At 45.8% G+C, this 254,485-nt stretch overlaps 2 protein-coding genes across 2 annotated transcripts; both read right to left on the minus strand.

Moving 5' to 3' along the window:
• Positions 1-70,608: 70,608 nt before the first annotated feature.
• Positions 70,609-140,010, minus strand: LOC144790667 (maestro heat-like repeat-containing protein family member 2A). Its single transcript, XM_078665394.1, has 17 exons — positions 138,313-140,010; positions 131,609-131,701; positions 130,009-130,087; positions 129,474-129,587; positions 128,773-128,834; positions 126,849-126,968; positions 121,498-121,605; positions 119,561-119,681; positions 117,406-117,446; positions 116,950-117,091; positions 113,988-114,040; positions 112,734-112,841; positions 102,279-102,398; positions 99,983-100,081; positions 74,454-74,537; positions 73,723-73,794; positions 70,609-71,153 (listed from the first exon to the last, which is right to left on the minus strand). The coding sequence occupies exons 1-16, from the start codon at positions 138,331-138,333 to the stop codon at positions 73,729-73,731; spliced, it is 1,431 nt and encodes a 476-aa protein (XP_078521520.1). The 5' UTR covers positions 138,334-140,010; the 3' UTR covers positions 70,609-71,153; positions 73,723-73,728.
• On the minus strand, positions 140,007-240,609 carry LOC144790668 (uncharacterized). Its single transcript, XM_078665395.1, has 7 exons — positions 240,524-240,609; positions 204,017-204,099; positions 202,288-202,348; positions 172,947-173,074; positions 160,928-161,050; positions 142,191-142,353; positions 140,007-140,964 (listed from the first exon to the last, which is right to left on the minus strand). Exons 2-7 carry the CDS (start codon positions 204,026-204,028, stop codon positions 140,789-140,791), a joined length of 663 nt encoding a protein of 220 aa, XP_078521521.1. The 5' UTR covers positions 204,029-204,099; positions 240,524-240,609; the 3' UTR covers positions 140,007-140,788.
• Between the last annotated feature and the right edge of the window lie 13,876 nt (positions 240,610-254,485).

A 254,485-nucleotide genomic window follows, 5' to 3' on the forward strand; every position in this document is an offset into this window, starting at 1 on the left:
GATCTTTCTTCATGTCCATTAATAGAATAGATATTCCTCAAGCTGTTGTCAATTCTTTTGAATGTGTTTGAATCACTTTTTTCAAGTAACTCTTTTAAACCATTCCAATTCTGCATTTTGTGTTGTCCATTGGTTTGAGACTACCCTTGATGGCACACAATTCCTCTTAAAAACAAGTACATACATTAGAATAGTAATAGTGTGCAGCTCATGCTCCCATAGTTTTATAGAATCAGTGTTTTAAGTCGATTTTGTTTGAGATTTAAACATTCTGTACTCTACTCCTCTACCACACAAGTACTAGGGAACCTCATTCTACATCAAGACAGTGAGGCTTTTATTGTGTTTCTGTCTTTTATTTACTAATCATTTAAAGCAAAAACATTTACAATTCACACATTGCAACTGCCATTTAAACCACAGACTTCAAAGAATGGAAATCCTTCACAGTATCTATTCCTTCATTTTCTCTAACCTCTCTTTTTGACTTTTCTATGGTGCTGTTTGTGGTTTAGGTCTCACACTGTATTATTAGACCTTTCAAACTGTGTGAACTACTGCTTTCCTGCAAGGTGTTAAGCACTTATTCCTGCTACCTGGCTTAAGGGGTTTCAGTTGATACAGATGTGCTACTTGTAATATTCGTAGCCCAGCAAGAGTCCTTCCTGTGCCTTCTTTGTAGCCTGTACCACTAAAGGCAAATTGCTGCCCGGAGGCCACTTTTCCAGGGGAAGCAGCTGTTGTGTATGCCCAGGAGACTCGGTTTTGTTTAAAGGCTTTATTTAGGGCAAACAAGTTGACCATAAAAGAACAATAATACAACATTATTTTTTTTTTTAACTCTTTTTATTATATAAAGAAAACAAACAATCAAGGCAAACAGAACATTACAATACAGGCGCTGTTTCTGAGCGGGAAGGAAAAGGCAGTAGCATTACAGTGCAAGTCAATCAACAAAAAATCAAGGGGGGGGCAGAGTCGGGGGAAAAGACTAAGATTTTAAAACATATGAATCAAAGCAAGTCATGGAACGTCAGGATTAGGGAGAATGTGAATCATCGGGTGCCTCAGGAAGGGGTGGTGTGCATATATCTCCTCTGTAGGTGTTCCATTGATTCCAAATTTTCCCCCATTTTTGGGGCCTCCCTCGTGCCACATACACCGTCTTCTCCCAAAACATACACCAATCCATATTTTCCTTCCACACCGAGACCGTCGGCGGGCGGGGAGCGCCCCACAACTGTGCAATGTCTCGTTTAGCAATCATGTTGGCCAGGGTCGCCCAATAATACAACATTATTAATAAAAGGCTATTAACTAATGCCCGGACCATTGTTTTGTGGTAATAAAATACAGTGCATACTTCAATACTACTACAATTCTCAATAATTAGAACAATACAGGGGATGCATACAACATACATTACATCCCTCCCTTCACCTCGCAACCCAAGCACCCCATCTGCGGAGTCCCCCAATGCTCATCCCTCAGCTCAGCCCTTCCCTCTTCAACATCTTTATGACTCCACTTGCAGGTATTGTCAGATTGCACATCAACATCCTCTCCTACGCCAACGACACTCAACTCCTCCTCTCACTCTCAACAAACCCCACCTTGACAAAAACCAACTGCCACAACTGCATGAAGATTGTCGCAACTGTCTGAAACTCAACATGGACAGAAGGAGGTTCTGATCTTCGGCAACCATACTGCCCTTTTGGAATGACTCCTGGCTACCAACGGAGCTCGGACCCATCCCTACACCGAAAGACCATGCTTGAAACCTCGGCATCGTATTGGAGAGCAAACTCTCAGTGAAACATCAGGTCAACACCATGGCCTCGGCATTCTATATGAACGGCATGCTCCACAAAATCTTCAGATGGATCCCCATCAGCATGAGGAAAACTGTGACGTAGACCCTCTCACCAGCCAGTTTGACTACAGCAACACACTCTATGCCGGCACCTCCACCCAACTCATACAAAGACTCCAGAAAATCCAGAATGCAGCAGCCAGACTGCTCCTCAACCTGCTCAAGACGGCACTTATCACCCAGCATCTGTAAGACCTTCACTGGCTTCCAATCCAGAAGAGATGCCAGTTCAAACTCCTGACCCACGCATACAAAGCCCTCCACAACCAAGGACCAGACTACATGAACCACCGCCTGATCGTCCACCAACCCCCAGAAACCCCCGCTCCACACACCTTGCGCTCACTCAGACACAGCATATCCGCCACTCTGAAGGACACTCCTTCTCCCATCTCTGCGCCAAAGCCTGGAACACCCCCCACCTCCGCACTTCTCCCTCGCTGAACCACTTCAGGAAGGAACTCAAGACTTGGGTCTTCACCTGATACCTTTAGCACAGCACCTGGATACCCCCCAGAGGGATTAGCCGTGCTATACAAATAATTGATTGATTGATAGGCAGCAGATTTGGAGGGCCCCCCGAACTTCAGTTAATGGTCCCTAGAAGGGCGATTCTTGACAGTGTGTCTTCAGTTCATCATATGCTTCTAAAATATAATAAAATACGTTAAATGAGTATGCTCCGTATTAAGCTAGAAAAGAAATGCTTTTCCTAATTTGTACTTCAACCCATATAAATGAAGCAATACTAGAAAATAAAAAAGAGTCCATCAAGGCATGTAGGAATTTTAGTGCAGCTTTGTGGTACCTGGCATTATTTGCAATGAAAAGTGGTTTCAGATAAAATCATTGCAGTCCATCATAAAACAACAAAAAAGAATAAAGTGCTAAGGGCCATATGTATCAAACTAATTAGCATTCGCAAATTGCGAATGCTAATTAGATAAATGGTATGTATCAAACATGTTTGATGCAATAATTAGATAAATGGTATGTATCAAACATGTTTGATGCAAAATAAGGAATTGCAAACTTTGCAATTCCTTATTTTGCGATTGCACTTAAGGAATCGCAAATTTTGCGATTCCTTAAATGCAATGTATCAAACAAAAAATATTCAAAAATTGCCATTAAGGATTCGCAAATTACCACCAACTTCTAGTTGGTGGTAAGTTGCGAATTCTTTTCAAAAAGCTTTTTTACAAAAAACCAAAGGTGCCATATGACGCCCATACATGCCCTTAGGGCATGTATGTGCGCCATATGCCCCAAATGTCTTTTTCAGGGGTGCAGCAGGGTGTTCTTGAGACACCCCTGCACCCTTGAAAAAATTCCTAATTTGCGATTAGCAAATTGCTAATCGCAAATTGCACTTTCATTCCTATGGGCCTCCTGGCCCATGGAAATGAATGGGTAATTTGCGATTAGCAATTTGCTAATCGCAAATTAGGAATGCTAAGGAATCGCTATTGAAAAGCGATTTTGTACATACATACCGTTTTGCGAATTCCAAATAGCGATTCCTTAAAATTCGCTATTTGGAATTCGCTAAACGGAAGTATGATACATATGGCCCTTAGTGCTCAGCTTTGAAGTGCCATCACATGGGCATGGGGGTCCCATCGCTAGGTCATTGTTTCATTACTGGAAAGGGGACTAGAAAGTGCACAATTCAATTTCCGAAGCCTGGTCAGAACAAATTGGTGCTGGGAACATAAGACCATAGGCTAATACAGTTGGAAGCCTTCTCCGGATGCAATTGACATGTATAGGGTGACCATATGTTTCCTACCCTCAACAAGTGTCCTATTTCCAGATCTGGAGCCTTAAAGGGCTTTTAACTCACTTTTATGCAGGTTCATCACACTGTATGGGGATTGAATTATGAGGGAGTCATTAAACTTCTTTAGCACATCATTAATATAGGAGAGCCAAGGGATGTTCAAAACATGGTCATGGGCATGGGGGTCATATCACTATGTCGTTGTGTCATTACTGGAAAGGGGACTAGAAAGTGCACAATTCGATTTTCGAAGCCTGGTGAGAACGCAAGCCCGTAGACTAATACAGTTGGAAGCCTTCTCCGGATGAAATTGACATGTATAGGTTGACCATAGGTTTCCTACCCTCCACCAGTGCACTATTTCCAGATCTGGAGCCTAAAAAAGGTCTTTAAAATCACTTTTATGCAGGTCCATCACACTGGATGGGGATTGAATTATGAGGGAGTCATGAAACTTCTTTACCACATCATTAATATAGAAGAGCCAAGGAATGTTCAAAACATGGTCAAGTGTATGACAATCCATGATGATAGATCTAGTAAAGGTCATTTCAGGCTTAGATCAAATTGACCGCCAAAGCAAGATCGGCTTTAGTACGAGTAAATGCTGTAGATAGCTAAGTCCCACCTCATTATGGGTAATGTATGTTGAGACATAGGTAGGGATTCTTAGCAGATGCTTGAGGAAGGCATTCTCCTCTGTCTGTAAAGAGCCACTCAGAACATATCCTCAGATGCCTCCTCCATACAAGCCATCAGCCAGTGCTTTGGCTTCATATATATTTATCATTTCTCTAGTAGGATGACTACTGAGCTTCCTTGAAGATCTAAAGACACCCATGCAGACCCCACTTATTTTTAGCCTACCACTTTGTATGTGATTGACCCATGAGCCATTGCTGGCAAGCGATATACCCAAATAATTGAATGTATTGATCCTTGTAATCAGGGAATCTGTGATATAGATGCTTCTGCTCCTCTAGGTCTTTTTACCATATGTTCTCGTACAGGGTTTGGTAATAATGATCTTCAATTTCCTCCTCTCCATAAAATCGACAAAGGTGTCCATAGTCTGTGCAGGCCGACGGTGTTCTTGACATCAAAACTGCGCCACTGGCGGAAAGTTCCACAGGGACCAACCGGCGGGCGACAATAGGCGCGTTAGCCTGCAGAGCCCTGAGACCATCATCAACCCCATTGATGTAAAGGGCAAAAAGTAAAAAGCCAGAACATAACCCTTCCTTATTCCCTTCTTGACTTTAAAGGAGTGCGTACATTCCCAGCTTGAGCCAAATCTATCAAATCAAAGGCACTACTGAGGTCAGCAAAAATAAAGATAGTGAGCCAGCTTTGACCTTTGTAGATTTCCAGAAAAGAAGGTCCAGGTTGGCACACTGTTTTAAGGTCTCCCAACCCTTTCTTAAAACCAAACTGGGCTCCTGACAGGAAAGAGTTATCGGTAGCCCACTGCTCCAATTTTTGTAGGAGAGCCCTGCTGATTAGTTTGGCAGAAGAATCCAGTAATGAAATAACGAGGAAGCACTTCGGATCTGATCTATCCCCTTTCCTAAAGATGGACACTATAATAGAGTCAGCGCAGCTAGGGGAAATCATACTCTCTGCAACTATGTCAAGAAAATGAGGGCCCCAGAGTTCTCCCACAGCCTTGAAGGCATCAACCAGAAAACCATCTGTCCCGGGCAATTTACCCATGCACTGTGGCCGAAGGCCAAAAGAACTTCCTCCAGGGATGTTTCTAGAGGACTCTTAACAACTCAGCTACCGATCGGCTCTGTGTCACTCGCTAGAGAGCCAAAAATGTCTGAATAATGCTCAACCCATGTATGGGGGGGGGGACATGCAGAGTGAGCTCTGGAACTGTTTCACCTTTCAGCAATGGGGCATTAACAGTATTCCAAAACAGAGTGGCATCATTGGCCTCGATTGCCTGGGTTAAATTTGCCCAAGTCTTTACCCTGAGAGCCTACTTACTATTGCCTGAAGCTGAGTTGTAGTTCTTCCTAAGTATTTTGGAGACAGTTTGCTCCCTTGGTGAGCTGTGCAGTGCTGTCTGCAGCACTTTAGCATCCTGAATGTATGAATGATGAAACCAATCGTGCTTTGCTATGGGCCGGGTGTCTAGGCTTTTGGGTTAAGAAAGCATTAAGTGGCCTAGTAATAGCTTCAAATGCAAAAATGAGTAACATATCTACCTTGTCACCCAGGCAATACTTAAACTCTGCTTCATTAGTAATTAACAGCTTCTGGAGCACAGCTGGAGGATCTATCCCCGTCTACTTATGGCATCCATGTTAGCAGTCTTGGAGCTAACCCTCTGCTTTTCAGTCTACAATAACAAGAGACAACTAGCGGCTTATGGTCACTTAGTGCACTTGGTATTAATCCATGACCGATAACAAGGTTCCTGGTTGAAGGGAATACTAAAATGATCAATAGTCATACTGGCTCCTCTACCAATAAACGAAGGGATCTGGTAATTTATTTAAAAAACAGGTATATCCTGAGCTAAATTCCAACACCAATCAATGTTCAAAATAAATCAAAGTCGTCACAATCTTCTCATAATCTTCATTTAATATCCTTATTCAATGGTGATCTTCAGCTCCAAACCTAGCCAACACGTGTTTCGTCTTTCGTGGTAACAACCACAGACTTCGTCAAGTCTAATTCTTGTAGGATTATAGCGTAAAGCCAATTAGTAGTTTTCAACCTCATAAAATAGGGAAAATTCCAGTTGTCTTGATTTTGCACTATGTTGACTTAGCCATAAAGGTGTGTGGCCTTTCCTAATTATGTGTTAAAAGTATGATCAGCATCAAACCGGTCAGAGCAACATATTCAGCGTATACGTGTGAGTCGGCGTTTCATTTCCTCGGTAATTTTCTCCAGTAATAATCAATCGTACTTAAAAATTAGGGATTTGAAAGAGTACCCATAGGAGTTAAGTGAAAAGTGAGGGACTCCGTCACCTGCTTACGGGTTATACCACACACCAATTTAGCAGCAAGCATACATGTCTGTATATTAAAATCCCCTGTTAATAAAACAAAACAATTTGAAGAACTGGTTTGTAAAAATATATCTAAATACGCCTCTAAAGAAGTAACAACCTCACTACATGTGGAATCAAAAATATTATTATAAAAATTAATTAAAACCAGGTGAGATCTGCCTGAAAAGGACAGTCAAACAAGCTTGTAATAGAGTGAGGCAGTAAAGGATCTCCTAATAACAGCAGGTAACACATTTGAAATTGGAATTTAAAGACCACCTTTTGGCCAACCTGATAATGATGGAGCAGCAGGCTTACAAATAGAAAAGAATCCTTCCACGTAGTAGGGGACTTCATCCCAGGTTTCCTGAAGACAAATCACATGAGAAGTGGAGGTACTATAGCCTGGGGTATCTAGCTTGTTTTTAAAACCAAATATGTTCCATGATGTATAAAAGATACTCCTTTATGTCCCACTGATGCTGGTAGTGGGGATGCTAGACTAATTTTCTTAGGAAGGTATTCATTAAGTCAAAATCTATGGACATGGTACACATAGAACTCAAGTTACATCATAAGTGTACCCCAGTAGTTCCTCAATTCAAATAAGCATATCCTCAAAAAGACACACAAGCACCGTAAATAACTTCATAAGTGACTGTTTAATCTCACATTTATTATAACAGATCACTGTCAGGAACGTTCCAAAACAGAAAGTGGGTTGCTCCAGGGGGAGTGTGGGAAATGGATTGTGCTTGTGAGAATAGAAAAGATATATAGGGAGGGAAATCAGAGAGTAGTTAAATAAATTACACATAGTAATGTCCTTAGTAATTCATTGTTTTAACTACTGTCTGGTTACCCCATTCCCCCTGATTGGCTGAATCCCCAATGATGTTATGTCATTCTATTACCTGTAACTCGCTTAGTGACATAAATCTTTTGGATGAGGAACCGCAGGTTGACAATCAGCCGCTGGAAATTGGGAAGGTGGAGCGGGGGCTGGCACCCTGCGAGAGTGATGCATGGGGTGATAGAAATACCCCAGGGCAGAAGAGCTATGTTATTAGGATTGTTACTAGGCATGGAGACCTAGACAGATTCGCACCTGCTACATGGGGGTCTTTAACATTTATAGTAACACAGTCCCCCTCGATACTTTTCCTATTAGGTCCAATCCACCCAACCCTTCTTGTCATAATTATTAGGTCCTCCCTCACTGTTGGAAAGAGACACTTAGATTGTAACCAATAGAGGACCTTAGTTGGTTAAATGACTCAGCTACACCTGGGGAAAAGGGGGTACATTAGTCATTATTGCCGCATACAGGAAACAGGCTGGGGGTAAATAATGGTAAGATTGTTAATTATCTCCCACGCGGAGCTGCTAGTCTTCCTTGTTTGCTGTGAGACACTTCTTGGAGAGATGCCAGGTGTACACACAATGTCAAGGAGAATAAACAAATTGTCAGCTCTAGTCCGACCCAACTGAGCAAGGCATGGGTCCATAGAGGGGGCATTAGTGGTAACACTGCTGGATGATGCTCAACAAAAACACTACTGGATTTGTCAACGCCTCTTCTACTTTCTCAGAACGAGCCAGAATCAATGCCTGTACACTCGTAACACGTTACCACCCCTTTCATATTTCTTCTACCTTGTTGGGCACAGTTTCCCTGGGCTTACCCATATTGTGACTGCTGGGTCACAGATAGGACTGGGTCTCGGTCACGCAGATGCAAAGATAGTAACAGGCACCAGAGAGGCATAAACCCAAATCAGTTCTCTGCAATAAGCAGTGTGCTCTTTGTTTCTCATGTGCTTTGCAGAGATGTAAGTGTCATTTATTTGGCTGCCCTTGAACTCTTTCCTTAACTTCCATTTTACTTTTCTTAGAGTTTTTAACTTGTGATATTCAGTATTTCAAATGTTCCAACTCTGATTTCTCCACAAGAGAAGAAGAGCTTGAGTCGAAAGAGTGCAACTCCCTCTGGCCCATAAAAGTAAGAATGTTATGGCATGTGTTTTCAGGTCAGTGCACTGTTTGCAGTCAAGATTGCATGCAGAGGGTATTCTGTGACATGTTATGAGACCCAGAGAGGCTCTTTGGACTAGAGTCCAGCATGACCATAACATTGTCTGCGTATAGGCTAATGCGGTGCTCCCCCCTCCATGGGGATCCCCTTAATCCGGCCATGGTCTCTGATGTGCTGGGCGAATGGCTCCATGTATAAAGAAAACAAATAGGGCGATAGGGGACAGCCCTGCCTAGTGCCTCTACCAATAAGGAACTTTTTGGAACTCACCCATTGACTCTGACAGACGCCTGTGGTGCCTTATAAGCACTAAAACCAAGGACTAAAAGCATTCCCTAAAACCAAAATGCTCCAGTGTGCAGTGAAAAAAGGCCAGTGGACCCGATCAAAGGCCTTTTCCGCATCCACTGTAAGCAGCATACTGAAGCCTCATTTACGGTGATCTTTGTCGATGGCATGTAAAAGTATTTTTGTGTTGTCTGTGCAGAGTCTGTGTGGAACAAACGCGGCCTGGACGGGGTGTATGAGGCCCTGCATGAGAAGGTTAAGGCAAGATGCCAGTATTCCTGTGAAGAGTTTAGAGTCAGAGTTAAGAAGCAATATTGGATGATAGTTCGCACAAAGTGTGGGGTCTTTCCCTGGCTTTGGGATAATGGTTATGACAGCATCCAGCGGGGACGCTGGAAGAGAGCCAGAATTATTTATGAAATTGAAAAAGTTGGTCAGGATTGGGGCAAGGTCAGGGCAGAAGGTCTTATAAAACCCGGCGGGAAACCCATTTTGGCTAGGGGACTTCAGCAGCTTCTGTCTGGCTAATGCCGAAACGACTTCCTCCACTCTGATAGGGAAGTCGAGTGATGACGCCAAGTCATCAGTGAGCTTAGTAACAGTAGAGGTAAGCAGATAGTCAGTGATATCGTTGGATGAGGTGGTCTGTGCAGTGTATAGGGAGGAATAAAAGAGTCTAAAGTGCTCAGCAATGGAATCGTCCTCTGTAAGGTCAGTACCCCTCTCTGTCCGTAACGTTCATATTATGTTAGCTAAGCATTGGGCATGCAATTTAGCAGCCAAGAGCCTACCACTTTTGTTACCACTAAGATAATACAAATGCTTGAGGTGAAGCAAGCTGAATTCTGTCCTGTCTAAGTCCAACCCCGCCAACTGTTTCCTGGCAGCTTCCAATTGGCGCCACACTCTTGGGGCCCCTGTGCGATGATTAATCCCCTCCAACTCCCTAACTTTAGATTGGAGTACTGCCCGTTTCCATTTCCGGTCCTTATTGTCAGCAGCTGCCAAGGAGATAAATTCTCCCCTGACAAAAGACATAAAAAGAACCCCCACAAACATGACCAAACAGTAAGAAAAATAGAATCTCTGGGGGATAGGCCCTGGAAAGGGGTCCCCTACCACCGATGAGGAAAGGTCCGGATGGGGTCGATCATGGCCATAGTCAGTCCGAGCGCTGCTCCGCCCTGAGGCCCAAACTGCAACCAACAGGCCTCCGAGGCCCTGGAAATGGGTCCTGTAGGATCAGTCTGTCCTTCTCACCGAGGACCTTCCGGTAATGCTCTCCAGGACTGCCTTGCATTCTTGGATGATGACCTCGGGCTAGACTTTGAAAGTTTCTTGCCCCTCCGTCTCCTCCGCTGCATCTCCCAGCACCCACCTCCCACCCCTGGCTCATTCAAGCTCCCAGCTTGAGATTCTGGCTGTGCGATCTTAAGGAGGGCATATGCTGCTTGGTGCGAAAGGTTCTGGCAAGTCTGACCTTCCCAGTCGAAAAGTAGATGGAAAGGGTAGCCCCAAAAATAGGGGATGCCAAGGCTGCGAAGATGCAATGTCACTGGGCAGAATTGTCGCCGTTTCTGGAGGGTTACACCAGAGAGGTCCTGAAACAGTGGGAGGGGGTGACCCCGAGAGCTAATGGAATCGGACCCCCGGACAGTTCGCAGGATATGTTCCTTCATGGGGAAGCTGTGGACACAGGCCAGGATGTCCGGCGGGGGCCTGTTGGAGGCACGGGGGAGTCCGACCCGGCGCACACCGTCAAGGCGTATCTCAGAGACGGGTACATCCTCCAAGATTTGTGCGTAGAGGGCCTAGACGAACTCCTCAACATTTCCTGCCTCCACTGAGATCAGCACATTCTGAATCCTCACATTGTTGCATCTGACCTGTTCTCCAGGTCTTCAGCATGTGCCTGTAAATCAATCTGTCTATCAGAGAGGCAAATTATTTCTTGGCGTAGAACTCAATTTCTTCACCCCTAGCAGTGTTGTTGGATTCCAAGGAGTCCACTCAGTCCCCAATCTCTGAGACATCCTGCGGGATGGCCTGCAAGTCCTTAGCCAGGTCGTTCTTGATCAAGGGTAGTCCTCCTTCAGCGACAGGAAAAGTGCATCCATACAGGAGCGAGTGATGGGGGATTCCCCATCCAAGCCTCCCTCCGGGGCCGAAGGTTCAGCAGAGAGCGCTCTTGGGGTGGGGGTTTAGCAAGCATGTCCTTGATCGTACGCTCCTTCTTAGCCCAGGCAGTGGTCATCTTGGAGGCAGAGGTGGGCTCCGAGGGCGCAAGGGCGACGGACAGGTAATTTGTCCAAAGGGAGCATGGAGCGTTCCAACCTGTGAGGCTCCAGAAGAAATCGCCAGCACAGAGCTCACCAGCAGGGACCCGCAAAGCATCTGTTTCCAAGGGGAGCCCCAAAGGGAGAACCCCCTGAGTCACCACAGGCAGTGGGAGGGTGCAACAGCCTGGGCCTCAGATAAGGCGGTAGGAGCCAGTGAAGCATTAGGCCACCTCAGAGTCCGGTCCCACAGCCGGGGCACTTCCAAGCTCGGCCCCATGCCATCCTGCCACACAATGCCACTGAATACTGGAGGCCACTAAGTCAGCCCTCCCCAGGCCCTCAGCACGATTCACTAACTAGCACCTTTCTCTGGCAGTAAGGGCCAAGACAAAAGAGGGGAGGGGCGGAGCAACAGTCCTGTTATAGCCCCCAGGCCACCTGGTGTAGTCACGGCAAAGTAAAGAGCCTTCATGAATGAGGGGGTCCGGCCTCAGGTCGGGCCTCCCACTGCTGATGGACTTGGGAGTGTCTTTAGGGGGAGCACAGCACCGCCCCCCTGGGGGCCCTGGAGCCAAGCTGCCAGATGTGCGGTAATGAGAGGGGGGACCGCTACCTCCAGGAGGATCCGCCATACCTTCAAAGACCGGCAAGGAAGGCCAGGCGCTGCCGCCTCTCCGACGCCTCTAGGCCCCGCAGGAGAAGGCCAGTGGCAATGCAGATGCAGGTGTTTGTTCCGACGATGACCCATCCTCCGCGGACCGCCGCGTGAGATATGGAGGGTGCAGCCAGCCCTGCTCAATCAGGTCCAGGCGAGCCGGCTCATTAGCGCTGGTGCTTCGTCCGAGCCCCCGCAACAGCCTCCAAAAACCCCTCCGGGCCGTCCAATGCGGCGGAGAACATCCAGTGTCGCAGCTGCAGCAGATGGGCCCCCCCAGGACCCCGGGGTTCAGTGATGTAGGTGCAAAAATCCAGGGCCGGAGCGGAACAGTTACAAAGCACGTATGCTCACAATGCCATCTTGGCCACGCCCCCCATTTGCCCCCTTAGAAAAAGTATACTTCCTCAAGCTAGGTAAGGTAGCACATTCCTTTAATGTAATTCTGAATGGTGAAGCAGTACGAATAAGACTACATCATCTGGACTATTAGTTCACAAGGTGTCTGGTACATGGGACAGATCTGCTTCCCTAACAGAACCGAAAACTCTACCTGGTGTGGGAATCCTTACTTCTAATACTGTCCTCAATGGTATGTAATTTTGAAAGACGACAACTGTTTTCATGGAATCAACACAAAACAGTTGGTCATCCATTTTTCCTGCTTCAATGAAGATAACACATACCCATAAGACATGATTATGGTCACTGGCTGTTAGAGCGCCATAAGTTGGTATCACCTCTAAAGCCTCTATTTGTAGTATTAATTCAGCATTAGGCATCTAAGAGTCTTGCTGGTGTTGCCAAAATAGAAATTCTTTAGGTAACTCTTGTGTCTCTGCTATGATTGTATATACTGCCATAGTAAATGCATCCATATATGCAGGTCATGCTCTGATCTGACCTTCGGTAGAGGAATCTACTGTTAATGCCATGATCCTGGAAGGTACTATTACAAGATACTGGGCTAACCCATACAAAACTCATAGGACCTGGGTAACATGTGGTATGTAAAACAGTATGGTCCTACTGGTACATGAGCAATGACAAATACAACATTTAATTTGAGCTTTAGTTGAGCACAAAACAAATTCTAACACAAAAGGCAACAACATAAATGAAATGCACTTAATGAAGAGTCAAACAATGGGATTCAATTTTTGTGTCAAGATTCATTAGTTATAATTCAGCAAAGGAATACATCAAATTTATTGTATAACGGTTGCTCCAAAAAGAAAAGATGTGTTTCAGATGGTGCTCAAGTGCGCAATGATATGGAGAAGGTGAAGAAAGAATTAATACAAAGGTAGCCTGTCTATAGGATTTAGTACGGTCTCTTATTTCTCCTTGTTCAATAATCAGTCCCGGCTTGTTAGTCTAAAAAAGTCAACGTTTAGAACAGACTGTTGCACAAGGTGACTTAGATCCTAGCATACCGTTTTTCATCAGGACAGAGAGAAGTGCGATGAAATGTAGGGCAACCTCACAATGGTGCAAGCGCTCCATGTGATGCGGGAGGTGTAGAATCAATGTACATTCTCCCCTAGCAATTTTCAAGAGTGGTAGGTGTTCGCCTTCAGTGCTAATTAAATGTTGCATTTGTCATTGCTCACGTACCAGTAGGACCCTACTGTTTTATGATCCTGGAAGGTAGCACTCCAGGCGTAGAACAATTCATGGTACCATCAGATTAAAAATAAATAGTCATATTTAACTTGGCCTTAAGGTTTCTCCCTAACAAATTGGCCAGGACAGCTGGCGATAACAGTAAACAGCCATTGATGTACCTCCCTCCTACTTCCACCTCAACTGGTTTAGTAAAGGAACCCTCAATACTTCCCCAGAGAATTCCTGAGTGTCCAATGAGCTGTTGGAAATCAGAGGGTCTCCCTCTCTAATACAGGATCTTGTTGCTCCTGTATCTATGAGTAATACATACCTTTTGTCATTGAGAGCTACTGTCACAGTGGGTTCCCCATCTGGCCTGTATGTCACTGACAATAATGGACACATATAAATACTCTGTGGTTACCTTCCTTGTGTATTTCCTCACACAGAATTAATCTGGAAAGGATTCCCTCCTCTCATAATGACACCTCATTGTTCACTGTGAGGTGGAGTCACCATTGGGAGTGTTTGGTAGTTTTGTTAAGGCGGCACCTGTTGTGCTTGAGGCATTACTGTTGGCTGCATATTTTGTGATGGCGCCTGAGGCACATATATGATTTGCAGATTTTTTGCTGTGGCTGTACTATTGTGGTTCCTGGCTGATTGTAAACTCCTGCTCTTCCATTTTGCTCATCCCATCTCTTAGTTCTGAAGTCTCTAATGAAATGTCCATACCTCTGACAATAATGACCTACTTGATCCATCCTTTGATGCTGTAGCCTACCTCTTCCTATTCCTCCTTGTCCTCCTCTAATACTTCCCTTTATCCTTACATTATCCTGTTGTTGAGGGTACTGTTGTCGAGTAGTCACTGGGACCAATCCCACAGATATTGCAGTCATCCGAGTCGTGACTGCCACTTAAGCTCCTTCTATTGCTCCTTTCTTTGCCAACTTTTGCTGCACTAATTTAGCTGCTGATTTTTATGTCACCTCTTGTTTCTCCATTTTTCTTTCATCCTATCAAGGAACTGCGTGGGATCCTCATTTTGCTACATTGATTGAGCCATGAGAGATCTAATGTCTGGCCTATCAGGATACACTTTCCTCTGCTGATTCCAAACCACTGTTCTAACCAAATCAAATGGAGACCAATCATATCTGGTGTCAGTGAGGGCAACGTTTCTCACTCCAGCTTTTCGAAAATCAATGTCTGTTTCATCTTCTATAAGCAATCTAAGAAGACACGTTATGCACCTTACTGCCAAGGTGATACCTCCAGTTTGCTGTTCAAAAGCTCAAATCCATTTCCCTGCCCCCTCTGTAAGCAGCGGTAGTCATTTCTTGGGTCCAAGGAACAGAACGAGGTGCCCCAGGTCCCCTGCTTATCAGGGCGCATCTGTAAGGGAGTGGTAGAACTCTGGGGATAGTGCTGTCTAGCATATTTCTGACATACAAAGGAACATTTCAGCATGTAGGGATAATCCCATTCTACATCTCTCTCACACAAAAAGAATGCAATCCTCAGCATTCGCCATATCATATGGATCAAACAAGCCTTTCCTTCTGTGGTCATGGATTCATCTGTGAGGCTAACCTTTCAGTCTCATCTATTAAATTATCCCCCATATGGCACACCACTGTGCCAGCTATTTTCTTCTCCTTCAGCGACTATCTCACTAGGGGTGAGATCTGTGCTGTGCAAAACTGATTGAAAATTAATTTGCGGTACTGGTCTATCATGTAGTGTCAATCCTGCAATGGCCTCACAAGATTCCATCCTGAGGTCTGGGTGGCCATGTGTTCCCTGAAACTGCAATCACTCGAGCTCTGTTGCTCAAGTTTTCCTAACTCTAGAAAGCATTTTCTGCACTCCTTCTTTAATATCAAGATGATTAGGCAATGGCCTTGCACTCTTTGTGTGATCCAAATCGATAAGGGTTGTTTCTTGAATATTAACATCATAGGTAAGGTGCCTAGCCTTTGGTGGTTGAAGCATTTCATCCATACTATCCACACGCTTATGTATATACTTTTCCATTTGTTATTCGCCCAAGTCTTCCCTGAATCTGTCCTGAAAAATTATTGTGATATCCCTCTCTCCTCACTTCCCTTGCCTCTCTTCTACTCTTACTTCGTGATATCCATTCTTAAACACTTTATGGTGAAACTATTAGTTCCCCTTCTGCCAAGTAAGTAGACTACCTTCAGTCCTATTCCTTTCTTGGGATACTGCCCATTGCAACATACCTACAGCCCTATACACTAGTCACTATATCGAACATCATCTCCATCTCTTTGCTCTGGGTGGACATCTGCTTCCTAACTGCCCTTCCTTTTGTGTCTCTTCTGTGCAACAAAAGCAATGTTGCTGATGAAACATGTAACTGGTCATCACTATCTCATGGTCTTTGCTGTTCGCTTCTATCTTCCTGGGGAGAAGCTGGATCTAAATGTAGTGTTAACTGTGTTTCTAGATGTCCTGAAAACTGGTAGTCACCGACCCTTACTTGCTGCCTAGATATACTTGCATGTTTTTGCTTTGGCATTTGTAGAGTAACATTAGAGGTAACTTTTAGAGATTGTAAAGGGGTCTCAATGTCGGGGTTCTCAAATACCACTGAGGTTTTCTGGAGCTGCACCAGTGAATAAATAGCAGGTACCTTGGGAGAGGTGTTCATAGGATCATATAGGGGTGGGGGAATAGACAGGGTACTATGGATATCAACTTTCGAGGGGTTCTTAGGCTTCTCACAAAAATCTTGCCATAAAGCTAAAGTGGCTTCTCGCTTCTGTAATTTGGCTCCTGCATATTTACTTCTGAGATGTGTACCAATATGCTCTAGTATTTTGTCGTCAAGTCTCCCTTCTTTTGGCCTGGGATTTGTATGTTTCTGGGAGGCTTTAAACCGTTCTAAATAATATTTTTGCAATTTTCTCTGATCATTTGGAAATATCTTTTCTATATGCACTAAGGGAGTCTCCATGTTTATTCGTATTTCAAATTCTTCTACAATGTAATTTTTTTTTCTATCTGGTCAAATATTACTCTTACTTTAAAACTTACACACATTTTTTAAAAACAAGAACATTCATCAACTTTGCCTTTATCAATTGTGCAATACACATGAAAATAACATTATGCAACATTACACAACATCATGCTGAGGCCACATTTTATTTATATACACACACACGCACTCCCCATCAGCATAAGAAATATGAACTCTTCAACTACTTCTAAATGTTAACCAGCATTATTGTACTCTAAACGATAAATACACCTGGCAACCACCGGTCATTTGCCTCTGCGCTCAGAGAGGATAATCTTTTCAAACCATGTATCGCTTAGTCTATCGAATGACTTCTGGACATAAGGTCCAGGGCAGTAATTTGCGTGTTCAGATCGTACCTGGAGGTGAAGTGTGGCTACATCAGCTTTGCATCTGTCCCTGTATGTCAAACATTGGAACACATATTGGCACCTTCCAATTTCAAATTTCCCATATTGACCAATTCCAACTTCATATTGGGACTAACAAGGTAACCAGTTATGTAGCGCCTTTCCTGACATTGTGCAATACATGTACACATTCTTGCATGCAATACCCTTATGTCTCTTATAACCTTATAACTCGTAAATCTACATCTGTGTTTACTATTGCCAAGGGAAACTACTGATACAATATATACAAAAACAAGGACCATTGTCTGCATTGTTCTCACCTTAAAAAGATGGCAATCTCTGGATCCTACCAGTCCCCCATGTACAGCCAGAAATTCAGAGAACACAGTGGCTGCTTTCCTTATCAAAAGGTGTGCAATAATCTATGCAGCAGGGGTAGGTGGTCTTACGGCTTTAGCAGTCAGGTGAGGGCAAGAGGGACTTCCAGGCTGGCTTGCTAACTGTTGCCGGGTAACTTTAAAACTTAACAAAATTAAAAAAGACAGACTCCTCTTTTGCAATGTAAAGACAGCTTTTTACTGTTGTGACCTGGAAATCGACCCTCCTCACACAGGCAGGCAGCCGGTCTCAATTTGCTGTTTCACAGTCAGCTTCTTATATACAAAATAAGAAAATACTTTATTACAGACCAGCAAATAATAATTGACTTAGTAGTTACAGATTGAAAGTAGAAAGCATTGAAATGCACATGGCCCAGTAACCTCACACTCAAAACTAATCCTCTACCCAGTCTTTATTGCAGTTTCCAACAATGCTTAACAAACTAACCAGTCTTCATTCTTGAATGCATGTATATTTGTGGTAAAAAATTTTTTAGTGGTATGTGTGCTTTATCATCGTGCCCCTAAGACCTTAGTATATTTTTTTTAAGTAATTTTATCTCCTGCTCTTACTGTCTAGTCAAGTTTCAATCTATTTGGAAACACAAAATAAGTGCCAATAAACCAATGTGCTAAAGCCATACAGTTCTTTAAGCTTGTTAAACACGAGTTGCCTTTTAACTGCATCGCTTTCAAGTTATTTAATATATTATGTCCTCAAGTGAACTCTTCGAATATATTCTTTTACTTCGCATGCGTTACATCGCATGCCTTTAGAACGCGGTTGTTACAACAACCGCGTTGTTATAACATCAACTATTACATCACTAGTCATTTCAACGACTTGCTGTGGGGGCGGGCTGGACTTAGGAATAGTATAATTTACTATTCCTACTCCAGTTTGTGCAACAGCAGGGAAGGTGTTGGATTCTAAATCCAACACCAGTGCGCCCCCTACAGCAAGTCGTTGAAACAACTTGCGATGTAATGGTTCACGTTGTAACAACACGGTTGTTGTAACAACCGCATTGTAAAGGAATGCGATGTAAGGCATGCGTTGTTATGGCTGTTTCCCAAACTCTTCGCCTTTCTCTTGTCTGTACGACATTTTGGCCCACTCTGTTCTCTCACTATGTATGACTGTGCAATGCTTTCTGCTGGTGTTTGTTGTTTCGCTATGTTTTCATATTTCACATTTTCCACAACAGTTGTCTCAAAGTGGTTGTAGCGGTGAACCCCGATCGAGAACATCATGACCCATTCCCACACATAGCATTTGACAAATTGCCACTTAACTCACTATGAGAGAATCATTTTGGCAGCAGAAAATGTTTCCATCAAGAGATGTAACACACTAAACCCATCTTATCTTTTGCCGAATCCAGAGGGAGATGATGAGGGCAAATTTTACCACAACTGTGCTAGCATTACCAAGTTTTTGCACAAAACCGAGACCTGACAAACTAGATGTACTTCTTCCCGAATCTGACCGCACTCTTTTTGTTGATGGGTCCTGCCTAAGAGACCGACAAGGTATCTTAAAAGCCGCTTATGGTGTATGTACTCTGAGTGGAGTCTTGGGAGCGTCCTACCTGTGCCATGTAACTTCTCCACAAGTAATAATAATAATAATAATAATAATAAGGGAATTTATAAAGCGCCTGGTTACGCACACCGGCGTTTTCCCGCGCTGTAGTGAGTGAGAATAACAGCACCTCTTGCCATACTTCAAGCGCCCAGGAAAAGTATTATTGAAGGAACAAATGTGTTTTGAGCTTTGTTCTGAATCTGCTCTCCGAGGGTTCCAGACGAAGCTCAAGCGGGAGTTTGTTCCAATTCCTCGCTGCCAGGAGCCGGAAGGATCTGCCACCCATTCTGGCCTTTTTGACTTTAGGGGTCACTAACAGGCCAGTGCCCGTAGATGTGAGAGACCTGGCGGGTCTATAGGCACTGAGAGTAGCCAAACTGATTGCCCTGACAAGAGCTTGCTGTAATTCAGAAGGTTGACGAGTCACCATTTACTCTGACAGTTACTATGGGTTCCGAGTGTGTATGACTTAGGATGTCTGTGGTCACAGCGAGGTTTCATGACCTCTTCTGGTTCTCCTGTTTTCGCACTGCATAAGTACTTTACGCATTACCCTAAGGTATGCCTGCCTACTTTGTGCCACAACTACCAGGGGGTTGAGTTCAGGTTTATTTAGGGACTTTGTGGTTTACCCTAGCCAGTTACTGTCATTATTCCTTGAAATAGGCAGCTGCCCTCCTCAAATAATAATCCACTTCTTATAATAGTCTCCTGAGGTGACGGAGCATCAGAATCGTCTCTTGTAAGGTCGTGCAAGTGTACATACATAGTATGGTAAGAGCTTGTCAGTGGCGGTTAGCAGTAATAATGCATTCTTACAAGGGAAGGGAGAGGATCAGCTCATCTGACCACTTTCAGTTCCAATTTATTAAACAAAATGTGGGGTCCATCAGATTTATTAAACCACTACCTGACATCTTGTCTGCCTTCTCAACTTCCCTCTGGGCATACCTCTGCATACCTCCCAAAGAAAAGAGAGCTCATACCACCTTCTTCTGTTTGTCGTAGGTCTGTAGAGGTCTGCCCATTGTTGGACAACTATTATGTAGATGGGTCTACAGTTGAGAGGGGTCTTACTTACAAGGATACTGGCACATTAAGAGCCCACTCAAAATGGTCTCTGTGCAACAACATATGTTTAAAACAAATTTATGGACATGTGTGGAATTCTGCATGTGCAAGCTGAGACTAAGAACCTGTGTGATCTTGTGCTGTGGTATGCTGTCAACCCATGAAACCCATGACCATGGTAAAGTATTAGAACCCAAAGCTGTTGACAAGGATACCAAATTAACCTTGTGGGTGCTCGCTCATTCTAGGCCCAGAACACCACCATTTGCTAATTTTTTGTACTTGGATTGGGAGTCCCACTCAGATTACATGGTTGGACCGGGCTTTCCTGTGAAGATGGAAAACGCCATTGGAGAATGATAACAGCAGCAATCAAAGCAAAGAGGATGAGGCTAACACATCAGAAGTGCCAAGGCACAACCTGCAGTCATGTCTGATTTTCCCTATAAGGGGAGAGGAGGTACTGGATGCCACGGTGATTCTCAGCTACACTTGGCTTTTCTCCTCTATTCATCTCACTATCTGATATGTGATGAACATCTGTTTTCCCTAGGTGAGACTGCAGCTGGGCCAATTGTTCTCCGGTCATAGAACCGGAAGTAACACTGGGAACAGGTGCAAACATGGAGAATCTAATACTTGTTTTTGGCTGTGTTTATTGCTACTGTTTGAGTTTTTGCTTCTTTTACGACTGATGTGACTTGCTCAAAGCTAGTAAAACAAGCACTGAGAGACATTCTCGAGGGATGAGTCTCAGTAATGACACCCAAGACCAAAGAGGGAGCATTTCTATTATCTTCTCACGTCCTTCAGCCAACAATTGGCACTCCAGAATTGAAATCATGTTGAACAGTGCAGATATGATGATTCAGCCTTTTGACATACTCTCTTGCTGGAACATCTTGATAGCTCATTTTAAAAATTACCTGTCGGCTAATAAAGAGAAAGATCTATCCAATAGGTCTATTCTACCACAAAAAGGCCTATTCCACTTCACCTGGTGGGGGAGAAATGCACAAATGTTCTTCACTCTTCCAAACAAACGCTGGGGCAATAATTATAATGCCACAATAGCAGCCATAAATGGGCAGTACAGCACACAGTCAAAATCTGACTGTGAGAGGTTCATTGTCAAACTAAGCAAGGTCTGGACAAAACTATAATCTCATTCTATGCTCGCCTGTGCAATCCTGCCAGCACACCCGAACTAGACCACACAGATGAAGAAATTTGAGCTGAAATAATCCAGGTCTGCTAATCGCAAAAACTAACGAGAGAATTCTACACCAGGTGAAAATGACACTTCTGGCTAGGCTCACTCTAGAGCATTCTCTTGAATTATCAGAGGTGGGTGCTGCTTACATGGTAGCCTCTCTATCCACTGCCCCATCAAAATAGAACTGGTTAATCAGTGAGCAAAGAAAGTGATGTGTTACTCAAGATGCCGATCAAGTAATCTAATATATTCTGCAGTAAATATAGCAACCCTGAATATAGGATGTGACCTGCCAGCACAAGGAAAAACTGTTTGCCAAAGCCTGCCAATCATCAAGTCGCAGCAAAGTTGAGATGGACTTTGTGTGTTTGCCTTTGCTGGTGGTTTATTGTTTTCTGGTTTGTTTATATTTTTATTGGATGGGGAGTCCTCTCTCCGGTGAGCTTTTTACTTGTGGCCCTTTTGGGAGGGTCCATCCAGTCACATCTGTCTGTGTGGTCCCTTCCATGGTCTGTCCCCCTTTCTCGGCTCCATAGCATAAGACATATAGCCCCATGGTTCTTTAGAACCTGATGGAAGTTAAGGTAGTCAGCTATAATGTCGGAGGCCTTATCAATCCTACCAAGCGGAGGGCAGTGCTCTCCTTACTCGAGCATTCGGAGGAGGATATATTTTTACTTCAAGAAACCCACCTGCTTCACAAAGATAGACACCCTATGCAATCCAGGGGGTTACCCTTGCAGTTCTGGTCTTCAGGGAAGAGTAAGAAGGGTGGGGAGGCCATCCTGTTTTTCAAATACTTTAGAGGTTCCATAGAGGGCTCAGTGGCAGATATTAAGGGGCACCTCTTTGCGATGAGGCTACAAATCAGCACCTACAACCTCACAATAGCCTCAATCTATTCCCCAAACGAACATCAGGAGAAGTTCCTGACTGAGGCCCTGGCCGAGGTTCTCCACACGCCCGACTCCTTGGTTGTGGTGGGTGGCAATTTAAATTTGGTCATGGATGCAAGGATGGACCGCTCTAACCCGAGGACTGGGGGGGCAGGATCTATGTCAGGGAGTGGTAGGGAGTGGTAGGAGGATTGTGGGATCAGGGACTTATGGCGGAGCCACTACCCCAGTGATAGAGACTGTACACATTACTCGATAGCTCATAAGTCTTACGCCTCATTGGACCACTTTCTTGAAACCCAGGCCGCATGGGTATGCACATCTTGTCTGCACCCCAAAAATTATTTTTTACTTGAAGGTTGGGGCTGCTAAATGCCAGCTACCCTTTGTCATGTGTGGAAATATGGAAATTGGTGCTCTGTGATCTGTCAGGAAAAGAGATGCTGGAGTCTGCCTTGAAGAATGCAGCTGGCTGACTGCTGAGGAAGAGTGCTAGAGGTATTCTTGCCTGAAGAAGATCATACCTATAAGGAGTGAACTGTGAGGAACTGGGAGTGGAACAACTTGGAGATGTGTGCTGCTAAACAGAGAAGTATCTGCACCTCAGGCTGTGTGGAGAGGTTTCGAGACCCCAGCATTATTGCTTTGTGTCCAGGAAAGTATCTCCTGTAGCTGAGACATGCCCAGGGATACCACAAATGTATTTTGTGGTATCCCTCCCATGAAGACATAGAGCCTGTGATTAATTGGAACTGAGAAAATCGTGATCACATTTGACAGCCTTATCTGAAAGTGCCCTAGGCAGCTTAGCACTAGGTCAGACCACTCTCCAGAATCAGTGGTGGCCTCAGTCTCTATCTCCTGGTCACTGCTACGACATATGGTGGAATGGTTGTTTGGGTGACTGGGTTGTGTTTGGGTCCGAGAAAGATTGCCCCAGTGAAAATTCAATGGAACACAACCAGAGAGCAGAGTGCAAACTCCTCATCGTTGATGGTGGTGCTGTCTGTCTTCGTCAGGAAGGGGCAGGTGCACCACATGCAGAAGGCTTGGTCTGAGGCAACATCAACTGGGCTGAGGCAGAGCAACTGTGATCTCACTTGTTGGGTTGGTAGGAAACACAACGTTCAATAAGGTCTCATGTTCTACTGGCACTCACAGCCTTGGTCTGCCTGAGGAACAACAAAGATAGAAATTTAATGTCACCCAGGGAGAATTTCATTGGGTGCTATCCACGATCCGCCTTACCACAGTTACTTGAGGACGAACAGATGGACTTAAAAGAGTACAAATAAGAATTGTACCCACCACTTATTGAATGAGGGCTAATGCCCTAACTTTCATTTTAGAACTATGTTATACCTTTCTCAGAGGAGCGGCATAGATTTGTTCTATAAGTCCCAGCACACAGCGATTATTGCTTTCACAACTTTGTATTATTTGTTTGCTCTCAATTGTATGAACTGCTTAGATTTTTATGTTAGAACTAGGACTTTTCATGTGCACCCACTGCTACTTTACCAGCCACGGCACAAGGACCAGCACACCAACCAGCCCTACCCCGAACACATCACAGACACCACCTGTACAAAACACCAACTCGCATGTGCCCTTCTCAACCCACGCTTACTATGCAAGCATTCTTTTGAATTATGGGACATCATCGCCACCCTAACACTGGGCATCCATTATCCACAACAAAACCATACAGTGTACTAGCACCACCGACAACACCACCACCCCCATGGAACATCTCAATTTCATGCTCCACATGGATGACAAGACAACTATCAGAGGTATTTGAAAGGGGTGATGAGTGTGTTGGACATTACATCTTGGTGTCCTTAGGCTCAATCCTTTTTATATGAATAGAATCAGAAGAGTCCGTTCTTTATGAAAAGTTGCTCTTTATTTATATAGCTAAAACGTAGACAGCCGACACGTGTTTCGCCCCTGTGGCGAATTGCGCCAGGGCTTTTTCAAGGCTGTAATAGATCACAATAAAAAATTGTAAGTGTGCATAATTGAGAAAAGAGCGCCTGTGACCCCAAAGACCGTGCAAAAGTACAGAAAAGAGGTGGTATAGAGTGCTGGTTCAATGGTGTAAAAGTAGGGTGTGTAGTCACCGAGTAAGGGAAGTCCCTTGTGTGAGTTTTAAAGACGGGTGTGTGCATGCAGACGAAAAGCCTCAGGCACTGAAAGTTTAGCCACCACGAATTTTGTGCAAATTAGGTATAGAGCTCTTAAGATTTGCAGTTTAGATTAAATAGTGGTTAGGTAGGGTCTAAATGATCATAAGTAAACAGATGCCACCACAGGTCTAATTATAAAGAGAATAAGGATATTTTACCAAAGTAAAAAGATTAAAGATAGAGAAAGGAAAGAAAATTTTAACATTATCTGTTTCATACCTATTTACAATGTTTTGTATTCTGTAAGCTTCATCATAATAAACACAGTATATTTCAACATTTGATCCGGTTTGTAAATCTGTTGACACAACATTTTCAATTTTTTAGATAAGAATTGTTGTATTGTAAAAAGGCCATTTTAACTATACTCGTTAAGAACATTTTTTTGCCTGTTTCTAAGTCTAGTAACAGTCTGATTCGACATTTACAATTTTCCTAAACGATTTGTTATATTAAAGAAAGCCATTTCTACTGTGGTTATTAGGAACATACTTATGTCTGTTTCTTTGTCTAGTAACAAATTAAAACGAAGGATACACTGTAGTATACCGCTATCTATTCACGTGGATATCTTGGTTTATAGGGCTTAATCGTAACTGAGTTAGGGCAGGTATTTAAGCAGTAGGTAGTTAGATAGATTTATTACATATAAAGTCTAATTTGTGACATCAGGGGGAAAAAGCAATTTAATCAGCAAACAGTAGTACGAGCCTCAGCGGTTTGAGCCCTTCGGTATGTGGACACGGGCTAGACAGGTTTACTTAGAGTATACAAACTCTTATGCAGTTTCTTAAGAGCACACCCATTGAATGTGTGTGCCAGTGGATGGTAAGTCGACAGGAGGTGATGCCGTACCGCATACTCCAGTGTGGAGAAGTCAGCTTGGCGGGCTTTTTTTCAATAATGCTTTAATAGCACGGCTCGATTGACAAAACACCATATGGGTGTGTGCGTTGGGGGGTAAATATCCGACAATTGACATTTCATGCAGCGAACTGTTATTTTAGCAACCGGGGACTGAATTTCGGAGATTGAGTCACTTACTTATTAGGGGTTGAATCCCTAGCGTATTCCTCAGAGTCTCTCGGTTCTTGCCCTGCTTCCACGAAGTGCGCGTTTGCGGCACTCTTCCCATTTTAAACCGGAAGAGCAGTCGTGACCCGGAAGTACTGATCTGAGTTGTAAATCTACACGGATTGTTTTCGTGTTTAAGCATATAATTTAGGAAAGCAATATGCGAGATCTCGAGATAGTCTACATTTTTCGAAGTCATTTGTAATAAATATACGCATTATCTTGTTGTTTTTACATCACATGACCCAAAAGTGATGTGTGGGCATAAGTGAGTAAAAAAAAGAAAAATAAGAAACGGACTATTTTTAGAAGCCGATGATGTGTGGGTCAGGGTCAAAAACGGACTTTTGTAAAAGAAGGAGCATGTGTAAGGGTAGCGCCATATATAAGTGGTATATATGTCGGTTATTGACTGAGTGGGTGATCACAATGGACAAGCAGAAATTGATTGTACGTCATTGTCTAATGTTCATTGGTCTGACCATTAATTTAGGGGTGGAGGGATAGAGTGTAATCTCCCTCGCTTTGAGTCTCATATGTGAAAAAAAGGGCAGAGCAGGTGCCCTTGTACTTAATATTTCTACTTTTATGAAAGGGATGCCTTTATCTCTAATTAAGAGCCTACAGCGTTCTGACAGAGGATGAGTGCGTGTACAGCCGTTAACAGTCTCCTGGAGTTTGCTCTTGGTTCAGTCTATCTATTGATTATCACAGTTGGGCATCATCTTATTCAGTACTCTTAATAAAAGGTTGTAACCTATGCTAGGCTTAATCAAGACAGTTCTTAACTTTGATAAGCTGATCACTGTCTCTTTGTCCCATGTGTTGTTCTCAGGTGTCGTTTATTCCAGCCAGTGGTGCCATTCATATTCTTGGTTCAGGCCCTTCACCACTGTGTCCATTTTTATAATGAGCGCACTTTCTTCCCTTCGTAGGAGGCGATCCACATCACCTCCACGTTTTGGTGTCTTAAGTCTTTTGATACCTACAAATGTAAATGTTCGGTTGTGCTCATGGTATTGCAGAAAGTGTTCTACAAGAGATTGTCTGGTGTCAGTTTTATGAATGTTCCGGTAATGTTCCTGAATGCGAATTTTAAGAGGTCTTCTTGAGCTACCAATATAGTTTTTACCACAAGGGCAGGTGATAAGGTAGATCGTATTGGTGCTTTCGCAATTGATGAAGTCTCTGATTGTGTATTTTTGTCCATTAATACTGACTTCTTTGGTCTTAGACTGGCCAAGTTGGCAAATTGAGCAATTTGTGCAGGTATAAAAGCCTGTGGTTTGTGGTGGAAATTTCAAAGGTTTCTTTTTCGCCTCAAAGAAGGATGGACAGAGTATATCACGTAGGTTCCTACATCCAGAAAAGCCTAGTTGTGGCTTGGCTGTCAGAGAGTCTTTTAGAGTTGGATTGTCTCTCAAGAGGTGCCAGTGTCTGTTTAGAATTTTTCGGATTGTATGTTCACCATTGTGGTATTCAGTATTGAAGCGAATAGTTGTTTTGTTCTTTTTGACCGAGTTATTGTAAAGTAGGGGTTGTCTGTCAGTTTTGAGGAATTTCTCTTGTTCTTTAGAGAGTTTTTGTTCATTATAGCCTCTTTGTTTTAGTCGTTGGGTTACAGCCTCTGAATGATTTTGATATTCTGTTTCTGCACTGCAGTTTAGACGGGCCCGTCTGTATTCTCCTCCTGGGATGTTATCAATTGTATGCGGTGGATGACTGCTCGAGGCATGGAGAATCGAATTTGCAGATGTAGGTTTCCTATGTATTTTTGTTTGTAGTTGCTGGTCCGAAACATATATAGTTAGGTCTAGGAAATCAACTTCTGTTCTGGAGATGTTGTATGTGATTTGGATGCCCCATTTGTTTGGTACTAGTGATTTGATGAAAGTTCTCAATTTTTGTTCGCTGCCCTGCCATATTAGGAGAATGTCATCTATGTAACGACCCCACATGATTATGTTCTCGATGATTTCTTCAGATCTTTCTTGCCACAGCCAGTGTTCTTCGACTGTACCCATCAACAGGCAGGCGTATGGCGGCGCAAATTTGGCCCCCATAGCGGTCCCTTGTAGTTGAATGTAGTATTTGCCATTGAATGAGAAGTAGTTATTGAAGAGGCAGAATTCCAATAGATCTAGAATCATTTTGTTCCGTGCAGTTAGGTGGACTGATCTTGTTTGTAAATATTTTCTTGCTGCAGCTAGGCCATCAGTATGCTTTATTGAAGTGTACAAACTGCAAATGTCGATTGTAATGAGGAGGTAGTCATCTTGCCACGATATATTTTCTAATTTTTGTAGGACATCCTTGGTGTCTTTAAGGAAGGATGGTAATGCCTTCATCAGAGGTTGTAGTTCTGCATCGATGAACGCCCCTACATTTGAGCAGATAGAGTCGATTCCAGCAATGATTGGTCGTCCTTTCGGTATTCTTCCCGGCTTGTGCACCTTGGGCAACAAGTATAATGTTGGTGTGATGGGGTCTTTTATGAAAAGTACGTTTTTTTCTTCTATGCTCAACAGGCCTTTTTCATACCAGAAGTCCAGTAAAGTTGTTAGCTTTTCCTGGATATGTTTGGTAGGGTTATGGTCCAACAGTTGGTAACATGTTTTGTCTTCCAGTTGTCTTTGGGCTTCTTGTACATAGTCAGAGGTGTTAAGGAGGACAACATTTCCTCCTTTGTCCAACTATCAGAGGTACCCTCACATTCTGACTCATGGCCCTGCCTCCAGTTTCTGCAGCACCATCGCCGACTACAATGAACCCCTCTTCTTCGGCGACCTAAATTTCCAGGACTCCAATGACAAAAACACTGCACCCCCCGAAATATGAGCAGCCTCAGATTGACCCAGATTGTCCACCACCTTACACACACTGCTGGACACACACTGGACCCAATTTTCACCTTCAGCAACCGTATCAAATACAGCCATGTCATAAAATTCACATGGACCGCTCACTCCATCATCCATTTCAGCATCTCCAGCCCCCACACCATCACCCCCAAGATGACCATCACCACCCACTGGAGGTAGAACAAAATCTCTGAGACCCGCTGTGCAAATGCCCTCAACACCTCCAAGCTTACTGCCGACACCAACCTTGCACAGTGAGTGAAAAACTTGAATGCATGGATCACAAATTCCACAGACAGAATCATCCCTCTCAAGAGCAACATCCAGAGAAAATCCTCAAAAAAGACGAGATGGTACATCCAAGAAGTCAGGACAGTGAAATGAGACAGCAAACAGTTGGAGAGAAGATGGTTCAAGGACACCTCGGACAGGGCAGCCTTCAAGCCCTCCCTCAACCTCTACCACCACCTGCTGGGGGCAACAAAGGAAACAGCTCTGGCCGCACACATGGAAACCAGCATCAACAACACCAATAAATCTTTCAACATTATTAAGGAATTCTCTTACCTGTCTGCCAGCAAAAACATCACACCATCACAGGAGCTGTGCAACAACCTCGACCACTTCTTCATTGACAAGATCGCAACCTTATACAGGAACTTCAAACCCCAACCCACACCTACGGACTTCCTTGACAGATACAACACCACCATAACTGACACAAACCAAACACTGACCATCTGGAATATCCTCTCAACCCATGACACCACCTCCACCATGAAATCCATCCACTCAGGAGCTCCTACAGACCCATGCCTGCACCAAACCTTCAACCTCATAAACCAAAGGTTTAGCCAGGAACTCACCATCTTACTCAATACCTCTATCACTTCCGCAACATTTCCCGACACCTGGAAACACGCAGATGTCAGACCACTACTCAAAAAACCCTCTGCTGACCCCAGCAAACTCAAAAACCTCTGGACAATCTCTCCCATCCCATTCCCAGTGAAGCTACTGGAAAGGATTATAAACAATCAACTCTTGGGGAGGAGCTTCGCGCGCATCCGAGAGTGAGCACAGGGCTCCCGAGACCCTCGCCGCCTCCCGCATCTATCCTGAATAATATCCTGATTCCGAAGATGGGTTATTTAAGGAGCAGCCCAGCTGATGTACTAACTGCTTTCAGGAATTGATTTGGACTTCGGGTTCCTGAGCTACGCCATCCTGCACTTTTGGGGCCTACCCCGTGAGCTACCTGGGCCTTGAGTCGCGGCTGTACCTGGGCAGTAATTCAACAACACCGGCTAAAGGGGTCCAGATCACGGCTTGAATTAACTTTCAGTTTCGTTTTTGCTGCCTAGCGTTCCTCCTCACCGAGACAGACACTGGGCGCAGCTGGCTCCTGTGGTCATTACCTGGGCCTGGGGCCAGCGAGTGCTTGGCTGTGGAATTACATTGGCTTTTATCTGCCTTTGGTGATCCCGTGGGTGAACTCTGAGGAGCCGTTTGGACCAGATCTCAAGCGCCCCTCCGGGGCACCCAGCCCGCCATGACAGGCAAGCCCGAGGGTGACATACGGAAAGTCAAGACCACCTTCCGAGGAGGTGCAACCCTAACGAATGTTATGGACCGTTACACTCATCCTAAAGGATCCCCCGGTGGCACACCGTTGGTCCGGGAAGAGGCGACTGATGACCCTACTGTGTCGGCGGATCTAACGTTATAAGACGTCATGGGCGCCATTGCTGGCATCAAGACATCTATTGGCCAGCAATACGAGGCCCTGGCCCTGAAGCTAGACACGGTGGCCATCGATGTTAATCTTATCAGAACGGATTTGGCGAAGACAAATGAGAAGGTCAAATCTCTGGATTTGAAGACCTCCAGCCTAATGAGGGACATGTCTGACTTGCAAACAGAAGTACGCAACTTGAGAACCGCCAACGATTTCTTTGCTCGTCGTCTGGAGGATTTTGAGGGACGTGCAAGGAACAATAACGTGCGTATTATTGGGGCCCCGGAGAACTCTGGATCACTGTCCACTGATCTTCGTGTTGAAGGCCTCATCCTCAATCACCTCACCCCCAAGGGACTGAGTAAATTCTTTGTGGTGGAGCGCGCACACAGAGTGCCGGGAGGACAAGCGAAGCCAGGTTTACCCCCGCGGCTGATCATCGCCAGAATTTTTAACTTCAGAGCCGGGACGCCATTTTGCAGGCTGCGCGGACGGGTGGTCCTACGCAGTTTGAAAACACCACGGTGAACTTTTATCCGGATTTTTCCCAGTCCGTCCAGAAGCAAAGAATGGGATTTCAGGGGGTGAAAAGGCGTCTCAGGGATATGGATTTGAAGTATGCGATGCTGTTCCCGGCCCGGCTGCGTGTGGAATATGAGGATCGGACACTCTTTTTTGATCGCCCGGATTGAGTGAGTGACTGGCTAGATACGTTGCCTGCCCGTCGCGATCGCAAGGAACAAACAGGTGGTGCTGAAGGGGGGCTATTGGAACAAGAATGAACAATGGCGCCCGAGTCCCAGACAATGAACACAATGGACAACTGTGGCTTGTTGACTTCTGTGATCGTCTGCCTTTAAGTGCATCCCCGGAGGCGGCGCGGAATGAGGGACCCTTTCCTCCTCTGGGTTTCTTTATGTAGATTAGTTTTTTGCTAGGGTGACAGGCACACTGCAAGTTGGGGAGGCTTTTGAGGCTATGCAGGGGTGCAGGGTGTGGGGAGTTGCGCTGGGGTATTGTTGGGGGGAGGGGGGTAAGTATGTTGGGAGTGTTTCATTTTCTTTCTTCTTCAAGGCAACGAACTGTTACGACTTTGGACTTTGGTGTGGTGCTCGTTATGAGGTGGGAGATCATCGTGGGTTCGGATGGGGGGTAGGGGGTTGAAACTACTGTGCTGGAATGTGAATGGGTTGGGAGACCGGATAAAGAGGGTGGTGGTCTTGCAGATGTTGCGACGCCTTTCCCCTGATGTTGTGCTACTACAAGAGACTCATTTGATTGGAAATGCTTGCTACGCTCTGAAAAGGCGGGGATATCGTCTCGCTGCTCATTCTGGGTTCACCTCTAGTTCTAGAGGGGTGGGTATCTTGGTTAGGACTTCTCTTCCCCTGGAAATCGATGACATAGTTCTGGACGCTAGGGGGCGATACGTTGCACTCACAGGCAGGTGGGAGGGGAAAACTATCTCACTGATATCGGTGTACGTCCCACCTGGCTTACAAACCACTACATTTGCAGACTTGGGACGAGTTGTTTTGGGTCTCCCAGATGGTGTCCTGGTACTGGGCGGTGATTTTAATTCAGTTGTCTCCGGGAGGGAGGATCGCTATCCCCCCAGAGACCTCATGAGTGCACAATCTTGGTTGGGTGACTTTTTAGAAGCGTTGGGGCTCGTGGATTGTTGGAGGTTGATGCATCCAGAACAGGCGCAGTACACTTTCTACTCAGGCGCACATGGTAGTCTTTCTAGATTGGATTATATCCTGATACCGGCTGCCCAGTCTTCGTCAATTGGGGAGATTAGACATCTAGCTCGAGGTATATCGGACCACTCCCCTCTATGGTTTCAGATAAATATGAATTTAGGCGCTGAAGGGAGGGTGGCTTTGATTAATCCATGGCATCTTCACAACCCCAAAACCCGTACTGAACTGATTAAGTCATTGGATCTGTACTTCGCAGAAAATGTGGGGTCTGTGTCCTCGCCTGTCTCGCTGTGGGAAGCATTCAAGACGGTCATCCGGGGACAAGCATTGTCGTTAATTGGGTGTGCTAAGAAAAGTAGAAATGAGGCAGTTGTCCGTCTTGAGACTGAAATTACTGAATTGGAGAGTGCCTTGGAGCTGAATGTTACCCGAGACACGCTTCACATCCTCAGTCTCAAGCAACTCGAATATAAGAATTTGGTTACCGACGCAGCTAAGATGATGAGCAGGGAACAGCAGGGACGATTGTATGATGTGGGCGATAAGGCAGGGAAATTGATTGCTTGGTTGGATAGAAAGGAGAGAGCAAGCCGTGTGATTCCTGTGATTGAGAGATCTGATGGTATGCGATTGACCGACCCGGTTGACATTGTTGAATGCTTTGCTGATTATTTCTGAGAAGTTTATTCTCCGGTATCTGATAGGCCCGAGGAGGATTCTCATCTGTTGCTAAGGGCTATCGCGTTGCCTTGTTTGTCTGAGTCCAATAGGGACTGGTTGGATGCTGCACCCTCAATTGACGAGGTAGATCTCGCAGTGCGCTCTATTACCTCCGGAAAGGCTCTGGGCCCTAATGGTCTTCCCATCGAACTGTATAAGCTGCGCCCTGACACGCTAGCCCCATATTTCCGAGATATGTTTTTAGCAGCGCTGGAAACTGGCTCCCTTCCTCGTGATCAGCGCCTTGCGACCATTGTGGTGATCCATAATGAGGGGAAGCCACGGGACCGCTGTGCATCCTACAGGCCTATCTCACTCCTAAATGCTGAGCCTAAGATTCTTGCCAAGCTACACGCAAACCGCCTGATAAAAGTAGTCAGTGAGCTGATCCATCCGGATCAGTCGGGCTTCATCTCAAATCGTAACACAGCCTTGAATTTGCGGCGCTTGCATGGTGTTCTCGGGAGGGCGACATCACTGCGTGAACCGGCCATCTTGGCGTCCCTGGATGCCACGATGGCCTTTGATACAATCGAATGGCCGTATCTTTGGGCTGCACATGCAAAGTTTGGTTTTGGCGCTGGATTTATTAGTTGGGTAAAACTCCTGTATGAGACACCACTGACACAGGTTGTGGTAAATGGCCGGGTCTCCGGGCCCTTTGTTCTTGGGAGAGGCACGCGACAGGGTTGCCCTCTGTCTCCGCTTCTCTTTGCCCTCGCCCTGGAACCTCTCGCTGCCTGGCTACGGTGGGAGCCCTCGATGAGAGGTATACACTGGACTCTGAACTTTGAGGACCGCATATCGCTATATGCGGACGATATTTTGCTGTACCTCACGTCGCCTCAAAAATCGCTAAACGTATTGTTCGACGTGCTTAACTCGTTCCGGAAAAACTCTGGCCTCGTCATTAACTGGACCAAGTCTCATATATACGTGCTCGCTGGAGGCGTCCCTCTCCTGCTGCGTGGATGTCCTATCCAGGTGTCGCAGTCTGGTTTTAAATATCTGGGAGTTTTTATATCATTGGACCCCGCGGTCCGCTACGAGTGTAATCTACTTCCCCCGCTTCAACTTTTACGATCGGACGTAGTGAGTTGGCGTTAATTACCGTTGTCTCCACTAGGGCGAGCGGCTCTTTTCAAAATGATGTCCTTACCGAGGTTTTTATATGCACTCCAGAATACATTTGATGTGGTTCCGTCGAGGTACTTCCAAGAGGTAGAATCCTTACAGAGGCAATTGATATGGGGCGGGCATTCGCGTATCGCTCTTCCAAAGTTAACGCTTCCCTGGTATGACAGCAGTATAGCACTTCTGGATATCAGGCGGTATTATTGGGCTTCCCAGCTTGCTGTAATTAACCACGGAATGTATGGCCCGGCGTTGAATCCAGCGTTTGAAATGGATAGATGGCTGTTACCGGGGGGAGACTATAATAGGGCGCTCTATTCTGGATCCTCTCGCTTACAGCTTTCAGGTCCCACGGGGATAGCTGTACGAGTGTGGCATAGTGCGACCACAGCTATGGGCTGGAGGGATCGATTGACCCGCGCGACTCCGCTTTACGCTTCTGCGAGACTGGGTTGCCTGTGGAGAACGAAAGGATTCGAGAAATGGGATATGATTGGCATCAGTAAAGTGCGTGATCTTTGGGTTAAGGGCAGGATAAAGACTTTCGCAGAACTACAGGTGGAATATAAGCTAGGTGATAGGGAATTCTTTCGCTATGCTCAAGTTCGCCACGCGTTGAATTCGGTTTTCCCCATGGTAGCGACGTTCCGGAATCCTCCCCCCTAGAAGATCGTATATTAGATGGTCATGTGCCAGATAGCTCTATTTCTTTGATCTACAAAAAGATGATCAATGATCGCTCGAGCTTGCTCGAGCACCTCAGGGCAACCTGGATTGCGGATGGTATTGAATTAGACGACGAGGACTGGCAATCTGCGATCTCCTCTCCCAAGGAGGTCGCAATCCCGGCCCGTCTCCGCCTGGTCCAGCTTAAAATCCTTCATCGGATTTATGTTACAGGCCCCCGTCTGATCCGTATGGGCTATTCGACAGATGGCTTGTGTAGGCGTGGTTGTGGTCTGCTTGGTACCTTTCTCCACATAATTTGGGAATGTCCTGAGATGGTGCTTTTCTGGAACCGTATACATGAGGTGATGAATGAAGTAACAGGTGTTGTGATGTTGCCAGAGGCCCGACGATGTTTGCTGAATGTATGGGGGCCAAATGACTATGATGTGTCGCAGCTACGATGGACGACCCTTGGTAATATGATTGCTAAGAGAGACATTGCACAGCTTTGGGGGTCCCAAAGGCCCCCCACAGTGACGGCCTGGAAAGAGAACATGGACTGGTGCATGTTTAGAGAGAAGACTGTATATGTGGCGAGAGGCAGACCCAGAAAATGGGGGAAAATTTGGAATCAATGGAACTCGTACCGGGGAGATATATGTACGCCCCCTCTCACGGAGATCTCTAGTCCCCCCCCCCAGTCTCCCTGACCCGACATTCCTGATGTAGTATTGCGTATTTTGTTCTTGATTTTCTGTTTCCTGCTTCCGGCCCCCTCATCTGTGTACAACAACTCCTGTATCATACTACTGTGTATCTCCCGTCCTCCTTGGGCACTTGCCAGATTGATGTACTACTGTTATATTGCCTTGTCTGTTTTTCTATGTTTCTTTTATTATAATAAGAAAGTTACAACAAAAAAAAACTATCAACTCTTGACACACCTGCTACTCGACTCCTCCCAATATGGCTTCCGCAGCAATCACAGCACAATCGCAAGCACTGATGACATACAAACCCTCCTCAACTATGGAGAAACAGCTGCTTTGATCCTCCTCGACCTCTCTGCAGCCTTCTACACCGTATCCCACCACACTCTGATCGAAAGGATCTAACATACCGGCATCTAAGGGGATGCGCTCAGATGGATCATCTCCTTCACAAAAAGAACCCAGAGGATCCACCTCTCACCTTTCACCTATGAACAACGTTTGCACCCCATATGTTTTAAAGGAAAAAGCACCCTCTCAGAGGCTATTTGAGATAACCAAGCAGCCATATTAAGATAACAAACATTGTGTTTTATTGAAAAACAAAAATGTGTTTTTCACAAAATTGTTTCGGTTTATTCCTTGATGTGTTTATCACAAATTTGTTTTGGTTTATTGCTTGATTTGCATTACTTCTTTGTTGGTGTAAACAGCATGATTTATTGTCATTTTGTTTTCATTAGCAGATCTATTTTTTCTAAGTTAGTTTAAGAATGATTACTTAAGTCACATGGTTCTCACACATTAGGATAGTTGCACGGCAGGTTTAAAAAGGTTGCACGTGCGGTGTTCACAATGGGGCTTTGGGGGGGTGGCTGTCCAGTAGGGAGGCTCACACCCTTGGTTTTTTTTGCCATGGGTGCAGCCCGGGCCCAATTTTGCTCACTTTGGGCTGCATTTGGGCTTCGGGCTTGGGTTTTAGGCCAGACATATTAGGGGCTGTGTTACCATTTTGTAAGCTGACACTGCAGCCAGCAGTTAGAGACAGTTTTCGATCACAGTTTCCAAACGTTGAGATCTACCGTTTAGTTTTATGGTAGTGAGGCAGAGTGAAATCAAGAGTTTCTGGTAAGGTTATATGAGCGTATGGGTCAAAAGTAGGGGCCCCAGGCAAACAGGCAGGGGTACTCTGCGGGAACGAGTAGAGGAGGTTTTAGGCAGACGGTTTGGGGGGGCAGGGGTGTGAGGGGGCACTGACAGTTACCTGAAGAGCAGTACAGGTCCAGGGGGTATTAGCAGTTGTGCCCGGCCCAATGGGAGACAGGGACAGATAGGGATACCAAACCCTGCGGCCAGACCTTGCCATTTCATTGTAGGATCAACGGGTGCGAGAGGCACACACCTCGGGTGAGCCAAATGCTGCTCCGCAGTACCAAGCCGAAGCGATTGCAGGGTCTTGGTAGGCCAGCCGGACCTCGGCCAGGGACTACGGACTCAGTGATAAGTGGAGGGTTGATATGGTCACGTTGGGGTGACAGCCCGGTTGGGCTGATGCGGCCTCTAGCTCCGCGGTGACATGGTCAGTCAGTCAAGAATCTTTATTCGATTTAGTTAAAAATCATACAAAGAGATAAAAACGTTAATATACAAATAAAAACTATTTACAATATCATACAAATCAGTGCGTACAATGAGATTCTTTTCCAGGCTATATATAAAAAGAGCGAATTAATTCATTTTAAGCAAAGTTAAAAAATGATACAACTCATTTAGGGGGGCTCATTACAATGTTGCATTTTTTTTAGTTCTTACTGCCGCCACCAAGAAGTTTGCCATGCAAAATGTAATACGGATGTTGTTCAGTGATTGAAGATAGAGCAGGGCTGGTCTCACCTGCGTGAAGCCAGCCTCCTTTAGAACAGGCAATAGATATTTTTTCCTAGGCTCTAAAAAGAAACCACAAAAACATAACAAAATGCATAGTATCTTGAACAGAAAAATTGTCACAACAACAAGGGGGGGCTAATTCTGGTTTTTCCCAAGTTTTGAAGTTACCCAGATAAAAATGTAACAAATTAAACCTAAACTTGGTCAGGAGAAACCTATGAAAAGGCTTTGTGACAAAGCCAAGGTAAGGAGCTAGTGCAATGGAGTTAACAAGCAGATAGTGTTTCCTCACTGCTGGTTTCTGTAGTTCCCTTTCCTCGCGCCCCACTCTTGCCCTACTCATGAACTGCTTCTTGATTGTATCTACTTCCTGTATCTTGATGTCTAGAGGGGATGTGAAGAGTTCCGGTCGTCCCAGATCTGAAAAGGACTTCAACAGGTAGGCCAAGCGGATCACTGACAGAATATCGACAGTCAAAATATCGACAGTCAAAATATCGAGGTAAAAATATAGAATGCCAGAATATCGACCTCCTATCTACAAACAGGTAAGTACAAAAATATCGACTCCAAAATATTGATAGGAAAAAATATAGACAGTCAAAATATCGATTTTTTTAAATATCTTAAAAGTAATTTTAAAGTACTATAATAATAAATATAACTATTTTAAACATACTTAAAATACTTAAATAAACGTAAAATTAATAAATAATTATTGTAACTTAAAAAAATAATAATTTAAAACATATATATATATATATATATATATATATATATATATATCCACCTGTAAGCTACAATAAGTAACTTAATGACGCCCACTCCAGTAGTGCTGTTTAAAAATTTTTTTAATGCAGACTTAAGCATAGCACGACGCGTTTCGCCTCCATGAGGCTTAATCATATGCTGCTTAACACTGGATGTGTTCGTTAGCTTTTAAAGTGAACGTAGCTTAAAACATCGAGGAGGGACAAGTGTCCGACAGTTCAAGTTTAAAGTGACAGCAAGGTTTTCATGATTCATATCAATGTCTCAGAGTCGGGAAGTACTTAGTGATTACCTCCGGTATAATATGTATATATAGATATACATATTATTAATAAAACATATACAATATTTTTTCCGTAAGATAGCGAGAGGTTTAAATTTACTATTCCAACTCCAGTGAGTGCAACAGTAGGGAAAGCGTTGGATAGCGTAGGGGTAAAATTACTATTCCCACTCCAGTGAGTGCAACAGTAGGGAAAGCGTTGGATAGCGTAGGGGTAAAAATTACTATTCCAACTCCAGCGAATGCAACAGTAGGGAAAGCGTTGGATAGGGTAGGGGTGAAAATTACTATTCCAACTCCAGCGAGTGCAACAGTAGGGAAAGCGTTGGATAGCATAGGGGTAAAAATTACTATTCCCACTCCAAAGAGTGCAACAGTAGGGAAAGCGTTGGATAGTGTAGGGGTAAAAATTACTATTCCCACTCCAAAGAGTGCAACAGTAGGGAAAGCGTTGGATAGCATAAGGGTAAAAATTACTATTCCCACTCCAGAGAGTGCAACAGTAGGGAAAGCGTTGGAGAGCGTAGGGGTAAACATTACTATTCCCACACCAGGGAGTGCAACAGTAGGGAAGACGTTGGATAGCGTAGGGGTAAAAATTACTATTCCAACTCCAGCGAGTGCAACAGTAGGGAAAGCGTTGGATAGCGTAGGGGTAAAATTACTATTCCCACTCCAGCGTGTGCAACAGTAGGGAAAGCGTTGGATAGCGTAGGGGTAAAAATTACTATTCCCACTCCAAAGAGTGCAACAGTAGAGAAAGCGTTGGATGGCGTAGGGGTAAAAATAACTATTCTACCCCAGCGAGTGCAACAGTAGGGAAAGCGTTGGATAGCGTAGGGGTAAAAATTACTATTCCCACTCGAGAGAGTGCAATAGTAGGGAAAGCGTTGGATAGCGTAGGGATAAAAATTACTATTCCCACTCCAGAGAATGCAATAGTAGGGAAGACGTTGGATAGCGTAGGGGTATAAATTACTATTCCCACTCCAGTAAGTGCAACAGTAGGGAAAGCGTTGGATAGCGTAGGGGTAAAAATTAGTATTCCCACTCCAGAGAGTTCAACAGCAGAGAAAGCGTTGGATAGCATAGGGGTAAATATCACTATTCCCACTCCAAAGAGTGCAACAGTAGGGAAAACATTGGATAGCGTAGGGGTAAAAATTACTACTCCCACTCCAGAGAGTGCAACAGTAGGGAAAGCGTTGGATGGCGTAGGGGTAAAAACTACTATTCCAACTCCAATGAGTGCAACAGTAGGGAAAGCGTTGGATAGCGTAGGAGTAAAAATTACTATTCCCACTCCAAAGAGTGCAACAGTAGGGAAAGCGTTGCATAGCGTAGGGCTAAAAATTACTATTTCCCACTCCAGAGAGTGCAATAGTTGGGAAAGCGTTGGATAGCGTAGGGGTAAAAATTACTATTCCCACTCCAGAGAGTGCAACAGTAGGGAAGACGGTGGATAGCGTAGGGGTTAAAATTACTATTCCAACTCCAGCGAGTGCAACAGTAGGGAAAGCGTTGGATAGCGTAGGGGTAAAAATTACTATTCCCACTCCAGCGTGTGCAACAGTAGGGAAAGCGTTGGATAGCGTAGCGGTAAAAATTACTATTCCCACTCCAGAGAGTGCAACAGTAGAGAAAGCGTTGGATGGCGTAGGGGTAAAAATAACTATTCCAACTCCAGCGAGTGCAACAGTAGGGAAAGCGTTGGATAGCGTAGGGGTAAAAATTACTATTCCCACTCCAGAGAGTGCAACAGTAGGGAAAGCGTTGGATAGCGTAGGGATAAAAATGACTATTCGCACTCCAGAGAGTGCAACAGTAGGGAAGACGTCGGATAGCGTAGGGGTAAAAATTACTATTCCCACTCCAGAGAGTGCAACAGTAAGGAAAGCGTTGGATAGCATAGGGGTACATTTTAATATCCCCTCTCTAGTGAAAATAAATTATTCTAAGTCACATAATTATAAATTAATCAATTAATACATTTTATTTACCAATTAAGAATTAATTAATTACCAATTAAAATGTAATTAATGCATTAAAAATAAATACCAATTAATTAATTATCATGTTTAAATAATTATATTAAATTACTTCCCACCCTATTCCCCTATAAACCCACAACCCGCTACTACAAATAAAATAATATTATTCACATAATTATTAATTAATCAATTAATAAATATCAATTATCAATTAACAATTAATTAATTACCAATTAAAAATTCATTGACAATTTATTCAAAATAAATACCAATCAATTAATTAATTAACATATTTAATTAATTAAAATTAAATTACTACCCACCCTATTCCCATATAAACCCACAACCCACTACAGAAAATAAAATAATATTATTAACATAATTATCAATTAAACAATTAATTAAAATTAATTATCAATTAAGAATTAATTATTTATCAATTAAAACTTAATTAACAATTATTTCAAAATAAATACCAATTAATTAATTAACATATTTAATTAATTATAATTAAATTACTTCCCACCCTATTCCCCTATAAACCCACAACCCGCTACAAAAAATAAATTACTAAAATTAAAATATTTATCAATTAATCAATTACAATTAATTACCAATTATATTTTAATTAATTAACAATTCATAATTAATTAACAATTAATTCTAAATAAATAACAAAAAATAAAATAACATATTTAATTAATTATAATTAAATTACTTCCCACCCTAATCCCCTATAAACCCACAACCCGCTACAGAATTATATTACACAAAAAGAAAAATTAATATTAACTTACCTAAAATTCGATATTTTTTTTGTCTATATTATGTCTAGTCGATATTATGTCCATTCTATATTTTTGATTCGATAATATGTCCATTTTATTCCATATTAAAATTTTCTAGTCGATATTTTGGTAGTCTATTTATGTCTAGTCGATATTATGACCATTCTATATTTTTTACTCGATATTATGTCTAGTCGATATTAAAAACTCAATATTTTGACTCTATACCAGGCCAACCATGTCACCCTTTTAAAGTGGTTCAAAGACATGACATCCAACATGATCTTATGGTTAAGGGACAGTTCTTCATTAAGCCACGTCTTCAGCCAAAAGATCAGGGGTGCCATGTTCAGTTTATCAGTGACAAAATCCAAGCCCACCTCCATATGAATTGACAACGTCGGTGTAGACTGTGGGACAGACAAAAGGGAACGTAAAAATCTGTTTTCCGCCTTCAGTATTGGTTCAAGATTTACATAGCCCCAAAGAGGCGAACCATAAGAAGCCAGGGCAACAGACTTGCTGTTATAGATCTTTAAAAGGGCTTCCATCGGTCTAGCGCCCAACCTATTTGCAAATCCCATGAGGGCAGCTGATGATCTAGTCACCGCCAGCCTCTTAGCTCTAACCTGGGTCCCCAAGGGCCCCTTTGATCAAAAAGGACCCCCAGGTAGGGAAAAGTCGGGACTCTGATGAGAACCTCCCCTTTGCATTCAAAGGTTTTGGAAATCCCCTTGTTTCTTTGACGCCCAACAACCATTGTGTGTGATTTGTTCGTATTTATTTTTAGGTCCAAGTGGTCCATAAATGTACCAAAGGCATCCAGCAGACGTTGAAGACAGACACCAGTGCGGGCTATCAGCACCGCATCGTCCGCGTACAGGAGAGCGGGGATCTTAGCTGCTCCTGCACGTGGGACGTCTCCCTCCACGTCCTCCAGGTAGGCACCCAAGCCATTGATGTAAATAGTGAAAAGCAGAGGGGCCAATATACAGCCCTGCCTGACCCCGCGCATAGAATTAAAACGGGGCGTGCACCTTCCCTCATTGGTAACCCGCACCGAGGCAAATAGCTCTTGCTGAAGAGACGCCATATACCTAACCAGTGCCTCATCTATCCCCATCCCCAAGAGAGTGGGCCACAACTTAGACCTGTTCACCAAGTCGAAGGCCGAGGAGAGATCCATAAACGCTAGGAATAAGGACCCCTCCTTGGCCACCGTATATTTCGAGATCAACAGATGTAAGTTGGAGCATTGCTCTACCGTTCCTCTCCTCTCTCTAAACCCTTATTGAATGTCGGCCAGCCCCCCGCAGCTCTCAACGCTATCCCTCAACTTGACCAGAAGGGCTCTGTCTAAGATCTTAACTGCAGAGTCCAGGAGGGATATGGGCCTATAGCACCCGGGGTCATCACGCTGGCCCTTCTTAAAAATGGGGACGATGGTAGAGGTTACCCAGGTGGTAGGTAGAGGGTTACCATTAGCGGCAGTGAAAGCATTGGCCAGAACTCCCGCCCATAGCTTGGGAGAGTGTATGTAGAAGTCGGCCGGCACCCCATTCGGGCCAGGTGCCTTGTTCTTGGTAGTGGCCAGAATAGCTTTCAGGACCTCCGCCCTCTTAAAACAAATGGGGGGTGCATCCGGGACCGCCAGGGGACATACTTGACGGTCCGTCCTGAGCCTCTCAGAAGCGGTCGCTCCCCTCGCTGCTCCCTGCTCATCCGTACCTGGTATCGTAGCGCTCTGATTGCCACGCATTGCACGCATTGCTCACACTGCTATAATTTGTTTGTGTCATAGTAGCGCTTATTGCCAGACTTGCTCGCACTGCTGAATATTATATCATCGTAGCGCTTTAGTATCAGACCGTGATTTGTTATTTACTGTACCTTCATTATTTGCTGTGCCACTCGCTTTGCCTGCTCTGAGAATTGTTGCCTTACTGTGCTGCCCATTTCATAGCGCTTAATTAAGATCGTGCCCCAATCTTGCCCTGTTTCGTTTTTGGCTTGCTGCCATTTTGTTGTTTGTTATTGCGCCTCCCTGCCCGGCTCTCCACCCCGCTCCCGCCTCCCAGCTGCTCCTCCCTCCCACAGAGAGTGTAGGCTCTACCTTTCCAGCATTAGCGCTGTGACCGTCCTGAGCCTCTCAGAAGCGGTCGCTCCCCTCGCTGCTCCCTGATCATCCGCACCTGGTATCGTAGCGCTCTGGTTGCCACGCATTGCACGCATTGCTCACACTGCTATAATTTGTTTGTGTCATAGTAGCGCTTATTGCCAGACTTGCTCGCACTGCTGAATATTATATCACCGTAGCGCTTTAGTATCAGACCGTAATTTGTTATTTACTGTACCTTCGTTATTTGCTGTGCCACTCGCTTTGCCTGCTCTGAGAATTGTTGCCTTACTGTGCTGCCCATTTCATAGCGCTTAATTAAGATCGTGCCCCAATCTCGCCCTGTTTCGTTTTTGGCTTGCTGCCATTTTGTTGTTTGTTATTGTGCCTCCCTGCCCGGCTCTCCACCCCGCTCCCGCCTCCCAGCTGCTCCTCCCTCCCACAGAGAGTGTAGGCTCTACCTTTCCAGCATTAGCGCTGTGACCGTCCTGAGCCTCTCAGAAGCGGTCGCTCCCCTCGCTGCTCCCTGCTCATCCGCACCTGGTATCGTAGCGCTCTGATTGCCACGCATTGCACGCATTGCTCACACTGCTATAATTTGTTTGTGTCATAGTAGCGCTTATTGCCAGACTTGCTCGCACTGCTGAATATTATATCACCATAGCGCTTTAGTATCAGACCGTGATTTGTTATTTACTGTACCTTCGTTATTTGCTGTGCCACTCGCTTTGCCTGCTCGTTGCCTTACTGTGCTGCTCATTTCATAGCGCTTAATTAAGATCGTGCCCCAATCTCGCCCTGTTTCGCTTTTGGCTTGCTGCCATTTTGTTGTTTGTTATTGGGCCTCCCTGCCCGGCTTCCACCCCGCTCCCGCATCCCAGCTGCTCCTCCCTCGCCCCACCCCCCTCCACTCTCCACTTATGACAGATGCTTTTGCGCGCAGCGGCCGCGCCCCATGCGCACCGAAGGCGCGCCAAAGGTAAGCCCGTCTACGCCCGTCCGTGCCTGGACCGCGCCCAGTGCCATACCCCCTGTCCCCGCAAAATCCACTCCGCCCGCATAACGTACGACGCCGCAACCCTCTCAGCCTTTAACCCCGGCCGCCCACCAAAGTGCTACCATGCCGCCCCAGGGCACACCCATGGACCCTTCACCTGCCACTCCTGCAAGTTCGACTGCATCAAGACCCACACCAAACCCACAAACTCCAAACAGAGCTCCGACACTAACCACCTAAAGTGCATCCTGCTCAACACCCGCTCGGTCCACAGACACGCCATCGAACTCTGGAACCTTCTCCACACTACATCGCCGGATGTCGCCTTCCTTACAGAAACCTGGATGAACGCCTCATCAGCGCCCGACATCGCCATAGCCATCCTGGACGGCTTCAAGATCATCCGAAAGGACCGCACCAACCAAACAGGAGGAGGCATCGCCATCATCCATAAGAACACCATCCGCATCACGACCAGTTCCGATGATTACCTCGCAACCGTCGAACACCTTCACTTCCATATCCACACCGACCCCAAGACCACACTCAGAGGCACCCTCATCTACAGACCACCAAGACCCCGCACACAATTCAGCGAAGACATCACCGACTTCATCAGCCCACACGCCCTCCCCCCCGAGGACTACATTCTACTGGGAGACCTCAACTTCCACCTGGAAAAGAAAAACGACAGCAATACTACCACCCTTCTGGACAACATGGCCAACCTCGGACTCGAACAACTTGTCAATACCCCCACCCACCTTGCCGGACACACGCTTGACCCAATCTTCACCTCCAGCAAGCACATCTCCTTCAACCACACCACAGCTCTCCACTGGACTGACCACAGCTGCGTTCACTTCAACTACAAAAAGACCACGACCCACAACCCCCCACAACCTATTTCCCGAAGAAACTGGAACAAAATTACCACCGACCCGCTCTTCACATCGCTTCACCAAAACCCTCCCACCAAATCATCGGACCCAAACCAAGCTGCCACCAACCTCACACAATGGATCACCCACAGCGCCGATGAACTAGCACCCTTGAAAAACCATCAAACCAAGCAAGGTAGCAAAAAAGCCCCCTGGTTCAACGATGACCTTAAGAAATCCAAGAAGTTCTGTCGCTCCCTCGAAAAAGCCTGGAGAAAAAACCCAACCACTGACAACCTGACCACCTTCAAGAACGCCACCCGCAAACACCACCAACTGATCCGATCCACCAAGAAATCAGCATTCAAGGATCGTCTTGACAACAACGCCCAAAACAGCAAGGAACTATTCAACATCGTCAAAGAATTTACCAACCCCACCGCCGGCACCAACGACATCACCCCCTCCCAAGACCTCTGCGACTCCCTAGCATCATTCTTCCACAACAAAATCACCGACATACATAACAGCTTTGGAAACCAATTCGAAGACCAGTCCACTCCACCCACTTCCGAACCAAAACCGCCCTCTAACATCCTTTGCGACTGGAACCCAATCACCACTGAAGACGCCATCCGCCTGATGAACTCTATCCACTCGGGATTGCCAACCGACCCATGCCCCCACCACATTTTCAACAAAGCAGACTCCATTATCGCACCCCATCTCCGCGACGTCATCAACTGCTCCTTCAACTCCGCTACCTTCCCGGAAAGCTGGAAACATGCTGAACTCAGCGCCCTTCTAAAGAAACCCACAGCAGACCCCACTGAACTCAAGAACTACCGCCCCATCTCGCTCCTCCCATTCCCTGCCAAAGTCATTGAGAAAGCCGTCAACAATCAGCTCGCCGCCTTCCTCGAATCCAACAATTCCCTCAACCCCTCACAGTCCGGCTTCCGAGCCAATCACAGCACCGAAACCGCCCTCATCGCAGCAACAGACGACATCCGAACCCTACTGGACAACGGAGAAACAGCTGCCCTCATCCTACGCGACCTCTCCGCAGCCTTCGACACAGTCTGTCATAGCACCCTCATACAACGCCTTAGCAACGTCGGAATACAAGGAAAAGCATTGGACTGGATCATCTCGTTCCTCGCCGGAAGAACCCAGAGAGTCCGCCTCCCCCTTTTAGATCAGAGGCCACCGAAGTCATCTGCGGAGTACCACAAGGATCATCACTCAGTCCAACCCTCTTCAACATATACATGAGTCCCCTCGCAGCCATCGCACGCCAACACAACCTCAACATCATGTCCTACGCAGACAACACCCAGCTGATCCTCTCCCTCACCAAAGACCCAAACACCGCCAAAACAAACTTACACGAAGGAATGAAAGAAGTAGCCGAGTGGATGAAGAACAGCCGTTTAAACTGAACTCGGACAAAACGGAAGTCCTCATCCTAGGTTCATCCCCCGCTGCCTGGGACGACTCATGGTGGCCACCGGCCCTGGGAAACGCACCCATACCTACGGACCATGCACGTAACCTAGGCTTCATCCTGGACTCCTCCCTCTCGATGACCAGACAAGTCAACGCCGTCTCATCATCATGCTTCAACATCCTACGTATGCTCAAAAAAATCTTCCGCTGGATCCCCACCGAAACAAGAAAGACGGTCACCCACGCACTGGTCACAAGCCGACTGGATTACGGAAACACCCTTTACGCCGGAACCACAGCCAAACTACAGAAAAAACTCCAACGCATCCAAAACGCCTCAGCCAGACTCATACTGGACATCCCCCGTCAAGCTCACATTTCCGGTCACCTGAAAGACCTCCACTGGCTCCCCGTCAACAAGAGAATAACATTTTGTCTCCTCACCCACGCACACAAAGCCCTCTACGACCTAGGACCCGAATGCCTCAACACACGACTGTCCTTCTATACCCCCACCCGCCAACTACGATCGTCCAATCAAGCCCTCGCCGCAATTCCGCGCATCCATAGATCCACCATGGGGGGGAGATCCTTTTCCTACTTAGCGGCCAAGACCTGGAATTCTCTCCCCACCCACCTCCGTCTTACACAGAACCACCTCTATTTCAGAAATCAACTAAAAACTTGGATATTCGATAAGTAAATTACCCCCCCCCCCTCCCCCCAAGCGCCTTGAGACCCTCTGGGTGAGTAGTGCGCTATACAAATTTACGAACTTGAACTTGAACTTTCCGTCTCATTGTCTCCATACACTGTCCTAAAATGAGCCAACCATTTGTCGTCGGGGATAACACAATCCGTGGCGACATTGGCTGAATCAGAGAAGAAAGGCTGATTGATTATGTCCCAAAAAAGCCTGCTGTCCCGCAGGACGGACGTGGAAAGAAGATTCTCCCATGCTTCATGCCTGATTTTGTCCTGTCTGGTCTTGACCGCTCGCTTGTATTCCTTCCTCAGTATAGCGATGACAGCCCTCGGCCTAGGTTTTATCTTCAAGGCTGCCATTAAGGATTTGTGAGCTTTTGAACAAGTGGCGTCAAACCAGCGCTGCATATTACAGACTCCCTTCCTAGTTTTTACCAATAAATCCCGCGAAACCTCGCGTTCCGGAATCCTCCCCCCTCGAAGATGATATATTAGATGGTCATGTGCCGGATAGCACTATTTCTTTGATCTACAAAAAGATGATCAATGATCGCTCGAGCTTGCTCGAGCACCTCAGGGCAACCTGGATTGCGGATGGTATTGAATTAGACGACGAGGACTGGCAATCTGCGATCTCCTCTCCCAAGGAGGTCCCAATCCCGGCCCGTCTCCGCCTGGTCCTGCTTAAAATCCTACATCGGATTTATGTTACAGGCCCCCGTCTGATCCGTATGGGCTATTCGACGGATGGCTTGTGTAGGCGTGGTTGTGGTCTGCCTGGTACCTTTCTCCACATAATTTGGGAATGTCCTGAGATGGTGCTTTTCTGGAACCGTATACATGAGGTGATGAATGAAGTAACAGGTGTTGTGATGTTGCCAGAGGCCCGATGATGTTTGCTGAATGTATGGGGGCCAAATGACTATGATGTGTCGCAGCTACGATGGACGACCCTTGGTAATATGATTGCTAAGAGAGACATTGCACAGCTTTGGGGGTCCCAAAGGCCCCCCACAGTGACGGCCTGGAAAGAGAACATGGACTGGTGCATGTTTAGAGAGAAGACTGTATATGTGGCGAGAGGCAGACCCAGAAAATGGGGGAAAATTTGGAATCAATGGAACTCGTACCGGGGAGATATATGTACGCCCCCTCTCACGGAGATCTCTAGTCCCCCCCAGTCTCCCTGACCCGACATTCCTGATGTAGTATTGCGTATTTTGTTCTTGATTTTGTGTTTCCTGCTTCTGGCCCCCTCAGATGTGTACAACAACTCCTGTATCATACTACTGTGTATCTCCCGTCCTCCTTGAGCACTTGCCCGATTGATGTACTACTGTTATATTGCCTTGTCTGTTTTTCTATGTTTCTTTTATTATAATAAAAAAGTTACAACAAAAAAAAACAATCAACTCTTGACACACCTGCTACTCGACTCCTCCCAATCTGGCTTCCGCATTAATCACAGCACAATCGCAAGCACTGATGACATACGAACCCTCCTCAACTATGGAGAAACAGCTGCTTTGATCCTCCTCGACCTCTCAGCAGCCTTCTACACCGTATCCCACCACACTCTGATCGAAAGGATCTAACATACCGGCATCTAAGGAGATGCGCTCAGATGGATCATCTCCTTCTTCACAAAAAGAACCCAGAGGATCCACCTCTCACCTTTCACCTATGAACAATGTTTGCACGCCATATGTTTTAAAGGAAAAAGCACCCTCTCAGAGGATATTTGAGATAACCAAGCAGTCATATTAAGATAACAAACATTGTGTTTTATTGAAAAACAAAAATGTGTTTTTCACAAAATTGTTTTGGTTTATTCCTTGATGTGTTTATCACAAATTTGTTTTGGTTTATTGCTTGATTTGCATTACTTCTTTGTTGGTGTAAACAGCATGATTTATTGTCATTTTGTTTTCATTAGCAGATCTATTTTTTCTAAGTTAGTTTAAGAATGATTACTTAAGTCACATGGTTCTCACACATTAGGATAGTTGCACGGCAGGTTTAAAAAGGTTGGATGTGCGGTGTTCACAATGGGGCTTTGGGGGGGTGGCTGTCCAGTAGGGAGGCTCACACCCTTGTTTTTTTTTGCCATGGGTGCAGCCCGGGCCCAATTTTGCTCTCTTTGGGCTGCATTTGGGCTTCGGGCTTGGGTTTTAGGCCAGACATATTAGGGGCTGTGTTACCATTTTGTAAGCTGACACTGCAGCCAGCAGTTAGGGACAGTTTTCGATCACAGTTTCCAAACGTTGAGATCTACCGTTTAGTTTTATGGTAGTGAGGCAGAGTGAAATCAAGAGTTTCTGGTAAGGTTATATGAGCGTATGGGTCAAAAGTAGGGGCCCCAGGCAAACAGAAGGGGGTACTCTGCGGGAACGAGTAGAGGAGGTTTTAGGCAGACGGTTTGGGGGGGGCAGGGGTGTGAGGGGGCACTGACAGTTACCTGAAGAGCAGTACAGGTCCAGGGGGTATTAGCAGTTGTGCCCGGCCCAATGGGAGACAGGGACAGATAGGGATACCAAACCCTGCCGCCGGACCTTGCCATTTCATTGTAGGATCAACGGGTGCGAGAGGCACACACCTCGGGTGAGCCAGATGCTGCTCCGCAGTACCAAGTGGAAGCGATTGCAGGGTCCTGGAAGGCCAGCCGGACCATGGCCAGGGACTACGGACTCAGTGATAAGTGGAGGTTTGATATGGTCACGTTGGGGTGACAGCCAGGTTGGGCCGATGCGGCCTCTAGCTCCGCGGTGACATGGTCAGTCAGTCAAGAATCTTTATTCGATTTAGTTAAAAATCATACAAAGAGATAAAAACGTTAATATACAAATAAAAACTATTTACAATATCATACAAATCAGTGCGTACAATGAGATTCTTTTCCAGGCTATATATAAAAAGAGCGAATTAATTCATTTTAAGCAAAGTTAAAAAATGATACAACTCATTTAGGGGGGCTCATTACAATGTTGCATTTTTTTTAGTTCTTACTGCCGCCACCAAGAAGTTTGCCATGCAAAATGTAATACGGATGTTGTTCAGTGATTGAAGATAGAGCAGGGCTGGTCTCACCTGCGTGAAGCCAGCCTCCTTTAGAACAGGCAATAGATATTTTTTCCTAGGCTCTAAAAAGAAACCACAAAACATAACAAAATGCATAGTATCTTGAACATAAAAATTGTCACAACAACAAGGGGGGGCTAATTCTGGTTTTTCCCAAGTTTTGAAGTTACCCAGATAAAAATGTAACAAATTAAACCTAAACTTGGTCAGGAGAAACCTATGAAAAGGCTTCGTGACAAAGCCAAGGTAAGGAGCTAGTGCAATGGAGTTAACAAGCAGATAGTGTTTCCTCACTGCTGGTTTCTGTAGTTCCCTTTCCTCACGCCCCACTCTTGCCCTACTCATGAACTGCTTCTTTATTGTATCTACATCCTGTATCTTGATGTCCAGAGGGGATGTGAAGAGTTCCGGTCGTCCCAGATCTGAAAAGGACTTCAACAGGTAGGCCAACCGGATCACTGACAGAATATCGACAGTCAAAATATCGAGGTAAAAATATAGAATGCCAGAATATCGACCTCCTATCTACAAACAAGTAAGTACAAAAATATCGACTCCAAAATATCGATAGGAAAAAATATAGACAGTCAGAATATCGATTTTTTTAAATATCTTAAAAGTAATTTTAAAGTACTATAATAATAAATATAACTATTTTAAACATACTTAAAATACTTAAATAAACGTAAAATTAATAAATAATTATTGTAACTTAAAAAATTTTTTTTAAACATATATATATATATATATATATATATATATATATATATATATATATACACATATTATTAACAAAACATATACAATATATTTTCCGTGAGGTTTAAATTTACTATTCCAACTCCAGTGAGTGCAACAGTAGGGAAAGCGTTGGATAGCGTAGGGGTAAAAATTACTATTCCCACTCCAGTAAGTGCAACAGTAGGGAAAGCGTTGGATAGCGTAGGGGTAAAAATTACTATTCCCACTCCAGAGAGTGCAACAGTAGAGAAAGCGTTGGATAGCGTAGGGGTAAATATTACTATTCCCACTCCAAAGAGTGCAACAGTAGGGAAAGCGTTGGATAGCGTAGGGGTAAAAATTACTATTCCCACTCCAGAGAGTGCAACAGTAGGGAAAGCGTTGGATGGCGTAGGGGTAAAAATTACTATTCCAACTCCAACGAGTGCAACAGTATGGAAAGCGTTGGATAGCGTAGGAGTAAAAATTACTATTCCCACTCCAAAGAGTGCAACAGTAGGGAAAGCGTTGGATAGCGTAGGGGTAAAAATTACTATTCCCACTCCAGAGAGTGCAACAGTAGGGAAAGCGTTGGATGGCGTAGGGGTAAAAATTACTATTCCAACTCCAACGAGTGCAACAGTATGGAAAGCGTTGGATAGCGTAGGAGTAAAAATTACTATTCCCACTCCAGAGAGTGCAACAGTAGGGAAAGCGTTGGATAGCGTAGGGGTAAAAATTACTATTTCCCACTCCAGAGAGTGCAATAGTAGGGAAAGCGTTGGATAGCGTAGGGGTGAAAATTACTATTCCCACTCCAGAGAGTGCAACAGTAGGGAAGACGTTGGATAGCGTAGGGGTAAAAATTACTATTCCAACTCCAGCGAGTGCAACAGTAGGGAAAGCGTTGGATAGCGTAGGGGTAAAAATTACTATTCCCACTCCAGCGTGTGCAACAGTAGGGAAAGCGTTGGATAGCGTAGGGGTAAAAATTACTATTCCCACTCCAGAGAGTGCAACAGTAGAGAAAGCGTTGGATGGCATAGAGGTTAAAATAACTAATACAACTCCAGCGAGTGCAACAGTAAGGAAAGCGTTGGATAGCATAGGGGTACATTTTAATACCCCCACTCTAGTGAAAATAAATTAATCTAAGTCACATAATTATAAATTAATCAATTAATACATTTTAATTACCAATTAAGAATTAATTAATTACCAATTAAAAATTAATTAATGCATTAAAAATAAATACCAATTAATTAATTATCATGCTTAATTAATTATATTAAATTACTTCCCACCCTATTCCCCTATAAACCCACAACCCGCTACTACAAATAAAATAATATTATTCACATAATTATTAATTAATCAATTAATAAATATTAATTATCAATTAACAATTAATTAATTACCAATTAAAAATTCATTGGCAATTTATTCAAAATAAATACCAATCAATTAATTAATTAACATATTTAATTAATTAAAATTAAATTACTACCCACCATATTCCCCTATAAACCCACAACCCACTACAGAAAATAAAATAATATTATTATTAACATAATTATCAATTAAACAATTAATTACAATTAATTTTCAATTAGGAATTAATTATTTATCAATTAAAACTTAATTAACAATTATTTCAAAATAAATACCAATTAATTAATTAACATATTTAATTAATTATAATTAAATTACTTCCCACCCTATTCCCCTATAAACCCACAACCCGCTACAAAAAATAAATTACTAAAATTAAAATATTGATCAATTAATCAATTAAAATTAATTACCAATTATATTTTAATTAATTACCAATTAATAATTAATTAACAATTAATTCTAAATAAATAACGAAAAATAAAATAACATATTTGATTAATTATAATTAAATTACTCCCCACCCTATTCCCCTATAAACCCACAACCCGCTACAGAATTATATTACACAAAAAGAAAAATTAATATTAACTTACCTAAAATTCGATATTTTTGTTGTCTATATTATGTCTAGTCGATATTATGTCCATTCTATATTTTTGATTTGATATTATGTCCATTTTATTCGATATTAAAATTTTCTAGTCGATATTTTGGTAGTCTATATTACGTCTAGTCGATATTATGTCCATTCTATATTTTTTACTCGATATTATGTCTAGTCGATATTAAAAACTCGATATTTTGACTCTATACCAGGCCAACCATGCCACCCTTTTAAAGTGCTTCAAAGACATGACATCCAACATGATCTTATGGTTAAGGGACAGTTCTTCATTAAGCCACGTCTTCAGCCAAAAGATCAGGGGGACATGTTCAGTCTATCAGTGACAAAATCCAAGCCCACCTCCATATGAATTGACAACGTCGGTGTAGACTGTGGGACAGACAAAAGGGAACGTAAAAATCTGTTTTCCGCCTTCTGTATCGGTTCAAGATTTACATAGCCCCTAAGAGGCGAACCATAAGAAGCCAGGGCAACAGACTTGCTATTATAGATCTTTAAAAGGGCTTCCATCGGTCTAGCGCCCAACCTATTTGCAAATCCCATGAGGGCAGCTGATGATCTAGTCACCGCCAGCCTCTTAGCTCTAACCTGGGTCCCCAAGAGCCCCTTTGATCAAAAAGGACCCCCAGGTAGGGAAAAGTCGGGACTCTGATGAGAACCCCACCTTTGAGGTTTTGGAAATCCCCTTGTTTCTTTGATGCCCAACAACCATTGTGTGTGATTTGTTCGTATTTATTTTTAGGTCCAAGTGGTCCATAAATGTACCAAAGGCATCCAGCAGACGTTGAAGACAGACACCAGTGTGGGCTATCAGCACCGCATCGTCCGTGTACAGGAGAGCGGGGATCTTAGCTGCTCCTGCACGCCGGACGTCTCCCTCCACGTCCTCCAGGTAGGCACCCAAGCCATTGATGTAAATAGTGAAAATCAGCGGGGCCAATATACAGCCCTGCCTGACCCCGCGCATAGAATTAAAACGGGGCGTGCACCTTCCCTCATTGGTAACCCGCACCGAGGCAAATAGCTCTTGATGAAGTGACCCCATATACCTAACCAGTGCCTCATCTATCCCCATCCCCAGGAGAGTGGTCCACAACTTAGACCTGTTCACCAAGTCGAAGGCCGAGGAGAGGTCCATAAACGCTAGAAATAAGGACCCCTCCTTGGCCACCGTATATTTCGAGATCAACAGATGTAAGTTGGAGCATTGCTCTACCGTTCCTCTCCTCTCTCTTAACCCATATTGAATGTCGGCCAGCCCCCCGCAGCTCTCAACGCTATCCCTCAACTTGACCAGAAGGGCTCTGCCTAAGATCTTAACTGCAGAGTCCAGGAGGGATATGGGCCTATAGCACCCTGGGTCATCACGCTGGCCCTTCTTAAAAATGGGGACGATGGTAGAGGTTACCCAGGTGGTAGGTAGAGGGTTATCATTAGCGGCAGTGAAAACATTGGCCAGAACTCCCGCCCATAGCTTGGGAGAGTGTATGTAGAAGTCGGCCGGCACCCCATCCGGGCCAGGTGCCTTGTTCTTGGTAGTGGCCAGAATAGCTTTCTCAACCTCCGCCCTCTTAAAACAAATGGGGGGTGCATCCGGGACCGCCAGGGGACATACTTGACGGTCCGTCTCATTGTCTCCATACACTGTCCTAAAATGAGCCAACCATTTGTCGTCGGGGATAACACAATCCGTGGTGACATTGGCTGAATCAGAGAAGAAAGGCTGATTGATTATGTCCCAAAATAGCCTGCTGTCCCGCAGGACGGCCGTGGAAAGAAGATTCTCCCATGCTTCGTGCCTGATTTTGTCCTGTCTGGTCTTGACCGCTCGCTTGTATTTCTTCCTCAATATAGCGATGACAGCCCTCGGCCTAGGTTTTATCTTCAAGGCTGCCATTAAGGATTTGTGAGCTTTTGAACAAGTGGCGTCAAACCAGCGCTGCTTATTACAGACTCCCTTCCTAGTTTTTACCAATAAATCCCGCGAAACCTGACCACAAATAGCTTGGAAGGCATCTAGGATTTCGCTGTCTGGGGCGTTTGAATTTTGACAGGTCGCCACATGGGCCTCAATTTTCGGAAAAATTTCCGCATAGAAATTTTCCGGAACCACCTTCGCCCATTTAAGCCTTCTACCCTGGTCGGTTGTGCGCAGGATATGTCCTGGTTTTATAGGCCCCGGCATAGGCCCCATAAAATCTCCCCATGCAACCTGAAGTATGACAGGGTTATGGTCACTGTAGGGAGAGGGAACTGTACTATAGGAGCTGACCCTGTTTAAAATACATGATGTCACGAATATATAAGCAATAATTGTTCCAGGGTCAGTCCCCTTAAAAGTAGCTGATCTTGGCCCCCCCTCCGTGGACAGTGGTTCAAAAAGGTTAATGTTGGCCAAAAGATCTTCCAGCTCCTCACCTAGTGTAGTATGCTCAAAGTGAGGTCCTTCAGGTACCTCTCCCCCCTCTCTATTCCTAAAATCACACAAAAGCTTGCATGGGTGAATATTAAAATCGCCCAATAGTACGCACTCAAAATTGGAATGTATGTTGCGTCTGACTGAAGTTAAAATAGAATCTAAGCTGGCGATGTTATTGACATGGTCAATGCAGGGACAGCAAGAGGAGGCAGAACGGCAGCGAAAGCTCCCGCCACATGTGGAGCACAATTTGGAGGAATTTATTCAGCGTATGCGACAGTGTGCAGAGGCACATTTGGGGGAGCAAATAGAGCAAGATGGGGGCTATGGGAAGAAATACCATTGGATTATGAAGAAGATAGCATAGAGGAGGGAGATAGTAGATGAAGAAAGGAGGGGACAAGTAATGTTGTGCCTAGTATGTTGCAGAACACAGAGCAGGAAGCGGTTGTCCCGGCCAAGCCTCATGCAACTCAACCCTCTGCAGGACTGGTTAGGCAGCGGGATCCAGTGAGGATGACAACCTTGAAGCCTGTTAAGAAAGTGGGGAAAAGGCTGGGTAGTTAGTCCAAGGTGGAAGGTGTCCACGGGAACTGATGCATGAGGGTAGGACGGGGAGATCAATCTGCGCAAAGAACAATGTGTGTAGGACACAGGGGTAGGTACAGAAGGGTGGAAGACAGAGGGGGAGACGGGGTCTAGTGGAAAGACAAGGAAGGTAGGCAGGAAAGCTCAGACAGCAGTGACAGAGATGGATGACACAGGAGATGGCAAAACAGATGGAGGAAAAAGCCAAGTGATGGGGGCCAAAGAGAGCAAAGAGGTCTGATTGCGTTTAGGAGCATACATCATGTTAGCCACAAAAGAAAATATTTGGAAGGCAGAATATGTGGATATGTTGAAGCTCCTGCATAGGGAATTGCGGCCCAAAGAGAGATCGAAAGAGGACCATAGAAAACTGGACAGCAGCTTTTCTGATTTTCGCTAGTGTATATTGCGAGAAATACCCAGACAGGTGTGTGTCCTTGTTTAAATACATGGACGTGGTTAGGAGGGCACAGTTGACATACGGGGTTATGCATGGTCGCACTACTACAAAGAGTTCCGAGCCAGACTAGTTTGGGATCCCGAGGCAAATTGGGAAGGTATTGTATCACCAGATGATGGGGGCAGTCAACTTTGTGAAGACAACGTATACGGCCAGTGGGCTACATTTAGTTTACCGCCCTTTTCAAAATCGCCCCACCAGGTGAGGGGTAGGATACACACCGAAGGAGGTGGGGGGTCCGGGGGTATGTTGGGATTACAATAAAGGAACCTGTACGCGGGTATATTATAGATTTCGTCATGAATGCTCAAAATGCGCAGGAAGGCACCCATTGGTGCAATGCTTCAGGGCAGGATATGCAGGAAGGGGACAGCAAGGGGGGCAAGGTTTCCAACAACAGAATGCTTATAGTGGACAGCAGGGACAACAGGGGGCTGAGAGGCAGGGGTGGAAGAGGGGCGCAGGGTTACATGGGCAAATGCTCATACATCCATTAAGAATGACTGCGTGGATGCCTGGCTGACATTCTACCTACGGGAGCAGGATGCATAGTTACTGAGTAAGGGTTTCAGGGAAGGTTTTAAATTGGGGTATGAGGCCCCTCGCACAGCAAGATGGGCAGAGAATCTGAAGTCAGTGGTGGCTCATACATCAGTGGTTTGGGGAAAATTGAAAAAAGAAGTTGAAGCAGGGCGCATGGAGGGCTCATTCGCTGTTAGCCCAATAACGGATTTGATTATTTCTCCGGTGGTAGTGGTGCCAAAGAAAGAACCAGGCTAGTATTGGTTGATTCAGAAATTGTCATGGCCACACGGAGGGTTAGTGAATGATTTCATATCGAGGACCTGACATTAGTTTCCTATTCATCAGGGAACAAATCGAGGGACCTAGTGGAACGCGTTGGCAGGGGTGCCTAGAAGGCAAAATGTGACATTAAGGCTGCCTTCCATCTGATGCCAGTATACCCAGAGGATTTTCAGCTGCTGGGCATCCAAGTGGATGGGAACATCTTTGTGGATAAGGAGTTCCTCATGTGCTGTTCAATATCATGTGCCTTGTTCGAGAAGTTTAGTTCCTTCTTGCAATGGGTCTTCCCTTGGAAAACGGGCAAAGAGACAGTGACACACTACCTTGATGTTATGTTATGTTATAAAATGTTTTGTAGTGCGCTCTGCTACTGCAAAGTATCCTGGCGCGATATGTGAGATTGACCAGAGAAATCAGTCAAAGGGGGAAATTAAATGCTGAGATTGAATAAATGGGTTTTGAGCCCTTTTTTAAACCCCGCCATTGTGGGTGAAGCTCTCAAAGAAAGCGGCAAAGAATTCCATGATCGAGCTGTTTGAACAGAAATGGATTGACCGCCCAATCTTGCGTATCTGACTTTGGGCATTGTCATCAAATGCAGATTAGCCGATCGGAGAGCACGGCGAGGGGTATAGAAAATGAACCTTTTATGCAGATAATGTGGCCCAAGTTGGTGCAAGGCACGATAGGCCAGGACCAGAGATTTAAATAAAATGCGATGGGCCACTGGGAGCCAATGAAGGTCTCGGAGATGGGCACGCACACTGGTTCTTCTCGGGAGATGAAACAGGAGTCGCACAGCTGCGTTCTGAATAATCTGCAACCGTTTTATGAGGTATGCGGGGAGACCACTAAACAGTGCATTGGCATAGTCAACCCTTGCCAAAATCAGGGCCCGCAGAACAGTCTCTTTCGCCTCCCTAGGGAGAAGCGGAAAGAACCCCTTGAGTGACTTGAGGGTGGCGAAACAGGTCCCTGTACGTTTTTTTAGGTGGACTTCAAACTTGAGGTCCTGTCCTTCCTGGTGGGATGGCCTGGTTTGTTGGACTGTCGGCAACAGTTGGCATATTTCCTAGAGCTCAATGGTGCACTAGGTGTGCTCCTGGCACCAGAGAAGATGCAGGGTCCAAGCCCGGTGTTGTCATTTCCTAGGTATTGAGTTGGATTCGGTGGCCATGGAAGCGAAGTTGCTGGCGGATAAGAAAATGCATGTGAGATTGTTTATTGATGACATGTTGGCCAAGACAAAAGGGATGGTGAGGATGGTACAGGTGCTGCTAGGGCATCTGAACTTTGCATGCAGGGTAGTTAGGTCAGGAAGGGCATTTTGCAAGAGATTGAGCAGGTCATTAGCGGGACTCATGTTGCAACACCGTCACATGTGACTGTCCGCAGGGACGAAGGAGGATTTACACATGTGAGGCAAGTTCTTAGAAGAATTCAATGGGATTCCCATGTCCGCACCAGAGGAGTGCGAATGGGACGTGCCGGTTTGGGATGTACTGGCAGGGCAGGTGGTGCCCAGAGGTACGCCCGCAACAATGGAAGAATGGGGGCAGGAGTATTGCTTTCTTGGAGATGTTTCCTTTAGTCATAGCGGTCACAGTGTGGATGCAGAGCCTAGCGCATAGAAAGGTCATTTTCGGGGTGGTTAACATGGCAGTGGTGCAGGTGGTCAACAAGCAGTAAGCAAGAGATGAGCAGGTCCTGAAGTTGATGAGAGTATTCATTCTAAGTTGTCTGAAGTGTGATATACAGTTGTGGCCGAAGCACATCCCGGGAGTGGACAATGACATTGCAGATGCTTTGTCTCGTTAGCAGTGGGGGAGGTTCCATGGACTGGCCACGGAGAGGGAGTTTCAGAAGACGCTGGTGCCTGCGGGGATGTGGTCCGTAGGAGACAAAGGATGCTGCAACTGGTGGTAGGGTCATTAGGAGTTTCTACGAGACGGGCATATGGCCAGGATCTGGCAGGCCTTTATAACAGGAGGGGCAAGGAGGAGGACAGGGACTTGGGCCGGAGAGGAGGATGTCATACAGTTCCTTATGTCTCTGATAGGGGTTTGGTGAAGTTCACTGTTGCTGCCAAGCTAGCGGGGATAGCACTCATGGACAAGTTGTGGTGGGGATATGCCCCTTCGGCAGGTGAATTAGGAAAGTGTATGCTGGAAGGTTGGGCCAGGCAAGCAGGGAAAGGACAGCGGGCCAGGATGCAGGTGTCAAAAGCATTATTAGGCAGGATGATAGAGGAGCTACCCAGGATATGCATTAGCTGACCGGAAGCAGAATTATTTGCTGCCTTAATGTAATGGCTGTATTTCAGAGCATTCAGAGTATCAGAGTTGTTGGGGAGGAAATGGATTGCAGGTCTTCATTGAGGGAAGTACACAGAGTGAAGCGGTCATGATCCTCCTCACGCACTCGAAGACGGACCAAAGGGGTGTGTAGAAGACAGTATTACTAGGGGCCAATGAAGAGGCTTTGATATGTCCCGTTCGATGTGGGTATGTATTACAAACATGGACATGTGTCTTTTCAGGTGCAGGAGCAGGGCCAGAGTCGGAGGTGCTAGCCATTTGCATAGTCAGGCATTCATTCGTCAAGTTGGCAGAGAGACACTAGCTTCAAAAAGGGAAAGGTGTTAACTTAGGATTGAAACCTGCCTTGTTTAAAATAAGTTGGCATGGGAAAGGGGGTTTGCGCTGGCACAAGCTCAATCCCAGTTTGAATAAATTGATGCCCGAATGTTCTAATAATTAATTTCGGGGAGAATAATTTAGTGGTTTGCAAGGGTTTGGCCCTACTAAAGCAACTGAAAAGGGACTTGAGGGAGATTAGGCAGCAGTGGTCGGGATGCTTTGTCATTTGGACGGAATTCATCCCTGGAAGACAATGGAGGGTGCCACCATTGATAAAGCCAGGAGGAAGATAAACAGGGACATGAGGGTCTTTTGTGGTGAGTCAGGTTTCGGTAGAGTGGAGCAACCAGAACTAAGATATGCTGCATTGTACTTTTTCAGGGTTGATGGCGTTCATTTGTCTCACTACAGGATGGAGATTTACCTGATATACAAATAAAGTAAGTTGTAGACAAAGCACTATACATACGAAGATACCCAAGAATAGCCTAGGTGATGGGGGGGTGGGGGGTTGGCAGGAAAGTTATAGGGACTGTTTCTGAGTGGCGTCTGGTAGCTGGTTCTGTACAGTTTTCCTGTTCACTTTATGGTTGGGAACAGGTTACTCCAGGAGCAGATAATAAGGGTAGGATAGGAGATAATTAGTTAGGTAGATATTTAGACAGGTAGAGAAGATGTTACAGGATTTAAAGGGTCCCCAGTTATTGACTGAGTTGGGGTTGTTAAATAGTTGCAAAGAAAGGAGAAGGGCGGGGAAACTTTAGGGGTGGGGGTGGAGGATATGTAGATGAAAGATTTATAGCGGGGTTTTGTCTTGTGCGGCATAGGACAAGGTTATGTTTTTTGTAAGATGCACCTGTTTTCAATAAAGTGTCCTTTTTCAAACATCTTGAGATTTGATTGTGATCCATTCTGGGCATGTGGCCCAATGGGGCTTTGGGGAGGCTCGCACCCCCAGGGTTTTTGGGCCATTGGTGCAGCCTGCGACAAATTGGTCTCTCTATGGGCTGCACTTGGGCTATGTGCTTGGGTGTTTTAGCTGGAAATTTTAGAGGCTGTGTTACCATTTTGTAAGGTGACATGGCAGTTGGCAGTTAGGGACAGTTTCCGATCCCCTCCTACCGACCCTTTAGAAGGTAAGATGGGGGGGTTATTTTGGTTATTATGGGATGGATGGCCGAATTTGTTGAGTACAGGTGCATCGGGGGAGTGAAAATGCTTTGTAATTGGTTGTCACTTGAAGCAGGTTCATGGCGTCTGGAAGCTAGTTCTGTTCAATTTTACAGTTCACTTTATAGTTGGAAACAAGTTACTCCAGGAGCAGGTAATAAGAGTAGGATAGGAGATACTTAGTTAGGTAGATCTTTTGACAGATAGAGAAGAGGTTACTGGGTTTAAAGGGAAAACCGTTATTGACTGAGTTGGGGTTGCTAAATAGTTGCAAAGACAGGAGAAGGGAGTGGAAACCTCAGGGATGGTCGAGGGGGATACGTAGATGAAGCATGTATAGAGAGGTTTAGTTTTGGGAGGCAAAGGCCAAGGTTATGTTTTTTGTTAGATGCACTTGTTTTCAATAAAGCAGCCTTTTTACACAGCTTGAGAGTTGACTGTGGTCCGTTCTGCGCTTGTGGCCCAAAGGTTATTCTTTCAATGCGTTACAGGCATGTACTATTTAACAAGCGGGCTCCACTGAAGGTTGTAAGGCTGAGTCAGAGATGACTAAAAACAACGTTCATAGAATTCTTGAGCTGGGTGTTTGGGTTAGGTTTTTTATAAATAGTGTTTGATTTTAACACAGGGTTTATTCACTTTTTGTTTCATTCACTTTTTGGTGCTTTATTCATTTTGCGGTGTAAAGGCACATATGCATATATGAACACCATGGGTAATTTTTCACTAATTTTCAATTTTAAAGTAATTGATAATAGGCACACATATTTTGATAAGTCTAACAATTTATACATGGTTCCTGATGGGTTGTTCTAAATTTCCAGTTACCCCTGACGAAGGGCCTGTAGTCCCAAATGCATTGGGTGGACTTTAAATCTGGTTACTCAAATTGAAATGTGATACACAGAGCTGTTGGACAAAGCCCAGATGGGCATTCTTGGAGCATTGAAAGATTTTAAATCACATTCTCTCTGTCTGAACTTTAAATTGAACACAGATAAAAATAGATGAAAAGGATTACTCACAAGATTACTGGATTTTTTAGTGAGACGATTGATTGTCTGTATGCAGTGCAGCTGTAAACTGGTGCATGCCGATGCCCCAGGTACTCTTTGTAATTGAATTTGTGACTCCTGAAAATCTCATTGTACCCTGTAACCGTTATAGTCAATGAATTAATCGGGGTAGGAGTAACAAGTGAAGTAGGCCTGCTGCAGTCTTAGTTCATGAATACATATGGTCTCAGCTGTCAGTAAACATGTATAACCTCCTGTAGAATGTTCTTGCTGACCACTAATTACTGTTGGTCTCTTGCTAGTTGAGAGGTGTATTCCACTAAAGCTGGTCATTGCTGACTGCTAGCATTAATAGACTCACCCACCCTGGCTCCATGATATGTGGTAACCCTCCCTGGTATTACTTTGTGAGCTCTAAATATGCTAAGAGAAGCTCTTTGCATTAGTAAGGATGATTTTGGGCAGGTGTAATAGCAAGTGATTTTTTTTCATCAGGTGTTACTGTCAGCTGCAGCTACAGCTACTCATTAATGATAGATTTAACGAGTGAAGATGTCCCTATAATGAATGAGACCTCTTCTTCTGTCAGCAGGATCTACATTCCCTGTCAAGTAGATAGTAACCACAGGATGCATTTTCTGTGGAATATTTAGTTCATCAGCCACAATTTAGTAACATTCAGGTACTGGTTCTTAGCTCAGGTTTCTTTTGTATCTGTTACACTTAAAAATCCCTAAGGGATAAGGAGACTTGATTCTATGGAAGATTTATAAGTACACTTGGGTCTTCCAAACACATTAGTATGTCACTCAAATTTGAAATTTGGAGCAACCAGTGAACTGGCCAATATAGGGTACCACTGGTTCATATCACTCCTTTCTAAAGGCACACCTGGCTAGGTTTTGCTAGTTCCCAGAGCTGTAGGAATATGTGTGCGTTACTGCAGGTAAGGGAAAGCACACAGTCATCTCATACCCGTCCCCGAGGACCATACACATTAGAAGAAAGCCCATTTGTGAGCACACCTAACGAACAAGTTACTTACCTTCGGTAACGCTTTTTCTGGTAGATACAATATCTGCCTGTGGATTCCTCACCTTGTGAATATCCCCTTGCGTCAGCAATGTTCGGAAATTTTCTTCGTACATATAAATCAAAATCAATACAATAGCATAAACCATATATACAGAAAGACTAGGTATAGCAGAGTGGACAACGGGGAGGCGGGTGGGCATGTGAGGAATCCACAGGCAGATATTGTATCTACCAGAAAAAGCGTTACCGAAGGTAAGTAACTTGTTCTTCTGATAGATACATCTGCCGTGTGGATTCCTCACCTTGTGAATAGAGTCCCACAGCAGTCCCCACTCCCGGAGGAGGGTGTCCACTCCGCTACACCAGGAAATCTTGGAGAACAGAGCGCGCGAAGTGGCCGTCCCTCCTCACCTCGGTATCCAAGCAGGAGTGCTTCGCGAAAGTGTGGAGGGAGGCCCAAGTCGCGGCTCTGCAAATGTCCTCAACAGGTCCACCCTTAGACAAAGCAGATGTTGCAGACTTTGCTCTAGTTGAATGTGCTCTAATACCCTCAGGAGGGTCCTTACCCGCAAGGGAGTAGCAGATCTTGATGCACAGGATTATCCACCTGGAAAGTGTGCGCTTGTGCACCGCTCTGCCCTTCCGACAGCCAGCAAAACCACCAAACAGCTGGTCGTCCACCCGGAAGTCTTTAGTCCTGTCCAGATAGAAAGACACCGCCCTCTTAGGGTCCAGACGGTGCAGTCTCTCTTCCTCCTTAGAAGGGTGAGGGGGAGGATAGAAGGTAGGAAGGGTAATGGACTGTCCAAGATGGAAGGGAGTAACCACCTTAGGCAGAAAAGCAGCCCTGGTCCTGAGAACCATCCTTTCAGCATGAATGGTCAGGATTGGGGGCTTGGAACTAAGAGCCTGAAGCTCACTTACCCTCCTTGCCGAGGTGATTGCAACGAGGAAGATCGTCTTAAAAGAAAGAAGCCTCAATGGACACTTGTGCAAGGGTTCGAAGGGAGAACCCATTAAGAAGGTCAGCACAAGATTCAAATCCCAATGAGGAACAACAAAAGGAGTAGGAGGGAACATATTCGTTAGACCCCTCAAGAACCTTAAAACCACCGGAGATTTAAAAAGGGAGGGCTGATCCGGCAAACAGAGAAATGCCGATAAGGCCGAAAGAGACCCCTTGACCGTGGCCACAGCAAAACCTTGCTGCGCCAGAGAAAGAGCAAATTGTAAAATGTCAGATAAACGAGCCTTCAAAGGGTCAACATCTATCTCCCTGCACCAAGAAACAAATTTAGACCACCTATAGGAATAAATGGACTTAGTGGAGTCACGCCTGGCAGAAAGAATGACATCCACCACATTGTGAGGGAGAGAAAAAGAACTCAAGTTGCCCCGTTCAATCTCCAGGCATGAAGGTGCAATGTCTGGAGGTGGGGGTGTAGAACCTGCCCCTCCATCTGAGAGAGGAGGTCTGCCCTGTGAGGGAGACGGAGCGGCGGGTGAGAGGAGAGGTGGAGAAGGTCTGTGTACCACACCCTTCTTGGCCAATCCGGGGCGATCAATATGACTTGGGCCCGGTCTTGGCGAATCTTCCTCAGAACCCGAGGAATCAAGGGTATGGGAGGAAACGCGTAAAGGAGTTGATTTCCCCAACTCAACTGAAACGCGTCCCCCAAGGCTCCTTGCAACGGATACTGGAGACTGCAGAATGACGGGCAGTGAGCATTCTCGCGAGTGGCAAACAGGTCCACCCGAGGAGTCCCCCACATCTGAAAGATGTCGTGAACCACCTCCGGGTGAAGCCTCCACTCGTGGTCGGCAGAGAACTGCCGACTGAGACTGTCCGCACGAACGTTCAGAACCCCGGCCAGATGATTTGCCATCAGACAAATCTGATGGTCCTGAACCCAGGACCAGAGACGCAGAGCCTCTCTGCAGAGACACTGTGACCCCACTCCTCCCTGCTTGTTGATGTACCACATCGCAGTTGTGTTGTCCGTCAGGACTTGAACCGACCGACCGCGAAGGGAAGGGAGGAAGGCCTTGAGCGCCAAACGTATCGCCCGCAATCCAGAAGGTTGATGTGAAGCAACCTTTCTTCTGGAGACCAAAGGCCCTTGACCTCCAGGTCCCCCAGATGAGCACCCCACCCGAGAGTGGATGCATCCGTTATCACTGTGGCCACTGATGGAGGCAGTTGAAAAGGCTTTCCTTGAGACAGATTGCCTTCCACGCCCCACCAAGACAGATCCGCTGCAGCTTCTCTGGAGATCCTCACTGACTCCCTGAGATCTCCGTTGTGTTGATACCACTGCCTGCGGAGGCACCACTGGAGTGCCCTCATGTGCCAGCGTGCATGACTGACCAACAGAATGCAAGAAGCCATCAGACCGAGCAGACGAAGGACCTTCAGGACTGGAACAACCGCTCCATTGTAGAATAAAGGAATCATCTCCTGTATGTCGTGAATCCTTTGAGGTGGAGGGAATGCACGACATACAGTAGTGTCCAGTACCGCACCTATGAACAGGTTGCGCTGGGAGGGCACCAGGTGAGACTTGGGTACATTTATCGAAAAACCCAACCTGTGCAACAACTGAGTTGTCTCCTGCAGATGATGGAGCACCTTCTCCGGCGACTCCGCTTTGATCAGCCAGTCGTCCAGATAGGGGAACACAGGTATCCCCGATCTCCTGAGATGCGCAGCCACCACTGCCATCACCTTGGTGAAAACTCGAGGCGCAGTAGTAAGTCCAAACGGAAGGACCGCAAACTGGTAGTGCTGCGATCCCACCGTAAAACGGAGATACTTTCTGTGCGACTTCAGAATGGGGATGTGAAAATACGCATCCTGCAAGTCGATCGACACCATCCAGTCTTCTTCCATCAGCGCTTGAAGAACCTGAGCAAGGGTGAGCATTTTGAACTTCTCCTGTTTGAGATAGAGGTTCAAAATCCTGAGATCCAGGATTGGCCGAAGCCTGCCATCCTTCTTGGGTATCAAGAAATACCGGGAGTAGCACCCTTGACCCCTCTCCTGCTCTGGAACCACCTCTATTGCACCCTTTCGGAACAGAGCCAGGACTTCTTCCTGCAGGAGCAGCAGGTGGTCCTCTGAACAATAACCTTGGCAAGGAGGGTAATTGGGAGGGAACTCCTGAAAAGGAAGTGCATACCCATTTTCCACGAGATTGAGAACCCAAAGATCTGATGTAACCGATTCCCAATCTCGTAGAAAATGAGTAAGCCGACCCCCTACTGGCCCCACATGATCCACAATGGTGGATCTAGGGCTGCTTTGCTGATGCGGGTGGGGGTTGGGTATTATTGGAGGAAGTGGAGGAAGAGGAGACTTGACGCCCACGTCCACGACCCTTCTGTCTACCTCTATAGGACTTATACAGAGGGTTCTGCTGTTGCTGCTGTTATTGTTGGCCTTGTCTGAAGGGACGAAAAGAGGATCTACCAAAGCCTCTAAACTTTCTAGTTGTCGACCCTCTCATCTGGAGACCCAAAGATCTTGCAGTAGCACGGCTATCTTTAAACCTTTCCAAGGCGACATCCGCCTTTTTACCAAAAAGGCCAGTCCCTTCAAAAGGTAAGTCCAGCAATGTAGATTGCACATCCGCAGAGAAATCAGAGGATTTTAACCACGCGGCCCTCCTGGTCGCAATAGAAGAGCCCATAATCCTGGCAACAGAATCAACTGTGTCCATGCCACTCTGAATAACCATGCGTGCAGCAGCCTGAGTGTCTGAGACCACCTCATTAAAGTTCTTTCTATCTTCCTCAGGAAGCTTAGGTGATAACTGCTTCACAGAATCCATCAATGCATGGACATACCTTCCTAAAAGGCAAGTAGCATTAGCGGATTTAAGAGCCATGCTCCCTGAAGAGAAAGTCTTCTTTGCAGACTGATCCAACTTTTTTGAGTCTTTGTCCGCTGGTACTTGAGGGAAAGAGCCTGCAGCCCTGTTAGAACATGCCGCCTGCACTACAAGACTTTCAGGAGAGGGGTGCGAAGAGAGAAACTCAGGGTCACCAGGAGCCACCCTGTAGCGCCTTGCAATAGATCTTGAAACCGCAGGAGCAGACAACGGTCTCTTCCAGATCTCTTTTATTGGATCTGATAAGGCATCAGTGAACGGCAATGTAGGTTCAACAATAGAAGAGGTAGAATGCAAAACTTCTGTAAGGATGTTCGGCTTGTACTCAACCGTGGGCAGTTTCAAGTTGAGAAGATCTGCAGCCTTCCTAATAACAACGTGATAGGGTGCCACGTCCCTAGAAGGAGCATCAGAAGCTGAAGGTAAACCCCACTCAGGAGAGAGCTCCAGACCACTAGCATCACGTAGGTCTTCAAAGTCATCATCATGATCAAGAAGCTCACCCTCTTCCACATCTGAATCTTCACCTCCCCTTTCTTCCAGAAGATGCTGAGCCCTTCGTCTCGACCACTCTATTCGAATCGAAGTCGACGGATCCGGTTACGACTCCGACGGAGCCGGATTCGACGTCGAGCAAGGAGCCGGGGCAGCCGGAGGACGAGACTCACGGACAGGTGTGGAACCTCGATCCAAACTACGAGGTCGATCCGGAGTCGGCGAAGCCGCATGCGGAGTCGAAGACCTCGGCGGTGCCGTACCGAGCCAAGGTGTAAGAGGTGCCGGCATAAAAGGCATAAATGGAGCTGGGGCGTACGACTGAGGAATGCCCAAATTGTATGATAATGGACCCATGGGACCAACAGGTGCTCCAGCAGGGTACATCGCCCTGGAATATACTCCAAACATCGCATTGAGAAAATGCGAGGGGTCCTGACCAGGACCAGGAAAGGGAGGGTACGAACCTACCGGATGCTCTAAAGGAGGTCGTTCCGACACAGGTTCATTCTGACCTTCTTGGTCCACAGGAGTCTCCATCGGAGCCGGAGTTAGAGGAACTACCTCTTCTTCCTCCTCATGTTCCGAAGAATGTAAAGAAACCGGATCCGGTTCCGGTTCCGGAGTCGGGGAACCTCCGATGGACTGAGCAGGAGAAGGAGAAACGAAGTCCTTATGGTGTTTGCGAGACTTCTTCTTCGAATCTGAAGATTCCTTCCCCGAATGATGCTTTGAGTTGTGCTTCCTCCTCTTGTGCTTCCTCTTCGAGGAGCTCGAAGCGTGGCCCGAAGCCGACTTGGATCCAGATCTTGATCTCTCTCTGGACCTCGACCTCGCTCTGGATCTCGACCCCGCTCTGGACCTCGACGCTGATCTCGACTTCGTTCGAGACCATTGCTTCGACTTCGAGCGTCTCGACGTCGACCTCGAAGATCTCCCAGCATCTCTTCCCTTTACCTTCGCGAGAAGTAGTTTTGCTTCACGCTCTCAAAGCGCCTTTGGGTTCATCTTAAAACAAGATCGACAGTTCTTAACGTCGTGGTCTGAACCCAGACACCACAAACAATCGCTATGTGGGTCGGTGATTGACATCATGCGGGCACAAGACCCACATTGTTTAAATCCTGTCTTCCTCGACGACATCCTCGATGAAGAAATAAGTCGCAAAGGAGAAACAGTAACGTTTAAATAATAGCCAGATACTAAGTATCGCAGAAGATCCCGAAAACCGTTAGCGTCGAAGACGCGGAAAAAAGGGAACTGACGTCATCACGCCGGCGTGGGCCTGATAACGGTGACGTCAGGCGGAGTCACGTGCGAGGTCGTACTCCTGTGACGTCGTCCACGTCGGCGTGCTACGAAGAAAATTACCGAACGTTGCTGACGCAAGGGGATATTCACAAGGTGAGGAATCCACACGGCAGATGTATCTATCAGAAAGAGTAGTTGGAGGAAACATGATGTGCCTACCCCAATTGTGTCTACTCAATTCATTATACAGGCAATAGATAATTAATATAATGGGTTTTTATTAAATCCTATCCACAAGTATTATCTAAGTATTACAACAGTCATCTCAACAAGATCAGTACTAACAATGTCACAATAAATTTGGGATAAAAGAATAAAAATACTAAATATTATATTTTGTTAGTGAATTCAAGCCTACCATTGTTGTCAGATCAGCAAAGCTATGTAAAACCACCTGCACTACTTTTTACGACCCAAGAATGGCCTCTACCTCATCAGATGGGATGTCCTTTGGACAAGTACTTCTCCCAGTTCTCTAGAAAGCCTTTCTCCCTCTCCTTAGGAGAGAAAGGGTTATATTGTACTTTCGCCTGGTTATGGCTGTTTCCTATTTGAACGGCATGAAAACCCATTGTTTGGTGAGTGAGCCTGGCAATCTGTTGTTGGGTGAAGCACTTTCTTTTCAGTTTTATATAGGGCACACTTGACCCAAAGGTATCAGAGCTCCTCACATGAACACCAGTTGCATCACAGAGGGACACAATCATTTTTTAAGGCACAGGGAGATTAAGTGGATAAAAGTAGCACTATCATATTGTTATGACAATTTTCACACAATCAAATCTCCTTAAGCCTTCAAGACTTATACCCCAAAAGTCAGTTAGTAAAGGCCTTTAGTGAGGCACTATACCATATGACATGAGTTTTCATGTATCAAGTAAAGACGAAGTAATAAGGGGCATCATGAGGAAAGAAATCCCTCCAGAGATTGCAGTATTAAGCCTGCCATAAAAAGCACCAAACCCTCATCCTGCTTATCTGATCCCATCCCTCCCACTTTTGCTAAACAACAAGCAAATTCTCTTTCACAAAGGACATTTTGAAACACACAGTGGCAGGGGTTTGTTTTCTAATTATCTCGTCTCTAACCTGTGCCAGAGACGTCATGTGACCCTGAGGTATATATCTTCCTTCTTAGAATGAGCCAGGAGTAGAAAAAATAATTTGGGGTAAAGTTCTCATGCAAGTTAGGGGCTTGTGCACAGATTCACTTTTTTTAGTTTTGTCCTTTATGTATTTCTTTAAGAAAGATGTATGTTTAAACAGTAAGATTCTTTTTGTCCGTTGAACACCCCAAATTACGATGATCATTGAGAATAGCCAAAGAAGATTCCTAAATGTGATCAACATGGAATTTATTTTTATAGTAGTTTGTGTAAATGCAGTTTCCTAGATTCTTAATGGCTGGCATAAGCGTTTTCGTAAACAAGGGACAAAGTAGTAGGCCTGGCCAGAGTTTGCGGAGTGACCAAAAAACTCTCCACGGAATTCCGCAAGCGATGGAGTGAGGTAAGTTGCACTGCTGATTTTTAGCTCAAAAGGGTGCAGATTCCTTCTGCCACTTGAGATGTTCTACTCGTGTGGCAGCTTCCTCAATGCAAGTGGCAGGTTTCTCAACATGAGCAGTAATGACCTACCGCGACCCCTCGCAATGAGAAATCTCGCCGGGAGATAGTCTAGCATTGGATTTTCCTAGCTCGTTCTTGCTAACTCAATATTGGCGAGCCATGAGAGAGGAAAGAATCTGCTGCACACCAATATGCTGAGTTTTTAGAAGCTCTGTGGTCCATGCGGAGTGCAGAGTTAGAAAAAGTCCACAAACTCCTCAAGGGTAGCAGAGTTTACCGCCCAGGCCTACAAATTAGTCTAATGAACAAAATTGTTTTTTCATATTGCTTCCCTTGCACAGATCTGAGCCAAGCGAAATAATAGACAAAGATCAGTGGGTCTCTGTGCTTCAAACTTTTGAATGTGATTGAAGAAGCATGTTCCATCCAAATCCTAAATTCTGCATAGAAAAACATTGCTGAGAGTGATTTTTCAAGAGTGACGCATTGTGAAGCAATATGCTCCACACCTACTTAGTTTTGAAACTCTGTCTTGAAGGATTATGCCAGTTATGTAGCCAAGAATATATGAGAGTCATCATTATAGACAAGAGTGATTTAATTTAAAAAAAAAAATTATTTACTGCCAAGGGCCCTTAAATTAAATTAAATTACATAAAATAATGTACAATGTTCACATTCCGAGAGTTTGCACAAGAGCATTTGCAATACAAACATGTTAAACAGTAAGATTTACATTACAAATAGTAAGCAATTTAAAATTCACCATGGCTGTACAGTGACTATTGAACAACTGCTTAATATTGCTCAAGTTATTATGAACTAACATTTCATGGATGATATTGGTGAATGATTTGATGTAGGAACACCAGACCAGGGGGAAGTAGTACTTCGTTATCATTCGAAGTGATCCTCAGCCATACTCTTGAGATGCGGTTGTCGTCATTCGCCAAATCACAAAAGTCAAATCTTCATGTTTCTCTATGGCTGGTGTAGCTTTACTGTTCAATGATTTCTAATGGTTCTATGGATGTCCTCTGGTGGGATAGTGTGGTTCAGCAATGAATGTTTATGAGAAAGGGAGATGGTTAGGGATCCTCAATACATTTTGTCAGTGGTATCAGTCGCTGTGGTCGAATCAAAGGCCAAAGAAATGGTAAGTAGGCTGAAACCTGAAAGTTGAAAAGTACAAGGTCAGATAGGTCAAGTAGGCAATTGCCCATCCTCACAGTCCAGCAAGCAATGGAGGCACCAGGAGCTCATAAAATATATTTTGCTCTGTGTTCAACTTTGGCTTGCAAGAATTTGAATAACGTTAACCAAGGTGACGGGGGAGTCAGCACTGAAGAGATTGTGACTCTTCAAACACGACAAGAGGCAAGGCAGTTTATAAAAATGTGCTGCCATACAATATTGTACTCCAGCAGGTGCCTCTTGTCTCCTCCAGTGTCACACCCTGTTGTTTTGGAATCATACAGATTATTTTAACAATGTAAAACAGGCCTGATAATGTCAGTCCTAGGGGTCGATTACGATCTCGGTCGAAGCGGAAGCTTTCCGACAGAGATGGTTGGTTTCACTATTGACACCCTAACTACAATTTCGGTTGTCGGAAATGAAACTGGCCAGCCATTCCAGCTGGCTTCCAACAGGCTCAAGGAGCCCGTCGGCCTGTCGGAGTCTGGCCGGTAATTCATATGGACGCATTTATTTTTATACCGTCCATATTATGATTAGGGTTCCCTGATTTCCGCTTTGTCTGATTTTTACAGATAAACACAGACAGAAAACACTGTCTCCCCTGTCTGTATTTATTTTTGAAAGTGGAAAAATACAGATAATTTAGCTTCTTTTGAGTGATTAATCATGCTGAGATTAATCACTTTCAGGCCAGTAGCTGTACATAATGACAGCAAGGGGAGCTACAAAACTCAATGATATGTCCTTAAAATACTGCATATCTCAACATGTATGTGTTATTACACTATTTTTTTGATGTGGGTTTATTATGTTTATATGTTTTACTGTGTAATGTGCTAAAACCTGACAGGCATTTAAGTCCACATTTATCTGTTAAATAAATGCAGAAATACACGAGTTATCACCTCATCTATTTAAACAACAAAAATTAAATATGGATAAATACCAATAAGCTGGCCAAAAAATAAAGATGGACAAATACAGACGGAAATGTTCAAATAATAAATACCATAAAACCGTGAGACCTAATTATGATGCATGGTTTCCGGGGCAGACTTTCCATGCCGGCTTTCAACATGGAAAGCAGGGCCCCTTCTGTTGCGGCCTCCGGTTGGGGTCCAATGGGGCACGTTGATCCAAGCATTGTGTGGCAGGCACCATTTCTCTATGAGACCTTGTGCTACAGCTGATTTATAGCCACAACACATGCTCCCATAGGGAAATGTAAGTATGTGACCGCACCATGTGTGGTTGTATCATAATTAGGCGGTCGGGACTGCCAACTAGAGGTCAGTCGGTCCATGTTTCCATGACAGTGTTGGGCGGACTCAAGGGGGCAGATAACGATGCTTACTCATGGGCCCCCCCTTTGCATCTGTACCACATTTGCAGAATTATTTTGCTCTTCTGTGCAATCATAAAGCATCCATAGAGGAATTACAGCCAAACTCTTGGTGGCTCTATTCTCACATGATGACTCTGAATTGGTAAAGTAGTTCTCTTCTAAAAGGTTTTACACCCAATCTTTCCCAAAATAGAGGTGTTTCTTTTATGATGATGAGTGCTTTGGACAACCCTATCCCGAAATCTCTCCTCCTCCAGCACCAATGGGATGTGATCGCTCAGTCTCGCTAGTTCCATTGTTGGTTACATATTTCCCTAAGCTCTTGAAAACCTATGTATTTCGTTCCTTTTCAACCCTCATAATTGTAATGTAATTTAAAACAGTAACCAAAGGCCTTATATTATAAGTGGCTCTGGAATTATGAGACTAAGAAGGGCCGATTTCACTCTTGAACGTCTAGTACAAGACTATCGTGGCACAGTAATACTGTGGACAAAATATCGTGGGACAAAATATTAAAGGGTAAAGGCACAAAGGGACATATACATTTGCCATTCTTTACTCCAAATAAATAAAGATATATGTATATGTATTTTGGTACACATATGTTGAATTAGGTACAGAAAATCTTTACATACTTACCTTTTAATATTTTGTCTCTTGATTTTTTTATCAATGATATTAGTGTCCCACAATATTGTTTTTCATGATATACATAGGAAGGCCAAATTATGGAACACAGTGCAAATTATGCAGCATAATGTAGTACATTCTGTGACAATACTATTTTGCTGTTTTATCAAATATTAATGCTGTTCTCTCAAAATGTTTTGCCTCTCTAGTACCAGTATAACACATGGGTGATAAATTCAGGTGAGTAGTTAACGTTTGCCACAGAGCAACACCATGTGTAATTTTTGATTCTTCTAAACTAGCAAAACATTTATATGTAAAAAAACTGTAAACTATGTAGCATAGGGTGGATTGTTTGGCAAGTATAGTAAACCCATTATTGTATGGAAGAAGTGCCTGGAGACCCTCACGGGTGACAAGCAGCTCTCTACAAATCCACCCTACATTTACATTACATTCCAGCGACCCCCATCGATAAGTGATGGTTTGTTGTGTGATCCTTTTAGTCTGATAGTACTCACACTCTCACTCACATAGACAGGAAAAAAGCATCAAAATCTTACCTCGCCCTACTTAGAAAGTATGAACTCGCACAACCTGAGAGTGCTTTTCATCATTTTGATCATGTCCTCAAGCTGGTAGATAGAGAGAATGGAAACAAGAAGGCTATTTAGACATGACAACATGTATAACAGTTGACTTATTTTTCTCAAAAAACGCAAATTGTGGGCATTGCCAGTAAATGGTTGACCCCAAGGAATAAGAGCTTTTTTCTCCATTGATTAAAGCCAAGGCTAGCCAAATTCTTTGTCTAGTTTAGAAGTGAGGATAGAAAAAGCTAAATTTGCTCCTATTGTGAAAGGGAATTTTTAGCCCATAGATCCTTGCTCGCCCACAAATTGGATCAACCCCAGTGTATTTTGTTTCGCAGAAGTGGTTAGTCTAGTACTCAGAAGGGTAATTGTTTTAAATAATTTCTTTTTCCTTCAGGAGATAAATTCCACCTCTGTACATTTACACTGTGCACTAAAACCAGCTATGAAGTTAAGAAATCAGCTCTAGCTCTCTAAGGGTACCAGTGGATGAGAGACGGATTGAGTTGCTACACCATTCACTCCTTGTTAATAACGTAAAGAATTCCTTGTGTTTCTGAGAATGGAGTATAGTTTCCATGGGAAGTTATTTGTGTGATATCATGTGGATGTACTTTGTTTGTGAAGATGGCATGGAAGAAACAGAATTTGAGAGAGATGGCACATGAACATGATGGTATTGTATTTTAAAGAAAACTCACATGTTTCTCAGGTGAAAAGTTGGGGATGTGGAAGTCATCCCTGTATTCTGGTGGTGGTACTTCTTCAAGCAGATTGTCTGGATCCTGAAAATATAATAGAAAAGATCAGCATTACCTAGACCGTTGTAAACAAATGTAGACTGTCATGAGTCTTGAAGATGAAAGTCATGAAAGGCTGCACACCTCAAGCAAATAAAAAACATATGTACAAGAAACAGCATACTATGTTCACTCCTATTTAGGCATTTCACATCCTTAGCACCTTATACTCATCACCTAAAAGCAGAACATATGTGTGAGTGAAATATTGCTTTTGTGAGTAATGGATCAAAGATGCAGTAACAGTGAATAATAGTGATTTGGCAGTGTATACGTGTGCTGCTACTATAAGTGCTCACTCTGCTCTTTACCTAAGAAATCTTGTATGGCTCTTTCTAAACAATACAGTTTCTACCTTATCTGATAAATACCATCCTGGCTCCCAAAGGGCTCGCCTACCATTGACAGATCACTCACCTCCACTACATTGTAAAGAAATCAAGAAAGAAATTACTGGGGGGCGTGGCCAAGCAGCCTAAGATGGTAGCCGCATTTTGAGCGAGCTACATGCCAGCTCCTAGAACCTTGCTGAATCCGAACCTTAGGTGACCTATTTTCAGTTGCAGGCACCAGTGCAGTGGCCCTATAATCACCCCCTTTGGCCCACCCGAACCTATCCAGGGAGCCCTGGATGAGCGAGCCAATTTCTGCGATCGACGGCCAGGGTGTGCATACGGCCTACCTGTAGATGGGCCTGCCAGAGGCAAACACCACCTGGAGCAGTGAACCCACAGTGGCAAGCCCTCTCTGCATTGACTCCTGGAGCGTGAGAGGGAGAGAAGACAGGCACGTGGCTGAGGTGTGGCACATTGCTGTTTTCACTTCCAGGTGGTGGCCCGTAACAATGTAACGGGCACCTTAGAGTGGAGGAGATGGACTGGTCACCACAAGTGGCTAGGACTGAAACTGCAGCCTGGTTGAGCCAACTATGGGGCAACCTTTTCTTGGATGCAAACATCCATGTGGTGCCGGCTACACTTGTCCCTTTTGGCCAACCTAAACCCATGTAGGGAGTCGGGGATGAGAGAAACTTATTAGGCAAACAACGACCTGCCGGGAGATGGACATGCCGCCAATCTCACTGCAGCGACTTACCTCTACCTCTGCATTGACTCTTGACTTGCAAGGGAGAGGATACAGCCACATGGGAGGGGAGTGGTAGGGACCACCTTTCATTTTAAGCACCCCCATGGGCTCGTGACAGCCCAGCTGATTTGGTGGCCCAGAGTAGAAAAGAGGGGGTGGGCAACATGAGAGAAATTCCCCACAGAATACTTCAGAACCTGCATCATGGATTGTGAGCTATCCTCCTCCTTCATTCTGGAAAGGGCGCACAGGGCACTGGCCCTAAGGCCACAGCCAGGGAGACCGCCTAGAGGCATTACCATTAGTATACTGTGGATGTACGACATTACAACGCATGCTTTTACCACGCATGCTTTTACATCGCAAGTTTTACAACGCATACCATTACAACGCATAGTGCTTTGGGGCGCTGGATAGTGAATAGTTTAATTTACTATTCCAACTCCAGTCCCCGTGGATAGTAGGGAAGCTGTTGGATAGTACATTAAACCTATTCCCTATCCTAGAGCGCCCCCCAGCGCAATGCGTTGTAATGGTTTGCGTTGTAAAAGTTGCGTTGTAAAGGCACTGCGTGGTAAAAGTTGCGTTGTAAAGGATGTTTCCCGTATACTGTACCTTATTGACAGACTATATCCTGCGGCAGGCACAACAACGTCCATTGCACCAACTCTATGGTTACGCTCTCCCCGATTACGCAGGTGAAGTGCAGCCCCTTCTTACATCTTTCTTAGAGGTTAAGTAAAAAGTCAGGGCTAAGGACATTCAATATATGCTGATGTACCCTGCCAAACTGAAAGTAATGTATCAGTGGAGAACCATTTTGTTTAAGAGTCCGGAAGAGCTCTGGGACTGAGCGGCGGAGAGGAAATAACTGCCCAAATCAACTAAGGAGCCAATGACAATTTGGGAGGCCGAAGGGGGTCAACCATCCCACTCTAGGAGGAAACTCAGCAGACTGATAGGAGGCCAACTGTGGTCACAACTGGAGGACAGACATAGGGCATCTTCCTCAGAGAGCTCTGGTGATCATGGGGAAGGGGACGCCACCAGTGGATGATGAGATGTTATTCAGTGGTATAGAGGAGGAGTTTGGTCCCTTTCCTTCCTTTCTTCCGTGTAGAGCTACAAGTTTATTCTCATTCACTGACAAAGAAGAGACACATTCCATCTGTAAAGAGGGGCTGTCTTGGGTTAAATCACTCCCTGCTACACAAGACTATGGTGATTACTTTATTTTGATAGAGTACTATGTTGTATTGTATGTTGTTCCTATTCAGGTTGCTTGTTTTTGGGGCAACAGATGCTTCCTCTTTAGAAGTGTTGATTAGAGGGTTGTTGGGGGAAAAGTTGGGTACTTTAGGGTTGAGTTAGGTCACAATACTACCTCTCATGCAAGACACATTGCACAGGCCCTATTCAAACGGGCTCTTTTTAGGCTCTATTTATATACAGCACTATTAGAAAGTAGACATTGCACTTACTGCTTTTTGTGCGTGACAGCCCGTCTCTAATGTACGTCTGGGGTGGGTGACAGCTACACTTTGTGCATTCCCGCAAGACCGCCACAACACATAAAGGATAGATGGATCTGAGTACCCATCTAAATATATCTGCATTCTGATGGCCTTGCTTGGGCGGGGTGGAAGGGAGGGTCTAACATGTCACTTGAATAGGCAGTGTCCTGTCCTCACAAAAAGGACAGATTATCCCTGATGGACAGGACTGAGTTGAAAGGAGAACCTATGCACTTCAGAGGGCTGCTTTGAAGTCACCCCCTCACATCAAAGGCACTTTTGGGTATAAGTACTGGGTCTTTGACCCCCACCCCGAAAATCAGACACTTCTAGATCTTGAACTGAATCTATCAGAAGGACTGTTGTGGTGCTCAAATGACTCATTTTTAGACTGCAAGCTTGAAAGGCCTGCTTCTATCTTGCGTTGCCCTGCTGTCTGCTGCTCTCGGACTCTGCTGAAGGAGAGCTTGACTCTGCCTTACCGCCAAGTGATCTCCAGGTGCTTGTGGTTTGCCTCCTGTTGCTTGAGACTCAGGGATATCAAAGTCCTTACCCCTGCTCCTGTGCCTGAACTTACTGGAAGTGGTCCGGTTAGAGGCTACACGCAGGTATCGAACGGGTGCCAGGCATTGCGGGCGGTGTGCCATTTTCGCCTCCACCCCCTCCTGAGACCTATGGGGAGTGGATCTTTTATTTTTCAAACTATACAGGTTCCTCTGATTATGAGGTAATTTTCCCACAACTTGTTGGTTTGTTCATTTTGCACCTTTTTTACACTGATTTTTAACTTTCACGTCCTCTGGTCAGGGTGGGCCTTAGCGTGCCCTCCCCATGGTCCTGACGAATGCCCAGTAAATCACACATCAAGGGCAGAAACATGGTGACCCCACTTTAAGTAGAAATAGCCAAACAATTAACTTGGTAGTTTCCTAAACACATTGCTTTTAATATGTCAGATTGGCCACAGAATAAAGTTTTTATGTGAGACACAATCTGGACATTTTTAAACCCTTTTCACATTTACATAATCTTCACAACTAACCAGCTCCGCAGTAATCCTGGCGTTGTAGCACACCGGGGAGGCATTCGGCTTCTCCCGGTGGGCCCGATGATGAAGCATGTCACCAACCGGGGTGGTGAGTGAGGGCTTCCTATACAAATCTAATAAGACTTGCATACTCATCTTCTCTCCTTTTGTGCTTCTATACATTTATTGATTTACACTCTTTCGTTGTTTGAAGCTTACTGGAAGTGGCCCAGCTACTTGCAACATGGAATTTGGCGCATCTCCTGTCTGTGTGTAATAGAACCAGTGATCAACACTGTTGCTGGAGTTTAATTGCCACATCACATTTGAACCAGCACTTTGCCTCTAGAGATTAATGCATCGGACAGCGCATCTCCGCCACTGCAGCTTGGTGAGATCGAGGCATCCCCTCGACTGTGTGGCAGAATCTGGTGAGGCACATCACTCAACATCTCTCGACTCAAGCACCCATCTTCCGAACTGACACATCGCCATCACTACGTGGAACAGATAGATCGTCTCACTGTTTGTGACCAGGAAAGGTACTTTGATCACTTGGTCCTGCATGGGTCCTGTAGCTGGCCTGCCCTTCCACGGGGTCAGCCTGAACGTTGACTTTGACCCGGTCCAGCACGATGTAAAGTAACTTTTTTATTTCTACTTGCTTCTAAGCGCTTCACTGCATGTATTCCTTTAACATTTAATATCTCAACTTCTATACATTGGATTTCTGTCATTTTGGTCTTGCTTTGTTTATAATAGTGTTAGTATTTCTAAACCTGTATGGAGTCTTTTTGTGGGGTATTCTTTCTGTTGCTGTGTGTTTGTGTGTTGCACAAACATTTTACACGTTGCCTCTTTATATAAGCCTCACTGCCCTGTGACAAGCTACCAGAGGGTGAACACAGGTTATCTTTTAGTGTGGATCTAGCTTACTCTGACTAGGATTACCGCTTCTGCTTGGACAGGCTGCATTCTTTTGCCAACCAGAAACCCAATTTCTAACACATGAGACCCATAGAAAAGCTGGGACAAGAATAGGACCCCGTTGACACGCACAATTAAGGGAAATATGGTGAGATAGATCTCCCCCCGATTATGATGGAGTATAGAGCCAGTCAAGTCAAGAATAACTTTATTTCAGCTCAGAGAACCATGAAAAGATTTACAAATTAATATGATTAAAATACAATACATACACAATTCATCATAAAAAGGTAACATCTCTGTACATCTCTGTACAGATTTTACTACTAAGGCTATCTGATCGCAATGGAGTCTCTTATGTAATTAGCTACTGCAATACAGATTTCAGCCGTAGCCAAAGACGGTAAGAAGTTAAAACCATCAATACGAGCAAGAGTGAGTATTTCATAGTAATGGGAGCAGAAATCTAGTTTTCTCTGAGTTATACAATGTGCAAAATAATACAAAGCCCATAGTTCTTTAAACTGAGACATTATCACATGGGCAGAGCATAACCTTGTTTGACCACCCTCCTTGGCGAGGAAATGCCGGCAACAAAGTGCACAGTGCATAAACAGAACCTGGTTAGATAAAATCAGAACTGGAACTTAGTAGAAATAAATAGATAACATTGTGCAGGGGCAGGAAGCAAACAGGGGACTCCAAAATTGTCATGTTGGTAACTAATAAGCCTATTGCCCCTGGAACAGTGTGCCTCCTTGAAAACTCATTTGACATTTAGGGGAATTCCTTCAGGGGTTTCAATAAAGTATTCCAGACAAATCTCATGGTAAATCCTCTCTAAATATTAAAACCATGGAACCTTTAAAAGATTGTCTGATTTTTGGGAATCTTTAATAACATCACATGAAAATATTAAATCCTCAGAGGTCCCTATCTTGGTCTATAGAAGAAAAGGGGCACTGCCTGTACGGTCTTCCATAAATTCTAGTTAAGTTCTGTATGGCAAAAGAGGTAGGCATTACTACGAAAAGGTTGTTCCAACACTGGTCCTAATGTTCACATACTGGTATACATCCTACTGTCAATCTGACCTTGGTGACAGACATATATCAATCAAAATGTATTTTATAATTTTTTTATTTTCAATTTGTTCATTATTTTATGTTATTCATTATTCTTTAATTTGTAAAAAACATTTCATCACAAATTCAGTTTTATAAACATTTTCAAAATGCATGGCAAATACAAAAGATAATAAATATGTACAAAGAAATAACATAGAATACTTCAAAAAAACACACCACCTGATCTCATACACACAGTCTCAGAATACTACCACATTCACACCCATACTTCATTCAAACCACACCATCAAGGGAAAAAGGGGGAACTGAGTCTTAGTTGGCAGAATCTTCACGCCAACTTGAAGGTCTCAAAAACCAGCATGAGACCCCGCACCAGGTCGACGCGCGTTTCGGCGGCTCAAGGCCACCTTCCTCAGGACCTCTTTCGTACAATCTAATCCAAGATATCAGGGGACCTACAATATGTATATAAAAGAAAAAAGATATGCTGTCACCAAATATTCTCTCATAAAATTGAGAGAAAAAAAACTAAGTCTACAAGTTAAGAAAAACATTGCTCAGATTAACATAGTAGCTCTACACATGACCACAAAATACAGACAAGTGCCTAAGGTAGAATTATAAAACATACATGAGAGATATGATGATTTATCGTAGAAGCACCTAATATTCTGCTAATCAAGTAGGCAGTGTTAATGATAGTTACACCTATCTACGGACACTACTACAGTGCATATTAAAAAGAAAAAAGTTTCCATTTCTATGTAATTCCACCAAAGGGCATGGAACACAAAATGTTATGATGGAACATAGGCCTACTTACGGTTAAAAACAATTTGCTGTTCCTAATCCATAAATCATATTCTCATGTAAGACAACCAACTTAAATAATTAGTCGTGAAGATCGTGTTTGGGACACCTAAGAAACAAAGAGAGATGCCCCACTCGAAGTATACATTTAATCACGTGAGTGCAAGCATACAACACCCGCCCTTCTGTTTAGAGCCTGTTCTTACCAAATCTAAAGGCAGCGAGGGGCCAGATCTTAGCGTTGATTAAATTCTTTATAATAATGTATGTCTGGTCTTTATAATAATGTATGTCAGGGCAATACAGCTAGAACAAAAAATACGCCAATATTTGGGATTATATAGTTTTCTGAAAACGTTTTACTATCATATATAACCTAGTAGCGTGTGATAGGAGACACACCTTTTGACCAAGCGATAACTTCCTTTCTTTATTCCAGGTTCGAGATAATGCTCCAAAATGTATTCACTTGGTGGAGACGGAAATAGCTTGCTCAGCCCGTCGGAAATCTAAAGCGTAAGAACACAAATTGTATCACAAAAGACGAAGGAACCTAAGGTCACGAACGAGATACGCACTAAACGTTTAAAAACGTGAATGAGTATGATAGGAAAGTGTGGTTCTATCTCTCCGATCTTATGCCCCACAGCAGTGCTGCTTACCATGAAATCGTCCGTCGTCCATCGTCCTACTACCTGTACGACGGACGATTTCATGGTAAGCAGCACTGCTGTGGGGCATAAGATCGGAGAGATAGAACCACACTTTCCTATCGTACTCATTCACGTTTTTAAACGTTTAGTGCGTATCTCGTTCGTGACTTTACGTTCCTTCGTCTTTTGTGATACCATTTGTGTTCTTACGCTTTAGATTTCCGACGGGCTGAGCAAGCTATTTCCGTCTCCACCAAGTGAATACGTTTTGGAGCATTATCTCGAACCTGGAATAAAGAAAGGAAGTTATCGCTTGGTCAAAAGGTGTGTCTCCTATAACACGCTACTTGGTTATATTATATGATAGTAAAACGTTTTCAGAAAACTATATAATCCTAAATATTGGCGTGTTTTTTGTTCTAGCTGTATTGCCCTGTGGAAGACCAGACATACATTATTATAAAGAATTTAATCAACGCTAAGATCTGGCCCCTCGCTGCCTTTAGATTTGGTAAGAACAGGCTCTAAACAGAAGGGCGGGTGTTGTATGCTTGCACTCACGTGATTAAATGTATACTTAGAGTGGGGCATCTCTCTTTGTTTCTTAGGTGTCTCAAACACGATCTTCACGACTATATTTAAGTTGGTTGTCTTACATGAGAATATGATTTATGGATTAGGAACAACAAATTGTTTTTAACCGTAAGTAGGCCTATGTTCCATCATAACATTTTGTGTTCCATGCCCTCTGGTTGAATTACATAGAAATGGAAACTTTTTTTCTTTTTAATATGCACTGTAGTAGTGTCCGTAGATAGGTGTAACTATCATTAACACTGCCTACTTGATTAGCAGAATATTAGGTGCTTCTACGATAAATCATCATATCTCTCATGTATGTTTTATAATTCTACCTTAGGCACTTGTCTGTATTTTGTGGTCATGTGTAGAGCTACTATGTTAATCTGAGCAATGTTTTTCTTAACTTGTAGACTTAGTTTTTTTCTCTCAATTTTATGAGAGAATATTTGGTGACAGCATATCTTTTTTCTTTTATATACATATTGTAGGTCCCCTGATATCTTGGATTAGATTGTACGAAAGAGGTCCTGAGGAAGGTGGCCTTGAGCCGCCGAAACGCGCGTCAACCTGGTGCGGGGTCTCATGCTGGTTTTTGAGACCTTCAAGTTGGCGTGAAGATTCTGCCAACTAAGACTCAGTTCCCCCTTTTTCCCTTGATGGTGTGGTTTGAATGAAGTATGGGTGTGAATGTGGTAGTATTCTGAGACTGTGTGTATGAGATCAGGGGGTGTGTTTTTTTGAAGTATTCTATGTTATTTCTTTGTACATATTTATTATCTTTTGTATTTGCCATGAATTTTGAAAATGTTTATAAAACTGAATTTGTGATGAAATGTTTTTTACAAATTAAAGAATAATGAATAACATAAAATAATGAACAAATTGAAAATAAAAAAATTATAAAATAAATTTTGATTGATATATGTCTGTCACCAAGGTCAGATTGACAGTAGGATGTATACCAGTATGTGAACATTAGGGCCAGTGTTGGAACAACCTTTTCGTAGTAATGTCTTTCTTCTCCCCTTGTTCCTTGGCCACATCTAACCTTCTGAGGGGGTCCCATCATATCTGCTATTGGCAAAAGAGGTAGGAACACTTTTTGTGAACATCAGTAATCTTTTCATGAATTTATTTTCGATTCCTACAAACTGTTGGTTTTTGGCGTAGCCCCAAACCCCAGCTCCATACCTGGCAATAGAGAGACATTTGGCTATAAAGGGTAATTAGGAAGGTTCTAGAGGGAGGTGATAGCTGATTGGCTCTTGTTTAGAGTTTGGTCCTTACAAAAGGACATGGATATGTTACTAAGGTGAGGCCTTTAGGCCTACTATTCTTTATGTATGTCTATGGGACATTACTTTTCTATGTACCGGAGACTCCCGTCTCGACGACGTGGAATGATTTAGGCATGTGAATCTATGAAAGATACCCATAATACTGGATAATAGAGAGACATTTGGCTATAAAGGGTAATTAGTTCCTTCACAGGCTTGTGTCCCAATGTATGGTTTAAATCTTTTAATCATTTTCAAACAGGAAAAAAGACAAGACCCCCAACTCCCTAGGGACAATGCAATAAAGACAAAAAGTTGTCCCCAATTTAGAAGCAAAACGGAATAGTGCATCCATCACCCTACTTGTCTGCTGTGCTCTTATGGTTAAAATAGGTTCCCATCTCAACAGTTTGCTAAAAAGATTGCCCAAGTATGAGAAGTTACTGACCTTTTCTGTGTAATGTGCTAAAACCTGACAGGCATCTAAGTATGTGTTTTTTCCCCTTTACTGCCATATCTTACTATGACTGTGGTACCGGAGTGACGACTGCGGAGTAGGGTTACTAACGCTTTTTCCACACCCATACCTTCCAACATAGCCCATAATTTATCTTGGTTGACAGTGTCAAAAGCACCAGATAGGTCCATGAAGGCCAGATGGATAGAACTCTTCAAGGACCTTCTGTGCTTATTAATGATTAAAGATAAATTAAGACAGTGTTCAGTTGTACCCCGCTCTCTCCTAAAACCATATTGAGTATTGGAGAGAATCCAATTTTCTGATGCCAAATCTTTCAAGCGTGCAAGGAGGACTCTGCCCAAAACCTTATCTGTGGCATCTATCAACTAAATGGGCCTTTGGCATGCCAGGTCACGTTTTGCACCTTTCTTTAAAGATTGAGACCGCTGTTGCTTCCTTCCATGATGAGGTTGTATATCCCTCTTCAAAATAGTGGCATTGCCACAGCTGTTGTATGTTTTGCCACACTACCTCCAGAAAATCCTTACCCATTGGTTTACGACCCTACGGTTCAACATCAATAGCAACAAGTAGGGAGGACCTGTGCCATGAATCTCTCATAAGGAGTGCATTCAATCCTATAATACTGGGCAGCTCAGCTCAGCTGCTGGCGGTTAATGACTGGATCTTTGGGGACCTGGGGGACCCAGCCACGAAACTTATGCTGACTCCCTTTACCGGGTAAGCACCAGGGTTTTGGCTGTATGGGGAGTTTCTCCTGCCCACTATTCCAGCCATTTTAGCTGTTCCAGCCATTCCATTGATTAACTGGAGGTTGCCTACTAGGAAGAAGCTGTTGTGCATGTGTACATGCCCAACGGAAACGGTAGGGCTCCAGGGCACTGAGATAAGTTTGGGATCTGTAAATAGGGAGACATCTGGCAGACATACCATATGATGTTCTACGACCAACTTGAAGCTAAAGAGGATTTACAGAGATCCCAGTTGTTTATTTACCTACTGTGCGGACATGCACTGGTTAGGCACACGGGCCACATAACAGCGCTCACAAGAGTACAGTCCATTAGAAATCTGACTCATGATGTTAGCTATTGATAGGAAAGGCAGATCTAGCTTATACAGAATTCTGGTGCTAAATGACCCAGACCGGCTAAACAAATTGCAGGAAAGATATGAGTCAGACCTGCAGCCCTTGGATGATGACAAATGGATTAAGGCAAACAATGGCAGCCGAAAATGGGTAATATTGCCTCACCTGAGATTAGACCAGGTTAAAGAATATATTAAACCCCTGAGAGGCTATGAAGGATGGGGAGGGACAGCTGCCCTGAATATTTTCGTCATGGACAGGCCATAAGCTCCTTCATGCATGTGGTATGAAAATGCCAGGTGAATCAGGTGTATTGGATCCTGCTTTACCCTAACCTACAAAGGGTATGCCGATTTCTGATAGAACACAATCCCACGTTGGCTATCATGGAAGTATTTCTGGGATGGGATGGGTAAGTGAACAAAAACTAATGATTGGGACCGGTTGTGTTTTTGCTAAACGTCACAAAGCAGGCCATTGGAGATGCAGGCCCCCCACAATCTCAAAGTAGCCAAGAGGGAATGTATAACTGCTCTTTAGCTGCGGAAGCAGTGTACAGATCCAGAGGGTAACCACAAAAGTATGATAGGATCTGGGGACAGTGGAAAGTGCAGCATAAAACACCCAGAGCTGGCCACCCATAGGAAGTTCTTGGTGGAAAGTGCACAGTTGTCCATGGCACATATCCATCTATAGTGAACCGGGTTGGTAGCAGCAGACTTAACTGCAAGGGGGGCATGGGATGGAGTGCTATGCAGTGATACAGTAGTGTGATCTTAAATGTGTTGAAAACTCAATAAAAGAATTTTCAAAAAATAAAGAAATTACTATCCAGCTACAGGAAAACTCAACAAGAATTTCCTCTTGCGCAATAACTGCTCTTGAACCAGGGTGAAATTGCAGAAATGAAACTCAACCAATCTGTTCACTTCGCTGTCAAAGCTGACCCTGCAGTTGTGCCAGCTGGACTTTTCCCCAACTTTTAATATTATTGACTGAAGTCCTACAACCTATCATGGGATTTTCAGGCTGTCAGAAATCCCTCAATACGGTGAGCTGTATGGCTACCAGGTCAGTGGAGTACATGCTTCCACTGCCCTGCCCAAATGGAGTTCATTATTTGATGGGCTGGCCCATCTATCAACACTCCAATATTTCTGAAGTTCAGATTATAGAAATATCTATGCATACATACATGCAATACTAGTGTAAAGTATTAGAGTAACTAGCTAGAGATGGGACTGCTTTTGTGACTGACATATTCTAAGACACCTTTCTTCCCCCCTTTTTGGTGCTGTTGCATTTCTCTAAACTATTCATCTAATCTGAGCCTTTCATTGTCTGGTTTTGTTAGCCACTGATCATCTTAATCACCATTGTCATACCCCCAGCCAATGAGCAGAGACCTTCACATATATTAGCTTGCATGATTTTCCAATAGGTCTCGAATTTGCACGGGTTAGAGCTATAGACGTAAATGACAATGTCTTTTACTTATGTTTTTTGGTTTGGAGTGTAGTGGGTGTATGTGGTGTCCAGTGGAATTATGTTGGTTGTATTCAAGTTGTTAGTTTTGAAATTGTGTGGGGTGGAAGTGTGTGGTGTATTTGTGTAGTGGAATTGCGGTGCATTGTGAATAGATAGGGGTGAGAGCTGCACAAAATAGATAGAAATGGATGATAGAGAAGGATAGGTAGTTTGTGCTGGAAATGGTGATTGAATTTGAGATAGAAGAGCAGAAAGAGTATGTGAGAAAGAAGGGGAGAGCAGGCCACAGATGCATAAAAGGGAGCACATGTGTATGCGGAAAACACCTGAAGAATAAGAGGAGAGTGTGGCACAGGGCAGCCGTGGAGCTACGCCGGGGGCGCTCGGCGAGGGGGCAGCAGAGAGGTAGGCTGGGCTGTGCAGGCTCAGGGGGGGCGGAGGTCCAGCTACTACTGCAGAAACAAGGTGGTGAATTTATTTCCCCTGCTCAAACTAGACGGGAACAGGAGGCAACGACTGGAGGAGACTCAGTCCCAGTAATTGGAGAAAGGAGTTGGGAGGGGGTCAATGTTTGCCTGGGGGCTCTTGTGAATCAGAGGGGCGAGAAAGACAAGATAGACAAGGAAATCTCCCAGAGAGGGGGCAGTGCCAAAAATTTTAGCTTGGTAGTAGGGAACCTGGAGAGGATACAAGGGGTCAGCAAAAGGCTACTACAAATCCCAGAATCCCCTGTTTTAGGGTCAGCGGCAGCGGCAGCAATCGACCCCTCTGCATCCATTTGGACAGCAACTGAGCCCTTAATTCCTACTCACAAGGGTTTAGCAAGGGGGAAGTAGAAGCCAAATCAGAGATCCAAGCCAAAACCCAAAGGGAAAAGAAATAAAAAACACAGTAATTCTGGTTCTCAGGGGGGCTTGAAAGCTTTGAGCTCTGCTTGTAACGCTGGGAAAGTAACTCCCTCTCTGCGCTCTTTTTTCAAAGTACTACCTCAGGTACTAGACTTGGTACCTTTTAATAATTCGGTTGAGAGTCTCGAGAATGTCGGTATAGGTACCCCTTCTGGTATTCTGCCTGTTAACAACACTGAGTCGAACATCTATAGCCCCACTGGAGCCCTGGAAATCTCTGGTACACCCACTTTAGTCACTGTAATGGCTAATCCACTGTCCCTGTCGCCATCTAAGACACTAGTGAATACTCTGGAAAATGACGGAGAGGGGCAAGCTTCGATCCTTACAGGCGACTTACGAAGCTTAACAGTTCAGGAAGAAGAACGAGACAGCTCTACTAATGTAACTAACACCGAGTTTGCGCTGGAAGCTCTGGTGGCCTCGATTGCCTCGATGAGAGTCGAGATCCGCAACGACTTTCTGGTCTCTAAAGCCAACCAGAATGATATTCGGGCATCATGTGAAGCACTAGAGCGCAAAGTAGATGGCCTGGGAGAAAGAACAGAGGCACTTGAGAGCTCAGCTGGAGTAATGAAAGCTAATTTAGATGCAGCTGAGTCTAAGATTCATACTCTACAGAGAGAAGGGGACGCAATGAAAGATAGACTGGAATCATTAGAGAATTATTCACGCAGGAACAACTTGCGCCTCTTGAAAATCCCGGAGGGAAAGGAAGGTGGAGATCTCAAAGGTTTTATAGTTAACCTCCTGAAGGAATCTCTAAACCTTGAGGAGACAGTAGAGGAGTTGGACAAAGATATACAGAGAATCCATAGAGACCCTTTCCGATTAAACTCTGGCAGAACTAAACCCAGGAAAGTTCTTATAAATTTTCTGACTTACGCCTTGAAGGAGAAAATTCTGAATGTGGCACTCAATCTTAAAACTGTAAAAGGTCCTGACTTCCCTTTCGAAGTCCGCTCTGATCTGTCCAAGACCACGCTTGACAGGCAGTGGGAGCTGGGCCAAAAGATGGATAAATTCAGAGCGGCTGGCGCAACAGTTCAAATGAGGTTCCCGGCGTTCTTACGTGTCATGTATAACAACAAGATGCATAATGTTAGATCCTCCTACGAGGCGGATGAACTCTTGGAAACTATCCGTAACCACTCTCAGGGTAAACTGTGACCAAAACCAGTAAGCCCCTTTTCTCTAATGCGTTGCACTAGTACCAGTTGAATCATAAAAGGGCAACACTTAGGCTTAGAAGGGCTTATAAGGGTTTATAAGGGCTACAGGAAGTTTTTAGGAAGGAAGGAAGGAAGAATACACAGATATGGGCACTTTTCTACCACATTAAAAATAAAAAAGTAAAAAGCAAATAAGTAAATAAATAAACAAATAAATAAACACATAAAGGGGAAAAGGGAAAGAAAAGGAAAGAAAAAAACAAAACACATGAATAAACATAATAAAAAGAGAAAAAAAATGAAGCACTAGATATAAGGCCCTGTACAGGAAAATAGACAGGTATATTCTTCTTTGGTTTTAGTAGGATGAGCACTTCGTGGTGAGGGGGGAGAAGGCGCAGTCGGCGCAAAGCCGGCCTAACATCTGGTCGGAGTAGGTATGGGAGGGTTCTCCAGGGGGGGGGGGATCTGGAAGTTGGTGGAGAGGGGGGAATACAAATTCAAAATAATCCTCAGAAGTCAGGTCCTCGAAGACTAGGCTCTTTAATAAATAAATCAACTGCCACAGGCAAGATAAACAAAGCTCAAAAAGGCAATAACTTTAACGCCGATAATAGAGAGTTAAACGCTAGGGAGGGTTGTGACAAATGACCTCAATCCAATTTTTATCTTGGAATGTCAATGGTCTGCGCGTGCGAGGGAGAAGAGAACGTATTTTACAATATCTACGAGATTCCCCAGCGCAGATCATTGTCATCCAAGAATCACATCTTCTAAAAAGTGAGGCCATCGAGATACTGAAAAAACAGAAGTGGATTGACAATTTCATCAGTACTGATCATAATGCCAATATAAGAGGAATCCTCTTAATTTGTAAAAAAGCTGCAAAGGTGCAGATCCTTAACTTCAACGAGGACAACAGTGGAAGATGGCTTTTAGTTAAGTTGTCTATTGATGGGTGGGTGTGTAATCTAGTCGGTTACTATGGTCCCAACATAGACGACCCATCCTTTTTAGAAACAGTTAGGAACAACTTAATTACTACCTCGGAACCTATAATATGGTCAGGGGACTTCAATGTTATATTGAACCCTAAACTAGATAAATCCACCTCTCATGGTAGGCATAAAAGTCATCCTCCATCAAAAGCCAGGCAGTCTCTCAAAGGGATTATGGAGCAAATAGGGCTGGCCGATCTATGGAGAGAAAGGGCGGGTTCTAAACAAGGGGTATCTTTTAGGAACCTAAAATATAAACACACCTCAAGAATCGACTTTGCCTTGTTCAGTTACAGCCTTCAAAACTCTATATCCAGCATTAAGTATCTGCCCTCCCACTTATCTGATCATTCGGCACTTGTATTTACTTTAAAACTTCCAGCTCAAGTTAAACATCCCTCTTGGTCATTCGACCGCACCATTTTATTGGAATCGGAGGAAGTGACATATTTAAAGACAGAAACAAGCTCATTCCTTGAAACAAACTTATGTTCAGCCTCTCTTGTTACAGTCTGGGAAGCTTTAAAAGCCTACCTGAGAGGTTGTATCACAAATAGAGCCTCCTATTTGAGGAAAGTCTATCTATCGAAAATTCAAACTCTCAAAATGGAATTAGAGAAAACCGAGCAGAGACTGGTGGCATCACCTGGGTCAATACAAGATCAGAATAATCTCTCTGATCTGAGAAATCAGTTGGATAATATACTACAAGAGAGAGTGACTAAGAGGTGGGAGGCTAGCAAAATTTCAAATTTTGAATTCGGGGAAACAGCGGGCAAGATTTTGGCATGGAGGGTTAAAGCAGATCAGGCCAAAAGTCATATAAGAGGGATAAAGGTTGTAGGCGAAAATGATCTTAGAACATCAAATCAAGAAATTAGCATCGCCTTTAAGGAATTCTTTGAGGAAATATACAGGGAAGATATCCCTGATAACCAACTGTTAAGAGATATATGGTTAAACCAGATTCCTTTACCATCCCTGTCACCCATACAACGTGATGGGATTGAGATGGATGTCTCTGAAATAGAAGTAAGGAGGGTCATTCTGTCACTCAAACATGGTAAAGCTGCAAGTCCGGATGGACTTCCCGGGGAATTATATCGTGTCTTGGTTGACGAAATTGTCCCTACTTTAACGGTCCTCTTCAACGACATCTTGAGGGAGGGTTTTGAGCCTCCTCGGTCATGGAGTGAGGCTACCATAGTATTGATTCCCAAATCTGGCAAAGACCCAACTTTATGTGGGTCATATCGCCCAATATCTCTATTGAACAGTGATTATAAGATCTTCACTTCCATCTTAGCGTCTAGAGTGGGCTCAGTAGTGGGGGAAATAATTCACCAGGATCAGAAGGGATTTATGAAAGGCCGCCAGCTCTCTGATCTAACGTACGACCTCGTGGGGGCAATAGACATCGCCTCAGCCTTCTCCCTCCCGCTGGCAACACTCACCTTAGACGCGGCTAAAGCCTTTGATAGGGTAAATTGGACCTCCCTCAATGACGTGTTGAAGAAATTCAACTTCGGGGAGAGATTCTGTCGTACTATCAAACTTATGTACAACTCACCATCAGCCCGGCTCCTAATAAATGGTACACTGTCTGTGGCATTGGGGATTTCGAGAGGCACTAGGCAGGGCTGCCCGCTTTCCCCCCTCCTCTTCAATTTGTACATTGAACCGTTTGCAGAAGTCTTAAGACGAAATGTACTTATTCCATCTTTTAGGTTTGGAGAGTGGGAAACGCGGGTAGCTCTTTATGCAGACGACATCATAATCTTTACTTCAGATCCAGAGCCAACATTCCCAGAGGTAATAAGGAGAGCCATAGAGTTTGGCCGTATCTCGGGCTATGAGATCAACCCAAGTAAAACCGACATCATGGCTTGGAACATTCCTGACTTACAGTTAACCGTAACCAACTCGATGAGATATCTGGGTATTCGGATAGTTCATGACATCGACAAAATCGCCCAAGTTAATCTCGCGAGAGTCTCTAATGAAAGCAAGAAACTCTTAAAATCTTGGTCTAGTCTCCCACTGACTGCCCTCGGCAGGATAAGTCTGGTGAAGATGTCCATTCTTCCTAAATTCACTTTTATTTTTAGCACTATCCCTCTCGCGTTCGATAACGCGGCCTTGGAGAAATGCCAAAGAGAGCTTAATTCTTTTGTATGGTGTTACAAATCGGCAAGAGTGGCATGGAAGAAACTGAGAAGGAGGAGGGAAAAGGGGGGATTGTCTCTGCCTGATTTGCAGTATTATGCGTGGGCATTCCAACTGTCTCACTCAAGAATGCTCTTAAAAGTCCCAACTAATACATCTATAGGTCTGATGTTTAACGCGATGTTGACCGGAGCCGGTTTACCAACTAATGGCTATATGTTCAAATACGGCGACCAGAAATACTTCCAAAAAGTTAAATTAAAAATTCTTATGTCCCAAGCGAAGACCTGGTTACATATAAGGAGGAAACTAGGTTTGCCATATTATTCTAACTTTGCACCCATTTGGGAATCTCCAGGTTTGCCACTTTGTCTGGAAGACAGGCTGGCAATTCCGCTGAGAGAAGGAGGAATAGTAACATGGGGAGACCTGCTGGCAGGCGAATCATTGAGGCCTTGGGAGGAGTTACCGGACCAACTGGGCTCAGAGTTTTCCAGGTTTAAATTTTTACAACTAAACAGTTGGTTTAAAGCAATGAACAGGTCAGGGGTAACATTTGGGAAGTGCAGCACCACTGAAGAGAAATTGGTAGGAAGACCAGGAGGGGGTAAAGAAGTCTCGCAGTGGTACTGGAGCCTGTTAGAAGAGATAGATGGAGATTTTATCCTCCCGGAACAGCTATGGGGCATAGAACTTGGAGACCAGAGTATCGAAATTTGGCAGAAATCCTGCACCCTGCTATATAAGTGTGTTAAACCAGCATGGCTCAGGCGTAACCACTTCTTTACGATCCATCAAGCCTATTTTACCCCTCTAAAACTGTCTAAATTCGTTCCAGGGAAAAAATGCAATAAATGCAATTACATCGCAGCTTCAGATACTCACATGTTTATAGATTGCCCTAATCTATTGCAGTTCTGGGACGAGGTAAAAGCGACCCTGGATTCGATTCTTAATATCTCGATTTCTCTAACACTCTCCCTGATTATTTTTGGATGGGACAACAGTATTAAGGGCCATGCAAGGACATTTCTGTTTTATGCAATATTACTTGCAAGAAGAGAGATATGCAAGGTTTGGATTGAAAAAACACCACCAACACACGCAAACTGGTTAACATCTTTGTATTCAACCTCTAAAACTGACATGTTGAGATCAGGTGGCTCACGTAACCGGGCGTTCTGGAACTATTTGGTTCAGTGGAAGCAATAACCGGGGTTTTTTTTTTCCCCCGGTCCAATGATTATGCCTTAGTAACTCCAAGAACTAGGCCCCCTCCATTTGGCTCCAAGGCTAGTTCAACTGGCGTAACACCAAGGTTGGAGTCACACCCCGTCCTCTCTTCAGGCCATCTCCTGCCGAGGGTAACCAACAGCATTTTCAGGTGCAGTGGGAGGCTCGCACTCTGAGTTAACAAGTGCCTGGCAGTTGGAGGCTTAATAAGAGGAGGATCAGGCAAATGAGGATTAAAAAAAAAAAAAAAAAAGAGGAGAGTGCGGGTTTGAGGGACAGAAATTTGAGATAGAGGAGCAGAAAGTGTATGTGAGAAAGAAGGGAAGAGGAGGCCATAGATGCATAAAGTGGGGGCACATATGTATGCAGGAAAGTAAAACACTTAAAGAATAAGAGGAGAGTGTGGGTTTGAGGGACAGAAATGTGTGAAAAGGCATGGTATGGAAACTGTGCTTGAGAACTCAAGTGAACCGTATGAGAGAGGCGGGAAGAGTACATGAGAGAGCGAGAGAGAGCAGTGAGAGAGAGTAAGAGAGAGAGAGATAGAGGTACAAGTGGAAGGGGCACCAATAATAGGGGGGAGGTGAGAGGTGGACCAGTGAAGAGCGTGAGGAGGTACAGGAAGGTAGCGGATGTGAGCAGGCAGTATGCAGAGAAGACAGGGAGCGTGAGGGAGGGATGGGAGAGATCAGCAGTATTGTAAGATGAGAGGGGGTACTGTGAGTCTGAGGGAGAGATGAGAGAGGAGACAGTGGGTGTGTAGGGAAGTGATGACAGGGTTGATGATAATGCAAGGGAGTGAGTGATGTGTTAGATTGGAATTGTTTGTTGTGGAATTGTATGGCATGGTGTGAAGCTGTGTAGAGGAAATATGTGGCATGGTGTGCTCTGGAATATGTGGATATAACTGAAGAGTGATGATGGTGGCAGCAAATGGTAAGCCCATGGGCAGGCTAAAGCCCATCCAGTAGATGCAGCATGTCTCGGTTTGAGACAGCCCATATGCTCCGTCTAGAGCTGAGGCCTAAAAAACATGGCTTTATCCAGCTGCGTGGTTTACCATCAGAGAGATACCAAATAGCGCTGCAATGCTTTCCTGTACAAGCGCATATGTGTTCTCTTCCGTGTTCTCAAAGTGAGACAGAGAGCAAGATTGAATGAGCAAGCAGACATTGTAGTTTATGAATTGGTGGTAGCAGCATTCCCGACAAACAATATGGCTGTGTGTGTTTTGACCACGGTGTGGGGACAGTTGACAGATTTGTAGATGCAGAAAATATGGGTGTCACTAAATGTTCAATATGTCATCCTGCCCTTGGAAGAATGCCCACAAAGGTAATCCTAGAAAAATCACATGTACATGCAATTACTGTATAATCAATATAATAACAGAAACACTCGACAAACTTTTCAACATGACGAACTACCAGAAGACTGCATTACCCAGAATGCCAGGGGCGAACCTTGCCTGATAGGTGAAGCGGTGTGCTCCCACCCCTGTTGTGTATTTAAAAGGACTCCCGTGAGTCTCGGAGCTGACGAGCTCGTGGATGAAGCACCTGCGCGCCAGTGAGCGGTACCTGACCTGAAGATGATTTTGGCCACCTACTCAGCAAACCCCTAAAACTAGTCTGTAATCTCTACTGACGATGGTTAATGAACCTGAAACACCGGTGTCTAGAGATCAGCACCATCTGCGCCAACATTGGCGAAACACTCGACAAACTTTTCAACATGACGAACTACCAGAAGACTGCATTACCCAGAATGCCAGGGGCGAACCTTGCCTGATAGGTGAAGCGGTGTGCTCCCACCCCTGTTGTGTAATAACAGAAACATATGTAACAGGTTTCATTGGATCAGATAATGACTTTGACAGTTACCAAAATGTTTATTGTGTAGTACCTTACAGTTTGCCACTCATTTCCATACACATACTAACCGTTTGACCTACATTTACTTTCTGAGAAAAATAGGCAATGTTCATGTTTTATTGACCAGGCAGTGCACGGAGTGGGAGGCCACTTCAGTGTGGGCCACACTTTGCAGGAAAAGGCCCTACCTGCAGAGCCAGGTGGGCGGTGGAAAGGGACAATTAAATGCTCACACTTTCAATTCCACTGCAGTGTGAGGGGTGCAAGGCCTCAGGAGTTAGAATCATAGAATAATGAACAAGACTAGCCTCAAAAGAATTGAAACAAAGATTCCAGCAATTTGCGGCAGCCCGGCTGTCAGGGCGTGTTATACAAATTTCCAACATGATACGACTAATGCTGAATTACCATAAACATAGAAGTCTACCACAGTTGGCAGCTCATCATGCTCAGAAAGAAAAAATATTAAATGTAGCATGTTACTGTTTGTAGCATGCTTCATTGAATAAACCCTGGCCTACGACGAAAGGCCTATGCAGGGCTTCAAGTGGTATGAAAAAACTGGTGGGTCCCTCAAAGGGGCTTGGCAAGAAGATTACGGATGTGGCTTAAAACATGTAAGCTAAAAATATGTGCTTCTGTATAGTGTGCCTCCCCACTAGTATTTTGGAGCTGCTGTCATTGCACCCAGATATATAATACAGCAAGTTACATGGCTGATACAACAAGCCCAGGTTGTCAGCTTTGTCAATGGTGTGTATTTCCATTGGCTATATCTGAGGGTGAACATTTCCATGCCCTTTTCAAATAATTTGTTTCCTTTTAAGTCTCTCTCTCTCAATGGGGGCTGGTTATCAAAGGGAGGATTTGAAAAGGTTAGTTTAAATAGGCCATCTTCTATTTTTCCTAAGTTTAACGCAGGATATCCAAGTAAAGCCCTTGCCTTTCTCTCAAAACTTTTTTCCTGCACAACTTATTTTTAACAACCTTGAAGTTTAACAAAATATATGCTTCAATACCTTGATTGCACACTCAAAGCATTTCTTCCTGCAGAACAGTTGCATGTAAAAATATATGGTTTACATGTAAAGCCCTTTAGTGCCCTAGGGCCAAGTTTACACTATATAAACTGCCAGAAAAAAAAGAAAGAAAAAAGCATAACGTGACCTTGGTGTGGCCTGGCTAGTCATATGTCCTTTTGTGCAACAACAGCATGCAAGCATAATCGTTGCCTTAAGAGCAGAAGTATACAAGCACATGAAGGGCAGAAACCTTCCCTAGTAGAGGACAATGACAGTTAATGTCATTTGTAGTGAACACTGTAATAATGTACTCTGCATTATATTGCTGTTCTGCAGAGTATGTTGCAATGGTAAAAGACCCATGCTTCCCTGTAGCAAGGAACTTCCCTTAAGCAGCGGGATCAGAGCAGACATTCCAGCAAAAAAGAGTAATTAGACAAAACGGAGGTTTCTGCCTGGAGGGTGCGGGCAAAAATGGAGACCCCGTTAAGGACCCGTCCCAGCACTTGCTTTTTAGAACTGCTGGTGCACCAGCAAGACCCAGCCCACTTAAAGCCCTCGGCCTATGCGATATCTATTTGTGCCTGGGTTGTTAAAAACATTATCTGCAAGACGTGCGGCAATGCTATGAAACTACAAAAATGCAGTTACATGAGCTATAATTCAAAACATACATTATTATTATTACAGTGTTCAGGCTGTTAACCGCATGCGTGCGGTGCAGATTTCCGCGCTGCGCTGCAGTTCGCAAAAACCTGCGGTTCATGACGAGCTCAGCTCGTCATGAGTGTACGAGAGGTGTACCTCATGACGAGCTGAGCTCGTCATGAGCGTCGAAGGGGTTAAACATGAACATATGCGCAGAGTCAGAAGGAGGAGAGCAGAAAGAAAGTATACGAGTAAACTGAATGTTTCTGCTGGGTGAGAACAAAACCTGCAGAGAAGACTGCAGCCCTATGCAGCGTGTACCCCATGTTTTCACATCTTGCTTGGTCCCATCTATGATCTTACTGCCAGGTCCTATAGGCAGGCTTGCTTCCAATGTGATCTGACTGAGCGTTCCTATTTGATTTTCACAGCTTAGAAGCGGTGTTTTAGCCAACAAAGCATTGGGCATTGTTAGAATTATGCTCTCACTACAGAAAAACAGCTTTTTACACGACAGGCATTGTGCTGTTGAAATTCAAATATCTTTGCGATACCCCTTAGACCAATGAAGCAGCGGCCATAAAGGGGCACCTGCTGAACACCGGAAATGCCACAAACGGAAAACAAACCTGAGCCAATAATATGTTGAGATAAAAGCACAAGATAACAATAAAAAAACAAGCATTTCCAAGATCAAAGAGAGAGTGCACCTGTAACCACCGTGCACAGTAGTTCTAACCAATGGAAAAAATATTCCCAAAATGAGTTTCTAAAATGGCCACTGTGTTAACACATAAGTAATTGGATGGTGCTTTCAGGGGGGTTCAATATAGGAAGAGGCATGATGTATTCATGCCACAGACGAATGGAGTGACGATTGAGGCAGCTAAAGGGAAGCCTATGGGCAGGCTGGTTAGAGCAGCGCACACGCTCTGTCTAGAGCAAAGACCTATGAAGTAACCACTTTTGTAAGTTAAGAGCTTTGCCAGAAAGCAGATCTTTAACCTGTCGGAAAAAGTAATTTCATCCATTTAGTGACGACTTCATGCAGCTTCTGGGCACTGCTAAACTTCAAACGAAAACCTAAATTTCAGATATCGATCCATCACACTTAATATCATTTATAAACTTATACAGCTTCAGCAGCACTAAAATCTCTGCACTGGTTACCACTACATAAAATAATTCTTTTTAAACTTCTTCTCACTGTCTTCAAATCCCTGAGAAACACTGGTCCCCTCTACCTCACTAATCGCCTCATGCGCTACAATCCCTCTCGATGTTTGAGATCCTATGGGACTAATCTCATCACGATTCCTAGATTTAAGTACAAAACCAAGGGTGGGAAAACTTTTACTGTTCTGGCAGCTAGGGCATGAAACAACTTACCAGTCAACCTTAGACTAATTGAAAAGGAGAGCCTTTTTAGAAAACTTCTCAAGACATGGGTGTACCAACAACCTGACACCTCTGTATTGGCAGCCATCTAGTTCCCAGTTTTTTTTCACCGCGTATCATCTTCCATTCATTTACTGCACGCAAGCTTAGCGCCAAGATGCTCCCTCCGGAGCGAATGTCCGCGCTTTATAAATACCCACAAATATCAAATATCAAATTTTTATTTCATGTAAAGGGTGCAACTCATAGGTTTCATGCCTTAACAAACACATTTTTTGTCATAGCTATTGGCGCATTTATTGGAGTGCAGCTTCCACTTGCCCTGGTACGCAATGTACTGTGAAATAAGTGAGGGATGTGTAATGGCTGTTGGTTATGATAAAGTTTAAACACAATTCTTTTTCTGTGCTAGATAATTGTGGGGGCGGAGGCAACATAAATTATTCACTCAAAGTTGAATTATGGTGTCAAATAACTTTTGGGCAGCACTACCTCATGCACCTGTCTGCTCAAAAGACACTTGTCCCCTGCCAGTGGTATTTAGGTTAAAATTTAGAAATTAAATATTGAGAAACAAAATACAAAAAGAAAAGTGAGAAACTGATATTTCAAATGTTAATGCTGTATAAGTATCTGAAAATGATTTTATAGGATTTTATTCTTGTTATAAGGTACACAAATCCAAAATCCTATGCCTAACCATAATGCTATCACTATCACTTGCCCATTACTATTATGTACTCTAACCGAAACCCAAACCCCCTAACACTAGGAGGATAATATACCCACCACTTTTCATAGACCTCAACCTAGTTCATTCCAGCAAAGTATGCTTAAGAATATTCTTTACCCTAACCCTGTATCATGCCCATACTTCATCTCTAGCCATAAAGTTATCCCTAAGACTAACATTAAACAAGAACTGTTCCGTAACTGGCACAATATACGCAACCTGAAGTCAATCTCTATCCTTTATGCTTACATTAACTCTACACCTAACTTTAATGTGTACCATTACCCTTACCCTAACTCTTATTCACACACACACACACACACAACCTCAAAGGCGGCAGGAAGGCCACGAAGAAAATGCCCTGCAAAACCAATGATCCAGTGAATATTGCCTTACCCGGCTGCTTAAATCAACCGTGGCCTCAGTGTCACCCAGCCCCCAAATACAATGATCCTCCCTGGCCTTGTCCTAGGCATAGGGGATGTGTGTGGTTCTCTGCCCCTACAACGCAATCACACTGCCTTACCCATGTGTCAGGGTGGGTTGTTCACGTTGGCCTCATGAAGGCCCATCCTCAGACAGGAGAGGTAGTCCTGTAACACAACACATCAGTGCTGGTGCCGGTTGCCTCCTGGCCCGGGCCAGTCACCATTTCACTAGGAGTTTAGAACACAGTAAGCTGTGTGCTATAGAATATGGACTCAGCCGCATACCTTTCCTCAATGTAACTGTATTCTGTAGATACAGAGCCCAGCCATTACCCAGGCCTGTTGTTTGATATCGAGTACCACTCCCTCCTTGAGACCAGGGCCTGGTCTTAGACCCGGTCTTGTATTGAACACCCACATTCCTAAATGTAAGTTGTCTTGGAGGGTGGCATTTCCGTTGGTGCTCTATTACTTCTGAAGTCATGAGTAAATCAAAGGAGAAAGTAAAGGTTGAATGACTTGATTTTATGGTAAATTTAAGAGATTGTTGCATTTGGTATCATAAGCCCCTTCAAAATAAATTTTCTAAACAAATTTCTAAATTTCTTCAACAAATGTTATATACACATGAGGAATGGAAGCTGCACTGGCCATTTATTTGATACAGTTTTGTTTTCGGAATTGTAGACTGCTTACGTCTTTAGACATATTTTAGCTTTTCTTTCTCGTAAACTTTTATCTCATTGTAAAATACATTTAATAAATGTGAACCGCCGCTGCTGAGGAAAGTTTGAAATATGAGACCGAAAGAGATGCAAGGTTCTTACCAGCTCAATATCAGAAAGACAACCCTTGTACGCTTCAAGTACCTGCCGGCATGCGAAAGGATGAACCTTGGCACATGTTTGGAAACCAATTACTATGCCCTGCAAATAGGGAAAGACAACTCACAGCCTCAGGGAGACAATAGACATTAACCAGACACAGACATTTAGTACAAGAGATTTCATATTAGAAAGAAAGGATAAAGCTGGGTCTTGATTTCACATTCAGTGTTTACAGCTGGTATTGGTGAATGATTGTCAACTATACAAATATATTCAGTGGCCTGAAAGCATGATTTAAGGATACCTTTATACAGCTATGCTGGAGGGTCTTTACCATGCTACTTAAAAAGCATCTTTGGACAATAAGATGAGAGTTTCGTCACTATTTGTTTTCTGTCACTTTGTTCTCTCTGGTTTTTCACATAAAGGAACTGCAAGGACAGTTCAATACACAAGCCTTCTTTACAACAAAGGAGTGCGATTTCTTTAGAAGGGGTGCTTATCCTTTCTTCCTCATGTCTACAGTTGTCTATTTTGAAGGCCTTTCTGAGAGAGTCATTTCAAAGCCTTCACATAGCTTTATGTCTTTCACCGCTTTATCTGCTACATTGATTAAACTTGATTTATCTTGTTCAAACACTGGCTTCTATCAAGAGAGATCACCTAAAGAGGCTCCTAACTATCCCTGATGAAATGCATTATTAGTCACCTAAAAAAGGAGTTCTACACTTAGGGCCTCATTAGGATCGCGGACGGACTTGCGTCCGTCCGCGACCCCAGAGGATGAGAGAACGTCCGCATGGGCTGCGGCGTTCCCTCATGTGCGATTAGGATGTGACCGCCACCCTGGCGGTCACATCCTGGATATTTAACATTGCGGAGGGTGCTGCTTCAAGCAGCACCCGCCGCAATGTTAAAAGTGCATGTTTAACATTTACATGCACAAAGCGGCAGGCACCGTGCGGTGCCTGCCGCTTTGTGCATGTAAATGCTGGGGGGTACCATAGGTACCCCCCATGTGCACCCCCCACCCGCCAACACCCTGGGGGCCCGCAACGGGCCCCCAAAATCAAAAGTACACATGCTTTTCCACGGCGGAAAAACCGCCGCGGAAAAGCATGTTTAGAAAGGCATCCTAATTCGGCTGGCGGTGTCTGATAGACACTGCCAGCCAAATGAGAGCTTTTCCGCCGCGGTTGTAATCCGACCGCGGCGGAAAAGCGGCGGACAGAAACCAAGACCCACCAGCCATCGTAATGCGGCGGTGGGTCTTTGGTGAGTCCGCAGAGGATTTTCCGCCTCCTCCGGGCCGGAGGTGGCTTCTGCCGGCCCGGAGGAGGCGGAAAATCCTCCATCATAATGAGGCCCTTAGTGTCTGCTAACCTAGGACCAGATGTAGGAGCCTAAATACCGGTCGGTAACTGCCGATTTCGGCCGTTACCGACCGGTATTTAAGAATTGGCATGTAGGGGCATTTATTTTACCGATTCTGTAAAATACCGAATCGGTAATTTTACCGATTCGGTAAATCCAAATGTAGGTGGGACTCTTCTGAGTCCCAAAGGCCTTACAGATTCGGTATTTTACCACCCAAATCAATTGGGTGGTAAAATACCGAATCCAGGTGTGCATGCACATGTGTGCATGCACACCTATGCCATGTGACAGACAGACATGCCCTTAGGGCATGTCTGTGTGCCACATGGCACACATGCCTGTATTTGGGGTGCTAGAGGGTGTCAAAGTGACACCCCCTGCACCCTTGCTGAAATCGGTATTTACCGAATCGGTAAATACCGATTCGGTAATGCCCATTGATTCCTATGGGCTTCAATGCCTATAGGAATCAATGGGCATTACCGAATCGGTATTTACAGAATCGGTAAATACCGAATCTTAACGATTCGGTATTTACCGATTCAGAAATACCTACACCCCCCCCTCTATTTTACCACTTCTTAAATACCGAATCGGTAAAATTGGCTATTTAAGAAGTGGTAAAATAGAATTACCTACATCTAGCCCCTAGTCCTCATCTACTCTGTAGAGGGGTTTCACTCTAATATAATCACACTTTTGGGTGAGAGGAAGTACTGAGTGAGAAATGTTTCACCGGTCATCAATAATTTACCATCAAGCTCTATGAATGAAGTTACAAACCTACACAATGTACATTCAGATGCTCAACAGCCCCATATGACTACCTTCTCAACTTGTTTTTGTTGTGGTCATACAGGGTGAAATACCCTAGGGAAATAAATCTATGATAATTGTAAGAAATGCACTTGATACTTACTGCATGGTAAGGCGTAGCGATGAACCTAGTAGATTCGAACATGCTTCGAAGGAAGGGTAAGATCAGTGCAGTATCATCACAGCTGGCCATGCACTTACCAAGGCACTGGAAAATAAAACCCTAATATGGGAGTGAATTAAAGACAGTCTGAGTTAAGAATAAACAGCATCTCCTGCTCACTCTATGAAAGTCTTACTTATATTGGAGTATTCATCTTTGATTCACTCTACACACATATTTGTCTCCCACTTTCAAATAGCACTTAATAAGTTGAGTGAAATGTTTGTTATCTTATGTATAGTATAGTTATAATTTCTGGACATTGTAGAGATTTGTATATGGCCCTGAATATGACTCAAAACAAGGAAGTGAGGGGTAATGTGAGCCAATGAAGGTCCAGTACCTAGGCTCTGAAAGTGCTAATGCAGAAACCAGTGGCAATTCTGCTCGTTTCAGAAAGCAAAGTAGAAAGAAAGGCAGACAAAGAAAGGGGAATCCTAAGGATTTTTTCTTGGTGCCTTCACAAATCCATGAGCATGTAATGTCTCATCATCAAGGGTGTTCTTCATAGGGCTGGCAATGCAATGCCCTATGGGCCCCACGAAGGGTCGCTTTAGCAGAGATCTTTTTATTTTTGCCATCTGATGAAAGTGCCAGTGTGAGGGTGTTTTGAATGTGTTAGGTTGAGTGAATGTGTATAGTGAAATGAAGAGAGACTAAAAAGAGGTATTCAACAGGACTTTAAAGTGATGGTTTCCTTGGCAGGTTTAAAAAAAACATAATTTGGTACGGGCGACTACAGGGAGGTAATGTATCCAAGTAGCCTAAATCGGTGAATGTGGTCAGGTCAACGTGTTTCTTGCCTGTTGGCCCAAAAAGTATCTGTACCACTTCTTCAGGACCTAAAAAAGGGAGAGCTAACCCTGCCCCACATCTAAGATGTGATATAAAGTGTAGGTAATCCTCTAAAAGAAAATACCTTTGTTCAAAAAGTTTAAAATTGATCGTCCAACTTAGAAAAAAAATGAGAAAATGAAGAAAACACTCAGTAAACAAATGTTTTGCATTTATGGGCCAATTTGTCTCCAGGATCGCTTTTCCGGGACACTGTATGTGCATGCTATTGTTATGGCTGATCAGTCGCCACAATGTGAAGGAAGTAAAAAACACACTAGTACATGCAATATAACAGAACAGGCAAGTGGACATACAGGTAACAGACAATATAAAACCAATCTGTGTTGATGTTACACAGTGTATCACAAGTTGTCCTCAGGAGTGAGTGAAGGGTCTTACCCTTTGGATCAGTGACCCATAGGTCAAAAGCAGAGTGTAGCACTCAGCTGCTAACTATGGAAAGAACAATGATAGTCAACATAAAGAAACAGCAAGTCAAGGGGACCCAAATTGCCTTGGGGTGAGAAAAAAAAGAAAAACAGAGAGTTTTCAAGAGATGCAACCATACTCATGTGGTTTCTGTGCAGAGAGCGCAGGAGACCTACCATCCTCAGTTCATCTGGATTGAGACTGAGCAGGGGAGAAGACCCGTCTTTTAAGGTGCAGGTAATTGTAGTGATTGTCCTTGGGTGGGGTGTATGCGACCGTGGGAAGGAGTGATGACGCACTGGGCCCCTTGAGATTCCAGAGCCATAATTCGCTTTTAAGTGTACCCAGAAACTGAAGGACCTCCTGGTAAACACCAGACCTCATATTCAACAGTCCCACATGCAGAACACCTTGTGGGCCTTACCACCTGTCACAGGGCACTATCCCTGTGGGTCCTAAGGGGTATGCCCACTGACTAAACATTCCTAAGAGGTTAGGTTGGGTCCCCAATTCGCCTGGAAACAGAAAAGTCACAGTAACTGCAGTACAAAAAACTGTGTTTACCTGATCACCTGCCTTTGTGGCCTTCATTACACGGGAATGACCACGAGCGCTATCGAACCAAGAATAATGGAGCACTGGAACAACATATGCTGCAGACACAGCACTACAAAAATGTGCCATCACTTTTACAACTCCAACCACTCTCCAGATGACCTCCGGCAGATGTTTTTGGAAGCTATTAATTCATGGAGCCCTTTAAACCTTTTCAGAATGGAGCAAGGGTGGATTTTATGCCTCTCCACCAACAGCAAAGGTTTGAAAGATGAAATTCTCTAGTGTGAGGTGTAATTCAGTCCCCTGTGAAATCAGATACTCTTTTACTATGGCTGGATTGACATTTTCTTCATACATGGGACCTGATATACCATATCACCATTGACACCATGTCACATATGGAATGCCCGGCTATGGAGTCCCAGACACCACACTAAGCAGTGCTTATGATAAGCATTTTGCGACTTGGCATTGGTCTTTTCTTCAGTAACACAAATGATTCTGTTGATACCAATGAGGTGGTACCCTCCAATAAGAAACCATTTAACTGTCTTAGTCTACTGTTTTAGATGAACAAGTTACTTACCTTCGGTAATGCTTTTTCTGGTGGATACAGTATCTGCCTGTGGATTCCTCACCTTGTGAATATCCCCATGCGTCAGCAACGTTCGGAAAATTCTTTGTAGCTCGCCGGCGTGGACGACGTCACAGGAACGCACGACATCGCGCGCGGCTCCGCTGACGTCACCGACTCCATAATAGGCCTACGCCGGCGTGATGACATCAGTTCCGCCCTTTTTTCCGTGCCTTCGAGGCACACGGACGGACCAACAACAATAGATATATACACAGTATACACAGTACAAACTAGTCAAGTTAACACACATAGTGTGAATATAACATAGTAAATCATGTACAAGAACACACTTCCTTTGAGGATAACATGTATACAAAAAAAAAACATTACCAGAAATTCAGGTATATAAGAGTGGACAACGGGGAGGCGGGTGGGCATGTGAGGAATCCACAGGCAGATACTGTATCCACCAGAAAAAGCGTTACCGAAGGTAAGTAACTTATTCTTCTGATGGATACATCTGCCAGTGGATTCCTCACCTTGTGAATAGATTCCCACAGCAGTCCCCACTTCCTGAGGAGGGTGTCCAGTCCTCTATACCAGAAAGTCCTGAAGGACAGAACGCGCAAAGTGGCCGTCCTTCCTCACTTCGGTATCCAAGCAGTAATGCTTTGTGAAAGTGTGGAGGGAGGCCCAAGTTGCCTCTCTACAAATGTCCTCTACAGGAACACCCCTAGACAACGCAGATGTTGATGACTTTGCTCTAGTAGAGTGAGCTCTTATACCCTCTGGAGGTTCTCTACCAGCCAGGGCGTAGCAGATCTTGATGCATAGAATAATCCATCTCGAAAGTGTGTGCTTGTGCACAGCTCTTCCTTTTCTACAGCCAGCAAATCCAACAAACAACTGGTCTTCCACTCGATAGTCCTTTGTCTTATCAAGATAAAAGCTCACCGCCCTCTTAGGGTCCAGATGGTGAAGCCGTTCCTCCTCCTTGGAACAGTGAGGGAGAGGATAGAAAGTAGGAAGGGTAATAGACTGTCCTAGATGGAAGAGAGTTACCACCTTAGGCAGAAAAGCAGCCCTGGTCCTAAGAACCATTCGTTCAGCATGGGGGCTTCGAACTAAGAGCTTGAAGCTCACTTACCCTCCTTGTCGAGGTAATAGCAACCAGGAAGACCGTCTTAAAAGACAAAAGTATCAAGGGACACTTGTGCAAAGGTTCGAAAGGAGGAAATTTATTCGTAAGGCCCTTTAGAAATCTTAAAACAACAGGAGACTTAAATAAGGACGGCTGATCCGGCAGGCAGAGAAATGCCGACAAAGCCGAAAGATACCCTTTGACTGTAGCAACAGCAAACCCTTGCTGCGCTAAAGAAAGAGAAAATTGAAGTATATCTGATAAACGAGTCCTCAAAGGATTGATGGATTTCTCCCCACACCAGGAAACAAACCGAGACCACCTATAAGAATAGATAGACTTGGTGGAGTCACGTCTGGCCGATAGAATGACATCCACCACATCATGTGGGAGAGAAAAGGAATTCAGGTTGCCCCGTTCAATCTCCAGGCATGAAGGCGTAAGGTCTGGAGGTGGGGGTGTACAACCTGCCCCTCCATCTGGGAGAGGAGATCTGCCCTGAGAGGGAGACGGAGCGGCTGGCACGAGGAGAGGTGGACAAGATCTGTGTACCACACCCTTCTTGGCCAATCTGGGGCAATCAATATAACTTGGGCCCGGTCTTGGCGAATCTTTCTCAGAACCCGAGGAATCAAGGGTATGGGAGGAAACGCGTAAAGGAGTTGTGAGCCCCAACTCAACTGAAACACGTCCCCAAAGCTCCGTGCATCGGATACTGGAGACTGCAGAATGACGGGCAGTGAGCATTCTCGTGAGTGGCGAACAGGTCCACCTGAGGAGTTCCCCACGTCCGAAAGACGTGACAAACTACCTCTGGATGAAGCCTCCACTCGTGGTCGGCTGAGAACTGCCGACTGAGACTGTCTGCACGTAGGTTCAGAACTCCGGCCAGATGATTTGCCAACAGACAAATCTGATGGTCCTGAACCCAGGACCAGAGACTCAGAGCCTCTCTGCAGAGACACTGCGACCCCACTCCTCCCTGTTTGTTGACATACCACATCACGGTGGTGTTGTCCGTCAGGACTTGAACCGACCACCCGCGAAGGGAAGGGAGAAAGGCCTTGAGTGCTAGACGTATCGCCCGCAACTCTAGAAGGTTGATGTGAAGCAACCTTTCCTCTGGAGACCAAAGACCCTTGATCTCCAGATCCCCCAGATGAGCACCCCACCCTAGAGTGGGTGCATCTGTTATCACCGCGGCAACCGATGGAGGTAGATGGAAAGGCTTTCCTTGAGACAGATTGCCTTCCACGCTCCACCAAGATACATCCGCTGCAGCTTCTCTGGAGATCCTCACAGACTCCCTGAGATCTCCGTTGTGTTGATACCACTGCCTACGGAGACACCACTGGAGTGCCCTCATGTGCCAGCGTGCATGGTTGACCAACAGAATGCAGGAAGCCATCAGACCGAGCAGGCGAAGGACCTTCAGGACTGGAACGACCGCTCCATTGTGAAATAAAGGAATCATTCCTTGTATGTCGAGAATCCTTTGAGGTGGAGGGAATGCTCGACATACAGTTGTGTCCAGTACCGCACCTATGAACAGGTTGCGCTGGGAGGGCACCAGGTGAGATTCGGGTACATTTATTGAAAAACCCAACCTGTACAACAACTGAGTTGTGACTTGCAGATGATGGAGCACTTTCTCTGGAGATTCTGCTTTGATCAACCAATCATCCAGATACAGGAATACAGGTATCCCCAACCTTCTGAGATGTGCTGCCACCACAGCCATCAACTTGGTGAAAACTCGAGGTGCAGTAGTAAGACCAAACGGAAGGACCGCAAACTGGTAATTTTGCAATCCCACTGTGAAACGGAGATACTTTCTGTGCGACTTCAGGATAGGAATATGGAAATAAGCATCCTGCAAATCGATCGACACCATTCAGTCCTCTTCCAGCAGCGCCTGAAGAACCAGAGCAAGGGTGAGCATCTTGAACTTCTCCTGTTTCAGGTAAAGGTTCAAGATCCTAAGATTCAAGATTGGACGAAGTCTGCCACCCTTCTTGGGAATCAGGAAATACCGGGAGTAGCATCCCTGACCCCTTTCCTGCTCCGGAACCACCTCTATCGCACCCTTTTGTAACAGTGACAGGACTTCCTCCTGCAGGAGAAGTAGGTGGTCCTCTGAGCAAAATCCTTGGCAAGGAGGGTAATCTGGAGGAAATTCCTGAAAGGGAAGAGCATACACATTCTCTACAAGATTGAGAACCCAAAGATCTGATGTAACCGATTCCCAATCCCGTAGAAAATGGGTAAGCCGACCCCCTACAGGACCCGCATGATCCGGAATGGCGGATCTAGGGCTGCTTTGCTGATGGTGAAGGGGGTTGGGAAGAGGAGGAGGAGGCTTGACGTCCTCGAGGACAAGCTCTTTGTTTGCCCCTGTAGGATTTATATAGTGGATTTTGCTGTTGCTGCTGCTGTTGAGTTTGACGGTAGGGGCGAAAGGACGAACGTCCAAAACCTCTATATCTCTTAGTCGCAGAGCCTCCGGACTGCAGCCCCAAAGATCTGGCAGTAGCCTTACTGTCCTTAAATCTTTCCAAAGCTGCATCAGATTTCTTGCCAAATAGTCCAGCACCATCAAATGGCAAATCCAACAAGGCTGCCTGAACGTCCGCAGAAAAGTCAGATGACTTCAGCCAGGCAGCCCTTCTAGAGGCAACAGAAGTTCCCATAATGCGAGCAACTGAATCAGCAGTGTCAAGACCACTTTGAATCACTTGACGTGCAGCCGCCTGTGTATCGGCCAACACCTCATTAAAATCCTTCCTGCTGTCCTCATGAATTTTAGGAGCCAACTGCCGTACAGAGTCCATCAGGGCATGTATATATCTCCCCAAGAGACATGTGGCATTGGTCGATTTTAGAGCCATACTTGCCGAAGAGAAAATCTTCTTCTCAGTCTGATCCTGTTTCTTGGACTCCTTATCCCCAGGCACTTGAGGGAAAGCACCAACAGTCTTCTTCGAACAGGCTGCCTGTATAACCAGACTTTCAGGCAAAGGATGCGAGGATAGAAACTCAGGATCACCAGGTCCTACCCTATACCTCCTTGCAACACCCTTAGCCACTGCAGGATCTGTAAGAGGCCTGTTCCAAACCTCCAATATAGGCTCAGTCAAAGCCTCATTAAAAGGAAGCAATGGTTCCACAACTGAAGATGGGGAATGGAGGACCTCAGTCAAAATATTAGACTTGTATTCAGCTGTAGGCAAAGTCAAATTTAAAAGATCGGCAACTTTTTTGATTACCACATGGTATGGTGCAACGTCCTTTGAAGGGGCATCAGATACAGAGGACAGCTCCCATTCAGGGGAAAGCTGTAAACCACTAGCATCCCTCAAATCATCAAAATAGTCCTCCTGAAGCTCACCTTCTTCCACCTCAGCCTCAGCCTCTCTAAATCTTTGCTCCTCTATAAGGCGCTGAGCTTCTCGCCTCGATCTCTCCTTCAAGAGTCGCGACGTCGGATCCGTGACCGACTCCGACGGAGCCGGTGCCGGCGTCAAGATCGGATCCAGAAGCCCAGGTCGCTGCTCACGAGGTCGAGTCGGAGCCGGCGACGATGGAATCGGCGTCGACGACCTCGGAGGTGCCGAGAAATGCCAAGGCGGAGCCGGCGCCGGCATAAATGGCATAAAAGGAGCTGGAGCATAGAAGTGGGGAACTACTAAATTATATACCAATGGACCCATGGGACCCAACGGTGCACCAGAGGGGTACAAAGCTCTAGAGTAGACTCCATACATTGCGTTTAAAAATGAAGTAGGGTCTTGACCTGGAGCTGGGAAGGGCGGTTAAGGACCCACAGGATGCTCTCTCGGAGGTTCCAGATTCGCCTCCTCTTCCACAGGCGGATGGACTGGAGTCATCGAGCCCTCAGGTAATGGAGCCTCTTCTTCCTCTCGAGCCGGGGACGCCGCCGGAGAGGGATCCGATACCGGAGCCAGAGAACGCACTGGTGACTCCAAGGGCGAAGCCTCACCTTCTGGAACACCAGGTGAAGGAGACACCTCATCTTTTCTATGCCTCCTCTTAGGCGACTTCGGTCTCGACTCCGAGTCCTTACCGGAGTGATGTCGAGATTCATGCCTTCGCTTCTTATGCTTCTTCTTCGTTGACCTCGAAGCATGACCAGATGACGACCTCGAAGGCGACGCCGTGCGGGACCTCGACCTCGACCTCGCCCTACTCGAACGCGATCTCGAAGTCTTCTTCTCCTTTCTACCTTTCAACTTCGCCACCAGAAGTTTCGCTTCCCTCTCTCGAAGAGCCTTCGGGTTCATCTTCTTACACGAAGAACAGCCTTTGACATCGTGGTCCGAACTCAGGCACCAGATACAATCCTCGCGCGGGTCTGTAATCGACATCATCTTGCCGCCCCCCCCACATGGCTTGAACCCGGTCTTTTTAGACGACATCTTCAGCGAGAAACAAAGAAGCAAGAAGACACCAAACAGAGAAAAACAGTAACAAAGTTACTAACAGCTACAGATGTTCCCCGAAACCGTTAGCGTCGACGACGTGGAAAAAAGGGAACTGATGTCATCACGCCGGCGTAGGCCTATTATGGAGTCGGTGACGTCAGCGGAGCCACGCGCGATGTCGTGCATTCTTGTGACGTCGTCCACGCCGGCGAGCTACAAAGAATTTTCCGAATGTTGCTGACGCAGGGGGATATTCACAAGGTGAGGAATCCACTGGCAGATGTATCCATCAGAAGCCGCCTTACTAATACCATTGACAACTTTGGTCGGCCTGCATTTGACCGCTACACACTCCAAGATGTCCACCACGGAGGGATGATACTTTTGCTACACAAGCACATGAGGGGCTTACTCCTATTGGCTCCAGCCTACCTCTTCTCTTTCCTCTTCTCCTCATTTGACATGTCCCAATAGTGCTCACCAAGCATCCTAATCCATTGGGAATAGACCATTTGGCCGCCTCGTGTTACTTATTACATGAGGTGGCCTAGATTTCCAACATGAACACAGATGCCAATATGCCTAGATTCCACCATGAGGGATCGCTAGGAGTTATGTGCACCTGATTTGCTCTCCATCACTGTATATGCAAGAGTACTTAAGTTTACTATACTTTTCTCTTACCATTACCCTTGATTAAAAAAACATTCAACTGTCTTAGTTTACTACTTAGAGGCCACCTTACAAAAACCATGGATGACTTTGGGATGCCCAGCTTTTAACCACTGCACACTCTGAGATAGGCGCCACTGAGGCATGATACCTCTGTTACATCAGCACGTGAGAAGCTCACTCCTTTTGGCTCAAGCTCGCCCCTCCCCTCCTCTCCTCATTGTCCAATAGGTCATCACACTTCAATGACAGGTCTTCTCCTCTGCTCAGGCTTGAGTCAGGCGAGCAGAGGATGGTAGGTCTCTTGTGCTCTCCGTGCAGAAACCATGTGAGTATGGTTGCTTCTCTTGAAAACTTTTTCTTTTTCTTTTAACACTAAGTCATTTGGGTCCCCTTGATTTACTGTTTCTTTTTACTGACCATCATAGCTCTTTCCACTGTCAGCAGCTGAGCACTACCCTCTGCTTTTGACCTATAGGGCATAATTAATTGATCCAAAGGGTAAGACCCGTCACTCACAATGGAGGACAACCAATCACTTATGATACGCTGAGTAACACAGATTGGTTTATTTTCCCTGTTCCATGTATGTTCACTTGCTTATTCTGTTATATTATATGTACTTGTGTGTTTTTCACTTCTTTCACGTTGTGGTGACTGGTCAGAGCCAAAAATAGCATGCGCATGTCTACCTTTAGAGACACTATGATACAGTAAGTTGGAAAATCGATTCTGGTGACACATTGAACCAAACATACAAAACATTTGTTTACTGAGTGTTTTCTTTATTTTGTCATTTATTTTCTATGTTAGATGATCAATTCTAAACATTTTGAACTGGGTATTTTCTTTTAAAGGAATACCTTATCAGCATATCATGTCTTAGGTGTGGGGTCGGACTATCCCCCATATTTTTGGTCCTGACGAATCATTGTGGAACCTTTTTAGGCCATCGAAACCTGACCACACTCACAGATTTAGTCTACTTGGGTACATCACGCCTCTGTATTAGCTCCAACCAAATTATATTTTTTTAATCCTACCAAGGGAACCATCACATTACAGTTCAGTTCGGTATCTCTTAGATAGTTTTAGTCTCCCTTTACTTCACTGTACACATTTACATCACCCCTCACATACAAAATGCCCTTACACAAGCACTTCTCATCAGACAGCAAAAATAAAAAGATCCCCCCTAAAGTGACCCTTCTTGGTGCCCGTAGGGCATTATAGCGCTGGACCTATGAGAAGCAAGCCCACTATGAAGCATTACATCCTCAGTGATGTGTGAGGGCACCAAGAAATAATCCTTAAGATTCCCCCTTCTTTGCCCGCCTTCCTTTCTTCTTTGATTTTTTATAGGAACAATACCTCCACTGCTTTTTGCATGAATATGGCCTCACATCCCCTGAATGGGGATTGGCTCTAACATGAAGACTACCTATTGGCTAAAGGAGATCCATTAGGGAAATGAGTATAGCCCTAAAATGTTGTGGCTTTTATTGATTCAAGTGGAGAGGATTACCTCAGGGAGTTCATCTCCATCTGCTTCTTAGTAGGTCAGTCCTTCCAGGGAGTGGGAGAACCATACCTGATTTTCCCAACAGGCTACGCCCAATGCTGTGTACCCATAGTATAAAAATTGCCTTTACTAATGGAATACACAGTTCTACCCTTCTCCGACTTTGTGTTAAATTGACTTCCCCAATGGTTCAATACTGACCCTTTAGAGCACTAACCTCCTCATTCACATGATGGGCAAAACTGTCAATCTGTTCGGTGAGTTCTTCCATAAAAGAGACATGCCATTCTCTGTATGGGGCTTGTTTTAGGATAGTCCCCAGGAACTGCAAGGAAAACAGTGAGAGACTTTAATGCAGTAATAGAAACGTAAATGAGGTATCCACGGCTGACGTCTGCAGTGATTTTGAGAAGATAAGGGTAAACAAACTTCAGCTAACAACCTCTTTAATGACAAAATTATATTTGGACAGAAGAACCAGAGAACACATACAGCAATGCTTAAATAGTGTGGTGTGATATCAGTGCTCAGAAGAAACAGGAGGCCCTGACAGTGATTTACACAGAAACACATGCAACAAAACCATGCTGCCCACAAATTATTGTGAAAAGAGCAACAGTGCAGCCATCCAGACAGAAAACACATTGGGACTATGCAACAATATCACATACTTAGAAGCAGAATGCAAAAACATTTTGGGTATCCAGCAAGGGGGCAGAATGTACATTTCGTGTTAGCAAGGGTGAAGACTGAACACAAGGAACATAAAATTGCATCTCAGGAGCACAATAGAAGCTCAGTGGAGTGTGATGGCCTGGCAAAACATACAGTGACAGAGTGACAATTCAAATGAAGATAGGGAGCATGGATCATGTGCCAATCCGATTGCAGAATATGAACTTACTGATAATGTGGAATGCAGTGGGAAGAGTGATAGTGTGACAATCCAGAGAAAGAAGAATGTTGTGCTAGTGTGACTATCCTGGGGGATAAAAAAGAGTCGGAGGAAACAATTACCAGTAAGGGGCTACATTTGTAGCCCTGTGCAACAACAGTCAGAATTATGAGTAATGCAATGATCACTGTAGAGCCTGTAATTTACCTGGGTAAAACATGCAGATAAACTCTGATACATGTAGGACTAGGTGTCGTAAGCATGCAATTTCCAGTTTTATGAATGTCAACTTGGGCCAATAAGGTTTTTAATGCTTCTGGTAAATATTGCATATTAGGGAAATGTTATGTACCGAGTACAGCTGCTCCCCCTCTGTGCCCAATCATAATCAACATCATAGTAACGATCATAATCCATAGAAATAATAGGTATATGGTGAGAATATTGCAACCTCATAGCAGAACAGCACTATGATGGGGTGAATTTAATATCTGCATATATTCACGGTGAATAAGTGGCTATGGAAAACAAAGAGACAAGCGTCATGTGTGACATTCATTAGCAATTCATCCTTACTGAAACAAGCGTGCATTTCCACTTTGCCAAGTCAAAGGTTCTTTCCGTGGAAGCTGAAATAGTAGTTGGTAAAAAAGAAATATATGTAAGTAAAAGTGAATAGCAGGCACCATTTCAAAGGCAATGTGCTTACATACCAAGCACTAGCAGAAGTAGATTCACACAATTCATAGTGTGCAAAATGTGTTTGTTGGCTCAGCCCGTCCAGGGAATTGAGTTCAAGGTCATTAGTTGTTCATGTGCCCTTGATGTCACTCTTAGCTCCTTATATCTGGTTGTAATTTTAGGTTTATATATTCTGGTTTCCTTTCTTATATAACAGAAAAGGTCACCACACCACTTGTTTGCAGAAAATCTGTTTATTACAGAGCTACTGCCAATAAGCATTTCAGCTGTCAGATGAAGCCTTGATCACATAGGGGATCGCCGTTGTGGTTCAGAGTAAAAAATGCATATGTGCTCTAAAATTACATACACATAGAAAAATACTCCTTTATTATATCAAAGACCAAATATTTTGTAACACTTCTTAATTTGCTATAATACCCAATGTACCCCAATATAGTCCTAGGTAGTCGCACAAGCTTTTACCTACATTTGTCCTACCTTGCTCTACATAACAGTTCTGGCCCTGACCTTTTACCTTGTTAGGTGCTGCATAAATGTTGTGTAGTTTTCTAAAAAAAACTAGCCTAATTTATTATGCATGAGGATTCTTAGTATCACTGCAGGATTACAATCTTGTGCATAATAACTCTGTATAAGGGTCACCACTATCGTCATCCTTGGCTGACATGCCCACAGTACCATGGCACATCTAGGTAGAATCCCTGGTGGTACCTTTCAGGTATATAAGTACCACATCTTCGCTGGGCAAGCTGGAGGAGAAAAAGATTCTATGCTGACATGCTGACACGAGACGCTGAAGTCCCTGCATGCAGACACTCCAGTTAGTAGTCGTCTGACATTACTTGTGGGTTGTCCACTCGAGACCAAGATGGGGCCCTTTGCTTTCTCACATCAGGTATTGGGGGTTGCTCTTTCCTAGGAGAAGTTCTGGGCTATACACCAACATACATGCTAGGTACACTTAAGTACATCTAGTTAGGGTTTGCATCGTAGGAGTACGCACTATTAACTTCATGTATTTATATGTCTGCATATATTCACTATTTTAGCACCATGGTAGAATTCTACTTTTTATTTACTCTATTGGTGCTTGTAATCGTCTATATCTGTTTCTGTCTCGTGGTTGTTGCAGCACATGTATTTTATGCTAGAATGACTCTGGTTCAATAAATACTTATTGAAAACGCCCCCACCATTTAGTCTGTGTATCTCTCTGAGATAAAGTGAGCACAAGTGACCAAGCAAAAAGTATTGTACTGTTTCCATGATCCCTGAGGGGTCAGGGTTCTCATGTTCGATAGTTGCCAGAAACTATTCTCTCCTCGGTAAGGTTGTGGGGCTTATAGTGGCACTGTGAGCTAGCTGGTCTACATACTAACATATCCTTTGGGGGTGTCTGGAATCAGTCTGGACACCAATCCCTTAGTTTATGTTGTCTAAAACGTGGAGATCCTTTATAGATTTGTAGGAACTACCCGACTAATTCACATAAGTGACATTATAATGTTCAATTAATTCTACCTAAAAAACACAATAAAACACTTCCGCATGATATCTGCTACACAGGCTGAAATATAAATCTTGTTTTTCAGAAAACAAGGGTGTCTAACCTTACAGAAATATGTATCAATCAATTTATTAACAACATAATATCACCAACTTTTCTAAATGTTCCTCCATGTGAACTTCTCACATAGTAGGATTCAATTATGCAACATTTAAAACATTACTTTTAACTGCAACATATGGTTGTACCAGAGTTCTAACATTTTCTTTCATATTAATTGCTGTGAAATACCCTGTTCATCCTTAGTCATCACACAAACAATGTTATGACCGAGTAGACTAATCTAACCTACCATGTACCCTGACTAATACCTACTTCTAATACAAATGCAAAGAGAGAGCGTTTGGTGTTTATAAATGTGTGTGAAAAATCTCTTCTGTATTGAGGCCACCAGGGGTCTTTGTTTCAAGTTTAGTCATTAGAAGAGTTGGTGCTACTGAGTTGTTACAATAAGTCACAATTGAAATAAAAGAAAAGGTGCCAAAACAGGTAGTGCTCTAAAATAATGTTGACCTTGGATATCCTGAAGAGATATTTTTTTCTATGTTTATGGAATTTTTTGGCACATATGTACTTTAAAACACTGAATCAAGATGCCGCATTCTTATGTGATCAAGGCTGCGTCTGACAGATGAAGCGCTTCATGGCAGAAGCTTTGTATTAAACTGATTTTTTCGGCACACCAATGTGTCAACTGCCTTTCTGTTATATGCGGAAGTAACCCAGAACTTGCAAGAAGATACCTGACTCCGTTTCTGTTATTGCCCCATTCGGTTTGGAGTATGGCATCGGCCAGCTACAAAGAAAGACTGTGACTATTTCTTTTTTTGCTTACTTATACAAGCCTTCAGCCAGACCTCCTCATCTGCTGGTCTAACGTGTCCTATCATTCACATTCTCTTCTGTCCTCCACAGCATACATCATGGGCCAATTCTGCCGTTGGCTAACTTCACTGTGAACAATGGCGTTCTGCTTTTTCACAAGGAGCACATCCACACACAAATTATTTTCATTTAGTTCCAGGGACAACAATAAGAATGTGACCTTTTGAGACCAAAACAGTATTTTTTATCTTGGTATTTACCTGGCATCACCTCCCACAATACAAGTTTATAAAAACCGTGAAAAAAACATGAGTGGACAAGGTCTAAAAGCTAGCAGCCAACACCAGACTTAATGGCTTTGTCATTGGTCAATGGTTGTTTGAAATGCCATTAATACTTGTTTAAATTGTGTGCTCACTGGTTCATGCTTTGGGGTCTCACCTTCTAAATATGTTATCAGCGGGGGGATCTTCATTCTGAGGAGTTTTGCTAGAAATGGGTAATTTGCAGGAATCAGGCGCTCGAGAAGAGCCAAGACTGAAGTTCCCCTTTCGACATCCCAGCGAGGATATGAAGAAATTACCTGAAAACCCACAACAAAGAATTCAGAAAGTGATTCTTTAATGAGTTCCTATTCTCTAGCCTTTAAAACTTCTGGAAATGCTACCTTGTTCTCTATGCAGTACTTAGTACCAACCACATTTTGGCTGTTTCTGAACAATGTAAGTAGCATGTCGTACTGATAACCACTTGACTGGAAATAAAACCATCAAATTCAAAAGGATAACATCTGAGTTGAATTTAAGATCTCTATTACCAGGTTGCATAGAACTGGCAGCAAACAACTTGGGAAGAGGGATCTGGTGGAATATGATGGGGGTGGAATGTGATACTCACCAGCAATCTTATGAAGAGTCTGTGTATTGGAATTTCTTTAGCTGTTTAGGTACAAAAGAACGAAGACATGTCATACTCAGTCCATAAATTACTGAGCAATACTTGCCAAAAGAAGACATATGGCTGACTCACACACTTAAGACACCCAGTAGTACCTGTAAAGAAGATGATGGGTGGCATTTCAATGAGCCTCTAGCGGTCATGAGGATGCTTTGAAATTCCTGCAAATACTGGCAAAGGCACCCCTACCACTAAGGAGCGCCCAGGGGTGTACAGTACCTTGACAGCCTATGCTGCAATTCTCTTCCTCCCTCCCTTAGCGGTTGCTGTCAAGGAATGAAAGCTGGAGGAGGAGCTACCTAAGCTGTCATGCACAGGTTCCTGCTACAGCTTTAATTGAGGGATAGAAGACTCCAGTGGGATAAGAGAGGATGCGTCAGGAGCCGTGGACGTGCTTTACATCCTGAAGGACCATGGAAAATGGGAGCCATTTTCTGACAACGAATACCCCAGAAAAAAGAGGACTCCAGAACATGTTCTTGCATATCTATTTTTTAATAAGGTTAACGACCTGGGGCAAGCAAGAACAAGCACATATTTTGCCTGTTCGATTCTGCTCAGGACTCCTAACATGAGTGACAAATAAATAGACTATGATACCATCTCCCAGGTCACTTGCACTTTATCAACACATCCACTGGAAAGTTGAACGGGGAGGGCTAATTGGAACCCTGGAATTATAGCAATTACAGGTATTCACCACCAGATGCGAATCTCCTTCGTAACCTTGGAGTCAGTCAAAATATTTATTTTCACTTACCATCATTAAGCATGCATCCCTGCTTACAAGTGAGGGCCAATAACTAGCATTTTAGGTATGGAGCTGAAGTCCAAAATGTTGAACCAGAAACATTGCAGAGACAAATATCATAACTAAAAGTAACTCCATGGAGAAATAAAATACATCCCTGTTGCGGTCGGCAAAAGTAACAACACATAAATAGGTACCATACCCAGCAGGGCATGATCAACATACTAGACAGAAGTAACATCATGGAGAGCAAGAATACTCCAAGGTATGAAGAGGAGCATTAGAGCCCTGAGTAGCCTCATGGTGTGTGGAAACCTGGGACAGTTAGTACATTGCATTTAGGGGGTGGGAGCATTAACCAGACTAAGAGCTGAAACAAACAGGAAAGTAACTTTATGTCTGGCAAACTACAAAAAGTATATAGGGATTATTTACAAGTCCCTTGTGCCACCTGTGCATCACTTTTTGAGACACACCAGCAGTGCAACCTGCTGCTCCATATTTACAAGGACAGGTAAAGCCACCCTGCGTGGCTTTTATTGCCCTTGTAAATATGGCCCCTTTACACGCAACACTTTTTGTGGAAAAGTTGTGCCATGGGTTTTGCTGTGAGATTTCCTGCGCAACACCCAAGGCTTCTGCCGCATTTCCAGATTTACAAGAAATCGTACACCTGGAAATGTGTCAGAATGCTACACCTCCCCAGGGGGAGGTATAGGGAGGTGCAACAAGAACAAATATTTTTATTTCTCCTCGTTGTTTACCTCTTTCTACGCGTACTGCATACTGCAGCACATTTAGGAAGAGGAAATTACCTATTGTGATTGTTTTTGTGCACAAAGGTATGCCTAAGTGCATAAAAACAAAGATATGCCTTACTGCACAAAAACAATCATCCCTGTGATGCAGCCACCCTTGCACCATGGTACAAGGGTGCCTTCATAGGTGCATGTCAGCTAATTATGCACCAGCACTGGGAGAGCAAAGGGATCCATTATATCATTGTAGATATGAAGCATCCAGGTGCTTCAGAATTAATGCAGCGTGGCACAGCCAAATGGCTTGAGGCACAGCAATTAGTTAATTCCTTGTGAATATGGCTCACAGCGAGCAGCAACATCAGCACAGACACATATATCTCTAAAAGGAGAGCAATACATGTTATTTGAAATATTGACACCCATATTCTATAGTAACTCAACCATAACATCCTGAGCTAATGGACTGGTTCTTCAAGCCTGATCATAACAACGTAAGAGGGGATCTGGGGAGTGGAGGAGGAAGCATTAACCACCTTGAATGGTAGATCCCACTGTGTCAATGAGTAGGATGCTTAAGACTCACCACATTCATGAAAGTTGATGCTTGCTTTCTTATCTACAACAAGTAGCATATGGCACAGTGCTGGCACAGATGAAGTATAGTCATCTTCCAGCATGTAGCTCAAAATCTCTTTCCAAAATCCCTGCAAGAAAGAGCAGCGAATGTGTTATAAGCATCATTAGCATTTAATAAGGCTGCATTCCCACAGATAAACAGTCATTGGGTTTCTGGTGGGTCTTCTGGAGATGGGGCTACATTTGAATTATCCCCTTCCTGATACCATTCCTTGCTGATGGGGTCCAAGACAGATTGCTGGTATTACACTGATGTAGCACCAACCCTGTTCAATGCTACAATCCGTGATTCTATATCCGAGCAATTATTTGCAGAGAATGAGTGCAACATTTATTCTCCAAAAACCCTGCGCATGAGCTGCTTTGTAAATTATCTTATTATCTGCTGTTATCCTCATAACAATCACAAAACAGAACTATCTTTATAAATGTGCCAGAGTGTGCAAAGCTATGGCTGGGAATGAACGACCCTGTTGATTTGAAATATTGGTGCTTGATGTATCATCGGGCAAGTAGCAAATAGGAGATGCAGATTGAGTAGCTATGTTTTGCAATGTGACTGATGTGCCATTCAATCTCGTTTCAAAGTGGCTATTTAGAATAATTTGGAAAACCTCCTGCCTCATTAAAAAAAATGAGGTAGGATTCGACAATCTTCTATGAATGCCGAAAATGCTGGGAATGAGGACTGCATGGGACAGCAGACCTCTATCCCAGCAGCAGAGGAAACAGACTTTACACCGCGTCTCAAATCACGCTGTGCCTTAACAACTTGGTCCAAACCACTAATAATAATAATAATAATGAGATTTATAAAGCACATAGCTGCGTCAGCTGCGTGTCCCAGCACTGGGGTATCAGTCCTATTATACAGAGTAAGAATATGAATTCCCCTAATCTAAGTTAGCGTGAAAAAACATGTTTTTAAATTCTTGCGATATCGTATTTCAGATTTTTCTTGCCTAAGCCAAAGTGGTAGGGAGTTCCACATCTTGCCTGCCAAGTAGTTGAAGGAACGGCCTCCAATGTGAGCACTTTTGATTCTGGTGATAGATGCAAGAGAGGCATCAACTGATCTCAGATTTCTTTTAGGAAGATAAGGTGTGATCAGAGGTGAAGATATTTAGGGCCTTTACGATTGAGAATCTTGTGACAATAGCACATGGCTTTGAAATATACCCAATGCCTTAAACGAAGCCAGAGCAGCATTGGTAGAGCTGGGGCTGATGGTGAGACGGCAGATGAAATAGCAGCCAAGATGCCATATTCTGCACCCACTGTCGTCTTCTTCATCATGTCTGTGACACTCCGAGATACAGAACAATGCAGTAATACAGTCTCAACATGATTAAAGACTGGACCACTGTCTTTCTGGCAGCTTCTGGCAGGAAGACAAGATGTTTTTAAGGTATTTAAGATCCCAACGCATTGCCCTGCAAGACTCGTAATTGCTGTACGTGCCCTAATGTGTCTTTTCAATGCATTCCTTTATCAAGCAAGCCAATACAACCACTTCCCTGAAGGAAAGCGTTGTTGGACTAATGTTGTACTTTAAGTCCAACTCTTTCCCTACAGTTGCACAGACTGGAGTTGGAATAGTAAATACTAGTCCATAGTCCAGTGCTTTCACGAAGGCAAATCATGGTAACGGCTTGGGAGGAAAAGGAATGCATTTTAAACATGCATTCATGGTTCAGATCACTATGTGCATATTTCCCACATACAAACCTGCAGCAGAGAGAGCTTTACTAAAACATGCTATTTTGTGAGTTAGAGGATAATGAAGATAACCTGGGAATTGAGGAGTCTTTGGACATTCTGCAATTTATATTTTGTACACTTCTAGTTTATTGACCCACCTTATTTCACATCCTTCTCACTTACCTCGTCAGTATTTTTATGGCGTAATGCAATTTTATTGAGGAGCTGAGAGATTTGGATGTGGATGGTCTCTTCTTCAACATCAGATTCAGGATCCATGTGACTAGTGCCCTGTGAAAATGTGGAAAAGCAAGAGAAGTAAAGTAACATATATTTTCACATCATTTTCACTGTGTTTTCTCTCCTCATGGAGGTTCAAGAGATTTGAGAGTGAAAACACCACAATTTTCAAATCAAGGTTGTAAGCACAGAGAGAACCTCTTGGCTTAATTTCAAATGTGAAATTAAAACTACTAGCCGCAAACATGTAAATAAAAATGTATAAATTAGGTTATGCACCCATGCTCTGCTCTACAGAGAATAAAAGTATATGGTCATTTGGCGGAGAAGTGTATAGCATTCATATACAGTCAAAATACCGGTGGACTCACTTATAATATGTAAGGTTCTGATGCACTGGCACTACATCTGAGACATTGCACCTCTGGCACCACAAGGTAGTCTCTCTTGCTCACTACAAAGATTGTGATGCCCCATGAGCCCTCCCCTTGCTGCTTGATGGGGAAGTATGTGCTACATTATGGTACTTCTTACACTCAATAGGACAAAACCGGGAACTGCATTTTTGGGAGGCAGTGTTGATATGAGATACTGATTTGAAGTATGTTTGTGCTACTTTGTGTAGGATTTGGTAGTTTGCCCTGTTAGGCATTTCGACGATAAAGCGGGGTATGTAACAGAAAGGAGCCCACTAGATAATGTATTATCAGTGAAAAACACAGCTTATCAGTGCATTCGCTGAATGCCCATGTGCTGTGCCCAATCACCCAAGAAATTTCCCAGTTAGCCCCGACAAAGTCTAAGGGCCAGTTGTCTCACATAGGCTGGATTGTGTGGTAGGCTTATGTACTGCATGGGAGCACTGCTGTTGAGACGTGTATGGAGCGAGTCCCATTCTCACAATGTCTGAGCATCTTATTTCTTTGCACTCATGCCAGTCAACATGTGCATCAGGTTACTAAGATGGGATCTAGGTATTCAAGCACCATTGTTACAATGCGATGCAACATAAGGACAGGCATCTGAATTGTTCCTGGCATGATGCCTCCGGTAAAAAAAAAAACTATGGACAGTGTCTGGCTCATTTATTAGTTGAGCTTAATGGGAACCCAAGAGTAAGACTAAGCATGGATTGCAGACACTCTGGATTATGGTCAGGCCCCAAAGAGATGGATACCAGACGTCATCAGTTGTGCCCAATCCCCACAGATATTACTGAGCATGGACTTGAGTTGTGCATTTTGGTACAACTACTCTGTAACATGGATGCATTGGCCAAGCTTGAGGAAGTCCTACCTGGTTCACAGTGATCAAGAAGGTCATGGCACCTCTGCTGTTATGGAGGAATTGGTGAGACCATAAGCCACTGTGGCCTACTCTCCCAGAGACACTGACAAAGCCAAGAATACTGCCGTTTTCAGACACCATGCCACCTGCCATTGCTCATGCTGCCACATATCACCTGCAGCCCCACAAGCACCGGTGAAGAGCACTGATCCAACACCCATTCCTGGCCCCTAGTCAGATGACAGGTGTTTCCTCCATCTACTAGAGATAGGATCAAAGTGTAATTGCCCAAAGGACTTGAGATGGTCCAAGAAAAGAGAAGAAACAGAAGAAGTGCCCAATACAAAATCATACATGAGAACTGTGGAAGAGGAGGGCAATGAAGGAGAAAGAGATTAACTAAAGGATATTATCAGACCGGTATAGAGTCAAAATATTGAGTTTTTATTATCAACTAGACATAATATCGAGTAAAAAATATAGAATAGACATAATATCGACTAGACAGAATATAGACTACCAAAATATCGGCTAGAAAATTTTAATATCGAATAAAATGGACATAATAACGAATCAAAAATATAGAATGGACATACTATCGAGTAGACAGAATATAGACAAAAAATATCGAATTTAAGGTAAGTTAATTATCATTTTTAATATTTGTGTAATATAATTCTGTAGCGGGTTGTGGGTTTATAGGGGAATAGGAATATAGACAACAAAAATATCGAATTTAAGGTAAGTTAATTATAATTTTTAATATAAGTGCCCAATACAAAATCATACATGAGGCCTGTGGAAGAGGAGGGCAATGAAGGAGAAAGAGAATAACTAAAGGATATTATCAGACCGGTATAGAGTCAAAATATCGAGTTTTTATTATCGACTAGACATAATATTGAGTAAAAAATATAGAACGGACATAATATCGAGTAGATAGAATATAGACAACTAAAATATCGAATTTAAGGTAAGTTAATTTTAATATTTGTGTAATATAATTCTGTAGCGGGTTGTGGGTTTATAGGGGAATAGGGTGGGAAGTAATTTAATTATAATTAATTAAATATGTTATTTTATATATTGGTATTTATTTAAAGTTAATTGTCAATTAATTATCAATTGGTAAATAATTAAAATATAATTGTAATTAAATTTAATTGATTAATTGATAAATATGTGAATTTTAGTAATTTGTTTTCTGTAGCGGATTGTGGGTTTATAGGGGAATAGGGTGGGAAGTAATTTAATTATAATTAATTAAATATGTTATTTTATATATTAGTATTTATTTAAAATTAATTGTCAATTAATTATTAATTGGTAATTAATTAAAATATAATTGTAATTCAATTTAATTGATTAATTGATAAATATGTGAATTTTAGTAATTTGTTTTCTGTAGCGGGTTGTGGGTTTGTGGGTTTATAGGGGAATAGGGTGGGAAGTAATTTAATTATAATTAATTAAATATGTTATTTTATTTATTGGTATTTATTTAAAATTAATTGTCAATTAATTATTAATTGGTAATTAAATTAAATATAAGTGGTAATTAAATTTAATTGATTCATTGATAAATATGTTAATTTTAGTAATTTATTTTCTGTAGCCGGTTGTGGGTTTATAGGGGAATAGGGTGGGAAGTAATTTAATTATAATTAATTAAATATGTTATTTTATTTATTGGTATTTATTTAGAATTAATTAGTAATTATTTATTAATTGGTAACTAATTAAAATAAAATGTGTAATTTATTGTAATTGATTAATTGATAAATATGTTACTTTTATTACATTATTTTCTGTACTGGGTTGTGTGTTTATAGGGGAATAGCTTGTGAAGTAATTTAATTGTAAGTAATTACATTTTTTAAATATTTTTATTTGTGTCTAATTTTTAATTATTTTTATATTGTAAATTAATTTATTGGTAATTGGTAAATAATTAGTATTAGTAGGTAATTTTTAATATTAGTTAATTTTTATTTGTAATTTTAATTGATTAATTAATATATTTTATAAAATGGTAAAATATTTTAATTAATTTGTGATTGGTATTAATATTTATGTTATTTATATTTATTTATGAAGTATTTACTTTCCCTACTATTGCACTCACTGGAGTGGGAATAGTAATTTTTAACCCTACGCTATCCAACGCTTTCCCTACTGTTGCACTCTCTGGAGTAGGAATAGTAATTATTATCCCTACGCTATCCAACGCTTTCCCTACTGTTGCACTCACTGGAGTGGGAATAGTAATTTTTACCCCTACGCTATCCAATGCTTTCCCTACTGTTGTGCTCTCTGGAGTGGAATAGTAATTTGTACCCGTACGCTATCCAACGCTTTCCCTACTGTTGCACTCTATGGAGTGGGAATAGTAAATTTAACCCTCTCGCTATCCTACGGAAAAAATTATTGTATATGTTTTGTTAATAATATATATATATATATATATATATATATATATATATGTATATATATATATATAGCGCTACCAATTCTGCCAATTCATAACAGAAACTCGGGCACACAGGAAGCCACCATCGATTTGTTTATTCAGCAGATGGTATACGGAACAGACGCGTTTCGGATATACTCCTTCGTCAGTGTTACAAAGTTACCAGTTAAACATCCATTTTAAATGTTCCCGCGTCACTGAACAGACAACAGCGACGACGGATTGGCAAAACAGGACCATTCCCGTGTCGGCCGCCATCTTAGCCTAGTCAATGTTGAAATACAGGTTTGTATGTGTCTCTTAAGTTATGGGGGACATGTTCATACTCAAAATATATACATGCATGTACATAAGTTATACATTTCAAAGCCAGTCAATGTAAAGTTAATGAACGAAAAATGCAAAAATGCTAAATCTCGCCGTGGATCGGCATTAGTCCACATATAAGTGGGGCGGGGTATCAATCGGGTTAATTCAAACATCTTATAGATAGGAAGATCTTTACTTGAATAGTGGTTCCCCATAGGCCCCCAAAGTGGACAACATAATATACATATATGTTTTAAAAAAAATTTTTTTTAAGTTACATTAATTATTTATTAATTTGAAGTTTATTTAAGTAGTTTAAGTATGTTTAAATTAATTATATTTATTATTATATTAGTTTTAAATTAATTTTAAGATATTTAAAAAATTCGATATTTTGACTGTCTATATTTTTGTACTTACCTGTTTGTAGATAGAAAGTCGATATTCTGGCATTCGATATTTTTACCTCGATATTTTGGCAACTCGATATTTTGACTGTCGATATTCTGTCAGTGATCCTATCAGACCACTTTCTGAAACTCGTTGTTCACAACAGTGGACGATTTTGCACAACATAAGAGCAGGATAAAAGTTATAACATTGCCAGAAGTGCCACAGTACGAATCAAACCAGCTGCAATAGTTGAACTTCGGGACAACGACTCCACTTGCATTTGACATCACTAACTCAGACCCCACAATAGTAAGGGTACACTAGGTTAAACTTTTCACAATAATTGAAAAACCATAGATTGGGTGTACTGGAAGAATGACTCTTGAAGTGAAAGCTATAAGTAAATTCACTTGAGTGGTTTGGTTCACATCATGGGCACCCTGGAATAACAAGACATGAAGAAAAGGCATGTACAGTGTTGGCACTGATGGGCAGCTGCTGAATTTCAGGTGCAAATGTAAGCAGACAAATGGATAAGGGACACCCATAAAAGTGACAGAGGGAGAAATACGCACTGGAGTGGAAGTAGGGAACATCAAGCTCAAATGAAGAACATAGAATGTCAAGGTGAGACTATGGGAACTAACGAGAGGGACATGAGGTCTAAATTCCACCACCAGGGGCAAATATGTGACACTGCCGATGTATATTATATGGCAAAGTAACTACATTGGGGCACAAGGGGGCTAAAAGGTCCACTTATTTCTTGTGTGCTGACTACTGTTGCTGTTCCCTAACACATTCACCTACCCAAATATCTACATCTGCCACTTACCTGCTCTTTGATAAGGAGGCTGGTTTTTTTAAGCACATAATCCATCACAGCTCTTCCGTTCACATCATAAACACCTTTGGCTGTTAAACTGGACATTAAACTTAAAGTGGCAAGAATAACCTGTAATTAAGAAAAAAGGTAAGCATGGTTAGTGAGAAACCCTTTTGGTGTATGAATAGGAGAAAATCACACATTCCAGTGAGAAAGTAGCAAGGCAGTGTGAGAAAACCATGCATTCTCTCCTTCCTTTTGTCCACAGAGTAGACAGATATACATTTTTATGTGTGGAAATCCAGTAACTGGATACAACCTTTTAAAGTATGTTGCAAAAAGGGCTATTATGACACTCTGAGAATGAAACTAGAGTCAATTTAATAAAACTGTTTTTACAGAGTGTCTGACTGAAGTGTGATTGAGGGAATATTCAAATATTCCAGGTGGGCTACACCTTCTATAGGTGCTTGAGATTTGATAAAAGATTTAAAAAAAACATTGCAAAATATGCCTAGGGTAGGTTACAAACAACAAAAAAGCTCTCAGGACCTGATATTGATTAGAAAAATGCAAATGAGAATTCAATAGGCTGTGGATTCCACTGCTGAGGGAATAAAAAAAAACTAGAGTCTTCTGTGGGAAGAATGATGGCCGCTGTCTAACTCCACCTGTAAGATTGAGCAGACATCCCAACATGGACAGCAGATAACAAATGGGTTGCATTACTTAGAGTTCATTGTCCCACACCTTGTTGTTTGGTTGATCCATATCACTTTCAAGAAGTTGTTTTGGCTCAAGACCGTAAATAGTCATAGTCTCCTGTATCCAGTATTGAGTTAAAATTCACATCCCTAACATGGTTCTGTACGCTGTATATTTGCACAATCTGGCCACAATGGCTTCAACTGCCAAAGAATACATCCATGCTTGATTTCTGTGATTCTAACATTCCTAGCAGAGTCCTGTCTCTTATGTTCCTGGTTTAATCTGAAAAATATCTAAGGATAACTTGGTTTATATCGTGCCCTGAGGTTAAAAATGACAAACCCAATACACCTCCCAAAGAGAATCCAATAGAGACAAAGTTATGGCAATACAGCCTTTTGTTCGTTATCAAAAGAAAACAGCTTTGTTGATTTTCCTTTGTGCCTATGTCCTGTGCTTGCTAACATGCTGAACATGGTGATTCTAATACTGAGTTACTTGCTTTCTCCATGGCACTGAAGTCAGGCACATTGTGGACATACATGGCATCAAGAAAGTCACATATATTCCAATTTCTACATAAAATACATATTTTATATCACAATCTGACTTTTCAAACGTGCACATTGAATATTATCCTGTATTATCGATCCACGTTTGGTGGGATTTCGCTGAGACATAGCCCAAATATTATTCTTGGTAGAGACATTTGAAATACCTTACACCACGGTTGTTAAAGATTTGAGGAGATATTATTATTCTGAACTTCAAAACCCCTTATTTGATCATCAACATTCTCCTCCTCAGTGAGGGGTATTACAGATCAACTCAATGTGAAATACAGACCAAATATGTAAACAGCATACACAAACTTTCTTTTAACACACATTTATTAAACAATTAGGGATCAGCAACCTCTGGGATTGGGTCTGAAAATAATGCATTGACACAGACTAGGGCAGGAAAACTGGGATATGTCCACTTGGACAGGGAGACAATGGAACACAAGACACACTGAACTGACAGAAATGGCTGGAGGTTGCATGACCCAACACCTCCACTGAAGACTTGCCTTGGAGAAAGTCGACAGATTGTGGTGTGCAAACCACAGCTCTGAGTCCATGTAAGTAGGACTACTGCACTATGCAAAAACTGCATAACTTTAATTAGATTGAGTTGCTAATTATGAAAGTACTTTAACACACGTATAATAGCTTGATGGTACCTTGCGATTGTCATCCTCAAGCACGTGTCGGACAGCATCCAGATAAAAGGCACCTTCTGAATCTATTAAATAAAGCCATACACCAAATGTTCATAACACATAGATATTGACTTGTAAGATCAAGATTAATACATAAGTAGGGAAGTTTCCACTATCAACTGTGATTACCACCCTGAGGGTCCTGTCTTTCAGTTTTGGTTTGTGAGTCTGTGACTGTGAGCCCCATGGGGCTATCAATGCCTTCCTGTTTCGCCGTGCATGTCTGTGTCATCATGTACCACTGAGCGGGTCTGTGTCGACCTGCTCCATATTTTATTTCCTTTTTTGTTCCTGTCCAGTGTCTATGTCAGGATAGGTTTTCACAGTGTCCCTGTCCCATTAATGGCTCACAAAGGGAACAATTAACCGAAAAGAAAACAGTGGCACTCCTTTATTTCTTCACCATGATTCACATAATTGAAGTTGATGTAAGCAAGACTTTATTCGTAAATTGCAGTGCTCTACCAGGAAAAGTTGGCAGTTAATGTAGCTGAAGAATATAAAATTGAAGTATTTTGCTTATAGCTGCACCATGTTGGACAAGTAAGTGAGTAAGTTGGGAATACAACTTAGGGCTCCAGATTCTATGACAAGCATTATATCCCTTTAACTATTTTCCCTGCCTAAATCACACACTGCCACCCACCCACTGACAGTCTTACCAGTTTCCGAAAGGAGCTTGCAGAGCAGCTGTAATGTTGTGGCACGGGAATCTGCACCTATCTGCATCAAGCTACTTTCAAAATATTTAAGGACCTCACTAGAGTGAGAATGGGCTGCAAGAGTAAAGTGAAAAGAAAAAATAGACATAATTGAAAAATAACACAACATAAAATTATGCAAGAAGGAACTCAACGCCGGGGAGCAGCCCATCAAGGCCATTCTTCAACGCATGTCCGGGAGGTATGTTATCAATGGTCTGCAACATTTAATGATGATCTTACAAGCACATGGTACTCACGTGACTACTATAGCTGTATATAGTAAACTGGGCACCATATTCCAGTAGCAAGCCAACCAATGTACTGGGGGAGGGGGGAGATAAATACTGAAGCAATAGTAGCTTTTAAGACGATCAAGTTACGTGCAGGGCAGTGTACAGAAATTAATGTTACAGAGGACCTGATCCCTAGTAAAGGCCAATATATACTTGCAGTATCACAAATATATACATACATACATTTATGACCAACTCACCCAGTGACAGGATAATAGCCGTGGACAACTTGAGTGGCTCTTCTGTTTCATCGGAAACCCCACTTGAGGGTGTGCAGATCTGCCAATAACAAAGCCATAATAAATAATAATGGAAGCTAGGCTATCTGAAAGCCAATCCCATACATCCAGACAGCAAATAACTTCCAGTGGGGGAATGACAGCATAGGAGTTTGTCAGGACTTGTGGGGCCATGATCCATACCACGCTACAGAAAAATTAATTGTGTGGAATACAGCATATTCAGGGTGCCCGATATTGGTGGAAGTGCAAATTCTCAGTTACCACTCTAAGATAGATGCCTTAGTTTCCTATGGTTTTTGGATAGTTTGTAGACTCAGAAGTCTGGCGAGATTGCAGTAGGTAGTGGTACTTAATGCTTTTAACAAAGCTGGCACTAGTGGCGGCTATTCAACGTAATCAAGATGAAGGCTGTTGTTACACTTCATCTTGGTTTATCTCTGGGGACGGTAAAGCTGTTCTCCTTTTGCGTCCTACGGTGTCTGGCCAGCATAGTGGGTTGCATGCTTTTCAGAGCAGGCCTTTTTGCTTCACTTTTTGCCCATTTTGCATCCCAGGTCTCTATTCAGCAGAGTGGGGAGCGCGTGTTTCTGTCGGTGGCTTCATTAGGGCCTTTTTCTGTTCTCACCGCCACTCGCTGTTTCTGCTGTACCACTTCATTTTGTTTTTCTTTACCGGCATTCAGTTCTCACACTTTGGTCCTCATCAGAGATGCTTGTCTTTTGTTTCCCATTCATTCCAGATTCCACGTGCCAGCATTGCTATTTGGAATTTCATGCGTATGGCCGTCAAGTTGTGCACCTGTTTTCAGAGGGCCTTCTTATATGTGGACTGAGGTCTTAAATGCTTCAAGTTTGGATTGTAAGGATATTCCAGAAATGTTGTGTATTTGGATTATTTGAACTAAATTGTGGGGTAGTTTCTGCACATATCGACTTTAGGAACCTTAGTGGGATAAATGCTGAATTTCCTTTGATTGGTGGCATTAATCAAATGTATATGATATAGCCTTATTATTATTAAATATATAGATTTAAGATTGGGTGTACTGTTGTTAGGAATGTCATGAAGAGTCCAGTATATGTTATATAGTAAATTCTAACTGGACAATTGAACCTACGAGATAAGCTTTGTTAGTATTATGTCTCTGTTGTAAACCATTGTTATTGGGTACAGCTTTTTTCTTTCAGGTCTCCATCCTTGGTGTTCCCCCTGGGTCCATTCCCTTTCCCTGTCACTCTCTTCCTCTGTTACCTATTATCAGAGCCAGAGCTGCCGGGAGGCAGACTTATGGGGGGTTCTTGCAGAGGAGCTCTTAACACTGACAGATTTATATCCATTGTCTTCTTTCTTTGCATCCTAGAAGCAAATTGGTTCATATAGGATTTTTATGGATTATAATTTAATATTTTATACAAGAGAGTTCCCAAATGTTGCCCTTTAAAACACTCCTACTATAAATTGGATTAAGGTAGAAACTTTATTTGTTACAATATGTTACACAGGAAATGTCTGTCGCCTCGCACTGAAATACTTTGTTTGTCCTCATGTATATACTTACCAGGTGATGCAGGACGGCAAGCACGGTTGGCACAGTTCCATTCAGCGCTCTGCAACTCTTAGTAACAGCTGCCTTGATGCATAACTCAAGGGTCTGCAAGGAGATAAGAAAATTGAGATGAGGCCAAAGGGCAGTTTGTGCAAATGATGATGGTCAGTGGTGAATTACAAACTTCAAAGTGTAAATTCTGCCTGAATGCAAGAGTGAGTTGGTGTGTGAATGAGCTCTCTTGTGTACTAATTCTAAATACATATGACCACAAGTAGAATTTGACAGATGACCGTGCTTATGTCTATTTTTTCTTTCCTGGTTGCTCTGTTTTATTGACTCACAGTGCCTTAAGATCTCTCAGATCCACATAGTGATTTCTGTAGAGGTTATCTGTTGGAGTCAGATGTTGGATTTTAGTCCATCAAGGAACCAGAAGAGAACATGTTCAGCATTTAACAGGGGCATGCCCTAACACATGTAGCCTAGACTCACTTGTCATCGTAGGCCCTGTATTCTGAGCCACTGTTGATGATGGCCCTTGCCTTGGTTGTCCTAGTTCTCTTGGTGGTTCTAGTTCTCTTGGTTGTCTGCTACTCCTTCTTCTTATGGCACTGTCTAGATCCTCTTGGCCATCTTATTCCCTTCCTTCATGGCCTTGGTCTTCCTGCTCCTGGTCTTCCTGCTGGCCTTGGTCTTAATGGTACCCATCAGTTTTGTTGATCTCTCTTTCCTTTTCAAATCATCATTCTGCCTTTGCTTTTCCTGTCCCTAGTTCTCCTGATGCGTGCCCCGTTGTGATTCCCTTGATAGTTGTGTCCTCTTGGTGGACCTGGTAATCCTAGTGCTCCTGGACTTCCTGGTTGCCCTGGTCCCTCTACTCCTCTTGGTCATTCTCCTCTTCCTGGTCTTCCACCTATAGGTTTTCCTCTTCATGCTCCTGGTTTACCAGGTCTTCCTTTTCATAGTTCTCCTAATCTTCTTATTGATTTTCATTTTCTCCTTTTTCTAGGTCTCTTCCTCCTGATCATCCTCTTATTCTTCTTTCCCTTCTGTCAACTCATATTTTCCTCAAAATCATCCTCCTGGTCTTCATGTACATATTCTTGGTCCTGGTCTTCTAGGTATTGGTCATTGGCCATAAGTAGCCCTTATCCTCCTGAGATCCTACTTCTGTTAAAAGGATTATCTTTACCATGGTGCTTATTGCTGTGTCCCTCCTAGTTGTTCTTCTGGTGGTCTTGCCCTGGTGTTCTTCAATCTTTTCATTCTTCTGGTCCCAGTCCTGCTGGTCCTCATGATCTTCATTGTCCTTATGTTCATGGTCCAGCTAATCTTGGTCATCCTCTTCCAAGGTCCTCTGGATCCTCTGGTGCTGTTTCTCCTAGCAATCCTGGTGCTGGCCCTCAGGTTTTTCATGGTGGTCATGGTGGTGGCTGCTGTTCTGGACCTCCTAGCCTCCGCTTTCTCTTCATGGTCTTCTTCCTCTTACTGGTCTCCCTCCTCCTGGTTTTTCTCCTTATTTTCCTAGTTCTCTTAGAAATCCTTTTCCTATTCTTCCTGGTCTTGATCCTCTTGGTTTTCCTAGTTCTTGGACATGGTATTGGTCCCCTGTTGGTTCAAGTTTTCCAAATCCTTCTGGTGGTCCTGGAGTTTCTAAACTTCTTGGCTGTCCTGGACCCTTACCTCCCCTTCTACTCATCCTCATGGCCATCTTCCTCCTCCTCATTCTGTGTAGGGTCTTCACAGTGGTGTAGGTTCTCCATGTTGACCTGCCCATCTTCTTCCTTCTTGTTCTGGTGGTCCTGGTCCTCCTGATGACCCACCCTTTCCACTTGCACATCCTTCTTCTCCATTCCATTCCATTCCAAAGTAGCTTTATTCAAAGTATACTCATAAAAGCACAAAACAAACAACATTTAGATACAGTTAAAAATGCCTTGGCTGGATAGTTAAAAATGTTTGATAAAACTTAGATCTCAGAGCAAATGGACGAGATAAAAGTTACACCCAGTTAAAATAATCAATCACATTCAGTGGCCAGGCTAGGGAAGTTAAAATTAATGCTCACCAAAGAATTACCCAGATTTAGGTTTCAGACTTATAGCCCACGCCCATCCTAGGTATTTGGCTACCGCTATTGTGATAAATTGTAAAGTGCTGGTACGCATAAGCCTTTCCGATTCGGCGCTCCTAAATGTGCAAAGTAGTTTGCACACTGGAGCCAGCCAAACTCGCCTAGGGAGTGCATAGGCGGGACAGGTAAAAAGCAGGTGGGCAACTGTTTCGCTATGACTCCCACAGGCAGGACAGATGTTATCACTTGTGGGAGTCAACCTGGACATAAGGGACTTTAAAGGTAAGGAGCCTGCCCTGAGTTGGAAGTAAAGCTTCCTATCTCTCGGCCTGGTGATATTATCCCAATTGGATTCTAATCTGGGTGTGAGTTTTGTTTCTAAGAAGATTCCCACCATAGAAGATAAGTCAGAGTTACTCCAAGCATTAAAAGCAGCCCACTCCCAATAATTCTTTTTCAGGAAGTTTTAAGAGGGAAAAGAAGCCTCTAATGGGTTCTCCCATAGCATTCTCATTCCCAGGCCAATCAGGCTATTCCTAACACCTCTTAACCAACCGATTTTGTGGAAGGCATCAGATTTTATTACATCCAGAAAACCTGAGGCATATGATGAGAGTTCAGGTGTCGTTCACAACCTGCGCCAATATAAAATCGGACGCAATTTGGCGACATCAATAATAGCTTTTCTACCCAAATCATATCTAAGTGGCTTAAGAGGGGTGCTTTGTGGGAGATTGGTAATGCTACGGAGGAACTTATTTTCAGAATAAGTTAAAGGAGCTGCTTTCTCAAACCCCCAAAATTCGGCGCCATAAAGCGCGGAGCTAACAGCTTTAGATTCATAAACTTGGAGGACTGGTCTAATTGGTTTTGTTAGAGACCTTTTATGCTCCAGACTGCAGCTCCCATAACTTGTCGATGTTTCAGGGCTGCTAAATCTATATGGCAGTCCCACTTAAGGTTCTTCTCTAACTGTATACCCAAATAGGTAAAAGCCCTGACCAGTTCAAGTGGTTGTTTATTCATAAAAACCCTCCCCTTAAAACTTCGATGCGGATTAAAAGCCATTAATTTCATTGTTGACACATTAACTTCCAGGCCTCGAGCAGCACAAAAATCTTAAAAAATTGATAGAGCTCGCTGGAGGCCATTGGGAGTCTTGGAAATAATTAATGTGCCATCTGCAAACATTAAAATCGGAATTTTTAAACCTGCTGGAGAAGGGGCATCTGTATTCACTGGCAACAAACGGTCCACTATTCCATTAATATACAAAGAGAATAACGTTGGTGCCATGGCACAGCCTTGCCGTACCCCTCGTTCAACCGGAAACTGGGTGATGACCCTACCCTGCCCTCCCCAACGGATTCTAGCGTGATTGCCCTCGTGTAGCCTCATTACGAAGGTTAGGATGTCGTCCGAAAGGCCTAATTCCCTCAACGTCACCCATAACCGGGAACGAGGGACAAGGTCAAAAGCTGAACGTAGATCAACAAAGGCAGCATAAAGGCTGCCCTTGCCCAATGTCACAGTCTTCCACTATCAAAGAATAAAATGAATGACTTGATCAATGGTCCTAGTGTATTTATGGAAACCCTCTTGGAAAGGGGACAATATACTATTCTCGTCAATCCAGTCTAAGATATTGTTCAGGATCAACTTCCCAACTACCTTCTGAATCGTATCCATCAAACTGATAGGTCTGTAATTTCCCGGTTGAGTTTTATCTCCTTTTTTATATACTGGAATTATCACGGCCCCTTTCCAGGAAACCGGGATCGGGCACCCTGGGCCGTTGCATTTGCCATCAACAAGATGTATCTACCCCATCGTATTTTGTCGTAGAGGAACACATCCGCAGGGACACCATCGGGTCCTGGCGCTCTACCTCCAGCAACTGCACTAAGAGCTGCTAAAACTTCTTTGTCATTAAAAGCCTCATCAGTATAAAAAATATAACTAACTTCTTCCATTTGATCATCTAAAGGGTTACGCGCACATTGGGGCCTAAAGTAATTAACCCATCCTTCATGAGAGACATGACTTAGGGGCTGATCAGGTTGACCCCCTCTGCCTCACTTAATGATATTCCAGAATAATTTGGTATTATTCTGCAAACTAGCTTCTTTTAGGTCCTGCCATCTAAGCTCATCCCATAGGCACTTGGCTTTATGGATAGCTTTTTTGTATTCATATCTTGCAGTACGGACAGTACCCATTTCCCCAACCCTGATAGCCTTGCCAAGGGCAATTCTTGCTTGCATACATTCATTGTTATACCACCAAAACGGTTTGGAGTCAGCTAGTTTCTGGCTTCTATGGCGCTTAATAAAGTGGCTACTTGTACTTCTTCTCCTCTTTGGCCTCCTGGTTCTGGTCCTTCTGGTCTACTTCATTCTACATATTCTTCTGGTTTTACTGATCCTCCTCTTTGTCTTGGGCATGCTGGGCCTTATGTCCTTGGGGTCTCAGTCATCCTGTCCGACTGTGGTTTTTGGCTGCCTGATCCTCCAGGTTTTTCCCATGGTCCTCTTGCTATTGCTTTCTCTTCATTATCTTGGAAATCCAGTTCCTTGTGTTCCTAATCCTGCTAGTGATCTTGGTCCTCCTCCTCCTCCTCCATCCAGTTGTACGGAACTTTTTGTAGAGTCTTGTTCCCTTGTCCTCCTCCTCTGTTTGACCTCCCTTTCACCCTCCTGTTTCTCCCTGTTCATCCTACAGGTCCTCTCGTTATCTGCCTGCTTCTCCAAGTGATCCACACTCCACTAATGTAATCTCATCCAAAGTCAGCAAAATACACCCTCAAGCCAAAGGGCACACTTAGATGTAGCATGGGTGGATGAACACTATTGGAAATACATTTTCCCCTTTTTTCCTGTTAGATAGTAAAATACAGACAAAATTGGGGTGCTCCTCTAAAACCTGGATCCATGTATGCGCCGCTACATCAGTTTCCCTATTAACAGTTGTGGACCAGGATTGTTCAATGTCCCTCTTGCACCCCTGCACACTGTGAACCATGGGAATACAGAGGAGCCTAAGAGGATAGTGTTTGCTTATGAGAATCAAAGGCAACGTGGAGGCAGGAGCTGCAACACAGAAGATGGGTGACGAAAAGCAGTTTTAGGAACACATTTAGCTACACAGATGCTAATGAGGAGAATGATCACCTGCAATGAAGGCTTGTAAGACTCATTGGGGGAACAACCTTAAATTATGTACATGGTCAATATGCCATACAACAAAATTCTGTCATGTTTTTATGTTTGTAGCTGGTATTCAAATTTTTATTACAAGTGGAGACTGTCAAAAGAAGGACTTGTAAGGAAATTTGAACATTCTGTCCTTTTAAATGTAAGTCGTCAGACCTAGCAGAAACTGTTCCACTTAGAGCCTCAACATTAATCTACAATTCTCAAACCTCAAAAACAATAGTTCTGTGGAAATGAAAATTGGCAGATTGGAGACGTAATGATTCCAATAGTGTGTCCACCAAGGTCTACGTAACTCTTGCTTTTTCAGCTAATACAGTTCCCACGTCTCTAACTACGGACTCTTTCCTTTGCTAATATTTGTTTTTATAGCAACTAAAAGTAGTAGTGTTCTATAATTCCAACACATTATTGATTACCAACATGATACCATTCCAGTGCTCCTCTTAAGACTTCACTGTTTTACCTGTATGTTCGGTCACCAGGAGTGCAATGCAAAGTCATGGGGCTCCTTAGTGAAGGTAATTTGTAAATGTACTTGTATTTCACAGGGTGTAAGCAGCCTCTCAGACTAGAGAAAATGCAATGGCACACTGTTTGTTATAAGAGGTCACTAGGGCTTTAGTAAGCCCAATTACTGCTTGGGACCTATGTCAGGGCTCTAGTGACTGAAGATCTGCTGTTTTGTTATGATTAACGCATCAAGATGGAACGTCAGTCTGCTCAATTTCACTTCCATAACCAACTTTTACTTACCCAGTACCACAACAACAGGTAAAGCAAATTTCAGCACTGTTGATGTTTATTTAAATTCTAGCACAGTTGCTTTGGTACACATTTCTCCTTTATTAAAACCCGATTTCATATGTAACAAATACAAATGTTCATTTTGCTTCTCTGGCTGCCTTCATGGATTGTGTACTAATCGCAATTGAGCTGGTTCAGTATTTGGAATTAATGTTGGAAAACTATATTCCCTGTAATCCCTTCATCTCCCAAAACAATACACCAGCTCACAACTGAAATAATTACCAGGCGTGAATGTGTCAAATAGTGGGGAATTACTGTCCGAATTGGTGTGGTGGTTCTATTTCTCAGGGGTACCTAAGGGGCAAACTTGGAATCATACATTTTTCCTACATCCCAAAATTTCTGATACCCACAACATTGGTACTGTCGGGAGCGGAATGCCAATATGTTGGCCCAATGTACACATGATGGAGGCCTGAACCATCTCACAACTCCACCTGTGGTGTAAGTAACTCACCAATGGAATCCTGTAGTTCTGTATTCAACCCTCATTTCTCAATAATGTAGTGTTTCATTGCAGCTAATCTCTCATTATGGGATACAGTGTTCATTATGAGTGGATCATTTGGGATTGGTTGAAGTGGCAAGCATGGACAGCAAATAAAGGTCACACTCACCGTGAGCAAACGAAATGCCATATCAGCAGGCAGCTGGGGCTGGAGCCTTTCAACTTCATTGACCAACTAAGGAAGCTCCTTATCTAGTTGCTCCTCTGGCAGAACGGAGGACAAATGTCCCAGAGTGGTGATGACCTGCCCCCAGACCTGTTAAGATAAATTACACCAGGTTTTCAGTTCCACACACTTGACATTAACTACTAAGGAAAGATGAGCCACATGTGGAAGTAGAGGGTTCCCTGGAGAGGCAGCTGCACTTGACATCTGTTCACTAGGAAGTGATTCTGTCATGCAAAGGCAGTGGTTTGTTTCACTGGCAGAATATTCCAATAGACAAAACTGATTCTCTAAAATAGAAATGTTATCTATGAATTTGTTTCGCTCTTGTATTATTTGGACGAGGGTTCCCCACCCACTGTCTCTATTTTCTCCCTCTCCCCAGCTCTTTTTAAAAAATATATTTCCCCTGCCTCCTATTCATGGACAGGTTGTGGTAGACATAGAAAATACACTACTGCAGCTGCGATTTTATTAAATTGCCCTAGAATCTAATTCTGTCATTTTCTTTTTCAAAAATACTTATTACACTTACTGTTCCCTAATACTTAAGTATTATACCATGGTTTAGCTTTGATTTTTGTTTTATATATCTGACCTGATAGGAATTTGATACTTGGTTGGGTACAATAAAGGTTTTTACACACTTTATTCAGCTACATAAATAGAGATCACAAGTCTGGGTCAAGAGAATGAATTTCATATTTTTTTGTATTTCATCAAATGAAGTATAAATGCAAAGGCAGAGGAAGGGGCAGTCAATGTGTATGCATCAATTATCTCACAAAACGTAACAGCTCTAAACCTTCATCCACTGCACTCTGTTCTTTCCCCACTTTACCAACTCACCTCCTGGAGACTGGGGATGGTTTCAAGAAGAAATACCTTACAGGTTGAGTAGGCTTCAAAGAAAAGTGTGACTAGAGGAGTGTCTACACTGGAAGCAAACTGGCCTGATAACATCTCAATGACTGCACAAAAATAAAAAAAATACAGTTAAGTTTAAAGGCTTAAGTTTTGCATTAATCTACACATGTACCACATTGTCTGGTAGTGCATAGGACATACTGAGCAAAAACAGTGCAATGTGTCTGCTGATAGGATATGATTTTTAGCAGGTATTAGACTTAATTCACATAGGTATTCTCTGACTCTCATAGATACTGTAATAGTATCCATTTCGATCATGCATCCTATTGCACTTTTGAAGCATTCTAGGCATTATATGGTAATAATTCCACATTACTGCAACTCATTGTATTGAACTAAAATCAAGGAAAGGCAGAATATGTGTCAGCAGAGTACTTTTTACATTCAATAAGCAACAAAGCAATTTAGTTTGTACAGTTTTGTTCATGAAATAAGAGTGGAGAAATCAGATTTTGCTCAAGTTATTAATGTATGACGATATTTGCCCTCTTGGAAAATAAAAAAAAGTATGTAAAAATATAAAAGATGATGCATCCGAGCATTCCTTATCACTAATTTTGTGAATCACTTTATGTGGTTAACAAAGAAGTGCTGGTTCAGATATCACCAGAGTAAAAAAGTGGTGTAATGATTTTGCACTATTCTGCTAATCAGGCAGGAAGACAGTACACTGGTTTTAATCTAACATCTAAATAAACACTGATTCATTTAATTTCCTATATTAAGCATAGCAAAACGTGTGAAATCACATTGCCCCTTTTTCTGTCCTAATATTGAAAATGTTTAGTTGGGAGCAAATCTTGCTTCCTGCATTCTCTATTTTTCAAGAGGCAAAAATGGTAAAAATATATTTACTCCATGATTTGACCAGTCTAAATCTTTACTTAACACGGTGACTAGTTTGCAATTGTGCAATCTCTAGGTTGAAACAAGATGTCTGTGCCATTGAAGTGAACAATTACCTCTGGGAAATGATGTACAATTTCTACAGGTTTTAATGCTTCACTTCCTAGGGAGGTAAGTTCACAACATAAGGCCTGATTCAGGCTGTGGCAGATGGGTATCCCATCACAAACGTGATGGGATAGCCCGTCCCTCTTATTACACATACAATAGGATACAACTTGTCCACCAAACTTTAAATCAAGCCCTTAGTTTTTTATTACTGAAAAGAATAGGGTGTTTCCCGGAGGTGCACTATACAGACTAGAGATGTGTTCCAGTCATTACATGGCAAACTTGACACAGCAGCTCAGCATGCCAGTTCAATTGGCAAATGTACTAGAAAGTAGTGGAGTTACACATTATGCGGACCAATGGTGCAGTTGAGTTCTGATTTGTGCCACAAATGAAAGTTTAATGCAGATAAGTAATCAGTTGTTGAAAACAATGGGATGAATAGGGACTGTTATTCTCTGCACCAATCAGACATAAGAAATTGCATCTCTTTGCATGAAGGGTGCTCTCAGGAAATGTTACAAAAGTGAACTTAATAAAGGTGTCCTCTCCCCACACTCTCCCAACCATCAAACCGAACCCGACCGCTCCACCAGCGCAGGTGCACACCAAGGCTAAACCAATATTTCTGGTTGATTGTAGAAGCAGTCTTCATTACAGGAAAGAACGTTCTGAGAATCAGATCTAGATATGGTTCCATTTCCGGTCCTGTAAGAGAAAATAGGATAAACAATATTAATTAAACTAAACACTAATACCAACTTAAGATGAGTGTGCTGCAAAGGTGGTGTTGGTCATGAAACATATTGTAAAAAAATCTTGATGCATGGCTTTGTATATTTTCCACCCAGCAGAACATAAAACGTAATGCAATAAGCGTTAAAGAACGTTTCACATTGTCTTTTCCCAGGATTCACTCGTACCTTTTTATGACGTGATGAAGGAGTTCGGCATTATAGCAGAGTTGCTGCATTTACAGAAATTCTAAATCCTTGTACAAATAAAGGCTTAATAGTTAAGTAGCTGGTTGGTGTAGAGCTGTTTTTAACAGTTTTTCCTCAAGAGACATAATGAAACAAAACCTGTAAGGGACATCTGGTGCTGGTACGTGGTGCTAAAATGTGAATCTACAATGTGAAATTACTAAATTTCAACAAATCTAAAACAATATGTATCATTTGAACATAATAACCAAAATAGCAGCAATACATTTGCATCTTTTAAAAGTGGCTGTCAGTGGACCTGTATTTAAGATGCAACCATTCACTTCTAAGACCTCTTGCTGGAGTTCCATATTTTGAAGCCTTCTGATGGCATAAGCACGGAGATGCTTGTTTCTTTAATTAGCACTGTACAGAAAGTAATCGTTTTAGAGCTTATTTGAATTACCATTATGGCATGGGGTTGCAACACATAGTGGTGCTGTTGTATTTCCTTCCAAATAATTGTCACTTCCTTAAAAAATTAATTGTTTTAACTATGCGGGCTGAAATGGCAAAGGCATGGGTATGGGCATGGGACTCTATTCTGAATGCCACAATCAGTTTGAAATATATGTAGAAAATAACTTAAATATACCCTGTGGCTTCTTTCCACTTTCAATTTGCATTGTATATGCAATGCTAGTGATTGATCCATTTTCAATCACCACTGTAAAATGCATAAATTCACCATACTGTTATAGGTTTTGTACAAAATGTAGAAATACTTTAAACAACCAATGGAGTAAGGGAACTGAAAGAACAATGGAGTAAGGGAACTGAAAGAACATGTTGCCGCATGCTTCAGAGCCCACTCTGTGTATTTGAGTGTTGTGATGACATGAGCCATAGACAGATAAAACTATTTGCAGACAGACCTAAAATGAATGTAGAATCCGGTAGACTGCCACAGAGCACAGTGTTTGACAACAACATAGCACTTTTTCAAATTACCGTATTGAATTGTCATTTGATGAAGGGCCCAAAACACAATCTCCTCTGGAATAGAAGGCACCGTAAACAGATTTACAATCTTAGAAGATATTGACTGTGGTATCCACTTGGTAAGATTAATTTGACACATTAAAGCCATCCTTTCAAGTTCAGGCGCATTCTCCTAAATATGCAGAAATAGGAAATATTGGTAATTTGAAACATTTGTGACGAACAAGAGGAGAAAAACAAATCCAAAACAAGTATTAAGTACCATGGATCAGGTATAGAGGGAATATTGTGAAACAGGAGATGCCTGAACAAATCAATAACGGCTTGATTATGAGTTTGGCGGATGGGATACGCCGTCACAAACGTGACGGATATCCCGTCCGCCATATTACATGTTCTTACCATAGGATATAATGGAATTGTAATACGGATGTCGGGATATCCCTCACGTTTGTTATGGAGTAAACCTGTCCTCGAAACTCCTAATCAGGCCCTAAGACTCAATTAACAATTAGATAGAAGCGGAGCAAATAACAACAATGTAATCACTCCTTGAAATAGACCAAGTAGAACCAGCAGTTGCCAAAACAGATTGAAAATAAGGCTGTAGCCTGAGATTTCTTGACCCCTAGCACCTCCCAAAGTGTGCCTCGGTGGGTGTGCTACCTTTACACTGCTTCCCTTATAGTTAGACATCTTCTGCGATCCAGTTTGCCTTTGCCAGTGCTTAGTAATTTGACAGAAACACCTGGACAAAAGTGTTCCCTCACTTGTATGAGCCCTAGCCTCCTAGCAAATGGTGTAATGCATCTTGACATAGTGTGGGGGTGAAATGGGTGCAAGTACAATGCTTGTTACAAAAGGCCCAAAAGGGGGTGGTGATGGACGGAGCATCTGAACCAATCAAACACTCACACCCAGTCAACAGATCTGGGTTTAATCCATCACCGTTCTTTAGCCCACTCTGCCACCCCAGTTCACACATGGCCATATGCAAATCAGTCTGACCCTGTGCCTCATGGGAACAGTCCAGCCCGAACTGCCAAGCCATGCCTTCCCTGGACCGGAAACAAGCTTCCGAGGACCGGTTTCTGGCATTTCAGCCGTCTTCAGCCCGGCATGCTTGAATCCAGTGGCAAAGTTAGCAAGGGACTCACGTCTGAGCATACCCTGCCAACTTATGGCGAACAAAGTGGTACAAAAGGGGATGGTGATGGACGGAGCATCTGAACCAATCAAACACTCACACCCAGTCAACAGATCTGGCTTTAATCCATCACCGTTCTTTAGCCCACTCTGCCACCCCAGTTCAGACATGGCCATATGCAAATCAGTCTGACCCTGTGCCTCATGGGAACAGTCCAGCCCGAACTGCCAAGCCAACCCTTCCCTGGACCGGAAACAAGCTTCCGAGGACCGGTTTCTGGCATTTCAGCCGTCTTCAGCCCGGCTTGCTTGAATCCAGTGGCAAAGTGAGCAAGGGACTCACGTCTGAGCATACCCTGCCAACTTATGGCGAACAAAGTGGTACAAAAGGGGGTGTATCGCTTTGTTCGCCCTAAGTATGGCAGGGTATGCTCAGACGTGAGTCCCTTGCTCACTTGGCCACTGGATTCAAGATAGCCTGGCTGATGAGGATTATGAATCCGAAACCAGTCCCAGGATGCTTGTTTCCGGTCCAGGGAAGACATGGCTTTGCAGTTCGGGCTGGACTGTTCCTATGAGGCACAGGGTCAGACTGATTTGCATATGGCCATGTCTGAACTGGGGTGGCTGAGTGAGCTAAAGAATGGTGATGGATTAAACCCAGATCAGGACCAGCATATGCCTTGGCAAAATCTGCTGCAAAACAAACACCACCTACCTCCTGTGGTTTTTGCCAATCTAGTCCATAATTTTAAATGAGTGCAGCCCCGGACTCTCATCCCCTTTCTTACTCTCTCTTCTCTCAGTTTCTCACACACATAAACAACTACACACACAAACCAGTACAGACATGCACACACATTTCTGTGTGCAAATCAGGTACTAAAATAGGCAATTCATTTTACAAAATACAAATCAAGATCTATGAGAGAGCTTTACCTTTGAATCTATTAGTTTGTTATATACAGATTGACTCTGTTTTGTGTTCTCAGCCCTTGCCTACCTGTGGAATGTAAAGAAGAATCCCATTCTCGGTGTTACAATATTGCTACCTTTGTTAAGATATTTCAGAAGTTCTTTAGGAGTGAAAATATGGAATTTGGGGCCTGATTTTGTATTTGACAGGCAAAGCAGTGTCCTCCAGGGTGTCAGAGGACATTGCGTCCGCCACCCCAATGGTATTTGAGTTGTTATGTTTCAAGCTGACCTCTTGCCCAGCGATCATCTCTGTACTTTGAAAGGAACCACTGTCACAGCGGTTTCCATCAAGGTACAAAAGGTTTGGTGGATGGCCATCCTCGGTTTGACAGCCGTTCACCAACTATTTAACTTTTTTTTTCAGAAACACATGAAGCGGCAGTTTCTGAAAAACAAAAGATTCATGACCTCCACACTCTGGGATTTTCTCCCAAGGTGTGGAGATCATTATTGTTTTTTCCTGTCCCTCACAGGCAAGTTTTTTTGCAGTGATGGGCAAAAGAAAATCATTCTAGGCTTTGGTCGACTGAGCCATCAAGAAATCCACTGATTGAAAAGTTGTAGTCTGCCCACCTGTATATAAGGCAGGTGGACAAAAGCTTGGAGGGCAGGGTACTCCGTCATATTTGCAACGGTATAACCTGTACGCCAACCTCTAAATCAGGGGCCTAATGTTTGTTATAGTCTTATTAAAGGCTCTGCAAAATATATAAAGAGGTGAAACAATCATAGACCTGCGTTGAAGTCCACCGGTTTCTCTCCTAGATATATATTGAGCATCATATTGTTACAAAGAAATATTTACTTTGATGAATGCTCATTTACTATTTAATTGATCTATGTATTTACAGCTTTCTTTTGCCGTTAGTTGTGAAATAAACCTCTCTTACTTTTACTGTCAATGTGCAAAAAAAATAGAGTGGATAACATTTGAGATTTTATGAATTTTTCCGTTTGACCAGATTAATGTTTTTCTAATGTATAAGGTGTGTTAGATGTATTCATAATTCAAAACCTCTGAACACAATATGCAAAAAATGTATTTAGTAGTTACAAAAATCACAACCAAGTATACCATTATTTTGCAATAGAATCAGAGATAAAGCAGAACAGTTTTATTGTTGCATTTTTTATGGGTATCGGTGTGGGATGTTGTGTTTATGTTTGAGATAAGCTGTATAGAGTAAAGTTTGTGAGACTTATGATTTGGCGGGTATTGAGAGTGACAGTGGTGGTGCCGGAGTTGTTGGTCAGTATGTAGGTATAAATTATAGGATGTCTGATCTGGGGGTTAGAATTTACCACGAGGCAGTTGATTTATTTGAGGGTAACATAGGGAAGGCTCTGCACTCCACCAGGAGTAACCTTGACTTCTAGGCCTCCCTGCCTTTGTCGGTTGCGGGGCGTGTGGCATTATTAAAATGATAACCCTCCCCCGTTTACTTTATTACTTTGTTACCCTGCTGATTTGGATACCTGGAAAGTGCTTTGCCCAATTCAACTCCATGGTTTCAAGCTTCCTGTGGTGAACGGGATGGAGAAGAGTGGCTCTGCCGACCATGATGCGCCCGCGTCGGGAGGGAGGCTTTGCAGTGCCGGATTTTGAGGCTTACTACAATGCGGCCCAGTTCCAATAGTTCACACAACGGCTGGCAGGGAAGCTGAGAATGGAGACAAATCAGAGAAGAAGGGACCTAGAGCTTCTTCACTTGAGTCGGATTTTGCTACAGCTCCAGATGCGGGAACGTGAGGTATCCAGGGATCTATGGGTCCTGAGGCAATGTTGGTATAGGGCTATACGACGCAATAAAGGGAGCCCGGCATATGCCCCTAAGATCCCGGTGTGGTTCTGTGAGGAGCTCCCCTATGGAGGAGATTGACAGCGGCTACATGACTGGGAGGAATCGGGGATCTCCTCCATTGGAGATCTGTATGAAGATGGTGCACTTTTACCATTTCAAGACCTCATGCAGAGGCACGAACTTCCTGCTCAGGACTTTCTCTTGCACGCGGACATAACAGCTGCTGTGCGCAAGCACTGGAAAAAAGGGTTAGAGGAACCACGGGTCTTCCTTCCCTGCCAGTATGTGGTCACCTCTGTAGGTAGGATCAAGGCGGTGACGTGCTTCTATCGGAGGTTGACACAGGGCTTGAGGACACCTCTGGAGGGACTGCGTATTAAGTGGGAAACTGACCTGGGAACGCCTATAGAGGAGAAACCTTGGGAATTGACAATGGAACGGGCCTGGAAATGTTCCAACTTATTCAATTTTATGTGTTTCATCGGGCGTATCTTACGCCTCACAAAATTAATGAGTTTTTTGGCTCCCACGCTACCTGTCCACGATGCAGACTGGAGGGTGCGGTATTCATACACATGTTCTGGGATTGTCCGCTGCTTCGGGGATTCTGGGGAGAGGTACTGGCCAAACTGACGGAGGTGATGGAGAGAGACCTGCAGAATACTCCAGGGGTGTGCCTGTTGCACTGGTTTCCCCACACTTCCCGCAACAAAACCACCAGTAAGATCCTAGACCTGGGGTTACTTCTAGCGAAAATCACTAGCCATTGGAAGGCGGCCACGGCCCCTAGCGTTGCGCGCTGGCTACGTGACTTTACTAAGTGGGTGGATTGCGAGGGGACGCTCCGCCTCCAATTAGCTCGGAGGACTGACAGCGACAAATTGTGGGACTTGGCGAGAGCCTGGGTGGCGTTGGTGGATTTGCTCAAGAATCCGACTGAGGATGATGACTGACCTCGCCGGCTATGGGTGCCATCTTTATTATATGAGACTGCAACAACAAGTAGTGAGTTGAGAGAATGGGAGGAGCGAGCATGGAAGTGGGAGTGTCCCTCCGGCGGAGATGTGTGCTACTGACATAGGACTAGGGTGAAGTATGCAGAACACATTATGAGCATTACATGCGCGGCTAGGGAAAGCGACATGTCTGAGGGGAGGTGGGTGGTAGGGTTCCGGGGGGGGTTAGAGGGCGGGGAGTTTGAGTTGAAGGGGGGGGGATTTTGTTCGTTATTATCCGTGCTGAAACATAGAGGCTGACAGTGCCTGAATAGGCTAAGAGCAACACAATTTAGCCCTGTAGAACTGTGTCTCGGGTTCACTGGGATATAACTCTTGCTATTAGAAAGGCCTCAGTCTATATGTGGAACAAATGGATGGACTAACACAGACTTGGCGGGGCGAGGCAAAATCTGGATGGGGATACAATTATTGGTCAAGTGTTGCGAGACTAAGGTAATGAAGTTGCATGTATCGGTGAATTGTTTGTGCATTGCATGAAAACCTAATAAAATATGTTTTAAAAAAAATAAAAAATTATAGGATGTCTGGTGCAGGTGTTAATGTAGGGCACCGAAGGAGGAGGAATGTAGGTACAGAAGTAAGAGAGACTTAAAGAGTAGGCAGTGGTGTGTTTCCTATTGGTGGATTAAAAGCAATGGTCTCCAACTAATCAATCACATGTTACTAGTAGCTCGCAGACTGCCATTGAGTAGCTCGCATATGATAATTGGCTGTCAACAAGCTTGAGAATATACAGGTGCCCACCTGATAACACAGCTATTTAAAATACAGCTCCTGTTCCTATGATTTACTCAAACGCTGACAGTGCTTGAGATTGCAGACTACCCTTTTCTGAAAATAATTTCTTCTTTTTCTACTTCTTTCTAGCCTCTTTTTACATGTCTTTCTGTTTTCCTTGCTTTTATGTCTCTCTTTCATTTCTCAATGTATTTTATTCTTTCTTTCTTGCTGTCCACTTTCTTTATTTTTCCCTCTTTCCCGCTTCCCCCCTATTTGTTTACACTATCTATTTCCTTCCCTCCTATGTTGTGCAATCTTTTTCAGTTCTCTTTCTTTTTTCTTATTGCCTTAATATTTTTCTTGATATTTTTCTTTCTTTTTTTCTCATTTCAACCTCTATTTTCATTTTTTCCTCCATTTTCCAGTTCTTTGTATCTTTCTTACTATTTCTTTCTTCTCTTTTTCAATCTTGTGTCTCTCAGTAATTCTTTCCTTTCTTCTTTCAGTTTTTCTTTTTCTCCAATTTCTGTTTTTCTCTTTTCTTCGTTTATTATTCTTTCTTCTACTCATACTTAATTTTCCTCCTTGTCTCCTTCTTTTCTTTTGTCCTATCTCCATCTTTCTCAATGTCTTTCTTTCTCTGATTGTTTCCATCTCTCCCTTCTTTTTTTCAGTCTTATCTGTTTTCTCTGCCTTCATCTTCCCTCCTCTGTTATTATTTTTCTGTATTTCTCCTTTTGGTGTTATTACTTATTGTTCTGTTTCTTTCTTTTTCTCCTTTCTTCATCCACAAGGATCTTTTCTTAATTCCACTTCAGACCTGATCTTCTCCCTTTTTTTTTCTTCTACTTTTTTTCTCTTATTTTTTTTTCTTTCTTTCCTTCCATTGTTTTCTCGCTGTCTTTTTCTTTCTCTCACCTTCTTCCTTTATTCTTTCTCTGTTGTGCTCTTCATTCTTTCGCCTACTTCTTTTTACCATGCCTTCTTTCTTCCTGTATTTTCATTCATTCCTTTCCTAGTTTGTTTATTCGTCTTTCATGTCTTCTTAATTGCTTTCTTCCTTCATTTCCTGTATTTGACTCTTTTCTCTGGGTATTTTGTCCTCGTTGTTTTTTTCCTTTATTTTGTTATTTCTTTTCCTATATTTCTCTTTCTTTCTTTCTTTCTTTCTTTCTTCTCTTTCTTTCTTTCTTTCTTCCTTTCTTTCTTTCTTTCTTCCTTTCTTTCTGTTTTTCTTTCCTGATTTCTTTCTTTATTTTGTCATTCTTTCTTTTTGTTTTATTTATCTTCCTCTCTTATGCTCGTCTCTCTTTCTCTCTCTTTAGGTGTTTCAAGAGCAAAGGGACAACACTGATCCTCAGGGACCCCAATTGTAAACCTTTGCGTTACAGCTCCTGTTCTATTGATACTTTATGCTCCCTGTATCTGGAATGAAGAACTTAAGGGTACTCTAGGGGAAGTGTTTAAGTTATTTGGTCTCTGTGTGCATTTATAAAATTCCTATATTAGACAGTAGCTCAGGAGAGTTTTGAGACTCCTGATTTAAAGAGTGCTAATTGAACTCTAGGCTGCATGTGATGGGAAAGAAGTATATGCTAGCTAGTTGTAACTGATGTATTTTGTGATGCAGGAGTGTAGAACAGCAAACATTGGGATGTAGGTTTCATGTACGATGTAGGTAGTGAAGGTGTGGTATGGAAGTGCAGTGTAGATGCAGGTTATAGTTTAGCTGGTGGTGTCAGATTTCCCTACAAAAGTATGAGAGTGTCATGCTTACCCTAATGTGCATTGCATAATGATGTTCAGTACACTCATTTTCTACAGGCAGACCATTTAAGGCACACTATTTCTTTCTTTCTCAGGACACACCCTAATATCAATATAATAATTCATCACTATCAACTCTAAAGTACTACTACACCAAACTAAAGGACCAGGAATGATAAAAAACATAACATTCAAACACTAGATAACACAAAATTAACTGTTGTCTTTTGAGTGCTAACAGCAGAGAAACTCCTTACTAAAACTTTTAAAAGGGAATAATTGAATATTGTACCCACAATAGTATCAGAGATGGTAGTTAAAAAGATCAGCACATTGCATTTTACTCCTTCCTAAAGAATTATTAATGGAAATACATGAGAAACCGGTGTGTACATAGCAAAACTGTTTGGAACATGCCATATTTTATAGTTAATTACTTTTTTATCTGTGCAATGGTTTTAATTAACTATGCACTTTACAAATAAAACTGACTTACTTAAACTTACTTAGTTAATAAGGCCATTGTAAAAATAATGTGTATGGATACAGTGTTACGTTAAGTGTTTGCAGTTTAATTGAAATAGAAATACTATGGCTGAATTTCAAACTCTGTGAAATCAAATATAACTTCTTGCTGCAGACACAGCTGAACTAGCACCTAATCTATCATATAGGTCTATCTGACATAATGTTATGACACAGTTGCAGCTGGTGTCAATGCAGTACTGTACATAGAGTTTTTCTGCTCTGCCTTCAATGAACGGCCCCAAGTGCAAGGTCAATATGTGGCCATACATACTGGATTTTCATACGGTACATCAGCCTGTCTGAGCGCTACTGATTTTCCTGCTAACAGCCCTTATTTTATTAAATCTGTCATCCTTTGTCAAATTCTATTGAAGGTGTTGTACCTGAATAGCATGGTCAGTATATTGACTGACATAATACTCTGTACTAAACATTGTTCATAAACATTATTGCCACATTTAGGACATGATAATTATGTTAAATGATCGACTATTTTTTAATTTTATTAAAATTCCATAGCAGCAAAATAAATATTACATAACTGAACACATACATCAAGACTTCCATCATTGCCCATTTTAAGCCCCAATCCTAACCAATGCCCTCGACATCAAGTTAACATGAGGTACAAACTATGTGATACATAATAGACTTAATTACCCCATCATATACTCCCTCACCACCCCCCAATTCATTAACCCTAATCTCCTTTTTTTATATCCTTTAACAGGATATAAACTGTATTCCATGTGGTACTCATTGAGAAACTTGGTCCGCCACATCTCAAAGGGCGGAGCCTCTTGCTGTAGCCAAAGTGAGGCAATTGCCAACTGAGCAACCACCGTGGCCATAAAAATAGGATAACTGTGTTCATATAGTAGCTGCCACTGGCGGAAATCTTCCCCAATACCAAGCAACATCATAGACTGAGAAATTTTAACACAGTCCCCGGTTATTTCTGACAAAAACCTCTCTATAGATTCTATCAGAGTGTCCAATACTGCACATGCAAAAAACACGTGCACAATGTCTGCACTATCCTTTCCACAGCGGCAACACTTCCCACCATGCTGACCCCCAACTTCATCATTTTAAGAGGGGTATGATACAAATTGAATAACATTTTATAATGTTGACTTTTAAGGCTGGCTGCAGGAAAGATCCTCCCTGTCAAATCAATGTATTTTTCCAATGAGATTTCGGGGTTCCCCAACCAAGTTCTCCATCTCATATTATATTTTTCTAGATCATCCGTTCTGCCCTCTAACAGTGTTTTATAAATTAGCTTGATGTTTCCCTGCTGTCTAATAGATTCTACATTTTTAAACTTCATAATGCAAATAGGGTGTTTTCCCAGAAAGTCCCTTACTTGTAAGTATTTAAAAAATTGAGTTGTGGGTAGATGGAATTTATCCGCCAACTCCGCAAATAAGTGCAATCTCCCATCATCATGATATAAGTCGCCAAGTCAGGTAATCCCCTTCCTTCTCAAGCCTAAGGCCACCTGGTCCCAGAAGAACGGGGGCAGCACTCCTGTGGCATTAGTGGGGGGTATACATGGAAAGTACTGGAATCTCGAAGCTTTTCCGTACAGTCTTCCATACTTTAAACACAGCATTTAATACCTTGAAGTGCGTTCTTTTAAAATAACTGCTGTCCACTCTTTTGAATAATTCAGAAAAGGGGGTGGTGATGGACAGAGTATCTGAATTAAGCAGAACACTCCTACCCAGTCAAAAGATCAGGGCTTGATCCATCACCGTTTTTTAGCTCACTGCACCATCCCAGTTCAGAACCTGGCTACATGCAAATTAGTCTGACCCTGGCCCAGTACATCATGGGAACAGGGCAGACCAAACTACCAAGCCAATTCTTTACTGGAAAGGAAACAAGCTTCCGGGGACCGGTTTCTGGCATTACAGCCGTCTTCGGCCCGGCTTGCTTGAATCCTGATGATGCAGTGAGCAAGGGACTCATGTCTGAGCATACCCTGCCACTCCTATAGTGGCCAAAACCTTTCAGAAAAGGGGGTGGTGATGGACAGAGTATCTGAATTAAGCAGAACACTCCTACCCAGTCAAAAGATCAGGGCTTGATCCATCACCGTTTTTTAGCTCACTGCACCATCCCAGTTCAGAACCTGGCTACATGCAAATTAGTCTGACCCTGGCCCAGTGCATCATGGGAACAGGGCAGACCAAACTACCAAGCCAATTCTTTACTGGAAAGGAAACAAGCTTCCGGGGACCGGTTTCTGGCATTACAGCCGTCTTCGGCCCGGCTTGCTTGAATCCTGATGATGCAGTGAGCAAGGGACTCATGTCTGAGCATACCCTGCCACTCCTATAGTGGCCAAAACGATTCAGAAAAGGGGGTGGTGATGGACAGAGTATCTGAATTAAGCAGAACACTCCTACCCAGTCAAAAGATCAGGGCTTGATCCATCACCGTTTTTTAGCTCACTGCACCATCCCAGTTCAGAACCTGGCTACATGCAAATTAGTCTGACCCTGGCCCAGTGCATCATGGGAACAGGGCAGACCAAACTACCAAGCCAATTCTTTACTGGAAAGGAAACAAGCTTCCGGGGACCGGTTTCTGGCATTACAGCCGTCTTCGGCCCGGCTTGCTTGAATCCTGATGATGCAGTGAGCAAGGGACTCATGTCTGAGCATACCCTGCCACTCCTATAATGGCCAAAACCTTTCAGAAAAGGGGGTGGTGATGGACAGAGTATCTGAATTAAGCAGAACACTCCTACCCAGTCAAAAGATCAGGGCTTGATCCATCACCGTTTTTTAGCTCACTGCACCATCCCAGTTCAGAACCTGGCTACATGCAAATTAGTCTGACCCTGGCCCAGTGCATCATGGGAACAGGGCAGACCAAACGACCAAGCCAATTCTTTACTGGAAAGGAAACAAGCTTCCGGGGACCGGTTTCTGGCATTACAGCTTCTTCGGCCCGGCTTGCTTGAATCCTGATGATGCAGTGAGCAAGGGACTCATGTCTGAGCATACCCTGCCACTCCTATAGTGGCCAAAACGATTCAGAAAAGGGGGTGGTGATGGACAGAGTATCTGAATTAAGCAGAACACTCCTACCCAGTCAAAAGATCAGGGCTTGATCCATCACCGTTTTTTAGCTCACTGCACCATCCCAGTTCAAAACCTGGCTACATGCAAATTAGTCTGACCCTGGCCCAGTGCATCATGGGAACAGGGCAGACCAAACTACCAAGCCAATTCTTTACTGGAAAGGAAACAAGCTTCCGGGGACCGGTTTCTGGCATTACAGCCGTCTTCGGCCCGGCTTGCTTGAATCCTGATGATGCAGTGAGCAAGGGACTCATGTCTGAGCATACCCTGCCACTCCTATAGTGGCCAAAACGATTCAGAAAAGGGGGTGGTGATGGACAGAGTATCTGAATTAAGCAGAACACTCCTACCCAGTCAAAAGATCAGGGCTTGATCCATCACCGTTTTTTAGCTCACTGCACCATCCCAGTTCAGAACCTGGCTACATGCAAATTAGTCTGACCCTGGCCCAGTGCATCATGGGAACAGGGTAGACCAAACTACCAAGCCAATTCTTTACTGGAAAGGAAACAAGCTTCCGGGGACCGGTTTCTGGCATTACAGCCGTCTTCGGCCCGGCTTGCTTGAATCCTGATGATGCAGTGAGCAAGGGACTCATGTCTGAGCATACCCTGCCACTCCTATAGTGGCCAAAACGATTCAGAAAAGGGGGTGGTGATGGACAGAGTATCTGAATTAAGCAGAACACTCCTACCCAGTCAAAAGATCAGGGCTTGATCCATCACCGTTTTTTAGCTCACTGCACCATCCCAGTTCAGAACCTGGCTACATGCAAATTAGTCTGACCCTGGCCCAGTGCATCATGGGAACAGGGCAGACCAAACTACCAAGCCAAATCTTTACTGGAAAGGAAACAAGCTTCCGGGGACTGGTTTCTGGCATTACAGCCGTCTTCGGCCCGGCTTGCTTGAATCCTGATGATGCAGTGAGCAAGGGACTCATGTCTGAGCATACCCTGCCACTCCTATAGTGGCCAAAACCTTTCAGAAAAGGGGGTGGTGATGGACAGAGTATCTGAATTAAGCAGAACACTCCTACCCAGTCAAAAGATCAGGGCTTGATCCATCACCGTTTTTTAGCTCACTGCACCATCCCAGTTCAGAACCTGGCTACATGCAAATTAGTCTGACCCTGGCCCAGTGCATCATGGGAACAGGGCAGACCAAACGACCAAGCCAATTCTTTACTGGAAAGGTAACAAGCTTCCGGGGACCGGTTTCTGGCATTACAGCCGTCTTCGGCCCGGCTTGCTTGAATCCTGATGATGCAGTGAGCAAGGGACTCATGTCTGAGCATACCCTGCCACTCCTGTAGTGGCCAAAACGATTCAGAAAAGGGGGTGGTGATGGACAGAGTATCTGAATTAAGCAGAACACTCCTACCCAGTCAAAAGATAAGGGCTTGATCCATCACCGTTTTTTAGCTCACTGCACCATCCCAGTTCAGAACCTGGCTACATGCAAATTAGTCTGACCCTGGCCCAGTGCATCATGGGAACAGGGCAGACCAAACTACCAAGCCAATTCTTTACTGGAAAGGAAACAAGCTTCCGGGGACCGGTTTCTGGCATTACAGCCATCTTCGGCCCGGCTTGCTTGAATCCTGATGATGCAGTGAGCAAGGGACTCATGTCTGAGCATACCCTGCCACTCCTCATCAAGCCCTGATCTTTTGACTGGGTAGGAGTGTTCTGCTTAATTCAGATACTCTGTCCATCACCACACCCTTTCATGAATCGTTTTGGCCACCATAAGTGTGGAAGGGTATACTCAGATGTGAGTCCCTTGCTCACTGCACCATCAGGATTCAAGCAAGCCGGGCCGAAGACGGCTGTAATGCCAGAAACCGCTCCCCGGAAGCGTGTTTCCTTTCCAGTAAAGAATTGGCTTGGTAGTTTGGTCTGCCCTGTTCCCATGATGCACTGGGCCAGGGTCAGACTAATTTGCATGTAGCCAGGTTCTGAACTGGGATGGTGCAGTGAGCTAAAAAACGGTGATGGATCAAGCCCTTATCTTTTGACAGGGTAGGAGTGTTCTGCTTAATTCAGATACTCTGTCCATCACCACCCCCTTTCATGAATCACTCTTTTGAATAGGCAATGCTTGACCTTTGACCCTAGAATCATCTGATAAATTGAGGGGGCTTTGGCCAGATTACTAATCTCTTCTCCAGTACGTAAAATACGTGCATTAACCAAAATACAGGAATAGTAATACAAAGCAAAGTCAGGGATAGACCATCCTCCTCTTTCTCAAGAAGGAGTCATATATCGAGCAACCCTACGAGGGTTCCAAGGGGCCCACATAAACTTAGTACAGAGAGATTGTAAATATGTAAATATTGAATTTGTTTATAGGATACCTCCAGGGGCGCCCTAAATAAATACATAACTTGCGGTAAGACATTCATTTTCAGAACGTTAGCTCTGCCACTAATGACAGATGGAGAGTCTCCTACCTTTCAAGTGAGCGTTTTACTCCCCAAATAATATCGCCCCAATTAACCTCAACGATCTCTTTAACAGAGGTATGGATCTTAATACCCAGATAGATAGCTTCCTTAACACACCTAGCATCCCCATCCATTGCTTGACTTGTACATAAAATTTGGGTTTTAGCAGTATTAAGTTTATACCCAGAAAGTGCCCCAAAAGTCTGCACCAGGGATTCTCTTGCAGGTATAGCGAGACAGGGATTACAAGTAACAATCGCTATATCATTGGCATAAACCATTACAGATTACTGTTCTTGTTGTACTTTACAAGCCAAATCTTTCTACGTTGTTCTAGCATAAGAATAAAAGGGTTAATATACAGCGCAGATAAAAGTGGTGAACAAGGACAGCCTTGTCGTGTGCCTCTAGAAATCGCGATGGTCTCTGAGTGATATCCCATTGAGCAAATTTTCACTGAGGGGAGATGATAAAGGGCGTTTAAAGCACGTATATAGCCCTGCCCGAAACCCATGTGTTGCAGTCCCCATCAGAGGAAATGCCACAAAACCCGGTCGAGCGCCTTTTCGGCATTGAGTAAAATCAGGCCAAGTTCTCGAGATTCTACCTGTGAGATATCTTGGAGAGTAATTACTCTACGCACATGGTCTACGGTCCCTCTCCCAGGTATAAAGCTGTGTTGTTTTAACAATACTATTGATGGTATAATTTTTGCCAACCGTGTGGCCAAGATTTTTGCATAGATTTTACCGTCGGCATTAAGAAGAGAGATTGGACAATAAGACCCCGGTAATTCAGATGGTTTCCACTTTTTCTTCAACACACACATATTGGCCTCGGACCAGATTCGTGGAATCTCCCCTTTTTGTGAAGTTTGATAAACTTTAAGCATATCATTTTTTATCTCCTGAAAAAAGATCTTAAATACTTCCAAGGGGGGTCTGTCTGGTCCCGCAGCTTTCCCTACTGCAAGAGAATTCATGGCCTGCTCTAATTCCCCCATCCTATTAGGTTCAACATCCGTTTGAGCCAATTGGCCCCATAAAGTGGCTGGAAGTCCCATATCTGTCAGAGAAAGGTCCCCAGTATCGTTCTCTGTGTATAATTCTGTATAAAAATCATGAAACACTATAAGAATTTCCTAGGGATCAGACACAATAACCCCAGCCGTTCTTTGTTCGTCCTCTTATATTTGCAATTTCTAGGCTAAACATCGGCCCGTTGCCTCGCCATACTCATGACACTCTTTTCTAAATGTTTGATATTTTATGGCGCTCTCCTTGCTCCATTCTAGATTAATTTTGGCCTTACATCTCGCTAGATTATTCTGAAGTGGTGTGGTGTTATATCCTGCAGCTAACCCGTTAACTAATTCCTCTTCCACAATCTTAAGCTCCTCATAAAAAACCTGCAATGCCTGTTTCACTAATTTACATTTTAAATACCCAAGGCTCTGTGTTTCCCCTCTAAATCCAGCTTTGGATGTATCCCATACAGTCCCTCAGGATGCAGAGTGTCTATTAATTTGCAAAAATTCCTTTATCCACACCTTCGTGTGTTCAATACATTTTTCATCCATCAAATGCTTCCTGTCAAATGTAAACGTTCTCGGGGCTACACACCGAGCAAGTGCCGGGATTTCAACTACCACAAGTGCATGGTCCAAGGTCACCCTTGGGTATACACAGATTTTCAGCCCAGTAAACACTGATGTAGGTACAAAACAATAATCAAGACGTACAAGCCTGTTGTGGGGCTGTGAATAAAATGTATATCCTGGGTCTTGCCTATGCAAGCTGTTCCACACATCCAATAGCCCATGATCAGTTAGTAATTGAAATAGAGCCTTAAAGACCCGGGGTTTTCTACCTTTATAGTTTCGCCCCCAATTTTGAAAAGCTTCAGAGCTCAAATTACATTAAGATTCCCACACAAGAATAACAGAATGGGCCATGTAGCAAGCTCCCCATTCAAATATTCCAATATTGGGGCTTCATCAAGGTTAGAGCCGTATATTATACAGAGGGTAAATATAACCCACCTGTCCTACATTCCACAATGGCCCAACATCAGCCCGATGTGGATACACCACATCGGGCTGAATCACCCGAAGCTCTCTGGAGACCCTCTGCCTTTTATTATAATTATTTAACCCGTACACATTCAGTGTGCATATTCGAAGACCTAAATTTGCCATAAATTCAAGGTTGCCATACCTACAGGCCTATACGCAAATCTTGTTAACCCTCTGTACTTTTCTTTGCTGCTTTGAATCTTCCTTTTCCTTTTACTTTTAACCCCCACCCTCCTCCTTACCCTCTCCACCACCCTCCCCCCCAACACCACCCCAACAAGCACACCCCACAGCCCCACTACCTCGAGGCTTTAGGACTGTTAGTCCTAGCGGTAACATGCTCTCTACACCCAAAAGTCCCTCCCACACCCGTGAAGTCCCCCAACAATTGAACCATACAAAAAAAACATTAACCTACAGATCAATAGGCAACAGACAGTACGCATACTCATTCTCTTCCCCCATGACATAACCTGTTGCAACTGCTGGGGGGTATACAACTTCATAAACAAGAGTTATGCAAATAACTAAGCATAAGAGCACAAAAAGAAGCGGCAAATTTGATAATAATTCTATAAGCCGAATGCCTCCTTATCCTTCTTTGAGGGATTGCAGAAACTCTTTAGCCAAAAATTTCAGAGGTGAAAAACCTAGTATTCCCTTTATGGAGGATTTTAAGTTTGGCTGGTGGTAGTAAGAAAGCATGGGCCCCCTTAGTTTGAAATGGTAGAATAAGCTGAGGTAATTGCCAGCGTTTCTCTACCGCCTGATGGCCGTAATCTGGCCTAACAAAAAATTCAACCCCCTTGCCAACTCTTTTCCTATGGTGGCGGGCCAGATCGGAAACTGCTTCTCGTGCCAAAAAGTTGTTAAATTAAATCAGTATGGCCCTTGGTTTAGCCACTTCTGCCGAATGACCTGGCCAGGCCCGGACAGAAAAGGGAAAACGTTGAGCCCTCTGAATCCTCTGTCTGCCAGTCCCATTCTGGAAACGCCTCAGTAAACAATTCAATAATAAATTTACGAGGGTCCTGTCCTTCAACCCCCTCAGGAATTTGAAATTGCTCCGCCGAGCTCTGTTCTCCAAATCAATAAGTTTCCATAGCATATCATCCTTCACTACACGTAAAGTTTCATTCATCGTCTTTTGTGAAGCTAGTTTATCCTCCATATACGAAATACAGGCTTCTGCCTCGGTAATTCTTGCAGTAAACTCTGAGCAAGTCTTGGCGATGCGCCGTGCTGAATTTTGTCATTTACGACAGACATTCTGTGTCCTTTGGCTTTCTAATCACGTTTCCTCCCTGTGAGTAATCACTGTTCGATATATGAGACTCAAGGATACCTCTTCTGATGGCTCTAGTGTTCTTCGCACCACAGAGGGGTCAGATATATCCGGGGTTCTAACCATTGACTTTTGCACTGGTAAAGAGGAATTGGCAAAGTAGCAAGACTTCTCTGTCAAAGCCCTTTTCTTCCGCATTGTCTGGGGGCTTCCCTCCGATGAATCCCTTCCTGTATCCTCAGGGGGTGTAGTACTATGCTCACTCAGATCATCCCAATGTTGAGCCATAGGCGTTTTCCCATTTCTCATCATCTCCTCACTGGATATATCCAAATGATCTGATAATGACAGAAACTTATCCACAAGATCCACCAACTCCGCCTCCTTCGTTAGTGAATCTAGACTGAGTGACTCTGTCCCATTAAGAGCCCCAGCCAAGCCAACCGAGCCATTTTCGCTTCTAACCACAATGTTATTATCATTACAAAGCTTCTGTGGTACAACGGGTTCAGTATCTTGGCAACCCAGTTACAGGGGTTCACCCCACTGTTGTTCACTCCTGCAGGATTGCGCCCATCCGTTTTACCAGCGCTGTTAGCCAGATCCATATTGCTGCCAGATATTAAATTGTCCACGGCAACAGCGTCATACAGAGAAATCTGCTGAGCACCTGAACTCTCCTTCATGATGACCGGGGGGACCAACAACAGCTTCAGCACCCAATGTTCCTAGGAGCTTGTCTGTTTGGGGATTCAGAATACCCTGGATCCCCGTTTTCCCACTCTTCCCACCATTGCCTTGTGAGAACATTTGCGGGATAGTGCATTTTGCGAGACTGACCATGCCCGTAGAGTTACCACGGGCACAGCTCTTGCCCTTATTTGTTTTACCATTGAGATTAGAGGCTTTCTTATGGCTCAGCGGCTCTGTGTTTTTTCCTACCGTTCTGGAGACAGTTCCAACGGCTGCCACTGTAGCAGCAGCGGTAGCACCATCAGCCAGGGCCTGGGCTTTCTCTCTAGCTCCTTTAGGCGGCATTATCGGTGTTCTGCAATATCCTGTTCTTGACTCTCCAGTAATTTTGCCTGCAACAGTTGCTGCTTCTCGGCTCGGCGTCTACGCCCGGCCCCTTGCGGCTACAATGTATTCAAATCAGATTTTGCTGAGATAATGAAAAATAGCTGTCGCAGCAAACCTGAACATGCCAATAGTACCAGGACTGAGGTTCGCACACCTCGGTAAGTGCTCAGACCCACTTTCACCCTCTCGTCCTCTCACTATCCACAGCACATCTTCCTCACGGGTGTAGGAAAATAGGAGCTACCAGCTCACATGCCTGAGCTGGCGGCCGCCATCTTGCCTCTGTCAAATGATATTCTATATGTAATATTCTGATATATATAGTTCTGTTGATTTCTACATTCCCACCCACTGTAAAACTAAGACAGTATTCTCGTTATAAGAGCTGGTCTATTTCTTGTAGCTCCCATGATATCCCCAATCCAACAAAATCCCTTCTATTTCCTTTGGGTAACTGATTAGACTTTTTCATTTCAGTAATATCTTGTTTTTTTTTGTGCCCCATTGCGTCTCCCATGCACTACTTCTGCCAGGCGCTCTACTCACATCCATTGTGGCGACAAGTTAATCATCCTGTGCAACTTTTTTCAGATACTTTGAGAGAGCCATCTGTATACCCCTGTTAACCATTCAATCGCAACCCTGCTAGTTTCCATACCGGCTGCAGACCATGATGGAACTATCTGGAATACCAAAGTTCTGACTGAATTATCAGAAGTAATTCTGCTTTGCCCTGAAGGTTCTGAGGTTTTCCAAGACTGAACGATCACCATCTGTCGGTGAGAACCTGTTGCTTACCGAGTCCGTCAAGATGCTATCCAGAGTGTCAGCAGTCACCAACATGTTGCTCATTGTCACCTCCCTTTGAGTGATGGTAATATACATAGAATGCACAATGGCTAGTTCCTGCAGGAGTGTTAACTGGAAGAAAAAGTACATTTCATACATATGATTAACAGAGTCAATCAGGAACTTATTCACAAACTGCAACATACTGCAAAATGCTTATCCCAAAACCTTTGTCTGAAGACCTCTGCCTCCACCTCTCTTATCTTTACTACAAGATCTTTGCCCTACACATACAACTATAATTTTGTTCTACCCGTGGGAGGGATGGGAGTGAGTGGCTGGAAAACATGTAATAGTTATTACTAAATGGGAGAGCTTTAGGTAAAGGTAGATTGGGAATATATATTCATTGAAAACCAAAGGTTATAGGGAGGTTACAGTTAGGTTCAGATTTTCCACACTCAAAACCATAGAAATTCAGCAGTTATAGCTAAAGTTATCTCAAGTAACTATAACTTGTGCCTAAGGTAATTATAACTCAACCCCGCCATGAACTGTTATCTCATCAACAATTTGACAGCAAAAGTTGCACTGATATTATCAATAATGTCAGAGAAGATGTCACGAGTGAAGTAAAATGTGAGGTGCATGGTGACCTTGCGAGTTATAGTTGCCTTAGGGCACAAGGTATAGTTACTCCCCATTAGTAACAGGGCCGGGCCATGGGGAATGGGGTCCCTAGGGCTTGAATCAACCCGAGGAGGGGGTCTGCATGCCCCCTCACCCTTCTTACCTATATCTGTACCCCAGAAGATGGGGTCCAAGGCTGAAAACGGTAAGGGGCCTATGTGCTGCCCTCTCAATATTTTATAAAGCGGGGCCCCGGGAAATGGGGACATCAGGGTTGGCTCATCCTTGGGAAGTGGGCCACGTACGCCCCTGACCTATATGCATATACAAAAATTAATGTACCCTCAAGTAATACAACTGGTGCTATGTAAAGCGCTTTGATACCCGATTCTAGTCAAGTTCGCGCTATATAAAACTCTGTAAAAAAAAAAAAACATGGGACCTTACCCGCCCAGGGAATTTAAGAAAACAAGCACCGGAGACTGTACTTGTTTATTTTTTTTTGATTTGGCCACAGATCATCTGGAAAATCAGAGAAAAATTTAAATCTAAACATTTTTGCCCAGACACGGTTACCTGGGGCCCCCCACGACCAGTCCTAGGGGGTCAGAGTATTCCTACCCTGCCCCATTGCATTTTCTTCCCGTTTTTTTTGTGAGTCGGGCCAAGTCCTGAGTCCCAAGATGTCTACCACTACTTTCTAGTAGAAGTGTTGGCAGCCAATCAGATCTCACTATGAGAACTGTCGGATCTGCAGACCCTCTGCGTCTCTATATATACATAAATATTTGTTTTACTTAAAAACTACTGAACAGATTTAAACCAAATTACGAGAGCATGCTTTCTGCCAAATTTGGTGTAATTCCATTCAGCAGTTCGGGCTATAGTCACGTTCAAAATTCCTATGGGAAATTACATGAGGAAAAGTTGTTTTGGGTCCTCCTACCTAATGGCAACTGCCAGTAGGTGATTTAAAAATATATGCAAATAACCAAACAAAGGATCCCTATACTCTCAGTCCTTCTTGCAATGGTTGTCTCTTCAGAGTTGAAGCCGTGCAGTGTCTCTGGCCATTTTTTGTTGCTCAAGTGAATATGGAGAGTGGATAGATCTATAGATAGATCTATTATTCACTATAAAAACAAAGGGTACAGGAACGTTATAGTTAGGCTCAGATTCCACTTATACAAAATCTGATCTAACTATAACTTACGGGCCCGCAATGCACTGTTTATTACATCACATATTACATCACTCATGACATGGTCAGTGACATCACTGAGGACATCACTAATGACATTATCCACAGAACTACTCACACACCCTCACAGACCCATACAAGTACTCACACAACCACTTACTCATCAATAAAGCCACTCACACACCCAGTTATAGTGAAGATTCGTCAAACTACGCCAAAGATATAAACAAGTTACAAAACCCTTTTCCTATGGAAACATGGTCCAATTGTCCAAACTATACCTACCTACTGGCGTCCGCCAGTAGGTAAAATGGCATACATCTATATATACATATTGTCAGCATACAAATATTTATTTGGCTATAATCACAACCATACAAGAACATAAAATCATATGTTTATAAAATAGTGAAAACTAGTAGGCTTAACATTTTTAAAGAAATACGAATGTGTCAACAGTAACAATACATTATATAATCTCATGCATCACATCAAGGTTAATCAGGTCTAGATTGTCTTGATCTCAAAGCAGCATGTAGAAAGCATGAAACAGCAAAAAGATAATGCTTGATCATCAGGAGCTGCAGATACATAAGTGCCAGGTATCCTGGTGAGAAGTTCAGAACTTTCAGTAACGGGAAAAGGAACTGCTTCCTAGGCAAGCTCAAATATTTGCAAACCAAAATGTAGGGTAGCCTGTGGAGACATATTGTTGCATCCACAGGGCCCTAAGTGCCTGCAAGAGACTTACCACTAGATGTGGCCAAAAGATGATGTAGCAAGTTAACCTTGAATCGTACCAACAGAAATCTATCCCTTTCATTAGATAGGAGAGAAAGGAAAGCTCCATGCCCTGAACAGTTTTTAAAAATAAATGCCCCTATACAATGGGTTTCACAAGCTCTATGTGTTCATGTTGTAATAAGGGACTTTTGAGAAACAAGTCTCTCACTCTTTTGAGTTCCAGGGGGTACGGGGAGTAATAATTGCAGTATATGTTCACCCAACCCATGCTGGTAAAAGCTACCTTCATATAAGCAATCCAAGGGATTTGATGCATGTTGTCAAGGGTCAGACAATCAGACAAAATCAGTCTATTTAGTTGGCATCCCTCCCCAGTCTATATCTTGATCCAGCACAGCAAGGGTCTGAGAGCAACAAGGTCACAATGTATCTAAAACAAAGTTCCTGACGAACAAAAAAAGCTGGGGTACTTTGTGGACCCGCAGAATACACCTTAAAATGTATTTTCTGTGAGTTCAATTTTATCGACCGTCATGTAACTCCATACATCACTGTCATATAGCTCCTTGGGGATGCACTTGGACTTAAAAAACTTAACTAGAGGGTCCAGTCACCATGAGCCCAACCTCTATGCAACGCTAGCTACAGTCCCCGTGGACTTGACCAAATCACAAGTCTTACCCTAAACTAGGGGGTTAAAACTCATATTAGCATCAAATAGCACCAGTAGGTAAGAGAAAGCTGGGACCTTACCCAGGGTATGACTCCCCACCTTGAAGGTTTTGAAACTGGTGGAAATTCAGTGATGTTAAGAACTCTCTCCGCAAGTTGGGCTTTAAATATGATATGCTCTACCCTGCCTGTCTATGAGTTGAGGTCAATGGGAAGCCTCGCTCCTTTGACAACCCAGCAGAGGCAAACGACTTTTGCAAACACTTTGCTTTCAAGTCCTCCTCTTCTAGACAGAACACGCTACACAGTACCGGATCACCGACTCCTGCTCCTTAGTCCCCTTAGAGCTGATATGGCCTGCAGTATTTGGATTCTCCCTCAAAATAGGGACTACTTCTGCATACCACCTGTGGACTGCCTCAGACAGTATGCTTTGCTCATCATTTTTTTTTTTGCAGAGTTTTATATAGCGCGAACTAGACCCGAACCGAATCAGGTATCAGAGCGCTTTACATATTTTTTCCAGTTACGTTACATTTTTACGTTTCCAGTTACTTTCATTTTAGGCACGGGGAGATTAAGTGATTTGCCCAGAATCACAGGAGGTTTTGGCGTCGTTACCGAGACTCGAACCCAGATCCCCAGGTCGGAGGTCGAGCGCCCTAGCCCTAGCTGTTAGGCCAACTCCTCTCCTCATTGCCTTCGTATTACTTTTTCCATACAAATGCTGTTTATATGTGGTTGATTCTTCCTTTCTGTTTCAGCTATTCCTCGAGGAACGGGCCACACCAAGCAAACACGTCAACTCTCCCCATGGAAAACACCGCAGTAGCCTCATTGGGATTGTTTAGTTCTTTGTTTCTCTTTTTTGGGGCTTTATTGAATGTTTTCCTATATAGTGGGGGTGGGGGGGATAGGTGTGGGCCCTTTCTGCTTTCTCTTCAGTTTTGTATTTGTTTGTTACCCTTTGCACAACAGGTACACTATATGCCAGCTTATGACATGGCGCTGTTCTTTTCACACCTGTTTACTCTATGCCATCTCAGAAAGGGCCTGGAGAGGTGATAGACATTACTTCCCTTACATGAAAGATATGTGGCATCAATAATCCATTTAAAGGCAAACAAGTCCTCTCATATCTGTCGCAACATAGCCTTCCTTCAGGAAACACGTCTCCTACCCAATGGTGCCCAATCATATGCGACTACTTGGGCCCCCCCCCCTGCTATTTCTCCTGTCACGGCTCTTATTCCTGTGTATTCTGCCCCCTCATACATAAAAGCAGCCCCTATTCCCTCCATAAATGTCACTCGAACCCAAATGGATGCTATTTAATCCTACAAGGCAGCTTCACTGACAAACGAGTTCTATTAGTCAACATATACGCCCCGAACACTGAGTATCCACAATTCTTTCAGGAGTTTTATGCCCATATGGGACATGCAGATGCCAACTTTGCTCTCTGGGTGGGGATTTCAACATGGTACATACTCTAGCATTGACTCTAGTACCCAGCTGAGGGGTTATCCCCAATCATGGGAAGCACTCCACCTTATATTGCAGACGCTTATGCTCTACAGGATATCTGATGTGCTCAACAGCCATCCACACCTGGTTATACCTTTTACTCTGCCCCACATGATATTTTGACAGGGCTAAATTATTGGTTCTTGTCCGCTAATGTTTCACTCTGGACTACAAAGGTAAAACTTCTAACGCAAACTCTATCAGATCATAGCCCTGTTCTCTGAACCCTACAGGTCCCCTATGGATGTAGGTCAGAGCGCACCTTGAGTATCCATCACTAGGCTCTACATGATCCTGTCTTCTGTAGCGAACTCCTTCATTCTATCGTCCACTACTTCGCAATGAACTCGGGCATGGTCTCCACACAGGCAACCCTCTGGAAGGCCTTTAAAGCATATATCCGTGGGGTGTGCATATCCAAGCGTCTGAGTATCCTATGAGATATCCACTCCCAATCGCAATGCTTTTAAACCTCCAAGGTATAGACTTAAGTGCCTCCTAAGGCGGCGGCCTCCAACTCCATTGACGTTTAGTATTGTTGACTGAATTTCGCGATCTGGCTGATAGGGAAATCGCATATCTAGGGAAACACACTAGGGCTCCGTGCTATGGTGAGGGGCGCCCCCGACTGCACTCTTGTGCGGATAATCCACCCTAATCGCCTAGGTAGTTATGTCGATGAATTGCGCACCGTCTCTGAGTCCTCTGTTTTTGTTGGCGAAGATGTTTTGGCAGAGTCCCAATGCTATTATGAACTCCTTTATACATCCTGCATGCCTGACAATAGACCAGAGATCCCATCATACTTGGTGGAGATCGCCATAGGTCTGGCCCACTGAATGACAATTTTTTAGCAAGATGATTTTTGGCGAGGAGGTCACCCAGGTGATCGACTCTTTAGACAGGTCCAATGGCCCTGGCCTTGATGGCCTTATGAGAGCTTTCTATAAAGCTTTCAAACAACAAGTCACCCACATCTCTTTGCAGTGGTCAACAGGATCGCCTGCCAAACACCTTCTGTAGTTACCCTATTGAATGCCGAAAAGACATTTGACCCCTTGGAGTGGCCCTTGTTGAAAGAAGCTCTGATCAAACTGGGAATCCCCACCATGCTCATCTCCTTGGTCATGCTCTTATATCCTAATCCCTCATGGATGTGTTCCCTATATTGAGGGGGACTAGGCAAGGCTGCGCTTTATCTCCTCTCCTCTACATTCCCTTAATGGACCCTTTAGTCTGCCACCTTCTGGAGCGCCACATACATGAGGCTCCCGCGCTTAATTTTTAAAAATATTTTCGGCAGGAGTCACGCTGGGTGTGAAAATCCAGCCCCCCCCAAAAATGCTCTTTTGGCCCTGTGGGACGCTCTGATCAGGCCTATGCGGTCAGGGTGCTTTTACCCTGCCACCTTTTCTTCTTTTTTAACCCCTTTCCCGCGGCCGGAATTCCGCTCCTGTGCTGGACATTTCGATCGCGGGCGTGGTCATGATGGCCCCCAGCCGTCATCGGCACACGAGCACTGTGTGCCATGACGGCTGAGGGCCGTCATCAGCATGGAAGGGGTTAATCGTTTTTCTTTCTCCTCATACCAAGTGACAAGATGGCTGCAACACTTCCTGGTTACAAGTGTTGGCAGCCAATCAGAGGCAAGCTCCACTGTGGCACTTACTAGATGTACCGAGTGGGCTAGTTGGACCCCACACTGAAAAAAACATAGGTTTCAGGGACGTTATAGTTAGTTGGAGATTTCACTCGTACAAAACCATAGAAATAGTCAGTAGACCTAACTTTAACTCGTGCCCATGCAATGCACTGCTGATGACGTCACATATTACATCACTCATGACATGCTCAGTGACATCACTGATGACATCTCAAATTTTCCATTGGGCATACAAGTCACACAGTCCATAAAATAACAAACGGAGATGTCGGTTCACCATCTGCCTACTGGCTCAACTACTGTCTCCCGATTGGATAGAAAATAGTCAATCGTGACATTAAATTGCTTACATTCTCATGGTTCTGCCTATGTCGAAATTTACTTTTGCCACACTGATGAAGGCTGATTGCTGAAACGCGTCTGTGGCCAATAATGTTATGTTGAAAGCCCCGGGAGTGTTCCAGTTGCTTTTTTGGTTGTTTAATGAAATGGGTCACACCCCGCTAATTGGAGGCACCAGTTGTGAGTTCGGAGGAACTGGTGGGAAACGTGTATGGATATATATATATATATATATATATATATATATATATATATATATATATATATATATGTATACAACAGACTCCCCGCTTCACCCTGGGCTTGGACATCACAGGTTTGAACTGTTATAGTTCTTCGAGTATGCCAAAGGTATTTGGATGGTCCATAGCCCGCCTCGGAGCCCAGGAAGAAAAGTTGGCAGTTGCGAGGTTAGCCAAACCTCGCTCTGGGCAGCAGACACTGTCTTTGCAGCCCCTGCGGCATGGACCCCTGGAATCAGAGGCGGAGGCGTTACAGGGGAACAGAGGAGGTTTTATTGTGGACAGCAAAGCTGAGAACGTACCATCACTTTTTTGGTTTATGGCACACTTTGCTTTTATTCCCGCACTAACACACAAGGTGTGTGACATCACTCTACCCCCCCAGCAACAACCCCCAAGGACCTTCTACAGGGGACTCTGGGACTTGTAGTTTTCCCAGGATATACGGGACGCTACACAGGTGTGCTGCTTCAAGGTACTGGGGGCGGTGCGGACTTGCTACATCGAGTTCAAATGGAGGCGGGATCTTGAGCAAAGTTCCTATTCACCCGTGGAGGCTTTGGGCGCTGATGAAGGCAAACATCCGCCAGAAATGCATTCGCCATTGATCACATTAAAGCCTCCAAACGTTTCCCCTTAGGTCTCTGTTCTTCTTTGTTCTGAAGGAGTTTCTTTGCATATATATATATATTTAAACGAATTACAGTTATTATAATTTAAATACATTTAACAACAAACAATTAGTAATTTTTTATTCAGATTAAATAAAAATATACATTTTACTTTCTGGTTGATTTTTTAAATAAATATTTAAATAAATAATTTTGTATTAGCTTATTATATTTACAGGAAATATTTTAACATACTTTCAAGATAGTATTGCTGTAGAATTTATTTTCAATTTCTTTTAGGATTAAAAAATATATAAAATACATTAAAATATTTTCATTAACTTATTTTAAAGATTAAGGGCCCGATGTAGGTAATCCCAGATTACTGATTCTTAAATACCGAATCATACCGATTCGGTATTTAAGAACTGGCAATCGGGATGTAGCTAATTTTACCGAATTAATTACCGAATCGGTATGATTCGGTAATTAATGAATCAGTATTTACCGATTCTGTAATTGCCATTGATTCCTATGGGCCAATTACCGATTCAGTAATTGGGGGAAACATTGAAGGGTGGCAGGGTGTCACTTTGACACCCTGTTGCACCCCTCAATGGTGCATGGGTGCACATGTTGCAGACATAGGGCAACATGGCACTGTTTAAAAAGCAAAAGAATTGCTTTTTAAAGGCTTTTCATAATTTACCACCAACTACTAGTTGGTGGTAAATTAAGAATTCTTAAACCCCTGTAGCACTGATTATAGTGCTACCTACATGTCAAAATACAGATTTGGTAATTATACCGATTCAGTATTTTACCGATTCGGTAAAGTTACCGATTCTGTATTTTAACATGCCCCTACATCTCAAAAACCAATTACCGGTCGGTAACGGACGAAATCTGCCGTTACCGACCGGTAATTGGCGACCTACATCTGGCCCTAAAAATCCCCAATACTACACCATAGGGAGAACTCTGCCCCGGTGAAAAAAGTGTGAAACGTTACCAGTGGCAACTAGTCACTTATAAATTTGCCTCCACCCTCTAGTTTCAGGGATCGAGGATATGCACATTTACACTGTGTTGAAACTTTACATGTGAAAACGGTGAAAAGCCCATAAGCAGTAAAGTTACTACAAAGTCTAAGAGTAAATGTGCACGTTTGCAGGTATTTCTACTTTTGTGAATAGGGATGATAGTCTTTTTTGACCTGTAATTATTGACCTTTTCCTTGTGCCACATTTTTCTCAATTATCCCTATCCAGAGTAGAAACTAGCCATGCGTCTCACAAATGGCTCCTTTAGATGACACTCAACATAATATTGTAAGGACAAAAGTAGCTGACATGAGAGCTTTCCATTCATAGATTTGCTGTAATCAGGATCAGGGTATTTCACAATAAGTCCCTCAAAGCATGATTCTGGTTACATTTCTGGATTAACCAGAGTGGTTAAATGATCTTCATTTCGGTGAGGTTATGTACATTTGTTTTACAGGGATATCTTGAATACCTGGCATGATCCAGTCTTTCTGGTTCTAGGTTGTAGACCCCAAGATCTGAAGTATTTTTACAGCAAACTAGCAGTGTAACTGTTCTTTCTTCACTCCAAGAAAGAATTTGCCATGACATGTTTCGGTGAGAGGTTAGTGTCTGCCATTTTCTCCCACAGTCTCTGACCGAACAGAGTTGAAATGTTCAAACAAAGGTTACAATATTGTTTTCTTTAATGACTCATCCATGAAGTACGATATCAATATGTATACTTAATGGATGCTTTAGATGAAAATCTGTCATTCCAGGCACTTGCAACACAACACAGCGATGTAATGCATTACAATACATCTCTGCATCATACTACAACATAACACCACAAAACACACTACACTACGCACTACAGCACAGCATGACACTGACAAACTACACACGACTATGGTACACTGCACAAAAATATGATATAACACTGCAACACCACACTGTAACTTACTTATTCTGTACACTATAGCAAAGCATTGGACTACAAGCCAAGACAACCTAACCTTATACAACTCTACTTCACATCACATAGTCCTTTGCAGTACCCTAGGGCCCAAAAACATCACACTACAACCCTACACTGTCAGGAAACGGGCTTTTTGCATGTTCCCGCCCCAGTTCTTGCCCCTATTTGAGTACTAGTTGCTGTTTTTTCAACTCAGTGCACTGAGGCCTGTTAACCCGACCCCAGTGCCAGTGTACTGACCCATTATAAAAGATTTCTCGAATTGGATGACCCCAATTTGCAAGCACTAACTTACTTGTGAGTCCCTAGTATATGGTGCAGAGTGTGACAAAAGACAAAAAGGCTACCAGCCTCCCACTGCAGACTAGAAGGGTAGTGTTCACAATGCTAGTTTGACTATGGCATTGCCATTAATGGCAAAGCCACCCGTTCCCTTAATAATATATGTAATTCACCCCTAAGGAAGCCATATAGACCCCTAGGGCAGGGAGCTGTATATTGTTAAGCAAGACATATAAGTTTATATAGCCTTAGCAGCAAAACCCTTAAAGTTGTTGTTTTGATGAGGAAAGTTAGTCCGGCTAACTTCTGAATGGGACTACCCTACATCAAATTCAACTTGATGCCCAAATCGAAATTAATGTCACTGTTAAAGTTAGGCAGCTTTTAAAAAGTTGACACTCTGTGCCCTAGCTAGTCCAGTGGCTTTGTGCAGGCCCGGGCCAACAGACAGCTCTCTGCCCACCTGGGGAGACATGTGAACAACTCCAAGGCATAAGCACAAAGGCAGTTGCCGCAGAGTGAGGTGTCACCTCCTCTCCCAGAAAGGCCAACTGAGGTGTTAGCCCAAAAGGCAGGCTCAAAGGAAATGCCCCCTTTAAAGGGTGACAACACACCCGAGCAGGATTACTTTTGTTCCTGCAGACAAGTTGGAGGCAGGGAAGGAGAGGAAAACACTGTCCTCAAACCTGTTTTCCTGTGGGCTTGACAGTAGCAAGAATATTGCACACTGGGATTGCGAAATGCCACACATAACTTGACCTTTGTCGCAAAAAAGGAGTGGGCCTACTAGCCCATTGGATAGTGACCACGTTGTCCCCCCAGGCACTTTCCCAGGATAAAATAGGCACCCCTGGCATGCTAAACCTCAGTACACATTGGATTTGGAAAAAGAACCCAACAAAGACTGTCCTCCTGCCCTTGGAATAGCACAAAGAGAGGATTCACTGTTGGAAGGACTGCACCTGCTGCACTTTGGACTAGTGAAATTTGGACTGTGCCTGTGGCTCCCGGCTTGGGAAACCATTGATCCCAGAGCCAGATTGAAGCAGTGACTCCAAGGGTTAGTTGGTTGGCCCCCTGGAACAGCACCATGGATACCAAAGTTGAGAAAGCCGAAACCGGCAAAGCAGTATACTCTTCAGAGGAATCACCACTGACTGCTGTTGGGTGCTCCTAGAGACATCTCCGATGTAGCTAAAAGTTGCACTCGAGTCTGCTGGACCCAGGACTGCTATCAAAGGATTTCTTGCCTTAGAGGGACACTAGCCTCTACCAAGGATATTCGCAGTGATTGCTGTGTCGGGAGAACAGTAGTCCAGCCGCTGCTGGCCTTCGACTGTCACAAAGAGGATGCCATGGGACCGCACATGCAGTGGCCAAAGTTACCCCACCTCACCCATGCACCAAGGAATCACCCACAGCTCACCCTTGTCGACTGCACAACTCCAGGATGATATTTGAACATCTTTTCTGCCTGCATCCCCAGCATAGGAACCACTTCATTGTTCTCTATGGTGGTTGTTTTCTAAAGGCTGGAACTGAACTGAAAAAGGGTCTGGTGGCCAGGTCACTACCCAAAGTGACCTTAAGTCAGGCTGAAGTTGACAAACTAACTGTTTTAAACATTAAAAAAATGTACAAACTTTTGTTGACCAGTGCTGTTTTTTGGTTGTATTGAAAGTTTTTTTTATTGTTTTCAAAATACATATCTCTGGAACCTCCAATGAAATTTGATGAACATGGATTCTAAAAATGTATAAAAATATGTTCTATTTTCATAAAGTATTGTTGTATCTCTTGTGTGACTTTCTTATTCCATTGTTTGGTGCTCTTAAATGATTTACACTAAGTTCCTTTGTCAAGCTTTGCTGCTCGAAAGCCCCAGATACCCAGGGTTGAACAAAGGTGATACAAACAAGCTTCACTGGACCCAAGACAGTTTTTGTGACTGTATTCCATGATAAGGCTTCTACTGCCATATCATATAATACTCTGAAATTCTCACATACATAATATATCATACCATGAGACAACCACATGATTAAATGAAGCACGTTGCCTCTTATTCCCTAGAATGCCCGGTAAAGCAATGGAGAATCATAGTTACCTTTTTTCGATGTTCCAGGATTTTACACCATAACAAGATGCTCTCATTTGAATTTGCAGAAGCAGATGTATGCAAAAAAGTCATAAGGATGTTCATGTCCATGCGCCGGACAGATTCCATCAGTCGAACTGTAATGACAACCCAGAGAAACAGACACATGTACAAATAATGCCCAAACAGAGGTTACTTGACATTTTCTAGAAGTTTAGAAAAAAGTGTCACAAGATATTTTTAACTTGCAGCAAAATTTGCATGAAATACTAATGAAAGGACACTTGTCCAAGATGCATTGGTGCTTGTGCAAATTATGCTTCATGTTATTTTCTTACAGATTGATTATATCTGGAATTCAGTGGTAGGTCTTGCCACATTGAGATTGACACTTTGTGTTCATTTTAGACTTTTACTCCAACTGTTAGGATCATGATTGGTTTTTGTACCTCATTCCACAAAACTTACAGGCGCTTCGTTTTAGCTTGCTAATCAGGGTTACAGCTGTTGTGATCTTCCGTCCCCGCCCCGTTCCGCCGTGGCTTTTGCCGTTTGTTGCGGAGGGCTAAAGGACCGGACATACCTGACTAGCACTTGCGGGTTGGGAACAGCTGATGTGTGCGCGAGACGACCGACTCACTGCTATTTAAGCAGCATGCGGGCGTGAGAACACCAGTGGTAGGTCTTGTCACCTATCATTTTGCCCTGCTGCTACTTTTAAAAACCACATTGAGATTGACACTTAGTGTTCATTTTAGACTTTTACTCCACCTGCTAGGATCGTAATTGGTTTTTGTACCTCATTCCACATGCTTACCGGCACTTCGTTTTAGCTTGCTAATCAGGGTGGCAGCTGTTGTGATCTTCCCTCCCCGCCCGATCTGCCGTGGCTTGTGCCGTTTATTGCGGAGGGCTGAGGGACCGGACATACCTGACTAGTACTTCTGGGTTGGAAACAAATGATGTGTGCGCAAGACGCCTGACTCACTGCTATTTAAGCAGCATGCCGGAGCGGATGCACAGAGGGCGCGCCGCTGGCACGCCAAAGGCAAGCCTGTCTGCGCCCATCCGCGCCTAGATCGGGCCCAGGGCCACCCCCCCTGTCCGTTCCCTACTGAGCTTGGGCCCAAGTTTAAAATATACAAGAGATACTCTTGTAAGTCTTAACCCCCAGATGAAGGATTCCTGTCCGCAACTCGATCCTTTGAAAGAGCCTAAGGTGTGCCCTCTGTGTGACATGAAGTTCCTCTTCACCAAAACAAAATGCAGCTTTAACTTGCATCAAGTCCTTTACCCGCAAACAGTTTTGCAAAAGTCCCTCCAGGGCCTACTCCTGAATACATGCTCTTTAATTAAACACAACATTGAATTCGCCAAGCTGCTGGAAGCTCACAATATAGATATGGCATTTGTCACGGAGACGTGGGCAGATGGAACATCTGTTCCGGAGCTATCATTAGCCATTCCCCAAGGATACTTATTAATCAGGAATGACAGACAGGATAAGCGGGGAGGGCAAATAGTGATTATTATCAAGGACACCTTGTCGATGAAAAGCTCTACTTCAGGAAGCGGTCCTGATTGTGAACTGCTTTCATTTGGAATCACCATCAGTGACAACTATATATTTAACGGCATACTGCTGTATAGACCACCAGGGGCTAAGAACAAGTTTGTAGAGATAAAAGGTCATATCATCGAGTCTAGTGTTGACTTTCAGGAATTTTCTATCTTAGGTGACTTCAACTACCAATTAGAAAATATAAATGACCAATATACAATCTCGCTTCTAGAGCTGATGGCCAGTGTCTTGATGGAAAAACTGATCAAGCATCCTACCCACGAGGATGGACACACCCTAGATGGAATATTCATATCTAATCCTCAATTGAAAGTGCAGAAATGGAGGGGGCGTGGCTAGCAGCCGATCGTAATGGCTGCGTTTCAGAAGAGCTCCGTGACCTAGGCGGCCTCATTAAGTCAATCCGGTCATTGATCCGATAAATTTCTACATCCGATGGCGGATTCCGAGGGGGGAGACTGAGAGGCACCGTCCGCCGCAACTCGGGTGCGGATCCGACGTTGCGAGCCGAACACAGAGCGACGTGATCAGTGTGGGCCTTTCTCCGCCTTGGCGGCGCCGGGCTGGCGTTGCGGACTGCCCGGGCGGAAGTGCCTATGAGCCGGGGATGCCCGCCGGAAGTATCTGCTGCGAGGAGTGCCCGCAGAGATCTATGGCAAGCGGCAGAGCGAAGTGAAGGAAGCAAGCGTCCCTCAACCCCGGGTGTGAAAAACCCTCTGTTCACCCCGCAGGCATCAGACTTACCGGAGCGGTTGGGAGAAGCCCCGTCGCCGGAGTGGTTGTGGCGCTGTTTCCGGGCGTGGGGTAAGGCAGTGGACGAACCACTTCTGCATTAATATCACTGCCAGTGCTCGAGTCCGCTCTGGGGAAGTGCGGCTCACACGCAAAAGACCCAGGGAGGTATTATACTGACGTAAAGGGCCGGGAACACACGCCAGGCGGCCGGATCTTGGCGAATCAAACCGCCTATAGTAACGGAGGCATGGAATGACACTTGCCAGGAACACCGGCACACAGAGGGTCTAAACGGAAGACATTGAGGACACCCGGGTGAGCAGGTGGCACAGTGGGACAACCTAGGGCGGGCGCAGGAGTGAGGAAGGCCTAATACACTCAGAACACGTGGGCCACCGTGTGAGTGCCGTGTTTGGAGGAGCAGGAGAGGTCCTACAAAACGCATGCCAATGGAGAGCCAGGATTGACGCTCCACCAAGGTGTTGCCGTCCATAGAATCGCCGAAGCCCCGAGGCACGTTGCCATCTTGATTCACGTGTCTAGACAGGCCTCCCGCGGCATGTCGCGATGCCATTGCCGGTGACCCAGGCCCGGAGGCACCTGACCACTATCAAGTACCGGCACAGGATTGACCAAGCTCAGCGACGCAGAGGGAGTGCAAGCCATGACGGGCAGGGGCGCGAGAGGTGGCGCGGTGCAGTCAAAGCTGGACAAATATGCGTACGACAAGGCCACCACGCAGCAGTTGGACGGACGCCCCTCCACAGGAAAGAGCCCGGAGGGCGATGGCGCCAAGAAGGTGACATTGGAAGATCTGATGAAAACACTGTCCAATGTGCAGACAACAGTGGGATCCATCTCGACAGACGTTGGCCTTTTGAGAGCGGACTTGCACAAAATGACGGAGCGGGTGGCCCAGGTTAAAGTGGTTACAAAGTCCCTGGTCGTAGACACCTCGGAATTACAGCTAGCAATGGAACGTATGGAGGCAGTCACCAAGAAGCTCCAGGACAAGCTGGATGATCAGGAAGGGCGTTCACGAAGAAACAACGTACGAATCCTGGGAGTACCAGAATCGGAAGGCAAGCGGGCAATGGACCTTTATATTGAGGATTTAATTAAGACTAAGTTGCAGCCGAAGGGACTTTCATACTTCTTCTCTGTCGAAAGGGCACATAGGGTCCCCGGTGGAGTACCGAAACCAGGGGTCCCCACCAAGAGCGGTGCTGGCTAGACTCTTTAACTTCCGGGACACCATACTCCAGACAGCACGGACCTCACCTCCTATTAAACTGCATAACTCCACCATTGCCTTCTTTCCGGACTACACGGCTGAGGTGGCACGGCGTTGGAAAACCTTTACGGACGTTAAAAAGGTCCTGAGAGCGAAGGAACTGCCTTACTCAATGCTATTCCCGGCAAAACTGAGAGTAGTGGATAATCACAAAACGTGGTTCTTCGACACACCTGAGGCGGCACGAGAATGGCTGGACGGATGGCGGCGGGTGGAGCCACCCCGTCGCACGGGCAGAGGCCAGCGACACCAGCGAACCGAGATCCATACGAACTCGCAGACGTCGACAGGGCACGATTCAGACAATGTCTCAGACACGGGACGGGTGGATGACGAACAACAGCCGGAATCCTGAAGAATTGGCTGAGGCGGCTCTGGCGACAATAGTCTAACAAGGTGGACGTGTTGCCCTTGGGCTCCAAACGGGATGAAGCGGAAAAGGGAAGATGGGACCGCTGTCACCACGGAACTTCTTACCCCTACAAGCAAGTACAATGGGTTGGGATGGGAATAAGCACTCTGCTAAGTTGGGGAGGCGGGCGGTTCTATGTCCGTGCAGCAGGGGGGCAGGGAAGGGTGTGGGAAGAGGGACTTTGTTAGTTCTTGTTCAAGTTTTGCACGTAGCGACATGACACGACGAGGAGACCACACATACCACGCACAAGGCCGTTCGATTCGCGGTACCCTTGGGGACGTCACAGAGGTTCCCACTTACACTGCCTCCCAATGTCACAACACTCACAAGATACCGCGTATAGCGGCGTACTGCAACATACAACAGTCCCACCTCTAAAGGTGATGGCCTGGAACGTACGGGGTCTGGGAGACAAGATCAAGAGAGGTCTGGTAATACAGGCACTCAAGCGCCAGAGCCCACATTTGGTTTTGCTGCAGGAGACGCACCTCACAGGTAGAGCATGTCAGGCACTGGACCGCAGAGGCTATAAGATGGTGGCGCATTCAGAATTTTCCTCTGGATCGAGGGGAACGGGTATGCTGTTGAAGAAGACCTCCCCCTTCATTTTCCCACACCACAAAGTAGACGATTAGGGCAGATTTGCATCGATACACGGACAGTGGGAGGGTCGTCCGCTGAACATTGTCTCAGGTTATATTCCGCCGGCGCTTCAAACAGTGGCACTTCCGGCATTAGGAGAATTTTTACTTAACCTCCCGGCGGTAGACACCTTCATAGGGGGTGATTTTAATGCAGTGGTTGATCCGACGCTAGATAAATTTCCAGTAAGGGTGCATACATCCAGCCCCACCAGCTTCCACGGCTTCCTGGAGGCCATGGGCCTGATAGATATCTGGCGACACAGGCACCCAACTGCGAGCCAATACACCTATCATTCAGCAGTACACAACAGCCTCTCCCGTATAGACTACCTCCTAGGGTTGGGAGACGGTATACAAGACGTGGAAACCATAGAAATACAGCCCAGGGGCATATCAGATCATTCTCCGGTAGTCTTGACATTACACAGTCGGGCAAAGACTCGCAAAAGGATATACCCAATATATCCTAACTTTTTAAAAATCCCGGGTATCAGGAAGGCTCTAAAGACAGCGACCAAGTTTTACTTTACTGAAAACATAGCATCCGTGCGCTCCCCCTCAACCCTATGGGAGGCGTACAAGACAGTCCTCCGTGGCCAAGCGATGGCCTCCATTCCGGGGCACAAAAAAACACAGAGACAAGAACTCTCGGAGCTGGAACGGTCCGTCCAAGCTGCCAATGAGTCCCATGCAGCAGATCCCACAATAGACACAGCCCACACTTTATAGCTCTGCCAACAGAGACATAGGGAACATCTCCGACTGCAAGTACTTAACAACATGTCAGCTACGGCCCATAAAATTTACGAGGTAGGAGACAAAGCGGGAAAAATGTTAGCCTGGCTAGAAAAGAAAGAAGGGAGTCATAGAGGCATTCAGCAGCTATACACTAGTGCAGGCTGTCTGCAGACACACACAGAAGAGATTGTAGACACACTAGCGGACCATTTCGAGAAGGTATACACCCCGGATCGGGAAATCACGGAAAACGTAGCCTTAGACTCTCTGACCCACATAGAGATCCAAACTCTTTCACAAGAAGTGGTCCAGGATCTGGAAGCCGACCTCTCTGTTGACGAAATCCAGCTCGCAATCCAAGCAATACAATCAGGGAAAGCAGTAGGCCCGAACGGAATCCCTATAGAATGGTATAAAATAATGTCAGGTACACTCAGCCCGCCTTTATTGGCCATGTACACGGAGAGTCGGGAGAAGATGGAACTCCCACTAGATCAGTGGACAGCCACGATAGTGGCGATCCCAAAACCTGGCAAGCCGCCGTCGGCTTGCACATCATATCGCCCAATCTCTCTCCTTAATGCTGAAGTTAAAATTCTTGCGAAGTTATTAGCCACAAGGTTGATGGCTCACCTCCCATTACTGATACACCCCGATCAGTCTGGCTTCATGCCGCACAGGAGCACGGCACTCAATCTCCGGCGGATACATGGTGTGATAACACGGGCCACGTCATTAACAGAACCAGCGGTGATCCTTTCATTAGATGCCAGTATGGCGTTCGACATGGTAGAATGGGGTCACCTCTTTGCAGTCCTGATGATGGAGCAAGGATTCGCACGTTACGCGACTTGCTTGTACTCATGAACCTCGAATAACTATAATGAATTAACTCAACATGTTTGTCTTACTAATTTCCCCTTTTATTCTGACATTTTGGGTGTCCCTGAGACGCTTGCATATGTGTTTATTAACATTAACAACACTTGTCATTAAAATGGCCGCTGCTTAGCGGGGTTTTCTTCTGCGCAGGCGTTGGTCACAATCACGTGACGTGACGTACTCGCAGTTCTGGTGGGAATCTTTGCGCTTGCGCACTAGCATTAAGATGGCCGCTTTGTGTTCTCACATGCGAAGCTTGCGCTGCTACTTTTGCGCTACTGTTCGTTTGCTCTAATATTTATGATATAAGTTAGTATAAAGTAAGGGGAGTCATACAGGGATTCCTGGTATACAGTGTATTCATTTATTTCTGTGTTTTAATTTGTTTTCGCTTACTTTCCATGTATCGTAACCCTTGGGCCTGGGAGGGAGTCCAAACCCATCTTAGAAGTCCCTAGTGCGCATGTCATCCTGGCAGAGGGAAGAAAACCTTGTACCAGTGGAACTCAGCCAGCTGGCAGCCACAGTCAAGATGCTCATGAGAAAGTGACCTGCGACCTAGCAGAATCAAACTGAACTGTCCTGCAAAAGAAACAATTGTATAACATTCATTGTATTCTGGAGAACATGTCATGGGAACCCCAAATTCAATAGGCGGTCCCAAAAGATGCAAATGTGGTATTGTAGAAGTTTGTCCTGGTTGGTGTGTTAACCTGTCCTACTTGAGGACCAATCAAAATTGGGGATTCTTACACTTGCAATATTTGGGGGGTGGTACACTGACCCGAAAACAGTATAACTAGCCTAGGTTTAGCTAGAGAAATTGTCCGACTTGTCCGAATAGCTGACCTGTCACTGACCCAACGCACTCAATAGGTAACTGATACAGAGAGCTGCGGAGCACTCTGTCCGTAATTTCTATAGACTCAAGCGGGTTTTGGAAACCTTAAGTGCTGGCGGAGCACGTTGCTGGGGAATTCGATAACCCAATCGGGGTTCTGACTGATAGCTGCAGAGAGGGTGGAGCGCAGGCGTTGCTTCCGAACTGCGGGTGCTGGTCTTACCTTGGTGGTCCTGTCCTGATCCTAATCTGGTCTTCCTGTCCTGTCCCGGGGTGTCCATTCTGCACCTGCTGGCCTACTGGCGACTGTCCTTCCTTGGGGTTCCTCCTGTCCTTAACTGACCCGTGGCCAGGGTTGGTCTTCACACCGTTCTAGGTAAATATAAGTCTGAGGGAACCCATCTATTTTGCATCCTCCATTTCTTGCTTTGAATAAAACCGTACTTGCATATTGTTCCTTTTCTTACCCTCCCGTTGCTGACAAATGTTAAAGTCCTACATTGTAGTTGTTATACTAGCATGTTCCAATCTTTCCCCATCCTATAAGCACTGTTTCTAAATACTACTCATACAATATATAGATGTTCCTTTTCTTTACCCATCCTTTAGTCGATTCAAGTAATTGCACCGTTTTATTAATATGGTCTATTCTTACTTTACCTATAGTTCCTCTTCATTGGGAAATATTTCAGTGTGAAATTCTAGTATGTTCCTTATTTTTCCCGTCCTTTAGACAACATACTGAGTCTAAACTTTGAAACCTATATTAGTTTGTTCCCTGCTTTTACCTTCCTTTAGAATCATAAATGGTTGGCTTGATTTATTTCCTCTATGGATATGTGCTCTTGGTAATTTTGGTTATTGATAGTTTACTTGCTGTAAACCTCATGCTTTCTGAACTTGATCAAAACTAGATAAAGGTTTTAAAACTTCCCGAGTCTGTGATTATTTATGAGTGCAAATATAGAATAGTTGGTATTTTGTTGTCTGCCTTTCTTTTACAGCTAGCTCCCTGATCCATTGTGGTCATAGGTACCCGTAACGGTGGATTGGTAAGTCGGGTACAGTAGGAATAAATAGGAAGGAACAAGGGATACTGGTAGTAGAGTGTAAGGTCACCTAATAAATAATATGGTGAATTGATATTTATGGGCCCGACACGTATATGGTAAAATTGTTGGTTGGGTGACCAACTGGTAGCAGAGGATGGTTAGGGACTAGTTAAAGTCAGGTAGGGACTAGTTAAGATAGGTAGGTAGGTTATATGCTGCTAAAATTGATTTTGCTGCTACAAAGATTGATCAATCGTACTGCTTTGAAATTGTTTTGAAATTGCTATGAAATGTTTTAAATAGTTTTTCTTGCTGCTATATTGATATATGTTCTAACAAAACTCATTAGTAAATTGTTATGTGTTTGTCTGGAATCCCTGGGGAATTGAATAGCGGGTGGTGAGGAGAATCCACGCCGTGGTGAGGCCATTGGCTCATGAAAATTGGTGCAGGTTAGGCAGAACTGGAAGCACTAATTAGGGTTTTCGGAATGTATGTTTGAATAAATGGTAGTGAAGAGTTTGCTGGCAAAACTTCTATTGTGATATAACCTATTAAGGTTCACGTGGAAGAAGTAGCAGGTTTGTCTAAGCTTGGGTGATAGCAAAAGGGTTCGCTGGTGAAACTTTAGACTTAGTATATATCCCGGACAGAGTGGATGAGTCAAAGAAGTAGCAGGTTCTCTAATGCTTGAGTGAAGGGTAGGCAGAAGAGATCTATCCGTAGTGTATGAAAAGTAGACAGAAGAGGTTTACTTGCAGTGAAACAAATATTTCCTTTCTAGACACTCGAGTACAGTGGCGAATGTGTTTTCGTTGTAAATTAAATAACAGCACTTGCACTTTAAGAAAGAAATCAAGTTTCCGTTACCTTGTAAAGGAGGGAGTCAGTTGCGGAGCTGCGCTGACGTCACTCTGTGCCGCGCTGGTATTGGTAGAGACCGCGGGTGTGTAGCGGAGCTGGGATTGTAAAGGAGGGGTGAGTGCCGAAGCGTGAGAACCTGTCTCGCGAAAAGGCCGCGCACCCATTGGTCAAGGTTATTTGAAATCGCGCAGTTGATTAGTTGCACGAAAATAAAAGACGCGATTGGATTGGAAGTGATTTTGTAAACAAAGTCGGTTGCAGAAAATCGTATGTGGCATACGTATAGGCCAGAGACTAGACCTGATCCAAGACATTTAGGGTTTGAGAAGGATCAGTGGAAAGGGCATAACACCAGCATTATGTACGGAAATAAGAGAAAATTGACTCTTGTAAATAAAGTAAAGAATTACTTTAAGAAGGACAAGCCTATCAAAACTAGAGGAGCTGTCATTCCGCCACCTAATACTCCCGCATCTTTTATGATGTTTGATAAGGGGTACCACTCGTGTGTATGGTTGGAAAATTGGGTGGAATACACGAAGAATGACGGAATTTCGGCTTTTCCATTAGGAGGTACATTCAATGGCAGGATTCTATTCAATTTGAGAACCCGAATGAATGATTTACATCCCAGACCTAGACTGACCCAGTACGAAGCCTTAGAGGAATGGGAGATAGAGGCTTTTGAGAGAGACAAGCCCCGAATGGATAAAGGGTTAACCAAATGGTATCCTAAAGTAAAACAAGAAACCCGAGAGAAAAAAATGAAACAATGGAGACAAAACATGATAGTAGAAGGATTGTACCCTATGATGCCACTAGGAGAACCCATGGGAGAGAAAAGGACAGAGAAAACAAAACATTTAGTGACCAATGGGGATTCAGATGATGATTATTTGGAGGAAATATTGATGAAGAACCCACCTCCTTATAATGAGGGGTTAAGACCCATAGGTGCCAGAGATACCTGTCTAAGACCACCTTTTAGTGAAGAGTCAAGATATTCAGGTGAAAGAGATTTCTGTCCAAGACCTCCTTATGAGGATGAGACAAGACCCTTAAACACAGGAAATCCGTTCTCAAAACCTAATTACGGTGAAGGACCGAGTATGACGCATCCTACTGCCCCAAGTTTTGCCCCAACTTTGACTCCGCAGGTATTGCATGAGAACTCCCTGGAAAGGGTATTGCAGGAAAAAGAGCGAGAAGCTCTAGCCAAACAAAGAACCGAATTAATTCAGAAAATCTCCCAATTAAATACAAGCCCTGAAGCCTTGACGATCCCAGTAACTATTGGACCAGTTGTCCCTTTGTATGGGGATAAACAAGGGAGCCCAAAGACTCCAATTATTACCCCAGCTGTAGTACAGCCGAGAAAAGAGCCCTTAATTGTAGATGATCAGGCGAGTGAATGTGAATCAGAAATTTCCTTAATGGATTTACCGATCAGAGAACTCAGAAAGGGCCCGCAGAGAAGAAACACTCCTTTCACTTCAGGAGAAATTCAAATGGAAACAACTTCAGGTACTAAAAGTGCCACTGTAGTGACTCCTGAAGAAATCGAGAGATGGAGTCGAGAATTAGAGAGACAAACTCCTCAGTCAAAACCATTAGATATTTACAAATTAAGAATAGAATTGGAAGAACTGATGGCTGTAAATGTGGGGTTGGACAGACTAAATACCTTTTCTGAAGAAGAACTGCTGTTTATCTGTAAGAGCATCACCCGTAATACTAGGGTGTTCCATGAGAAATTAGTGGACACCGCGGCTAGTATGGGAATTGATATTGGGAAATCTAAAGCATTGCAAAAACCCTATCGAGCAGAGTTTTCAGACAAAGATTTAGAAAATATGAATGTGTCAGGGAAAAAAGTACAGATTAGAGAATTGTTGAACCTGTTGCAACAATGGGGAGATTTAGAAAAGTGGAAAGCCAGGTGGGCAAAGAAAAAGGAGGAAATTAGATCAAAACAGATGACTTCTGAGTATGTTTTAAAAGAAGCTGACAAGCCAGAACAACTATATCCTATGCGAGAAGTGCCAGGTGGAAAGTATGTGCACGTTCCATGGTCCCGACAGGATATTGTGTCCTTTACCAATGACTTTCCGAAATTACGAGAAAAACCCGTAGAGTGGTACAGACAGGTAGAAAGGTTTGTAAAGGTACAAAAATGCCTTTGGAAAGATCTAGATGGGTTTTTCGATATCGTAGTTCCCGTAGATTTGTGGACAGAATGTAAAATTGCTATTGATTGGCCTAGTAAGGAATACCCGAGGGACCCTACTACAGGAGCTCCTTCTGATAATGTAATGACCAAATACAATCAGGTAATGTTGCATCTGAAGGGAAAAGTGCCTGCAAAGGAAACTGATTGGACCCGAATAGATAGAACTACCCAGGATAGAGATGAAACTGTGCATTCCTATTATGAACGACTGTTACAGGTGTTCAAAACTTACAGCGGCATAGACAACATTGAGATGAAGGACATGACTCACTTCATTTACAGGTTTGTAAACGGTTTAAGACCTGAAATTTGCCAATGGATCAAAGACAACAAAATTTGTTAGCAGTCTAAGAAAATTGACGAGGTGTTAAGGTATGCCAAATATTGCGAGGACGAGATGGCTGATAAACGAAAGGCTTTAAAGGAAAAGGTCATGTGGGCACATGTAAAATTAGCAGAACAACAGGAAAAGCAGTTGAGTAAAATGAACAATAATACCCAAAATCAAGGTTCTGGGGGTGGACGGAAGCCTAAAGTGAAAATGAGCCGAGAGGAAGCCAAAAAGAAGTTCCCCTGTCACGGGTGCGGACAGATAGGGCACTGGAGAGACGAGTGTCCATACGCACAAAATAATAACCCCCAAATGAATGATTTAAATCCACAGACGCAGAATGAAAAACCAAGAAAGACCCAGCAACAGGTAAAACAGAATCAGTTGCCCCGTGCACCTAGACCGAATTTTAAGGGAAAAGCACAGCAGGGTGAAGACATCGAGGTATGGGGAGGAAAGGAGGATAGAAATGCAGCAACTTCACAATTTCTGTTGAATGATACCTTCCTCTGTGATGAACAATACTGACGGTGCCTGAGGGGGGAGGACGAGGAGTGCGTACTTGGCGCCTCCTTGCCGGTAGACCAGTCAGGGCCATACATTGAAGGAAAGGTTGAAGGAAATGATGTCACCTTTCTGTTGGACACTGGGGCTACCCGTTCTACTGTAAGAACAGCAGACGTTCCAAACCTACCCCTCTCGGGAGAAGCGATCCAAGTAGAGGGCGTATCTAATCAATTGATTAGTACCCCAGTTACTGAGCCCATGGAGATTACAATAGGGAATTTCAAAGAAATGCATAGATTTGTTGTCTGTGATTCTAGTCCTGTAAACCTACTGGGACGTGATTTGTTGTGTAAAATGAACTGTACCATCTTTTGCACACCAAAGGGCGTCGAAATTCAAACCCCAGATGAAGATGGAATATACAAATTAATGCTAATAAGACCTGACTCAGAAATTAAAAGACTGACAATACAAGACCTACCTGAAGAACTCCAACAGACAGTGAAACCAGAAGTATGGGATTTTACTGGAAAAGATGTAGGATTAATGGCAAATGTAGACCCAATTAAAATAGCCATAAAAGAAGATGCAGTTTACCCAAATACGAAACCATACAAGATGAGTGCAGAAGTGAAAGCATGAGTTGCCATTGAAATAAAAAGATTGCTAGAAGCAAACATCATACAAGAAGTGTTGAGTAGTCCTTGTAACCCGCCCATAATCGGAATCAAGAAACCTAGTGGGAAGTACAGGGTAGTGCAGGACCTAAGAAAGGTAAACAAAATCGTTGTTCCTTGCTGTCCCATTGTTCCAAACCCAGCAGTGATCCTGTATCAAATCCTGTGGAATGCTGAGTGGTTCACCGTAATTGACTTATGTCACGCATTCTTTTCAATCCCATTGCATCCAGACAGCAAATTTCTATTCTCATTTGAATTCGACAGTCACGTGTTCGTTTGGAATCGCGTCCCTCAGGGGTATGCAGAAAGCCCCTCAATCTTTAATCAGATTCTGAAAAAGTGCCTTGAATCCTTGGTTTTACCTGGAGAATCAGTTTTGGTGCAATATATAGACGACCTCTTGTTGATGGCGTCTAAAAGTCAGAAAGATTGTGTTGTTGACACCATTGCCTTACTGAACCACTTAGGTGAAGGAGGACATAAAGTATCACCTGACAAACTACAGTTCTGTACCTCTTCAGTAAAATATCTGGGGCACCAGATAGAGAAAGGTATCAGGAGAGTTACTTCAGAAAGAATTAGGATAATTCGAAACATGCAGTTACCCAATACTCGGAAAGAACTCAGAATGTTCCTTGGAGTTGTAGGATACTGCAGACAAAGGATTGTGGGATTTGCAGTCCTAGCAAAGCCTTTGATAAAGATGACAAGGAAAGGAGCAAAGGACCCAGTAGAATGGGATGAAGAAAGCATGACAGCATTTACTAAATTACGAGAATGTTTATGTACAGCCCCTGCATTAGGAATGCCTGATTATTCGAAAGAATTTGCACTATTTTGTGATACACGAGACAATTGTGCACTGTCAGTCCTAACCCAAGAGCATGGTTTGACTAGACGTCCAGTAGCATACTTCTCTGCTACTTTGGATCCAGTGGCTGCTGGATTGCCAGGATGTCTGAAAGCGGTAGCTGCAACTTGCATGAGTCTTGAACAGAGCGAATCCATCATTATGGGACATCCTGTAACTGTGTATGTTCCACATGCAGTTGTAATCTTACTGACCAGAACTAAAACCCAGTATCTCACACCTAGTCGGCTGACTAAATATGAGAGGATTCTTGTGGGTGCGGCAAATGTAATCATTACTCGGTGTAACATATTGAATCCAGCAACCCTATTACCAGATTCACTAATTGCAGAAGCAAAAGGAGAGGTCGAGCATGACTGCATTGACCTGACTGAGTTTAGTACCAAACCACGCCCAGATATCAAGGAAATGCCCCTGCCTGTAGAGGATTACGAGCTGTTTGTAGATGGCTCATGTCTGAGACATGAGAATGGAGGCTTAAGTGCTGCCTATGCTGTAGTCACAGTGTCCCGTGCTGTAGAAGCATCCTATCTATTTGGAGTAAAGTCTGCACAAGTAGCCAAATTGATTGCATTGGCAAGAGCCTGTAAAGTTGGGAAAAATAAAAGAGTAACCATATATACTGACAGTCAGTATGGTTACGGGGTTGTGCATGACTTCGGCCAATTATGGCTACAAAGAGAGTTCCTGACTTCTTCAAGTACTCCTATCAGAAATGGAAAAGTGGTACAGGAATTACTGGAAGCAATCCAGTTACCAAAAGAATTGGCAGTGGTCAAGTGTGCTGCTCACAAATCTGGCGATGACAATGTGACAGCAGGTAATCGATATGCTGACCAACTGGCCCAACATTGTGCAAGACATCAAATGTCAGTCAATATTAAATTGGGGGGAAATGGAAACAGCTGCCAACTTATGGTGTTTGAGAATGTGCCAACATGGGAGGAACTGAGAGATTTACAGAATGCAGCAGGACCAAAGGAAAAGAGAAGATGGAGAAAGTTTGGTTGTCAACAGAGGAACGAGGATGGTGTCATTGTTTGCTCTGATGGTATGCCTGTGTTGCCTGACAGCTTGCTTGCTCATATGACCCGGTTAATACATGGAGATGCACACATTGGTAGGGATGCCATGGTTCGTGTTTTCAAACAGACATGGTTCAACTCGAAATTCAGGAAAGTAGCAGAGGCACTCTGCCAGAGGTGCTTGACATGTCAGCAATACAATGCTGGGAAAAAAACAGTAGTTTCCCTGGGTAAAATTGGAAAAGCAGAAGGTCCTTTTATGAGATTACAAATTGACTTCATTCAGTTACCCCCTTGTAGAGGAATGAGATACGTCTTTGTCATTGTTTGCCTGTTTTCAAAATGGGTAGAGGCTTACCCAGCCAAGAAGAATGATGCTATCACTGTAGCCAAATTGTTATTGCGCGAACTAATACTTAGGTATGGGGTTCCAGTCACAATTGAATCAGACAGAGGTGGGCATTTTCAGAATGAAATAATTGGTCAGATCTGTGAAGCATTCAAAATTACTCAAAAACTGCACTGTGCATATCGCCCAGAGGCTTCTGGAGTGGTGGAACAACTAAATGGCACTATCAAGTCGAGACTAGGAAAGATGTGTGAATCTACTGGCATGAACTGGATAGAGGCTTTACCTCTTGTCCTAATGGGGATCAGAAGCATTCCAGACCGAAAAACAGGCTGAGTCCCCATGAGATTCTGATGGGAAGAGTAATGCGACAAGCATGGGTACCCGGACACAAACCGATAAGCATTTCTGATGATTTGGTACTAGAGTACTGCAAGCAACTGGGTGACCAAGTGCGTTCTATCTCTCACCAGATTGGGGAAGACGCCGTCGCCAGCCCAGCAACCCCAGTCCATAATCTGAATCCAGGTGACTGGGTGGTACTAAAGATACACACACGTTCAAGTTGCCTTGCACCGAAGTGGGGAAAACCAAGACAAGTGATTCTGGTGACCACAACAGCGGTGAAGTATGCCGGTGTGCCAAAGTGGATCCATGCTAGCCATACGAAAAAGGTAACCGAAGACGAAGAAACTGACGCTGAAGGTTGTCCAGATGAGGGGTCTCCAGACGTTGGTCCTGAGGTAGCTGATGACGAACAACCGAGCACCAGTCAAGATGGATGGATACCTGTAATCGACCTGACATTTGATCCCATAAGAACCAGACGCCAAACATACTCATACAGAGAGTGGGATAGTGAGGAAGAGACAGGAATAGGAGGAGACAATCAGATTATTGAAATCCATGTCAAATCTGATGAGGAAGAAGATCATATAGGGACAGAACAGGTGATCGACACACCTCCAAGAACTCCTGAGATTGAAAAGGGACAGATAGAAATTAGGGCGAAAGTTCAAGCGGAAGAAAATCAAAGGTTCGAAGTGCTTGAACAGGATCAGATAGAATTAGACGAATGTGTTCAGGACACAGAAAGTGAAACATCTAAAAGTCAAATCGAGTCTACACCTGAACAAGGCCAGCTTAGCAACCAGGCAGAAGAAACTGAAATAAGACCTGGGACTAGTCAGATAGAAAGGGAGAAAGCAGAAGCAGAAGTGCCACATCAAAACGCAAATAAAAGAGCATTAGAAGAAAGCCAAAACACAGTGCCAGTTAAAAGATTCAAGAAAAAGAATAGAGAACCAAGGTACATCATAAGACTGAGACTAAGACTAAAAACAGTAGAAGAAAAGCTTGAGCAAAGAAAACAAGGCTCCAGTAAAACAGAACAAACTGGAGAGAACTCCAAGCGAAGAAGTGACCGAATAAAAAGACTGAACGAAAAGTATCGGGATCCTGAATGGACTTACCTGGTGTTGGAGGAATTTGAGGATCTTGATATAGCTGACGAAAGTGATGAAGAATTGACTGCTGACCAGTCTGCTGAAGAAGAAGAACCAACCTGAAGTTGCCCAGTGTAAGCTACCTGTGCAAAGTTACAAAGAGGGGTTGGAAAGCTTCTTTTGAGCAAAAATGTCTGATTCAAATGTGAATGGAAGACCGAGACGAAGTTGTTGTAAAACATGCTGCCAAGTATGTTTATGTAGTGTAGCAATAGTACTGATCCTTTGGATAGGACTAACAGTAACCCTTCCTTCTATGATAAGTAAGAACCCAAGTTTGTACCCAAATAATAATTTACCTGACGACACTGTAGAATCACACACTAGAATTACACCACGAAGAGTAGACACTTTGGACAACCCAATTAGCCTAAAACTGAGACAGTTAGATTTAGAAGCACCAGATGAGGAAGTATTACACTTTAACAAGATTAAGAACAAGACTCATTTAAACGTTTTCGCAAACCTGTTATTGCATTATGTAGAAACTATGGAAATAGACGACTGTTATGTCTGCATGAAGCTACCTACTTCTGTAGCTGAAGGCGTGACTTATCATCACTTGCCCTTAACCTATGGAATTTCCTGTAGTATACTAACTAGCTTATTTTACAAAAGAGGACCTTTACAGTATTACTATTCAAACTCTGACGTAACATTTTCTGAACTTCCTGTTCGAAGAAACCGAACCCTGTACATACGACTAGAGATGTAGCTAAGTTCATGAGTGATTATTTTCTAACTGTAGGAAAAATTAATATAGATGATGCACATAAAAATAACGTGACCTGTTCTTTACATGAGAAGGAAAATGAGTTTCTGGACATGGTAGAGAAAAGAAGAGAGAGTTTCCAAAAGAAAGCCAAAGACAGGAACCATAAAGTTCCTAAATGGGCAGAAAGTATAGGGAGCACCTCAAATGGTGGAGCAAATGCTGCTATGCTCCTTGATTTCGAAAAGAAGGGGAAGCTCTGTCTTAAAAGGGAAAAGACTAGTTATTATAACAATGTTTTCATTGGTTCCAGTGAATGCGAGCATAATTACAAGGTAATTGGAGGTTGGGGTTTCAAAGATGGGACAGAGCCTGTGTTTCCTGGAATTTATTTTATTTGTGGGAACAAGGCTTACTTTAAATTGCCCGACCATTGGTACGGGAGTTGCTATTTTGGTATTGTCTTCCCAAAGATATACCATGTGGGGAAAATCACTGGAAGCGCTGAAGAAACTAACCAATTAGTACGCAATAAAAGAGAAACTGCTGGTGAGATTGTAGGAGATATTTTTAGCGCAATAATACCTGCAGTGGGAGTGGTTCTGAACACAAACAAAATTTGCAAATTGTCAACAGTAGTAGATCGGTTATCTACCGACACTGCTGGAGGTTTCCTGATGGTCAATACCGAAATGGTTGCGATCAGATCAATGGTTTTACAGAACAGACTTGCTCTTGACACTCTATTAGCAAAAGAGGGCGGAGTCTGCAGAATGTTGAAAGCGCAACATTGTTGCACTTACATACCTGATAAAAGCGTGGGAATCCAAAGGTATGTGAGGAACATTACTAATTTGGCGAAGGAACTTAAACCACTGGAGGTTGACAGTGCCTGGAAGAGACTTTCTGATGGTCTCTTCGCTGTAGGTCATTGGTTTGCAAATTTAGGTAGAGGTTTATTGTTTAAAGTACTGATGCCAATTGCAGGAATAGGTTTTGTCATATTCCTCATATTTGTCTGTTGCAAATGTCGCAAATACCAAAAGAAATATACTGTGAACAAAAGAGGCGTGAAACGGAATGTGGATGAACTTGAATTAGAGGAACTGAATAATCAGATTTATAAAAGGGTGAAGAATTCTCACCCTAACAAAGAAACCAAAGAGAAGTTGAATCGAATGTTGGAAGAGATTGAATTGGGCAAATTGTGAAGAGTTGGCATCTGATTCTATTGTTTTGTGATGATAGTAAATATCATCAAAGAGGGGATTGATGGAGCAAGGATTCGCACGTTACGCGACTTGCTTGTACTCATGAACCTCGAATAACTATAATGAATTAACTCAACATGTTTGTCTTACTAATTTCCCCTTTTATTCTGACATTTTGGGTGTCCCAGAGACGCTTGTATATGTGTTTATTAACATTAACAACGCTTGTCATTAAAATGGCCGCTGCTTAGCGGGGGTTTCTTCTGCGCATGCGTTGGTCACAATCACGTGACGTGACGTACTCGCAGTTCTGGTGGGAATCTTTGCGCTTGCGCACTAGCATTAAGATGGCCGCTTTGTGTTCTCACATGCCGAAGCTTGCGCTGCTGCTTTTGCGCTACTGTTCGTTTGCACTAATATTTATGCTATAAGTTAGTATAAAGTAAGGGGAGTCATATAGGGATTCCTGGTATACAGTAAATTCATTTATTTCTGTGTTTTAATTTGTTTTCGCTTACTTTCCATGTATCGTAACCCTTGGGCCTGGGAGGGAGTCCAAACCCATCTTAGAAGTCCCTACTGCGCATGTCATACTGGCAGAGGGAAGAAAACCTTGTACCAGTGGAACTCAGCCAGCTGGCAGCCACAGTCAAGATGCTCATGAGAAAGTGACCTGCGACCTAGCAGAATCAAACTGAACTGTCCTGCAAAAGAAACATTTGTATAACATTCATTGTATTCTGGAGAACATGTAATGGGAACCCCAAATTCAATAGGCGGTCCCAAAAGATGCAAATGTGGTATTGTAGAAGTTTGTCCTGGTTGGTCTGTTAACCTGTCCTACTTGAGGACCAATCAAAATTGGGGTTTCTTACACTTGCAACATTTGGGGGGTGGTACACTGACCCGAAAACAGTATAACTAGCCTAGGTTTAGCTAGAGAAATTGTCCGACTTGTCCGAATAGCTGACCTGTCACTGACCCAACGCGCTCAATAGGTAACTGATACAGAGAGCTGCGGAGCACTCTGTCCGTAATTTCCATAGACTCAAGCGGGGTTTTGGAAACCTTAAGTGCTGGCGGAGCACTTTGCTGGGGAATTCGACAGCCCAATCGGGGTTCTGACTGATAGCTGCAGAGAGGGTGGAGCGCAGGCGTTGCTTCCGAACTGCGGGTGCTGGTCTTACCTTGGTGGTCCTGTCCTGATCCTAATCTGGTCTTCCTGTCCTGTCCTGGGGTGTCCATTCTGCACCTGCTGGCCTACTGGCGACTGTCCTTCCTTGGGGTTCCTCCTGTCCTTAACTGACCCGTGGCCAGGGTTGGTCTTCACACCGTTCTAGGTAAATATAAGTCTGAGGGAACCCATCTATTTTGCATCCTCCATTTCTTGCTTTGAATAAAACCGTACTTGCATATTGTTCCTTTTCTTACCCTCCCGTTGCTGACAAATGTTAAAGTCCTACATTGTCGTTGTTATACTAGCATGTTCCAATCTTTCCCCATCCTATAAGCACTGTTTCTAAATACTACTCATACAATATATAGATATTCCTTTTCTTTACCCATCCTTTAGTCGATTCAAGTAATTGCACCGTTTTATTAGTTTGGTCTATTCTTACTTTACTTATAGTTCCTCTTCATGGGGAAATATTTCACTGTGAAATTCTAGTATGTTCCTTATTTTTCCCGTCCTTTAGACAACATACTGAGTCTAAACTTTGAAACCTATATTAGTTTGTTCCCTGTTTTTACCTTACTTTAGAATCATAAATGGTTGGCTTGATTTATTTCCTCTATGGATATGTGCTCTTGGTAATTTTGGTTATTGATAGTTTACTTGCTGTAAACCTCATGCTTTCTGAACTTGATCAAAACTAGATAAAGGTTTTAAAACTTCCCGAGTCTGTGATTATTTATGAGTGCAAATATAGAATAGTTGGTATTTTGTTGTCTGCCTTTCTTTTACAGATAGCTCCCTGATCCATTGTGGTCATAGGTACCCGTAACGGTGGATTGGTAAGTCGGGTACAGTGGGAATAAATAGGAAGAAACAAGGGATACTGGTAGTAGAGTGTAAGGTCACCTAATAAATAATATGGTGAATTGATATTTATGGGCCCAACACGTATATGGTAAAATTGTTGGTTGGGTGACCTGCGCGCTCTATCACTGACACGTATGGGTTTTGGCCCCAAATTCATAGCTTGGGTGCAGCTTTTGTATGCAAACCCGGTGGCACATGTAACAGCCAACGGTCACATTTCACGTACGTTCCAACTGACAAGAGGGATCAGACAAGGATGCCCCCTCTCCCCCTTATTGTTTGCCATGGTCTTGGAACCACTGGCGACACTGCTTCGAACTACTCCGTTGCTAAAGGGCATTGGTTGGAAAGAGGGATGGGAGGACCGAGTGTCCCTATTTGCCGACGATATGTTGCTATACTTTACGGACCCGGACAGAAGTGTACCAGCCCTACTGGCACTGTGCGACGGCTACGGGACAACATCAGGGTATACTCTCAATTGGTCGAAGTCAGTCCTTTATGTCCTAAAAGGACCTCCGCCCCAGCTCGACGTAAATTGCCTGCTGCAGCTGACCACATCCTCATTCAAATACCTTGGTATTCATATAACTGACAACCAATCGGAATTCCTTGATAAAAACCTGACTCCACCCCTGGCCCGACTCCGTACTGACGTCAAACATTGGGCTTCGTTGCCGTTGACGCTCCTCGGAAGGGCAGCGCTTTACAAAATGATGGCTCTCCCAAGATTCCTCTATGCCTTGGAAAACTCACCCTACCCGGTCCCGCCGAGATATTTCCGACAAGTCACAACGCTGGTGTCCAACCTACTATGGAGTAACAAGCCAGCGTGCATTGCATATGTCAAGCTGAATAAAAGTTGGTTTGAGGGAGGGATTGTGTTGCCAAACCTGCAATTATATTACTGGGCTGCCCAACTCAAAATCATCAATTACTGGATACACGCGCCTCGAGATGACACAGTATATAGAGCAGATAGAACTCAACTAGGCACAGACAGCATGCTTTCGGTGCTCTACAACAGAGGTCAGGCAGCACGATTGTTAGGCCCCACGAAACACACGGCACTGTTGTGGCACGCGGCACAGGCAAAACTGGGGTGGAAGGGTGTAATTACTAAGCTCACCCCGCTCTGGGACATTAAGGCGCTAGGACAACTGAGAAGTAGTAAAGGGTTTACACAGTGGGACAACATAGGCATATCTACGGTGGGAGACCTATGGGACAAGGGAACTGTACTACCGTTCTCAAGTCTTCGGCAACAGTATGACTTAGGGCCCAACGAAACCTATAGATATGTGCAGATACGGCACGCACTGCTGCAGGCGATACCTCCAGACACTGAAGTCCCAGAATCCTCACCGCTAGAGGATTCACTACTCACGGACTACATGCAGTATAGTGCCACTTCCCTTACCTACAAAAAACTATTGAACAATCAAGCAGACCCTACACTGAAACTGCGCGAAAGATGGGTGGAGGAACTGGGAGACATGTATGAGACTGAATGGAACGAGGCGCTGGCATCACCGAGGGAAGTGGGCATTTCAACAAAGCTCAGGCTAGTACAATTGAAAATCCTGCACCGTATATACTATACGAGAACCACACTACATAAATTACAGAGAGCTCCGCATCCCTACTGTCTTCGAGGCTGTGGGGAGGAGGGTACGTTATTCCACACCCTCTGGACTGCCCCCTGATTGCCGCCTATTGGCGTCAGGTGATGCGCACAATGTCACAAGCACTAAAAATATCTCTGACTCCTGAACCGCGTAAATGTCGACTGAACATTTGGGATCCAAATGACCTATCTAGGTATGGTCAGATATGGGGTATGTTGGCAATTATGGTGGCAAAACGAGACATTGCCCAAAAATGGGGCGCACCTGATCTACCCACGTTAGCACAGTGGTGCAGGAACTTGGACCTGATAATGTTTACAGAGCGAGCAGTGTACGTAATAGAGCCTGCCCGCGTAAATGGAATAGGGTCTGGTCGCCATGGAATAAGTATAGGGGAGACCTGTGTGATCCATTGCCGGAGGATGACGATGCCAGCTCTGAGGAGGAGCTAGAAGGGGACTGGGACTGAAAGTGTTACCCTGTTGCCTGAAATAGAATTTATAGGGGGACTTCGCACTGAAAGCAGTAATTGTGATTTATGATCACAGAACATGATCTATTTATACACCTTGTGGAACTATTGTCGTGTAATATGTTAACGTGTATGTTGGTTTACAGGTTTAAGGAAACTAAGGAAAACACAACAAAATTGAAAAACTCATGGGCCTTAGGGTTCTCCGATACAGGGTCTGTTTGAACTGCGTACACTTTAATTTGACGCTACGCCGGACCCCAGGGTTGTCGGCTAAACGGCTGTGTTAATTCGGACAACGCTGATCATATCACGAAAACAACGCGGCCGGCCCGTGGGGTTGTAGGCCATACGCTGTGTTATTATGGAAGTGTACAATAAAGGTCTTTAAAAGTAAAAAAAAAGTGCAGGAGAGGTTGCCAATCCCATGTTCTGATCATAAGGCCATTCGGTTGGTACTTACCTCGTCCCATCATCTTACTCGTCCTCATTCTGCTCTTAGGACTTTTAAAGGGAGAAATTGGAAGGAAATCAGCCCACAGCAGCTGCAATTAACATTAGCTGCCTCTAAACCGACACTAATGCCCGAAGTAAATACATCCACCAATATTTTTACTAATTGGATAGCAACCGCAGTAAATATTCTAGCTCAAGAAAAAACAGTTACTAGCAAACGGTTGAAGAAATCAGAACCTTGGTCTGTGACTCACTGCGCATCCAGAAGCAACTATGCAGACAAGCTGAAAGGCGCTGGAGAAAAACTTATACAGAAGCCAAAAAAACGGTTTATACACAGTCACTGACTGAATATAAAAAGATGATTCTGGAGAAAAAAAGCAGCTATTTCTCTGAAAAATTGAGCAGGCGGGCAACTCAAGTAAATTACTTTTCTCAACTTTAAAGGAATTAGTGACACTTCCCACCCCACTAACACTGAATAGCAATGTTACTTTCTGCAATCAACTCGCAGATTCCTTAGGGACAAGGTGCTTTCTATCTATGATTTCTTCAGTGGAAAAGGCATTGAGCCTCAAGTGAATCAACCCTCTTCACCTACCCGACATCCTGGCCATGGCTTGAAAGCTTTTATCCCCCAAATGTAGAACAGGTTTCGCAGATAGTCAGATTGGTGAAAGCAGGGGCTCCATCCGACCCCTGCCCCCCTAAAATATTCCAACAGGCAGCTGATGAGATCAGCGAGCAACTCTGTCTGATTTTCAACGAGATCCTTATGTCCAGCATTTTCCCAGAGGCTTGGAAAAAGGTCTCCATCCTCCCCCTGCTGAAAAAACCTAGACACCAGCGATCACAATAATTATCGACCCATAGCAAGGATTCCGTTCCCCGCTAAAGTTTTGGAAACAATCATAAATCTCCAACTTAGGGCCTTAGTTTCCTCAGAAAATCTGCTGGACTCTTCACAATACGGCTTCCGGCAAGGGCATGGTACGGAGACGGCCTTGGTCATGGCAGCAGAGGAGATTCGCTCTATGCTGGTTTCCGGTGCAAAGGCCGCCTTGATCCTTTTGGATCTTTCAGCGGCCTTTGACACCGTGAACCATGACATCCTCTTTCTAAGGCTTCAGAAGTTGGGAGTGTCAAGCTTAGCACTAAGCTTAATCAAATCCTACCTTAACAATAGGCGACAGTAGGTTCAGATTGATGATTCTTGTTCAAAACATTTTTTCACTTCCTTGTGGGGTACCGCAGGGCTCATCTTTAATCCCTACGCTGTTCAATCAGTATGTCACCCCCCTAGCTGATATCATCAGGCAGTTTGGCTTCTCGCTAGTGTCCTACGCCGATGATACCCAGATTGTAGTATCCATCTCAGCAAACTGGAAGAAACGGCGGCCAGCTTTAATCAGTGTATGACCTGCATGGATCACTGGATGCGGGCAAAGTGCCTAAAGCTTAATGGAAGTAAAACAGAGATGCTTCTGCTGGGCTCAGACTCCACCATTTGGTCTCAGAAATGGTGGCCCCCAGCTATGGGGATACTTCCCACCCCAGTGCGTAAAGCTAAAAATCTAGGCTTCATCTTCGATGACAGTATCACCTTCCAACATCAAACCAAGGTCGCCTCTCAGGTACATTCAACTCTAAAACTAATTCAGAAGGTGAAACCTTATATTCCGCCACCTGCAGTAAAAACATTGGTAATAACTTTGGCATTGGCCAGACTGGACTATGGAAACGCTCTTTATCTGGGCCTTCAGATACAGCACTTGCTTAAACTGCAGCGTCAAGTCAAAATTGTCAGAACAGAAGTTAAGTAGTGTAAGGGGTAACAGATGCTGAAAACAAGAGCAGTGAGATAAAGCAGCATTAGACAAGGTGTAGGTAGGTGTGGCTCCCCGAGGGCCCTGTATATCTAGGTTGACAAATGACAAGTATTTAATTAAGAAGAAAGCAACGATTAGGTCAGGTGGGGGGACAGTAGGTCCTGTCTAAGAAGTGAACACCAGGTCACTTGACAAAATATATCCGCTTAACCTGACCCATCACCAGTAGGTACCAAAAAAATGGGGCGAGGCCTAAAAGGTGAAAACATATATGTGGAAAGGGGACCAAATGATATAGCAAAATAATGGTGGAATTATTTGCTGACTTCAAATAAATGTTGATGATCAACTCCAAGGATCTATTTAAAAGCTTCCCATCATACATTTCATTTATCAACCTTTTCTAAACTCAAAACCTAAATTGAGATACAAAGCTAAATGTTTGGTATTTTGCATCATTGCTCTATAGGTTGTCTCATATTTGATATTTATTCAAATGTATCAGTGACAGCTTAGTTTATCTGCATGTTAAACTATATTTCGAGCATTTGCATAGTGCACATTTTGCCTTTGGCTTTGTCCTATGGTGCTGTCCGCAATCTGGTGGCTTTCCACGTGATGCAAGTGTTAACAAAGCAGACCAGCCTCTGCTTTATGGAGTAAAGATGTGTTATTGGTATTGTGGGCTGGTTATACTTTGGGTGAACTGGATAGTTAAGGGTTAAGGCTGTATGTGTTCACCAACAGCGCATACATTCTCCAAATAGCTAAGTATAGGTGTGCATGTGCTTCTGTGTATGTGCTGTGTGTGTAGTATTTGTAATGTTGGGGCTTTTGGTTGTATAGTGTATCTGAATCTGTGTTCAATGTATGCTAATGTTTTCTGTTGGAGGAACTATGGTGATAGCCATCATACTGCATTCCTGCAGTGTGTGGCATGCTGAATATGTGGGTGGTGTTCTATTTAATATGTTGTGGAACTCTGTGAGTTTCGTAATCAGTAGGGCTACTGTAACTCATATGCTGGCCAGCTAAATTACATATCTTGTCTGTGTTGAGTTTGTGAAACATGTTCCGTCTTATGTGTTCTGTTGGAATTGTGTGGCGTTTCCTAAGTGCAGTTGAGACCCCCATGATAAGTGATCATAGATTCATCTTGAATGTGTTGAATTTATGTGACAGAGTGCTTGATTTTATTTCGGAGCATTCTGTGGGAGAAAGGCAGACTGTCTTGCTCAGGTTTGGTTATTTCCTGTATCCTACTTCTATGTAAATCTAACTGCTTGAACGACACCTTCCACGTGAGTAAGCCTACGGAGGGAAATGTAAAGAGAATTAGCACTCCTAACAAAGCTTCCATAACTATGCAGACGTAATAAAAGTGCCTCTCATGATAAATCCTAGAGCTGTTACTCTCCATTTTTATAATGAGACTCCTCAAAGGCTATGCTGTGTTAAAGCCCCCGGCATACAAGACATCATATCCAGGAGCTCTCTAACCTATCCAAAAGGACACCAATGGCATTTGCTAATCACAAAGAGCCTTTGGTCAGAAATTAGGGTTAGTTTGAGGGCACAAGTATCTCTAGATTGAATGTCAATTTCGATTACCGAGTCCCATATGTCTGCACAAACTGAAGAAAGTGGCTCCTCAGATGGTCCGCCCTTCATGCCCCAAGTTGCTGCTGATTGAAATTATAACATTAAATACAATATAATAACATAGTATAAACTAACATGACATAACATAACTTATCAATCTACTAGAGTTTAAAAGCCATGTTTGTTTGAAAATTAACCAGTTTAAAGATGGATACAAAAATGTCCTGAAACTCGGTAGCTACACGTTTCACTACCAGTCCTGTAATGCTCCTGGTGAAAAAGGCCCTCCAACTTGGGTCTCCCTATTCCCCCAATTGTATAGTTGTTGCCTGCCTTTCTCTGTTTGCAAAATGTGAATATTTGAGTCAGGATGGGTGATGGGGGACCATGCATGGTCAATTCAACTCATCTATTTTAGATTTCAGATACAGCTGAACAATTGTTCATGTTATGTGACTATACGTGTGAATTTATGATAAGGTTTTTTTTACCCAGGAATGGTGCAGCTGTTTGGGACTTTTGTATCAAATATAAGAGATTAATATATATAGATTTAGAAGGCACTGCTATGGCAGGCTCTTCTAATTTGCCCATGTAGCAAATCACTGCATTTTGTTAGTGAGGCTTACAAGTTGTGTAACTGCTCCTATGCTCTCCATTGGAATGTATTTTCTCCAGGTCACTGTTTTGGACAATAACTTCTGAAGCTATTTGCCACATCTATGAAATTTCTAAAATGTCAGCATTTTTGGTGGCCCAGCCTACAACTGTTCATTTTGCTTTATATTTCTGGGGTTAGGTACCTCCTATCCACAGCCTAGGAGTTCTGTAAAAATGTGTCCGTACTGAACAAAGATTCCATTTGTGAGCGAGGATTGCTGGGAGCCCAGGCTTCTCCCTTTGCCATCAGCATACACTGTCCCTCGGTCTCTGTGAGCCAGGTACTTCCAAAGACACCTGCCGTCTAACGTAGCTCTGCGGCCACCAGCAGCATTTGGCTGCACATTTTCACAGCCCACACTACACTTGATCATCTTTATTGTCCTCATAAGGATTTGGGGGGCCCTGGGTAAGACATAATTTGAGGGCATCTGTACAGTACAAATTTGAAATGTATTACCCATTTCCTACTATTTCAATCCTGCTTGATGCCAAACAATACTAAATCATATGTCACACTATAACAGGAGCACACAATAACAGATTAAATATGTCCTGACAGGGATCCCAAAGGTCATTAAAATGACTCAAAAGAGTCAGTAGTGGCATGAGGTAGAGAGTTTTAATAGAGAAACAGAATAGTCAAAGATCAAATAGTGAGAAAGTTCACTTTCCCATGGGGCCTCTTGGAAGGTGGGGGGCCCTGGGCAATCGCCTAATTTGCCTATGCCTTAAAATGTCTTTGACCATCTTGCCTGGTGATCCAGTGGCCTCCAAGCTTACCACACACATGCCATAAGGCTCCAATAATTTGTCAGTGCTGTGTTTGGTTGTTGAATGACCATTCTGCCGAGGTGGTGCCAGGATTTGAAACACAGCCAGTACCTCCCACCACAATGACTGTGGTCCAACACGCTCAGAAATGAAATACTAAATGATCAATGCCGCGCCATACATTGTAACATTGAGTGACTGCTGCCTCCATATCCGCATGTACTTGAATATTGAGGGGTTGATTCACCTGCATTTCACGTACTATATTATTACATAATAGCTTCAAGGACAGTGTGTTCTGTGCTGAAAATGTACTTTTTACAGAAATGCATCCCTTCATTTTATTAAAACTATAAACAATCAAAGAACTCACACAAAGGGGAAAACTCAGGGGCAGATTTACAAGAAAGTGACCCATGGGCATATTATCAAGGACCGGTGTTAAAATTATTGCCGTTTTATCGGCAGGAAACTGCAGATAAAACGGCGATAAGGGGCTTGATAATACGCCCTTGTTAATTCCCTAAGAAGCCCATGTTCTGGTATTAACATGGGCTTCTATGGGAATTAACAAGGGCGTATTATAAAGCCCATTATCGCCGTTTTATCGGCAGTTTCCTGCCGATAAAATGGCGATAATTTTAACACCGGTCCTTGATATTATGCCCCTCAGTGCCTAATGCAAGCCACATTGAGTCACTTTCAAAGCACAGGGATGCAACATATTTACAACAATATGTCGCATCTCAGTGCTTCCCTCTGCGCTGGCGTACAAACTGCTGCCGTGAGCCGTGCATCGTGGGGAGATTGTTTTTGTTCAGGAAGGGTTCCCTTCCTGCACAAAAACAATCTGAAATGCCGTTTTTCATCTTCTATGTGTGCTGCATTAGCACCCATAGAAGTTGAAAAACTGCATTGTTTCAATGATTGTTGATGTGCCTGTACATAAACAATCATTAGAGGTGATTTCCTCTCGCTATGTGTGCTGCAAAATGCAGCACACATAGAAAGAGGAAAAGAAAACTAGGAGAAATTAATACATTTCTCCTTGTTGCGCCTCCCTACGCCTCCGCTGGAGAGGCGTAGAATTCACACTCATTTCCAGATTTATGATTCCTTGTGAATCTGAAAATGTGTCTGGTTCCATGGGTGCTGTGTGTGAACACCCATAGCAACAACAATGGAAAGTCCCTTTCATGCAAAGTGCTGCGTGTAAAGGGGTCATATTTACAAGGACAAGCAAAGTCACACAGGGTGGCTTTTCCTGTCCTTGTAAATATGGAGCGTTACCATGCGCCACCGGTACAACACAAAAAATGATGAACTGGTGTGTCAAGGGGCTTGTAAATCTGCCACTCAGAGTACATTTATGTCTAGTGGCATGAGGTAATGAGGGGTTTTGCTTTCGACCACTTACCTCCCTCAGGGACTGGTCTGCAGCAGCAGATTACTGCCCTCAGGCGGGCTCGCATGTGGAACTACAAGAGAAACAGAAAAAATCATTTGGTCTTTCTCTCTAAAACCAGATTTCACCATTTCATCATATTGATATACAATGTTACACCCTGTGCTACTCAGCCATTTTCTCTTTGAAATGTAGTAGCTAACTACTGAAGGGAATCCGCTATATTCAAATGCCATGGTCGGGGAACAGTCGGAACACTGTGGTCTAAACCATGAGTGTCCCAACTCCGCTAGATCTACAGCACATGCCTTAACCACACATATGCCCTAAGCACGCATATGTGTGGTAAAGGCAATATGCATACTAACTGCTGCCTGCTACGGACAGAACCCAGAAGACCTTGCAGGAAGCGGTGAGTTTATTTGTGCTGGGTGTTGTTTTGGGCTGGGGGTTGTTTTGTTGTAGTTTAGTAGGCTGGTGGGGTTGGGGTAGTTTTATAGGCTGGGGGTGAGTCCGATTTTGTTTTGCCGGCTGGAGGAGGTGGGTCGGGTTGGTTTGTTGGCTGGTGGGTGGGTCAGGAGTAGTTTTGTGGGCTGGGGTTGATTCGGTGTTGTTTCACGTTCTATGAGCCTCCTCGGTGAGCTGCCCTATATCTCACTCCTGCCTTGAAGGGGAAGTAAATTGTTTCACCAAGTGTAACTCTTTCACTTCACATTCTAAACATGATGTTTGTACAACTATGGGAAAGAGATCACCCCCTACTTTTTTTTTTAAGAAACTAAATTGATTGTCAACAAAATTGAGAATATCTTAAATGACAACTCTTTTCATGAAAGTGAAAATTTTACAATAGGCACTATAATTTGCTCACTACTTATCCTCCCGAACTTTTTCACTAACATTGTAAGTTGGGAAGAAACCGCAGGGCAGATCTAAAAGAAACTAACGCAGCGCGATGAAGAAAGTTATTTTGCTGTGCTGCACTGCGTTAGTTTCAAAGCACAGGGATGCAACATATTTACAACAGTATGTTGCATCTCTCTGCTTCCCCCTGCGCTGGCACACAAACAGCTGCCATGCGCCGGCGCAGGCATCCTTGCACAGTGGTGCAAGGATGCCTGCGTCATGGGGAGATTGTTCTTGTGCAGGAAGGGGCACCTTCTGACATTCTGACACATTTCCAGATTTATGATTTCTTGTAAATCTGGAATTGCATCAGTGGACATGGGTGTTGTGTGGGAACACCCATATCAACACCCATGTCCCGCCCCTAACACGCAAAGTGTTGCATGAACTGGGGCGATACTTACGAGCACAGGTTAAGTCACGCAGAATGACTTTACCTGTGCTTGTAAATATCACTCAGCAGGCTACGCCACAAGTGCCTCATGCAACTAGATGCACCGCGGCACATGGGGATTGTAAATCTGCTCCCATATATTTAGGTCCGATCATTTCTCAGTCATCAAACAAAAACATAGTTCAAAGGTCACTACAAAAACTCTTCTCGCTCCCTGTGTTTTTAGTAGGTGACACTTTATTGTTTCCTCTCCTGTTATAAAACATTGCATGTCTTATGTTTTACCTTTGTTCACCTGCAGCTTCTTTTAGAATCGGGACTTACCATGTGAATTTTCACTCAAATAGCAGTACTCAGCTCTATTTCAGAAACTCAAACCCTGATAATGACAATTAAGCATAATACCTCATTTACACTTACAGGCATGAAATCAAAACTCACATTGTTGGACATCCTGAATTGAGTAAAATTCAAATTTCGACTGTGGTTGATGGTGCTCACTCAACTAGACTGTAGACAATTAACTAGGAATCAAGAAAGAAAAGTAATGAGTTGAGTCAAGAACTTCAGTTGTCACAATATTTTAGAGCAAAGGATTCCATGAGCTGTGAAAGTCGGAGATCAGTAGCATAACCTCCCATAGTAGGAAACAGTATACAATATATGCTTTATAAACACTGGAGATTTAAGACGGGTCTGTGAACTACGTCCTTATTTTTTAACATGAATAATTTATGATGGCTAAAAGGGATTTTTTATATTATATATATATAATATATATATTATAAGAGAAAGAACATTATCTCTATATCCAGGGTTCAGTTCAGGGGAGGCGAGAGGAGAAAAGAAAACTTGATTCTTACCTATGCGGTTGTTATACTAAATCCCCAAATACCAAAATATTTCAATATCATTTCGCCAAATAGAATGAGAAAACACCTTCACTGCAATGTGCTGTACAAAAGAATTCCTCACTTCTCATCCCTAAAACCCAGACCTTAAGTTACTGTTTTCATAAAAGGATTGGCCTATATCAGAAACTGTGGGGATTCACATTTTCATCAAGTAACACTCCCTTTCTATAAGTGATTACTAAAAAATTGTCTAGACTTGGGATGAAACATGTTGGCCCTATGGAACCTTGTAAATGATTTTTAACTATCCATAGTGCTTTTGTTACATGGAATCAGCTTCATTTTGCTATATGAGAATAATGCCCTAAAACATCACCTGCTTGTGACACAACTATTCTCTGTCTACTACAGCGTCATTGTTTAAACATATTTTTGGTTGCTTTTCAAGTTGCAAGTTAAATGTATGAAGGAAATAGATGGTAAGAACAGCTCAAGATGGCACCTAGGCTGTTCAAAAAGCCTTTGAAATTACCTAATCAGCTAATTTATAAGTTACTGGAGTAAGTATGAAGATGAATCAAAATAAGGAATGGGCAGGTCTCTTGAAGGGATTGTAGTTGGCATAAGAGACTTGTAGGGGAGCATTACACTCCTCCTGTTCGCAGAATGGATGTGTGGGTGACAGTGATATTTTATGAATGCAGGACACCCAGTGCCCCTGTAATAGATGATGTGTGTGTGTGTATATCTTTGAACTGGATGTGAGGACAGACGTATTGTGAGAGTTCAATGAGTTGGAGTTGGAGGGTGGAGTTCGAGGGTGGAGTTGGAGATGGAGGGTGGAGTTGGAGGGTGGAGTTGGAGATGGAGGGTGGAGTTGGAGGGTGGATTTGGAGGGTGGAGTTGGAGTTGGAGTTGGAGGGTGGAGTTGGAGGGTGGAGTTGGAGTTGGAGGGTGCAGTTGGAGTTGGAGGGTCCTATTGGCTATGGCAATGCTTGTTGGTAGCAAGCAAGGACAGTGCTGTTGTGGTGCTGAGTGATGATGTGGTTGGGCTGAGTGATGTGGTGGTGTATTAGAGTGATGTGGTGGTGTCCCAGAGTGAATTGGTGGTGTCCCAGAGTGATGTGGTGGTGTCCCTGAGTGATGTGGTGGGGTCCCCGAGTGATGTGGTGGGGTCCCCGAGTGATTTGGTGGTGTTCCTGAGTGATGGGGTGGTATTCCCAGAGTGATGTGCTGGTGTCCCTGAGTGATGTGGTGGTGTCCCCGAGTGATGTGGTGGTGTCCCTGAGTGATGTGGTGGTGTTCTTGAGTGAGGTGGTGGTGTCCCTGAGTGATGTGGTGGTGTCCCTGAGGGATGTGGTGGTGTTCCTGAGTGATGGAGGGTGGAGTTGGAGGGTGAGGGTGGAGTTGGAGTTGGAGGGTGGAGTTGGAGTTGGAGGGTGGAGTTGGAGTTGGAGGGTGGAGTTGAAGGGTGGAGTTGGAGGGTGGAGTTGGAGGGTGGAGGTTGGAGTTGGAGGGTGGAGGTGGAGTTGGAGGGTGGAGTTGGAGGGTGGAGTTGGAGGGTGGAGTTGGAGGGTGGAGTTGAAGGGTGGAGTTGGAGGGTGGAGTTGGAGGGTGAAGGGTGGGTTGGAGGGTGGAGGTTGGAGTTGGAGGGTGGAGGTGGAGTTGGAGGGTGGAGTTGGAGGGTGGAGTTGAAGGGTGGAGTTGAAGGGTGCAGTTGGAGTTGGAGGGTGGAGTTGGAGTTGGCGGGTGGACTTGGAGGGTGGAGTTGGAGTTGGAGGGTGGAGTTGAAGGGTGGAGTTGGATGGTGGAGTTGGAGGGTGGAGTTGGAGGGTGGAGTTGGAGGGTGGAATTGGAGTTGGAGGGTGGAGTTGGAGTTGGAGGGACAAGTTGGAGGTGGAGTTGGAGTTGGAGGGTGGAGTTGGAGGGTGGAGTTGGAGGGTGGAGTTGGAGTTGGAGGGCGGAGGGTGGAGTTGGAGGGTGGAGTTGGAGTTGGAGGGTGCAGTTGGAGTTGGAGGGTCCTATTGGCTATGGCAATGCTTGTTGGTAGCAAGCAAGGACAGTGCTGTTGTGGTGCTGAGTGATGATGTGGTTGGGCTGAGTGATGTGGCGGTGTATTAGAGTGATGTGGTGGTGTCCCAGAGTGAATTGGTGGTGTCCCAGAGTGATGTGGTGGTGTCCCTGAGTGATGTGGTGGGGTCCCCGAGTGATGTGGTGGGGTCCCTGAGTGATTTGGTGGTGTTCCTGAGTGATGTGGTGGTATTCCCAGAGTGATGTGCTGGTGTCCCTGAGTGATGTGGTGGTGTCCCCGAGTGATGTGGTGGTGTCCCTGAGTGATGTGGTGGTGTTCTTGAGTGAGGTGGTGGTGTCCCTGAGTGATGTGGTGGTGTCCCTGAGTGATGTGGTGGTGTTCCTGAGTGATGGAGGGTGGAGTTGGAGGGTGGAGTTGGAGGGTGGAGTTGGAGGGTGGAGTTGGAGGGTGGAGTTGGAGTTGGAGGGTGGAGTTGGAGTTGGAGGATGGAGTTGAAGGGTGGAGTTGGAGGGTGGAGTTGGAGGGTGGAGGTTGGAGTTGGAGGGTGGAGGTGGAGTTGGAGGGTGGAGTTGGAGGGTGGAGTTGGAGGGTGGAGTTGGGAGGGTGGAGTTGGAGGGTGGAGTTGAAGGGTGGAGTTGGAGGGTGGAGTTGGAGGGTGAAGGGTGGGTTGGAGGGTGGAGGTTGGAGTTGGAGGGTGGAGGTGGAGTTGGAGGGTGGAGTTGGAGGGTAGAGTTGGAGGGTGGAGTTGAAGGGTGCAGTTGGAGTTGGAGGGTGGAGTTGGAGTTGGCAGGTGGACTTGGAGGGTGGAGTTGGAGTTGGAGGGTGGAGTTGGAGGGTGGAGTTGGAGGGTGGAGTTGGAGGGTAGAGTTGGAGGGTGGAGTTGGAGGGTGGAGTTCGAGGGTGGAATTGGAGTTGGAGGGTGCAGTTGGAATTGGAGGGACTAGTTGGAGGTGGAGTTGGAGTTGGAGGGTGGAGTTGGAGGGTAGAGTTGGAGTTGGAGGGTGGAGTTGGAGGGTGGAGTTGGAGGGTGGAGTTGGAGTTGGAGGGTGGAGTTGGAGGGTGGAGTTGGAGGGTGGAGTTGGAGTTGGAGACGGGAGTTGGAGTTGGAGGGTGGAGTTGGAGGATGGAGGGAGGATGGAGGGTGGGTTGGAGGGTGGAGGTTGGAGTTGGAGGGTGGAGTTGGAGTTGAAGGGTGGAGTCAGAGGGTGGAGTTGGAGGGTGGAGTTGAAGGGTGCAGTTGGAGTTGGAGGGTAGAGTTGGAGTTGGCGGGTGGAGTTGGAGGGTGGAGTTGGAGTTGGAATTGGAGGGTGGAGGTTGAGGGTGGAGTTGGAGGTTGGAGTTGAAGTCGGAGGGTGTAGTTGGAAGGTGGAATGGGAGGGTGGAGTTGGAGGGTGGAGTTGGAGTTGGAGGGTGGAGTTGGAGGGTGGAGTTGGAGGGTGGAGTTGGAGGGTGAAGTTGGAGTTGGAGGGTGGAGTTGGAGGGTGGAGTTGGAGGGTGGAGTTGGAGTTGGAGGGTGGAGTTGGAGTTGTAGAGAGGAGTTGGAGGGTGGAGTTAGAGTTGGAGGGTGGAGCTGGAGTTGGAGGGTGGAGTTGGAGTTGGAGGGTGGATGTGGAGTTGGAGGGTGGAGTTGGAGTTGGGAGGGTAGAGTTGGAGGGTGTAATTGGAGGGTGGAGTTGGAGGGTGGAGTTGGAGTTGGAGGGGAGAAATGGAGTTGGTGGGTGGAGTTGGAGGGTGAAGTTGGAGTTGGAGGGTGGAGTTGGAGTTGGAAGGTGGAGTTGAAGGGTGGAGTTAGAGTTGGAAGGTGGAGTTGGAGTTGGAGGGTGGAGTTGGAGGTGGAGGGTGGAGTTAGAGTTGGAGGGTGGGTGGAGTTGTAGGGCGGAGTTGCAGGGTGGAGTTGGAGTTGGAGGGTGGAGTTGGAATTGGAGGGTGGAGGTGGAGTTGGAGGGTGGAGTTGGAGTTTGGAGGGTATAATTGGAGGGTGGAATTGGAGTTGGAGGTGGAGTTGGAGGGTGGAGTTGGGTGGAGGGTGGAGTTGGTGGGTTGGAGTTGGAGGGTAGAGTTGGAGGGTGGAGTTAGAGGGTGGAGTTGAAGGGTGGAGTTGGAGGGTGGTGGTGAGGGAGGGTTGGAGTTGGAGGGTGGAGTTGAGGGTGGAAGTTGGAGTTGGGAAGGTGGAGTTGGAGTTGGAGTGCTGGAGTTGGAGGGTGGAGTTAGAGTTGGAGGGTGGAGTTGGAGTTGAAGGGTGAGTTGGAGGTGAGTTCGAGGGTGGAGTTGGAGAGTGGGTGGGTGGAGTTGGGTGGAGTGGAGTTGGAGGGTGGAGTTGGAGTTGGAGTTGGAGCGTGGAGTTGGAGGGTGGAGGTTGGAGTTGGAGGGTGGAGTTGAAGGGTGGAGTTGGAGGGTGGAGTTGGAGGGTGGAGGGTGGGTTGGAGGGTGGAGGTTGGAGTTGGAGGGTGGAGTTGGAGGGTGGAGTTGGAGGGTGGATTGGAGTTGGAGGGTGGAGTTGGAGATGGAGGGTGGAGTTGGAGGGTGGATTTGGAGGGTGGAGTTGGAGTTGGAGTTGGAGGGGGTGTTGGAGGGGTGGAGTTGGAGTTGGAGGGTGCAGTTGGAGTTGGAGGGTCTATTGGCTATGGCAATGCTTGTTGGTAGCAAGCAAGGACAGTGCTGTTGTGGTGCTGAGTGATGATGTGGTTGGGCTGAGTGATGTGGTGGTGTATTAGAGTGATGTGGTGGTGTCCCAGAGTGAATTGGTGGTGTCCCAGAGTGATGTGGTGGTGTCCCTGAGTGATGTGGTGGGGTCCCCGAGTGATGTGGTGGGGTCCCCGAGTGATTTGGTGGTGTTCCTGAGTGATGGGGTGGTATTCCCAGAGTGATGTGCTGGTGTCCCTGAGTGATGTGGTGGTGTCCCCGAGTGATGTGGTGGTGTCCCTGAGTGATGTGGTGGTGTTCTTGAGTGAGGTGGTGGTGTCCCTGAGTGATGTGGTGGTGTCCCTGAGGGATGTGGTGGTGTTCCTGAGTGATGGAGGGTGGAGTTGGAGGGTGAGGGTGGAGTTGGAGTTGGAGGGTGGAGTTGGAGTTGGAGGGTGGAGTTGGAGTTGGAGGGTGGAGTTGAAGGGTGGAGTTGGAGGGTGGAGTTGGAGGGTGGAGGTTGGAGTTGGAGGGTGGAGGTGGAGTTGGAGGGTGGAGTTGGAGGGTGGAGTTGGAGGGTGGAGTTGGAGGGTGGAGTTGAAGGGTGGAGTTGGAGGGTGGAGTTGGAGGGTGAAGGGTGGGTTGGAGGGTGGAGGTTGGAGTTGGAGGGTGGAGGTGGAGTTGGAGGGTGGAGTTGGAGGGTGGAGTTGAAGGGTGGAGTTGAAGGGTGCAGTTGGAGTTGGAGGGTGGAGTTGGAGTTGGCGGGTGGACTTGGAGGGTGGAGTTGGAGTTGGAGGGTGGAGTTGAAGGGTGGAGTTGGATGGTGGAGTTGGAGGGTGGAGTTGGAGGGTGGAGTTGGAGGGTGGAATTGGAGTTGGAGGGTGGAGTTGGAGTTGGAGGGACAAGTTGGAGGTGGAGTTGGAGTTGGAGGGTGGAGTTGGAGGGTGGAGTTGGAGGGTGGAGTTGGAGGGTGGAGTTGGAGTTGGAGGGCGGAGGGTGGAGTTGGAGGGTGGAGTTGGAGTTGGAGGGTGCAGTTGGAGTTGGAGGGTCCTATTGGCTATGGCAATGCTTGTTGGTAGCAAGCAAGGACAGTGCTGTTGTGGTGCTGAGTGATGATGTGGTTGGGCTGAGTGATGTGGCGGTGTATTAGAGTGATGTGGTGGTGTCCCAGAGTGAATTGGTGGTGTCCCAGAGTGATGTGGTGGTGTCCCTGAGTGATGTGGTGGGGTCCCCGAGTGATGTGGTGGGGTCCCTGAGTGATTTGGTGGTGTTCCTGAGTGATGTGGTGGTATTCCCAGAGTGATGTGCTGGTGTCCCTGAGTGATGTGGTGGTGTCCCCGAGTGATGTGGTGGTGTCCCTGAGTGATGTGGTGGTGTTCTTGAGTGAGGTGGTGGTGTCCCTGAGTGATGTGGTGGTGTCCCTGAGTGATGTGGTGGTGTTCCTGAGTGATGGAGGGTGGAGTTGGAGGGTGGAGTTGGAGGGTGGAGTTGGAGGGTGGAGTTGGAGGGTGGAGTTGGAGTTGGAGGGTGGAGTTGGAGTTGGAGGATGGAGTTGAAGGGTGGAGTTGGAGGGTGGAGTTGGAGGGTGGAGGTTGGAGTTGGAGGGTGGAGGTGGAGTTGGAGGGTGGAGTTGGAGGGTGGAGTTGGAGGGTGGAGTTGGAGGGTGGAGTTGGAGGGTGGAGTTGAAGGGTGGAGTTGGAGGGTGGAGTTGGAGGGTGAAGGGTGGGTTGGAGGGTGGAGGTTGGAGTTGGAGGGTGGAGGTGGAGTTGGAGGGTGGAGTTGGAGGGTAGAGTTGGAGGGTGGAGTTGAAGGGTGCAGTTGGAGTTGGAGGGTGGAGTTGGAGTTGGCAGGTGGACTTGGAGGGTGGAGTTGGAGTTGGAGGGTGGAGTTGGAGGGTGGAGTTGGAGGGTGGAGTTGGAGGGTAGAGTTGGAGGGTGGAGTTGGAGGGTGGAGTTCGAGGGTGGAATTGGAGTTGGAGGGTGCAGTTGGAATTGGAGGGACTAGTTGGAGGTGGAGTTGGAGTTGGAGGGTGGAGTTGGAGGGTAGAGTTGGAGTTGGAGGGTGGAGTTGGAGGGTGGAGTTGGAGGGTGGAGTTGGAGTTGGAGGGTGGAGTTGGAGGGTGGAGTTGGAGGGTGGAGTTGGAGTTGGAGACGGGAGTTGGAGTTGGAGGGTGGAGTTGGAGGATGGAGGGAGGATGGAGGGTGGGTTGGAGGGTGGAGGTTGGAGTTGGAGGGTGGAGTTGGAGTTGAAGGGTGGAGTCAGAGGGTGGAGTTGGAGGGTGGAGTTGAAGGGTGCAGTTGGAGTTGGAGGGTAGAGTTGGAGTTGGCGGGTGGAGTTGGAGGGTGGAGTTGGAGTTGGAATTGGAGGGTGGAGGTTGAGGGTGGAGTTGGAGGTTGGAGTTGAAGTCGGAGGGTGTAGTTGGAAGGTGGAATGGGAGGGTGGAGTTGGAGGGTGGAGTTGGAGTTGGAGGGTGGAGTTGGAGGGTGGAGTTGGAGGGTGGAGTTGGAGGGTGAAGTTGGAGTTGGAGGGTGGAGTTGGAGGGTGGAGTTGGAGGGTGGAGTTGGAGTTGGAGGGTGGAGTTGGAGTTGTAGAGAGGAGTTGGAGGGTGGAGTTAGAGTTGGAGGGTGGAGCTGGAGTTGGAGGGTGGAGTTGGAGTTGGAGGGTGGATGTGGAGTTGGAGGGTGGAGTTGGAGTTGGAGGGTAGAGTTGGAGGGTGTAATTGGAGGGTGGAGTTGGAGGGTGGAGTTGGAGTTGGAGGGGAGAAATGGAGTTGGTGGGTGGAGTTGGAGGGTGAAGTTGGAGTTGGAGGGTGGAGTTGGAGTTGGAAGGTGGAGTTGAAGGGTGGAGTTAGAGTTGGAAGGTGGAGTTGGAGTTGGAGGGTGGAGTTGGAGGGTGGAGTTAGAGTTGGAGGGTGGAGTTGGAGTTGTAGGGCGGAGTTGCAGGGTGGAGTTGGAGTTGGAGGGTGGAGTTGGAATTGGAGGGTGGAGGTGGAGTTGGAGGGTGGAGTTGGAGTTGGAGGGTATAATTGGAGGGTGGAATTGGAGTTGGAGTGTGGAGTTGGAGGGTGGAGTTGGAGTTGGAGGGTGGAGTTGGAGTTGGAGTTGGAGGGTAGAGTTGGAGGGTGGAGTTAGAGGGTGGAGTTGAAGGGTGGAGTTGGAGGGTGGAGTTGGAGGGTGGAGTTGGAGTTGGAGGGTGGAGTTGGAGGGTGAAGTTGGAGTTGGAAGGTGGAGTTGGAGTTGGAGTTGGAGGCTGGAGTTGGAGGGTGGAGTTAGAGTTGGAGGGTGGAGTTGGAGTTGAAGGGTGAAGTTGGAGGGTGAAGTTCGAGGGTGGAGTTGAAGTTGGCGGGTGGAGTTGGAGTTGGAGAGTGGAGTTGGAGGGTGGAGTTGGAGTTGGAGTTGGAGCGTGGAGTTGGAGGGTGGAGTTGGAGTTGGAGGGTGGAGTTGAAGGGTGGAGTTGGAGGGTGGAGTTGGAGGGTGGAGGGTGGGTTGGAGGGTGGAGGTTGGAGTTGGAGGGTAGAGTTGGAGTTGGAGGGAGTAGTCAGAGGGTGTAGTTGGAGGGTGGAGTTGGAAGGTGGAGTTGAAGGGTGGAGTTGGAGTTGGCAGGTGGAGTTGGAGGGTGGAGTTGGAGGGTGGAGTTGGAGTTGGAGTTGGAGGGTGGAGTTGGAGGGTGAAGTTGAAGGGTAGAGCTGGAGGGTGGAGTTGGAGGGTGTAGTTAGAGTTGGAGGGTGGAGTTGGAGGGTGGATTTCGAGTTGGAGGGTGGAGTTGGAATTGGAGGATGGAGTTGGAGTTGGAGGGTGGAAATGGAGTTGTAGGGCAGAGTTGGAGGGTGGAGTTAGAGTTGGAGGGTGGAGTTGGAGTTGGAGGGTGGAGTTGGAGTTGGAGTTGGAGGGTAGAGTTGGAGGGTGGAGTTAGAGGGTGGAGTTGAAGGGTGGAGTTGGAGGGTGGAGTTGGAGGGTGGAGTTGGAGTTGGAGGGTGGAGTTGGAGGGTGAAGTTGGAGTTGGAAGGTGGAGTTGGAGTTGGAGTTGGAGGCTGGAGTTGGAGGGTGGAGTTAGAGTTGGAGGGTGGAGTTGGAGTTGAAGGGTGAAGTTGGAGGGTGAAGTTCGAGGGTGGAGTTGAAGTTGGCGGGTGGAGTTGGAGTTGGAGAGTGGAGTTGGAGGGTGGAGTTGGAGTTGGAGTTGGAGCGTGGAGTTGGAGGGTGGAGTTGGAGTTGGAGGGTGGAGTTGAAGGGTGGAGTTGGAGGGTGGAGTTGGAGGGTGGAGGGTGGGTTGGAGGGTGGAGGTTGGAGTTGGAGGGTAGAGTTGGAGTTGGAGGGAGTAGTCAGAGGGTGTAGTTGGAGGGTGGAGTTGGAAGGTGGAGTTGAAGGGTGGAGTTGGAGTTGGCAGGTGGAGTTGGAGGGTGGAGTTGGAGGGTGGAGTTGGAGTTGGAGTTGGAGGGTGGAGTTGGAGGGTGAAGTTGAAGGGTAGAGCTGGAGGGTGGAGTTGGAGGGTGTAGTTAGAGTTGGAGGGTGGAGTTGGAGGGTGGATTTCGAGTTGGAGGGTGGAGTTGGAATTGGAGGGTGGAGTTGGAGTTGGAGGGTGGAAATGGAGTTGTAGGGCAGAGTTGGAGGGTGGAGTTAGAGTTGGAGGGTGGAGTTGGAGTTGGAGGGTGGAGGTGGAGTTGGAGGGTGGAGTTGGAGTTGGAGGGTAGAGTTGGAGGGTGGGGTTGGAGGGTGGAGTTGGAGTTGGAGTGTGGGGAGTTGGAGTTGGAGGATAGAGTTGGAGGGTGGAGTTGGAGGGTGGAATTGAAGGGTGGAGTTGGAGGGTGGAGTTGGAGGGTGAAGTTGGAATTGGAAGGTAGAGTTGGAGTTGGAGTTGGAGGGTGGAGTTGGAGTTGGAGGGTGGAGTTGGAGTTGGAGGGTGGAGATGGAGGGAGGAGTTGGAGGGTGGAGTTGGAGGGTGGAGTTGGAGGGTGGTGTTGGAGATGGAGGGTGGAGTTGGAGTTGGAGGGTGTAGTTGGAGGGTGGAGTTGAATGGTGGAGGATGGAGTTGGAGGGTGGAGTTGGAGGTTGGAGTTGGAGGGTGGAGTTGAGGTTGGAGGGCGGAGTTGGAGAGTGGAGTTGGAGAAAGGAGTTGGAGGGTGGAGTTGGAGTAGGAGGGTGGAGTTGGAGAGTGGAGTTGGGGGGTGGAGTTGGAGGGTGGAGTTGGGGGGTGGAGTTGGAGGGTGGAGTTGGAGTTGGAGGGTGGAGTTGGAGGTTGGAGTTGGAGGGTGGAGTTGGAGTGGGAGGGTGGAGTTGGAGGGTAGAGTAGAAGGGTGGAGGGTGGAGTTGGAGGGTGGCATTGGAGTTGGAGGGTGGAGTTGGAGTTTGAGGGTGGAGCTGGAGGGTGGAGTTGGAGTTGAAGGGTGGAGTTGGAGGTGGGAGTTGGAGGGTGGAGGGTGGAGTTGGAGTTGGAGGGTGGAGTTGGAGGGTGGAGTTGGAGGGTGGAGTTGGAGGGTGAAGTTGGAGTTGGAAGGTGGAGTGGAGGGTGGAGTTGGAGGGCGGAGTTGGAGGGTGGAGTTAGAGTTGGAGGGTGGAGTTGGAGTTGAAGGGTGAAGTTGGAGGGTGAAGTTCGAGGGTGGAGTTGGAGTTGGAGGGTGGAGTTGGAGTTGGAGAGTGGATTTGGAGGGTGGAGTTGGAGTTGGACTTGGAGGGTGGAGTTGGAGGGTGGATGTTGGAAAGGCGACCCCAGGGGAGACAGAAGGTGTCTGACTGTCCGCCCCGAGACCCACCTCTCTGTATGGAATAGGCCGAGCGCCGTAGGGAGGCCTCCTTGGCGAGGCTCCTCACCTACAATCGTCACAGCTGAGCAATCACACTACCTACAGAGGGACACCACACAGGAGGAATATTCACAAGAATCTTTATATAAGCAATTAAGGCAAGTCCTTTGCAGGTTAGCAGGCAAGGATCGAGGGATCCGTAACGTCTTGGTTTCGGGGATAGGGGGTAGCGGGACAGTCTTGGCACCAACTGGTGCGTGGATAGTTCAAGGGGTCAGGCCGCGACAGCGTCAGCAGGGCCTCGACGATGGTTCAGCTCGGTCAGGCCGCGACAGCGTCAGCAGGGCCTCGAAGGTGGTTCAGCTTGGTCAGGCCGCGACAGCGTCAGCAGGGCCTCGAAGATGGTTCAGTTCGGCCAGGCCGCGACAGCGTCAGCAGGGCCTCGAAGGTGGTTCAGCTTAGTCAGGCCGCGACAGCGTCAGCAGGGCCTCGAAGATGGTTCAGTTTGGTCAGGCCGCGACAGCGTCAGCAGGGCCTCGAAGGTGGTTCAGCTTAGTCAGGCCGCGACAGCGTCAGCAGGGCCTCGAAGGTTCCAGGTGCTAGAGTTCGGATCAGGATCAGCCGCGATAAGGTCAGCAGGGCTTCGACTCCAAGATACAACTGGAGTCCTAATCCAGGGCTGGCCCAGATATAGGACTGGAGTCCTTTGATGTCCGGACCCTCGCGCCTGGGGTTCAGAGGGGCCGGGATGAAGGTGTCCAGACACCCAGCAGGGGGGTGGAGCCAGCACCCAGGGAGGCTGAAGGGCGATCGATACCAGGCGTCCGGGGACGGCTGGAGGCCCCTCGAAACTCCCCTCTTCCGGGCTCCGCCAAGTGGCCACTCTACCACCTGGGAGGATCTTGGTGCCTCGATGTCGGGGCTTCGCTGAGGCCGGGGCCAGGGATGGCTGCGGCCACGTGCTCGGGACGTGATGGGCCCAAGATGGAGTCGGGCCGGGCATGGTCGCCAGACCGGCGGTGTTGGCGAGCAGGGTCCGCCGGGGTCCCAGGGGGGAGAGCCGTGGGTTGCCAGGGGGCTGCTCTCGTCGAGGGTTCGTGTTCAGGGGGGTCGACAGCGGGTCGACGGAGGGCCGATGTCGTCCCAGGCCCGCCATGCGGGAGGGGTAGGACCACGCCACGAGGCCGAGTCCAACACACGTCCCCTCCAGCTGAAGGCGGGGAGAGTCACCCATCTTCCTGGGGATTCTCCTCGTCGAGGCGGAAGAATCGGGACAGGCCGTCAGCATTGGCGTGGTCGTCGCCAGGGCGATGCTCCACCGTGAAGTCCATCCCTTGGAGGGAGATGGACCAGCGCAGCAGCTTTGGGTTTTCGCCACGCATCTGCATCAGCCACCGCAGGGGCCGGTGGTCAGTTTGGACCCGGAAGTGGGTGCCGAAGAGGTAGGGCCTGAGTTTCTTGAGGGCCCATACGACGGCGAAGGCCTCTCTTTCAATGGTGCTCCATCGCTGCTCTCTGGCCAGCAGCCGCCGGCTGATGAAGGCCACAGGATGGTCAATCCCCTCGGGGTCAATCTGGGATAGGACCGCCCCGATGCCGTGCTCCGAGGCGTCGGTCTGGACTACAAACTCCCGGCTGTAGTCAGGGGCTTGGAGCACAGGGGCGGTGCACATGGCTGTTTTCAAAGTCTCGAAGGCCACCTGACACGTGGGTGTCCATTGTACTTTTTGTGGCCGGTTCTTCGAGGTCAGTTCAGTGAGGGGCCCCACAATGCTCCCATAGTTCTTGATGAATCGCCGATAATATCCAGTGAGCCCCAGGAAGGCCCGGACGGCTGTCTGGGTGACCGGGGGCTCCCAGGCCACGATGGCGTCAATCTTGGGTTGGAGGGGAGCCATGTGGCCGCTCCCCACTTGGTGTCCCAGGTAGGTCACGGATCCTTGACCTATCTGGCACTTGCTGGCTTTCACAGTTAGTCCGGCCCGGCGGAGGGCCGTCAGGACCTCACAGAGGTGCGTCAGGTGCTCGGCTAAGTGGAGGCTGTACACTGCAATGTCGTCTAGATAGGCGGTGCTGAATTCTTCTAGCCCCGCCAGCACTTTGTTCACCAGTCTCTGGAAGGTGGCTGGGGCGTTTTTCATGCCGAAGGGCATCACCTTGAATTGGAAGTGGCCATCGGGTGTGGAGAATGCCGACCGCTCCTGGGCGCCTGGAGTGAGGCCGATCTGCCAGTACCCGGCTGTGAGGTCGAAGGTACTGAGGTACTTGGCGGCTCCCAGGCGGTCGATTAGTTCATCGGCCCGGGGGATGGGATGTGCGTCGGTTCTGGTAACAGCATTCAGTCCCCGGTAGTCGACACAAAACCTGAGTTCTGGAGGGGTGCCAGGTGCGGCGGCTTTGAGGACCAGGACCACTGGGCTGGCCCAGGGACTGTCGGAGGGTTCGACCACCCCCAGGGCCAGCATCTTGGTAACTTCTGTCTGGATGCAGGCCCGAACTCGGTCGGGAACTCGGTAGGCCCGGTGTCGCACTGGCTGGCTGTCCCCGGTGTCGACATCGTGGACACACCACTGGGTCACCCCGGGGGTGAGGGAGAATAGGTCCGTAAATCGCCCCAACAGTTCTTGGCAGTCTCGGCGTTGCATGGGGGTCAGGTCGGAGGAGAGAGAGATTCCCTCGACGGAGCCGTCTTTCTCGGCGCACCTTAGGAGGTCGGGCAGGGGCTCGGAGTCGTCTTCGGCCCCATCGTCTGTAGCTAGCAGCAGGCTCAGTTCCGTGCAGGCAAAATGAGGCTTGAGCCGGTTGGCGTGCAGAACCCGTAGGGGGTTTCGGGGGGACTCCATGTCCACGAGATAGGTGACAGGGCTCTTGCGCTCGATCACTTTGAAGGGGCCCGACCATTTGTCCTGGAGGGCACAAGGTTCGACCGGGGACATGACCCAGACCCGCTGGCCCGGCTCGAACTCGATGGATGAAGAGTTCTGGTCATACCAGCGTTTCATGTCCTCCTGACTGGCCTCAAGATTGGCCTCGGCAAGGGCCCGGAACTTCCGAGTCTGGCTTCGTAGGGTTAGGAGGTACCGGTAGACATCCGGCGGTGCGTCTTGGACTGTAGTTTCCCAGCCTTCTTTGACCAGGCTGAGGGGACCTCGGACAGGGTGCCCGTACAAGAGTTCAAAGGGGCTGAAGCCCAGGGATTTCTGTGGTACCTCCCGATAGGCAAACAAGAGGCAGGGCAGCAGGACGTCCCATTTGCGGTGGAGGGGTTCTTCTAGGCCCTGGATCCTCCCCTTGAGTGTCCGGTTAAACCGCTCCACAAGTCCATTCCCTTGGGGGTGATACGGGGTGGTGAATTTATACGTGACCCCGCACTGTTGCCACAAGGACCGCATATACTTTAATATAAAGTTTGTGCCCCGATCGCTCACGACTTCTCGGGGGAACCCCACTCTGGAGAAGATCTCCATCAGTGCTCGGCCCACCACGGGAGCCGTTATGGTTCGTAGGGGGATGGCTTCGGGATAGCGGGTGGCATGGTCCACCAGGACGAGGATGAAGCGATGCCCTTGCGAGGTTCGGGGGTCCAGGGGCCCCACGATGTCTATCCCCACTCGTTCGAAGGGAGTGGTCACTACTGGAAAGGGTTGGAGCGGGGCCTTCACCTTCCCTCCGCTCTTTCCGCTGGCTTGGCATGTCGGGCAGGTGCGGCAGTGGTTATGCACATCGTTGCGCATCTTCGGCCAGTAGAAATGGGTCACCAGGCGGCTGTAAGTTTTGTCCTGCCCCAGGTGCCCGGCGAGGGGCACATCGTGTGCCAGGTTCAAAAGGAAGTCTCTGAATCGTAGGGGGACCACCAACACTCGGCTGGCCCCTAGCTCGGCAATTCTCTGTTCGCTGTATAGGAGGCCGTGGTCCCAGTAGACCCAGTGGGACCCCGAGGTGTCCCCGGCAGCTTGGGCGGTGGCTTGCTGTCGGGTCCCCTCGAGGGAGGGGCAGGCCTTCTGTTCCTGCCGGAATTGTTCTCGGGTGGGACCACCCTCTTGGCGCCATTGGGCTAGTTCGGGGATGTCGCTGAGTTCGGCGCTGCCTTCTTGGTCATGCTCCGATGGCTCAGGCTCGGGGTCGGATTCTTCATTGACGGCGGGCGGTGGGGGCGCGGGCCACTCTGGCTCTTCAGTCGGGGTGGCCTCGGGTGCCGCCAGGGCCCGGGCCGTCATGGATCGGGTCGTCGCGCAGACCCACTCTGGTAGTCCCATCATTCCTAGATGCTCTCTCCGTTCGACTTGGGCCCAGGGAGAGCTCTCGAGGTCGTTTCCAAGGAGGCAGTCCACGGGGGCGTCGTCCCGGACGGTCACTTGGAGGGTGCCCGACACCCCCCCCCACTCGAAGGGGATTCGGGCCATCTGACACAGAGTTTCGGAGTTGTCGGCGGCCCTCACGGGGCATCGCACGTTTGGTATGATCTGTTCTGGGGTCACCAAGTGGCAGCGGACGGCCGTCACACTGGCTCCCATGTCTCGGAGGGCTTCAGTCCGTCGTCCATTGATGTGGACCCACTGACGGTACTTTTGAGTGTTCCTCGGTAGCGGGGCCTGGGGGACCATGTCTCTTTCGCCCAGGCAGGCTAGGGCCATGGCGGCCGGTTCATACTCGGTCTGATCTTCGTTGTAGACCTCTTCGTCTTCTTATCCCCCTTCCCCCAGGGCTGCAGCAGCGAACTGGCGGGTCGGAGGCCCGGTGGGCCCGGGGCGCTGGTTCATGGGGCAGAGGGGGTCACTGGCATAGTGGCCGGTCCGCTGGCATCTGTGGCAGGTAATGTTCGGGTGGGGCCCCGGCCGTGCTGGTGGGGACCCTCTTCTGGTCAGGGATGGCGAAGTGTTCTTCTGGGGGGACCCCCGAGGCGGACTCCGGCCCGGGGCCGACGGGAAGTCTCGGCTCCTGTTCTGGCCTCCTCCGCCGCCACGCTGGCGGGGGTGCCCCTGGCCGTTCCGTCCCGGTTCTCCTATCGGGGTCCGGGGGACCCGGGTGCTCACCCATCGATCAGCCTCGACGGCGAGTTTTCGGGGCTCGGTCAGCTTACTGTCGAGGAGATGCTGCCTGAGCTCGACAAAGCAGTTGTTGGAGAGGTGCTCCCAAACGATGAGGTCGAACAGCTGCTCGTAGGTGGACACTTTGCTGCCCTTTATCCATCCTTCCAGGGCCCGGCTATAAAAGTTTACGTACTCCACCCACGTGGTACCGGGAATCTTTTTGCAGTCTCTGAACCTCTGTCGGTACATCTCGGGGGTGAGGCCATACCGGGTGAGCAGGCGTCCTTCACGTGGTCATAGGAGGACATCACGTCCTCGGCCAGCTCTAGAAGGGTGTCTCTTCCTTCGCTGACGAATCTCCCCCACAAGCCGGCACCCCAATCTTTTCGCGGGATGCGGTGCGCGGTCATGGCAACTTCATACGCCTTGAACCATTGCTGGATATCGTCATTTTTGTAGTATTCCTTGACGATATCCTTGGGAATGTGGACCTTTGGGTCGGCAGGAGGTGGAGGGTTCCGGATTACCGTGGCGCCAGCCTCTTCGATCTTGGCTTTGATCTCTAGTTCTTTGAGGCCCCGCTCGTGTTCGTACGTGAGCTTTTTTTCGTCCAATTCTCTTTGCCTCCGCCTCTCTTCCAGATCTCCCTCTAATCGTAGTTGTTCAATGGCCATTTTCTTTGCTGCTAATTGAAGCTCTCCATCCAGCCGGAGTCGGGCGAGCTCTAGTTCATGGAGCCGACTCCTCTCTCGCTCCCGGGCGTCTTCGTGTGAGAGGCCCGGTTCTTTGTTGGCGGTTCTTTCTTCCACTGGGGCTACGACTGTACTCAGGGGTACTTCTAGGACAATGTCCTCGTTGGCTTGGGGTGGGGTCGCTCCGGTCTCCACCCATGTTTGTAATGCGTCTTTAAAATCGTCTTTTGTGCTTAGTCCGGTGGTAGCGATACCTAGGGCTTTGCAGAATTGTTTGAGTTCTTTATGGGTGTACTCCTCTAATAGTTCTTTCTGGAATTCCGCGGTTGTTCCGGCTTCTTTAGTAGTCATCGTGGTTGTGGGTCTCTGTTAGTAGTGGCGAGTTACTCGCTGTACGATTTGCGCGGGCTCGGATCCCGTCGCTTGCCACCAATGTTGGAAAGGCGACCCCAGGGGAGACAGAAGGTGTCTGACTGTCCGCCCCGAGACCCACCTCTCTGTATGGAATAGGCCGAGCGCCGTAGGGAGGCCTCCTTGGCGAGGCACCTCACCTACAATCGTCACAGCTGAGCAATCACACTACCTACAGAGGGACACCACACAGGAGGAATATTCACAAGAATCTTTATATAAGCAATTAAGGCAAGTCCTTTGCAGGTTAGCAGGCAAGGATCGAGGGATCCGTAACGTCTTGGTTTCGGGGATAGGGGGTAGCGGGTAGCGGGACAGCCTTGGCACCAACTGGTGCGTGGATAGTTCAAGGGGTCAGGCCGCGACAGCGTCAGCAGGGCCTCGACGATGGTTCAGCTCGGTCAGGCCGCGACAGCGTCAGCAGGGCCTCGAAGGTGGTTCAGCTTGGTCAGGCCGCGACAGCGTCAGCAGGGCCTCGAAGATGGTTCAGTTCGGTCAGGCCGCGACAGCGTCAGCAGGGCCTCGAAGGTGGTTCAGCTTAGTCAGGCCGCGACAGCGTCAGCAGGGCCTCGAAGATGGTTCAGTTCGGTCAGGCCGCGACAGCGTCAGCAGGGCCTCGAAGGTGGTTCAGCTTAGTCAGGCCGCGACAGCGTCAGCAGGGCGTCAGCAGGGCCTCGAAGGTGGTTCAGCTTGGTCAGGCCGCGACAGCATCAGCAGGGCCTCGAAGATGGTTCAGTTCGGTCAGGCCGCGACAGCGTCAGCAGGGCCTCGAAAGTGGTTCAGCTTAGTCAGGCCGCGACAGCGTCAGCAGGGCCTCGAAGATGGTTCAGTTCGGTCAGGCCGCGACAGCGTCAGCAGGGCCTCGAAGGTGGTTCAGCTTAGTCAGGCCGCGACAGCGTCAGCAGGGCCTCGAAGGTTCCAGGTGCAAGAGTTTGGATCAGGATCAGCCGCGATAAGGTCAGCAGGGCTTCGACTCCAAGATACAACTGGAGTCCTAATCCAGGGCTGGCCCAGATATAGGACTGGAGTCCTTTGATGCCCGGACCCTCGCGCCTGGGGTTCAGAGGGGCCGGGATGAAGGTGTCCAGACACCCAGCAGGGGGGTGGAGCCAGCGCCCAGGGAGGCTGAAGGGCGATCGATACCAGGCGTCCTGGGACGGCTGGAGGCCCCTCGAAACTCCCCTCTTCCGGGCTCCGCCAAGTGGCCACTCTACCACCTGGGAGGATCTTGGTGCCTCGATGTCGGGGCTTCGCTGAGGCCGGGGCCAGGGATGGCTGCGGCCACGTGCTCGGGACGTGATGGGCCCAAGATGGAGTCGGGCCGGAAATGGTGACCGGGCATGGTCGCCAGACCGGCGGTGTTGGCGAGCAGGGTCCGCCGGGGTCCCAGGGGGGAGAGCCGTGGGTGGCCAGGGGGCTGCTCTCGTCGAGGGTTCGTGTTCAGGGGGGTCGACAGCGGGTCGACGGAGGGCCGATGTCTTCCCAGGCCCGCCATGCGGGAGGGGTAGGACCACGCCACGAGGCCGAGTCCAACAGTGGAGTTGAAGGGTAGAGTTGGAGGGTGGAGTTGGAGGGTGGAGTTGAAGGGTGGAGTTGGAGTTGGCGGGTGGAGTTGGAGGGTGGAGTTGGAGTTGGAGTTGGAGGGTGGAGTTGGAGGGTGGAGTTGGAGGGTGGAGTTGAAGGGTAGAGTTGGAGGGTGGAGTTAGAGGGTGGAGTTAGAGTTGGAGGGTGGAGTTGGAATTGGAGGGTGGAGTTGGAGGGTGGAGTTGGAGTTGGAGGGTGGAGTTGGAGTTGTAGGGCAGAGTTGGAGGGTGGAGTTAGAGTTGGAGGGTGGAGTTGGAGTTGGAGGGTGGAGGTGGAGTTGGAGGGTGGAGTTGGAGTTGGAGGGTAGAGTTGGAGGGTGGGGTTGGAGGGTGAAGTTGGAGTTGGAGTGTGGGGAGTTGGAGTTGGAGGATAGAGTTGGAGGGTGGAGTTGGAGGGTGGAATTGAAGGGTGGAGTTGGAGGGTGGAGTTGGAGGGTGGAGTTGGAGGGTGGAGTTGGAGGGTGGAGTTGGAGTTGGAGGGTGGAGTTGGAGGGTGAAGTTGGAATTGGAGGGTAGAGTTGGAGGGTGGGGTTGGAGGGTGAAGTTGGAGTTGGAGTGTGGGGAGTTGGAGTAGGAGGATAGAGTTGGAGGGTGGAGTTGGAGGGTGGAATTGAAGGGTGGAGTTGGAGGGTGGAGTTGGAGGGTGGAGTTGGAGGGTGGAGTTGGAGTTGGAGAGTGGAGTTGGAGGGTGAAGTTGGAATTGGAAGGTAGAGTTGGAGTTGGAGGGTGGAGTTGGAGTTGGAGGGTGGAGTTGGAGTTGGAGGGTGGAGATGGAGGGAGGAGTTGGAGGGTGGAGTTGGAGGGTGGAGTTGGAGGGTGGGGTTGGAGTTGGAGGGTGGAGTTGGAGGGTGGAGTTGGAGGGTGGAGTTGAATGGTGGAGGGTGGAGTTGGAGGGTGGAGTTGGAGTTGGAGGGTGGAGTTGGAGGGTGGAGTTGAGGTTGGAGGGCGGAGTTGGAGAGTGGAGTTGGAGAGAGGAGTTGGAGGGTGGAGTTGGAGTAGGAGGGTCGAGTTAGAGAGTGGAGTTGGGGGTGGAGTTGGAGGGTGGAGTTGGGGGGTGGAGTTGGAGGGTGGAGTTGGAGGGTGGAGTTGGAGTTGGAGGTTGGAGTTGGAGGGTGGAGTTGGAGGGTGGAGCTGGAGTTGGAGGGTGGAGTTGGAGGGTAGAGTAGAAGGGTGGAGGGTGGAGTTGGAGGGTGGAGTTGGAGGGTGGAGTTGGAGTTGGAGGGTGGAGTTGGAGGGTAGAGTAGAAGGGTGGAGGGTGGAGTTGGAGTTGGAGGGTGGAGTTGGAGGGTGGAGGGTGGAGCTGGAGTGGGAGGGTGGAGTTGGAGGGTAGAGTAGAAGGGTGGAGGGTGGAGTTGGAGTTTGAGGGTGGAGCAGGAGGGTGAAGTTGGAGGGTGGAGTTGGAGTTGAAGGGTGGAGTTGGAGGGTGGAGTTGGAGGGTGGAGTTGGAGGGTGGAGGGTGGAGTTGGAGTTGGAGGGTGGAGTTGGAGGGTGGAGTTGGAGGGTGGAGTTGGAGGGTGGAGTTGGAGGGTGAAGTTGGAGTTGGAAGGTGGAGTGGAGGGTGGAGTTGGAGTTGGAGGGTGGAGTTGGAGTTGGAGGGTGGAGTTGGAGGGTGAAATTAGAGTTGGAGGGTGGAGTTGGAGGGTGGAGTTGGAGTTGGAGGGTGGAGTTGGAGGGTAGAGTAGAAGGGTGGAGGGTGGAGTTGGAGGGTGGAGTTGGAGGGTGGAGTTGGAGTTGGAGGGTGGAGTTGGAGGGTAGAGTAGAAGGGTGGAGGGTGGAGTTGGAGTTGGAGGGTGGAGTTGGAGGGTGGAGGGTGGAGCTGGAGTGGGAGGGTGGAGTTGGAGGGTAGAGTAGAAGGGTGGAGGGTGGAGTTGGAGTTTGAGGGTGGAGCAGGAGGGTGAAGTTGGAGGGTGGAGTTGGAGTTGGAGGGTGGAGTTGGAGGGTGGAGTTGATTTTGGAGGGCAGAGTTGGAGGGTGGAGTTGGAGTTGGAGGGTGGAGTTGGAGGGTGGAGTTGAAGGGTGGAGTTGGAGTTGGAGGGTGGAGTTGGAGGGTGGAGTTGGAGGGTGAAGTTGGAGTTGGAAGGTGGAGTTGGAGGGTGGAGTTGGAGTTGGAGGGTGGAGTTGAAGTTGGAGGGTGGAGTTGGAGTTGGAGGGTGGAGTTGGAGGGTGGAGTTAGAGGGTGGAGTTGGAGTTGGAGGGTGGAATTGGAGGGTGGAGTTGGAGGGTGGAGTTGAAGGGTGGGGGTTGGAGTTGGAGTTGGAGGGTGGAGTTGGAGGGTGGAGTTGGAGGGTGGAGTTGAGGTCGGAGGGTGGAGTTGGAGGGTGGATTTGGAGGGTTGATTTGGAGTTGGAGGGTGGAGTTACAGGGTGCAGTTGGAGTTGGAGGGTGGATTTGGAGTTGGAGGGTGGAGTTGAAGGGTGGATGGTGGAGTTGGAGTTGGAGGGTGGAGTTGGAGTTGGAGGGTGGAGTTGGAGGGTGAAGTTGGAGTTGGAGGATGGAGATGGAGGGTGGTGGAGGGTGGAGTTGGAGGGTGGAGTTGGAGTTGGAGGGTGGAGTTGGAGTTGGAAGGTGGAGTTGGAGTTGGAGTTGGAGGGTGGAGTTGGAGGGTGGAGGGTAGAGTTGGAGTTGGAGGGAGGAGTTGTAGTTGAAGGGTGTAGTTGGAGGGTGGAGTTGGAGGGTGGAGTTGGAGTGTGGTGGGTGGGGTTGGAGAGTGGAGGTTGCAGTTGGAGGGTGGAGTTGGAGTTGGAGGATGTAGTTGAAGGGTGGAGTTGGAGGGTGGAGTGGGAGGGTGGAGTTGGAGGGTGGAGTTGAATGGTGGAGGGTAGAGTTGGAGGGTGGAGTTGGAGTTGGAGGGTAGAGTAGATGGGTGAAGGGTGGAGTTGTAGTTGGAGGGTGGAGCTGGAGTTGGAGGGTGGAGTTGGAGGGTAGAGTAGAAGGTGGAGGGTGGAGTTGGAGTTGGCAGGTGGAGTTGGAGGGTGGAGTTGGAGTTGGAGGGTGGAGTTGGAGGGTGGAGTTGGAGTTGGAGGGTGGAGTTGGAGGGTGGAGTTAGAGTTGGAGGGTGGAGTTGTAGTTGGAGGGTGGAATTGGAGGGTGCAGTTGGAGGGTGGAGTTGAAGTGTGGAGGTTGGAGTTGGAGTTGGAGGGTGGAGTTGGAGGGTGGAGTTGGAGTTGGAGGGTGGAGATGGAGGGTGGAGTTGGAGTTGGAGGGTGGAGTTGGAGTTGGAGGGTGGAGTTGGAGTTGGAGGGTGGAGATGGAGCGTGGAGTTGGAGGGTGGAGTTGGAGGGTGGAGTTGGAGGGTGGTGTTGGAGTTAGAGGGTGGAGTTGGAGTTGGAGGGTGGAGTTGGAGGGTGAAGTTGAATGGTGGAGGGTGGAGTTGGAGGGTGGAGTTGGAGTTGGAGGGTGGAGTTGGAGGGTAGAGTAGAAGGGTGGAGGGTGGAGTTGGAGTTGGAGGGTGGAGTTGGAGGGTGGAGCTGGAGTTGGAGGGGGGAGTTGGAGTTTGAGGGTGAAGTTGGGGAGTGGAGTTGGGGGGTGGAGTTGGAGGGTGGAGTTGGGGGGTGAAGTTGGAGGGTGGAGTTGCAGTTGGAGGGTGGAGTTGGAGTTGGAGGGTGGAGTTGGAGTGGGAGGGTGGAGTTGGGGGTAGAGTAGAAGATTGGAGGGTGGAGTTGGAGCTGGAGGGTGGAGTTGGAGGGTGGAGTTGGAGTTGGAGGGTGGAGTTTGAGGGTGGAGCTGGAGGGTGGAGTTGGAGGGTGGAGTTGGAGTTGGAGGGTGGAGTTGGAGTTGGAGGGTGGAGTTGGAGGGTAGAGTAGAAGGGTGGGGGTGGAGTTGGAGTTGGAGGGTGGAGTTGGAGGGTGGAGCTGGAGTTGGAGTTTGAGGGTGGAGTTGGAGAGTGGAGTGGGGCGGTGGAGTTGGGAGGGGGAGTTGGGGGGTAGAGTATAAAAGGGTGGAGGGTGGAGTTGGAGGGTAGAGTTGGAGGGTGGAGTTGGAGTTGGAGGGTGGAGTTTGAGGGCGGAGCTGGAGGGGGGAGTTGGAGGGTGGAGTTGGAGTTGGAGGGTGGAGTTGAAGGGTAGGGTAGAAGGGTGGAGGGTGGAGTTGGAGTTGGAGGGTGGAGTTGGAGGGTGGAGCTGGAGTTGGAGGGTGGAGTTGGAGTTTGAGGGTGGAGTTGGAGAGTGGAGTTGGGGGGTGGAGTTGGAGGGTGGAGTTGGGGGGTGGAGTTGGAGGGTGGAGTTGGAGTTGGAGGGTGGATTGGAGTTGGAGGGTGGAGTTGGAGTAGGAGGGTGGAGTTGGAGGGTAGAGTAGAAGGGTGGAGGGGGAGTTGGAGTTGGAGGGTGGAGTTGGAGGATGGAGTTGGAGTTGGAGGGTGGAGTTTGAGGGTGGAGCTGGAGGGTGGAGTAGGAGGGTGGAGTTGGAGTTGAAGGGTGGAGTTGGAGGGTGGAGTTGAAGGGTGGAGTTGGAGGGTGGAGTTGGAGTTGGAGGGGTGGATTTTGGAGGGTGGAGTTGAAGGGTGGAGGGTGGAGTTGGAGGGTGGAGTTGGAGGGTGGAGTTGAAGGGTGAAGTTGGAGTTGGAGGGTGGAGTTGGAGGGGTGAAATTAGAGTTGGAGGGTGGAGTTGGAGGGTGGAGTTGGAGTTGGAGGTTGGAGTTGAAGGGTGGAGTTGAGGTTGGAGGGCAGAGTTGGAGAGTGGAGTTGGAGGGTGGAGTTGGAGGGTGGAGTTGGAGTTGGAGGGTGGAGTTGGAGGGTGGAGTTGAAAGGTGGAGGGTGGAGTTGGAGTTGGAGGGTGGAGTTGGAGGGTGGAGTTGGAGGGTGAAGTTGGAGTTGGAAGGTGGAGTTGGAGGGTGGAGTTGGAGTTGGAGGGTGGGAGTTGAAGTTGGAGGCTGGAGTTGCAGTTGGAGGGTGGAGATTAGAGTTGGAGGGTGGAGTTGGAGGGGGTGGAGTTGGAGGGTGGAGTTGGAGGGTGGGGTTGGAGGGTGGAGTTGAAGGGTGGAGGTTGGAGTTGGAGGGTTGGAGTTGAGGTTGGAGGGTGGAGTTGGAGGGTGGAGTTGGAGGGTGGGATTTGGAGGGTTGATTTGGAGTTGGAGGGTGGAGTTAGAGGTTGGAGTTGGAGTTGGAGGGTTGGATTTGGAGTTGGAGGGTGGAGTTGAAGGGTGGAGTTGGAGTTGGAGGGTGGAGTTGGAGGGTGGAGGGTGGAGTTGAAGGGTGGAAGTTGGAGTTGGAGGGTGGAGTTGAGGTTGGAGGGTGGAGTTGGAGGGTGGAGTTGGAGGGTGGATTTGGAGGGTTGATTTGGAGTTGGAGGGTGGAGTTAGAGGGTGGAGTTGGGAGTTGGAGGGTGGATTTGGAGTTGGAGGGTGGAGTTGAAGGGTGGAGTTGGAGTTGGAGGGTGGAGTTGGCGGGTGGAGGGTGGAGTTGGAGGGTGGAGTTGGAGTTGGAGGGAGGAGTTGGAGGGAGGAGTTGGAGTTGGAGGGTGGAGTTGGAGTTGGAGGGTGGAGTTGGAGGGTGGAGGGTAGAGTTGGAGTTGGAGGGTGGAGTTGGAGTTGAAGGGTGGAGTTGGAGGTTGGAGTTGGAGGGTGGAGTTGGAGTGTGGTGGGTGGGTTGGAGAGTGGAGGTTGCAGTTGGAGGGTGGAGTTGGAGTTGGAGGATGTAGTTGGAGGGTGGAGTTGGAGGGTGGAGGTGGAGGGTGGAGTTGAAGGGTGCAGTTGGAGTTGGAGGGTGGAGTTGGAGTTGGCGGGTGGAGTTGGAGGGTGGCATTGGAGTTGGAGGGTGGAGTTTGAGTTGGAGGGTGGAGTTGGAATTGGAGGGTGGAGTTAGAGTTGGAGGGTGGAGTTGGAGTTGGAGGGTGGAATTGGAGGGTGCAGTTGGAGGGGTGCAGTTGGAGGGTGGAGTTGAAGTGTGGAGGTTGGGAGTTGGAGTTGGAGTGTGGAGTTGGAGGGTGGAGTTGGAGGGTGGAGTTGGAGGGTGGAGTTGAGGTTGGAGGGTGGAGTTGGAGGGTGGAGTTGGAGGGTGGATTTGGAGGGTTGATTTGGAGTTGGAGGGTGGAGTTAGAGGGTTGAGTTGGAGTTGGAGGGTGGATTTGGAGTTGGAGGGTGGAGTTGAAAGGTGGATGGTGGAGTTGGAGTTGGAGGGTGGAGTTGGAGGGTGGAGTTGGAGGATGAAGTTGGAGTTGGAGGGTGAAGTTGGAGTTGGAAGGTGGAGTTGGAGGGTGGAGTTGGAGGGTGAAGTTGGAGTTGGAAGGTGGAGTTGGAGGGTGGAGTTGGAGTTGGAGGGTGGAGTTGGAGGGTGGAGTTAGAGTTGGAGGGTGGAGTTGGAGGGTGGAGTTGGAGGGGTGGAATTGGAGGGTGGAGTTGGAGGGTGGAGTTGAAGGATGGAGTTGGAGGGTGGATTTGGAGGGTGGAGTAGAGGTTGGAGGGTGGAGTTGGAAGGTGGATTTGGAGGGTTGATTTGGAGTTGGAGGGTGGAGTTAGAGGGTGGAGTTGGAGTTGGAGGGTGGATTTGGAGTTGGAGGGTGGAGTTGAAGGGTGGATGGTGGAGTTGGAGTTGGAGGGTGGAGTTGGATTTGGAGGGTGGAGTTGGAGGGTGAAGTTGGAGTTGGAGGGTGGAGTTGGAGTTGGAGGATGGAGTTGGAGTTGGAGGGTGGAGGGTGGAGTTGGAGGGTGGAGTTGGAGTTGGAGGGTGGAGTTGGAGGGTGGAGTTGGAGTTGGAGGGTGGAGTTGGAGTTGGAGGGTGGAGTTGGAGGGTGGAGGGTAGAGTTGGAGTTGGAGGGTGGAGTTGGAGGGTGGAGTTGGAGGGTGGAGTTGGAGTGTGGTGGGTGGGTTGGAGAGTGGAGGTGCAGTTGGAGGGTGGAGTTGGAGTTGGAGGATGTAGTTGGAGGGTGGAGTTGGAGGGTGGAGTTGGAGGGTGGAGGGTGGAGTTGAAGGGTGCAGTTGGAGTTGGAGGGTGGAGTTGGAGTTAGCGGGTGGAGTTGGAGGGTGGAGTTGGAGTTGGAGGGTGGAGTTGGAGGGTGGATTTGGAGGGTAGAGAAGGAGGGTAGAGTTGGAGGGTGGAGTTGGATGGTGGAGTTGGAGGGTGGAGTTGGAGAGTGGAGTTGGAGTTGGAGGGTGGAGTTGGAGTTGGAGGGTGGAGTTGGAGGGTGGAGTTGGAGTTGGAGGGTGGAGTTGGAGTTGGAGGGTGGAGTTGGAGGGTGGAGTTGGAGGGTGGAGTTGAAAGGTGGAGTTGGAGGGTGGAGTTGGAGTTGGAGGGTGGAGTTGGAGTTGGAGGGTGGAGTTGGAGTTGGAGGGTGGAGTTGGAGGGTGGAGTTAGAGGGTGGAGTTGGAGTTGGAGGTTGGATTTGGAGGGCGAAGTTGGAGGGTGGAGTTGAGGTTGGCGGGTGGAGTTGGAGGGTGGAGTTGGAGGGTGGATTTGGAGGGTTGATTTGGAGTTGGAGGGTGGAGTTAGAGGGTGAAGTTGGAGTTGGAGGGTGGATTTGGAGTTGGAGGGTGGAGTTAGAGGGTGGAGTTGGAGTTGGAGGGTGGATTTGGAGTTGGAGGGTGGAGTTGAAGGGTGGATGGTGGAGTTGGAGTTGGAGGGTGGAGTTGGAGTTGGAGGGTGGAATTGGAGGGTGAAGTTGGAGTTGGAGGGATGGAGTTGGAGTTGGAGGATGGAGTTGGAGTTGGGAGGGTGGAGGGTGGAGTTGGAGGGTGGAGTTGGAGGGTGGAGTTGGAGTTGGAGTTGGAGGGTGGAGTTCGAGGGTGGAGTTGGAGTTGGAGTTGGAAGGTGGAGTTGGAGGGTGGAGGGTAGAGTTGGAGTTGGAGGGTGGAGTTGGAGTTGGAGGGTGGAGTTGGAGGGTGGAGTTTGAGGGCGGAGTTGGAGTGTGGTGGGTGGGTTGGAGAGTGGAGGTTGCAGTTGGAGGGTGGAGTTGGAGGATGTAGTTGGAGGGTGGAGTTGGAGGGTGGAGGTGGAGGGTGGAGTTGAAGGGTGCAGTTGGAGTTGGAGGGTGGAGTTGGAGTTGGCGGGTGGAGTTGGAGGGTGGATGGTGGAGTTGGAGTTGGAGTTGGAGGGTGAAGTTGGAGTTGGAGGGTGAAGTTGGAGTTGGAAGGTGGAGTTGGAGGGTGGAGTTGGAGGGTGAATTTGGAGTTGGAAGGTGGAGTTGGAGGGTGGAGTTGGAGGGTGGATTTAGAGTTGGAGGGTGGAGTTGGAGGGTGGAGTCGGAGAGTGGAATTGGAGGGTGGAGTTGGAGGGTGAAGTTGAAGGGTGGAGGTTGGAGTTGGAGTTGGAGGATGGAGTTGGAGGGTGGAGTTGGAGGGTGGTGTTGATGTTGGAGGGTGGAGTTGGAGAGTGGATTTGGAGGGTTGATTTGGAGTTGGAGGGTGGAGTTAGAGGGTGGAGTTGGAGTTGGAGGGTGGATTTGGAGTTGGAGGGTGGAGTTGAAGGGTAGATGGTGGAGTTGGAGTTGGAGGGTGGAGTTGGAGTTGGAGGGTGGAGTTGGAGGGTGAAGTTGGAGTTGGAGGGTGGAGTTGGAGTTGGAGGATGGAGTTGAAGTTGGAGGGTGGAGTTGGAGTTGGAGGGTGGAGTTGGACGGTGGAGTTGGAGTTGGAGGGTGGAGTAGGAGTTGGAGGGTGGAGTAGGAGTTGGGGGGTGGAGTTGGAGGGTGGAGTTGGAGTTGGAGGGTGGAGTTGGAGGTTGCAGTTGGAGGGTGGAGTTGGAGTTGGAGGGTGGAGTTGGAGTTGGAGGGTGGAGTTGGAGGGTGGAGTTGGAGGGTGGAGGGTAGAATTGGAGGGTGGAGAGAGAGGGTTAGGAGGAGAAAACAAGAAAAGCAGACATCAAAGGAAGGGTGGGAGGGAACGAGCATATGGGGTATGAGTGAACGAAAGTTAATTGCTGTAAGAGGGGGAGCAGGAAGTGAGGTCAAGCACGCGCTCGTGAAAGCAGTCTGCTGCTTTCAAGTCAATGCCAGATGCCTGCTTCGCACTTTAATGCCTCACATGCACTGGCCATAAACCGCATTCCAGAGGTCTTTGGTAGACTTTTCTTTTCCCCTTACTATAATCTCGCATAGCGATTGCTTACGCAATAGCTAGGCTTGACCTAATGAGGGGCATCAATCAGATCAAAACTATTTTATTCATAGTGACTTGCAAAACCCACCACAAAGATTGTGTGTATATATTAACATTGAAGGCAATGCTGAACCATCTACTGCCCTAACCTCTGCAGGAACATTCTTAGTGATCAAAGGTATCTCTAATGATTGTCCAAACTTGATAACCATATAATTCCCTGAGACACCTAAACCTGACCTGAAGTCCTGAAACCAATTCACCTTGTTCATTGGATAAAATAATTTTGTTAGGAACTGCTAAATGAGTAATCAATCACTACATAGTATTAGCTGCCTATTTTGTGACAAACTGCTTATCTTCACTCAACAAGGCAGCACCATTTATTGTCGAGGTGCTCAGTTTTCCACTGGTTGTAACCTTTTTAACTGAAGGCATCTGTATTTGACTCTTGAAAATTCTATGTTTACTGTGACAATCTTTTAGATAATATCCAGATTTACCACAATACAAACACATTCTTTGTACACATCCTCTTTTCGTTTCTTCCTTTTGCAAAGCTCATATCATAATAAATTGCAAGGATTAAAAATAAAAAAAGACTGTTATGAACTGAGGTTTGCTCCCTGGGGCGGGGCCTATGTTGGCACTGCGAATGTCACATCTGCTGCTGACTACGCCAACAATGCCATGCAGTGCCAAACGATGCCAACTACCAGCATGCTAGGGGAAATTGCAAAAAAATGATTCAGGATGCAGTCTGACACTAGGGAATATTCTCATAAAAAGAATCAGCGTCTAGATAGAGTCTCTACCAGCTAAAGCGTTATGGAATGTAAGTAACTTGTTCGTCAAGATGTTAGTTTTCACCTCTGTTGTAGGTAGGGTCAGGTCAAGGACCTCCTCAGACCCCAGGCACCACAGACATAGTTCATGGGGATCTGTCACAGACATTGGTTTTAAACATTCCCTGAAATGTTTAAGCCCTGTTGTTTTGGTAGGTGACATATTGTCCCTGGGACTCTGAAAAAGAACGTTTTGGGAGAAAAATAGTTGTCAAAGAGAGGAGGAGTAAGCTCTGTTTCCGCCTCAAAAAGCATGTATACAAAGGAACTGGCATCAGCACGCCTGGATAGTGGTTATTTACACCCAAGTCTTCTGGAGTGGAATAACGTCAGCACGGAGGTGCACAACGCCATCTACTGGTATACAAGAGTACTACTGCTTTTAAATATCTGGATCCAGTCTGATGCCTACCAGAAGCCTTAAAACAGCAGCATGTCAGGCCAATTTTATTTGCTCTAGCATCATCCATATAGCCATGACTGTCACAGCAACCTGTTGCTTTCATTGAACCCCCAAGTCATACTTTCCAACCATTCAGTAAAAGGTGGAAATCCATTAAGGAACTATTTGTCTCATCATCTCAAGAAAAGAATGGTAATGATCCTAGCTTCTTTCTGAAATGTCTATGAAAATCTCAGTTTTTGTTAAGACCGTAGGGAAGGATTATGCATAGTTTAAAGTGGACTCACCACCGACTGTACTGCATAGCTTTAAAATAAAACCACTTAAACGTAGAATACCCACACCACTTGACATCCTTGAAAATGTTCTCCAATCGAGCTCCCACTACCAGGGCTTTTAGTGCCTTGGAAACTCCTGTCGATTGTGGCTCAAACCTGCAAATTTCTACCCTCCCTTGCTCAATCATCTATCTGATGCATCTTTTTAAGGCAGATGAAGACATTGTAGTGCCGACTGGTCTTGATTCTGTTGTCCTCTTGAAAGTTGTATGAAGTGTGTATCAATAGCAACTTGATGTTGCTAGAAAGCATATAAGAAAGTCTAAAGACACTGGAGGAAAGGTTTTAACTCAAACCCTAATAAGAATGCCATTTCCAGATTTTAAAACCTATAAAATAGCCATTAAAACAAAACATTCGACTCACTTTGTGCTCAGAGTAATCAGTTCACCTCTCGGGCTAAACAGATTTTGGAGATTGTTAGAGAGTTTGGCCCACTCACTGTGAAAGATGTAAGTCTCTGCCCTCCTACACTTTATACAACCAACTCTATCACTTTTTTGCAGGGAGCATTTTAGAAATTAGCTCACCCTCTGCGGACCCCTCAATAACATATTAACTGGACCCTGCTTCTCAAGGAAACACTTTTATGCGTTTTAAGCCTATAAAATAGGAAGAGCTAATTGAGCAGCTGAAAGAGATATTATCAAGATCTCTTCGGGATATCTGTAAGATGAAGATCATTCACACAGTTTGTGAAATTATTTGAATTAAACTTACAGAATTAATGTATCAGGCCAGGTACCTAATGGGTGGGAAAATACTGCTGTCTTTGGAGCATAATTAAAGTTTACAATTACCGACCTCTATCATTTTTATCGTTTTGCCACCAAACTGATGCAAAGCCTGGCTAATAATCAGTTATCAAGTTATTTGGAAAATAATTGCTCAGCCCGCAACAATCAGGTTTTAGACCAATGCACTCCTCTGATTAAGTCTTGACGTCCCTGTTGGATGCCCTCCATCTGTTGCATTCCTGATTCTTTTAGGCCTTTTGGCTTCTTTTGAGTCTGTTTCCTATCCAGTGCTTAGCGCAGATAAAATCAAACTTAGTAGTGGGCAACAAACTAAACAGCTGGGCTAACAACTGTTGGTTGGATAATCAATCTATAAGTCAAATATCACACGAGTTCCTCAAAAAGTTTCTTTAGCCAATAAGTGATGAAGTCGGCACAATGTGGAGTGTTATCAAAGGGTAAAAAGCTTTAGAGCAAGGGGATCTGGAAAACCCATCTTGCTGCAACATTAGGATTCAAGGTCTTGTGTGAGTGGGAAAAGATATTCAGACTTACATTCAGAAGCTACTCCCACACATCGTGAACAACATTGTTAACATGCACTGTACATACATATGTTCGAATGTTCCTCACCCATTACTGTACCCATATGTGATGGGTTCCAACACCTACAGGAGTCCTACACGTGTCTTGCATTTGTGAAGCACTCTGATACCCGTAAGGGTCACGTTGGCGCTATACAAAACTTTATAAATAAATGTTTGTGCCTTGCGCACCAGACTCAAACATTTTACTGCTGACCTGACTCTGTGAAATATCTAGTCTGTTATGTAACTTGTTCACCAGCCATTAATATTTTGCTATGTATGACTATAAGGGAGAGCCATTAGCATGAATACCGAATTCCAAATCTTGTTATTGCTATGACAGAAAAACTGGGAGAAAAAAGTTGTTTAATATCAGTTCCAGGTTATCCTGCCATGGCTCTCAGAGAGCCTGTCAGCATTGGATGAAGAGCAGAGAGCACAACTTGGAGCAAGGAAGGAAAGGAAAGCTCTAGAGAGAAATGTGGTAGGGTAGCCAGAGGCCAGGAATAATGTTTTTATATTTTGGCAGGAGAAAGATTTAAAGAGAGGTGTGGTGGGAGGCAAAATACCAGGCTTATCAGTGAGTAAGGCAATGGCTTTTGCCTCAGGGTTCTGAGATGCATCATAGACAGGGCCAGACTGGGCGTAGCGGGCACTAGGTTTTTCCCCGGTGGGCCGCCTGTGTGAGGGATGGTTTTTGGCCTGTGGGGTGTTGTTTTTGTTACAGGGCCGTTTTTGCAGCACAGCTATAATATCGGACCCTGTAACAAAATCGTCCGAAACCGGCACTGGCAAACAGCTCGGTCGCACCCCTAACCCCCCAGGCGGTCCGCCGAGCACTTTGCCGGGTCTAGTTTTGGTTCTCAGTCCAGCCCTGATCATAGACAACTCAAGCTTCCATCTCATCATCTATTTGATGCTACCTAGGACCCCTGCGTGCAAAACATGGCAGTTGTGTTAAATGATCGCTAGTCCGAAATGTTTAGTTGATGCATGAGAAATTGCAAGAGATCTAATTCAATAATCAGCTTCAAAATTTATTAGTGGGTTAAACGGATAATTTCACTATAAATTTTATTCCGCTAATAGGAACAAAACAACATGTAAAGGGTGATGGCCCTTTGTGGTTCAACTTAAATTTGAAGAACTGTAAAGTGTCCTTTATGGCAAAATTATTTTGGGGAAAATATACAATTGATGATGGCACTTTGTTGCAATAACTTTTTTTTGCAAGGTGCACATGAAATTCCTATGGTCTTGTTTAGCCTAAGAGTATTATGTTAAAATGTCTGATTTAAGCACCATTAGCGACAATCATTTGAAAAGGTCTGGATAGAGATAATTGAAAACCCTGCATCACTGGCCCCTCTGCCACAAAGGATAGATTCATTCTGAGGTCATCCATGTGGGCTCATTTAAAAGAATTCCTTGAACCTGAGAGACCTTCCAGGCATGTACTGATAACTCTGCTTTGGCTTCATTCATAAACAATTATTTTTAACTGACCAAGCGTTAGAAACTGGGTGAGAGGGGTGGAAGCACCACTCAAGTAATTAACATAATCCTTGTCTGGTTAACCCCAAAAGTCACTAAGTAAACCTGTGCTTACCCTCTGGTGCCTTGGCACAAGATCACTTATGCTTAAGATAGGGTTAATGTGTATAGTACTTATGCAGCACGTAAACAAAGTAATAAAGTGATAGCACAACGCAAGACAAATCCCAAATCTATTGATGTTGCTAGAGCTTCTCTTTGGCAGTCATTGCAGTCTACTGTGCTGGTGCTGGTTATCTTGACAGGGAGTGAATGTTTGATTCATTCAGCTCTCCGTCCATCATTTGTTTGCTGAGCACTTTTGCCGTAAGTGGGATGAGTAAGCCTAGATGTGTGTCCTTTACTGACTGTGCCACTGGATTTAAGCTAGCCTAGCTGATGACGGGTGATGCTCCGAAATTGGTCCTATGATACTTTTTTCTGGTCCCAGGAAGGCCATGCTTGACAGTACAGGCTGGACTGTTCCCATGAGAAGCAGGATCAACACTGATTTGTTTATGGCTGGGTCTAAACTGGCATGGCATGGAGAGCAAAAGAGCAATGGGTTTAACCCACATTTCTTAACTGGGGATGAATGTTTGATTCATTCAGCATTCCTTCCATCATTTGTTTGCATAGCACTTTTCACCCTAAGTGAGACGGTTATGCCCAGACATGGGTCTCTTGCTCACTGTCGCACTGGATTGAAGCTACCATGGCTGATGAGGGGTGATACTCCGAAATCGGTCCTAGGATGCTTGTGTCTGGTCCAAGGATGGCCTGGCTTTTCAGTTCGGTCTAGACTGTTACCATGACACGCAGGTTCAAGACTGTTTTGCATTTGGCTTGGTCTAAACTGGGATGACATAGTGAGCACAATAATGATGGCTATAACCCAGATCACTTGACTGGGGGTCAACATTTGATTCATTCAGCATTCCGTCCATCATTTGTTTGCTCTGAACTTTTCACGTTAAGTGGGATGAGTAAGCTCAGATGTGTGTTCCTTGCTGACTGTGCCACTGGATTCAAGCTAGCTTGGCTGATGAGGGGTGATGCCCCGAAACCGGTCCTAGGATGCTTGCTTTTGGTCCAGAGAAGGCCTTGCTTGACAGTTCGGGCTGGACTGTTTCCATGAGGAGCAGGATCAAGACTGATTTGTATATGGTTGGGTCTAAGCTGGGGTGGCATGGTGAGCAAAGGAACAATGGATGTAGCCCAGATCTCTTGACTGGGGATGAATGTTTGATTAATTCGGCATTCCAGCCATCATTTGTTTACATAGCACTTTTCACCCTAAGTGGGACGGGTATGCCCAGACATGGGTCTCTTGCTCACTGTCGCACTGGATTGAAGCTAGCATGGCTGATGAGGGGTGATACTCCAAAATCGGTCCTAGGATGCTACTGTCTGGTCCAAGGATGGCCTGACTTTTCAGTTTGGTCTAGACTGTTACCATGATAAGCAGGATCAAGACTGTTTTGCATATGGCTGTGTCTAAACTGGGATGGCATTGGGAGCAAAATATTGATAAATTTAACCCAGATCTCCCGAGTGGGCGTCAATGTTTGATTCATTCAGCAGTCCATCCATCATTTGTTTGCGTGGAGCTGGATCTAGGAGCGGACATGAAGAGCAGGTCGTCGCAGGAGATTCACGTTGGCAGGCATTGCAGATGGTTGTCGGGTTACATGAGGAGTCCATTCCCAGTCCCACAGTGGCCAAAAACTTCAGAATCTTCACCTGGGACTCAGGACTTGCAGTTTCAGACAAGAAGGGAACACTCTGATGCTAGCCAAGGGTCCATGACTTGGATGGGCACCTATTGGGGATCAGAGTTCACTCCAGCAGAGCCTGGCAGCAGGGCTCAGGCAGGCCCAGTTGCTGGTCAGCTTTGAAGTTGCAGGGAGGCTCCTGGAAGCATGCCTTGTCCCTGTAGCTCAAACAGGAGGTCAGTCAACTGACTCTTGGAGTCACTTCCATGGAGCCTGAACCCAAGTCAAGCAGGTCCAATCTTCCATCTTCAAATGGCAGGACAGTTCTTCTTCCTAATCTTACATACACAGGTCAAGGAATGTTCTGATGAGAGGTTTTGAAGGTACCACTTTTATTTTCAGTGCCAGTCTGCAGGTGAGGGACGTCCCATTTGTCTAAATTTCACTCTTTCCTATATTTGGCTCAAAACTGTCCAGGGTGACAAAGGGGAGACAGTGAATCATGCCTTTAAGATATTCTCATTATCAGGGCATGTAAAACTGAAGTACACCTTTGCTACTTTTTAAATGCACTGCACCCTGCCAAATGAGCTATTAGGGCTTGCCTTAGGGGTGACTTATAAGTATTAAACAAGAATGCTTAGGCCTAGCAAAAGGCATGTTGTGCCTGGTAGAAATGGCAGTTTAGTTCAAAACTGTACTACAGATTTAGTTGCAGAATAAGATATGTTTTGCAATGCTACCTTAGTTAGGGAGAGGGGGGCACAATGAGTGCTGCAGCCCACTAGTAGCATTTATTTTGCAGGCAGTGGATACATTTAGTGGCATGTACTATGGTTTTACAAGTAAATTAAATGTACCAGTCAGGTGTAGGCCAATTTTACTCTGTTTTAAAGGGAAAGCACAATCAGTTTACCAGTGATTATCAGGAGCAATGTGCACAGAGTCCTAAAAGCCAACATAACTGTGTTCAGCGAAGGAAGGCAAAAATCTGGGGTGACCTGGCTTAGAGGGCAAGTTCGAACATCAACTCATTCTGTTGCTGCTTTTAACATTTAGAACACATATTACCAACCCACTAAATAGTAATATTTCTGCAGGTTGTAAGGCTGACGAAGAGATATTGAAACCATCACCACTGACATTGATTAGATGCAAATATACCTCATAGGTATCTCACCTTTTCCAATTTGATAGGTCGACAAGCCCAACCCTAACGTCAACATATATTAGATATCTCTAGATGGTAAATAGTGTTTGAACAGAACACAAGTAATCTTTCTTCTTTTCCCCACAGCCTATATGTTTTTCTCCTATACCTTACCAATGCACAGGTTCATAACACGGGTGTACAGCCTGACAGCCCTCAAACACAAGACTCACATGAACAGACAGAAGGAAGAGCAGAGTTTAATAACAACAATACCAGCCCAACAGTGCAGCAACAAACACAACTTACCAGAAAACGAAATAGCTAAGCAAAAACTAGAGATGCCTGTAACATTTTGAGGACAATAAATCAACAAAAGTATTTTTCACTTCAGAACATCAACTCTGAACCACTAAGGGAATGTTTGACAATGAAAGAATTTTACAAATTAGGTATGTCATAATATGTACAGACTTCAGCCCCTATCAATTAAAACTCTTCACGCTCAATTACCACATTTATAGATGTTTTGAAAATATACAAGCAAACACAACCAATCATAAACAAATTAAACATGTAAACATAAATAATAATCTTGTTTTGAAATGAGAAATCATCTAAACTGGTGCTTAGTGAACAAAATTCTATGGGTACTTAGTTTAAAGCTAAGAAAGAAGAGGATCAGAGAGACATCTAAGATTGTCGTAGGAACTATTATAGATAACAATAAAATTACATACTCAAGAGGTGTGTGTTTGAGTGTATGTGTTTGTGTACCTAGATAATTCATGTTGTTTACTGAGAAATAGATGGCTGGAAAGTCATGTGTGTTCCATTGAAATAAATTGAGTGCAATGTTAGTATGAAAAGTAAACCTGCATATTTTTCATACAGATTAATAACATTTAAAAAAATACTCATTAGCATAACTCATATGTAAAACATGTTCCTCTATATTATTAAAGAGATGTAATATCAGGGTTTCTTTAATCCTAAACCTACACTTTTAACCCTCTTCATCATAACCTTAAAAAGATTCCTGAAATACTTAAGCCATACCCTTAGGCCCTATACCTTATACTCAATGTGTTAATCTCTGTTCCCTTAATCCATTAACCCCATACCCAAAAGTGTCAATCCTAATACCGTATATTCCACAATATTAAACCCTAGCACCTATAACCGTCATAACCCTCACTCCTAAACTTTTCACTCCTTAACATTATACCCAAAACCCTTAACACTTAAATCTGTACCTCAAAATCTTAACTATTATACCCTAAACCTCTAACCTAAAACCACATTACCTCACATCTATTCCCCTAATGCATAAACACTAGTCCCTGAACTTTAACGTAAAGTTTCATCATTTGTCCCCAGTATGTGTGTGTGTTTATGTAAGTGCTCATGGATTCTTTAAATACACAGGCCTTTGGAGGTAGAACAATGTCTATATTCTATTTAAGTTTAATATTAACACAATGTTTTAGATTCAAAACATCACAGATATCCCATCCATCAAATTCCAAGTGTATTATAATCTAAAGCACTTGTAACATAGGGGAAGAAGTATCTGTCACATTTTGACTGAGTATCCCATCCACAAAGCTCGAAATAAGACCCTCAGTCAAGCACTCTAACACATAAATGACCTTACCAGTTGTAGTAGTATTCAAGCTCACTAATAAATGTCAGTGTTTAAAGAAATTGCAGCTCTCACAAGCTAAGACAGCTCCAACTGCCTCCTTCCAAGTCTCCAAGGAAAGTGACCACAGCACCAGAGATCTAGAACTCTTAGCCTCAGTTTCCTAGGCAGCACTAATGGAGCCCTTATGACACTATCAGCAACCATCTGCTTGTTATGTTTCTATTTGTGCTCCTTGGCAATGTCTGACGATGTCAAACACACAGAATCTGGAGAGGTTGGAAGATGAATTGAGAATCCTGGTGTGTGGGAAATTCCAACAAACAAAAGAAGCAGGATTATCCTTATTTAAAATGCAGAAAGGTCATCGTTCCTCAATATGGGAATGCCCACAAGATTTCGAATTCAGGTAAGCTTTGTTCCAGTGGCACAGTGTCACTGAAACCACGTCTGGACATACACTGTGTCACAGGAACAAAGCTATACCCATTTGATGAGCCCTAACCAGGGCAAAACCACTCCTGGGTTGCTTGGTTCCGGTTCAGGGAGAACTTAGCCTGTTCTCATTGGAGCAGAGTCAAGAGTGATTTGCATATGGTTGGATCCAAACTTAAGTGGCATGGTATGGAAAATAATGATGGATTGGGATGAGGCCCAAGTAATTACCAATGAATGAGATTAATTCAAACATTCCCGGCATCACTTTTCTATACACTTTAATTAAAAAGCATACATTGTTTATTAACCATGTACGTCATGGGAAGGGTTTCCTAATTTACAGTTATATTTGTTGTCAATTCTTGTGGAGTATTTCTATTTTTTTTTCAATGTTTTAAACCATTTGAAAATGGTTGTAATAACCAAGCGTACAGTGTGCAATTTGCACACTTTTTGCATGTTGTAATAATTTTTGGCCACTATTTTCTGTTGCTTTTATTATGAAGCATTATGATAGCAATATTGTTTGATATATCTTTGCTTTATTTCCTGCCTAATGCCTCTGCACTAAACCTGGACGGAGTTTCTGGAGTTGCACTATGCGGCACTATGCCTGTCTCTCCCTTTTTTTTGTTTTTTTTCTGCAAACAAATCTCCGCCGCACTACGCAGAGCTATGCGAGTGGCGGAGTATGATAGAAAAATGCTGTTTGCAGTGATTGGACAGTGCCGGATGCTTGTCCGCACTGTGCAATCATTGCGAACGGCACCCTGCACAGTGCAAGTGGTCCCTGCTTTCCTTTTGTGCCGCTCAAGTAGATTTTTACTCAAGCGCCAGCTTTCTTAACGGGAATGGGCAGTTTCTCAACGCGAGCTGTCACAAGCATTCGCGTCCACTTGCAAGAGAAACCTAGTGCCCCCTGCATTGAGAAATCTTGCCGGGATGTTGTTTTTCCAAGCCCACGCTCGCCAACTTGATGTTGACGATCACTAACGAGGTAAAAAACTCTGCTACACAACGCGAAGTGGAGTTTTTGGGAACTCATTGATCTCCGCTTAACGTGGAGTGCAGGAAAAGTGAGGTTCAAGAAACGCTTAGGAAGACGTGTTTCAGCCTTCACATGGCTTCATCAGTGCTGGTTTCAATTGCTCCTTCTTCCAGGGGGCCAAACGCACAGATTTAAATATCGTGGCCACTTCCCACCAGGTGGTCTCTCGCCCCTCCTCAGCCCAACGAAGTTCAGGTGTCCTGCGCTCAAACCAACCAGGCAGATGCATGCTGGGGCTGGGAGTACTCAGAGGAAGCCCTTTAAGTGACGGGGCATCTCCTAACAACATGTGAAGTCCCAACTGGTTGGCTAGAGATCCCAAAGCCGCCAGAGGTACCTGGAATGATTTTGCCTTCCTATGTCCCCTTCTCAGGCAATGGGGGGCCACGCGTTGCAGTTTCATGCAGCTACCAGAGTTCACAGGCTCTCAGCATTGCTCCAGACCGAGAGGGAGGTCATCAGCCAGCGTCTGCTTGCTGGCGAAACATAGACACCAAAACTTTCTCCCATGTAGGGAAAAAGGGACGACACAGCTCCGGGGATTAAAAAGGCTTTACTAGCTCTTGTTTGGCGCAAGTAAGTGAGGTCCATGAAACGCTTAGGCAACCGCGTTTCAGCCTTCAAATGGCTTCATCAGTGCCGGTTTTAATGGCTCCTTCTTCCAGGGGGGCCAAATTCACAGATTTAAATATCGTAGCCACTCCCAATCAGGTGGTCCCTCGCCCCTCCTCAGCCCAACGATGTTCAGGTGTCCTGCGCTCAAACCAACCAGGCAGATGCATGCTGGGGCTGGGAGTACTCAGAGGAAACCCATTCAGTGATGGGGCATCTCCTAACAGCATGTGAAGTCCCAACTGGTTGGCTAAGGATCCCAACGCCGCCACAGGTACCTGGAATGGTTTTGCCTTCCTATGTCCCCTTCTCAGACAAACAGTGTTGCCTCCTCGCTCCCAAAGTATGGAGGGCAACGTGTTGCAGTTTCATGCAGCTACCAGAGTTCACCGGCTCTCACTGTTGGTCCAGACCGAGAGGGCGGTGGTCAGCCAGTGCCTGCTTGCTGCAGAAACATAGACACCAAAACTTTCTCCCAGGTAGGGAAAAATGGACGACACCACTCCGGGGATTAAAAAGGCTTTAATAGCTCTTGTTTTTGCAGGTACGTGAGGTCCATGAAACGCTTACGCAGACGTGTTTCAGCCTTCAAATGGCTTCATTAGTGCCGGTTTCAATGGCTCCTTCTTCCAGGGGGGCCAAATTCACAGATTTAAATACCGTGGCCACTCCCCATCAGGTGGTCCCTCACCCCAACAATGTTCTTGCGTCCTATGCTCAAACCACCAAGGCAGATGCATGCTGGGGCTTAGAGTCCTCAGAGGAAGCCCATTCAGTGACGGGGCATCTCCTAACAACATGTGAGGTCCCAACTGGTTGGCTAGGGATCCTAACGACTCCACAGGTACCTGGAATGATTTTGCCTTCCTATGTCCCCTTCTCAGGCAAACAGTGTTGCCTCCTCTCTCCCAAAGTATGTGGGGCGATGAGTTGTAGTTTCACTCAGCTACCAGAGTTCACAGGCTCTCAGCGTTGCTCCAGACCGAGAGGGCGTTTGTCAGCCAGCGCCTGATTGCTGCCGAAACATAGACACCAAAACTTTCTCCCGGGGAGGGAAGAAGGGACGACACAGCTCTTGGGATTATAAAGGCTTTTAGAGCAAGTGAGGTGCATGAAACGCTTAGGCAGACACGTTTCAGCCTTTAAATGGCTTCATCGATGCCGGTTTCGAATTGCTCCTTCTTCTAGGGGGACCAAACGCATGGATTTAAATATTGTGACCACTCCCCATCACATGGTCTCATGCCCCTGACCAGCCCAACGATGTTCAGATGTCCTGCTCTCAAACCAACCAGGCGGATGCATGCTGGGGCTGGGAGTCCTCAGAGGAAGCCCATTCAGTGACGGGGGCATCTCCTAACATGTGAAGTCCCAACTGGTTGGCTAAGGATCTCAACGCCGCCAGATGTACTTGGAATGATTTTGCCTTCCTATGTCCCCTTCTCAGGCAAACAGTGTTGCCTCCTCTCCCCCAAAGTATGGGGGGCGACGCGTTGCAGTTTCATGCAGCTACCAGAAATCACAGGCTCTCAGCGTTGCTCCAGACCGAGAGGGCGGTCGTCAACCAGCACCTGCTTCCTGGCGAAACATAGACACCAAAACTTTCTCCCAGGTAGGGAAAAAGGGATGACTCAGCTCCGGGGATTAAAAAGGTTTTAATAGCTCTTGTTTTGCACAAGTATCTGAGGTCCATGAAACGCTTAGGCAGATGCGTTTCAGCCTTCAAATGGCTTCATCAGTGCCGGTTTCAAGGGCTCCTTCTTCCAGGGGGGCCAAACGCACAGATTTAAATATCGTGGCCACTCCCCATCAGGTGGTCTCTCGCCCCTCCTCAGCCTAACGATGTTCAGGAGTCCTGCACTCAAACCAACCAGGCAGACGCATGCTGGGGCTAAAAAAATAGGGTTTTTCTTACAATATCTTTGGGGCCCTTTGATGAATCTTCGCAAAATTTTCAAAACTAATGAGGTGCTCCGTTCAGCTACTGTCTTGAAAGGTTTGGGGTGAATCGTCAAGTGGGGGGCCGAGAAAAAAGGAGGGTCCCAAAATCCATTTCTCCATGTTTATTTCCATAGGAAACTTTAGACAAGGCTACAGCCTGAACTCCTGAATGGAATTGCACTAAATTTAGCAAGTTCAGGCTGGACTGTTTCCATGAGGAGCAGGATCAAGACTGATTTGTATATGGCTGGGTCTAAGCTGAGGTGGCATGGTGGACAAAGGAACAATGGATTTAGATTAATTCAGCCTTCCAGCCATCATTTGTTTGCATAGCACTTTTCTCCATAAGTAGGATGGGTATGCCCAGGCATGGGTCCCTTGCACACTGTGCCACTGGATTGAAGCTAGTCTGGCTGACGAGGGGGGATACCCCTAAGCCGATACTAGGATGTTTGTTTCTGCTACAAGGATGGCCTGGCTTGGCCATTCGACAGGACTGTTCCCATGAAAAGCAGGGTCAAGACTGTTTTGCATATCGCTGTGTGGTAAACTGGGATGGCATGGGGATCAAAATAACGATGAATGTAACCCAGATCTCTTGAGTGGGGATCAATGTTTGATTCATTCAGCATTCCATCCATCGTTTCTTTGCGTGGTGCTAGATCTAGGAGCGGACATGAAGAGAAAGTCGTCGCAGGAGACTCAAGTTGGCAGGCATTGCAGATGGTTGTCGTGTGACAGGAGGAGTCCATTAATAGGGGAGAGGACATGAGTCCCCTACCTGAGTGTGACATGAGGAGTCCATTAATAGGGGAGAGGAGTTGGCCTAACGGCTAGGGCGCTCGACCTTGGACCTGGGGATGTGGGTTCGAGTCTCGGTAACGACGCCAAAACCTCCTGTGATTCTGGGCAAATCACTTAATCTCCCCGTGCCTAAAATGAATGTGTGTCCTCATGTAACGTAACTGGTGATATGTAAAGCGCTCTGATACCTGATTCGGTTCGGGTCTAGTTCGCGCTATATAAAACTCTGAAAAAAAATAAATTCAAAGTCGCAGAGTGGGCAAAAACTTCAGAATCTTCACCTGGGACTCAGGACTTGTGGTTTCAGATAAGGAGGGAACACTCTGATGCTAGCCAAGGGTCCATAACTTGGATGGGAACCTATGAGGGATCAGAGTTCACTCCAGCAGAGGCCGGCAGTAGGGCTCAGGCAGGCCCAGTTTCTGGTCAGCTTTGCAGTTGCAGGGAGGCCCCTGGAAGGTTGCCTTGTCCCTGTATTTCAAACAGGAGGTCAGTCAACTAACTCTTGGAGTCATTTCCATGGAGCCTGAGCTCAAGTCAAGCAGGTCCAATCTTCCATCTTCAAATAGCAGGGCAGTTCTTCTTAATCTTCCACAGGCCAAGGAGTGTTCTGATGAGAGTCTTTGAAGGTACCACTTACATTTTCAGTGCCAGTCTGCAGGTGAGGGATGTCCCCTTTGTCTAAACTTCACTCTTTCCTATATTTGGCTCAAAACTGTTTAGGGTAACAAAGGGGAGACAGTGAGTCATGCATTTAAGATATTCTCATTGTCAGGGCATGTAAAACTGAAGTAAACCTTTGCTACTTTTTAAATAAATTGCACTCTGCCCTATGCGCCAATAGGGCTTGCCTTAGGGGTGACTTATAAGTATTAAACAGGAATGCTTAGGCCTAGCAAAAGGCTTATTGTGCCTGGTTGGAATGACAGTTTAGTTAAGAATTATACTACAGATTTAGTGGCAGAAGTAAGATATGTTTTGCAGTGATACCTTAGTGGGGGAGAGCTGGGCACAATGAGTGCTACAGCCCACTAGTAGCATTTAATTTACAGGCAGTGGGTACATTTAGTACCATGTACTAGGGTTTTACAAGTAAATTAAATGTACCAGTCAGGTGTGGGCCAATTTTACCCTGTTTTAAAGGGAAAGCACACTCAGTTTACCAGTGATTAGCAGGAGGAATGTGTACAGAGTCCTAAAAGCCAACATAGATGTGTTCAGCGAAGGAAGGCAAACATCTGGGGTGACCTGGCTTAGAGGGCCAGGTCGAGCACCAACTCATTCTGTTGCTGCTTTTAACATTTAGAACTCATATTGCCAGCCCACTAAATAGTAATATTTCTGCAGGTTGTAAGGCAGACCAAGAGATATTGAAACCATCACCACTGACATTGATTAGATGCAAATATACCTCATGGGTATCTCACATTTTTAGGTCGAGCCTCATGCATTGATTTAGCAATGCTTGTTGGTGGGATGTTTAGTAAGGGGCACCAGAAAATGCTCCCAAAGACCTTTGGAATGTGGTTTATGGCCAGTGCATGTGTGGCATTCAAGCGCGAAACTGGCATCTGGCATCGGGCTTGAAAGCAGCAGACTGCTTTCGCCAGCGAGCGCTCTGCTTCACTTCCAGCTTCCCCTCTCACAACAATTAACTTTCGTTATCGCTCACACCCCATATGCTCGTTCCCTCCGACCCTTCCTTTGATGTCCGCTTTTCTTGTTTTTTCTTTGCATTCATTTCGCGGGGAAGCCGTGTTTCGTTTGGCGTTCTCTGCACCTTTCTCGTTTTTTTTTCTGGACGAAAGTGAAAGCCTACCATGCTTTTTTACAGTAGCCTTGCTCTTCAAATGCTGTTGCTGTATTGCCTTCTCTTTAGGGACACTCAGCTTGAAAACACTCGACTTGCTAGCTGCAATGCTACATCCTCTATGCTTTGCTTCTAGACACGTTGATCCCTCGCATACTGTGCTGACTTTGCCCCTCCTGATTCTGAAACTGACCAACGCAGTCACCAAGCAGTCTCTTCTCTCTGTCTTATGATGTCTGCCCTGCCACCATTTACTTTGGACCCTCACCCTCACACCTCCTCACCCTCACACACCCTCACACCCTCTCACACACACTCACACACCATCACTCACCCTCACCCACCCTCACTCACCCTCACACCCTCACTCACTCACACCATCACCCTCACAAACCTCTCACCCTCACTCACCCTCACCTGTCACACCCCCACACACCCTCACACTCACACCCACTCACCCTCACCCTCACACCCCCTCATGCTCACCCCTTCACCTTCATACACCTCCTCACCCTCAACCCCTCACATCCCCACACTCTCACATACCCTCACACCCTCTCACCCTCACACACCCTCACACACCATCACTCACCCTCACCCACTTTCACACACCCTCACTGACCCTCACTCACCCTCACACCCTCACCCTCACACCCTCACACCATCACACCCTCACAACCCTCTCACCCTCACCCCCTCACCCACAACACACCCTCACCCTCACACGCCCTCACCCTCACCCTCACACACCTCCTCAGCCTCACACCCACTCACTCTCATACCCCCTCACCCTCACACCCCCTCATCCTCACCGTCACAAAACCTCACCCTCACACATCCTCTCACGTCCACATACCCTCTCACCCTCAAACACCCTCTCACCCTCACACACCCTCTCACCCTCGCACCCCCTCACCCGCACACCCCTCACATCCCCTCACATCGTCTCACCCTTTCTCACACCCTCACACCCCCTCACCCTCACACCCCTTCACACACCCTCATGCACCCACGACCTCACACACCCTCACCTCCACTCACCCTCTCACCCTCACACACCCTCTCACCCTCACACCACCCTCACCCTCACACACCCTCTCACCCTCACACACCCTCATCCTCACACCCCCTCACCCTCACACACCCTCACACCCTCACCCTCACATACCCCCTCACACACCCTCTCACACCCTCTCACCCTCACACACCCTCTCTCCCTCACACACCCTCTCACCCTCACACCCCCTCACCCTCACACACCCTCACCCTCACACCCCCTCACACCCTCACCCTCACATACCCCCTCACACACCCTCTCACCCTCACACACCCTCACATACAGTCACTCACCCTCACCCACACTCACACACCCTCACTCACCCTCATACCCTCACCCTCACAACCCTCTCACCCTCACTCACCTTCACCCCCTCACACCCCCACACACCCTCACCCTCACACCCCTTCACCCCCACTCTCACACCCCCTCACCCTCACCCGCAAACACCTCCTCACCCTCACACACCCACACCCTCACACACCCTCACACCCTCTCACCCTAACAAACACTTACACACTGTCACTCACCCTCACCCATCCTCACACACCATCACTCACCCTCACACCCTCACCTCCTTCACCCTCACAACCCTCTCACCCTCACTCACCCTCACATACCTCCTCACCCTCACACCCCCTCACTCTCACCCCCCCTCACCCCCACACCCCCTCATCCCCACCCTCACACACCCTCACCCTCACACACCCTCACCCTCACACACCATCACCCTCACACACCCTCACCCTCACTCACCATCTTACCCTCACACACCCTCTCACCCTCACACACCATCTCACCATCACACACCCTCTCACCCTCACACACCCTCACCCTCAAATCCCCTCACCGTCACATCCCCTCACCCTCCCTCATCCCCTCACCCTCCCACAATCTCACCCTCACACACCCTTACCCTCGCTGTCACACACCCTCACACACCCTCACCCTCAAACACCCTCACACCCTCACACACCCTCTCACCCTCACACACCCTCTCACTCTCACACCCCTCACCCACACACCCCTCACCATCACACCCCCACACCCTCACCCTCACACACCCTCACTCACCCTCTCACCCACGCTCACCCTCTCAAACCCTCTCACCCTCACACACCCTCTCACCCTCACACACCCTCACCCTCACCCTCACACACCCTCACCCTCACTTACTCTTTCACCCTCACACCACACCCTCTCACCCTCACACACCCTCTCACTCTCACACCCCTCACCCACACACCCCCTCACCATCACACCCCCACACCCTCACCCTCACACACCCTCACTCACCCTCTCACCCTCACTCACCCTCTCAAACCCTCTCACCCTCACACACCCTCTCACCCTCACACACCCTCACCCTCACACACCCTCACCCTCACACACCCTCACACCCTCACACCCCCCCGTCACAAACACGCACACCCTCACAGCCCCTCACCCTCATACACCCTCACCCTCAAACCCCCTCACCCTGTCACCCTCACCCTCATACACCCTCACACCCCTTCACACCCTCAACCACACACACCCAGTCACAAACACGCACACCCTCACACCCCCTCACCCTCACACCCCCTCACCCTCAAACACCCTCACCCTGTCACCCTCACCCTCATACACCCTCACCCTCACACCCCCTCAACCACACCCCCCCTCACCATCACACCCCCACACCCTTACCCTCACACACCCTCACTCACCCTCTCACCCTCACTCACCCTCTCATCCTCACACACCCTCTCACCCTCACACACCCTCTCACGCTCACACACCCTCAACCTCACCCTCACAAACCCTCACCCTCACACACCCTCACACCCTCACCTCACCACCCCGTCACAAACACGCACACCCCCTCACCCTCACACACCTCACCCTCAAACACACTCACCCTGTCACCCTCACCCTCATACACCCTCACCCTCACACCCCCTCACCCTCACACACCCTCACCTCAAACACCCTCACCCTGTCACCCTCACCCTCATACACCCTCACCCTCACACCCCGTCACACCCTCACACACCGTGTCACAAACATGCACACCCTCACACCCCCTCACCCTCAAACACACTCACCCTGTCACCCTCACCCTCATACACCCTCGCCCTCACCCCCTCACCCTCACACCCTCACCTCACAGCCACTCACCCTCACACCCTCACCCTCAGACCCCTCACCCTGACAACCCCACACCCTCCCCCTCACAACCCCACATCCTCCCCCTCACACCCCCGCACCCTCACACACCCCCTCACACCCCCTCACCCTCACTCACCCTCACCCTCACACCCCCTCACCCTCACACCCCACACACCCTCAAACCCTCTCACTCACACACCCTCACACCCTCTCTCCCTCACTACCCCTCACCCTCACACTGTCACACCCCCTCACACCCTTTACCCTCACACCCCCTCACCCTCACCCTCTCACCCTCACACACCTCCTCAGCCTCACACCCCCTCACTCTCATACCCCCTCACCCTCACACCCCTCATCCTCACCCTAACACACCCTCACACACCCTCTCACGCCCTCATACCCTCTCACCCTCAAACACCCTCTCACCCTCACACACCTTCTCACCCTCACACCCCCTAACCCGCACACCCCTTCACATTCCTTCACATCTCCTTACCCTCCTCACACCCTCACCCTCACCCCGTCACCCTCACACCCCTTCACACACCCTCAATCACCCCACGACCTCACACATCCTCACCCTCACACACCCTCACTCACCCTCACACAGCCTCTCACCCTCACACACACTCTCACCCTCACACCCCCTCACCCTCACACCCCCTCACCCTCACACCCTCACCCTCACATCTCCTCACGCTCACACCCCTCACACCCTCACACTCACACACCCCCTCACACACCTCTCACCCTCACACACCCTCACACACTGTCACTCACCCTCACCCACACTCACACACCCTCACTCACCCTCACTCACCTTCACACCCTCTCCACCTCACACCCTCACCCCTCACCCTCACAACAATCTCACCCTCACTCACCCTCACCCGCTCACACCCTACACACCATCACCCTCACACCCCTCACCCTCACGTCTCACCCTCACACCCCCCTCACCCTCACCCCCTCACACCCCCACACCCTCAGACACCCTCACACCCTCTCACCCTCACACACCTTCACACACCATCACTCACCCTCACACGCCCTCACTCACCCTCACTCACCCTCACTCACCCTCACACCCTCATTCTCACACCCCCTCACTCACCCTCACACACCCTCACCCTCACACCCCCTCAGCCTCACCCTCATACCCCCTCACCCCTACCCCCTCACACACCTCCTCAGCCTCACGCCCCCTCACTCTCATAACCTCTCACCCTCACACCCCTCATCCTCACCCTCACACACCCTCACCCTCACACACCCTCTCATGCCCACATACCCTCTCACCTTCAAACACCCTCTCACCCTCACACACCTTCACCCTCACACCCCCTCACCCGTACACCCCCTCACATCCCCTCACATCTCCTCACCCCCTCTCACCCCCTCACCCCTCACACCCCTCACCCTCACACCCCTTCACACACCCTCCTGCACCCACGACCTCACACACCCTCACCTTCACTCACCCTCTCACCCTCAAACACCCTCTCACCCTCACACACCCTCTCTCACCCTCACACCCCCTCATCCTCACACCCCCTCACCTTCACCCCCACACCCCACACCCTCACAAACCCTCACACACCCTCTCACCCTCACACACCCTCCCACCCTCACACCCCCATACCCTCACACACCCTCACCCCTCACCCTCACACCTCCTTACGCTCACCCCCCTCACACCCTTACTCTCACACACACCCTCACACACCCTCTCACCCTCACACACCGTCACTCACCCTCACCCACCCTCACACACCCTCACTCACCCTCACTCACCTTCACACCCTCACCACCTCACACCCTCATGCCCCTCACCCTCACAATCCTCTCACCCTTACTCACCCTCACCCCCTCACACCCCCACAGACCATCACCCTCACACACCCTCACCCTCACTGACCTCCTCACCCTCACCACCTCACACCCCCACACCCTCAGACACCCTCACACCCTCTCACCCTCACTCACCTTCACACACCATCACTCACCCTCACACACCCTCATTCACCCCTCACACCCTCATCCTAAAACCCTCATCCTCGCACCCTTGCACCCTCACCTCCCTCACCCTCACAACCCTCTCACCCTCACACTCACACGCCCCATCACACACCCTCTCACCCTCAGACACCCTCACACACCGTCACTCACCCTCACCCACACTCACACACCCTCACTCACCCTCACTCACCTTCACACCCTCACCACCTCACACCCCTCACCCTCACAACCCTCTCACCCTCACCTCCTCACACACCATCACCCTCACACCCCTCACCCTCACCCCTCACCCTCACCCCTCACCCTCACACACCTCCTCACCCTCACCTCCTCACACCCCCACACCCTCAGACACCCTCACACCCTCTCACCCTCACACACCTTCACACACCATCTCTCACCCTCACACACCCTCACTCACCCTCATCCTCACACCCTCACACCCCCTCACCTTCACACCCCCTCACCCTCACCCCTCACCCTCACACACCTCCTCAGCCTCACCCCTCACTCTCATACCCCCTCACTTTCACACCCCATCATCCTCACCCTCACACACCCTCACCCTCACACACCCTGACCCTCACACACCATCTTACCCTCTCACCTTCAAACACCCTCTCACCCTCACACACCCTCTCACCCTCACACCCCCTCACCCGCACACCCCCTCACTTCCCTCACATCTCCTCACCCTCTCTCATACCCTCACCCTCACACCCCCTCACCCCTAACACCCCTTCACACACCCTCACGCACCTACGACCTCACACACCCTCACCTTCACTCACCCTCTCACCCTCACACACCCTCTCACCCTCACACCTCCTCATCCTCACACCCCCTCACCTTCACCCTCACACCCCACACCCTCACCCTCACACACCCCCTCAACCCTCAAAATACCCTCACCCTCACACCCTCACCCTCACACCTCCTTATGCTCACACCCCCTCACACCCTCTCACCCTCACACACCCTCACTCACCCTCACCCACCCTCACACACTCTCACTCACCCTCACTCACCTTCACACCCTCACCATCTCACACCCTCACCCCCTCACCCTCACAACCCTCTCACCCTCACTCACCCTCACCCCCTCACACCCCCACAGACCATCACCCTCACACTCCCTCACCCTCACCCCTCACCCTCACACACCTCCTCACCCTCACCCCCTCACACCCCCACACCCTCAGACACCCTCAAACCCTCTCACCCTCACACACCTTCACACACCATCACTCACCCTCACTCACCCTCACTTGCCCTCATCCTCACACCCTCATCCTCGCACCCTCGCACCCTCACCCCCTCACCCTCACAACCCTCTCACCCTCACAACCCTTAATCTCACCCCCCCTCACCCTCACACCCCCTTACCCTCACCCTCATACACCCTCACCCTCACACACCCTCTCACCCTCACACACCCTCCCACCCTCACACACCCTCTCACCTATCACACCCCCACACCCTCACCCTCACACACCCTCAAATCACCCTCTCACCCTCACTCACCCTCTCACCCTCAAACACCCTCTCCCCTCACACACCCTCACAATCCCTCACCCTCATACACCCTCACCCTCACAGCCACTCACCCTCACCTTCAAACACCCTCACCCTCACAACCCCACAGCCTACCCCTCACAACCACACACCCTCCCCCTCAAACCCCCTCCCCCTCATTTTCCTCACCCCCACACCCCCACACCCCTGCACACTCGCACCCCTCACCCTCACATACCCCCTCACCCTCACACACCCTCACCCTCACTCACCCTCACGCCCCCTCACCCTCACACCCCCACACACCCTCACACACCCTCACCCACACAGCCTCACACCCCCTCACCCTCATACCCCCTCACCCTCACACTGTCACACCCCTTACACCCCCTCACACCCCTTCACCTTCACACACCCTCACCCTCACACACCCTCACCCTCACATACCCTCACACACCTGCCCACCCTAACACACCCTCACACACCCTCACAATCCCCTCACCCTCTCCCCTCACACCCCTTCAACCCTCACCCTCTCACCCCCTCACACCCTCACACCCCTTCACACACCCTCAT

Source organism: Lissotriton helveticus, chromosome 11 (assembly GCF_964261635.1).
Source record: "Lissotriton helveticus chromosome 11, aLisHel1.1, whole genome shotgun sequence".
NCBI classification, from domain to species: Eukaryota; Metazoa; Chordata; class Amphibia; order Caudata; family Salamandridae; genus Lissotriton; species Lissotriton helveticus.

Coding starts and splice junctions, on each gene's coding strand:
- LOC144790668 (XM_078665395.1), bottom strand. Junction 173,075..202,287: donor CAGACCAGTCCCTGAGGGAG/GTAAGTGGTCGA, acceptor TTGTCATTACAG/TTCGACTGATGGAATCTGTC. Junction 161,051..172,946: donor TCCTGGAACATCGAAAAAAG/GTAACTATGATT, acceptor TTTTTCTTCCAG/TTAACACTCCTGCAGGAACT.
- LOC144790667 (XM_078665394.1), bottom strand. CDS start 138,333: ATGGCATTTCGTTTGCTCACG. Junction 117,092..117,405: donor GACTCTTCATAAGATTGCTG/GTGAGTATCACA, acceptor GTGGGTTTTCAG/GTAATTTCTTCATATCCTCG. Junction 73,795..74,453: donor ACTTTTCACCTGAGAAACAT/GTGAGTTTTCTT, acceptor TCTATCTACCAG/CTTGAGGACATGATCAAAAT.